This window comes from Corythoichthys intestinalis, chromosome 8, assembly GCF_030265065.1.
Source record: "Corythoichthys intestinalis isolate RoL2023-P3 chromosome 8, ASM3026506v1, whole genome shotgun sequence".
Classification (NCBI taxonomy): Eukaryota; Metazoa; Chordata; class Actinopteri; order Syngnathiformes; family Syngnathidae; genus Corythoichthys; species Corythoichthys intestinalis.
Genome location: NC_080402.1, coordinates 50082713 through 50315960, shown reverse-complemented (window position 1 = coordinate 50315960; position 233248 = coordinate 50082713). Strand labels below are relative to the sequence as shown.

Sequence of the window (233248 nt, the reverse complement as noted above, 5' to 3'; positions counted from 1 at the left end):
ATCAGAAGTTGGGTACATTGTGGTCATAAAGGGATGGACACGGTCAGCAACAATACTCAGGTAGGCTGTGGCATTCCAACGATGCTCAATTGGTACCAAGGAGCCCAAAGAGTGCCAAGAAAATATTCCCCACACCATTACACCACCACCAGCCTGAACCGTTGATACAAGGCAGGATGGATCCATGCTTTCATGTTGTTGACGCCAAATTCTGACCTTACCATCCGAATGTCGCATCAGAAATCGAGACTCATCAGACCAGGCAAAGTTTTTCCAATCTTCTATTGTCCAATTTCGATGAGCTTGTGCAAATTGTAGCCTCAGTTTCCTGTTCTTAGCTGAAAGGAGTGGCACCCGGCGTGGTCTTCTGCTGCTGTAGCCCATCTGCCTCAAAGTTCGACATACTGTGCGTTCAGAATGCTCTTCTGCCTACCTTGGTTTTAACGGGTGGTTATTTGAGTCACTGTTGCCTTTCTATGAGCTCGAACCAGTCTGGCCATTCTCCTCTGACCTCTGGCATCAACAAGGCATTTCCGCCCACAGAACTGCCGCTCACTGGATATTTTTTCTTTTTTGGACCATTCTCTGTAAACCCTAGAGATGGTTGTGCGTGAAAATCCCAGTAGATCAGCAGTTTCTGAAATACTCAGACCAGCCTTTCTGGCACCAAAAACCATGCCATGTTCAAAGTCACTTAAATCACCTTTCTTCCCCATACTGATGCTCGGTTTGAACTGCAGGAGATTGTCTTAAACCATGTCTACACGCCTAAATGCACCGAGTTGCCGCCATGTGATTGACTCATTAGAAATTAAGTGTTAACAAGCAGTTGGACAGGTGTACCTAATAAAGTGGCCGGTGAGTGTGTGTGTATGTATATATATATATATATATATATATATATATATATATATATATATATATATATATATATATATATATATATATATATATATATAGTATATCAGCATGTATAAAAAGTGAAAAGTTGGCCCTGTATCCTTAGATTTTTCACCCTTGATTTCAAGTTTATTCAGAATTACATGGACTGGCGTTTTTCAGTGTAAAATCCCATATGAACTTTGTCAACATCTTCTACGAATTTGGCACACTTTAGAGAGTGAGGCTAAAGCATTACTTCCCCTTCATAGGTCAGGAAAATAAAGGAAACAGTAAACACCCATGTCCTCAATCTTCTTACCCTTGTTAATTTTCCAAATCCCACAGGGTTCTCTGCCCCGCGGTGTTAAGACACCTTTTTCCCCTCAAACAGGCACACATAACTCATCACCCAGCCCCCCCTCTTCCCCTGCCTCCTCTTTCAACTTCAAACCTAGTCATTTCTGCAAGCTGCGCTTTGATTGTAGCAAACACCTGTATTTTCCAAAGGAAGACTTCCTCGCTAGCCCCCGCCTCCCATCTTTGATTGTTAAACAGCAGTGGCGCCGTCATTTACTGTCTGTACGACTGATGCCGCCCATCTTCTCCTCCCATCTTCCACCTCTGCCTTTTAACCACACATTTAATTGCTGAAAGATTTTCAATTGCTTTATTTTTGTTTGATTTTCAGAATCCTTTTTATGGTGTGTAGATTGCTTGTAAAAGTGGAAATGTTGATTCACTGGGAGTTAAAAGTCCACCTATTAAAATTTAAGACAGACAGTTATGAATGTGTTTATCACTAGTAGACATCCAATCCATTTGAAACGCTTCAAATGGATTGGACGTCTAGCGCTCTCAATGGCAGACAATGAAATATGCAGAGTCTGGCCAAGACATGAAAGCAATTGTCGTAATTTTTGGACTACAAGCCGCTACTTTTTTCCCCTCATTTTGAATCCTGTGGCTTATAGTCCAGTTCGACTTATTTGGTAATTTATTTGAGTTAGTAGGCAACACATGCCTCCTAGCATGCATTGCAACACTACAGGTGTAAATAACAATCAAAATTCATGTTCTGTGGTAATTATTTATTCAGTTACTGTTCCAGTTGTTTCATTAATTGCTTGTTATGGTATTTGGTAACACTTAAATTGACAGCGGCGTCATAAGACTGTCATATGACTGTCATAATTATGACATGACACTGTTATGAGCATTAATGAATGCTTATGACAGATGTCATTAAGTGTCATCTGGCAAATTCTTTCCCGAACTCCATTTATGTCTAGCTTGGATCTTTTACATCAATTCAAAAGTGAGATATGACATCTGTCCAAAGCATTCATAAATGCTCATGACAGTCTCATGTCATAATTATGACGGTCTTATGACAGTCTTATGACACCGCAGTCAAATAAAATGTTATCGATTAATATCTTTTGGTGTAATATCCCACTATACAGTGACAACAGCTGCGGCTTATAGTCCGGCGCAGCTTATCTATGAACAAATGCTGTTTTCGTGTCAAATTTTGTGGGTGGCGGCTTACAGTCAGGTGCGCCTTATTGTCCGAAAATTACTGTACTTTTCAATAAAGTAAGTACGCAGTAATTTAGTTAAAAAAAAAAAAAAAAACACTGCCTGCTATTGGAATCAGTATCAAGAGCCAAAAAATAGCAACAGTCATTGACTTCATAATATGGGGCGCAGGTCCGAATAATAGGTCCATCTCCGTCAAAGCTGACCGAGTGGAAACACAGACAAAGAGCTTTTTACATTTAAAATTCTTGTGAATAAATGCTTAAATCCCGGAATTCTATACACGTAGATATGGTCGTAAAACAGTCTCGATTCTTGGTTAAAAGCACAAAAAAAAAAATTAAAAACCCGGCTGTTAGCATTTATTTTACGTAAATATGTCAAATGTGCTGCTTGTCTTTAAGCCACTGTGGCGGCGCCTTATCACCACAAAGAGCTTTTGACGTAGAAAATTCTTGAGAATAAAAGCGTAAATCCCTGAGGTCTCTATAGATGAGGACGTAAAACAGTCTCGATTCTTGGATAAAAGCAAAAAAACGGGCAGTTAGCATTTATTTTACGTAAGTATTTCGAAGTACGATGCTAGTCTGTCAGTCAATGTGGCGGCCGCCATATGTAAACAGAGCTTTTCTGGTGAAAATTCTTGTGAATAAATGTTTAAATCCCTGAAATCTTTATAGATATGACCGTAAAACAGTCTCGATTCTTGATTAAAATATGACTCCAATTCTTTAGCGGTTAATTTCTCCTATTGATTTTTTTCCCCTCACGTTTCAAAATGCAAGCATGGTACGAAAAATATGATAATTACCTTGAATCCTCAAACAAATCACTCTTAAGACAATTCTTCCTGTTTGTATGCGGTACAACTTTCAGGCTTTTTCAACCAAAATCCAGCATTGGATCGCTGCATGTCTTTGAGAATAACTGCGACCGACTTCGACCAACTGAAGCGGAGTTTGGTAAGGCCCCCTATTTGATGGCGCCGTGTCTGGGGAGTGTGTCCCGTCAATATCATTATGGAGTTTATGCATCAGTTTACTTCAATATTCTTGATTAGACATGCTCTTCTCCTATCCTGTCTGCCCCTTGAGATGAATATACAGTGTTACCTCTACATATGAATTTAATTCGTTCCAGGACCTAGTTTGTAAGTCAAAATGGTCGTTTATCGAGCGGGATTGTCCCATAACTCACCTCACTGAGCAACAGACTCACCAACATCATCCGCTACAAGGTACAATTACAAATAGCAATTACACATAGCAAAACAAAAAAAAATTATACAATCAAATCGGAATTGGAATAATAATAATCTAACAAATCGGGTTCTAATATGGCGGTTGTGTTATACATGCTGCTCCTGTATGCATCGTGTGACTGACCCGAGAGTGAGAGAGGTGCTGAAGAGTTTTTACGTTCTCTTTCCATGTTCTGTTGTTGTTGGCGTCGGCAGCCGTGTTGTATTGCACATTCTCTGAAATCAGACAAAGCTGGGTAATTCTTGGCGATCTTAAAATAATAATAATAATAATAATATTAATAATCAGAGTCATCCTCGAGATCGCTGACATATTCCGGCCGGATTGTCGAGCCAGTTCACTGACGCGCACACCAAGCTCATATTGTTTTATCATTACCTAATTTCAATGGTACGCGCCACCTTTTTCCTTTATTCACCACCTGCACTAACCTTCTTGGGACCCACATTGATTTCTCTCACAAGAAAATCCGCTCTGCCTCCGTTTTGCGGGAAAACAATGAAATTGCGACGCTGTCATAAATCGTTGTGTAAAGTAAAATTTTACGTCAGATGTCGAAAGGATCGTTTGTCGATACGATCGTATGTCGAGGTACCACTGTACTTTGGGCTTCTCTTAACACTGCTCAGCTTCCACTTTAGGCCCTCTGCTTCACTAGTCATGCCAATTTGTGCAGTGAGACGACTTCACCTTCAGTTCAAGGTTTGGAATGAATTATGTGTGCATTTGTGTTGTGTGCCTGAATGAAGGATGTTTAAGGAGGTTTAATACATTACATTTTATATTGTGTTTGGAGCCACACAAGGAAAGTCCCAACCACAAATATTACCACACTATAATTAACAACAATTTTATCTGTGCCCCTTTCTCTTTTGACTATTTAGAGACAATGGCTATAGTGCAGCTCTTAATGGACAAATCTCTTTTTTTTTCTCGAGTTTTTCTCGACTCGAGTGAGGCATTAACTTGACAACCGGACAAGTGGCATAGGAATGGACCATTTCAAATCCAATCGAGGTCACTTTCGTATGTGGTTAAAATTCAATCTGGGCCACTTTTTTCCAGAATGTTGCTGCGGTCTGAACTGTCAAGTCTCCCAAATAGGAATTCATGAAGCAATTACGTCAGCAAAGAGCGAGAAACGCAGGGAGGGCGGCGGTGATGGAGCTGTGCATTATCATTAGCGCCTAGCTTGAACTCGGCTTTAAGGCAGGAGGCGGGCTTGACCAGTCATTAAAATAATAAAATGGAAAGCCTAAACTCGGTAGTACACCAGACACGTCTACGGCGCGACAACGTAGCCGCCGTGTCAACGCAGCCACCGTGTCAACGTCAATCAGCCAATGCATACCAGTCGCAGTGCGGCCACGTTTTAGATGCGTCCAAGAAGCGGCTCAACGTGACGAACGCAAACGAACGGTAGAGTTTATTATTTGACGCGAGACGCTACCCTCCTGTGTCAATACTACTAGGTAGGATCGGGCAGAGGTGGGATCGGGCAGACCAGAATTCACCAAGTAAAAATACGGTGGATCTAGTCAGTTTTCAACATAATGTACAATTGTAACCCTTACTTTTCGAGTCCATCAGATCTTTTGAGGCTGTGAGTGGATCGGGTCACAGTTTTCTTTTTATTGTTGATTTACTGCTGTCTTCTCTGCCATAATAATAACCAACACGGCAGGACAGTATCAACTCTGCTTTTAATCTCGGCGCGGTGAGCAGCAGTACCCCCGTGTTCAATACAAAACCCATCCTACCACAATAAAACAAGTAGGAACTAATATTCAAATAGGAACTTAAATTATACAACATAAAATATAGAATATAAATGAATACTACCTCACTTTTGTAAAACATAAATACATTAAAAAAAAAAATTAATAGCACATATAAATAAAATAAATTGAAATGAGCCAAAACACATGTAATAAAATAATAAGAGTAATAAACAAATCCTGCTTACACAATTACATTTATTAATTTCTGCCTGGCACTTTAGCTTGAAAGAAATCCATCAATAAAGCTTTTGAAAACCGTTTATAAGAAAAAAAAATAGTTGAGGCATTTCATTTGTAAAAATACATGTTCAATCTTTGTCATTGGGATTGCTTTTCTCTTTAGCACAGGACTTCTTTTTCATCTTTCTTTCAGAAGTAAAGCTGACCAATACGCGGGGCCTGAAATGCGAATAGTTGCTGTTTTATAATGTTTAAATACCCGCAACTCTCGCGCGATCTTGCAATCCTCGCGTGAATCGATCGAGCCGCTCGACAGACACGCTAAAATTGACCGCGAGCGTTACTGGTGCGTTGACGCGCCGGCATCGCTCACGCGCCGTAGACGTGCCCGGTGTCTTACCAGGGTAGGAATGCTCTGTTTTTTTTCTGTGCGCCAAATAAGCAATATTTCATTATTGCTTACATGGCCGAGAGTCGAGTGGGGCACTGACCGTATGTGTGTGCGTGAATGCGTTCTATCCATCCATATAAACTTTTAATACAAGACGAAATTTGTCTGTTATTTGTGCCTTCTTTTCGAAAATCATAATACGTGCATAATGATAACAAATCAAAGCCTGTCTTTTGTAACGAATTCTCCCAGTTAAACAAGACTGTAAGATGCATATTCAAGAAACATTTATATCTTTCACATTTGTGTGTCTGTTCTATCGGGCGGATAGTGGATTTGACATTTATTTTAATCTCTTCGAGTTAGCAGAAAAAAACACAAGTTTTCTCAATGTTTATATAGTCTCCATATTTTTATGAGCATTATAAATACATTTACACAACGATATAACGCTGGAAAAGTTTGTTAAATACATTTCTCGTATGAGAGCAAAGCGCCATATTCGTTTACATTCAGCGACGCCAACAGAGGTTTCTGTATAGCATCTTCAACAATCAATTTGAAGCCTTTGCAAACCCCACTCCTACCAGTGCATGTTTGCCTTTTTATTCTCACGTCTTTAGTTTGGTTTTAACTTCTTGCTGCTCCATAATGAAAACGAAATACCAGGATGCGGACTTGTGGAGGGCGCCGGGGCGGGAGGAGAAGATTAAAAAGAGGACGCGGCAAGTATTATAACAAGTATTCCTTAGTTTAACATCCATACATCGTTTTAGCATACATATATAAACTCTATATTTATTTTAAAAAAGTAAGCGAGCGGGAATCCGGCCCGGCCCGGCCTGACCCAACATGAACGTAAATAATTGATATTTTGGCCCCGACCAATTCGGGTTAGGTCGGGTTCGGGCTTAAGATCTAACTTCTATTCTGTCTCACTTCAGAAAAGAATGATTCACCGATTGCCATGCTTTGTGCTAAAATGGGATCAGGGACATTTCAGGGTCCATTCAAATTAGAAGTGGCCCCACTGACCCCACCCTTAAAACCGCCACTGGGATCAAATATGACATGACTAATACTGTAGGTACCGAGTATTATCATAGGCATAGAAGCGTGATTACCTTTCAATATTGCCGACATTTTTATTTTTACTGTAGTGTTTGTTTTTCCTGTAGCAACAGATGTCATCATTGACAGACAATGAATCTATTATATGCTTTTTTTAAGGTGCGAGTTGACCAGAGAAAGTGTTTTGTATGTGAATGAGTTAAAATTTAAATGGGTGTACCTTAGTAAAACAGGTACAGTATACTATTCACAAATTCTAATTGTTCATAATTCCCATTATAGTTTCATCCGTACTTTCGTTGTCTTGCCATTGTAATTGGAAAATTCCCATTGACGCTGTTAGTGTTTGCCGAGACTCAAATATTTGCATTAATCTTCTCTGAGCTTTTTTCCTGTCTGTACTGCCATTTGTTTACGCATTACTGTCTGTGTGAATGATCTCATATGTGTTTGCCATTGGCTCAGGAGGGTGTTTGTTTCCTATAGTGTTTTTACTCTTTGTGAGTAAGGGTAGACAGGATGTGCAGTGCCTGTCAGCACACTTCAGGAGATGAAAGACCAACGGTGGTGTGCAAGAGGCTGAGTGCCATTCAAGTAACAAGTTGTCTGCGCAAAAACCTCTCAAGAATTTATTTTGGTTCCCCCCAGCATTCCGAATGCACCTTGAGCTTGTTGGCTGCAGGCTCCGTTAAAAAAGACCCAGCAAAACAAAAGGAATATTTTGTGCATGACAAATCTGTGTTCCTGGCATTGGATTGCTGTCATGAATATGACTCCACCACTGACAGAACTGAGAGGTGAAAAATGAGTAATGTATTTATTTTTATTGGAACTACAGCTTTATGGTTTGGACAAAGGCAACAGCATACAAGGAATGCTGCTATGTCGTTGAACAGGTATAGCTATTTGAGATGGGAAATCACTGGTGCCACATTCTTTACTATTTTTAACATACAACACGTTGTTTCTTGGAAGTACAGCCTACACATATTGGCAATGCAATGATAAGATAGCTTTATTGCTGAAAAAACACATTCATTAAATCATTATCATTTTACATAAAACTCCATAAATGGGCCGGACAAAAGTATTGACACCCTCAGCCTAATACTTGGTAGCACGACCTTTAGACAAAATACAGTGGGGATAACAAGTATTTGATACACTGCCAATGGGAAAACCCATTGGCAGTGTATCAAATACTTGTTCTCCCCATTGTAACTGCGAACAACCGCTTGCGGTATCCATCACTGAGTTTCTTACAAAGCTCTGCTGGAATTTTAGACCATTCTTCTTTGGCCAACTGCTCCAGGTCTCAGAGACTTGAAGGGTGCCTCCTCCAAACTGCCATTTTCAAATCTCTCCACATGTGTTCTATGGGATTCAGGTCTGGACTCATTGCTGGCCACTTTAGAAGTCTCCAGTGCTTTCTCTCAAACCATTTTCTAGTGCTTTTTGAAGTGTGTTTTGGGTCATTGTCCTGCTGGAAGACCCATGATCTCTGAAGGAGACCCAGCTTTCTCACAGTGGGCCCTACATTATGCTGCAAAAATTGTTGGTAGTCTTCAGACTTCATAATGTCATGCACAAGGTCAAGCAGTCCAGCACTAGAGGTAGCAAAGCAACCCCAAAACATCCGGGAACCTCCGCCATGTTTGACTGTGGGAACCGTGTTCTTTTCTTTGAAGGCCTCATTTTTTTCCTGTAAACTCTATGTCGATGCCATTTCCCAAAAAGCTCTATTTTTGTCTCACATGATCAGAGAACATTCTTACAAAAGGTTTTTGGCTTTCTCAGGTATGTTTTTGCAAACTCCAGCCTGGCTTTTTTATGTCTCTGGGTCAGAAGTGGGGTCTTCCTGGGTATCCTACCGTAGAGTCCCTTTTCATTCAGTCGCAGATGGATAGTACGGGTTGACACTGTTGTACCCTTGGACTGCAGGACAGCTTGAACTTGTTTGGATGTCAGTCGAGGTTCTTTATCCCCCATCTGCACAATCTTTCGTTGAAATCTCTCGTTAATTTTTCTTTTCCGCCCACATCAAGGCAGGTTGGTCACAGAGCCATGGGCTTTCCACTTATTGATGACACTGCTCACGGAAGGCACAGGGACATTCAGGTCTTTGTAGATGGACTTGTAGCCTTGAGATTGCCCATGCTTCCTTTCAATTTTGCTTCTCAAGTCCTCAGACAGTTCTTTGGTCTTTTTTTTGTCTATGCTCAATGTGGTACACACAAGGACACAGAACGCGATGGAGCTGCTGAAACAATCCACATCTCACGGTTACTTCCTCGTTGTCTACATGCTGTGGAAATGGACGTAAGACAGGGAAAATGCAGTTGTCATCTTCCATTCAAAATACAATTAATTTTAATGTAAATCTGAGTTTATTAGTATGACAGGTACACGCGGGTCCGTCATTTGTGGAGCCTTGCCTACAATTACCTGCATTTGACATGTTAGCTTAGTGGTCAGAGCAAACGCCACTCGTCCCCGACGCGTAGTGCGCGCGGGTTCGAGTCCTGGTTAGAACGTATCGCAACACAGGACCGAAATTTTCGGTTTTACTATTAAAGTTATTTTTTTTTTGCAGGTGAAATGTTGCATTTGTACTTTGTATATGACTAACCTGCCATATACAAACAGTTGCCACCTCCTCAATGCTGAAGCATTACTGGCCCAAGCATGAGAATGAAGTTTCTGATAATCCCAAAATAAACACAGGTATAGAGCCATTCCTTTACTTTCCCACAGTCACTTTTTTGGTAATTTATTAGAAATCTGTAATTAAGCTATAATTTATTTTTTGTCCACTTCAATTTCTTTCTGGTGGGTTATGGTAGCACTTAGATGACGAAGTGGGGAGTCAAGAAGGCAATGCAACTGTAGATGAAATTGCAAAAGTGCAACGATGCATGGCTGAGCCGAACATGAACCGAAGCCCAACTGAGCCAATGGACATCTTATCCAAACCTCTTTCAACTGGAAATTCTTGTGCATGCTGGCATCATTGGTTCCATGCGAGTGTGTTGTCCACAGCAGGCTTGCTTGATTTTAAAAAGGTAACCAACTAAATTTTAAACATTAAAAAGAAAAACTATGTTTTTGAATAAAATTTTATCAGAACAAAAAGTCCACAGGCATTCCTCATTCACCCATTCATTATTACTTACATTTTCACATTATAATATATGTTCACATAATTTAAAGATATGGAATAATGCAATATGAATGCAAAGACTTAAATTATTTGATTTTACATGCTATGTCATCAATTCAGTGTCAGTCTGTCAAGTGGGTTGCCTGTAGGGATTTTTTATGTCCAGCAGGTGTCAGTATTCAATGACACAGTATCCACACTGTGTCAACACAGTGTGTCACTGTGTCGACACGCTTCATGAGGTCTCACGGACCCATCACTAATATATATATATATATATATATATATATATATATATATATATATATATATATATATATATATATATATATATATATATATATATATATATATATATGTATGTATATATATATGTATATATGTATGTATATATGTATATATATGTATATGTATATGTATATATATATATATAGCGGCACGGTGGCTGAGTGGTTAGCACGTCTGCCTCACAGTTCTGAGATCAAGGGTTCAATCCCGGCCTTCGGCCTTCCTGTGTGAGTTTGCATGTTCTCCCCGTGCCTGCGGCATGAAAAATGAATGAATGAATATATATATATATATATATATATATATATATATATATATATATATATATATGCACAGTACTGTGTATATATATATATATGAACAAGTATTTGATACACTGCCAATGGGTTTTCCCCACTGTATATATATGGAAACCATGAGGAAGCAAATACCTACAGAGGGTGAGGCAGGTCCTCAAGAGTCAGCTGAATGGCAAGAATAAGATCCAGGCCATTAACAGCTATGCCCTACCAGTAATCAGATACCCTGCTGGCATCGTATCCTGGCCACTGGAAGAGATGCAGGTTGCCAACATCAAGACAAGGAAGCTCCTTACAATGCACGGAGGGTTTCACCCCAACTCCAACATCCTGAGGCTCTACACAAAGCGGAAAGAGGGAGGCCGAGGACTAGTGAGCATCAGTGCCACCATCTAGGAGGTAGCTACATCCCTCCAAGAGTACATCATGAAAATGGCACCCAGTGATGACCTACTCGGTGAATGCCTCAGGCAACAGAAGTCCAATAAGGAGGAGGACCATGAGGAGCTATCATGGAAGGACAAGCCCCTGCATGGTGTGTACCACCGACAAATTGAGGAGGTAGCTGACATGGGAAAAACATACCAGTGGCTGGAAAAGGCCGGACTGAAAGACAACACGGAGGCACTGATCATGGCAGCACAAGAACAGGCCCTTAAAACGAGCAATAGAGGCCGGGGTCTATCACACCAGAGAGGACCCCAGGTGCAGGCTATGCAAAGAGGTCCCTGAGACAGTCCAGCACATCACAGCAGGGTGTAAGATGCTAGCAGGCAAGGCATACATGGAACGTCATAACCAGGTATCAGGCATAGTGTACAGGAACATCTGTGCCGAGTACGGACTGGAGACCCCGGAGTCAAGGTGGGCGACATCTCCGAAGGTGGTCGAGAACAACCGAACCAAGATCCTGTGGGACTTCCAGATCCAGACAGACAAACTGGTGATGGCCAACCAGCCTGACATAGTGGTGGTGGATAAACATCAGAAGACAGCAGTAGTGATAGATGTAGCAATCCCGAGCGATAGCAACATCAGGAAAAAAGAACACGAAAAGCTGGAGAAATATCAAGGGTTGAAGGAAGAGTTGGAGAAAATGTGGAGAGTGAAGGCAAGAGTGGTGCCAGTTGTGATCGGGACACTAGGGGCAGTAACCTCCAAGCTGGGTGCATGGCTCCAACAGAAACCAGGAACAACGTCCGACGTCTCCATTCAGAAGAGCGCAATCCTAGGGACAGCTAAGATCCTGCGCAGGACCCTCAAGCTCCCAGGCCTCTGGTAGAGGACCCAAGCCTGAAAGGAGAGACCATACCGCCCGGGTGGGCGAGACAACGATTTATATATACAGTGGGGAGAACAAGTATTTGATACACTGCCAATGGGTTTTCCCATTGGCAGTGTATCAAATACTTGCTCTCCCCACTGTATATATGTATGTGTATACTGTATATATATATATATATATATATATATATATATATATGTGTGTGTGTGTGTGTGTGTATTAGGGCTGTCAAAATTATCGCGTTAACGGGCGTTAATGAATTTTTAAAAATTAATCACGTTAAAATATTTGACGCAATTAACGCATGCACTGAATGACCAGCTCGCACATTGCCTCAAAGAGATTACAATGAGGCCGTTTATGGACATTAAGAGTGAAGAGAATGCCACCGGCCGCTTGGGGGCAGCGCCGTTCCATACTAATGTTATTTCTTCTAAACGTGGGAGAATTAGTAGTTGTGAGATGTTTATGCTGTATGCACAATGAAATGCAAATTGCTATTTGTGCTCCACACATATTTCGGTAAGTTTTCTTTCTTTTAGTGGCAATTATGTGTCTCTTGTTGTATTTTGGGTGAGATATGTACAGAGATATATATTTTATAAAGGCGAGTGGACACAGGCGTTCTTTGGACCGCGCCGTTTATTGGCATAAGCTTCTCCTTCACAACGAACATAAGTATCATTTAGTGAAAGCACAACAAAAATAATATTCCTATCTGTCTCAAAAAAATAATTTTTTCAAAAAGAAAAGCACTTCAGTCTATAGTAATGAGGCCCTATTCTCACAGTTAAACAACATTGCAAAATGAACTGGCATTACTTATCAAAATAGCTATGCAAAATACACGTAAAACTTACTCAGACTTTGGTCACTCTATTCTTATTATTGTTATTTTTATTTTTATTCTTATTCTTATTATTATATTAACTCTACTTTTGATTGAAAATTTTACACAATTTATTTAAACGAAAACATGAAGAGGGGTTTTAATATAAAATTACTATAACTTGTAACTATAACATTTGTCTTTTAAGAACTACAAGTCTTTCTGACCGTGGATCACTTTAACAGAAAGAATGTTAATAATGCCATTTGTGGATTTATTGTTACAATAAACAAATACAGTACTTATGTACAGTATGTTGTATGTATATATCCGCCTTGTGTCTTATCTTTCCATTCCAACAATAATTTACAGAAAAATATGGCATATTGTATAGATGGTTTGAATTGCGATTAATTGCGATTAATTACGATTAATTAATTTTTAAGCTGTAATTAACTCGATTAAAAATTGTAATCGTTTGACACCCCTAATATATATATATATATATATATATATACATACTAGTACAGTGTATCACAAAGTGAGTACACCCCTCGCATTTCTGCAGATATTTAAGTACATCTTTTCATGGGACAACACTGACAAAATGACACTTTGACGCAATAAAAGTCTGTGCAGCTTATATAATACAGTTACTTTATTTTCGCCTGAGAATAACTCAAAATATAGCCATTAATATCCAAACCCCTGGCAACAAAAGAGAGTACACCCCTATGAAAAAACGTACATCCCTAAACGTCCAAATTGAGTACTGCTTGTCATTTTCCCTCCAAAATGTCATGTGACTCGTTACAGGAGTGCTGTCAGCATTGCTGCAGAGATTGAAGAGGTGGGGTGTCAGCCTGTTAGTGCTCAGACCATACGCCACACTCTACATCAAATTGGTGTGCATGGCTGTCACCCCAGGAGGAAGCCTCTTCTGAAAACGGCACACAAGAAAGCCCGCCCGTCTCATCAGACCATAGGACATGGTTCCAGTAATCCATGTGCTTTGTTGACATGTCTTCAGCAAACTGTATGCGGGCTTTCTTGTGTACCGTATTCAGATGAGTTTTTAAGCCCCTAAGACTAATGGTAGAATACGTTGCATAAGACTTCAAGAAGGCAAGCACCTTCTACTTCTGAAGAAAATAAAAATGTTTTCTCTCATGTAGGCGGCATTTCATGAAATACATGGTAGGAACCCCAAGCAAACGCGTAGTCATTTATCACGATAAACGAGGTCAAACTGTCCATGAAATAAAAATGAAACCAAAACAATGTACCTTAATACAGCTCTGCTTATCTCTTCACTTTGATGTGGCTCTTTGTCTAATTAGATACCAAGTCAGAGCCAAAGAAATTTGGTGTGGGCTGTTAATATGTAAATTGGATGAATTATAATTTTGATGGCAACCAGTTCAGGATGTATCCTACCTCTTAGCCAGAGTCAGATTGGATACAGGCTCCAGCAACCCCGTGACCCTTAGAGGATAGCGGAAAATGAATGAATGATAAAATAGGATGAAATTTTATTCAAGTGTAGGTTTAAATTGCCAATAGCTTGAGGACAAACACAGTTTTAGAAGTAAGTTGATTAAAGATTTACTGGCATTTTCCCCAACCACTGATAGAATGGCAGCATACTTGGGCTTGGTTTTAGCCACGCCCCAAATATCCAGACAACTGAAAGGACTTTTAACTGGGCTATGAAACTTAAAACTTAAGCCATGCAAGCTAGGAAGCTACTGCAGCGGAGCTCTACGCAGAGTAGTTAAACAGGCAAAGCTAGTTTTGTGCATGAATTTTGATGTGCAGACAACACCAGCCAGCGTTAACGTGATTGGTAGGTAGAGTCCAAAACAAGTCACTGTATTAACCAGCCGATGCAATAGCCACTCACTTGTTCCTTTACTAGAAAACTCCAAGTGGAACGAATACACAACATGCCCTCATATTTTAGACATGGACAGCTGCTGGTAACCAAATACATCCAAGATGTAAAAGTTGGCATCTCTGGATGCATCCAGTATTTTCGGTTTTTGGATGTAGCTCTTGCACTTCTAGTCAAGGGTGAAAGATTTTTTTTTTTGTGTGTGTGATGTTGATGGTGGTGGGGTGAAAACCCACTAAAAAAGCCGAAATGTAAAGAGAACTGCTTTGGCGCAGTTATTCCTATAACACACAATAAAACACAACAGGTTTTGCACATGCATTAGGCTACGGCATGTAACAAGGCATACACGAGAAACTGATTTTCATTCAAAATTAAATTTTGTCAAGGATGTGCAAAATAGCAGTTAAAAAAAAACACCAGTAACCCCAACCTCCATTTCCTAATACATAACTTCAGAACAAAGGATGTATAATAAAATTATAAACATTAAATTAAAATGAAAAATGAAAATTAAAACGTGAACATTGACTTATTTTTTTTAATAATAACAATATAAGCAACATACATTAACAAAAATAAGTATAAATGACTCTTACATTATGCACATTAAAGTGCCTGTGACACCATTTAAAAAAAAATCTTAAATAGCATTATTGTGTGACTTAAAATCATATTTTGAGAAGTTTTGACTATATACAACAATTTGGCAAAGCGTGAATGATGAGAAATGAGTCTTCCGATCTGCTGTTTCGCTATTCCTGTCATTATAGCACTCTGGCACCACCATCTGGGTGATGACGTCGGCAGGGAAACAATTTCAGTTGATTTAGAATTCAGCCCAATGGAGGAGGAAGATTCAGAACGAGGTAAATACGACAGAGAGCAGCAAAATGTCATCATTGTTTTTATCTCTCCACTCCAATATTTTCACAGGGTATTCTTTTTATTTAAGTATTTTTTCTCAATGCCAAATAAATTGTATGGTCATGACAAATAACAGTCTTGTGCTAAATGGAATATGAAATATTAAAAATGCATTTATTCATTATGACAGGGCAAAATTACTGCATAGTTGTCAAAACTGACGACTTCTTAAACCTCCCGAACGGTATTTTATGCCACCGGACTTAGTCGGCTCTTGTCATTTCCCTTGGACTTTGAGAGAAGGGAAGAGTGCAAGAAAAAAAAGAGTGTGAGAGCTATGCTACATGCTAACCCGAACCGAGCCGCTCTTCGAAGTCTCTTCCTCGCCTTCGAAAACGAAAAATCACACAGAAGTACCCCGACTCATGTCACACACGGCAGTGTGGGTGATCTTCACCGATCGGCCAGTCCCCAGCGGCGAGCAAGTTTCGGCTCGTCGTTGAAGGCCCAAAATGCCGCATCCACAGTGGACAAACCGGCCGACATCGGCGCGTGTGGCTGCCCGAGCCCATGCCAAGGGTAGTGCTCTCTGGAAGTCTTTACACCAGGGGTCCTCAAACTTTTTCCTGTGAGGGCCAAATAACCCTTCCCTTCTCTGATGAGGGGCCGGGGTCAGTTTGTAACAGAAAAAGTGTGACGATTGCAGGAGTGCCTAAATGTAAAAATGTATTGTTTTTCAGAAAGCCACAATCAAATAACCCTTTCTGGATTCTTCACGGAACAAAAGTAAATAATATAATATAATATAATATGCTATAATATAATATGCTATAATATAATATGCTATAATATGCTATAATATGCTATAATATGCTATAATATAATATAATATAATATAATATAATATAATATAATATAATATAATATAATATAATATAATATAATATAATATAATATAATATAATATAATATAATATAATCAGGGGTGCACATAATTTTTTTGCCCAGGTTCTCAGAGGAGGACCTGGAGATGTGACTTGGTCCTCATTGAGCTTGAGAGCCGACCGCCTGATGCGATAAATTTATGATAAGCTTTACTTAGAGCCAGTAAACTTTAATTAATTATATTAACAATTAATGCCTGATTAACATCAACTGGCACAACAAAATTGCCATTACTTTGAAGTGAAATGTAAAGAAATAAACATAAACGCACCAATTCAAAATAAAGGGCATTATGCGGCTCCCACATTAACTCCAAGCCTTTTTAAAAGTGGGATGTCCTCCTCATAAGACCTCATTGAATGTGCATGTTTAGCTTTGTAAAATGCGAGCAAAAACACGTTTGTCAGTGCATGGCGCTGTTTTCATTAGCTTTATTCCGCCACTTGTCAATAGGGCGAGTACGGTGCTGTCTGACATTGATAGTTTGCTTAATTGCCACATGCTCTCTGTTTTTTCGTGCTTTTCAAAGTTTGGATGGCTGAAATTCTTTGACCCTACGTAAAATGCGCTGCTCTTATCGGCGACATTGGGATTCTCACGGCACATTTTGTACCGCATTTCCGTGCGAGCATCATTTACTTCGAGCCACGGTACCTCCTGCAGCCACTTTTCAGCAAAAGTCCTTTTTTCGGTAGCTCCGGTGACGTCTCTGTCGTCTGTCTGTCTTTTGACGGGGGTGGGGAAACACGGAAGTAATTACTCAGTGTGGCCTGCCTCTTCGACATTTTGAGAAGTTATTTTCTCTTGTCCGCCGCAAATACAGTGATCAGCCATCGGTACGCAAAAGCGTATGGAACCCGTTGAGGGCCAGCGCGTTTGTCTGCGTCCAGTCCGCATGCGTGCATGCGGACCACTTATGTGCACCCCTGATTATATTATATTATATTCACTTCTCAAAATGTCAAAGAGGCAGGCCCCACTGAGTAATTATTTCCGTGTTCCCCTGCTCCCGTCAAAAGACAGACAGACAGATGACAGAGATGTCACTGGAACTACCGGGAAAAAAAGGACTTTTGCTGAAAAGTGGCTGCAGGAGGTACCATGGCTAGAAGCAAATGTTGCTCGCACGGAAATGTGGTGCAACATTTGCCGGGAGAATCCCAATGTCGTTAATAAGAGCAGCGCATTTTATGTAGGGTCAAAGAATTTTAGCCATCCAAACTTTGAATAGCACGAAAAAAAACCAGCATGTGGCAATTAAGCAAACTATCGATGTCACACAGGACCCCACTCGCCCTATGGACAAGTGGCGGAAAAAAGTTATTGAAGAACAGCGCCATGCACTGACAAACGTGTTTTTGCTCGCATTTCACAAAGCTAAACATGCACGTTCAATGAGCTCTTATGAGGAGGACATCCCACTTTTACAAAGGGTTAGTTAATGTGGGACCCGCATATGAATGCCCTTTATTTTGAATTAGTGCTTTTATGTTTATTTCTTTACATTTCACTTCAAAGTAATGGCACTTTTTTTGTGCCAGTTGATGTTAATCAAGCGTTAATTGTTTATATAATTAATTAAAGGTAATTGGCTCTAAGTAAAGCTTGTCATAATTTTATCGCATTAGGCGGGTCGGCTCTCAAGCTCAATGAGGACCAATTCACATCTCCAGGTCCTCCTCTGAGAACCTGGGCAAAAAAAATATGTGCACCCCTGAATATAATATAATATAATATAATAATAACACTATTAATTAAATAGATAATAACAAAATAACCCTCTCTGGGTTCTTCACAGGGGGGCCTTTTTTGTTCAGGGGGCCGGACCAAATGTGGCTGTGGGCCGTGTCCGACCTGCGGGCCGTAGTTTGGGGACCCCTGCGTTACACAATCGAGACGAAAGTGCGTGGCTGCCCGAACACGGACGCTCATCAGCCGGTGACTATGGTGTGCAGTCGTCGACCGAGGGAGGCGGCCCCTCCTGCCTTTTCGGTGGTCTGGGAGCATAGCCACCCGCAAAATGCAAGCCACCTCCTTATTAAAATGTGTGCCATGATCCCAGTAATTGACATAATATAAAACATGTACATAGCCTACTCACTTCCTTGTCCGTCCAATGGTCCCACGGTTTTCTGACTTGTTTTGCCCATTCTTTGCGATTAACAGGATGTTTTTGAAACCCAGAAAGGCTCCCACGCCTCTCCCTAGTGCAGCATCAAAAGCCTGCAGCACATTGGGCTGGCATTTCGTGAAAAATAAACGAATTAATCCGCAATATCAGCTGAATCCGCAGTCCTTCTGCATAATATGATAATGGCTGTATTGTGAAAATGATCAGTCCGCTGGCGTCACATTCACCTTCTTCCTCAACCCAGACTCTGGCCAGAAGTCACTCATTTTCATGTCGCAGGTTAAAAAAAAACTGAATATATATAAATCGCTTCCACACACATCCAAGCGGTCCATTTCATTCAAGAGAATAAAATACCGCTCGAAATATGAAATAAACATGCTTTTTGCTGTCATAGGCACTTGAAACGGATTATATTTTAAAGATAACACAAACATCATCTTTTTTTTTAATTATAAGGAAATATATACGTAGCCTAACATAAATAAACAAAAATGAGTCCAAACATGGACATTAACATGGAAGATGTCCGGAACCTCTCCATCGGCGCAAATAAAATTCAAAATAATGAATAAAATAAGCCTCTTCACTGCTCTCCTTTCTCTTAAAGAACAGATACATTTTCTGTTTCATTATTCTTTTTTATCTCATTAATTCAACAAGTTTTTCGTCACCTCTCGGGGTTTTTTGTTGTTGTTGTTGTTTCAGAAAATGTGCATTTGAACTATCCATGCTCATCACATGTCAGTCTGTCATCCAGTTAAATGGACAACTGAGTCCAGGGTGGTTTGCTACGAGCATGCGCACATCGATTCGACTCGTAAGACTCAGGTACACTGAGACTGAGCCGCTGGGCAGAATGTGGAATAAATAAATACTAAATATTGATGGAAATGGGTGATGCTACACAAGCACTTCATCAGGTTTGTTGGTAACTATTGTGTATGTAAACTGACATTAGTAGATTGTTTTCTTCTTGGAGATGTGTGTTTTACAGCCTGGCAGTTTTTTTTTAACATGGGGTTTTGACAGTTGCTGTCATATTTCTGGGATGAATGCACCCTTCCTGCCCCGAATCTTTTACCGGAACGGCGTACCAGACCGTTTCACCCCTGCTTATAGTCAAATACATTTCATATATAATGAAACATTTCAGATAGTGCGTATCAGTGTCATGGCCTCAGTCCCTGCTGCAGCATTGCCTAATTGCCTTCAATTATCCCCACCTGTCCTCAATTCACCTACTCACAGCCCAGCCAATAGCACTGCTGCATTCAGCAGTCAACCTGTGTATTTAAAGCCCAGATTTTCACTTCCACTCTGTCAGACCGTCTGCGAAGCCTGCCTGTTACCTGCCTGCCTAGCTCTCTGAATCTGACTCTCGTTGCCGAATCTGAACCTGCCCGACTGCTGCCTTCTCTCCTGCCCTGGTAACTCAACCTGCCTTTTGCTTTTGGAAACCTGTCTTCTGCCTAGCCCTTGTCTGTACTGCTGCCATCATTACACCTGCCCTGCTGGTCCTGTCAATAAATTGTTGAAAACGTGACGCATTTGTGGTCCTCCTCTGTCGGGTCCGTGACAGTACGGTCTGACCAGTAAGGACCCAGCGCACAACACTCCCAGCATGGACGATAGCAAAGCAACAACCCCGACCGCCATGCAGCGTCTGGAAATCGCAGAAGGCGAGATGAATCGGATGGCGGGGGAAATTTCATCATTAATTCAGCTTGGTCATCAGAGGCAACAACAGCTTCACCAGCAACATGAACTGCTAGCCCAGGTCATACAGCAGCTCACCAACCTAGCCACACCTCCTATTCCATCTCCTGATTCTTCCGCCACGCCAGCCCCACCCGTACCTGCTCCTTCTGCGCCATTTCTTCAGAACCCCATAGCCCCCGAACCGCGGATTGGAAACCAAGAACGCTTTGATGGTGATCAAACCCAGGTGCGGGCTTTCCTGACCAGCTGCCGGCTCCAATTTTCCCTCCAACCCAGGACCTTCGCCACTGAGGGGGCCAAAGTGGCCTATGCCATCACACACCTGACGGGCCGCGCTCGGCTTTGGGGAACTGCGGAATTTGACCGGCAAACCCCAGCCTGCACTTCCTTTGATGCTCTTGCTGAAGAGATGTTAAAGGTATTCGACATGGGCGCATCAACGTCGGAGGCGAGTGGGGGCCTGATGTCCATCCGTCAGGGGAACCGGACCGTGGCAGACTACTCCATCGACTTTCGCACCCTTGCAAGGCGTAGTTCATGGAACATGGCCGCTCTGGTGGACGCCTTCTATAACAGCCTGGCAGACTATGTTAAGGACGGACTCGTTTCGCACGACCAGCCAAAGACGCTAGACGAGGCCATCGACCTTGCTGTTCGGGTGGACCATCGAATTCAGACCCGCCGACAAGAGCAAAGAAGCTCCACCCTGTCATCTGTCTGCACTCCGAGAGAGTCTGCCGCCCGGTCACGCTCTTCCGCCACTCCCCACAGCCAGATCGACCCACCAGAGCCCATGGAGGTCGGCCGTGCCTCCCTATCTGCCACCGAGCGCCAGCGTCGCCTCTCGTCCAACCTCTGCCTGTATTGTGGAGGCAATGGTCATCGTGTTGCCACCTGCCCAGCAAAAGCCAGAGCTCATCGGACATAGGAGGCATCCGATTGAGCTCGATGACCACCCAAGCCTCCACCCACCGTAAGCCTCTCTTCCAAGTACGTCTTCTACTGCCTGAAACCACCCACACCTTGGCTGTGCTCGTGGACTCCGGCGCTGAAGCTAACATCATGGACAGTGATCTGGCTCGCCAGTTGGGGTTGGAGTGTCAACGCTTGCCCTATCCTATCCCAGTCCGGGCTCTGGACGGTCACCCCTTAGGCACAGTCACCAACATCACCAACCCAGTCGCTATGATCCTGTCAGGAAACCACCATGAGTTGATTCGTTTTCACCTGCTCCGTTCACCAGGCCAGCCCCTTATTCTGGGTTACCCATGGCTCCGCCAGCATAACCCTCACCTAGACTGGACGACCGGAACAATCAAAGAGTGGGGAGAAGACTGCCACCGGACCTGTCTGCGCTCTGCCGTATTGCACCCCAGTTCTGGTCCCCCCGGTTCTGCCCTTGACCTCTCTAATGTGCCAAAATGCTACCATGGACTCTGGGAGGTGTTCAACAAAGCCAAGGCCACTTCTCTACCCCCTCACCGTCCTTATGACTGTGCGATCGACCTCCTTCCGGGGACTGCCCCACCCAAGGGCAGTCTTTACTCTCTGTCCGCCCCTGAAAGAAGAGCCATGGAGGATTACATTACTAACTCTCTGGCGGCAGGAATAATTCGTCCATCATCATCTCCTGCCGGTGCCGGGTTCTTCTTTGTAGGGAAGAAAGATGGTTCGCTCCGTCCCTGCATCGACTATAGGGGCCTAAATGACATCACCATTAAAAACCGCTATCCTCTTCCTCTGCTCACCTCTGCCTTCGAGTTGCTCCAGGGGGCCACTATCTTCACCAAACTGGACCTCAGAAATGCTTACCACCTGGTGCGGATAAGAGAGGGAGATGAACGGAAGACTGCCTTTAACACCCCAACAGGCCACTATGAGTACCTTGTCATGCCGTTCGGACTCACCAACGCTCCGGCAGTGTTCCAGGCTCTGGTTAATGATGTCTTGCGGGATATGCTGAACAAGTTTGTCTTCGTTTACCTTGACGACATCCTGATCTTCTCCCGAACCCCATCTGAACACACCCGCCATGTCCAACTGGTCCTCAGTCGCCTCCTGGAGAATTCTCTGTATGTCAAGGCCGAAAAATGCGAATTCCATGCTAAATCCATGGCTTTCCTAGGTTACATTGTGGCCGAGGGAAGCATCCAAATGGACCCGGCCAAAGTCTCTGCGGTGACCTCATGGCCTGTGCCAGAAAACAGAAGGAAACTTCAGCAGTTCCTTGGCTTCGCAAACTTCTACCGCAACTTTATCCGCAATTACAGCAGCGTCGCCTCCCCTCTCACCGCTCTGACCCGCCCCAAACACCCATTTGTCTGGACTTCAGCAGCAAATGAAGCCTTTGGTATCCTCAAGTCACGCTTCTCTTCTGCCCCTATCCTCCAGATGCCGGACCCAGACCGGCAGTTCATTGTGGAAGTGGACGCCTCTGATGTGGGAGTCGGCGCTGTGCTCTCTCAAAGAGCAGCAGAGGATGGCAAACTCCACCCCTGCGCGTTCTTCTCTCGCAGACTGTCCCCATCTGAGGAGAACTATGACATAGGCAACCGTGAGCTGCTGGCTGTCAAGCTTGCTCTGGAGGAGTGGCGCCACTGGCTGGAGGGGTCAACGATTCCATTCTTGGTCTGGACCGATCACAAGAACCTCGAGTACATCCGCTCCGCCAAACGACTGAGCCCCAGACAGGCCCGCTGGGCTCTTTTCTTCACCCGGTTCAATTTCACATTGTCCTACCGTCCTGGATCACGCAACACCAAGCCTGATGCCCTCTCCCGTCAGTTTCAAAAAGACAACATACCCACCAACGAACCAGCTTCCATCCTTCCTGGCCCCTGCGTGGTCGCTGCCCTAACCTGGGATGTCGAACAGCGAGTTCTTGAGGCCCTTCACAACCAGCCAGGGCCCAGTGCATGTCCCGCAGACCGCCTCTTCGTCCCAGAGAACCTGAGATCAGAGGTCCTACAGTGGGGACACAACTCCCGTCTTGCTTGCCATCCTGGAACCACTCGCACCTGCAATCTTCTCTCCCAGCGTTTCTGGTGGCTGTCTCTGAGGAAAGATGTACGGGAATTTGTCCGCGCATGTCCAACCTGTAACCAAAGCAAATCATCCAACCAGCCCCCTGCCGGCCTACTCCAGCCCCTGCCTGTACCCTCTCGGCCTTGGTCCCATGTGTCATTGGATTTTGTTACGGGCCTGCCTCCATCTGGCGGCATGACGGTCATCCTCACCATCGTTGACCGTTTCAGATGGCACACTTCGTCCCTCTTCCTAAACTACCATCAGCCAAGGAGACCGCCCAGGTCGTCTTAGACAATGCCTTCCGGATACATGGGCTACCCAGGGATGTTGTCTCAGACCGGGGCCCACAATTCACATCCACCTTCTGGAAGGAATTCTGTTCTCTGCTAGGGGCCACAGTCAGCCTTTCCTCAGGCTTCCATCCCCAGTCCAATGGCCAGTCAGAGCGAGTTAACCAGGAGCTCGAGAAGTCACTCCGGTGCATGGCATCGTCCAACCCCCGGTCCTGGGCAAAGCAACTGACATGGGTGGAATATGCTCATAACACTCTTACCAGCTCTGCCATAGGCATGTCCCCATTCAAGTGTGTGTATGGCTATCAACCACCGCTGTTCGCCAGCCAGGAGGCGGCGATCACCTGTCCTTCAGCCCTCGCCCAGTCGGAGGAGTTTTGACCCTCCGCCGGCTCCCCTTCCGCCCGCCCTTGGTGGTGGTTCCCTTTGGGGGACTTCTGGGGCCGTCCCTTGAGGGGGGGGGTTCTGTCATGGCCTCAGTCCCTGCTGCTGCATTGCCTAATTGCCTTCATTTATCCCCACCTGTCCTCAATTCACCTACTCACAGCCCAGCAAATAGCACTGCTGCATTCAGCAGTCAACCTGTGTATTTAAAGCCCAGATTTTCACTTCCACTCTGTCAGACCGTCTGCGAAGCCTGCCTGTTACCTACCTGCCTAGCTCTCTGAATCTGACTCTCGTTGCCGAATCTGAACCTGCCCGACTGCTGCCTTCTCTCCTGCCCTGGTAACTGAACCTGCCTTTTGCTTTTGGAAACCTGTCTTCTGCCTAGCCCTTGTCTGTACTGCTGCCATCATTACACCTGCCCTGCTGGTCCTGTCAATAAATTGTTGAAAACGTGACGCATTTGTGGTCCTCCTCTGTTGGGTCCGTGACAATCAGGTCTAGTAATGAATAGATAAGTGTTTCACACCCTTTATTGAAAGGAAGCATAGATTTTACAGCACCAAAAACTCGCAACAAACCATAAAAAAAAATAAAAAAAAACCTGTCAAATTATCATGATCTTGTCTTAATTTACTCACAGATGTCGAAGTGAGAAGTTTGGGCCTGTTTACTTGAACGCAAAGCTAATATATGAATACATGAAGCTATGAAGCTATTGTATTGCATGAATGGTAACAGATTTATTGTATTTTCTTACCATCTGATGAAAGATCAATTATATTTGTTCTGTTTTTTAGTTTTTCATCATATATCACTGTCATAAGGGAATAGATATTTCAATGTGATTTATCAAATGAATAAATAATAATTGGATTAATGATAGTAATTGTAATTATTACAAAAGTAATGTTGCAACATAACATTGTGTTCCACTGTGATGCACTATAAACAGACTGAAAAAAGAACTTCAAACATAACGATAAATCATTTGCACAGTATGATATCATTATATTAAATATATAAAAAATATTGAGTTTTGCATTTATTTATTTTTAGCTGTTTGTGAAATTTGTGCTAATGTGCTATATTCTGTGTATCTCTTAGGTGTCTGAACTCTGTCAGAAACTAGTGATGCCCACTGCCCTGCCTGTGGCTGGAAAAGTGAAGCGTGGATAATCTCTGCTGGTGAAATGCACGCATCGCACTCAATGAATGGAGCCGAAGGACTCTCAAATATCCAAACATTTTTGTTTGTTGCACGTTTCCACTGTTTGCATACCTGTCAACCCGTTGGCAATCTTACAAATAGTGATGTATGCCCTTACAAAATGGTGACTAATCTTACAACGTTTTATAAAGCGTGCAATATGAAACAAAAACAAAACTCAATTTCTAAAATAATATGAATTTATTTGTAATATTGTCACATATAACCTGGTGCAATCAATATCTTCAGCTACATCATGATTACTAAAATTTTACAGTGACTTTTGTTATAATTCTATGTAGCACTTTTGGCCATTTCTATCATGTCTTTTGATGGCTGCACTTCATGGCACTTTAGCTCGCAATTCAGTTTGACTTGAAGGTAGTTCGTAAGTGTGTCCGATTATAAATTCAAAAGGTCAATTGACAGAATTAACTCACTGATGCAATATTTGAGTCAGGGAACATTTCTTTTGCTAATTCTGAGAAGTGATCAGCAATAGTTGCGGGCAAATTGTGTTCGGCAACAAATTGGCAGAATAAAATCTCCGCTTTTGTCCATTTTCATTCTGCAGACTTCATCTTTATGACCAGTGTTCTTAATCTTACTTTAAAAAAGTAATTAATTACAGTTACAAATTAAACCTCCCAAAAAGTAATTGAGTTAGTAACTCAGTTACCTAAATGTAACAGTAATTAGTTACTTGGCAAAGTAACTGGTACCTTTCTTTTTTTTTCTTCTTTCTTTCATTAAAAAAAAAAAAAAAAAAAACACACACACAAAAAAACATAGTAACCTTTGCTATGTTTGGAGGTGATTTAATGTTGTGAATTAACTGTTAAAGTTGTTAAAATTGCTCCCGTTTTTGCATTAGTTCCCTTCTGTTTACTTTCGACATATGAAAGTTGTAAAACTGTTTCATCATTTAAAGATAGATTCAAGTCAATATTTTGCCGATTTAAGATTATTTTAGATGAAAAGTTACCTAACTTTGTTAGAAAGGTTCACTACAACAGAGCCTTTCTGAGAAGTCTACTGCTTTAAAATGGCGGCTGTTTACTAACTCCGCCGAGTCTGTCATTCGCATGTAGTTCTATATGCATGTGATATCTAGTGTATTGCACATGGATTACTGGAACCATGTCCTATGGTCTGATGAGACGGGCAGGCTCTCTTGTGTACCATCTTCAGAAGAGGCTTCCTCCTGGGGTGACAGCCATACACACCAATTTGATGTAGAGTGTGGCGTATGGTCTGAGCACTAATAGGCTGACCCCCCCCACACACCTCTTCAATCTCTGCAGAAATGCTGACAGCACTCCTGCAATGAGTCACATGATATTTTGGAGGGAAAGTAACAAGCAGTACTCAATTTGGACATATAGGGATGTACGTATTTACTAAGGGGTGTACTCACTTTTGTTGCCAGGGGTTTAGATATTAATGGCTATATTTTGAGTTATTTTGAGGGGAAAATAAATTAACTTTATCATATGAGCTGCACACAGACTACTTTTCATTGTGTCAAAGTGTCATTTTGCGTTGTCCCATGAAAAGATATAGTTAAATATCTGCAGAAATGCGACGGGTGTACTCACTTTTGTGATACACTGTAAAAAAAAATTTGGGGGGGGACCGTGAGCTACCCACACTAGCGTTGCGATCAACTGTTAGATTGTGATCGTTGTAATGAGCACCCCTGATTTAGCTCTTTCGAACAAATAGTGTACATGCAGGTTATGCTGATATATCGTCCCTACCAATGTTGAGACAAACCTACGACCTTGGTTTAAAGGTCTGTCAACTTTTGAATAGCTGTCCACTGGCCCTGAAAGGGTTAAATAAAGAGTACTTTCAAAGGTTTCGGGTCTTAATTATGCAATGACTCATGGACAATTCACATACAGTATGAATGTATGAAGGTAGATTTGTGTATTTATTTTTCAATCAAATAAAAAGTCGCTTCAATCAAAATACGTATAGTCAATCGAAATAATATTTTTGATCAAAGAAAAAATAACAAAAAAGTTCATACAAACTAGAAACCTTCACGATTATCAAACAATCGAAGAAAAATCGTGTTCAAATACATTTTTGGGGCGTCTCAACTATATTTCTACACTTTTAACACTTTTTTCTTTGATTGAAATTGGGTTTTGCATATTTTAAAGAAAACATCTTTTTTGGATTGAATATTTAACACACATATATTGAACAAATCGACCCCCATAGTTTATGATAAATGTTCAAACCGGTTTACAATAGCGGTGAATTTGGCAAACAAGAGAAAACATTAAACAAATGTCATTAGTGACCATGAAGCAGACTGATCAAATCAATAGAAGAGACGAGTCCTTTAAGTACCCACTTTCGGATTTCTTGGTCACGTGACGCCTGTGTCCCCGACCAGTCGTCATACCAGCCGGCCATCAACGCTCGCGATATTCCAAAGGTAAATACATGCATTTCTAGGCATCAAAATTGACGTTTTTAGCACTAGTTTGCACAGTCACCTGTCTTTTGCAAGATTGCAATCTCTCCCACCCACAAAAGGCGAAGTGACATTGGGCAACATGCGCGTCCCAGCTCTTTTAAGCGAGCGTTTGTACATTCAGGCCTTATCTTGCTTAAATAAACACTGACCGGTCGCCAACATTTCAGTGTTTTTCACATTTGCTGCTTTTATTTCCGCTGTTCAGTCGCCTCGAATAAGAAACCGGAGCTGTATACCGCTATGTAGCGCTCGGATTTGCGCAGATTACTGTCAATGAGGTGCTCCCTGCACAAGACTGCTTCCTAATCCCTAATTGTCGCTGGTGGAGAAGAGGTGCTCGGTGTTTAGCTCGAATGGGACTCAACACTTGCTCGGTTGTCTTCTCGACTGCACACAAATGCAAGAGTATAGCTGCTTGCACTCACGCACATAAGAGGTGGGAATGAACGAAGTCCAAATACTTCCTTACTGTACTGGAGTAGATTTTTCTAGTCTCTTGAGTATGTTTTTGTGGTTTTTACTCCACATGAATCATTTCAGATTTGGAGGACACTTCAAAATTCCCTGAAAACAAACCTTTTCTTATTGTCTGCTGTATATTCATTAATTATAAGTAATTTATATTAAACAATTGTTTAGCTCATTTTTATTACAGGTTTTATGACATTTATTTGGTGTTTAACCATTTCAGAGACAGTGGTCACTAAAGTGGATATCTATTTAAAAGTTATGATCTTAACCAAGGTTGTAGGTTTGGTCTCAGCATTGGTAGGGATGATATAACAGCATACTAGTCCTTCTAAAAAAATTAGCATATTGTAATGAAGTTCATTATTTTCTGTAATGTACTGATAAACATTAGACTTTCATATATTTTAGATTCATTACACACAACTGAAGTAGTTCAAGCCTTTTATTGTTTTAATATTGATGATTTTGGCAAAAAAGCCAAGAAAAACCAAAAAACCCCATCTCAAAAAATTAGCATATCATGAAAAGGTACTCTAAAAAAGCTACCAACCTAATCATCTGAATCAACGAATTAACTTAAAACCCCTGCGAAAGATTCCTGGGGCTTTTAAAAACTCCCAGCCTGGTTCAATACAATACTAAGTCAATACAGATTTATTTTGCATTGATCATCATCTCTTATCTCATATTTGTGAGAAATGTAGCCCTGACCCATGTTCAATAATCTGTTTGGTTTTATTAATGTCCCGTCCCCAGCAAAACGTGTACATGCAGTTTATGCTGCTATATCGTCCCTATCAATGATGAGACCAAACCTACGCCCTGGCAGGAAACGCTGCACAACCAGAAGTGGTGACCGCACCCTGAGAAAGATTATGGAGAAGGGCCGATTCCAGACCTTGGGGGACTTGCAGAAACAGTGGACTGAGTCTGGAGTAAGACATCCAGAGCCACCGTGCACTAGCGTGTGCTGGAAATGGGCTACAGGTGCCGTATTCCCCAGGTCAAGCCACTTTTGAACCTGAAACAGCGGCGGGAAGCGCCAGACCTGGGCTACAGAGAAGCAGCACTGGACTGTTGCTAAGTGGTCCAAAGTACTTTTTTCAGATGAAAGCAAATTTTGCATGTGATTCGGAAATCAAGGTGCCAGAGTTTGGAAGAAGACTGGGGAGAAGGAAATGCCATAATGCCTGAAGTCCAGTGTCAAGTACCCACAGGCAGTGATGGTCTGGGGTGCCATGTCAGCTGCTGGTGTTGGTCTACTGTGTTTTATCAAGGGCAGGGTCCATGCAGCTAGCTATCAGGAGATTTTGGAGCACTTTATGCTTCCATCTGCTGAAAAGCTTTATGGAGGTTAATTATCCTGCATGTACACTTTTTGCTGGGGACGGGACATTGATAAAACCAAACAGATTGGGTGAACAGGGGTCAGGCATGGGCGGGGTTTGACTTTTGTGGCGGCGGGGCAATACATGTTGATTACCCCGAAATTCAGTGTCAGCAATAAAATTAACTTACAAGATATATGCTCGGATGGTAGCTTAGCCTATGCTCGTACATACTGGCATCCCAGCTGTGTGTGTGTTTGCGTGCGAGTGTGAGCGCATGCGTTTTTCTGTCTTACCTAGTGGAGAAGTAGACGCAGCATCCTTTTTGACTGAATATTCCAGCCAGAATCTGTCCTCAGGTGGTTTTGACTAAGCAAAGCAAATGGCTGTCTCTAAGGTGGCAGTCACATGATGTGTTCGAAAAATAATTTTGACCCATTCTAAAAATATATGTTTTGTTCATTTTATTCATCTTTGTTGTTTGTTTTATTGCTTTACAACTTTTATAGACAATAGTTTACTGGCAGTCTTGTTATTAAATTAATATATAGGAAAGTCAATTACATGCAATGACATTTTCGGCCACTAGGGGGGCAATGACCCCCAGCCCCCCCTAATCTCCGCGTATGGGGTCAGGGCTACATTTCTCATGATATGAGCCTAATTAATTGATAGGCTAAATGATCAATGCAAAATAAATCTTTATTGACCTTCATTAACTTTCATATGTAATGGTTCAGGTGATACACCGATTCAAACATTTTGGAAACTTCCAGAATAAATGTCTGGACTTTATTAGCAAAATTAAATTGAAATATTTGAACATAAATTATATTAACACATACAATAACTACAAACTGAATAATAACTATCCAGGAATGCAAAAATTAAACATTTGTCTGAAGACCACTCAACATTCATTCATTTTCCATGCCGCTTTTCCTCACGTCGTCCGTCTAAATAAAGAAATTAAGTATAACTGAAAAAAGGTAAAACATTATCCCTTTTGTCCACAAGTGCAGCCAAACTCAACAAAACATTTAAGACCATATAAATAAAATAAAAATGAAACTTGGAGAAAAAGGGGGTAAACCTCGGTTCACTACATTTCTTACAGTTTAATTAACGCAGTGCTTCTCAATTATTTTCTGTTACGCCCCCCCAAGGAAGACGTAAATGTTTCGCGCCCCCCCCCCCAACTCTCTGCCGCCACTGTAAATAGTATCATTCGTCTATATTACTATTATAAGTACGCCTCAGCCTAACATTGTGTCCTTTTTTTTCTATTAAAGAAAAAAAGTAACATAGATCAACTTATAATAAAGTATAACTTTTTTAACATTGTGTTGCTTGTAACAGAAAAGACTTAACGCGCATCAATTTGCCTGAAGTTAAAAAAAAAAAAAAAAAAAAGTCACATCCAAACTGTAAAAATACACTCAAGGTACATTTTTGACCATTTGATACTGAAAAAGAAAATGTAATAAAATCAGTAAATAATAACAAATTCAAATTGATTAGAAACATTTACTCTTCAGGACAACATGCCAAAAAATTTGACCGAAAAAAAACAAAACTGAGTAGAAGGGGGGGGGAGTCTTTGGACAGAAGGAAAGTTTTTATTTTCGCTGATTCACCACAGTGCTCACTGGTTTACTGATATAACACTGACAAAGCGGGACGATTGTGACAATTGGCAATATTCGGCACATTTTCGCTGAAAAACAATCAAGCAGCTTATCAATGAGATTGAGGTCTAATGTCTTTAAGTGGCGTCTTAACTGATTTGGCTTCTCCGCTATAATCATTTTTAGACTCAGTAAACAGTGGTCTTTCCTCATTTCCCACTATATTAAAAGTCAAAGGCAAACGGCCCGAAAAAAGCGCATTCTCGGCGGCCGAGGGAGAACCGTAGGTGAGGGCGGTGGTCGTGACGATCCCAAGCCGAAAACGGCACTTCTCGGCCGGACACGTGAGAACCGAAGAAGACAGTGGGTCGCTGCGTGAGTCCAGCTCTGCATGAGTCTCTTCCGTGTACTCTTGCTTACTTCAAAAATACTGCACGCACTTTGAAAATGAGAGCGCCACTGCCACCCACGGAGTGGATGTGCAAGTACACTTTATTCTATCTAGAACGGCAAAAAAAAAAAAAAAAAAAAAACATGTTCCCCGAGGTCACTCGCGCCCCCCCTGGCATCGCTCTGCACCCCCCTGGGGGCCACCATTTGAGAAGTACTGAATTAACGTTAACAGTATAAAGCACACACAGGAGGACAGTTCTCTCGAAACAGGTACCTACTTGAGTTTTGCAGGTTAGCATGTTAATGTTATGCTAACTCTGATGCAGGTCAGAGTTTTAGTGGCAAAATTAGTGGTGGGTTCCCCACCTCCACATTATTGATGTCTTTTTACATACAGTGGCGGCTGCTACTGGACAAAAAAACTTCTAATATCCCTCCTCTTCAAAGGGGGCGGAGGAGGCGGCATGTTGTCGACATGTATTTCTGTTGGGGCTGTGAGTGTGTGTGTGTGGAGGGGGGGTAGTCAAGTCATCAGCCAATCAAACGTGTGTTTGAGGGGGGAAATGGACTGGCACATTCAGAAAGTGAAAAGGGGTAATAAATAAATAAAAATAATTCACTTAATAATGGGAGGGTCAATTCTATCCTTACAACATATGGGAAGACAATCTAAGTTACCTATACAACTGAAGTCATTATATAATGCAAATAAGGTTGCTTAAAAGTTGGTGTGGACAATTTGACCATCCTGAAAAGTAGGTAATGTTATGTCCCTACCGTCCCAAAGCAAACCTATGCCCTTGATCTTAACTCATTCACTGCCAGCCTAGGTCACAGAGTATGTGTTGTGGTAGTTAGTATGAGAGAGAAATTCATATTGAAAACACCTATTGACGGCAATAGACGTTCAATCTATTTCAGTTACTTCAGTTGAAATGTATTGGACGTCTACTGCCGTCAATGGCAGCCAAAGAGTTCAGCTGTGTGAAGTCACAAGAGATTTATAAAAGAACATTTAAATCTATGTCTTTATTCTTTTTTTTCCCCACAATTTATTACATTTTGTCATGATTCATTTTTTAAAGTTTTAATTTTTGTATTTAGAATTATTTATATTTTTTATTACTCATTCTTTTTTAAGTAGTTTAAAAAATATAATATATATATACTTATTGCTATTTAAATATTTGATTTGTTCCCACCAAAATAGATCCTTCAACTAATTCATATTCATGCTTTCACTGTCAACTGCTGCTACTTCACTTCAATTATTTGCACTGCCTGAACATACGACAACCTCATATACAGTATATTTTATATTTATTTAGATTTTATACTTTGTTCTTGCAAGCCACTTTCAAGATGTTTTACTTGTCCTGCACTGTAAAGAGAGATGCTCCACAATTTCGTTCTGGGGGGGAGGACCGGCGTCGGTGCTCATGAAGCTGGCAGACCACAAGACCAAGACTGCCCTGCTTAACCAGCGCCGCCACCTGAAAGAGTCGAAGATTTTTTTGAATGACAACTTGACCCGCCGAAATGCCGAAATTGCAAGAAAAGCACGTCAACTCAAGAAAGCTGGGAAAATAGCCAACACCTGGGTCTCGGATTGCAGGATCCTTGTCAAGATGCAAGATCTGAAGATTAAAGCTATTACGAGTCTTGACCAACTGAGCTCAAATTAATGATGACATCAACGGCGGGAGTCTCTACAAGAATCTTGAACACATTAAGGATTATCTACTAAAGGTAACAAAGGCTCTGACTTTAATTTGCACGGATATAACATGACACAAATGAATCGGGCATCTAAGGGGGGAGGGGGTGTTGCAATTATGATTGAAAATCTCCTAGAATGTATTACAATTGAGCTCCTTATCCCAAATTGTAAAAACATAATTATCTGCTGTGTCTACCGAGCTCCTGATTCAAACGTCTAGTTTACTGAGTATATGGAAAAGATTCTGTATAAAATGAATAATAAGCATGTTTTTCGTTGAGGAGACATTAATCTTGGGATAAAATATGTACAACATGTTGTTTGATTTTCCTCATACATTCATGTCTGATGAAACTGTTACAGTGATCACCATGGACACCTTAGCAATGTATCCTTTTAAGAGACTTATAAGAAAAGCATTTTGAGTCGCTGCTCACACCAGCTGTGATAACACATAATCACTTTTGCCACACACATAGCCACAACAAAATGTTCCACAGCAAACAGATGGAAAAATGTCAGAGACATGACAGAGCCATAACCTTGTACGCCCTGAAATTAATCGAGCTGCTTGACTGGACGCTAAGTTACTAAACCCAGATTGTTGATTGTGTTATTGTACAGTTTTGATATATGTTCCATGCCTGAATGTGCGTCTTTGGTTGTATGGGGGACGGGAAACTGATAAGCATATGCTTCATTCCGTCCGCCTTTGTCTTCTTCTTCGGTTCCTTCGGGCAAATTATATCACATTTTGTAATCGTCAGTGATTGTCAATGATACCGATGATGATCACAATAAAATTCCATTCATTGTACAACCATATAATGACAATAAAGGGCTATTCTATTCTATTCTATTGATATAATAAAAAACATTTAAGAAAAAATAGTTCATGCATGAATGGGTATAGAAGACTTTGCCATATCCTGTTTTAGTGGTGATATGAATTTGGAAATATCACTGTAGTTATGCTGCAGTGATGCTCTCTCACAGACTCACACACATGCACACAAAGATTCTGATGATTATAAACATTGCTGATCGGCAGACACAATTTTAGCACTAAATATAGTAACCTGTTTATAAATCTACGTCCTGAACCACTGATTTTTGCCCCCACCCCAAAATTTAAATACCACTTCATATAAAAAGAACATACAGTATATTTACCGTTGACAGTTCCAGCCTGTCATTTAGAGTATAATAAATGTGAGAGGGGCTTTGTAATATGTGATAGGAATTTAGTCATTTGGAATTTGTATTTTTGTTTCAGGATGGCAGAAGAAGACCCCATGTCATGTGACTGTTTTGTTTCATTGCCCCCTGGCTCTCTTGATGATCACGTCATTTTTGGGAAGAACTCTGACCGTCCCCGGGATGAGGTGCAGGAAGTGGTCCATTACCTCTCCACATGCCATCCCCCGGGCACCATGTTGGAGGTAAAACAGCTGTTGTCATCCTTTTTTGGTGATGTGCATGGACATTTCGGAGGGCAGTTTCTTAACCATAATAAGGAACAGTTCAGATTATACTGTATTTACTTGGTAGATTATTGTCTGTTATTTGTTTGCATAACAATTGGGTGCTACGCTCAGATAATAACAAGTGGGGAAAAAAAACGACAGTCTTTGTACATCAATTATCCATCTTCTAATGTATTTAAAAACTAAAGCTCAAATGAGCACACTGAGAGTTCACACTTTTTGCCAGATAATTGAGTAATTGTACGAAATGTTTTCTGTCACCCTTAGCCAATATGGTAATTACAGATTAGTTTGCTTTCTTTGAGATAATTTCCTTGTTCTATCATTTTGTAGGATCTATAGAACTGCAATACCATATTTTAGTGGAGGAATTAGACAAGGAGCAGCTATGCTATCTTGATAATTTCAGTGGTATCTCTACTTACAAAATGAATTGTAATGGAATGAATGAATGAATGTAATGAAATGGTTCTGGAAGTAGTTTCATAACTTGAAAATTCTATAAGAAGAGATGCGTTTTCCATGTAAATGCCCTAATCTGTTCCAAGCCCTCCAAAATTCAGACAAAAATCTTTTAGAATACATAAAAATGCATCACAACATGTAACAAATATGTGTTACAATCAGAATATTGCACAACAAACATAAAATCAGAGTTGTGCCTAATGTAAAATAAAAAAAGAATAAAGAATAAATAAAAGATGATACACTCATTTAAAGCTGTCGGAAGATGAGGAGTGAATGAAGAGGACGCTGGGATACCCCCCCCCCCCCCCCCCCCACACACACACATCCAGAAGATGTCTCTCTCAGCCAATTGGATGTCAGGAATGCAAGGCAATAGCCAATGGCAGAGCAGTATGTTACGTTCATTGAATCATGGGTGCTTCGTATCCTGAAATTTCTTCCTTAACCAGAGGCAATATTTTTCCATTGAGGCGTGTCTTAATTTGAAAATTCTGTATGTAGAGATGTTCATAAGTAGAGGTAGCACTGTAACTGAAAAATGTGTGATTACACTTATTGTACAAATTAGAGAAAAACAAGTTTCCATATATGAAGTCTCTAGATTTCAAAATAGGTACTTTGTGGTTTGAGGTACACACAGCCAGACTCAATTGCATGAGACGTGACTGGCATTGACCAATAAATGTTTTGTTTAAAAAGGAATGTGAAAACAGGCTTCAAAGTTCCAACAAAAATTGACTAGGCAAAAACATTTAGCTTGAAGGCAGCGATGTAGCTTCCTACTTCTCTCCTAGTCCTAAAACAGGAAAACACACTGTGACAGGATAACAAACAAGAGGAGTATTTAAGGAGCAGGGCTAATAGTAAACAGGTGTAGGCGCTAATTAGGAGAAGATATACAAAATGTACTAAGAACACAAAGGAGCAGAGGAACTCACCAAAATAAAACAGGATGTGAAAGAACAAAAAGCCGCAGACAGCTGTTCGGAACAAGACTGACACACGGCGATACTGCTAATGATTAAATGGAGGTCACTTGAACATTCCGAGGCAGTTGAACATTCCTGGGCTCTAGCTTTCATCATTTCAATGTGCATTTATTTACTACAGTAAAATAAGCAGCTCGGCCATGTTTGCAGCCAAACTTCAAACAATAATGCACACTCGGTCCACAATCATATTATGGGATTCAAGTAGCAAATGCAAGAAAAATTTACAAGTCATGTCCACAACCAGAAGTGGGTAGGGTAGCCAAAAATTGCACTCAAGTAACAGTAGCGTTACTTCAAAATAATATTACTCATGTAAAAGTAAAAGTAGTCATCCAAAAAATGTACTAAGTCCGAGTAAGAAAGTATTTGTTGGAAAAAAAACTCCACTAATGAGTAATATTGTAACTGCTTACAATGTTGGATTTAAAAAATGGTACTGTATTTTTTTTCTCAGCACAAAGTTATATACAGTGCCTTGCAAAAGTATTCAGCCCCCTTGAATCTTTCAACCTTTCGCCACATTTCAGGCTTAAAACATAAAGATATGAAATTTAATTTTTTTGTCAAGAATCAACAACAAGTGGGACACAATCGTGAAGTGGAACGACATTTATTGGATAATTTAAACTTTTTTAACAAATAAAAAACTGAAAAGTGGGGCGTGCAATATTATTCGGCCCCTTTACTTTCAGTGCAGCAAACTCACTACAGAAGTTCAGTGAGGATCTCTGAATGATCCAATGTTGTCCTAAATGACCGATGATGATAAATAGAATCCACCTGTGTGTAATCAAGTCTCCGTATAAATACACCTGCTCTGTGATAGTCTCAGGGTTCTGTTTAAAGTGCAGAGAGCATTATGAAAACCAAGGAACACACCAGGCAGGTCCGAGATACTGTTGTGGAGAAGTTTAAAGCCGGATTTGGATACAAAAAGATTTCCCAAGCTTTAAACATCTCAAGGAGCACTGTGCAAGCCATCATATTGAAATGGAAGGAGCATCAGACCACTGCAAATCTACCAAGACCCGGCCGTCCTTCCAAACTTTCTTCTCAAACAAGGAGAAAAGTGATCACAGATGCAGCCAAGAGGCCCATGATCACTCTGGATGAACTGCAGAGATCTACAGCTGAGGTGGGAGAGTCTGTCCATAGGACAACAATCAGTCGTACACTGCACAAATCTGGCCTTTATGGAAGAGTGGCAAGAAGAAAGCCATTCCTCAAAGATATCCATAAAAAGTCTCATTTAAAGTTTGCCACAAGCCACCTGGGAGACACACCAAACATGTGGAAGAAGGTGCTCTGGTCAGATGAAACCAAAATTGAACTTTTTGGCCACAATGCAAAACGATATGTTTGGCGTAAAAGCAACACAGCTCATCACCCTGAATACACCATCCCCACTGTCAAACATGGTGGTGGTAGCATCATGGTTTGGGCCTGCTTTTCTTCAGCAGGGACAGGGAAGATGGTTAAAATTGACGGGAAGATGGATGCAGCCAAATACAGGAACATTCTGGAAGAAAACCTGTTGGTATCTCCACAAGACCTGAGACTGGGACGGAGATTTATCTTCCAACAGGACAATGATCCAAAACATAAAGCCAAATCTACAATGGAATGGTTCAAAAATAAACGTATCCAGGTGTTAGAATGGCCAAGTCAAAGTCCAGACCTGAATCCAATCGAGAATCTGTGGAAAGAGCTGAAGACTGCTGTTCACAAACTCTCCATCCAACCTCACTGAGCTCGAGCTGTTTTGCAAGGAAGAATGGGCAAGAATGTCAGTCTCTCGATGTGCAAAACTGATAGAAACATACCCCAAGCGACTTGCAGCTGTAATTGGAGCAAAAGGTGGCGCTACAAAGTATTAAAGCAAGGGGGCCGAATAATATTGCACGCCCCACTTTTCAGTTTTTTATTTGTTAAAAAAGTTTAAATTATCCAATAAATTTTGTTTCACCTCACGATTGTGTCCCACTTGTTGTTGATTCTTGACAAAAAATTAAAATTTTATATCTTTATGTTTGAAGCCTGAAATGTGGCGAAAGGTTGCAAGGTTCAAGGGGGCCGAATACTTTTGCAAGGCACTGTATATGAACTACTATTATTGTACTTTACTATAACCTATTACATAACCACATTAGCCCGAAGAAATACAAAAAAAGCATTGAATTCTAGCGAGAGAAAAAAAATCTACAGAAATGAAGCATTATTCTTACAAACAGCATGAGTGCCCTCTAGTGGAGAAAATAGTTCTTAGTTTGATTAGTGAGTAGTTCTTTCATAGTTCCTATTATAAAATTAAAAAGATAATACCTCCGGTTTTCTGTGGTCAGTCTATGCCAAATAAAAATCCTGAGAGAAGTTAAAGTCTGTGCTTTCAAGTCATGTCGAGGGCAGTTCTCTATGTCAAATACTTAATTTTTACAGTGCTTTAAAGAGACCACGTAATTGAACAGGCCAGCGGGATCTTAGAACGGCAAGATTGAGTCTGATTTATTTAATGGAGTAATGGAGTCAAATAATTAATATTATTGTTGCCACGTCTCATTGGTGAAACTGTTAATGCAGTTGGCGTCTCTGGCAAAAACAAAAAGTAAATCTTACAGTGGGGCAAATAATAATTTAGTCAACCACAATTGTGCAAGTTCTCCTACTTGAAAAGATTCGACAGGCCTGTAATTGTCAACATTGGTAAACCTCAACCATGAGAAACAGAATGTGGAAAAAAAACAGAAAATCACATTGTTTGATTTTTAAAGACTTTATTTCCAAATTAGAGTGGAAAATAAGTTTTTGGTCACCTACAAACAAGCAAGATTTCTGGCTGTCAAAGAGGTCTAACTTCTTCTAACGAGGTCTAACGAGGTTCCACTCGTTACCTGTATTATGGGCACCTGTTTTAACTCATCGGTATAAAAGACACCTGTCCACAACCTAGGTCAGTCACACTCCAAGCTCCACTATGGCCAAGACCAAAGAGCTTTCGAAGGACACCAGAGACAAAATTGTAGACCTGCACCAGGCTGGGAAGACTGAATCTGAAATAGGTAAAACGCTTTTTGGTGTAAAGAAATCAACTGTGGGAGCAATTATTAGAAAATGGAAGACATACAAGACCACTGATAATCTCCTTCGATCTGGGGCTCCATGCAAGATCTCACCCCCTGCCGTCAAAACAATAACAAGAACGGTGAGCAAAAATCCCAGAACCACACGGGGGGACCTAGTGAATGACCTACGGAGAGCTGGGACCACAGTAACAAAGGCTACTATCAGGAACACAATGCGCCGCCAGGGACTCAAATCCTGCACTGCCAGACGTGTCCCTCTGCTGAAGAAAGTACACGTCCAGGCCCGTCTGCGGTTTGCTAGAGAGCATTTGGATGATCCAGAAGAGGACTGGGAGAATGTGTTATGGTCAGATGAAACCAAAATAGAACTTTTTGGTACAAACACAGGTTCTCGTGTTTGGAAGAGAAAGAATACTGAATTGCATCCGAAGAACACGATACCCACTGTGAAGCATGGGGGTGGAAACATCATGCTTGGGGCTGTTTTTCTGCAAAGGGACCATGACGACCGATCTGTGTAAAGGAAAGAATGAATGGGGCCATGTATCGAGAGATTTTGAGTGAAAATCTCCTTCCATCAGCAAGGGCATTGAAGATGAGACGTGGCTGCGTCTTTTAGCATGACAATGATCCCAAACACACAGCCAGGGCAACAAAGGAGTGGCTTCATAAGAAGCATTTCAAGGTCCTGGAGTGGCTTAGCCAGTCTCCAGATCTCAACCCCATAGAAAATCTGTGGAGGGAGTTAAAAGTCTGTGTTGCCCAACGACAGCCCCAAAACATCACTGCTCTAGAGGAGATCTGCATGGAGGAATGGGCCAAAAAAAACAGTAACAGTGTGTGAAAAACTTGTGAGGAGTTACAGAAAACGTTTGGCCTCCGTTACTGCCAACAAAGGGTACATAACAACGTAGTGAGATGAACTTTTGGTATTGACCAAATACTTATTTTCCACCATGATTTGCAAATGAATTCTTTGAAAATCAAACAATGTTATTTTCTGTTTTTTTTTTCCCCACATTCTGTCTCTCATGGTTGAGGTTTACCCGTGTTGACAATTACAGGTCTCCCTAATAATTTCAAGTGGGAGAACTTGCACAATTAGTGGTTGACTAAATACTTATTTGCCCCACTCTATATGTAGTACACAAAATACAAAATGATGATATAGCGTAATACTTTGCATCCCAAAAGATTATTGACACGCTCATGCCCAGAATCGAGATATCGTTTGAAAAAGGTGTCAGTGTTTGAAAAAAAAAAGGAACCAACAAATTCACAATAGTGTCTCAGTTGACTCTTTAACACTGAACGTGTCAACGTTGACACGTTTACGTATATCATCTTTGAAGCCTCGTCACGCTGCAATTACGTCACCCACGTGCCACTGGATGGTCTCATTTGAAAGTGCGGAAGTTGAGGTCCACGTCCGTTTTTACTTGAATTCAATTGAACAAGTAAAACGGGAGATAATGTCATTTCAGTTTTATAGTTTTATCGCCCTCATAAATAAGCATTAAAACACTGCATGGACCATGTGTTTATGACCATATTTCCATCATTTCTTGTCCTTTTTCAAAACCAAAAGTACCACGAAAGACTCCCTATCCCAGGAGCCATTGTTGGTCAAAAAGGACGGACGTAAGGTGAACATTTTTAATAAATTGTCAAGCGAGGCACCATCTAAGGAGAGTGAGGTAAGGTAACGAGCAACGGCCGTTTGAATTAAGCGAGCCAATTTGAAACGTGCGGAATGAATCGAAACTAATTTTAGCCCAAGCTAATGCATTATTTCATCAACTCAAGGAAGAGGATGTGCCGGATTTGTCATTGTTTTCTTCGGATGAGGACAGCAGCGCACAAACGGCGGAAGAGTGGGCTGTGTGACGTAGCTCTGTGTCCTGTTCAAGAGGAAACTGAGTGGCATGCCTGAAAAAAACTTAACTGAACGAGTTTATTGTCCCTATTTTTGAAAATACAATTTTTCAATGTTTTGATTTTTTTTTTTTCACGATCAATCATTACAATTTGTATATAGATGATTGTGATAGAGAAGCTTGATTGCATGTATATACTTTTGAAAAGGTGATGGGTATAATACCTAAACTCACAAAGAGATATCCTCCAAACCGTGTAATGGCCAAAAACGCCTAAGACCATACTTGCTGTTTGTGTTGAATCGTCAAACATAAAACTATGGTCTTATTTTTTTGTGTTGAATGTTTATCCTAACAAGTTGAATAGATATTATCAAGCTTCAAAACGGTTCGTTGAGCATGTTTGGTTGTCAATGGGGCATCAATATTACAAATTTTGACAAAAGATATTTTTTTTTGTCTTTTTGGGTCCAAAATGTTGATTATAATTGGTCAGTGAAGAACACAACAGTTTGGACATGAAGGTTATGGTGTCCTAAAAAAAGGGACTCAACCAGGCCATTGTGAACATTTTTTTCTTTGCAACATAAAGGCAACATCAAAGGCATGCAAATTCGGACAAAATAGGCTCGTGTTTTAAAGGGTTAACTCTATGAGCGCCATTGACGCACTCAACACTCAATCCAATAAGACTGGGAAACCAGAGCATTCACTGTTGAGTTTGACTGCCTATTCATTCAGGAGAAATGGGAGGGGTTCATTCACTGCCACCCTCCCAGTTCAAATGGATTGGACGTCTTCTAGTGATAAGCTTACAACAGAAGAATTTCTGTTTATTAGTTTTTTTCGTAGAATATACTAGAATGATTTCCTGACCAATGTATCGATAATCGTTGTATCGCCACATTGTGAGATCGTTATCGTGAGCTTTGTATCGCAAACATATCGTATCGTGAGGTGCTCAGAGGTTCTCACGCCTAATTTGTAAAATACATTTACAAAAGTACATTTACAGTACAAAGACAATTACTGTATGCCGATTTTGTAATGACTTTGTCAAACGAGATGTCTTGTAGCGTGGAAGTGCACTGCGTCATACTCAGAAGAGAAGTACTCGTAATGTTTTGACTCTTATTATTTGTGTTTGCATATTTGTAAATATAAAATGTTAGGTCCAATTCTTTTTATAGGTGTCATCATAATTGTTCTATAGTTATACCTATAGTACATTTGCTGTGCTTTCATTCCTGTATAGGCCTGAAAGCACACTTAAATTGAATTATTTTTTTACCATAGTCCTCCAGAGCAGGTTCTAATCAAATAGAAATGTGTTGAAAACATGTCTTCAGTCTTCTGAATCCCATTAATTGTTGCTTTATTTCTTCTGTATAGTGTACGTACATCCAGATTCCTCAGGTAGAGCGGACACATGCTGTCATTCTTAGTAAACCAGCTTGGATGTGGGGAGCTGAAATGGGAGCCAACGATCAAGGAGTATGTATAGGGAATGAGGCAGTCTGGACTCGAGAGGCTATCGCTCCTGGGGAGGCTTTGCTTGGCATGGATCTTGTGAGGTGAGCTCAAACGTACTGACACAGCATCTGGATCACCTCAGGCATTCAATTAGGGATGCTTCTATCGTTCGGGCGATGTCCTTGTGTGATATGATCGCCAATTATGCCTTTTATTGCCGATCAAAATGCCAATAACTGACATCATTTGGGCAAACCTGCACGTCCTTCCACAAACGTCAGCTACTAAGCCAGACAAACAACTCTGCTATAGGAATCTTGTAGGGAAGCACATTAAAAATCTTTTGCTGTTTAAAGAACAAACACTAAGTATGGTCAGTTTTCAGGGCACACTGCAGATGAGCTGGTCAAAGGGCGGCTAACAGCTCACATTTTGCGACACACGTTCATATGAGTGTGACAGTAGGTTAAAAAATAACCAGAAAAATTAATGAATTCTTTTTTTTTTTTTTTTTTTTTTTAGTAAAAGCAGGTGAATTATTTCATTTTTTTAGATATGTTTTTAAAAATAGTTGCTGCGGTGTTTGTATGCCATTGGATAAAGTAAATACTGTATATAAAAGTAAATACATGTTTTAGTTTACATTAAGATGTTTGTTTGTTTGTTTGTTTTCAAATCAGTTAACAACACTCACCATAAATCAAAAATGTGTGATCTCATGATAGTCCTCTCCTATTCTTAGATCATAGGTAATAGAATTTGCAGCATAAAACGATGTCGGAGCATCCCTCATTTCAATATTTTTCCTTAACGATAGCACTTTAAATAGAAATTGTGTAATTGAAACATATTTCAATTTCTCCACCAACTAAACCGTGCATATCGCAAGTTCGCAAGTCCATTTTTATAGTCTACAGCAGGGGTGCCCAAGTCCGGTCCTCAAGAGCCCCTATCAAGCTTGTTTTCCATGTTGCCCTCCTACAACACACCTGAATCAAATAATCCTGATCATTCTCAGGCACCTGCAGCGTTTCCTGATGAGCTGATCATTTGATTCAGGTGTGTTAAAGGAGGGAGACATTGAAAACAAGCCGGATAGGGGCTCTCGAGGACCGGACTTGGGCACCCCTGGTCTACAGCATTCCCAGATGGCAGACTGACGTTGAAAAGATGTTGAATCAACATTCCGCTGTCAATCTTATATCTTCAAATCAACGTTGACACCCGATGTTGATTTGTCATCACTTTTGCAACTTCGATTAATGTTGTTCCAACGTTGAAATCCTAACAAAACCTGAACGTCATTTTGATTACTAATAATATTGGAATAACGCTGAATCAATGTATGTGTTCCTTCATTTTCAACCATGATGCTATTAATGCTTTCAAATATGCCCATATTTAGATGCCTGCTTTATTTACAGACAGAAGAAACAGCTAGGCTGACTAATAAAATATTATTAGGTTATATGATAAAATGATAAATGAATAATTAATACAAAAAAAATCTTGGCTAGATTTCAGATTATTTTTAATAACGCTCAGTAAACATATTTCAAACTTAAGCCTCCTCTTCAGTCTGATGAGCTTCGCTGCGAACCTTGCCACCAACGCAGTCTGGGGCATAGCATAGCCACTTCTGCACAACAGCAGGTATTGCATTCTGACAGGGCCATCCCCATCTCCCTCTTCAGTGAATCTGAAGAATACAAACAAATTGGCATTCACAGTTAATTCATATCATGGAATTCAAGCAGATATAATGGTTTAGTTTAACATACTTCTGTATTTTGTGCTGAAGTGAGTTTCTCAACCAATCTTAAACCCAATTAGTGCCCGTACTGTCTCGGTGTTCAATAAATTAATTTAGACTAGGCTAGATTGTGTAATATCTAGTGATTTTAGCGCTTGAATTGGAAAATGAATTTAGTGTGCATGAATTTCTACTTGACTATAATATCCAAACTAAGTAGGTCTTCACTTGAATGCCAATCTCCACACATGCACCGTTTCTTACAATTTTGGCAACTTTGTCACATTGTGTCAGGCAAAGGGTTTTATATACAAGTAATAATGACAAATGCGGTTCTTTCTACCTTAAGACATCACTGCTGTTAAAGGCTCTGCAAGCGCAGCAATCTTTCCTTTAAATGTGGCTATCATAACATGAGGCATTTCCAGTGGAGTTTGTTTGAGGTGATTCGCTGTGTTCCCTGTCAACCAAGAACACAACTATGATTCGACTAAAACTCCCGCTCATCCGTAATTCAACAACTTTTCAATCATATTTCCTGATCAATCATAAATCAACTATTTGTCAAAATTCGTTCATCAACTATAAAACAATGTTAACACAACCGTCGCCTGACATACCTTAGATCAATGTTGTTTCAGCATCACTGTCATGTGTTATCGGTATTTGAAACATTGATTCAACATTGTTTATTGTCGAAAATTTTGATGTCGACCATACTGATTTTGATGGAAAATCGACGTTTATTCAATGTCGGTCTGCTATCTAGGTTTTGGCTCCACATTTGTAGATCTAATCCCAAATGTAGTCATTTAAAGAATTATCCATAAGTGCCGTCTGTTTTTCTGCTGGAAAAGATTATTTGTTTGTATCTTTCATTATCTTTTCTGATCACATTTTGAAGTAAGAAACTAAAATGGTAAAGAAGACCATCAAGAAGATTTCTGCCCCCCCCACAGGCTAGGCCTGGAGCGTGGCAACAGTGCATATGAAGCGCTTACTGTCATCACTGACCTGCTTCAGCAGCATGGACAAGGGGGTCAGTGCAGAGAGGATCCAGAACCCTTTAGCTACCATAACACCTTCCTTCTGGTAGACCGACATGAAGCCTGGGTGCTGGAAACAGCTGGAAGACTGTGGGTAGCACAGAAGATATCAGGTGATGACTATTTCCAATAATATGTGCAATGTGTCATATGTTTCCCAGTAAAATTAAATCGCCACAAACATTTTAATTTTTATTTTTGCCAGTTTTTTTTTTTTAATTACTTTATTTAATGAAGCAACAACAACAATTCTGTTCATTTGTGTATAAAAGCCAATTTCTTTTTGTAGAGGGAGTGACAAACATCTCCAATCAGTTGACCATCGGCACTGAGATTTCCGCAGAGCATCCGGAGCTGCGGAGCGTGGCCCAGGAACATGGCTGGTGGGATGGTGAAGGAGAATTTAACTTCTCACAAGTCTTCAGCCCTGAGAAGCAACCGGTCAGGATGGAGCTTGCCAAAAAGCGCTATCAGGGAGGTGCGGAGCTACTACGTCAACATGAAGGTGAGGGTCATAGGCTGTTAAAGTACCTAGCAAAATCAGAATGGACTGGTTTCAATAAAAAAATGATGTTGCCCGATTCTTCATATACAATAGGATTGCGCAGTAATGTTTCTCTCTTATGATTTAGGCTCCGTGACAGCAGAGGTGATGATGTCTATTTTGAGGGACAAGTCCAGTGGCATCTGCATGGACTCGGGCGGGTTTTGCACCACTGGCAGTATGGTGTCTATACTGCCCAGAGATACTAGCCTGCCATGCATCCATTTCTTCACTGCTACTCCAGACCCCTCCCGGTTTGTTAATTACACAGCCACATATTCTTAACATGGTTGTAACAAAAACATGGCGTTTTTTGTTGTTGTTGTTTTGTTTGTTTGATTTTTTTGTTTTTGTTTCATTTTTACATGGCGGTTTTTTGGACTCTACATAAAATAATTCTGAAAGGAAGAGTTAGCCAAAATATCCTTTTTGACAAAAAAAAAAAAACCAAAAAAAAAAAACTTCAGAGGTGGGTAGTAACGCGTTTACTCCAATACATTATTTGAGTAACAAGTAAAGAGAGACGCCAACATTGGCTAAACCAGTTTCACCAATGAGAAGTTGCTGCAACAATAATGACATGACTCCATTATACCAATCAAACTCAAGCTTGCCGTTCAATGACCACGCCAGCCTGTTCAAGTACATGGCGTCTTTAAAGCATCGTAAAAAATGTAGTATTTTACATAGAGGGCAGCCGTCAACATGACTCGAAAGCGCGGATTTCAATCTCTCTCCCAGTTCTTATTTGACACCGATTGACCATGGAAAACCGGAGATATCAGGGGACTTTCAAGACCAATTTTCCAGTTTTCTGTACCTTTTAAACGTTATCCCAATGTTGTTGTTCTATTTTTTTGGTTTACGATGAGGCAGAAAGAAAATATGGTGGCTTCTCACAAGTACGCAAACATCTTCCAAAATGTTCTACGACCCCAAAAGCTTGAGACAGTTCGTTTGAAATGAAACACTGCAACCTCCTGGAAGGGTACATTCCCAGCGGCAGCGAGCGTTCTGTGGCCAACTCTGAACGTGTCCTATAATTAGAGATGCTGGCGTAGTGTTAGCATGTTGTTCGGTGGATGGAGACACACATGCCATGGTCGAAGAAACCTTGATAAATGCGTTTTCTTGAAGTTTGGGATACTCGAAAAATGGCTTTCACACCTCCAATTGCTAAGCTAAATGATATCTCGATGTACATTTGTGTGGAACTGTAGTTCACAAGAACAAAAAACTATTCCGTTCTCGCTGAAACTAGTAAAGCTCTTTGCAAGGCTATTACAATCTCTTTTTCTCCTTCAAATACGATAATTGTCTGTTTTCTTTTGTAACAAGGGTAGTCGATGGAGAACCAGGTGAGTAGGCAGAGTCCTGGCTCCCAGCCAGATTAAATGGCGACTGGCAGAGGGGATGGGGAGGTCGTGAAAAAAATGTGACAAAAAGAGAAACTGATCATGCATGAAAGAATCTAGCCTTTTAGCCAGATTGCCGGAATCACGCCAGCCGAACCGCCGGACCAGCGGTGGCGCAGCTCCAACAACCCAGGCGGCGAAATTCCGACAACCAGGCCAAAAGGCCAAACTCTGCGTGTTCACCTTAGTCTTAACCCCTTGTACTGACTCCATTTTGAAAGCTGGAAAAATGCTTCGAAACACGAGTTGACAATTTATTCAGGTCGACAGCACTCAAACGGCAAGGCAAAAAAGCAACAGACCCAGGCGAGGAGGGAGACTGGTTCCATGGTCGCCATATCACAAGTCAACAAAATATTCCCAAGAAAAATGACAATGATTAGTTGAACATTCAGTCTTTTTGAAGGCTCTCGCGGGGTGGGCTGTTGGCAGAAATAAGGGTGTGATTAAGTCTTCTTGTGTTGCAGATTTGGGCGGTCAAGTTCGTGTGTCACAGTTGCTGGGTCATCGTTAATGAGGCAACTGAGGTGGGAGGTTCGGCGCGCCTCACCGTCTGAGAGGCGCTGAGCTATCAAACTCAGAGTTGTTTTTGTTATCGAGTGTTGTGGTAGTACAGGATGTCTCGCCATTTGTTCTGGACTGTCCTGAAGAGCTGAATGCGGGATTTGGCGTTGCAGATGTGGGCTTGTAGATGTCTTGCCTATCACCTGGTAGTCAGCGCCAATCCTGCTCAGTCAGCTGTATGTCGCACGCGTTGGGCTTCCGTGGTCAGAAGGCGTCATGTAATTCTTATGCCATATGTCAAATATATTCTGCTTGTTTTTCTTAAACTATGAAATAAAATCTAATTATTTCATATTTGGTACGTTAGAGTAATACAAACTGTCAAATAGTAAATAAGAGAAAAGATACTATTCCTTCATGCGATAAATGTATTGTACTAAACAACAGAAAATGCACATGTATGCATTTAAATTAGGGCTGTCAAACGATTAAAATTTTTAATCGAGTTAATTACAGCTTAAAAATTAATTAATCGCAATTAATCGCAATTCAAACCATCTATGAAATATGCCATATTCTGTAAATTTTATATATATATATTCTGTAAAATAAATTGTTGGAATGGAAAGATAAGACACAAGATGGATATATACAGTGGGGAGAACAAGTATTTGATACACTGCCAATGGGTTTTCCCATTGACTGTGTATCAAATACTTGTTCTCCCCACTGTACATTCAACATACGGTAAATAAGGACTGTAGTGGGCATTTCACTCTACTGTCATTTAAATCTGTCTATGCTGTCCTCACTCCGAAGCGTCTACTTTTTCCAAAGCTAGACAGCTAGTGAACGACGCCATAATAATCAGACTTCTTCCTTTTTCATCTGATTTATTAATAAAATGGCCTCAAACCATTGTACTCTTTAGACCTGGGGTCAGCAACCTTTTTGGTGTGGAGTGCCACTTTTAAATTTTCTTGTCAATCAGTGTGCCACACCAAGATTAATGACGCACATCCAAATTTTTTATATCCAACAGAGCTGTAATTTTACTCCAAACAAAACAACATGGACATACATTGAAATTGAATAACTACCATTCTTATTCATCAATTAACTAAAAAAAAATAAATGCATAAAATATCAAAACTTGAAAATAAGTACAACAGTAATAACGGCTTTGGAGCAGCAGCATCTTTTGTAAACCCCCCCCCCCCCCCCCCGCAAACACACACACCAGCAGGAAAAGGGGGAACAGGTGGGATTCTCAGTGCAGGTATCTTACACAGTACAGAGCGGGCTGTTTTAACCTTCAAAGTCAGAACAGGCGACTCTTACATTTTTTATTTTTCACTAGCAACTTAAAATAGTGAATTCTAAGCGCAATTTCAGATTTATATTACAAATACGAAAGATGCCTACCTTAATGTGATCCCTGGCCCCGTTTTCCATTAATTTTCACGTTTTGTCTCGTAGTGGCTTTTGACACTTGTTGTGCGACACACAACCCTCTCAAAAAAAAAATAAAAATAAAAAAAATAATGCACAAACAGAGCTAGCGGAAGTAACCAAGTCCCCTACAATATGACCGGTTTACTAGTTAAGCGTAGAAGAAGTGGGCGTCTGGGCGAGAAAAAGAGAGAAAGCGAAGCACGGTGTTGAGAGAAAGTTAAGCGGAGAGCGCCGTGAAAAGTGGCTGTGTCCCCCCCCTGGTTTTGGTTTTGTTAATAAAAGTCTCCAGCAAAAAGCCATCCAACGCGTCACTGTGTTTTTATACACATCGCCACCCCTCCGAAGTAAGCACAGGACAAATCGACGACAACAAGCCACGTTAATCGCCGGTCCACTGCACACTACGGTGCGGAGATGAAAGCACCACATTACCAAAAGTGCACATTGATAACACAGTGTACTTCTGGCAGCTCTCTGATTGGTTGGCTTCGTGACACGTTAGTAGCCTGTGCTGAATTGGGCGTGCAGAGAAAAAAAAAGCGACGAGCGCAGCAGTCGAGAAATTGAGGAAGAGCTTGAGGTGTGCTCAAAAGCCATTATATAACGTCCACTCGCTTACTGGGCAGGCTAATGTCGGGCCTCTCACGTACCGGCGCGTCGCGACACTCTGGTTGGACCCCGATTGCCAGCCGTCAGGGCAGCAGGTGAAGTTCCCCGTGTCGAATCACATTAAGCAGCAGGCTCTCCTCTACCAGAGTCCGATGGTTGGTTGGCTTTTTTTTTTTTTTTTTTTTTATTGAATAATAAAGACACAAATCTACCTCCATATGGGAGGGGCGCTCCTGTAAAGCCCCTAAGTAACAAGGCGCGCAACTGAATATGTCTTAATTTCAGGTAAAAAGGCGCTTTTTTTTTTTTTTTTTTTTTTGCCATGTGCTCGTGTGTCACTGGTTAACCCTTCGCGTGCCAGTGCTGACACGCGTGTCATAGGTTGCCGACCCCTGCTTTAGACCATCGTAAAACTACAAAAAAAAGTACACAAGCATTGCATTAGCAACAACGTTGGCTTAGCACGCTATACAGGTTCACTAAACATAAACAAAAAGCGTCTCATACAAAAAATATAACATTTCGCTTACTAACATAATATGTACATTCTTTACAACAACCATACTTACGGACAAATCTTGTCCAAGGATCATATAAGCACAACATTACAACGTGGGCGTCAGCCCGAGATCTCGTGCAGCCATATTGAACTGGCAAGAAAACAATAAACCATGTTGCAAAGCGACCACAAGAGTTCGCTGTTAGACAGCACAAAAAGCCTTGCTGTAAAACTTACCAAAAGGCAGAATACTGTCTGAGCGGGACATGTGCGTTAATTACGTCAAATATTTTAACGTGATTAATTTAAAAAATTAATTACCGCCCGTTGACGCGATAATTTTGACAGCCCTAATTTAAATACTACTCTATTTGTATACTGTTCGCTTGATTTACCTTCAAACTACTCACGCAGGTACTCAAATGCACTGTTCTCTTGGAGGGGACGATGTGACGCGGGACATCAAGGGAAAGCAACTTCAGAATGAATGTGTAGTAGCCATGAAGCAATTGTATTTTATTTTCCTTAATTTAATCATTTTTAGATAGTGATCTGAGAAATATTGTGTGCCTAATACTGTATGTCCAAGCATTTTGATGGACTTTAAGACCCGTCCAAACCCTGTGAATTATTCTTTTGAATGAATGTATTTCTTTAGTAGTGTCATTTTTTTGTCTAGACTTTAGCTTATGATTTCTCCCTTCTCTATGGTTCTTTGTTTTTACAGGTCCATATTCAAGCCTTATATCTTCACTGAGGACTACACCCCTGTGCTTCGAGTGGTATCCCCTCACTTTGGTTCTGATGATCCTGCAAGGAAGCAGCCACGCTTTCAGGAGCAGGTGGACCGCAGACATGACCTTTATAAGGCTCACCAAGAGGCACTAGATACCATGAAGAATGATCCGGTAGGTCAATTGCTGGGTCGTAGCTCAGAAAAGCAAAGCACAATAAAAAATTGACCTGTCCTATTTTTTACCTGTTTTTTTTTCGTACATCTCTTTTTTTTCTCCTGGCAGGATAAGGGCTTAGCTATCTATGAGATACTGAGGGAACTCGAGGCACAATGCCTGAGTGAGATTTCATCCATGTTGAGTGGGGAGATACCAGGCGATGAACTGGGAAACTTGTTTTTTGACTGTGTGGACACTGAGATCAAGTTCTATCAATGACAGGTGGGATAAATAGTTAGCATTTTTTCCAAAATTATTATCACACTTAAAAATTGGCCCTGTACGACAACTTTCCTAATAGTTTTTAAAACCTGGAAGTTTATAATCAATTAACTGTGGGTGTTTAGTTTTAAGTGAATCTAATGAAATGACTTAAAATTGTTTTGATATTTTCTCCCATCAAGTTGGAATAATTAGAAAGGTCACTGTGGTGCCCGTGGATTATTCTCTGCATGTACATGAAGCTGTATGATCAATTATTTTTTTCTACAGCGGTTTCAACTGCTCATTCCCAGTAATTAGATAGTTTCAAGAAAGGCTGTGACGGGATACATGGACTGTTTCTTCTCTAAATTGCCTCTGCATCACCTTACACACCGCTAATACCATTATGACATTAATAACACTCATTGTGGAAAATGCGTCTGATCATTATTTTGACCTCGGGACAAAGACCTCAGCAGCATTAATAATGGTATAAATGGTACATGCACTAATGTAGCAGTGGTTTTGCACTTTAGTATTTTATGGAATATCTTTCAAGCGTGATTTGTTGTTCAACACAAAAGATTGTAATGCGTTGGCTACATGAACGAGTTGAAATAAAGAGTGTTTAGAATGGGATCTGTTTGTGTTCAAATTGTCATTGGCAACTGAGAGAGCTATACACATTCAAGAAAATCAGCTACATTTACACTCACATTAAATTTTATGAACAATTTAGATTAGCATTCAATCAAGATAAAGTGACTATTTCTACGTGAAAGAAAATCACAAGAAAATCACATATATATGGAAAATGCCCCATTTTTTTGCTGTTCAACTGTACATAGCAGGTTAAACATAAATTTTGTGATAAAAATTGTGATAGGTTTGGCAAGGTATCTTTAAATTAAAGTAACAACCTAGAAACAAATACGATCTACTACATCTATCGCCGTCAGTGGCAGTAAAACATGATCACTAAGTTCTAGCTATCCCAGTTGAAATGTATTTGATGTCTATCAATGTCAAATGTACAATGGCTTAAGCATAGTTTGAATTTATTGTAATAGTAAGACCCTTTAAGTAGCTACAGTGCTGGCCAAAAGTATTGGCACCCCTGCAATTCTGTCAGATAATGCTCAAACTCTCTCAGAAAATGATTGCAATTACAAATGCTTTGTTAGTAATATATTGATTTATTTTGCTTGCAATGAAAAAACACAAAAGAGAATGGGAAAAAAATAATTAAATAATTATCAATTTACACAAAACTCCAACAATGGGCCGGACAAAAGTATTGGCAGCCTTTAAAAATTAATGTGTTCTTCCTCTAATTTATGTAATTACCAGCACCTGTTACTTACCTGTGGTACATAACAGGTGGTGGCAATAACTAAATCACATTTGTAGCCAGTTAAAATGGATTAAAGTTGACTCAACCTCGGTCCTGTGTCCTTGTGTGTACTACATTGAGCATGGAGAAAAGAAAGAAGACCAAAGAACTGTCTGAGGACTTGAGAAGCAAAATTGTGAGGAAGCATGTGCAATCTCAAGGCTACAAGTCCATCTCCAAAGACCTGAATGTTCCTGTGTCTACCGTGCGCAGTGTCATCAATAAGTGTAAAGCCCATGGCACTGTGGCTAACCTCCGTAGATTTGGACGTAAAAGAAAAATTGACGAGAGATTTCAACGAAAGATTGTGCGGATGGTGGATAAATAACCCTCGACTAACATCCAAACAAGTTCAAGCTGTCCTGCAGTCCGAGGGTACAACAGTGTCAACCTGGACTGTCCATCGGCGTCTGAATGTAAAGGAACTCTATGGTAGGATACCAAGGAAGAACCCACTTCTGACCAAGAGACATATAAAAGCCAGGCTTGAGTAACTTACCTGAGAAAGCCAAAAAAACGTTTCGGATGAATGTTCTCTGGTCAGATGAGACAAAAGTAGAGCTTTTTGGGAAAAGGCATCAACATAGAGTTTACAGGGGGGGAAAAAACGAGGCCGTTAAAGATAAGAACACGGTGCCCACTGTCAAACATGTTCCCTGATGTTTTGGGGTTGTTTGGCTGCCTCTGGCACTGGACTGCTTGACCGTGTGCATGGCATTATGAAGTCTGAAGACTACCAACAAATTTTGCAGCATAATGTAGGGCCCAGTAAGAGAAAGCTGGGTTTTCCTCAGAAGTCATGGGTCTTCCAGTAGGACAATGACCCAAAACACACTTCAAAAAACACTGGAAAATGGTTTGAGAGAAAGCACTGGAGACTTCTAAAGTGGCCAGCAATGAGTCCAGACCTGAATTCCATGGAACACCTGTGGAGAGATCTAAAAATGGCAGTTTGGAGAAGGCACCCTTCAAATCTTAAGGATCTGGAGCAGATGGCCAAAGAAGAATGGTCTAAAATTCCAGCAGATCGTTGTAAGAAACTCACTGATGGATACTGGAAGCGGTTATTCGCAGTTATTTTGTCTAAAGGTTGTGCTACCAAGTATTAGGCGGAGGGTGCGAATACTGTTTTTCCGGCCCATTTTTGGAGTTTTGTGTAAAATGATAACGATTTAAAAAATTTTTCATTCTCCTTTGCGTTTTTTCATTGCAAGCAAAATAAGTGAAGATATTACTACCAAAGCATTTGTAATTGCAATAATTTTCTTAGAAATTATCTGAAAGACTTGCAGGGGTGCCAATACTTTTGGCCAGCACTGTAAATTTAGTAATTCACACTCACAGGTAAGCCTATATTATTAAACAAAGGCTCAATTTCTCACTTTTTTTTGTATCTGGGAAAGAAATGATGGCGGGGTTGCTAAAATTAAGAAAACGGACATTCCCATAGGGCAGTACTTCTCAAATAGCGGGGCGCGACCCCCTAGGGGGCAGAGAGCAATGCCAGTGACTGTGACATCGAGGAACATACTTTTTTGCCGTACTAGAATAAAGTGTAGTCGTAAATCCATTCAGTGGGTGGCAGTGGTGCTCTTATTTTCAGAGCATGCACAGTATTTTTGAACCAAACGAGCACACAGCAAAGAGCTCTAGCAATATGTGTACCATCTTCAGAAGAGGATTCCTCCTGGGGTAACAGCCATGCACACCAATTTGATGTGTGCGGCGTATGGTCTGACCACTAACAGCCTGACCCCCCACCGCTTCAATCTCTGCAGCAATGCTGACAGCACTCCTGTAACGAGTCAAATGAAATTTTGGAGGGAAAATGACCAGCAGTTCTCAATTTGGACAATTACGGAAGTACGTTTTTTCATACGGGTGTACTCACTTTTCTTGCCATGGGTTTAGATATCAACGGCTATATTTTGAGTTATTTTGAGGGGGAAAATAAATTAACTCTATTATATAAGCTGCACACAGACTACTTTTCATTGTGTCAAAGTGTCATTTTGTCAGTGTTGTCCCATTGAAAGATATTCTTAAATATCTGCAGAAATGCGAGGGGTGTACTCACTTTTGTGCTACACTGTATGAGTCGACGTTTCTATTAATCATAGTTTTATTTTTTAATTTTTTAAATAAGTATATCGTTGCAAAGAAATTGCTGTACAGCTAATAGAGTCAACTGAAGGTAATGGAGAGAATTTTTTAGTATGTGTCACATAGGCCTACTACCATTGTGTATTATTTTTGTGTATTTTTTATGACTACTAATTGAAAAAAAAAAAAAAAAAAAAAAATTACCAGATGAAACTCCATCCAGTAGGTGGCGATAGAAAAAGAAATTCCACTTCCGACTGACTGAGAGAACTGAAAACGGCGCTTTGCTTTACACTACTGCCATAAACATAACATTGTAAATTTAGTGCTTATCAATAAACTGTTCAGTGATACGGTGATCAAGAGGAATACCCAATTATCATCCAAAATTTTCGGATAAAAAGGTAACTCTTATGCAATGCATTTTTGTGGGCCGTTAAGAGCGGAGTACTGCTAGCTAACGCTGCTATCTATCCCATTTCTCAACGTTATTAATATCTCAGGTTTTATGCTGAATTACTGGAACCCAGTGACATGAGTTGCATAATTGCATACATAATTGCGTCGTTTTTAGATGGTAAAATTACTTTCTAGTTTGGAGCCGATGAATGTAAATTAACAGCTGACCAGCGTAGTACAATCAGATGTATGCAAAATTTCAAATATAATTTTTACACGCCTATCATTGATGATGCAGATCACTTAAATACGATTCCAGTATAATTTTCCACAACTAAATTATGAAGAAGGTTATGTCTCTTTAAAATAGGCGAAAATGCATCTATTTGTGGCCAAATTCTAAATGCCATAGTAGCTTTTTAGGTTATTGATTCCTGCTTTCAAAAATGGTTTTGACAAATTTATACCATTTATAACCACTTATAACAGCAATACACAGTCAATTGTGGTACACATCCCTCTCAATAGTAAATGAATTATGCACAATTATGTACTTCCTATTACGCTTACTTTTGATGTGAACACAGTTAAGCACAGTTTGAAATTATAGGAAAAAAAACTAATGCATTTTATTTATACAGCGCTTCTACAGGTGCTCAAAGACGCTTGACAGTTAAAACAAAAACAACAAAAAAACGTGAGCAGAACAAAACAATACAGAAAAAAGTATAAATTAAAAGTCAGTTTTAAAAGGTGAGTTTTTAGCAATTTTTTGAATGACGGAAGGTCTGAACAGGTGTGAATGGTTTTAGGGGGTGAATTCCAAAGGTTGGGGGCAGCAACGGAGATATTGAGGGCTTTGTTTGTATGTGAGAAGCGGAGGTGCAACAATTAATTGATTAATCGACAACTAATTGATAAGCAAATTAATTAAACTATTTTAATAACCAATTAGTCGTTTAATTAGGACCTTCTTCACCTGAAGCCTGTCTAAATTCTTGAAATTATAACATACACATAACTTCTCAGTTGCAAATATGATCAGATTTCTTCATTATATTTTTGTTAAGTCAAAGTAGGACATGAAAGAAAAATCTGCTTTCAACCAAATCAACTAATCGATTAAAGCGAATAATAAGTTATTTGGCAATGAATTGGGCAACAATTTTTTACTTTTTTTTTTTTTTAAATGTTGTCCGGATTTCTACAACTGATTTAAGGTATTTTTGCAATGCTGAATCACGAAATTGCATCAGTTTCTCTCCATGAGGTCAGAATTTTTGTGCTTCATTGATTTGAAATACAAAAGATATGACAAAAGCGATAACATTTTTGTGGCATTGTCAGCTCATTTTTGTCAACACATATAATGATCCTAAATATTTTTCTGAGAGAAAAAAAATTGTTTTCCAGCAAAATATACTGATTACATGATAGAAACATCGATTACTGCAAACTGAATGGTTGAGGTGGGGATATTGGGGCACTTCACGATTCGATTATGATTCAGAGGCTACGATTCGATTATAAATCGATTATTGATGCAAACCTCCCTCCTATTAGCTGCTTATAATTTTTGTACATTAGTACAAAAATTCTCTTAGGCTTAAATAAACAACTATTTCAGTATTAAGTTAACAGTTCAAAACAGTAAATAAAATACTAAAGTCCCAATTCTGTATCAGCAGCTTTAAAATACATTCAATTAATTTAATGTTGTGAATCAACTGTTAAAGTTGTTAAAATTGCTCCCGTTATCCCATAATTTTAATTTCCCTTCCGCCTACTTTTGACATGTGAAATTTTTTAAACTCTTTCATCATTCAAAGATTCAAGTCAATATTTTATGACCATTATTATATTTTAATAATGGTCGCTACAACAGAGCCTTCCTGAAGGTCTACTGCTTTAAGATGGCAACTGTTTACTAACCAACTAGTTCTATATACATATGCTAACGCTGCCGAGTCTGTCATTTCGCATCTAGTTCTATATACATGTGATATCTACCGTAGCATTATGTGGGGGTAGTTTGTAGCAACGTGGGCAAAGTTTGGAGCAACTGGCCATTGTTTGTAGAGGCTGTCGTTTTTTTTTTTTTTTTTTTTTAATCGAGCTGCATGAGTTGTGGATGTTTACTCTCGGTCCGTTCCTCACTGCGTCCCGAAGACCGCGCTGAGTGTGTTTTAGTTCCGCTTTGCTCAGCATATTTAAATAATTGGAATATGGATATTTGTGAATCGTTCTCTAATCTTCAGCGGCCGAATCGCGAATAATCTAAGAATCTGAAATTTCACACACCTTTACTGAATGGTGGACGTTGATAAAGGTAAGTACAAGAACATGTTACTTCACCATTGTTCAAAATTCAGGGCGTTAACTTCCGTTTCTTCGAACTCTTAGAATGCTCAGTGGCAGGGATGTCTCTTTTCAGAGTCCAACAGTAATCAGTCATCATGTCTGCGTCCCTGATACCTGGTCTCCATCTCTTTCATATCCTTGTGGAATCGCTTCCCCTGCTTGTCGCTTATTGATCCCAGATTCTCTGCACTACCTATTCTCACATATGGATATATGTGAGAATAGGTAGTGCATTTTGAGGCTCATGTTGCATCCGAGGTCTCTGAAAGCAGTCAGCATGTTGTTGACAAGTTCTGCGTTGTTCTTGGCCTTGTTGCTGCCAAGAAAGTTCTTCACGACCAGAACGAATGCTTTCCACGCTTCCAGTTCAACTTAATATATTGAGTGTTCAAATTGTGGGTCTCTGATGAGCTGACTGGTCTGAGGACCTTCAAAGATGCAAGCTTTCAGCTTCTCAGTGATCAATCCTCGAAAAGCCTGGCACAAGTAAGTGAAGCAGTCCCCATCCTTGTCCAGAGCTTTGGTAAACTGCTTGATCAAGCCGAGCTTGATGTGCAATGGTGGGAAGACTATCTTGTCACTTTCCAGTTTCCACCAGTGGGGGATCTTCCCTGTTGATTCCAAATGGAGCGTCTTAGCGCCTCGCAACAAAAAACAGCTGATTGCTCTCTATGAGACCTCACGATTGAGCATAATTTTTTTTATCTTAGGTCAATTTTTGACCGAGTTATGACATGTCAAATGTCAGATTTCCGGTGGTCCAATAAGGTTTTTTCAACTTCCCGTGCCTCTAGTGAAGCAGCTATGAAAGATATCGACATGGGGTCTTCACTGCCGTATTCCTTGATGAATTCAGAGCAAAATGCCGTACAGTTTGTCATAATTTGACATTTCATAACATGTCATATCAAGACTGAAGGCTGAAACCGAAAAACAGTATTTGGTCATGGGAAAAAAAGTTGACCTGATTGAGCAAAACCAATATCATTCGGATTCAGAGCATCACAATTGTCCTAAATCATCTGACGAAACTCGGACAACAAATTTGTTGTTGCCCAGTCATACAGTTGTAGACCACAGTTAAGTCAGAAAGCTGTAATAAATTATAAATTATTTTTGAAGGAAATAGTCATCCATTTTGTCTTAATTGTTACTTACAACATACCTAAAACAACTTCAAGTTAGATTGTGAAGGTAATTGAAAAAAGTGACATTTATCTGATTGTCTGATTAATCGATTATGAAAATAATCGTTAGTTGCAGCCCTAGTGAGAAGGATGATTTCAAACTGTAACTGTATGTAAATGTAGACCATAATCTTCCTTTAAACAATGCATTTCATATGGGTTAATTCATTTTTTTTCCCCCTGCTGCAGTATTCCCACTGCATTACATACTGGAGTTGCTGTGTGAAGATGCACTCAGAAAGGCCTGAGTATGGCCAAAGGCCGCACCACGGTTACAGAGACAGAAGATGGAGGGATGATTACCACGACCAAACGGAAGATAGGCGTGAATACCATCGAGATGTACAACGGGATTCCTACCGTAAGCATGGTTCTGGTAGAACAGAGAGGAGCAGCATAAGTACCGACTATAGTGATTCACCTCAAAAGTACTACTCTAAGGACTCTATGGACAGAGATGGGGATAGGAGGAGCCCATTGAGGGGACGCTTGTCTTCCCCGGACAGGTGGGGTGCTGAAAAAAATAGGCGAAGGTTCCCAGATGACAGCCGTGGTGACTACAGCTATAGATACCCCACTGATGACGCAAAATACATGCAAAACTCTAGAAGCTGGCATAGATCTGACGCGTTTCCTTCCAGGCATTACCAGCCCTATGATTCCAATCACAGACAACAGTGTACATATAAAAATGAAAGCGATAGAAACAACAGTCATTCACTTGAGACGAAACTTTCACCAAATTACTTGACAAAGGTAACATTTCAAGGTCATTTAGTCCAGAATGTGAAATGATTTTTTTCATAAGTGATAATGTAATGTTATTTATGTCATATGAATAGAGCCATGTAAAATCCAGAGAAAGGAAGGAAAGCTCTCCCACAGATCATCATCGAGCAAGGAATTATATGGACGGATCCAAGAGACAGGTCTGTTTATATCACACAAATTACACGTCCCAACAATATAGCATACACATATTGTTAAACAATGTTGGGATTTCCACGCATGTGATAATTAAACGGAGTAACGGAAGATGATGGTATGGTATGGTGATACTTTAATTTTAATGTTCATTTCCGCAGCTGGAAGAGTAGCAATGTATTTTTACTGTGTAAACTTCAAGATAATGTTCCTACATTTAGTGACTAAACTATTCTGTAGAGTTGGCAAGAGCTGGAATGAGATTCTGACTGTATGATAACCTTAAGCCAAAATATCATGGTTTCAGAGTATCACGGTTTAACAATTACAGCTCTGAAATATGTTGAGATATCTGGATGTAAAAATAAAAAAAATAAAAACTTTATTCCATTGAAAAGGTTTTTATTTTTCAAAACATTAGCAAATTGGAACATAAGTATAATGTTAAGTTAAAATAAAAAGATAACAAAGAATATCTGAAATATTTTAAATAAAATTAGAATAAATGCAGTCCTTTAGGTGAGCTTAAACCCATAGCCACGGCTCAGCAGTATTACCATCAGAACAAAAATAATTGAATTATTTTCCATAAAAAGGCACGTGTGCATGACTCGTATCATGTTTACATTGTACACTCTTTCTCAACTCAGACAGTTGCCAGAGAGAGAAAAAACACATTTTACCACTGCTAGACACACTAAATACGCTGGAGTTAACTCTCGTAGCTGGTGGGAAACGTTTATGACAGTGTTTACTAGAGGCGTGCGAAATTTCCGATTCTTAGATTATTCGCGATTCGGCCGTGGAAGATTCGAGAACGGTTCACAAACATCCATATTCCGATTATTGAATTATACCAGGTAAAACGGAAGTAAAACACAGTCAGCGCGGTCTTTGGGACGCAATGAGGAACAGACCGAGAGTAAATATCATGTTCAACTCATGCCGCTAAATAAAAAAAAAAATCATACCTGACTGCGGCCGACAGCCGCTACAAACAATGCCCAGTTTCTAGTTGCTACAAACATACGGCTACAGTAGATATCATATATATGTAGAACTAGATGCAAAATGACAGACGACGGCGGTGTTAGAACATGTATTATTGAACATAGATGCGAACTGACAGACTTTCCGGCGTTAGTAAACAGCCGCCATCTTAAAGCAGTACTAAAGCAGTGACTTCTCTAGAAGGCTCTGTTGTAGCGAACCTAATTAACTTTTTATCTAAAATACTCCTAAATCGGCAGAATCTTGTCTTGAATCTATCTTTAAATGATGAAATAGTTTTAAAACTTTGACAAAAGTAGACAGAAGGGAAATTATGGAATAACGGGAGCAATTTTAACAACTAACAGTTGATTCACAACATTAAATTACTTGAATGTAGTTTAAAGCTGCTGATACAGAATGGCGACTGGAATACTTCATTTACTGTTATATGTTAACTTGATACTGAAATAATAGTTTGGTTTAGCTTGAGAGGATTTTTGAACAATTTTGGAACTAATGTACAAAACATTAAAAAAAAAAAAAGAAAGAAAGAAAGAAAAAAAGAAAAAAAAAGGGAGGTGGGTGCATCAATAATCGTTTTATAATTGAATCGGAGCCTCTGAATCGTAATCGTAATTGAATCGTTAGGTGCCCAAAGATTCCCAGCTCTAGTGTTTACTAACCTTCTAATAGGTTAAAAAAAATCAGGCAATAATATCGTATATCGCAATAATTTATGAGACAATATATCGCTTACTAAAATTTGTTATCTTGACAGGCCTACATATTGGTTGACCCTCCTCTAAGCCGCGCCCGTCCATAACTTTTTCTGTAGCCGAAGTATTCCCGTACCAGCGATTTCTTTTCTTCGATGGGGGAAAAAGTTCAGAAGTTTCACCTCCTCCAGCCATCGTGTAGCACAGCTGACTCACTGACACTGAGCAACAACCGGTGGGGGAGGGTTGAGCCTTGCAGCTGCAAAGTGAGGGATGTCTCCCTGCATTTTTGGAACATAAAAAATAGAGAAGAGAGAAATTGATTTGAAAGTCTAAGAACAGCTAATATGATTTGTGTTCCTAATGTTTGGACACTTCAAATTAGAGAACAAGTTGTGGAAACATGTACGTTATACAGTACATATACATACTGTATATATAATTTTTAGATCTGAATTTGTGTGGATTTTTCAGTTTAATGTGACTATAGAATTTTCAAAAAGTTTTTATGAACCACTAATCATAACAACATATTACATAGCTACAAAAGCAGCGGCATCGGATCGGACGCCGATATGGGCAAAAAAATGCGCATTGGTATCGGATCGGAACACGGGAAAAATTCCGATCCAGACTTCCGATCCAGTTTTTTTTTTTAAAGTCCGGTCCTGCTTTTCCAGCGCACCGACGTACATAATCCATTCCAGTTTTTGCTTCGGTTTCCCTAAACTCCGGTCCGCATTTTACGGCACACCTTCAACACACTACATTTACATTACCGTCTCCCAATTTACCAAGAGACTTTATCGGTAAAAATGTCAGCTGCGTGGGATCATTTCACCTTAAAGGACGACAAAGACGAAGAGGCAGAGAGCAACATATGCCACAATAAAGTCAAGCGTAGTGGTAAAGCTGTAAGAAGTTTTAATACAACCAACCTAATCAAGCATTTAGCGAAATACCACCACAAACAATATGAAGAGTATGTTAAGAAAACCGAAGACAAAAAGAAAGGTCCTACGCAACGAACACTGGCAGAAACATTTGCTATGCGTGACAAACTGGCACTCGACAGTCCCAAAGCCCAGGGAATAACAAGAGTCATTGCCGAAGAATTCATTCTGGATGACGAGCCATTATCTCACGTGAGTAAAGACTCACCATCCAACACGCGATTCGGCCGTGGAAGATTCGAGAACGATTCACAAACATCCAAATTCCGATTATTGAAATATCTCAAGTAAAGCGGAACTAATACACAGCGCGGTCTTCGGGACGCAATGAGAAACTGACGGCATTGCGTCCCGAAAGTAAACATAACTTGTCTTAGACCCGGGTAATGCCAATGCTCAACTCATGGCTTTAGCTCAACTCATGCCGCTGGATAAAAAACACAAGAATACCTGACTGCTGCTGACAGCTGCTACAAACTACGTCAACGTCGTTTTACTGGAGATAATAGATATCATATGTATATAGAACCAGATGCTACACGACAGACTCGACTGCGTTAGCAACATTGAAGTATTGAAAACCAGAGCCGCCATCTTAAAGCAGAAGACTTCCCTAGTAGGCTGTTGTGAACCTTCCAAGCGAACCTAATTAACTTTTTATCTAAAATACTCCTAAATCGGCAAAATCTTGACTTGAATCTATCTTCAAAACAGTTTTAAAACTTTCACATGTCGAAAGTAGACAGAAGGGAAATTATGGAATAACGGGAGCAATTTTAACAACTTTAACAGTTGATTCGCAAAATTAAATGAATTGAATGTAGTTTAAAGCTGCTGATACAGAATGGGGACTTGAGTATTTTATTTACTGTTTTAAAATGTTAACTTGATACTGAAATAGTCGTTTATTTAAACCTGAGAGGCTTTTTATACAATTTTTGTAACTAATGCACGAAAAATTAAAAGCATCTAATAGCTTGGGGGATTTGTTGGATTTTCCACTGAGGTTGTTGGTGTGTTTTGCTTTTTTTAAGACAGTTTACAATATTATTTGCACATTTTACTGACTGACTATGCCATTTCTGTTTGTTATTTATAATGTTTTATGTTTGTCACTGAATAAACAGGTCAGTTTCTTGTTACCAACCGTTGTGTGTTATTCAAACTCACCTAATTCAGCTGGCTAGTTGTTATCAAGAGTACTAAAACCTTTTTCAACATGAGTCTGACAACTAAAGCTAAAAAACTTTAAACTTTAACACATGCTCAGATAGGTCGGTATCGGCCAGTATCGGTATCGGATCGGAAGTGCCAAACAATATCGGTATCTGATCGGAAGTGCAAAAACCTGGATCGGGACATCCCTAACTATAACGCATGACAAATAGACGACATTCCCATTTAACACAATTGAGGTTAGCATTTTGGTGTGGCGCTCGACAATTGTGTCAGGTTTTCTGACATATATGTAAGGCACACTGGATTATAGGGCACATCATCAATTAGTGATAGTGAGATGACGCCTCATGAGGCATTGAACCACTTGAGCCAATTAGTTTGAGAAAGAATTCATTTCTCGAAGTTTCCTGAGCGCACAGTACCACCCACTGGATAAGTGGATAATCACATGATGTTGTCCCTCAACCACATGAGTGATTCGTTGATTTTTGTTCTATGTGTCTGTTGGGAAAGAATTAATTTACAAAATAGATAAGAAAATATTGAATGTATTACTGTGCGCGTTTTGTTTTGTTTTTCTTTGCGCTAAAATGTTTGTTTACGCATTCCCCGGCTTTGGAATTCACTCCCACCTGACCTCAGGAACACAGATTCCCTCCCCCTTTTTCAATCCAAACTCAAAACTCACCTGTTCAGACTTGCCTTCCATAATAATCTCTCATTTCTGGTCTTTTTTTTTTTTAAAATATATATAATTATTACTGCCCTTATATCTCTTTTAAATTCTAAAATTGCCTTAGACGTTCTATACTTTAATTTTATCACTTTTGATATGTTTAAATGTTTTAAATGATTGTTCGGTGACCTTGAGTGCCGGAAAGGCGCCTTCAAATAAAATGTATTATTATTATTATTATTATTATTCATTATTTAGATTAGAGGTATATTTAGCAGTGTTTTTTAATATGTGTTTGAATGATTTGTTATGGGCATTGTGGGGGGAAAAAAGTGAATGTTTTATAGCATTTAAGCTAGCAGACTTTTGCCATGCAAGTTAGCCAATTGTTCTTTTCTTGCACTTAGATCCTCATTTATATTTTTTAGACCGTTTTAGACTATGCTCAGGTATTTAAATTTATTTTAAAATGCATTTATTGCTCTTGTGAAAAAAAGTGCAATTCTGCTTAGTTTGAAGAAACACTCAGGATTTTATTTTGTGTTCGCATTTAATGCTCTTTAAAAAAGTGTCATCTTAGCCAAAATAAATTATATTGCATGCATAAACAGTTGTTTTACATATCCTAAAATTTATTCTGCAACACATTGAATGTTCGTAAACCGAATATTATAATTAATTGATCGAGAGATTAATCGATTACTTCAATAATCAATAGCTACATCCTGAATTTATTTATTCATTCATTTTATTTCTCTTTATATTTATTTTTCTCATTTATGTGTTGATTGATTGATTGATTGATTTTTTTAAATTTTGGGATACCTGTCATTCTATATTGCAGTGGCGGTGTTGTGTTGAGTCAAGATTAGAATTCTATTTTTCATTTCACAATTGCAAAGAAATTTCCTTCCAGGTTCAGCCCATACGAGACAATTACATTACATATTACATGAGGTATATGCCGAGTTGCCTGCCATATGGCTATGTAAAGTAGTCCGGAAACTGTGAAAACAAACAATATGGAGCGGGGTAGGGGGGTGAAAAACTAAACTTCCAATCCTCCTCAAAGGAAGAGGAATGACAGGTTTGGGAAAAAAAGCCCAACATCAAGCACATTCACTGGGAGACCAAGTTATCATTATTACTTTGCGTTAATATGTCCCAAAACTATATGAGTGATTTCTTTATGTCCAAGCAAGTACAAGTGAAAATACCCTAAACTGGTTGCCTCTGTTCATCAGTCTTACGAACGGAACCCCGACCATGATGTACCTGAGAAGAAGTTGTCCAATGGCTTCCAACGATTCCTTGACGTGCTCAATAGAGGTGTGGATGTGGATGTACTTAACCATATTGTGATTCAGACCCCTGCACAAGATGGTCGTCAAACACCATCTTTCTCTGATGTGCTCGACCGTCCCTGTTTTCCAGGAGAGCAGGTAGGGCAGCTAAATATCAAGGAATGAATGAGGTGAATTTTGGGGAGGAATGATCCAAATTGTCTTTTCCACAGAAACGGCTCGGATCCCTCAGTCCAAAGAGGCGCTATTCTTGTGATGACACATCAGTGATGGAACGTGAGGCAGGACTTGGCTGCACGAAGTTCACGTCACCTCCTGCGGTGGAGAAGAAACCCCTGACACCTGAAGAGGCGTATAAGCAGCAACAAATTCAGGGCGTATTGCAGGCCATTGGGGTGGACTTAGGTTTCGAAGAACTTGGCCAAATGTCTCACCGGATTAATGAGCGATTGTATGGAAAGAAAGATGGCAGTTTGGGCTGCCAGAGAACGGGGAGCAGGGAGAGGCTCACTAGACCGGCCTACTCTCCAAGACGCCACAGCAGATCATCCTCCTCCTCATCGGGCAAATCTAAATCTAATGCTTTTCTAGACAGTCAAACATGTAAAATCCAAGAAACCATTCCTCCAAATGCCACCATCCCACCATTTAGATTCCCTATGCTCCCATCACCAGCCTATGGTCCAGTGAGCTCCTCCCCAATTCTGTATCCACCGGTTCTCCCCAACATTCCCAATGTTGGGCCCCGGCTTTTCTTTCCTCCCCTACCTCCTTGGCCTGGTCCACCTCCCTATCTGCCTAACCCTTGTCTGTCACCTTTTAATATCCTTCCACCTGTCCTCCCTCAAACAAGAGACCTTCTCCCCCCACCACAAAAGCCATCTAAAATGCAACCTAGGAATCGTTGTTTGCTGGAAATAGATACAAAAAAATCCAAATAAATTATGCAAAATTTCGATTGGAAGTTTGTTTATTCCTGGTAAAATTTAAATGACCCCTCTGTTAAAGAAAGAAAAACTGAACATTGTTCTTGGAAATAACCTGAAACTAACATAGCAATGGTAGATGAATAAAAATACTGACACTGTCCCAATGAAAATCAGACATTACAAGGCAAGAAAACTCCCGATTTATTCAGGTAAGGTTTTCTTAAAAAAAATATATATATATATATATATTATTTTAAGATGAATACACAGACTATGTTCTAAATTTGTGTTATTTTGAAGTGAATTCACAGACTACGTTCCCAATTTTTGTGCACATTGTATTAACTCATTGGATTGACGGCAAAAGACGCCCTGTCCATTTGAACTGGGAGGGCTGACGGTGAATGATAGTGTTTCACTGCCATTGACCTCGAAGATTGCCGGACAGTATTTTTCTTTTTCTTTTTTTGTAAAATGTACTGTAAACATACAGAAAAGTGCTTGTAAATATACTGTATGTATTGAAATACACCTGTTCATTTTTCTAAATGGTTTGAAGTATATTTGTTTTTCTGGTAAGTAAGCACATTCTGACTGAACCACTGAATTTACATACAGTGTTGAAATTTTTGTTCAAGAATAACCAGAGGTGAGTAGTATCGCCACTTTGTTGCATTTACTTGAGAAACCTTTGAAAAACGTACTTCTAAGAGTAGGGTTGCCACCTTTCAGAAATACAAATAAAGGGCCACCCCCCTCACGCCCAAAGCCATACAGGCGGGAAAAAGTACATCCCCAAAACTCCTAAAATGTATAGAAATGTATCTATTTATATACTGTATTGGTTCAAAACGGAATGCAAATTTTAATTCCCAATTCGGAACAATTCCTTAATTCAAGGGATGGGGGGCAACTGGCAAGCCCATTTAAGAATAGTTTTGCAAAGCCATACTTTTTACTTGAGTATATTTGTGAAGAAGAAACGCTACTCTGACTCCGCTACTTTGGGCTACACTAGTCGTTACATTTTTCCTCTTTATTTTGCATATTAGATTTTACATTTACAACATTTAGATTTTTCAATGATCACACCAGCCTGTTCAATCATGTGGCGTCTTTAAAGCACCGTTAAGAAAAATTAAGTATTTGACATAGCCGTTAACATGACTCGAAAGCGCGGATTTTGATCTCTCTGGTTTTATGTGGCAATGATTGGCCACGGAAAACCGGAGATGTGAGCCTTTTTATTTCATAATAGGACATGTTTTCTCCTGTAGAGGTCACTCATTCTCTTTGGATGAATAATGCTTAATTTCTGTAGATTTTTTTTCTCATCGGAATTTAATGTTTTTATGTATTATTTTGTATTTCTTTGGCTTAATGTGGCCATGTAATATGTTATAGTACAGTATAATAATAGGTTATACAGATAACTTTGTGCAGAGAAAAAGAAATACCATTGGTTAAAAAAAATCCATCTTAAGCAGTTACTCACAATGTTACTCATTTCTTGAGTATTCTTTTTACCAAATACTTTTTTACTTGTACCTGAGGATAGTTTTTTGGAAGACTACTTTTAGTTTTAATTGAGTAATATTATTTTGAAGTAACGCATCTCTTAATTGAGTAAAAATTTTGGCTACTTTACCCACCTCTGAAAATAAAGGCCAAACTATTCCGAATACGTGTGCGGTATGGATCTGCCAAGCTCTGTGTTGACTGCGTGCCACGCAGTACGTCAAAAATAGGAGAACATATACCGGCTGCGCACAACTGCAGTTCGGCAGCTCCGTCCCGTCGTGAGCTCTTGCGTCATTGCATGCAACAATGTGGCTTTATAAACAACGACAAACACGAATCTGTAATCAACAGAAGTGGACTTGTTTTGACTGAACATTTTTCCCCGATTTTTTTTTTTTACCATTAGTTTGTGACACAGAGACCACGTCAACAGCCCGTTCTCTACTATTTAATTACTGTTTTAAATTACATAACTTGAAAAACTCGCCGTCCTCATAGCTTCTGCTATGGCTTTCCATGCAGATTCCTTGTTAAAGTTGTCCTTATAAAAAGGATCTGCTGTGTCGAAAATTACTTGGTGACTTACCCCTTCCATGATGAATTGTTCATCATCCATGTGCGCTGGTGTTTAAGCCGTGGATAAGCACCTGGCCTGTTGACCCCAGGCCTGGCTCCGCTCATTTTGACGAATGCGTCTCGGCCAAAATTGAAAATAGCCCAAACCATCTGACGGGCTCTGGCACTGCAGAGCTTGTCCGCAGTCGGTTCGTAGCGGGATATGCAGCTGTAATAATTTGAACAATATGATAGAATGGAAACGGATTGGCTCTGCCGCTATATCTTGGCAGATCCGTACCGCACACGCATCCGGTATAATTTGGCCTTAACCAGGGGTGAAAGTGGCTAGAATTTCTTGCCGGAACTCGCCGACGTGAAGGACGCCACGGAGCGAGAAATTTTATTCATTTATTTTTTTCTTTCATTTGGGGGGGTGGGAGGGGTCAAACCTCTTAAACTACTGAAATGCAAAGAAAACTGTTTCAGCACAGTTATTTCTATAACACATACAAAAACTGATTTTCATTCAAAATTGTATTTTTTTCAATGATTTGCAAAATAAAAGTTAACAAAAACAGCAATAACCCAAACCTCCATCTCCTAATTTTTATTTTCCCTCATTTCCTCACATACTAAATGCCAAATCTCAATTTTAACTACTTAAGAACATAGGATGTATAATACAATTGAAGTTAATGTAAACATTTTTTTTTTTTTTTTTAAATATTAAAGATATAAGTAACATACATTCAGAAAAATAAGTCCAATTACTTATAGAGAGTGAAATGGAATATATTTAAATATTGCGCAAACTTTGTCTTTTTTAAATCATAAGGAAATGAATAAGTAGCCTATCATAAATGAACAAATCTAAGTCCAAAGTGCACATTGACAGCTAAGATGTCCTGAACCTCTCCATCAGAGCAAATAAAACTAAATATGATAAGTAAGCTTCCTCAACTCTTTCGTTGCTCTTAAAGATTTGATCCATTTTATGTTGCATTGCCCTTTTTTTGTCGCATCAATTCAACCTTTTTTTTTTTTTTTTTTTTTTTTTTTTTTTTTGCTGTTCCAGAAAACATGCACATTTGAACCCATCAGAGCTAACTATCTCTGCTGATCACATCTCAGTATGTCAGCCAATTGAACGGATAAATGAGTCCAGGCGTTTTGCGTTGCTGCATGCATTCGCACATTGACGTGACTCATCATCGTCAGACTCGGATAACTGCAGCAGCTGAGGAAACCTCCATGCCGTCCGTGGAATAAAATAATAAATATCGGTGGAAATGGATGACGCTTACACAAGCACTTTATTTTGCTTTTTTCTTGTTAACACTTGTGTATGTAAATCTGATGTTGGTAGATTGCCTTCTTCTTGGAGATTAAATGCATGTGTGGCAGCTTAGCTTTCTTTTTTTTTTTTTTTTTAACATAGCGTTTTGACAGTTGCTGTCATTTGTCGGAATCAAAGCACCGTGTACCGGAACAGCATTCCGGCCCTGAATCTTATACCGGAACTGCGTTCTGGCCCTGAATCTTATACCGGAACTGCGTTCCTGACCGTTCTGGCCCACTTTCACCCCTGGCCTTAACACTGTTCGAAATAGCCCAGCTTAAAATGTGAAACAGCCTTTATCTGCGGCCAAGATGGGGGGGGGGGGGGGGGGGCGACACCAGAACAGGTGCAATAACTTAAAAAAGGGTGCGCCTATTTTATTTTTGCTTCTATAAACCTGTGAGTTGAATGTTTGTGTTATGCCACCACCAATTCAAAGGTTTGAAATATGTGTTTTAGCTGGACATTACAGGAAAACAGCATGCTTTTACTAGGAAACACGAAACGGCAGTTTATTATTATTATTTTTTTTTTAACTTTGTTTACAGAGTGCAATAAACTGCACACAGGAGTGTAGGTTAGGTTGGAATTTGTCCTGATTTTTACTCTTCATGTAACATACGCTCTTCCATACAACAGAGGGAGCCACAAACTAGAAACATCCTCTTACTGACCCACGGAAGAAGACCTATATTTTCATTAGTCGTCGAAAATGGTTGTTCTGAGCATCGACAATATCCACGCATCTTTTTGAAGTCACTAATTATATTTTAAAACAAATTCGATTACACGTTTATTTCCGAATGTGACGCAGTAGAAGAAGAAAACGGTCTGAAATTCTTATTAACAAAGCGAAGTCACTAGTGATATGGGTGTTTTGTCGATTTGCCCTGCAATGAACGGTGAGTTACAGTATTATAATATTTGTGTGGAGGTTGGTAAACTCTCTTTTGCACCCTTTCGCATCGAAAATAGCCTTGTGGTGTGGTTACATCGAAGCTAAGCTAACCTTAACTCACCTCTCTCCGCTACATAGGACGGATACATCTTTGCGTGAGGTTGTCTTGGCAGAAGAATGGATCCGTTTTTCAGTGACCAGAGGAATTCGGTGCACGAGAGAGACTATCGTGACATGGAAGCGAACGCACCCCATAGCGGTCACAGTAAATTTTACTCTGATGTAGTTGATCCAGAGCTGGTCAGAAAAAGGAATATGCTAAGACAGTTAGAGGAACAAATTTCACACAAGAAAGCTGCTCTTCTTGAAAAGACTAGGATGGAATCAACACCAGATTTGGAAGGTTTAACACTTAAAGAGAAGGTGACTAAAATGTTGCAGCAGCAACATCCTTTCAGCTTGTCGCAGGCAGCGGTGAGTAACTGAATATGCGTAATCACCAATTTACACGTTTGCTGTGACTCTTTATTCAGACAATTTCTTTAAATCCCAGTACAAGATTTACGGGATGCCTACTGAGAGGGACGACTCTCCAAGCCCTAGGACAGAGCGGCTGGAGGACCATCCCCTGAAGCGTCGGGTCAAAGCACTAATGGGGCAAAGGCTGTACGAACCCGGGAAATTTACATCAAGCAGCCCGGTTAGCACTTTAATCATACAATTACTGTTTGAACAAGACTGTATGTTCTAAATGGTTCATCTGATGTGAATTAGAGAAGACAAACTCTGTGCTTTCCCACGTTTACATGACAGAAATAATACACTACATATCATCATCAATATTGTCAAAAGTTAATGTACTTTTGATAATATAGACTTACATCTTATAGCGGAAGTTCAGGATTTTTGACATAAGGCTTAATATTCGAGTTAGTTGGAGTTGATTTTAACAAATTCCGTTTCGTTTGCAAGTGATTTGTTAGATGCAGGGCTCCGGAGTGGCTAAGCTAGCGCGAGTCAATGGCACCATTTTACCATGCCAATAAAAAAACAACATACAGTATGCACTCCTGAAAATCATCGATGACCCATGCAATCAACAGTGTTGGCTATTTTTTTGGGATAAATTTATTAAAACTTACCATTGCATGTCAATAATTGCAGTATGAACTAGGGGTGCACGATATCCATTTTTTGAAACCGATATCGATAACTTCCTGTTCCTCAAGGCCGATACGATAACCGATAATACATATTATTATTATTATTATGATATAATTATTCAATGTATATTCACTGGAGTTTTTGAAGTCTGTAGGTCAAAAATGCTAGTGTTTGATTCAGCATAGATTTGCCTTTGACCAAACCAGAATTTTCATGATTACATGAACATTATTATAATGAACAAAACAAAGCAAGAACAGTTTTGACTAAAAATAAAGTCCCCATATAAATTTTTTCAAATAAATATAGTTTGAGTCAATCACAATCATCAGTCAATATCATTAACGATGTGTTCCCCTGAACAATGAGCACTGATCTAAAACAAACATAAACCCAACAGGTATTGTTCTTTGTCAGCAGATAAAACATTTGGTGCAACAGGAGAGGAGACTTTTGTCGTCTTGGTCCATGAAACAACTTTCTTAACGTGGAAATTATAGAATAGCAAGCCTATCAATAACCAAAAGGCCTCTCAAGAACTCCTAAACACAACACTGTAAAATGCAAACATTTGCTAATTCCCATAGTAAGGTTTATAACTCAGCGAAGGAAAAATACGGCCTCTAGAACAGTAACAAAACTTTGCATACTGGCAAAACAGGAGTGGAAACAAATGCACACATCCCAATCCGACACCGTACCAAAAATATTATTAATAGGCCCGATGACATATATTGTTATCGGATTTATTGGGATGACGTCATAATTCCTATAATCGGACCGATAATTATCGTGCACCTCTAGTATGAACAGCAACATTTGTAATCCAGAAGCTCTGCTGATGAGCAGGGCGGAGTGATATCCCATTGTTTTTTTTTTGTTTTTGTTTTTTTTTTCACCGCTGATTGTTTTATGTCGATGCCAACAGCAAGTGACCAGTTTATATTTTTCCTCGTTTGTTCATCGGGAATTTGTGGAAACTTTCCTTCTGTATGTTTCCACAGCCTCTAAATGCACATTTTGCTGTTTTACCGGCCGTCAGATAACTCCGCAGACCGATGCTGCATTCTAGGAAGCTGGGAAGTCAGTTTCCAACCCCTGATCTGGAAAAATATCATTAGTACGCCTCCACTATTTGATCGCTTATGAGAAGTCAGGTTTGCTGGAGGTCAAAATGTATTTTGATGGCCAAAATAAAAAAAACAACTTGTGGCGATCAGCCATCTTTCCTGTTTACATTCACTTGGATTGCGCTAAGGTTGCAACTGGTACCCTCTGAGCGGGATAAGTCCGACTTCCCACCTTCCTCGAATGCAGCGTGAGAACGAGTGCCCGAAGCACTCGTCTCTGTAGACCCTACTCACCAACGTCACAGAATGACGTGTCGCTGTATCCGGCCGCCATATTGTCCGTCTCTGTCAAGCTCTATGCTCAATGGTTTCAATTAGTCGTTCAGTTTATAGAGCAATTCATGGAAGCCCCGGTGCTTTCAGACGCTGTAAACTCATTGGATGCGTTGCATAAAAGGTGTTATGTGGAAAAGCTTCAGTCTATCCATTCGCCAGATCCATATTTGATGCCTAATTCGATATTTTTCGACCCGCTGTCTTCGCCCTCTGCCTGACATCTGCTACCCTGATATCTACAACTATCTTGTCCACACAAAATCAGCCTATTATCACGAAAGTTTGAAAAACTTTAAGAGCAGCACTCTAAGCAACATTACCCTGTTTGATTTCTAAAATGGCGACAATCCAAAAAAAAAAAAAAAAAAAGTTGACTGCAATGGCAAACGCTTCAAGGATAGGTGGATATTGGACATTTCAATAAAACACGCAACAACTGTGTCTGCCTCATTTGCAAAGAGACAGTCGCTGTTTTCAAAGAGTTCGATGTGACGCAATATTACTAAACAAGACACGCTGACATGTACGACAACATTACAGGGAAGATACGCAGCGAGAAATTATAGCAACTTGAAGCTAGTTTATTTTTTCACAGCAGCAGTATTTCGCAAGAGTCCGAGTGTCGAAAGAGAAAGCCACAAAGACGGGACTGTTGAAATTATGAATTTAAAAAAATAATAAAGCAAATGTGACACACAGAAGGGCTTGCTAAAATTTGTTTAAATATATTGTTCTATGTAAATCAGCCAAGGTAGCCCCCCGCATTTTGACCACACCAAATCTGGCCCCCTTTGCAAAAGGTTTGGACACACTTGTTTAACTGATGATCCGTAGACGAGGCCAGCTTCTTTCACTTGGTACCAGCTAAATATTATTCAAAATGTAATGATGGTGGAAGAAATAAGCATCTTGAATTTGAAACTGTATGTTGTCGGCGATTAGCCTCGCAATGATCTTAATTGTGGTTGTCAGCCCAAAACCCTCTAAATATATATTAAATGCATCTCACCAGATATAAAATGACTACTACATAATCCGTGGTAATCGTTTGGAGCCTAGTTTTTTCGTCGAATTGCAGCAGTCCATCTCGCTCTCCTCTCTGGGTCTCTTGGAATACGGTAGAACTTCAAGTCTCTCCGTCTATCTTCTCTGTTATTACAACCAACCGCCACACACGCCTTAACCATTTTGATTATTAATGTTAATGAGCAGAAAAACACGCCATAATCAGCCAAAATCATTACTGATTAAAATCGGATTAATTCTAAGCCCATTTTTTCAGGACGTTACAGAATATTTCTAAATTTATATTATATTATATTTGCTTTGTTAAATCCATGAATTATTAAAGATTACATTGTTACTTTTTCCAGTCTCCTGAAACAGCCACACCATGTGTCACCACAATTCCTCTCAGTGGAAACAATAGTTCAAAGATCCAGAAAGACAAAGCCAGCAACAAAGGCTTTGAGCACTTTCTTAGCTTGCTCAACAAGGGAGTTGACATGGACTTGCTCAATACGGTGGCCAATGATGACATGACAGAGGTAGCCATTGTAGTAGGTTTTTTTTTTTTTCAGAATAAATAATACATTCATTAAGTCAATGAAATATGATGACATGACAGAGGTAGCCATTGTAGTAGTTTTTTTCAGAATAAATGATACATTCATTAAGTCAATGAAATACTAAATATTACATTTCTTCTTTTTCAAGGCTCCTCATGAAACAGCTGCACTCCCTGTCACCCCACGTCATCCTCATTGTCAAAACGATGGTTCAAAAATCCAGAAAGAGAAAGCCAGCAACAAAGGCTTTGAACACTTTCTTAGCTTACTCAACAAGGGAGTTGACATGGATTTGCTCAATATGGTGGCCAATGATGATAACAAAGAGGTAGACATTATGGTATTTTTTTTTCCAGAATAAATGATACATTCATTAAATCCATGAAATATGATGACATGACAGAGGTAGCCATTGTAGTAGTTTTTTTCAGAATAAATAATACATTTATTAAGTCAATGAAATACTAAATATTACATTTCTTCTTTTTCAAGGCTCCTCATGAAAGAGCGGCTCTCCCTGTAACCCCTCGTCATCACCATGGTCAAAGCGATAGTTCAAAAATCCAGAAAGAGAAAACCGGCAACAAAGGCTTTGAGCACTTTCTTAAAATACTCAACAAGGGAATTGATATGGAATTGCTCAATACGGTTGCCAATGATGATGGCAAAGAGGTAAACATTGTCGTAGTTTTTTCAAAATTAATAATACATTCATTAAATCCATGAAATACTAAAGATTACATTTTTTCCAGGCTCCTCATCATGAAATGACTGCACTCCCTGTCACTCCACCTCATTGTAGTCAAAGCAATATTTCAAAACTCCAAAAAGGGATTGTTGGCAGTAAAGGCGTTGAGCACTTTACTGGGTTTCTCAACAAGGGAGTTGACAAGGACTCGCGCGGTACGGTGGCCAATGATGACAGCAAAGAGGTAGCCATTGTAGTAGGGTTTTTTTCAGAATAAATAATACGATTATTAAATCAATGAAATACTGAAGATGACATTTTTCTATTTTCCAGGCTTCTCATCATAAAATGGCTGCACCCCGTGTCACCCCAGTTCTTCATCATCAAAGCCATAGTTCAAAACTCAAGAAAGAGAATGTTGGCAACAAAGGTTTTGAGCATTTTCTCGACTTGCTGAACAAGGGAGTTGACATGGACCTGCTCAATACGGTGGTCAATGATGACATCAAAGAGGTAGCTATTGTAGTTGGTTTTCCCAGAATGAACTAGGGATGTCCCGATACGATCACGTGATCTGAAATTGGGCCGAGCACGCCATTATTCAGAGGATCCGAATCAGGTGTAAAGGATTGGGTTTTTAATAAAAAAAACTATGCTTTTCTGTTTCATGCTCATACAGCACCACAGCCGTTCACCATCCCTCCTGCTAAGCGGTGCGACCAAATTGTCCAGCTTGCATTTGGTACTTAAAGTGTGTACGACAGGATGAAAAAAGTCTTAAATAGCATTATTATGTGAATTAGAATCATATTTTGAGACAATTACACTATATACAACAATTTGGCAGCGCGCAGATGACGAGAAATGAGTCTTTTAATCTGCCGTTTAGCCACGCCTACCATTATAGGGCTCTAGCGTCCCCAACAGGTGGCTGACGTCGGCAGGGTAATGGTTTCATCTGGTTTACAATTCAGCCCATTGAAGGGGAATTATTCAGAACAAGGAAAATGCGACGAAGAGAGCCGCAGTGTCATTGTTTCAGTCTCTCCAATATTTTTACAGGATATTCTTTCAATCGAAGTATTTTTCCCAAATAAATAAATAGTACGGTCATGACAAATAACAGTCTTGTGCTGAATGGAATATGAAATAATAAAAATGCATTTATTCAGTACGACATGGCAAAATTACTCCATAATGGTCAAAACTGTCGACTTCACCTTTAAACAATGCCTTTCTACACGGAGAGGACATAAACGGAGAGTGGCTTGCAGTTGTTTTGCAGCTGACATGGCGGGATATGTCTGAGAAGAACTTATCTACATGTCAGTCCATGATCAAACGTAAGTAAATAGTCCTTTCTTTAAATAAAAATTGTAATGTTTATTTTGCAATTGCTGTATTCGCGGCCATTTTTAACACAATGTTGCAGTTTCTGATGGGGTTGAAAATTTGACAGAACACCGGGCACACGAAGAGGGCAATAAGCCGAGTATAGTGGTCTCCCGGCGGGGGGGGGGAGGCGTGCGACAAGGCCAGTGGACAATCAGCCACAAAATGCAATCCACCTCCGTATTAAAACATGTGCCATGATCCCAGTATTTGACATAATACAAAATACGATGTTTACTCACTTCCTCGTAAGTCCAATGGTCCCACAGTAGTAGGGCTTGTTTTGACCAATATCCGCGGTGAACGGGAACTTTTCGAAACCCAAAAAGGCTCACACGCCTCTCCCTGGTGCAGCAACAATTTTCTGCAGCAGTTTGGCTGGCGTGATGCGAAAAATAAACGAATTAATCTGCAAAATCAGCTGAATCCGCTGTCCATCTGCACGCCATAAAGCAATGCTGTATTGTGAGATGCTGACCCGGGTGACGTCACATTCGCATTCATCCTAAACCTGAGACTGAAGCCGGAAGTCACTCATTTTCATTGCGCGGGATTCAAAAATTGAATATATAAAACGATCGTTTCCACACACATCCAAGCGGTCCATTTCATTCAGGAGCATAAAACACCGCGTGAAATATGAAATAAACATGCTTTTTGGTGTCATACGCACTTTTAAAGGAAACAATGATTGACAGGTTTGTAGCTTCGATCTTGCCGGAGAAGCTTGGAAGCTCTACGATCAAATTCACAAATCTGTTAACTATTGTTAAACTTGGATTAGTGTGCTGTGGCAATTAATTGTCTTAAGTGACAGGCTGTTCTCTGCACCGAGCGTCAAAGCGTGAGTGGACTCACTCAATGAAGCGTTTAGTAAAGACATTTTTGTACATTATTCATCTCTTAAAGTATTTCACATTATGAAGGTGGCATGGTAGGACAGTAACATGTTTGGAACTTTTGTTAAAAAAAAACATTTTTCGTTATTGGATCGGGACTGCGGTGCAAAAATATGTGTTTGGGACATCCCTAGAATACACACACACACACGCACATTAATTAAATCAATCAAGTATTTAAGACGGCATTTTTACTTTTCTCAGGTTCCTCATCAAGAAATTACTGCACCACCTGTCATACCACCTCATCATGGTCAAGATAAATGTTCAAAAATGAATGAAAAGAATGTTGGCAACAAAGGCTTTGAGTGCTTTCTTAGCTTGCTCAACAAAGGAGTTGACATGGACCAGCTCAATAGGATTGTTAATGATGACAGCAGAGATCTTCATTCAGAAGACCAGCCCTTCAGGAGTAGTAAGCATTCTGGTGTAAGGGGTGAGTCTGATTTAGCTACTCGTAGCAAGAGCCCACAATGCAACATTGAAGCCCAGCTGTCAGCGAATGTTAAAGCGAGGACAGAGCCCTCTATTTGCGAGCAGTTCCCCAGAAGGAGCCGCACCCTAACAGGCAAAGACCAGAATGGCAAAGGCAAACTAGACTACTCTCCGGACTCGAAATCTAGGTCCGATTCTCCCCCACTGGTTGAGAAAACCAAAATTGAAGAAGAAAATATGGTGGATGTCAATGAGCAGCATCAACAGCTCAAGAACATTGTAAACACCTTGGGCTTGGACCTGGAAATGGAAGACCTAAATAGACTAACAGACCGGACTCAAGAGAGGCTTTATGGCAAAAAAAATGAAAGCAGACCAGCGGCTACCAGCAGAACAGAGCAGGAAAATGCAGTGATTACAGATAGTTCCTGTAAACCTGATGGGAAATCTCCTCACTCCTCCCCATCATCTTCTAGGAGCTGTAGTCGCAGTCACTCTTGCAGGGAGCCATCCCACAGTATAGAGACTCGGGATCATTGCAAGAAAGAGTCATTATCTAGAGGTAGCTGTTCCAGCAAAACTGAAAGGAAATCTCCATCCCCTTCATTGCCATCATCTTCTAGAAGCTCTAATCGCAGTCGCTCTCACAGGCACCCCTCGCACAGCAAAGAGTCTCAGGATTTTTACAAGAACCAGTCATTGTCTAAGGGTGCTGGTTCAAGCAACCCTGACACGAAATCTCCTTCCTCATCATCGTCATCTTCTAGAAGCTGTAGTAGCAGTCCCTCTTACAGAAAGCCACCACACAAAAACATATCTCAGGATCTTTACAAGGTAGAGTCATTGTTTAAGGATGGGGGCTTAAGAAAGAGCCTAGAAAAATATTCATCATTACTTACAGGATATGATGACAAGCAAGCGCATTCCCATAGTCATCCTCCTAATTTGCCTTCTTTCTCAGATGACTGTTTATCTGATTACCGTTACTATTCATTCCACAACAATTACATTAATTCGTATTGGCCTACCACCCCGCCTTCCAGTACCACTTTAGCGGATCTCATTTATTCTTCAGACTCTCCCGATGGTATTCTCGCAGAAAAACAAAACTGTCGTCAGCTTACAAATGTGGTTGTGAAGGATCCAGACCTGTCGACGAGAAAGGGTCGATCTGGATCTGCGCCGTCGTCCAAGAGGCAGAAGCGACAGTTGCGACAAATGACTAATAATATCTCACTGACGAAAGAAGATGGAAGGATGGATGTAGAGCAATCTGAGGAGGTGCAAACAAAAAAGCTAAAGCAGTTAGATGAAGCCAATCAAGAGAAGAAAGGTCTTCTTGAAGAAGTTCCTATTGGAGCAGAACAAACTAAAGACATCTTGAAGGTGGGGCTTCAACACAGTCAGCCAAAACAACTGCCAACAGAGGAGGAAATTAGGATAAATTTGAGAAAAAAGGTAAGCCATATTTTTTCCTAACATTTTGAATTTTTAGTGTATTGGATCTGTTGTGGAATATCCTTTGATTCAGTGGTGCCCTAGTCCGGTCCTCGAGAGCCCCTATCCAGCTTGTTTTCCATGTCTCCCTCATTGAACACACCTGAATCAAATGATCAGGTCATCAGCAAGCGCTGCAGGAGCCTGATAATGATCCTGATTATTTGAGTCAGGTGTGTTGGAGAAGGGAGAAATGGAAAACAAGCTGGATAGGGGCTCTCGAGGACTGGACTTGGGCACCTCCGCTTTGATTGATGGAAATAAAACAAAAACAGGTTGCGGGATGAAGGATTGACTTATTAATGAGAAATATTTAATAGTACTATGCAGAGTTAGACAACGCCACCGTGACAAACACAAAGTGAGCGAGCTAGCATTCCTCCCTTAGCCCAGTGGTCTTATATATCTCATATCTGACAGCAAAGTTGTATTTCTCAGCCTCAGAAAGACTCAGCCTTAGCTCCAATCCTATCAAAACTGGTTTGGATCGAAGTTATTACGATTTGATTTATGTTAAAGGACATATCCACGGTGGGAACCGCGTTTACAATGTCAGGAGTTAAGTCGAAGAAGGACATCTAGTGAAGTATTACTTTGGCAAGACACTGCATCATGCACTCATTACTTTTATTTACCCTTTCAGGGAAAGTGGTCACTACAGTGGACAGCTGTTCAAAAGTTGCAGTGAAATCTTTTATAGGGCGAGTGACTATTTTTGTTTTTTTAAGAAATCCTAAATTTTAACACTAATTTTTAGGGGTGCACGATATCCATTTTTTTAAACGGATACCGATATCGATAACTTCCTGCTCCTCAAAGCCGATACCGATATCGATAACCGATAATAAATATATAATTTTTTAAATGTATATTCACCCGAGGTTTTGAACACCTGGAGGTTTAAAAAAATAATAATGGTGGATTCAACATAGACAGGGGTGCACATAAGTGGTCCGCATGCGCGCATGCGTACTGGACGTAGACAAATGCGCTGGCCCTCAACGGCTTCCATACGCTTTTGCGTACCGATGGCTGACCACTGTATTTGCGGCGGACACGAGAAAATAACTTCTCAAAATTTTGAAGAGGCAGGCTACACTGAGTAATTACTTTAGTGATGGGACGAAATGAGCCGAGGTTCCGAAGCTTGTGTCGAGTAATGGGAGGGGGGTTTCCACGAAGCTTGTAGCGAGGCGCACTTCATTTCGGCAAAACCCGGAAATGATGACTTGAGAAGCCTCGCCGGCGGCCGGCTGAATCTCGTGAGTGCTTCGGAAGTGATCCAACGTTTGGCGCACATTGCAAAAACAGGACAGACTACGGTATAAATTAGTTGCAAAACGCAATGGCGATCGCCTGTTATCTCACATTTTGTGGATTTCGGGCTCCTGTACTTGTTACATCTGTGCGCAACAGTGCAACCAGTGCAATCTTTTTTCGAGCCTTGTCCTTTGCTTGCGATGGAACCTGCGCGAAAAGAGCGATCCTCCCCCGTATGGGAACATTTTGATTTGATTGCTTTCAATAAGGTAAGGGAGAAAAACTACTTTAATATAAATGTGAGTGTGTGTGTGTACCTACCTGAACCAAACATCAACAGAATGAACAATCCATTAGTGTACTGGGAGGCACAAAAGAATACCTACCCAAATTTATATAAACTGGTACTCTCATTTCTCTGCACCCCAGCTTCATCTGTGCCTTGTGAAAGAATATTTTCTAAAGCTGGTGAAATATTTTCCAAAAAAAAAAAAGAAACTGTTTAAAGCCAGCCACTGTGGGAAAGCTATCATTTCTAAATAAAAATGAATAACAAATTACCCTTAGCACTTGTTGTATTTTGTTCACATACTAAATTACTAACACAAGCACATTCATATCTTTGTCTTAAGCAAATAGCCATTGAATTCTTAACAATGTTGACCTCTTGGGCTTCTAGACCACTTGATGGCGCCATAGGGTAAATGAAGCACCATGAAGCTTTGCTACATGTGCAAACCAATTGGCTGCAAAGCTTCATTGCTTCATGAGGCTTCATTCGGCCATCACAAAAGTCTGGATGATCAGACAATGCTTCTCATCAAGACAATTCTTACCGGTGTGTGTTTTATAGTGGGCAGGTCAGCTTTAAGCCACTCATCAGTGATTGGGCACACACCTGACTTAAAATGTTTGGTAAAAAATAGTTGTAATTGCTCTTTAAGTCTCCTTAGGCAGAGGCTTCACTTATTTTTCCCCCCTTCTGTCATTGTTTGCTTGCTATCCTCATTAGAATATAAAAACCAATAGATGTTTGGGTGGTTTTAGTTCAAGCAGACACTATATTTTCATCTGTGTGATTTTGACAAAGATTAGATCACATTTGATCGTTATTTTATGTGGAAATGTGAGAAATTTCAAAAGGTTCAAATACTTTTTCATACCACTGTACCATTGACGGCACTAGACATCCAATTCATTTTTGACAAGATTGGACGTCTAGCCATGTCAATGACACTGAAACAAAAGCATTCACAGCCAGTCTTTTGTGGGCATTTACAGGTCACTTCCTGTTCATTTTAGGGCATTTACAGGTTACTTCCTGTTGATTTTGACTCCCTTCCTATTCCAGGGGATCCGGTGGCTCTTAAAAGTCTAAAATCCAATAATTTGATTTGAAGGCCTTAAAATGTCTAAAATTCTCCTAAAATCTCATAAAAGATATTAAATACGATCTGGATAGGTCTTAAAAATCTATTGGTCGATTTTTAAAGGATCGCTATGACGTAACTACAAAATGGAACTACCTCTCCTGGCTGTAACTCCATGTACCATTACCATTTAACCAATAAGAGGACAGGGTGATTAGTGCAGAATACAGCAGGCTAACTAGTGATAAACACATTCCTATTCACAGCAAGAGGATGAAAAGAGCTTGTTTTTCTGTTTATGATTTGATTTGTAGAATGATTTGCTGACCTACGAATTGATAATTGTTTTATCGCCGTATCGTCAGATCGTTTTCGTGAGCCTTGTATCGCAAACCGTATTGTATCATGAGGTACTCGGAGATTCCCACCTATACTATTTAAGGCCCCAAGTAACGATCTAGTTTTTTTTTTTTTTTTTTTTTTTTTTTTCCCCCCCCCCAGAGTATTTCACTCATTGTATACCATTGAAGGCGATAGATGTCCAATTCAATTGAACCGGGAGTTCTGGCTGTGAATGCTCATGTTTCAGTGCCATTGACAACACTAGATAAGGAAACGAGAAAATTTGTAATAGGTGATGATGTGATGTCACATTAGCAACCTTTTATGCTAGCATCTGCCCACTCCGTGCGGTATTAATGTTTTGGCAATTTCTTATTTTTATTTTCCAGTTGAAACAAATTATTTTCAAATGTTTGAAGCTTCAATGTTGAGAGCTGGACAGTGCCAGACATTTAAGTGTCGAATTAATTTAGCAATATATTGTTCTCAGTTTTTTCCCATGTTTCCAGCAATTATCTTCAAACATATTTCATGTATTTGAAAACAAATTATGAAAATGACTTTACAAGATGTTCATAACGGTATTTCTTTTGCTGTGTCTGCCAAATAATTTACAAAAATGTGAAAAAGATACAAAAGAAGGGAAAATTACTCAATAAAGCCATCAGTCTTGGCTAGAAATGTATACAGTCGGCCTCAAGATAGTTTCTGTGATAAATTTAAAGTATTACGAATTTGTGGATATATTAATAAAAATTATTCATTATTTGCTCTTGTGTACACATTTTGTCAATCTTATCATTGTTTTTGTTTTGTTTTTTAAGCTGGAAGCATTTAACAAGCTATCAAAGAAAAAATCTTTCAACCTGCCAAATCCCTACCCAGACACAAAGGTAAGAATCATATACTGCATTTATTACTGCCCACCTAATTCCTTGGTCGAAATTGACCCTTTTCAGTTTTTTTTATTTATTTATTTTTTTTATAAACACGTTAAATCATTCCAAAATCTGACAAATAATAACAATCACGTAAAGTACAACAAAGAAAATAATTCCATTAAATGGCAACAGAGACAATGAACAAAACGCACACAAAGATACTGTAGCAGAACAACATCTGCTTTTTGGTAATGTCTTGATTAAGCGACGCTCAGAACTAGTGTTGCACCAATACCATTTTTTGGCCCCGATACCGATACCTGGCTGTGCAGTATCGGCCGATACCATACCGATACCACCTCGTTTTTATATATATTAAGCCTGAAGGATATACCGTTGTGTGCGTGTGCGATAGTCCCATCGCGAGGACGTGCGATAGTTTTTTTTTTTTTTTTGTCCACATACGCCCTGCTTTCTGCTCTGCCCAGAGCCTCACACCCTATCCCAGCTCTTTGAACCTCACAGTCACTGCAGCACTTGCTTATTAAAGTTAACGATGCTGGTATCTTTGATCTTGCCAAAGGAGCGGACATCACAGCACAGCAGCTGTCAATCATCGTTTAACTGGGTAAACAGTTTCTGCAAGGAAGTCGCTTTGGAATTAATGTGTGTGCGTGTGGAGACGTTTGAGACATAAATTAAATGCCAGAAGTGATCATGAGGAGTTTGTAATTTCTACATGTCCACCAAGAGTCACAGCTAAGGTAGATAAACAGAAGTATTTAATAAAGCCAAGCATTTTTCTACTACAGTACTATATTCTTATTCAAAAATGATTTGGTTGGACAGTTATGTTTAAAACTGATTATAATTATTACATTTGAAGTGCTTAAAACCATTTATTAATATGTACAGTATAAACATTTTTTGAAATCATACTTTGGGGAAAAAGTGAGAAAAAAAACATGCCTGATATGTATCTCTTTCCAATGCTAAATCTGAATAAATACATTGAGCACACACACAAAAAAAAAAATTTGGGGGGCGGGGTGCGCAACTTCGCAGTTTTTCCACTTATCGCGGCGGGTTCTGGTCCCCATTAACCGCGGAAAACGAGGGATCACTGTACACTGGTCATTGTGAGTCATCCAAAGTCTTTCCAAACAGCTATTCAAGTCATCTAGTGAAAATTTCTGGGAAAAAAAAAAAAATATATATATATATATATATATATATTTTTTTTTTTTATTATTATTATTTTTTTCCCCAAAGAGCTACATAATTGGATTTGAAATCATTGCTATCAAGGCTTTGTCAGGCTGTTGCTTACCTTTGCAAAATAGGAAAAAGACTAGTACAAAGTATAATACTAGCCCAACAGTAAGAAAGTAAAAATAAATTCATAATAATAAACTGAATGAACTGAGTAAACTTTTTTTAAACCTCTCAAAGGCCAAACAGTGCAACTTTCATGAAATTGTTGTCACATTCTGCTGCTGGTTAGATTGTGTTTTGTTGCTGGGCTGTTAGTGGGGGCATTCCTGACGTCGCACCTGAATCCAATGCAGGCTCATCGACGCAGCATTTAAGCACGGGTGATCTCAGAGAAGACTGCCGAGATATTTGCTTTGCTGATCGCCATTTGACATCTCGAACTGTAGTCTCGCTACATTTGCTTGTTACGCCCCTGCATTGGGTTTTTTCTGTTAGTGTGCTGTAGGCATGTGCCGGTTACCGGTTTCACGGTTTACCGTGGTGTGAAAACGTCGCGGTTTCAAAACCACTAAAATTTTCCGTCAGACCGTAGGACGGTATTCGCTATTTTTCTTGTGTTAAAAATGCAGCCAGAAGCGGCTTGGCGCAGCAGCGCTCACCCCCTCCCGTTTGTTGCTGTGTGTGAGAGTGACGCTATCGGCTACACAGCCAGCTAACCCAAAAACAATTACTCCAAACATACTGTTCTTCAATTTATTGAGCTCTCAAATCGTGGTAAGTTTAATATACAAAATGAATACATTTAAAATGTTGTACAATTAGATTTTTCCATGTGGGTAGCTTCCACAGATTAGCACCATGGAAAAAGTTCGCCAAAAACAAAACACACATTTTCCTTTCAAATTCAATATACAAACTAAGTAAAAGCTTACAAAGATGAATGTTAGCCTAGGCTCAGCTGGGAGAGCAACTTCGTTGAGTGTTACAGCCGCAGATTGAGAAAACAAGCTTGATTCGCTTGAATGAAGGAGAAAAAGTGATAGCATCAAAGTTCGCTAATTGCGAACGATGATCTTGCCCTAAGCACAAATCCACGTTCGCTAATTGCGAACGATGATCTTGCCCTAAGCACAAATCCACGTTCGCTGGATCAAGGTGAGGTCTCACTCCCAATGTGTTTTTTTTTTTTTTTTTTTTTAGATGAAACCTTTCCACAACAATATTGACATTTTAACTAACTTATACATTTTTACCTAACTTATGAATTCCTTATGTTCTTTTTAACACAAAGGCATGACATCATGTAGACTAGAGTTGACACAGTGGCTGAAAATGCGAAACTTCACTTAAGCTTTTTTAAAATTTTTATTCAGAAGTGTTTTTACTTTATAGAAATTATTTTGTTCTTGCTGTAATCTTGTGCAACTTGAGCTGTGGCTGTGAGTATAGTCTATAAGTTATATTTATTTTAATTTTATTTCAAATATTTTTTTATTGATAATTTATTTATTTTAACAATATATTCATGTTCCAATTTGCAACTATGGTCTGAAAAAAAAAATCCTGTTCAATGGAAAAAAGTTGTTGTTGTTTTTAACCCATACATCTCAAAATTTTTGGGAGCTATAATTGCAATACCGTGATACCGTGAAACCGCGGTATTTTTGCTCACGGTAATCGTACCGTCAAAATCTCATACCGGCACATTCCTAGTGTGCTGCACTCGTTTGTAACCACTACCCTGTGCAGGTATTTGAGTGTTTTTATTTTGGCTTTTTGGCTCGCTGCCTATCGTCTTAGTTAACCTTCGAGTTTGTAGTATTGAGCTCCGTCGACCTGCTGTCACGGACTCCTTTTGTTATTTCTACTATCCCGCGATCGCGTGTTATTTTTTCTTTGCAATCATTAAACCCTTGTACGTATCCCCCGCTTGTTGTCCGCTTCGAGGTCCAACCTTTTTTCCGCATTTGCGGACGCTAACAATTATAAGTAATAATAATTGACTACAGCATCCCGTCTCTCTATTAGCCTCCTTTTTTCGGGAGGGGGGGGAGTCCCTTATTTCTACTTCTGAAAGGTGGCAACCCTACTTTGGAAACAGTTCCCAAATTACTGCACCATTTCTTTAAGTAAAAGACAAAGTAAAGTTGACGTAGTGAACTGACCAGAGATTGTTGCACCGGTCCAGCGCCCTTCCTCTGAATAGCAGTCCTGCTCTTGCAGGTTCAAACTCGTTGTGTTCGTTCACGTTTCGTCTTCAAATGTTTTATCAGGTTCAAGGTATTGAAACTGGCCGATTTAACTCCACATCTCGAAACTTTCAGGCCGCAAATCTTGCATGCAGCCATTGATTTTAATCGACGGGATTTCTATTTTGAAATACTTCCCGACCGCCGCCATTTCTCCTGGTTTATTTTTCCTTCATATGAAAAAGCGGCTTTGTCATTGGTCAGGAGTGACTATTGGCCCGTTCTCATTGGTCTGGAGAAGGCCAATAGCGATAGCTGCTTAGTGTTCACGTGTCATCACACAACACAGAGACAGAGTGTAGTGGGCGCCAGGAGAAAGAAAAGGCTGCGGTCAAATGTTATGATAATGGACCGGTAAATGGTATCGACGCCGTCTTTGTTGGTACTCGCCGATACCGATACCACCATTTCGGGCCGGATTGGCGCCCCCTGCCGATACTAATATCGGTATCGGTGCGTCTTTACTCAGAACCAATGTTATTTTTTGATCCAAACCTAAGTATTTATCAGCTCTTTCAATGCCAATGACCTGAAGTCGTTAACTGGAATCCAAACGCTGTGCCATTGATGACTTTTGTTGTCATCTTCTTATTTTAATGGAGACTTTTGGGGATTCTCTAGAAGAGTCTTGGCAACACTGCTATGATAATTAATAATATAATTTTATTATAATAGATACTCTTATTCATTATTATTCAATATATATTATACATATACAGGGGCGGGTAGTAACTCATTACATTTAATATGTTACATTTCCATGACGTTACATTTACTTGAGTAACGTAAGTAACAAAGTAAAAAGTACTTGCAGTAGTAGTTTTACAAAGCCATACTTTTTACTTTTACTTTAGTAGATTTGTGAACGCTACTCAGACTCCTCTACCTTACACTACATATTAGATTTTACTTTTTTTTTTTTTTTTGCTAGAGACGCCAGTAGTGAGACGTTGCAACAATAACCACGACTCCATTATACCAATCAGACTCAAGCTTGCTCACTCCAGCCTGTACAGTCATGTGGCGTCTTTAAAGCACCGTAAAAAATTAGTAATTGACATAGAGCGCTGCCGTCAGCATGACTCGAAAGCATGTATTTTAACCTCTTTCCCAGTTTTAGTTTGTCACCGATTGACCACAAAGAAACAAAAATGTGATCCTTTGTTTCATAAGTTTTTTTTGTTGTTGTAATTGGTTGGCTTAATGTGATTATATCATAGGTTATAGTCTTCTTATTCTTCAAAATACCGTATATTAATAACAGTTTATATAGATAACTTTGTGCTGAGAAAACACTATTGTTTAAAAAAAACAATGTTACTCATTACTTGAGTATTCTTTTAACAAAATACTTTTTTTTTTCACTTGTACTTGGGTACATTTTTTGGAGGACTACTTTTACTTGAGTGAAATTTTTTGAAGTAACGCTACTCTTACTTGAGTGAAGTTTTCAGCTACTCTACCTACTGCTGTCTATATTTGTAATTATTCATTTATTTTCCATGCCGCTTAATAATCTTGAAATGAAGGACTATGTCCTGTACATGATGCCAATGGACCTATAAATGTTGGTCAGCGTGAATCACATAGAGATAGAGGTGCAGGGAAAAAGAAAATTCCAAAGTCCACGGAATCTGAGGGTTACAAGCTTGCACTTCAGGGATCGGGTGCCCACACTTTTTTTTGTCTCGTGAGCGATTGATATATTTACACACGCACACACACATACACACACACACATATATATACATGCAGTACTGTGCAAACGTTTTATGCAGGACACCTGCCTAAAACGTTTGCACAGTACTATATGTTTTATTATATTATGTATATACAGGATATACTGTATGTATATATTTTCCCCAAGTGGAAGCTTCCATGAGCCTAATAAATTTAATAATTTAAAAAATATATATACAGTACCTGCCTAAAACTTTTGCACAGTACTGTGTGTATGTATATATATATATATATATATATATATACACAGTGCCTTGCAAAAGTATTCGGCCCCCTTGAATCTTGCAACCTTTCGCCACATTTCAGGCTTCAAACATAAAGATATGAAATTTAATTTTTTTGTCAAGAATCAACAACAAGTGGGACACAATCGTGAAGTGAAACAACATTTATTGGATAATTTAAACTTTTTTAACAAATAAAAAACTGAAAAGTGGGGCGTGCAATATTATTCGGCCCCTTTACTTTCAGTGCACCTGCTCTGTGATAGTCTCAGGGTTCTGTTTAAAGTGCAGAGAGCATTATGAAAACCAAGGAACACACCAGGCAGGTCCGAGATACTGTTGTGGAGAAGTTTAAAGCCGGATTTGGATACAAAAAGATTTCCCAAGCTTTAAACATCTCAAGGAGCACTGTGCAAGCCATCATATTGAAATGGAAGGAGCATCAGACCACTGCAAATCTACCAAGACCCGGCCGTCCTTCCAAACTTTCTCAAACAAGGACAAAACTGATCAGAGATGCAGCCAAGAGGCCCATGATCACTCTGGATGAACTGCAGAGATCTACAGCTGAGGTGGGAGAGTCTGTCCATAGGACAACAATCAGTCGTACACTGCACAAATCTGGCCTTTATGGAAGAGTGGCAAGAAGAAAGCCATTTCTCAAAGATATCCAGAAAAAGTCTAGTTTAAAGTTTGCCACAAGCCACCTGGGAGACACACCAAACATGTGGAAGAAGGTGCTCTGGTCAGATAAAACCAAAATTGAACTTTTTGGCCACAATGCAAAACGATATGTTTGGCGTAAAAGCAACACAGGTCATCACCCTGAACACACCATCCCCACTGTCAAACATGGTGGTGGCAGCATCATGGTTTGGGCCTGCTTTTCTTCAGGAGGGACAGGGAAGATGGTTAAAATTGACGGGAAGATGGATGCAGCCAAATACAGGAACATTCTGGAAGAAAACCTGTTGGTATCTGCACAAGACCTGAGACTGGGACGGAGATTTATCTTCCAACAGGACAATGATCCAAAACATAAAGCCAAATCTACAATGGAATGGTTCAAAAATAAATGTATCCAGGTGTTAGAATGGCCAAGTCAAAAGTCCAGACCTGAATCCAATCGAGAATCTGTGGAAAGAGCTGAAGACTACTGTTCACAAACACTCTCCATCCAACCTCACTGAGCTCGAGCTGTTTTGCAAGGAAGAATGGGCAAGAATGTCAGTCTCTCGATGTGCAAAACTGATAGAAACATACCCCAAGTGACTTGCAGCTGTAATTGGAGCAAAAGGTGGCGCTACAAAGTATTAACGCAAGGGGGCCGAATAATATTGCACGCCCCACTTCTCAGTTTTTTATTTGTTAAAAAAGTTTAAATTATCCAATAAATTTTGTTCCACTTCACGATTGTGTCCCACTTGTTGTTGATTCTTGACAAAAAATTAAAATTTTATATCTTTATGTTTGAAGCCTAAAATGTGGCGAAAGGTTGCAAGGTTCAAGGGGGCCGAATACTTTTGCAAGGCACTGTATGTTCTCCCACTTGAAAATATTAGAGAGGCCTGTAATTGTCAACATGGGTAAACCTCAACCATGAGAGACAGATTGTGAAAAAAGAAACAGAAAATCACATTGTTTGATTTTTAAAGAATTTATTTGCAAATCATGGTGGAAAATAAATATTTGGTCAATACCAAAAGTTCATCTCAATACTTTGTTATATACCCTTTGTTGGCAATAATGGAGGCAAAACATTTTCTGTAACTCTTCACAAGCTTTTCACACACTGTTGCTGGTATTTTGGCCCATTCCTCCATGCAGATCTCCTCTAGAGCAGTGATGTTTTGGGGCTGTTGTTGGCCAACACAGACTTTCAACTCCCTCCACAGATTTTCTATGGGGTTGAGATTTGGAGACTGGCTAGGCCACTCTAGGACCTTGAAATGCTTCTTACAAAGTCACTCCTTTGTTGCCCTGGCTGTGTGTTTCAGATCATTGTCATGCTGAAAGACCCAGCCACGTCTAATCTTCAATGCCCTTGCTGACGGAAGGAGATTTTCACTCAAAATCTCTAGATACATGGCCCCATTCATTCTTTCCTTTACACAGATCGGTGGTCCTGGTCCCTTTGCAGAAAAACAGCCCCAAAGCATGATGTTTCCACCCCCATGCTTCACAATCGGTATGGTGTATGGTGTTCTTCAGATGCAATTCAGTATTCACAGAACCTGTGTTTCTACCAAAAAGTTCTATTTTGGTTTCATCTGACCATAACACATTTTCCCAGTCCTCTTCTGGATCATCCAAATGCTTTCTAGCGAACCGCAGACGGGCCTGGACCTGTACTTTCTTCAGCAGGGGGACACGTCTGGTAGTGCAGGATTTGAGTCCCTGGCGGCACATTGTGTTACTGATAGTAGCCTTTGTTACTGTGGTCCCAGCTCTCTGTAGGTCATTCACTAGTTCCCCCCATGTGGTTCTGGGACTTTTGCTCACCGTTCTTGTTATCATTTTGACGCCACGGGGTGAGGAGGGAGTTGAAAGTCTGTGTTGCCCAACGACAACCCCAAAACTTCACTGCTCTAGAGGAGATCTGCATGGAGGAATGGGCCAAAATACCAGCAACAGTGTGTGAAAAGCTTGTGAAGAGTTACAGAAAACGTTTGGCCTCCAACAAAGGGTACATAACAAAGTATTGATATGAACATTTGGTATTGACCAAATACTTATTTTCCACCATGATTTGCAAATCAATTCTTTAAAAATCAAACAATGTGATTTTCTATTTTTTTCCCCCACATTCTGTCTCTCATGGTTGAGGTTTACCCATGTTGACAGTAACAGGCCTCGCTAATATTTTCACGTGGGAGAACTTGCACAATTAGTGGTTGACTAAATACTTATTTGCCCCACTCTATATGTAGTACACAAAATACAAAATGATGATATAGCGTAAAACTTTGCATCCCAAAAGATTATTGACACGCTCATGCCCAGAATCGAGATATCGTTTGAAAAAGGTGTCAATGTTTGAAAAAAAAAAGGAACCAACAAATTCACAATAGTGTCTCAGTTGACTCTTTAACACTGAACATGTCGACGTTGACACGTTTACGTATATCATCTTTGAAGCCTCGTCACGCTGCAATTACGTCACACCCTTCTTTTCATATCTGTGGGCTGACCTATAGAGTGTGTTTAGAGAAATTGAATGTGATCGTCTCACCTAAATATCTAGATTCAATATACATTTCCATTGTTGACAAGTCATATATTTTAATCAATTATTTTTGTTTTTTGTTTGTTCTTTGCAGATTTTTGACGACTGACTGTGAACCCTGACCACCAGTTGGATGTAATGGTCAACGTTTGTTATAGACACAGCAGTTTGTGGTTTCCTATTTTGTAACAAATCTTTCATGAATGATTAAATATTTTAGATTTTATATTGAATTCTGTACTTTTTTTCCTCTTCAAGAAAGATTACAAATTGTGTGATCATAGATCAGTGGTTCTCCAAACTTTTTAAACCAATCACCACTTCCAAAAATATTGAACTTGTACAAAAATGACCAACTTTAAACTAGTCATTCAATGATGTTGATCATAAAAAAGGCAAATGTACTTATTCCCAGATTGAATATTTAATTTACATACCACTAGTTGTATTAGTAGCACATTTTGAGAACCACGATGCTTATTGATACTCAATTTTAGAACCATAGAGGGAATAGATCAGAAAACAGTTAATGACTTCTACTTTAATGTTGTTGGTGTCGGAGTGAGAACATACAGTAGCTTCCTTTTACTCCTCCTAACTGACCCGGGCTCAATTCCGTGGCCATTTCATGTTTTTTGACTGGAAATCATTTGTCCATAGATGAATAAATACTAGTTGAATGCTAGTTGTTGAAAGTTAAAGCAAATGGATGTTTAATACAGTCAACACAAGTGATTTAGAAAGCATACAGTTCACTTACAAACACAATGCAAAACATTTAAAAAGGTGGTCAAATTTAAATGAATACCACCTAATGGCCTATGTTAACACTACCAAAAAGTATAATTAACTAATTCACAGCGCATTGGTGAAACATGAGCAAAACAGTACTTTGAAACTTGAAAAAATATTTTCAGTCAAAAAAAACTTTTACAACACCTTTTCAAACATTTGATAGAACTTCACTTGTATGACAAATAGGAAGCGGTTTCTGTTAGAGTTCATCTTTCTCTTCTCCTTGGCAGAAGCAAGCGGCTCTCTGGCTGTTCATATAGGGTCGGCAGCCCAGAGTCCACACTGTGTTGAACAAAGTGTCTGCCACCGTCTCACATGCTGATGAAAGAAGTGACAGTCGAGAGAAAATACAGTACATGAAACCTTTTGAAAATACTTCCTTGAAAACTGTGGTCAATAGTAGGGATTCAACAATACATTGATCTTGATTGATATATAGATTAGTTAAGCACGATCTAATCGGAGTCAACATACTCTTTTTTTTTTTTCTTTCTTTTTTTTTTTTTTGATAGAATGGGATCCATTCACATTCCTAAAATGTTTTAGCAACGAATTTGTCAGAAACATCAAAATTGCTTTAGGTGAAATACAGTGAGGAGCGGAAGTATTTGCACCCTTTGTGATTTTGCAAGTTCATCAGCTCAGAAAATAGGTAGAGGTCTGAAATTTCAATCATAGATGCATTTCCACTTATAGAGACATAATCTAAAAAAATCCAGAACTCACATTGCATAATTATTTAAATAATTTATTTTTAATTTACTGGGGTTCATAAGTATTTGTACCCCTGAGCAGGGGCGCCGTATAGGGGGGAAAAGTGGTACTGATTCTAAGGGCCCATGGCCTGAGGGGGCCCACAAAGAAAATTAGAGCATTAGGTAATCGTTTGCAAATTTAAATATTAATCATTATAATTTTAAAAGGTATAAAACGAAGGGTTTCTTTTTCTTGTTTTGTTTTTGGCAAAAAGTAAACATCCAGAGAGCATATGTATTGCCAGCAACCCCCCCCGCGTATTTTCATTAATTGGTTTCGTCCGCCCTTCCTTTGATCAGACCGCGCGCAGGCTGAGCAGCGGTGCACATTTACACCAGTCAATGACTCTGAGTACTGTGCGTGCGGTAGGCTACATCAAAAATGTTTTCAAAACAGAAATCAGGCTATCAAAAGAGGACAGAAAATAAAGCAAAGCAGGAGAGCGGTAGAAAAGGCCAACAGGATGTGAAAAAGTACTTCACAAAGGAAGGTTGGTGTAAATTGTGTCAGTGTAGTGCTGAAAATTAACCTGTTATTTTAGCTCACGCGACATCTATTAGAAAACTCAGAAGCAGGTCCCAGCTCACTCCGTAAGAAATACGGGATTTTCCCGACCTCAGTGAGCGACATTGACCAATTCAAGAACATGAATTCCAAATAATGACGGAATTTTTTGGTATCATACAGATGTTGAAAGTTGGTGTGGATTTTTTAAAAATCTGGTTAAATCCAGTTTGTCAAGAATTTATTGAATTTAGTTTGTCATCAATTAAATTTAGTTAACAAGGAAGGGACCTGGCTTCGGAGCTGTAGCCTATAGTGGAGATTGTAAGTTTTCAAATGGGGCTAAGCCTACTCCATAATGAAATACTGTAATTGTTTGCTAGCTAGTGTTTGCTTCACTTTTAGCTTACATTTAATTAGTACAGAAGGTTAACCCTTTCGCAAGCTCTCCACACCAAAACAGTTGTCTCTGCCCTCGCCTGTTGTAATAGGCACAAGCACAACTCCTCTTGCTGCGTCTGGCTCAGCAGCCCTGTCTCCTGACACCCTTTATGAGCCAGCCTCATCTTTACTCCCAACTGAAGGAGGTGAGGAATCAACTTGAACACTGCCACACCACACATAAAATATCAGTGGCTAAGAGACAAATAGTAATAAGTAATAATAATTAATAATTATTATTATTATTAATTAATGATACATAATTAATAATTAAATTAAGATACTAGAATAATATAGAAGATATTGTTATATTTGTCATTTTATGTACACTACAGAGCCAGGACCATCTTCAGTAAGACACCTGAACTCTGTGTATACTGCTACATTCCCCCCTAACTTGTCCTCTCTTGGTCTCCTGAATGCAATTTTTAAGATGCAGCTGCATAGCATTTTTGGAGAAGTGTGCATCGCTTTACGAATATTTTGCACACTCCCCGTAACGGTTGCAGGCGGCAAGAGAGCTTTTAGTAAGCTAAAACTCATAAAAAATTATATGAGGTCCACTATGTGTCAGGACAGGCTTTCTAGTCTTGCCATGTTGTCCATTGAAAGTCAGTTGGCTAGGAAGCTAAACTTTAATGATTTGATCACTGACTTTGCTATCAAGAAGGCTCGGCGCTGGGCTCTTGGTGACTAAGGCTGAGCAACCTGCAATCTGCTCGCTTTGTTTGTGAGTGTGATTGCTTGTGTGTGTGTGTGTGTGTATGTGTGGTGTTCGCTTTGTTTGTTATATCATTCTAAAGATTGTTTTTTTGATTGGCGTTAATGTATGCTGTAGTATTGTTAGAATAAAAGTTTTGTTTTAACTTAAGTCATTCATTGTGGTATTTGAGAATATTTCTAATAAAAATATATTTAGATTGTAAAAGATGGGCTTCAGTACATTTCTTAAAGATGATATCAGTCTATTCATTATTGCTCTGTACGCTGTATGTTTACATAAATATATTTTCATCTTAAATTAATGCAGAAAATGCACAAATTAGTGTGTAAAGATTCACCAGAATGCAGGAAATTACATAGTTGATACTCTAAATGTGTGTGTGTGTCCCGGCACTGGTGGTGGGGCCCAAAGTGATATCTTTTCATGGGGCCCAAAATCCCTGGCAGCGCCCCTGCCCCTGAGACAATCCGTGCTAATCTTTAGTGTAGAAGACTTTGTTTGCAATAACAGAGGTCAGATGCTTTCTGTAGTTCTTCACCAGGTTTTCACTTATGGGATTTTGGCCCATTCCTCCACACAAATCTATCTGGTTTCGGGGCTGTCGTTGAGAAACACGAAGTTTCGGATCCATCCAAAGATTTTCTATTGGATTGAGGTCTGTGGCCTGGCCAGGTCACTCCAGAACCTTGATCTGCTTTTTGTGCAGCCACTCCTTGGTCAGCTTGGCTGTGTGTTTCCGATCATTGCCATGTTGGAAGATCCAGCCACGACTCATCTTCAAGCCTCTGACTGAAGGGAGGAGATGGCTCAAAATCTGACAATACATTTCATCATTCATCCTCTGCTCATACAGTGCAGTCGTCCTGTCTCCTGTGCTGAAAAGCAGCCCCAAAGCATGAGGTTTCCACTCCCATACTTCACAGTGGGGATGGTGTTCTTGGGATTGTACTCATCCTTCTTTTTCCTCCACACACGACGAGTAAAGTTTGCACCAAAACGTTGTACTTTGGTCTCATCTAACTTCATGACTTTCTCCCATGATCCCTTTGCATCATTCAGATGGTCCCTGACAAGCGTAAGACAGGCCTTCACGTGTACTGGCTTCAACTTTTCTCATCGTGAGTGATGCCCCACGAGGAGGGATTTTACATCGATTCCCATTCTGAAGTAGATTATTAGTCATGTTTAACCTTTTCCATTTTATAACAATTGCTGCAACTGTTCATTTATTCTCACTAAGATGCTTTCTAATTGTCCCATAGCCTTTTCCAGCTTTGTAGAGCGCAACAATTTTTTCCCTGGTGTCTTCCAAAAGCTCTCTGGTCTTGCCCATTGTAGTAGTTGGATTATGACTGACTGTGGGGGACAGGTGACAATATTTAGCTCAAACGAGTGGTGGGTGGGTGGACTTTTTTATTGTAGACTGACAACTCTTTGAGTTTCATGATTATTGCTGATTCTCAGGGGTACAAATACTTATGAACCCCAGTAAATTACAAATAGAAAATTTAAAAATTCCATACATTTCGGGATTTTTTTTTTTTTTTTTTGTAGATTATGTTTTTATGAGTGGAAATGCATCTACGATAGAAATTTCAGACCTCTACCTATTTTCTGAGTGGGTGAACAAAATCACAAAGGGTGCAAATACTTCTGATCCTCACTGTATATCTGATTGAGAGAGTTAACTGATATCCCGATGTTGTCCAACTCCAAAACCCGATACTGATATATGTGGTTGTGGACTTAACAAATTATTGCTAATTGTATTGTGATGCCCCACTAGATGCTTTAATAATGATAAATGTAACAACTTCAAGGTTTTCAAATCAAATAAGCATTCTTTGAAAAAAGAAAAAAAAACTTCAACTGAAGTTATAGAAAAAAGTGCCAAAATAATGTTCCATATAAATAAATCGTAACAAGCCAAAATGGTCACAAATCACGTTTACACTAGTTACCCCAAAGAGCCACTAGGGGGCGACCAAAGCAATACAAAAACAGGCAATCACAGGACATGCCAGTGCAATGAAAATTCTAAAGATGCATTTTCTTAGGCTTTTTGCTTTTTTAATTCTGATCATATGTTTTATTACTCAGGGACCATTTCTTTTTGGTGATAAAGTAGTTATGTGTGATGAGTTTCTAATTCATTATTTTCCATTTATTGTTCATTTTATTTGTACACAATGAGTGATTAGTGTCTTTCCCTTAGTTTTAACAAATCCCAACCATCTTGGTTTAGAGACATCTAGAGGTCACTTTAAAATCATAGTTGCTATCCTAAGTTGCGACCAACCCATGCACAAAGGCTGCAGTCTTGTGCATTAATGTATTGTTGCTTTCCCCTCCCTTTGGAACTCAATCCCTAAACCCTTCCACACCTGTTCAGACCATGATTTTAAAAAATTGCCAAAAACTCACCTTTTAAACTAGCTTTTAATTCATAATTATTTTTTATCTATTGTTTTGTCCTGCTCATGTTGTTTGCTTTCCCTTGTTTTAACTGTAAAGCGTCTTTGAGCATCTGTAAAAGCGCTCTATAAATAAAACGTACTAATAATTTTCAGAGTACAAGCTACTTTTTTCCTTCATTTTGAATCCTGCGGCTTATAGTCCAGTACGGCGTATTTGTTGATTTATTTGGGTCAATAGGCAACACAATCCTCCTAGCATGCATTGCAGCACTACAGATGTAAATAACAATCAAAATTCATGTTCTGTGCTAATTATTTCTTCAGTTACTGTTCCAGTTGTTTCATTAATTGCTTGTTATGGTATTTGGTAACACTTTATTTGACAGCGGCGTCATAAGACCATCATAATTATGACATGACACTATCATGGGCATTACTGAATGCTTATGAGTCGTGACATTGTCATTAAGTGTCATCCGGCAAATTATGTAACTAACTCCATTTATGTCCAGCTTGGATCTTTTACATCCATTCAAAAGTGAGATAATTTGCCGAATAACACTTACAAGCAATTATTAATGCTCAGGAAAGTGTCATAATTATAATTGTCTAATGACAGTCCTGTGGCGCCACTGTCAAAGTGTTACCAAATACCATAATTAGCAATTAATGAAACAACTGGAACAGTAATTGAATCAATAATTAGCACAGAACATGAATTTTGATTATTTACATCTGTTGCACTGCAATGCATGCTAGGAGGCATGTTGGACAACAACAGTGTTGACAGCAGGTGGCAGAAGAGGTTGACTGTCTTCCCAAGGGAGAATGAGGCTAAATGAAGCTTCCTGAAGCAATAATGGTTGTTCATCTGGACTTCTGACTGCCGTATGATGCTGCTGTCTAATGATGTGTTACTGGTTAATATGTTTTGGTGTAGATATCCCATAACACAGTGAGGACAGCTGCGGCTTATAGTCCAGTGTGGCTTATCTATGAACCAATGCCGTTTTTGTATCACATTTGGTGGGTGGCGGCTTATAGTCAGGTGCGCCTTATAGTGCGAAAATTACTGTATTATTATAACACAGCGTACATAATAATGCAAAACAAATACCAGTATTTTCCAAAAATATTTTAAAGGCTTAAATAATATTGTATCAGAATGAAATTGGTGATTTACACCCAATCAGTCCAATCCTAAGTAAAGGCCTTTCCAAATAATATCGTATCAGAATGAAATTGGTGATTTTCACCCCTTGTATATAGTGGTAGGTTTTGATGATTATTGATTTAGTGGACTATTTGCCTCCATTTTGTTTGGCATTGGTGAATAATCTTCATCTTAAGTTACTGTTTGAAATAATCACAAAGACTTTTACAAACCCCAAAGCCTAATGGTCCATTTTCTAACAATGCAAAAGAGTGACTTTGTAATATAAGGAATTAGCAAGTGGAGAGATAACCAACCTTCGACTTTCGACACGAAACCAAGGCTCTTTTTAAGGTCTGAGCAGATGCTGTGGAGGCACCAGCGGAACTTGGAGTCACAGCGATACTTATTTGAGCCACAGGTATCATAACACATATCCAGTTGATTGCAACATTTGGTCATGGCAGGAATCCCCATATCCATCTGAGTGAAAACAAATAGTTTTTGTGCTCACAAGCCATGGATGATCTAAGATAATTTGACGTTCGAAAAAAATATAGGCTAACTGAAGAGTCAGTTAAAATAAGTGTTGCATTTGTTATGAAATCAAATTGTCTTGAAATCATTGGATCGATCTGTGATGTTTTGATATGCATACCCCTTCTGGAACAGGAATACCAAAAAAGTACGAGCTGCACCCATCAGGCTCAGGCATCTCGTACCCAGGTCGCGGAATTGGAGCATTACCTTAGATCAACAACCAAAATATCACATGAACGTCTAAGTTTCAAACACACATCAAGAAATCAGATATCACAACATGAAATCTTTGCTATCGGCCGAGCAGGTCACAGTCCATTTTGTTGCCCTCAAAGTCCCAGATGATAACAACATTGATAATACTCAATATTTTCAATACCCGGCCCTGACAAAGGGTGTTATACTGCATTGTTTTTCATAATATATTTGAAATCACGTTTCCTCAGATGAAGACAATGAAAACTAATGATTTTTTTTATTTTTTTTACTGGAGATAGCAAAGGTCTAACAACACTGGGTTACCTAAAGCATATTCTGTCAAATGCAAGTTCGGATCTATCAATTGGATCTACTTTACCATATCGACAGCGGTACTGGCAAAGTCCATCCCGCCCACCCATGAACTCAAGAATTGAGTCAAAGTAGCCAGTGGCAGCCTCAAAGCCGCCTCTTAGAGAGTTAAGACCCCAATCGGTGTTCTCATCTTCCAGGTCATTGGATGCTGGAGATGGAGGTGATGCCGCTCCACCAGTCTCCTCAGTTTCTTGAGTAACAGCACTGCAGAGGAACAGGAGCAGTAAGGGAGCAACAAGGGCCCAACGGGTCATCGTGACACTCTGGACTGTTCAGCACACATGTACTAAGAGCTCACTTGGTGAGAGGAAACACTGCATGACCTGGACTTTGAGACTTCAGGACAGCCTCACATGTGGAGGAACAAAGTCCAGGTTTTGTCTCGCAGAGCTCACAATTGTTTCTGTGTGGTTAAAGGCACTTATGTTGAAATCATTTTGATTTCGTTAGCTTTAATCCCGTTTATTCAGAAATTTTGTTGCATTTCTGAGGCATTTTCTAAATACTGGTGGAGTGGTGCTAAAGACATGCACAAGATGCTGTATTAAGCCTTACATATACTAAATAGGATTATTATTATTTATCAATTTATTTATTTATTACACTTAAAGGGCACTCATTTAACTCATTGGCTGCCACTGACGGCGCTAGATGTCCAGTCCATTTTGACTCCCAGTCAAAGCGGATTGGATGTTTAGTGACATGAGCATTCACAGTCAGTCTTCACAGTTTAAATGAATTGGGCGTCTGTCGCCATCAATGGCATGCAATGAGTTTAATACTATGGAAGGTGGGAAAAAACGGTATATTTCTGTTTTTTATTTTAATTCCATTGGTTTGTATTGACATTTTATTAATTTATATTTATAATTATACAAAAAATAATATAAAAATAGAATAAATATTCACTCATCTTCTGGACCGCCTATCCTCATGAGGCATACGTGGATATTGAGGGGCAAAGCTTGGACAGTGCCAACCGCCCCCCCAGTGGCCGAAAAATGTCATTGCATGTAATCAACCTTCCTGTAAATGAAGACCTTTCTTTTTTTGTTGAGAAAGAAAAGTTACCTTTTTCACTTTTTTTGTGGCGGGAATGGCCTTCCATAGTAAAGCAATAAAACAAACAACAAAAATGAAGGAAATGAACAAAAATTTCATAATGGGTCAAATTATTTTTCGAACATGTCATGTAATGCACTTAAAAGACCATCCTTAGCTTTGCTTAGCAAAAACTAAACCTGAGGAGGCAAGATGGGTATTTGGAATTTCTGTTTCATGGTTTGCCCCCCCCCCCACCCCCCCCCCCCCCCCCCCCACACACACACACACACACACACACACTCCACCTCTGGTCGCAGGGGTGCTGGAGCCTATCCTAGCTAACAACGTGCAGGGTACACAGAACCGGTTACCAGCCAGTCACAATAATGATTTATAACTGTAAAATATGTACATATTCACAATTACGCTTAAAAAAACGACCAAAAGGTCACTTGCCAACTTTTAATTAGCTGTCCACAGTAGTGTCTATTATCCCTGAAGGTGTCATCAAATATGCAACAAATAGTAATGTCTTTTCTTTGAACTTAATGCATATAAACATCTGCTTCACAAACAGCCAATTGACAAAAAAAAAAAAAAAAGACATACAGATGTAATCAACACAGTTACATTATCATTACGAAATAAAAGTGATTTAAAAAATAAAAGACAGTAATGCAGGGGACGATATTGACAATTTGTCTATGGCTAGCTCCAGCAAGTTCTCGGCACTGTTGGAATTCCAGTTAAATACGTGGGCAAAAATATTGACATTTGTTATAAACAGTCAATGTAGTCGCTTATTTGATTTGATTTTACTGCTGTAATGGTCAAACGAATGAAAAATTCCGAGGAACCACGAACGCGCCATGACTGTGACGTAAAATATATGAGACAACACAACGGTGGTGTCACGTTGAATCTCAGAGCAACTATGCTGTTTTTATAACAAAATTTTATTAGGTTTATAGCCATAATGTCTTTCACTAACCTTTTTGCGGCTCTCCCTGTGATTAGTGTGAAATCTTCTGATCAACCGGCCTTGAAAACAATCAGGTAGTGCGGCTACGTTTGTATTCGAGGATGAGGAAATTAAAACTTTATAAAACTAAATAAAATAAATTATATTTAAATAAAACTAAATTGCATTTAATGATAAGGTTTGCTAATGCTGCACTAAACTCATTTATCTCTCTGTTTTTAGGGACGACACTTTCAAGGTTCAAAGACATTCTAAAGGCAGAAAAAGGGCGAGGAGCGATGAGCTACCTCTGTCTTACATAAAGGTTTGTTAAACAAGAATTGAACATTGATTTAATCGCTACTTAGATGTTGCTAAATTATCTTTTGACGCCATACAAGAACGAAAGCTTGCTCAGAACACGCCATGTTTGCTCTCCATGTCAGTCACAAGATGCTTCAATTTAGCTACACAATCAGAAGGGACAGAGAAAATGTTTTGGGGATTGGGGATTAAAAAAAAAAAGAGTCTTGAACAGTAACAAAATATTGTTAAATTGTTTCATTTGTATTTTCTCTAGCAGAATATAACGTAATGACATTTTCAAATAATTGTGGAAGAAAAGGATACATACAAACTTATTTCCTATACAGCTACAGCATATTAAAGAGATCATCAGACACAGCAACCATAGTAAATTATCCAATTTCCTGTAATTGGTCCAAAAATGATTTATAACGAGAAGGTATCTTGTGTTAATCCATAAATGCCTACAGAGCAGTGGTTCTTAACCTGGGTTGGATCGAACCCCAGGGGTTCGATTAGTAAGTTCAAGGGGTTCGGCGAAGGTAAAGAGACACAGAGCCATATTTTCGTAAGCTGTTTAGATCTAGGCAAAGTGGCTTTTTAAACCAGGTTTTGGACTGATTTTCTCCCAACTTTCAGGTTTAATCAACTTCTTTTAACTGCTAGTTCTCGCACTTGGTATGAGGGAATACAACAGACAATCGTCAGTGTGGTCTCAAATTTTTACCTGTTTATGAAACATTCTTTCAAAATGATAAGAATTTTGAACTGGAATTTGTTAAATTATTAGCTTACTAGCTTAGATACCGTAATTTTCAGACTATAAGCCGTTACTTTTTTCCAGTTTATAGTCTAGTGTAGCTTATTTGTCGATTTATTTGGTTTAATAGGTAACACTTTATTTGACAGCGACGTCATACTAACTCCATTAATGTCCAGCTGGGATGCTTTACATCCATTAAAAAGTTCGATAATTTGCCGGATGACACAAAATAGCATCTCTTAGAAGTAGAGCTGGGAATCTTTGGGCACCTAGCGATTCGATTACGATTCAGAGGCTTCGATTCGATTATAAAACGATTATTGATGCACCCCCCTCCTTTTTTTTTTTTCTCTTTTTTTTTTTTTTTTTTTTTTTTTTTTTTTTAATGTTTTGTACATTAGTTCCAGAATTGTTCAAAAATACTCTCAGGCTAAACCAAACTACTATTTCAGTATCAAGTTAACATATAGCAGTAAACAAATATACAAAAATAACAGTAAATAAAAAACTCCAGTCCCTATTCTGTATCAGCAGCTTTAAACTACATTCAATTAATTTAATGTTGTGAATCAACCGTTAAAGTTGTTAAAATTGCTCCCGTTATTCCATAATTTCCCTTTTGTCTACTTTCGACATGTGAAAGTTTTAAAACTATTTTAAAGATAGATTCAAGTCAATATTTTACCGATTTAGGAGTATTTTAGATGAAAAGTTAATTAGGTTTGCTTGGAAAGTTCGCTACAACAGCCTTGCAGGGAAGTGTACTGCTTTAAGATGGCGGCCGTTTACTAACGCCTGCATCTAGCTTTTTGTTGGTGTTCTGCTAACGCTACAGAATCTATATTGCATCTAGTCCTATATAAATGATATCTACCGTAACATTATGTGGATGTACTTTGTAGCAGCTTTTCGACAGCAGTCAGGTATGTTGTTGTTGTTTTTTATCTCGTGGCATGAGTTGAGCTAGAGCCGTGAGTTGAGCATTGGCATTAACCGAGGGGCCGAGTAATGAGAAGCATGATGTTTAACTACTCTCGCTCCGTTCCTCATTGACCGCGCGGCGCGCTGAGTGTGTTGCACTTCCGCTTTACTTGCCATATTTCAATAATCGGAATTTGGATGTTTGTGAATCGTTCTCGAATCTTTCACGGCCGAATCGCGAATAATCTAAGAATCGGAAATTTTGCACACCTCTACTTAGAAGCATCAATTTAATACTCATGGCAGTGCCATGTCATAATTAAGATGATCTTATGACAGTCTCATGGTGACACTGTCAAATGAAGTGTTACCAAATACCATTACTAGCAATTAATGAAATAAATTGAACGGTAACTGAAGAACTAATTGGCACAGAACATTTAGAATTTTGATTATATATATCTGTTGCGCTGCAATGCATACTAGAAGGTATATTTGATGACAACAGTGTTTACAGCAGGTGGCAGCAGAGGTTGACTGTCTCCTCCAAGGGGAGCAGTGATGGCTAAATGAAGCTTCTTGAAGCAACGGAGCTTTGCAGTACATTGGTTCAAAGCTTCATGGTGATTCATTTGGTCTTATGACATCTTTTAATGCCGCTGTCAAATAAACTGTTATCGGTTATAATATAATAATAATATCTTTTGGTGTAAATGTCCCATAATACAGTGAGAACAACTGTGGCTTATAGTCCAGGGCAGTTTATCTATGAACAAATGCCGTTTTCGTGTCAAATTTGGTGGGTGGCGGCTTGTAGTCAGGTGCGTCTTATAGTTTAAAAAATTACGGGATATCAGTTTTGAATTTGAAAAAACTGCTTTATTATTTAATTCCGAAGGGTTCGGGGAATCCCCATGTGAAACTTGTGGGGTTCAGTACCTTTAGCAAGGTTATGATTAGGAAACACTGCTGCAGAGTATAATGTTAGGTAGGACAAGTGAACGCCTTTAAACCTTATGGCAGAATGTACAATATACCATTATTTTACACTCTTTTATACAACAGACAACCATCTGAACCTCCTTCCCGCAAGTATATCAACGTAATTATTTTATTTTACAGCCTTTCGTGATATTTGGTGAGGATTTTGTCAAGTAGAATATTGCCCAGTATTGTGTTTTTCCTCAGTAACTGTTAGGAAACTGCTTGAACTGAGTATAAACCTCCTTGCACTGACCGGGTCAAGAATTTCTAAACTTCATTGATCTTTATTTCCTACAGAGGCGATGTCACTGGACACAGGAATGTAGGACTGATATTGCTCCCTTTTCCCAAGATGATTCCAAGACTGCTTATCGCCATGCGAAGAACACATACCATGAGAAGAGAGAAGCTGCCTTCAGCAAAGATGTCTGTTATAGTAAACAGAATGGTAAAACAAACCACAATGTCAACCAGCAACAACAAGATAAACGCAAAAATCACCAAAGAGGTCAACAGGAGGTACAAAAACAGCATCAAGATCGAGGGGGATGCCAGGAGGCAAAAGGTCCAAGCGAATCTGGAACGAGAACAGAACAAAGAAATCATAGGCGGTACAGAAACGAAAGGCCGGTGAGATTAGTTATCGGGTTGGCTACATCTGATCGAAGTTTGGATTTACTACTGCACTTCAAATTCAATGACGGGGATAAGCATTTCTAAACTTGATTGATCTTTATTTCTTACAGAGGCATTATCATTGGACACAGGAAAGTAGGACTGATTTCGCTCCCATTTCCCAAAACTATTCCAATGCTGCTTACCGCCTTGCAAAGAAAACTGACCATAAGAAAGAAACTGGCTTCAGCAATGATGTGGCATATAACTATGACAATAAGGTCTGTCATAGTGCCCAAGATGGTAAAACAAACCAAAATGTCAACCAGCAACAGGAGGGAAAACGAGAAAATTACCAGAAAGGTCAACATAAGGTACAAAAATGGCATCAAAATCGAGGTGGACGCCAGCATGCAAAACATCCAAGGAAATCTGGAACGAGGACAGAACAAAGAAATCGTATGCGGAACAGAGATAAGAAGCCAGTGAGATTAGTTATCGGAATGGCTATATATGATCGAAGTTTGGATTTACTACTTCAAATTCTATCATCATAATTCTAATATTTTTTTCACTTCTTAGGCCATCACATACTTCTCACCGGAATTTAAAGAGCAGAATACTGTGCTGCTCAATGGGAAATTATTTTGCCGACATTTCCTCTTTGGAAAGTGCATCAAGGTGAGTGATGTTTTTGTGCTTATGAATTGAAAACTTGTTTCCAACCATAATAAAAACATTTTAATACATTATGCATTGAAAGTTGCTTTCTATTCCTTTTATAGGAAGAGGGCTGCAAACTGCTACACATTCAAGCTTGCAATGATCTCATCAAAGAACCGTGTAAATATTACAAACAGCAAGCTTGCTTGAAAGGGGAGCAATGCCCATATATGCACAATATCCTTTACTGCAGTCAAAATATCACTAAGACTCCATTAGAGGGTCTGTAACATTTAGGATGTGGGTTAGGGAGTTCAGTTCCATTTCAATTGTTTCCTCAACGGGTATGCACAGTCTTTCCCCTGCAAATATTTCCATAAAAAAGGACGCTGTTCTAACAGAGATGACTGCAAGTTTTCTCATGAGCCACTCAATGACATCACCATGAAATTGTTGAACGAGGTTTGTATTTAAAACTTTGCTTGTTCACATTTATGTCCATTTGATTTTAGAATTGCAAGAAAATTTTGGCAACTACCTGGATATAAATTGATGATAAAATAGTGGTAGTATAATTTTCTAAGGCTATGTCTACACCTAGCAGGATTTTTTAAAACCGAGGATCCTGCCCTAATACGTCTGGAAAAAATAATTATGTCCTCACCAGCTCGTATGTAGGGTAAAAAAAAAAAGCTTCCATAGCCAACCGCATTCATTCATTTTTAAGTACATTCATAACAATGCACGAAAAATAATTGTCCGTAATACCCCATCCTTCACGTGTGTTCTTCAATATGAAGCACTGCAAGAGTTTATAAGTAAACGGAAGCAAAAAAGTCTTTGTTTAATTTACTCAAAATGTAAACATTGGTCTTGTGTGACGTAGGGACAATGTTTGTCGCAGTCAGTGACGCTTCCACAGTTAAATCTTCGGTTATCAGTGTCCACACGATGGCGCCACAAATGCAGAATTTGCACATCTTCACTTTGGACGCAGTTTTTAAGAACCCTTGTTTAAATGTGCATATGGATAATAGGGCAAACCGTAGGCAAAGTTCTTCTTTTTGTCAAAATATTTGACAGTTTTCTTAAACTAACGCCACACCACCAAGTACAGGTAGTCCCCAATTTACGAACAAGTTCTGTTCCTGCGCTGGCGATGTAACCCGGATTTAAATACCTCAAAAAACACGCTCTGAATTAAAAAAAAAAAAAAAAAAAAACACTATCCAAAAACATGTATTATATCTCATTGTACTGTCTTGGGGAAGACGTTGGAGCTAAGGCCTAGCTAGACAGTGAGCTAAGCTCCGAAATAACTATGTTTGTGGTTTGCTTACTATTCAGCTGCTCATGACATCAACATTTGCAGAATGAAACTCAATGAAAAATGAAATCAAATCAGTCTCATCTGCAAGAACAGCAATTCAAATTTGCGTTTAGAAGTAGCTGCTGATACAGCAATAACAAACGAAATCAGTTAGCGTCCGCACATCATCAAAAACAATCACATAAACTCGCCCTAAGTATTCGACCACAATTGAAAATGCACAACAAACAGTACAAAAGGGGTTATATACAGCCGTCGCCTCTGGATGCTCCACAAGCAACAAATGTGCACACAGGCTGTCTCCTCTGTCACTCGGCTGCTCTGTGTGTACGTGTGTAGGGGTGGGCGGGCGCGTCTGTACATGCACTAGCTTCCTGTTCTACGTTTCTACACCAAAATAAAAGCATGCATCACAAAACAAAAGTCAACAAAAAAAATAATAAAGTCGGGTCCATCTGTACATGTTTTCTTCGGACACAACATGTTCACATTTACGGTACCTTAATCTAAATCAGGGTATCTGCGGGTTCTTAAAATGTCTAAAAAAAGTCTTAAATCTAATAATTTGAATGTAAGGCCTTAGAATGTCTAAAATTCTCCTAAAATCTCATAAAAGATTTTAAAAACAATTTTGAAAGGTCTTAAAAATCTATTGATGTTACTTCACTACTTCACTACCATGTAGTAGTAGTACTTCGCACTCATTTGTATCAGCGTGTGAAAAAGCCGGGAATAAATTCATATACCGTAATTTTCTGACTATAAGCCACTACTTTTTTCCTTCATTTTGAATCCTGCGGTTTATAGTCCAATGCGGCTATTTGTTGATTTATTTGGGTTGATGCGCAACACTTTACTTGACAGCGGTGTCATAAAACCGTCATAATTATTACTTGACATGATCAAGGGCATTACTGAGTGCTTATGACAGATGTCATTAAGTGTCACTAACTCCCATTTTTGTCCAGCTCATTCAAAAACTTCATTCAAAAGTGAGACAATTTGCTGGATGACACTAAATGACATCTTTTATAAGCATTCATTAATGCTCATGACCGTGTCTTGTAATAATTATTGTCTAATGACAGTTTTATTGCTCTGTCAAATAAAGTGTTAACAAAAACCATAACTAGCAATTAAACAATGAACAGTAACTGAAGAAATAATTAGCACAGAACATGAATTTTGATTGTTATTTACATCTGCAGCGCTGCAATGCATGCATGCAAGGCATGTTGGACAACAACAGTGTTGACAGCAGGTGGCAGCAGAGCTTGACTGTCTCCCCCATGGGAGCAGTGATGGCCAAATGAAGCTTCTTGAAGCAATGAAGCTTTGCACCCATTTGGTTCATTTGGCCTCATGACAGTCGTATGATGACGCTGTCAAATAAAGTGTTACCGGTGAATATTTTTTGGTGTAAATAAAATATCCCATAATACAGTGAGGACCACCGCGGCTTATACTCCAGTGCGGCTTATCTATGAACAAAGGTCGTTTCGGTGTCAAATTTGGTGGGTGGCGGCTTATAGTCAGGTGCCTTATAGTGTGAAAATTACGGTACTTGGCAAGTAATTCTGAGTCTCCATTTTTCTTTTCAAATCTTTTGTACGTTTTTTTGCCTGTATCAATTTGAAATGGGTCTTAAATTTTATTCATTATGGTCTTAAATTTGGCTTGTTGAACCCTGCAGAGACCCTGTATACATGGACTGTCAACCTAGTGTCTAAAACGACATGATTGAAGATTTTGGTTGACCTAAAAAAAAAATTTTTTTTTTTTTTAAAAAAGGGAAGCTCTCAATATGATACAATTTACGGTAATCTCACAGTATTACTAACAACAATTATCGCTACATGGGTCAGGAAATCAATCTACAACATTATTCTATAAAACTAATAAAACTGAAAAACATGCTATTTATAGAAGCGGAGAAAACTTTAAACAGTTAAACAGGACTGAAATACAGTACTTGCATCCATGGGTAAGTGGCCAACCGCCATTGGCTGTACAGTTTACTAGTCGATTCACAACAGAGAAATTAGAGAAATAAATTCATATACTTTGCAGGTAATTCCGGGACTGTAATTTTTCTTCTAGTCTTTTGAATTTTTTTCCGGTATTGACGTGAAATGGGTCTTTAATTGTATTTGCCGTTGTTATTCTTTAAAAAAAAAAAAAGTCTTAAATATGGCTTGTTGAAACCTGCAGATATCCTGGTTATTGCAACATTCTTTTCAACAAATGTGTTTCTTAACAGATACATTTCTACTGGAAAACAGTGCTTTTTAAAAAGGATATAGTGATTCTTGGCATATCAATAACCTATTGGGATCCTAAGTATTGCAATATATCACCATGTCAATATATCATCACACAACGATGTAAATGCCACTTTTAGTGGTGTGAATAGTCAATGTGTCCATGATGATTTGGAAGATCATGCAAGGTAGTGTATTGGACTTCATAAAGAGGCAATCTAAACTGTACAAAGCTTTTTCCACCGTTCTTGATGTCATGTAGTGACTTGGCTAAAGGTCAGATTACATTTTATGACAAAAATAATACTGCAATACAGATCATTCCAAAGGGTGCATACTTTTTCTTATATTGTTCTCCAAATTACAGCACATTTCTTTCTCCTACAGGACATCGAACGGGATATGGAGCTTGCTAAGAAAGCTAATGAGGCTTTAGTTCAGTCAACGGCAGTAGATGAGTCTGTTATCAATCCCCTTGATACATCTCAAGAACAAAAAGCGGGTGATAAATTAGTAGAGCCCTTCAGGTAAGCATTTACATGATAAATCTCAAAAGTTCTCATGCCATTAAAATCCTGCCCTCCCACTCAATTGAAATTATAATGATGCTGCACTTGGGCAACTAATAGACCCCAACATTATACAGTTGGGAGAAAAGAGACAAACAAAATTATTGTTATGCTATTTGTGGCTAGCCTACCAGGAAGTTTCATGTGATTCTATAGTATTTTACTGTAAAATAAGCTGGCATGAGGCACACTCACATGGTTGCTGTGTAGGTTGATTTGTCACACTAAACTGTCACATTGCATTGTAAAATCATGTAGCTTCTCTTACCACTTGAACTCTTGCTCCATGGTAGAGTAGCAGCAACCGGGGAAAAATGGTAAGGTATGAAGTAGTAACAGCAAAGCTAATTTGAAAATTAAACATTAAAGACAAATGTTTACTGTTAAGGCTGCAACAACTAATCTATTAAATTGATAAGTAAATTAGTTGCCAATGAATTTGATAATCGATATGAAGCAAAACCCCGGGTCAACAGTCAACACCCTAATCTACGTGGTGACGTAGGCTCTTACGTGATGCGTCATAACAATGTACCAGTCGCCTCCCATTTAACACGCCCCACCTACCGTAGTTACGTCGATGCTAACAACAAAGCTAGTAGAAGAAGAAGGAGCCAGTAGCGCACCACATTGAACAACGTCCCAGCATTGGAAAGATGATGAGACCTGCCAGCTCCTTTCTATCCGTGGAGAAAGGAGGCTTCCATGTTGCTCTGCATTGTTTACTTCCTTGACCTAAATTAATTCGGTCGCAATTGTCGACGCACATCTTAGCGTGGTGACATCACGTAACCTTACGCACGGCTGAGGAGGGGAGGGGGGTTAGATGGGTGAAAAACAAAAAAAAAGACACAGCTTTTTTGTCAATGGGAAAGGTGCCAATTGCTAGTGGGTTGCATCGGCTTGGAAAAAACGCGCGTTGACCCACTAGTTTCAGTGGGAAAGGGGCATAATTGTGCAAGTTCTCCCACTTGAAAATATTAGAGAGGCCTGTAATTGTCAGCATGGGTAAACCTCAACCATGAGAGACAGAATGTGGAAAAACAAAACAGAAAATCACATTGTTTGATTTTTATAGAATTTATTTGCAAATCATGGTGGAAAATAAGTATTTGGTCAATACCAAAAGATCATCTCAATACTTTATGTACTCTTTGTTGGCAATAACAGAGGCCAAACATTTTCTGTGACTCTTCACAAGCTTTTCACACACGGTTGCTGGTATTTTGGCCCATTTCTCCATGCAGATCTCCTCAAGAGCAGTGATGTTTTGGGGCTGTCGTTGGGCAACACGGACTTTCAACTCCCTCCACAAATTTTCTATGGGGTTGAGATCTGGAGACTGGTTAGGCCACTCCAGGACCTTGAAATGCTTCTTACGAAGCCATTCCTTTGTTTCCCTGGCTGTGTGTTCGGGATCATTGTCATGCTGAAAGACCCAGCCACGTCTCGTCTTCAGTACCCTTGCGGATGGAAGGAAATTTTAACTCAAAATCTCTCGATACATAGCCACATTCATTCTTTCCTTAACACAGATCAGTCGTCCTGGTCCCTTTGCAGAAAAACAGCCCCAAAGCATGATGTTTCCACCCCCATGCTTCACAGTGGGTATGGTGTTCATTGGATGCAATTCAGCATTCTTTCTCCTCCAAACACGAGAACCTGTGTTTCTACCAAAAGTTCTATTTTGGTTTCATCTAACCATAACACATTCTCCCAGGCCTTTTTCTGGATCATCCAAGTGCTCTCTAGCGAACCGCAGACGGTCCTGGACCTGTACTGGCGTCAGCCTCTGTTACTGTGGTCCCCGCTCACTGTAGGTCACTCACTAGGTCCGCCCCGTCTGGTTGTGGCATTTTTGCTCACCGTGTTATCATTTTGACGCCACGGGGTGAGATCTTGCATGGAGCCCCAGATTGAGGGAGATTATCAGTGGTCTTGTATGTCTTCCATTTTCTGATAATTGCTCCCACAGTTGATTTCTTTACACCAAGTGTTTTACCTTTTGCAGATTCAGTCTTAACAGCCTGGTGCAGGTCTACAATTTCGTCTCTGGTGTGCCTCAACAGCTCTTTGGTCTTGGCCATAGTGGAGTTTGGAGTGTGACTGAGGTTGTGGACTGGTGTCTTTTATACCGATAATGAGTTAAAACAGGTGCCATTAATTCAGGTAACGAGTGGAGCCTCGTTAGACCTCGTTAGAAGAAGTTAGACAGCCAAAAATCTTGCTTGTTTGTAGGTGACCAAATACTCATTTTCCACTCTAATTTGGAAATAAATTCTTTAAAAATCAAACAATGTAATTTTCTGGGGGGGATTTTCCCCACATTCTGTCTCTAATGGTTGAGGTTTACCCATGTTGACAAATATACAGGCCTCTCTAATCTTTTCAAGTAGGAGAACTTGTACAATTGGTGGTTGACTAAACACTTATTTGCCCCACTGTATACGCGAGAGATTGTCTTGAGTCGTGTTTGTTGTTGATCCAGTGTGCCTCCGTCAGAGGTTAGTAAATGAAGCCAACTGTATTGTTTCTATTCTTTAATTAGATGTTACTACTTAGCATGGAGCGCTAAACTAGGAAGTGATTATGCTAATCAGTGTCTTAAATGTCCATTTGCATTGTGTTTTGGAGAAGCATATTAGCCCTTTGAGTTATTGTTTTTATATTATATATATATATATATAACGGGTGACTAGTGATGAAGAGACTAGTTAACTAGATTTTAACATTGGAAAATAGAAATAAAGTAATACATAATACATTGTGCTCACTTGCCAGGTGTTTAAGACAAGCTAACACTAACTTGAAAAAATGGCTTCCTAGGCATTTCAAACAAAAATTATAACCACAATGTGTCAGTAACATGGGACCTTTAAAAATATGCATTTTCTGTGTTATTCATATTTTTCAGGTTTAACTTCTATAACAGTGCTGAATCAAATGCCGACTGTAAGGAAATTTGTGTGACAGAAGGAGTGATTGGCGCCATTGAAGGAGATGCCCAGCAACAACCAGAGTGCAAGTCTCCTTTAGTAACTCCCTGTAGTGAACCGCCTGCTTTATATTCAGTTGAAGCGGTGCTGGGACCTCCATTGCCCACTTTCTTCAAAACGCCTTCTGACCTTCCAACTTCCTCTGGTTGCAGCAGCTCACCAACCCCTTCCAAAGTCTCATACTCAGTTGACGTAGTCCTCAAGTCACCAAAATCAACACAGAGCTTTACTTTAAGTCACACTTCTACCAATACTACTGCAATGCAGCAGGTTGCACCCAGTGCTCTACCAGACGAATCAGGTCCACCAAGCCAAAATAACAAATCCTCTGATATGCCACCTATTAAAAATGAAACTAACACAGAACTGTGCAAGACTCGGAAAAATACAGCAGTGGTCAAGGTGCAAACCTCTTCCAAGATCTCTAAAGGAGAGAAGTCTGCTGAGTACATAATACCAGAAGCCGAAAGACATACAGATTGTCTTAAAAAAGAAGAATACCAGCAACTAACAACGGAAATTCCATCTTCTAGCAACTGCACTCAACTAGCAAAGTCCTGCAAAGTGGAGTTTCGACGCCTTTTTTCAAGTCCCCCGGATCTGGTATCTACTCCAAAAGACTCACAACGTTTCATGCTCCATCATTCGTATCAGACAAATGACATCAATCCTCCTAGTTCCTCGACTCAGAGCTCCACACCTTTAAAAGAGACTGCTGGTGCTCCTACTGCACCTGCCAGCCCCTCCTCTAAAGCTAATGCTTATGGGAAGCTCAGCAATCACCTCCCCCTACAGTGTCTGTATTCCCAAAACACAAAATCTGCTCTACCTGCCCGAGCAGCACGAGCAAATAGTACGATAAAGCGTAAAACAGATCGCCTTAGCCTTGGATCAAATAAAAGCTTGGAAACACCATTTAAAAGCCTTTTTGCAAGCAGCATCGCAGACTCTCAAAATTCAACACCAGAAAACTCAACAATCACATCCAGCGCCCACAATTCAACTCAATCCATCTCTGCTTCATCTAAATCTACAAATGTCAAATGCCAAGATAGTTCTGAGAAAAGGGTTGAAGCAACCCAGGCTCGTGCAAGTTCTTTGCGTAGCCTTTTTGCCACCCCTCTCAGTGAACTTGAGGCTCTTCACAACCGATGTGTGTCTCAAGCAAACCATTCCAACAAGCTAGGGCTTTCATTACACCCTGTTGAAAGTGAATCTCCTGTTCCATCTTTTAATCACATCACAAAAGTATCCCAGGCAGCGTCCTCCACAGAAAATGACAGATCAGTTGATCCAAAGCAGAATAAAGAAATGGCTGACAGGAAGACACCCTCCAGTCCGGTTAGATCAGCAGTGAATAACCAGTTATCTGTCAGACAATCATACATAGGTAATACTTAATGCTGTTATGGAAACTAATATGAGAAATTGATGATGAATTCCAACACAGGTTGTTTTTTCTTCTGTAGGTTCTTCACCAAAGGCCACTTCAACTTCAGTGCTGAAAACACTCTTTTTGAGCTTAAGCCCATATCAGCAAGACACACAGTAACTAAAAGGTATTCAATTCCTTTTACACTAGAACTACCAAGGGTGGATCAGTTGTTAAAAAAAGCTTTTGTATCCAGAGAAGGGTCATCTGACTCTAATCAGCATATCTTTAGTGAGCATTGAGGTCCTCATTAGTCATTCCCTTTCACACTCGTAAAACAACAGGGTTGGATTGCTGCATTTAGTGTTTGCAGGGCAGGGCTGCCTGGGCTTTGTCGGACAGTGGACCGCTCAGGCAGGCAATTGGGCGGACAACCTTTTTACATATTCCAAAAGCTGCAGTTTGCCTACATCTCCTTTTTATACAAGGTACAGTGTAGCTATCTTTTTTCAGACAGAGTGTGATTGAGACAGTTGTTCCTTTGTGGTGTTTTCATGTCGGACACTTCTCAGTGAATCCTCAGCAAAAAAGAAAAAGTGTTTTGATGTCTTCCTAACATTTTGTCAAATTGTACGAGTCAATCAAAATCAAAAAATGAGCAGTCACTCATAATTATTCATTCAGGTGGATGGTTTTGATGGTTTCAGAGGTGTAAAAGAGAATGTTTTGTCAAAGCACAGACAGAATCTCCAAATGGAGGGGGAAGGTTATGACACCACCTCTCATCCACATACAATGCAGTATTGGAGTTTGCTCCCTTGTACACCTTATTTTTCAGTTTATTGCTCCCTTGTACACCTTATTTTTCCTGTTTATTTTACACTATAAACTTATCTCTACAACTTCATTTCCTGATCAATGGTCTGTCTAATGTGATCAAATTGTGCATGATTTGACAAAACTGGAAAGATATCAGAGCACTTTTTTGCTTGGGAGTTGTTGTTTGACATTACAGCATTGAGAAAGAACAGCTGTCTCAAGCCCTCTGAATATTTAGTTGCACTGTTTCTTGTATGTATGGAGCTATAATTGCATATTGCTGATGATGGATGGCTGGTAATGCACAACACAAGTAATTTTTTGCACTAAAAAAAGCTTTTTATTCAACGTATGTGGAAAAAAAAACCAAAATAAACTATGTACAAGGGGACGGTGTGATAAAAAACAAAACATTTTTCATGTGGTGACATATGGACACTTCGCTCTTTTCCCGGAGCTATGTGTTGGAGTTGCTGCCGAAGCAATTTTTTCTTCTGCGGCTTCTTTGTGCCCACATGAGAGTGAGCCAATTCCTTTGCAAGACCCACCAAGAAGTCCACCTGTCTCTCTTGCCTTCCGTCGCATGCCTGATACAACACATACTGTATGTATTAAGTGCTGCCATGTCAATCATATTGTAGAACACGGCTACTGGCCATCTCAGTGTTCCTCCGTGTTTGAGAAAGCCAAGGGAGCCCTGGGTTTGCAAATATTCAAGATGCTAATTGCAGCTATCCAGATTGAACCCCGCCCCCTTCACACCTAGGCAGCGACTCCACGGGAGTGTGTACGGGGGTTCTCTGCTTGCTTGATTGCTTGTTTGAGTGGTCTATTGTTTGACAAAGCCAAGTAGTCAATTTGGTATCGGGGTCATATGACACTTTTCTCGTCTTTCTTTATAGCCAAAAAAAACCCCTAGGACTTCCAGTGAAAGAAGACTGAAGTAAAGTCACCCTACTTAACTCATTCACTGCCTATGCCAACCCCTGAGTGCAAATGGATTGGACGTCTATTGCTGTCAAAGGCACCCAATGTAAGTTGTGCCATACGACTTTCAGCAATGTTTCTGCTGTTCTTTATTTTCCTCTACTGTTTATTAGATCAGCATCCCTTCAACATTATTTTAGGCCTGACCGATAGCAGAATGTCATACATTCCTAGCATGTTTTGCGTACTTTGAATTGTACATGCTTGTGCATTAGATGGACAGAAAACACCATTTATCATGAAGAATCTTTGTTTAAGAAAATGGAAAAAATACAGAATTTCATTTTTCTTATGCGTAGTAGTGGTGGAAAATGTAAATAAAAGCCAGTATTTGCCAGTATGTGAAAGCACCGTTGTCAGACATTTACAAATACTCAGGACGACAATCAGATCACTCTGTAGAAAAACCAACTAAAAACTATGTTTTTTTCTTCTTCATAAAACAGTTGCATTTTGACTTTTTAAATGGATCTCACTTATCCTGAAAAGTTCTGATTGACTTATTTTGGATTGAATCATGTTTATATCGTGGTTTTTTTTTTTTTCTTCTTCTAATGAGCATTTTTTTCCATAATGTGAAATAAATGCAATCTTGGAAACCAGTGTGTTATTGTGGTTTATTTATTCAGCCATCTGTTTTTAATACCGTTTTACCTGTTTAGGTTTGAATGCAGGGTATGGAGTCAATCCACACTGAATTTGGTTGGAAGATGACTGCAAACTGGGCTGTATGGTTAGAAGTCAGTTGTGGGCGCAGCCCTGTTACTGAGCGGGAAACGAACCTAGACTGCCTGTGTGGAAGTCAGAACATACCACTAAATACCACTGTAGGCCATTAGTGGCTGGTGGCGGTGTATCTAAGTGACTAAAAAGATTGTTATTTATTATTAACAATTATTATTGTATAATAGGGGTTCCGACAAGGATTTGCAATTCCGGGAGCTGTGATATACAGAAGGTGAGCAAAACATGGCCAGTAACTCATCAGTCTTTCTACCCAAAAATAATTTGATTACACGCAAAAAAAATTGCAAGTAACTCTCAAAAATAAAAAACCCACACCAAAAATATTTATGCCATAAAATGTAAAACACAATTTCTTTCCAATTTAAATGTTTTTGGAAAGTTTGGTTGTGTATTTTGAGGTCACATTAAAGCAATTACAATGTCGTAAATATTTTTGCCACATGACCAGAACTGCGATTTTGACAGTTTAGTAGTTAACCCTTTCAGGGGCAGCGGTCACTACAGTTTAAATTGTATTCTTTTAATTCATTTCAGGCAGTTACATTCATTTTTACAAGTTTAGTTCTGCTTTCAACTGGTTACATAACAAGTAACAAAACTAACAAAACAAGACAAAAATTCCTGAAAGGGAGTGGGATGAAGAAAACATTAAATCCCACCCCGGATTCTCATTTATTATGCAAAGAAATATTTTCCTGCAACCTGTTTTTGCTTTAGGTAGTTACACAGTAGACATCTTTCCCAAAAAAGGTAAAGGAAAAACAATACCCACAATGGCAGTTTCTTCTGTCAGCAAAAAGAAATATTTATATTACATACAGTATATAGAGTACATAGCAGCAATGGTAATAGAACTACAAACACACAGTTAACAGTAACATAGAACATTGATGTACATTTAAGACTGTCCCTGAATACATTGTGACCAAATCAAATGTTTGGAGCACAATTTAAATATGTGAATATTTTCACACTGTTTAAGTTGTGAACTCAAACTGTTTATAATTACAGACACACAAAAGCTTTTGTGATTAAGAAAATGTGAACTCCCCGTAACCTCTTAATTTATGAGCTCGAATGGTAAAATGTTTTTCTAAATATGCAGGTAACATATTGTTAAAAGGTTTACACAGAACTACAGATTTGTTATAATCGACAAGATCTTGAAGTTCAAGCATTTTAGATTGAAGAAATAGTTCATGAATCATGGGTGTGTTCCAGAAACCCAGTCTTATGAATAATGCGAACTGCTTGTTTCTGAGGTCTATGACTAATGGATTTCTTGTGTTATGATAGGCATTCCCCATACTTCCACAGTGTGTAAAATATGTACATATACAGAGTGCATTCTGATCGAGTTTATATTTTAACTTTAATATTGAAAGGCTTCTTGAAATCTTGTTTTTCATGTGTCTGACGTTGGGTTTCCAGGACCGTTTGTTGTCAGTTATGACACACACACACACAATGTGCTTTCAACAACATTTTTAATTTGTACACCTTCAATACTAAATGATAATTCAGTATCAATTTTTACATTTCCAAAAATCATTGCTTTAGTATTATATATATTTAATGACAATTTATGTCCATCCATTCCTTAATTAATTTGTTATTTGTTCACAGTAGTTACAAGTTCGGTGGCATAGTCATTACTGTAAAAAAATATTAGTGTCATCTGCGAACAGAATGAGTTTCATTACTTCAGATACATTAAAAACATAATTTATATACGCATTGAAAGGTTATGCCCCAACACTAACCCCTGGGAAACCTCACATGAAATACCAAGTTTGTCTGATATATAATGGCCTGTTTTTACATAATGTTCCCTCCCCGATAAATAAGTTTCACCCAGTACCCAGCTACACCCTGAATGCCATAATTTTTTTACATTTTTCAGGTAAAATGGAATGATTAATTGTGCCAAAGGCATTTTTGCGGTCAATATAAATACCAACAGCATATTTATTTTTAGTCAAGTGCATTTGTAATTTCTTCTACTGCCTCAATTTTAAACCCATGTTGACCTGCATTTATTGTTTGATGCTTGTCAAAGAGCGTTTCAATCTAGAATTTGAAAGTTTTTTCTAAAATTTTTGAAAATTGAGGCAATAGAGAAATTAGTTCATAATTTATAAAATTGTCTTTATTGTTGCTCTTGAATCCTGGTATTACTGTAGGGGGGAGGGGACAACCAGACTGAAGTGATAAATCGCAGACATAAGGGCTTTAGAATGGATTATGGATATTTTATATCACTAACATGTTGATATCGCGATAATCCGTGGATGACTTACTTTTACATTTCAATACATTATTAATAATTTCCCATTCATCTGTGGCTGTGATGAACAGTGACGATGGATTTATTTAATTTGTTTTGTGACAGTTGCTCGCGATTCAAAAGTTGACACTTAAGACCTTGAACAGTTTATAGAGCAAGTGACTATTTATGGTTATTGCAAAAAAAAACTTAAGCAATAATATCAATATAAAAGTTAAAAAATATTAATAAACTTGCGAAAAGGGTTACATACTTTTTGCCAGCAGGTGGCGGCATTTGCCTCAATTGCCCTATGTTATTAAGCATTGATTGAATTTAATTAAAAACGTTTCACATGTTTGTACTGTAATCGTCAATGATATACCATGGCATATTTCCCCCGAATGTTTATAACCTCGTACTCCTGAGGTCTGCAATTTTTTGCAGGAAAGATTTCTCATAATAGGGAAAATCTGCTGCTGTCCTTGTGGTTTGGACTGAGGAGTTTGCATAGCTTGTAATCAACGCCCCTTGAACCAGCACATAATACAGGGTTGACTGTATTCGGCTTTAAACGCAAAGGCGACGTCACTATATTGCGGCTTTGTTATTAACCATAAAGATGACCCAATGAGCAAAACTAAAGTGATTACGTAACCAATACGTTTATCTGTCAGCTCGGCAAAAGGAAAATAACGACGGTCCTAAATCTGATTAGGAGAAATTAGGTTTTCAAATTATGGCAGTACTTGAGGGCAGGACTCAAACTACCGCCAGTAGTCTTCACACGAGCTATAAAAATCAGCCGTTATTTCATCGTACATTAAACTTGTTGAAGCATCTGATATTTTGTTTTGAAGAGGAAACGCAGATTTGCGTCGATTTCCTGCTTCGTGGTTGTCAGTTTGAAGGTCTGATAACACCCCTTCTGAAACGCCTGAGCAATCAGCAGTCATACCAGCATATATATTTTTTAACATTAAATATTTATTAATATTTACTACATTTTTAAGGTATGGATATAGAAGCAATTATTTGACTACTGTGGCAGGCTCCAGCCTGCTTTATAGCCGAAACTACACAAAATTATTTTAGTCATGTTCTATAAATTACTATTTTGCTGCTCTTGCAAATATTCAGGCACCTGGGAAAAATAATTCATTTAAACGTATTTACCTCCTTATTCTAAAATTTAGTTTGATACACTTTTATTTTGAGCGATTTTGTAATTGGTATTTAAGAAAAACAAGATTCAACAAAATAGAGGAACATATCCACAAGCTAAAATTGGATTGAAAACTCATATTGTCTATTTTATTTGAGTCATCAAATGAGAGAGCAATTTTAGGTGGTATTTAATAACTAAAATATTTTTAAATATATTTAGAAATCACTTTTGTGAGTGTAAGTTGCTTTTTTTTTTTTTAGGACAATAGTAATTTACCCAAGAACATGTTTCTGAATACATTTTCTCCAATTCTGGAATGAATGACCTTTGGAGACATTCTAATACAGCAGACTGAAGTGGTAAGAAAGCCTCGCTGCACCCAAAGCTATAGTATCAACTCTATACTTTAGCTATAGTATTAACTTTATACTTTAGCTTTGGGTGCAGTTTATAGTATAATGCTGAATTTGTTGTTTAATGTTAATCTGGGTGTCCATCACTAAAAACTTAATTCATCATTTTCTAGCAAAAGGTGGTCATGACAGATGTCCAAGTCAAGATGGAGAAAGATGTCGAGGTGCATGAAAGGTAGCAAAGGTTTATTTAATGATCTGTAAAATATGTCAAAAACTGTTTTATTTCAGTAATGTTCTTTGTAAAGTTGAAGAGTAAGAAAGAACAAACCCTGTCTCAATATGGATCCTGAATTTCCGATATGATTTTTGTCCTAAATTAATAGTTCATTGCATTTTGACAGGGCTCACACAAGTAAGTCAATGGAGAATGAGTTCCAGTCCCTCCCTAACACCTCAGAAGTGGAATTCTGCACAGTGACTGGAGAAGAACTTATTACCAACTACGACATACTAGTACAGCTCTTTAAGCAGGTCTGTATTCATGAGCTGGACTTAGACTTGACTTGCCAGAAATACGGTACATAAGTATTCATTTGTTTCTTTTGTTGCGCACAGTAGTTGTTGCGCACAGTAGAATATTCTACAAGGCTACAACATTAAAACTATTGCACAGTTGTGTTGATTTACTATAATATTATATCTGTGTGTACATTTTGGTTTACAAATATGGGCTCAAAGTAGTCAGTAGTCACAACTGTTCAGATTGAATTGACTTTTGAAAATCGAGATATTACCAAGCGTCATCAAGTATTTTTGATCTAGTTCAGTGGATATCATTAGTTTGAGCAGAGGTTCATAATATTGAGTGACACATGTATAAATGGATTTGAATGGTTTTCACGATAAAGTTTGTCCATATTGTGTGTTCTGTAATCAAATAGGAGCGCTTCCATGCCATGGAGATGTGGCAGAAAGCTACACAAGAGGCTAAACAATACCAGGAGCTCTTCCACAAAGCTTTCAATGATAGGCAGCAGGCAGATGCCATGACACAGAAGCTCAAGGTTTAATATGTTTAACTTACAAAATTAAGCCATTTGCAATCGTGTGAACTATCATAGAAATAAGGGAAGGTGGTGTGGTGACCATCAGACAGAGGTGGGTAGAGTAGCGTTACTTCAAAATAATATTACTCAAGTAAAAGTTGTCAACCAAAACATGTACTCAAGTACAAGTAAAAAAGTATTAGGTGAAAAGAATACTCAAGTAATGTGTAACATTCTGAGTAACTGCTTACAATGTTTGATTAAAAAAACAATAAAAAACAATGGTATTTCTTTTTTCTCAGCACAAATCTGTATAAACTGTTATTAAGATACTGTACTATAACCATTACATAATCAAGTTAAGCCAAAGAAATAGAAAAAAGTACATAATTGAATTCTGGTGTCAGAAAAAAAAAAATTCACAGAAAAGAATCATTTGTCCAAAGAGCATGAGTGCCCTCTAGTGGAGAAAATAGTTCCTAGTTTGAATAGTGAATAGTTCTATCGCAGTTTCTATTATGAAATTAAAGGGATCAAATCTCTGGTTTTCTGTGGTCAATCGGTGTAAAATGAAAACTGGGAGTGAGGTTAAATTCTGCACGTTTGAGTTATTTTGAGGGCTCTCTGTCAAATACTTAATTTTTTACTGCTTTAAAGACACCCCGTGATTGAACATGCCGAGCTTGAATTACAGAACAGCAAGCTTGAGTGTGTTTGGTATTATGGAGTCATGTGATTATTGATGCGACGTCTCATTGGTGAAACTGGTAGAGCTACTGTTAGCATCGCTGGCAAAAAAAAAAAAAAAAAAGTACAATCTAATATGTCGAATAAAGAGGAAAAATGTAACCACTAGTCTAGCCCAAAGTAGTTGAGTAAGAGTAGCGTTTCTTTACAAATATGCTCAAGTAAAAGTAAAAATTATGGCGTGGTAAAACTACTCTTCGAAGTACATTTTTCTTAAAAAGTTACTCAAGTAAACGTAACGGAGTAAATGTAACGCGTTACTACCCACCTCTGCCAATAGATACACAGAGTAACGTGCAGAAAAAACATCTTTGTGTTTATGTAGGAGTACGTGCATGTTGATACACAGTGCTGTGAAAAAATAATCCCCCCTACCTTATTTTTAATTTCATTTAACAAACTTGTCCCACTTAGAGTTTTCACAGATGCACTGTTTTTTTGTTTTTTCTTAATGTCATTTTATAATACTTTCCTGCCTCTTATTTATCATGAACCATGTTTGTCTTTGTTCTAAAGCACTTTGAGGACCTTTCGGGTTTTTGTAAAGGGCTATAGAAACACCACCAACACAATCTAAATAAATGTGCTGTAAAGTAAAAGGCAGTTTCTCTAACTAGGACACTATTGCCAAAGTTTTAAGGGAGAAAATTCCAATTCTATCTGGCACTAGGTGGGTGGTGGGGGGCAATGCCACCTGAACCCAATAACTGCTTGTTCGTGTTCCAGGCCAATCACCATGGTGATTGGTGTCGTCACCATCTTTACATTAGCAGTTGGTAAAAATGCCACTGAGATCTTTCATTCAAAATGATACAATTTCCCCTTTTCTCACAGAATCAACTCCATCAATTCACACAGCAGTCCCACAAACTCAAAGTTATCAATCAGGAAATGCAATTGGTGAGAAATATGTCAATTTAAGTTGTAGTCACAGTGCAAAATAGACGTTGAGTGACACTTAGCGGGTTGATTGAATAGATACTGTATGAGAGGAATTATATGGCAAAATATATGTCAGCTGTGGCACTAATGCATCTCTTGTCACATACAGACCATCAAGCATCTCCAAAAGACTGAGAAAGAGCAGATTGAAGAAATAGAGGATCTACACCATCAACTTAAGTAACTAAATTAATAACTGCCACTACATGAAAATAACAACCAAAGCACTACAAAACTGTAATGTGGTTGTGCTTTAGAATGAAAACCAATACTAATTAATTATTTGTATTTACAAAAGCAAGGCCACACTAATGCTCTGTATCCTGCAGAAAGAATAATTATGATTTAAGAGCTGCTCCAGACAAAATGGATGAAATGACTGAACAACGGCAATGTTTTGAGCAGCCGCTAAAAACAAAGGTGAAAAAATAGAAATATATATATATATATATATATATATATATATATATATATATATATATATACACGATATATATATATATACACGATATATACATACATATTGTTCTTGTCTGAAGGTAAATACTTTGCTAACATATTTTGGTAAGAAAAAAAATATTAATCATGCAAATTAAATGTGCTCAGTTATATGCAATGAATAAGAAAGTCTATATTAAACATTTGCAGGCACAGATTAAGTTTCAAGAAAGCCACATGGGAAAATTAGAGTTGCACTGAATAATTATTATTATTATTATTTTTTTTTTAATTTAGTCAACCTTGATCACTGAATCAGAATTACGTTTTTTTTTTTTTTTTTTTCTCAAATGCTTTTGAGTGTCAAACTTGTGGACGAGAATGAAATAGCAACATAAAAGGGCAATATTTTGCGGCCCCCATTTAGCATTCAATTCTATTGTTAATGTTGCATGTATGTATTATGTGATGTGCAATAAAAAATAAATACAAGTGAAAAAATATATGGGGGAAAAAATGTTTTTCTTTTTTCGAAAAATCCATAAATATTAAAAATGTAAATATTAAACATATCAAAATTATAAATGAATAGATAAATAAATAAATAAAAACATTTTTTGGCGCTTTTACTTTCAAGTCAAGCTCACTGTTATGTGTGTTTCTTAACAGAACACTTACGCAGGTCATTAATTTACCAGCTACAGTGGGGCAAATAAGTATTTAGTCAACCACTAGTTCTCCCACTTGAAAATATTAGAGGCCTGTAATTGTCAACATTGTTAAATCTCAACCATGATAGACAATGTGGGAAAAAAACAGAAAATCACATCAAGGTGGAAAATAAGTATTTGGTCAATACCAAAAGTTCATCTCAATACTTTGTTATGTACCCTTTGTTGGCAATAACGGAGGCCAAACATTTTCTGTAACTCAACAAGCTTTTCACACTCTGTTGCTGGTATTTTTTTTTTTTTTTTTTTTTTTTTTTTTTTAAACCTGTCCTGTTCAGCTGTTTGACACAGAGAATGGAAGTCTAAGTGCCCGGATTCTGAACAGTTTTAATGTTTCACATTGAGAGTCTGACATACTCCCATTGTGATCATTCAAAATACCTTTTTATTATGACAAAGCAGCGAACAGGAAGGGATTATGGGGGGACAGAAGAAAATAAATACAAGAGAAGAAAGAAAAGAAACACATACACAAACAACAACAAGAAATACATTGAACATCTAAACTAGTTACTAATATGCTGGTGCTATCGTCAGCGAGATGTATTTCCTGTTTACACCATGTGGGGGCCTATTGGCCAGTGAAAGAGGAGAATGGGGGTGGGGGTGTCTATAAGACTATAAGCTAAGTGATTGAAAGGGGTAGAGTGTACACAAATCAGTTCTGTGATCTAGAACCCAGTAATCGTGTGAATCTCTTATGAGTGAAAGCCCGTTGGCGACCAACCCTACGCCGCCGCATCGCCAATCCCGGCACCGGAACCCCCAACCCGAGCATGCCCTACCACATCCAGCAGCACGCAAGCCCCACCGGGCGCGCGACAGCCACGCAGACGGGCGGAGAGACCGCGCGGGCACCAACCCAGGGCCACGGCCCACACCCAGCCAGCCCGGGGAGGGAGGGTGGGCGGGGGGGTGGGGGGGCCATGCGCAGCCCATCCCTCCTCCAACCGCCCAGCAAAGGAGCCACCGTCCCCCCCCCCCCCCCCCCCCGGGACCCAGGGTGGTCCCCCAGGCCACCCGCGCGCCCATCAACCGGCCTTCAGGGATGGCAGGAGGGGACGCATCACCAACCCCATGCCTACACCCACCCCCGCCCGCCCACCCGGGCCACGAGCCACAGCCCCCCAACCGGCACGGCACGCCACGGGACCCCCAGCGGCCCACCAAGCCCCAGGCAAGGCAGGGTCCCCCGCCGGTGCAGGCGACACCCCGCTGATACACCGGCGCCCAGCCAGCGACCCGCGACGGCGCGCAGGGCGGACGCCCAGCCAGAGAAGAGAGGGGAAGGCGGAGGCAGGAGAACGCCCAGGGACTGCCACGGGGCGACGCAAGATCGGAGACCCGACCCCCCAACCCACTCCCGCGGCCGGCAGCCGAGGCAGAGGGGAGGCCACACCCCGGGAGCCACGCCATACAGAAAAAGTGTGGGACCCACCTACCACCCTATTACTGTGGCTGCCAGGTTCCCGACTGGCAGCCATCACCCAGCACCGTGATGGGGGTGTGAGGGGAGGGTAGTGCAATGTATGCATTAAAATAGGAGAGCTTGGCTTGGGGCAGTGGGACCGCAGCATGGAGTTTCTGTCCAGCCGCCCGTCCCACCGCCCTTTGCCAGAGCTCTCCTGTGGAGTATGATGTGTGTGGTGCATTTAAAAAAGGTGCAGGGATGGCGGGGCCCGTGGTGAGGAGGCAGCCGTGAGGCCCCCCCCCCCCCCCCCAGCAGGTCCCAACCATCCCACAACCTTGGTGTGTGGTGCATTAAAAACAGGGGGGAGTCGGGCTGGGACTGTAAAGCCCCGTCCCAACTCTCCCCGGAGAAGTGTATGAGCATGTAAGTGCCAGGGTGAAAAATATTTACAGTGCCGAAGTGAGAAGTGCGTGAGTTAAGAGGCAGGCTCCCGCGGGCGTGGCCCCGTCCACCAGAACCACCGGCCCCAGGGCGGAAGAAGCGTCAGGGCCCCGATCAATCCCCGCCCCAGAACACCCACGGCGTCTCCGCGACCGCCCACCCCCCTCCCACCCACCGAGCACCCACCCCGCACCCCGAGCAGAAAAACAGAAAATCACATCAAGGTGGAAAATAAGTATTTGGTCAATACCAAAAGTTCATCTCAATACTTTGTTATGTACCCTTTGTTGGCAATAACGGAGGCCAAACATTTTCTGTAACTCAACAAGCTTTTCACACTCTGTTGCTGGTATTTTGGCCCATTCCTCCATGTAGATCTCCTCTAGAGCAGTGATGTTTTGGGGCTGTCGTTGGGCAACACGGACTTTCAACTCCCTCCACAGATTTTCTATAGGGTTGAGACCTGGAGACTGGCTAGACCACTCCAGGACTTTGAAATGCTTCTTACGAAGCCACTCCTTTGTTGCCCTGGCTGTGTGTTTGGGATCATTGTCATGCTGAAAGACCCAACCATGTCTCATCTTCAATGCCCTTGCTGGTGGAAGGAGCTTTTCACTCATAATCTCTCGATACATGGCCCCATTCATTCTATCCTTTACACAGATCAGTCGTCCTGGTCCCTTTGTCGAAAAACAGCCCCAAAGGATGATGTTTGCACCCCCATGCTTCACAGTGGGTATGGTGCAATTCAGTATTCTTTTTCCTCCAAACAAGAGAACCTGTGTTTCTACCAAAAAGTTCTATTTTCGTTTCATCTGACCTTAACACATTCTCCCAGTCCTCTTCTGGATCATCCAAATGCTCTCTAGCGAACCGCAGACGGGCCTGGATGTGTACTTTCTTTAGCTGGGGGACACGTCTGGCAGTGAATGATTTGAGTCCCTGGCGGCGCATTGTGTTACTGATAGTAGCCTTTGTTACTGTGGTCCCAGCTCTCTGTAGGTCATTCACGAGGTCCCCCCGTGTGGTTCTGGGATTTTTGCTCCCCGTTCTTGTTATCATTTTGACGCCACAGGGTGAGGAGGGAGTTAAAAGTCCGTGTTGCCCAACGACAGCCCCAAAACATCACTGTTCTAGAGGAGATCTGCATGGAGGAATGGGCCAAAATACCAGCAACAGTACGTGAAAAGCTTGTGAAGAGTTACAGAAAACGTTTGGCCTCCGTTATTGCCAACAAAGGGTACATAACAAAGTATTGAGATGAACTTTTGGCATAGACCAAATACTTATTTTCCACCATGATTTGCAAATAAATTCTTTAAAAATCAAACAATGTGATTTTCTGTTTTTTTTTTCCCACATTGTCTCTCATGATTGAGGTTTACCCATGTTGACAATTTCAGTCCTCTCTAATATTTTCAAGTGGGAGAACTTGCACAATTATTGGTTCACTAAATACTTATTTTCCCCGCTGTATGTAACATCACGGTTGCCACCAGTGTTGTTTTTGGCAGCCCTTTTTATTTTCATCTTAGTCTTAGTCATTTGGGAGATAATACTTATTCGTCTTAGTCATATCTTAGTCATTTAAAAATGGGTTTGTCTTCGTCTAGTTTCCGTTGACGAAAACGTTGACTAATTTCGTCTAGTTTTAGTCAACATTTACTCGAAATGGTTTCCTCTGTGAAATTCAACTTTTAGTCCAAAAATAAATAAAGGTTTCCAACACTTTCAAATAAACATTGACAGATGAGCAGATATTGTAGCATCTACAAGTAAATTGCCAACTTCCTAGTAAAAATACACACTCAGCAGCAAAACAGTTTATTATTTTCAATTACTTATATCCACCTGTTCAGCACGTAGTGTGTGTTAAAAAAGTTGTGAGTTGAAGGAGACACTCACTGTTAGCTCTACGTAGTCTAAAGCTAACGCGAATGCTATGCTAATACTACGAGTTACATTCATTGTGTGATGATCACTAAGCACAGACTTTTAAAGGTTAAAGCAAAAATGCATTTTCTGTCTCGCCAAGATAACAAATGACAAAAAAATTACTGTGTTGCAAAACAAGACAGCCATTTTTGTCTCGTTCTCGTCTCGTCAAACGAAAACTCCTGAGAAAGGGTTTTAGCTCATTATCGTCTCTTCATCGTCATGAAAAAAATTGTTCGTCGACGAAATATTTTTGTGCTTATCATCGTTGACGAAAACAACACTGGTTGCCACAAGTCTTTACGACATTCACAGGTGTGATATATATATATATATGTGTAATATATATGTGTATATATTAGGGGTGTCAAACGATTAAAATTTGTAATCGAGTTAATTACAGCTTAAAAATTAATTAATCGCAATTAATCGCAATTCAAACCATCTATAAAATATGCCATATTTTTCTGTAAATTATATATATATTCTGTAAAATAAATTGTTGGAATTGAAAGATAAGACACAAGATGGATATATACATTCAACATACGGTACATAAGGACTGTAGTGGGCATTTCACTCTACTGTCATTTAAATCGGTCTATGCTGTCCTCACTCCGAAGCGTCTACTTTTTCCAAAGCTAGACAGCTAGTGAACGACGCCTTAATAATTAGACTTCTTCCTTTTTCATCTGATTCATTAATAAAATGGCCTCAAACCATTGTCCTCTTTAGACCATCGTAAAACTACCAAATAAAAGTACACAAGCATTGCATTAGCAACAACGTTAGTTTAGCACGCTATACAGGTTCACTAAACATAAACAAAAAGCGTCTCATACAAAAAATATAACATTTCGCTTACTAACATAATATGTACATTCTTTACAACAACCATACTTACGGACAAATCTTGTCCAAGGATCATATAAGCACAACATTATCAGCCCGAGACGTCGTGCAGCCATAATGAACTGGCAAGAAAACAATAAACCATGTCGCAAAGCGACCACAAGAGTTCCCTGTTGGACAGCACAAAAAGCCTTGCTGTAAAACTTACCAAAAGGCAGAATACTTTCTGAGCGGGACATGTGCGTTAATTGCGTCAAATATTTTAACGTGATTAAGTAAAAAAATTCATTACCGCGCGTTAACGCGATAATTTTGACAGCCCTAGTACATATATATATATATATATATATATATATATATATATATACATATATATATACATATATATATATATACACTCATGGGACACTTTATTACGTACACCTGTCCAACTGCTCGTTTACACTTAATTTCTAATTAGTCAATCACATGGCGGCAACTAAGTGCATTTAGGCATGTAGACATGGTTTAAGACATTCTCCTGCAGTTCAAACCGAGCATCAGTACGGGGAAGAAAGGTGATTTGAGTGACTTTGAACGTGGCATGGTTGTTGGTGCCAGAAGGGCTGGTCTGAGTATTTCAGAAACTGCTGATCTACTGGGATTTTCACGCACAACAATCTCTAGGGTTTACAGAGAATGGTCCGAAAAAGAAAAAATATCCAGTGAGCGGCAGTTCTGTGGGCGGAAATGCCTTGTTGGCCAGATGGCCAGACTGGTCCGAGCTGATAGAAAGGCAACAGTGACTCAAATAACCACAACCAAGGTAGGCAGAAGAGCATCTCTGAATGCACAGTACGTCGAACTTTGAGGCAGATGGGCTACAGCAGCAGAAGACCATGCCGGGTGCCACTCCTTTCAGCTAAGAACAGGAAACTGAGGGTACAATTTGCAAAAGCTCATCGAAATTGGACAATAGAAGATTGGAAAAACATTGCCTGGTCTGATGAGTCTCGATTTCTGCTGCGACATTCGGATGGTAGGGTCAGAATTTGGCGTCAACAACATGAAAGCATGGATCCATCCTGCCTTGTATCAACGGTTCAGGCTGGTGGTGGTGGTGTAATGGTGTGGGGAATATTTTCTTGGCACTCTTTGGGCCCCTTGGTACCAATTGAGCATCGTTGGAACGCCACAGCCTACCTGAGTATTGTTGCTGACCATGTCCATCCCTTTATGACCACAATGTACCCAACTTCTCACTTTCAGCAGGATAATGCGCCATGTCATAAAGCTGGAATCATCTCAGACTGGTTTCTTGAACATGACAATGAGTTCACTGTACTTAAATGGCCTCCAAAGTCACCAGATCTCAATCCAATAGAGCATCTTTGGGATGTGGTGGAATGGGAGATTCGCATCATGGATGTGCAGCCGACAAATCTGCACCAACTGTGTGATGCCATCATGTCAAGATGGACCAAACTCTCTGAGGAATGCTTCAAGCACCTTGTTGAATCTATGCCACAAAGAATTCAGGCAGTTCTGAAGGCAAAAGGGGGTCCAACCCGTTGCTAGCATGGTGTACCTAATAAAGTGGCTGGTGAGTATACTGTATATATACAGTTGAGCTGAAGCAATTATTTCAAGTTTCAAGTGGCTTTTCTTTGGAAACTGGGTCCAAATGGTTCTTTAAATGTTAAATGTTGCGGACTCCTGGCCTAGATTATAAGATGAGCCAGGGAAGGATTTAGAAAGAAAAGTATTAATATCAAATTATTATTATGATTATCAAATCATATAACTCGTCTTAACATTTATTTTTTTTAAGAACTACATGTCTTTCTATCCCTTAAAACATAAATGGGTACAATCCAGGCCTATTGTGTAGAAAGAGTTATGGAACCTAATCCGCGGGTATATGCAGGTAGCTGAGGCTTTGGTGGTCCAGAAACATCATAATGAATTCAACGTTTCCCTTAGACATTGTTCCACAGAAGCATACCCTGGTTTTAGCCTTTTTTCCATTGACAACACGTCCCATTTCAGTAGTAGTTCAATTTTCCCGTAGGCAATTGTGTGTTTTTTTTCTGTCTTACAGGTCCTAGTAAGGGAGAACTCAGTGGATATGGAGAATAAAGATAAGGCTGTTCAACAGTTAATTCAGGAAGCTGCTGTCCGTGCCAGGAAAGAGGTGAAAATGTGGACACTATTCCAACATGCCCAGCTAAAAACACCCACTGGACTATTGTGATGTGTCCTTCTACGATCCCTCATCTAAGCCTTTTTGAAGCATTTGTGGAAGGTGTGGGGTCTAGAGAGGACACATGTCCAACCTGATATTGTTGGAACATTTAGGAGCTGGCTAAAATACCTATCTCTATGAGAAATATTTTCATTTTAATGATAGTCTCATTAGGCCACCATAACATTCAGTTATTAAACTATGACTTCTATATTCAACAGGTAGATAATGTGCGAGAGCAGTGCAACGTTCAAATCCATCGTATAGTAGAGGAGCTATCCCATTTGCAAATGGTAAAATCCTTTAATTTCCTATTCACGTTTTACTTATCTGCTATTACAGTTTATGTACAGTACAACCACTAGACTGGTTTACAGGTGCATCACTGAACCTACGGTAGTACAATACTAATATAATTGTACCAAAATACAGGTTTCTGTTTTTTGTTTTTCCGCCATCAGTTTTCAGAATCAAAATTGGGACATCCCTTATTGATAGTCAATTCACTTCTGCTCATGCTCATCAACCTTCATCTCTCCTTCACCCCTTCTACAGTCTGCTGCTCAAATTTGTCTGGACAGAAATGGGGATATATCATTGTGACTGTTATGTATTAATCAGTGTTTCTCAACTGATAGATTGTGACCTAAAAGTGGTTTATGTTGCCTGGGTAGGTTACCTAGCTTACCTCTCTCATTCCTCCTTACTGATTTATCCTTAGTATGAGCAAATAACTTTCTAAAATCCATTTGCAGGAGTAATGCTGTTTGAGTGAAATAGAAATGAAAATTAATACTCTTTTTACAGATTACAGATACAGCAGTAACAAATAAAATGCTTGTAGAACAGCTGGAAATTATGTTGAGCACACATACAAAATTGTTAGCAGTTATACCCCAAAGATAGGCAAATAATTCATACAGAAAGTCTATTCGTTTTGGTCATGAAAAAGAAATAACAATAAACAGCATGGGTATTGATACAGTCCAAATACCACATATGTTCACACAATATCAGACAAAAGCTCTTGAGGGAGAACCTTTCACTCAGATCACATTTAATTGTATTCATAGCTAAAAGACGATGGGTAATCTGCTACTTCAATTTGCGGCTAGAACAGTTTACTGCAGTTAACTACCTGATATGTAAAGAGTAAAATTGGACCATTTAAATTCACAATTTGTGGGAATAGGCGACCAAACAAACATCAACACAGAGGTAAAAACGAACAATGATGGGGAGTTTATTTGACACTAACCTGTAAAGCAGGGGAGAAGGTGTAATTTGCATCGTCAACTGTATGATTGGCACACGCACCGTCGTATTGGTGCTACTGTAACGGATGATGTTGGATGAGTCTCGTGAGTAGAGTTTGTGTCTCTTATTCGGCTGCTCGTGTCTCCTGTAACTCTCTAGTGTCTCTGCCAGAAATGCGCGCGACAAAGAGTTCCCCCCTGGAACACAACATGCCCCACATAAGTTCCATAGGTGAATTCTGTTATGAGGTAGTGGTCACTACACTGGTCCCCCCCGAATTCACCCACACAGGATGCCCTGGAGCTGGAGTAACATCAGCAGTGGCCAGAGTTGCAGGCACAGAATTGACGTCGTCTGGAAGACCAAGAGCAGACGCTGCGTCGACGAGAAAACCGGGGCCGGCCGTGACACCGTCAAGAAGGGGAGGTACAGACGGGGCATCGTCGAGCACGGCAAAGGCGGGAGCGGCATCGTCGAAAAGGCCAGAGGCGGGCGCATCGTCGTTGAGTAGGCCGGAGGCAGGCGTGGTGGCGTCGAGCACCGCCGAAGCCGAGGCAAGTGAGAGTCGCTGGAGGCGAGATGTGAACATTGGTGTCGGGAAGCGGCAGAGCAGGAGCGAGCTGTGGCGGCGTGGGCACTGGAATGGAAGTACGACTGCGAGAACCCGGGGCGGAAGCAGCGCCATCGTCAGCGGGAACTTCGGGCATTAGGAGCTCTCGTGGCGTGGTACCTCGGGCGTCTTTGAAGTCGATAAAGCATACGATGGTTCAAAACACATTAGCTCCTTCGGTGGAAAAGCAATGAAACGCTGAGCTTTGCCCAGCGTTGAGTACCTCAGCGCGGCCACCACGTGGTAGAAGCGCATGGTATCATCTGAAATACCATGGAGGACGATCTGCGCCTCCGTGCACATGAACCACGCGGCCACAGAAGACCAACTGAACATCGCTTGAAAAAGCCAGTGTCTGCCATTGCGTTCAGTGTTCATAAAATGCCTCTGAGACTTCAGCGAGGCCAGTTGGGGTCACCAGTGTAGCGGATGATGTTGGATGAGTCTCGTGGCTCGTGAGTAGAGTTCGTGTCTCTTGTTCGGCCACTCGTGTCTCTGCCGGAAACGCGCGCGGCAAAGAGGTCGCCCCCGGAACACAACATGCCCCACATAGATTCCATAGGTGAATTCTGTTATGAGGTAGTGGTCACTACACTACATTCATTTTTTGTTGGAGTAATTGAAAAAATGAATCACTATTAAAAGCGCCAAACTGTCACTCAACTTGTGATGTATCGTTAGCGCATTTAAATAAGCTCCCCTTTTTTGTAGCAACCATGCTTTTATCCAACATTAGGACACATCAGAGCGATTTTCTAACTTGGGAACTCAAATCTCGCGACAAACATGAACGCAGCAGATCTCCCCAAGGTGCTTTGCGGAAGTTTCAGATCATATGCTTATCACAGCCAAAGTTACGTGCATAAATTACCATATTAAAGAGCCATGTGCAGATTGTGTATATTCAGTGAATAGAGCTGTGTGATTAAATATGCACATTCTTTAGATTATGCTATGCAGACTTAAAACAGTAAAGTATGTTTTTTTTAACCAGTGAAATTTATACTGGGAAATATGTCTGATTACACCCATGCTGGTATACCTTATTTCTCGCTGTTTTTGTTTTTTGTAACTACTACCTCTATTTTTAGGAGTGCTCAATCAAAGAGTCCCAGATTGAGAGGTGCAACAGTGAGAAAAAAGCTCTCGAGAGGGAATTAGATAGGGTATATTCCGTGAATTTGTTTATTTTGTTTTTAATTTTTTTCTAAGGTTCTGTGTGTAGGCTCAGGCAAGTTTTTACATTTTTTTGTTTTAGGTGACAAAGTCCCGTGTAGCGCAAGACCTTGAAAAGTTCAAGGCCCTTCACCAGAGGTGTCTACATGCAGAGAGGATAAGGGATGACATGAGCGTCACTCTGAAAAGCACTGAAAGCAAATTGAAGAAGTGTGAAATAGAGTGAGTGATCGTGAAATTTAATTGTTGTAGCTTGCTTTTAGATACATGACACAAAGTCAGCCACAGGAAAAGGTTGAGATGTCTTTTTCTGCCTTCTACAGCAGCAATGAGGAACTGTCATACAGCCGGGAAGAAATACAACGTCTGCAGAGCAGTTTAGCCACAGCCTGGAAGGACTGTGACCAGATCAGTGAGGACCGATTCAAACTACAGCAGGAGAACCAACAGCTCCACAGGCAGATGAACGAACTGAGCAAAAGTACCTTGTTAGTCCAAAATAAGGCCAAAAATCAAGTGAGTTCAGAAAGGAAACATGAAAACATTACCACCATTTTTTTAGTTAATATTTTTCAAGAATTAGTTAAGTAAAGGTTATTGATATTGTTTTATTCTGCTGCCCATTACCAGATATTGCGGATGGAGCAAGAGTACAAATTCAAAGAGAATACAAATCACGCACAAATGATAGTTTTGGAGGAGAGGCGTCGTAACCCAAATTCTGACCGGCTCAACTTCCTGACAGCACAGCAAAAAAATATCAAACGCTCCAAGGATGAAGCAACAAACTTGACAAAGGCCTTTGAAGCCAGGTTTCAACAGCTCATGTAAGCACCAATAATGGTAATCATTTAATTATTTATTTATTGGTTTAGGGACCAGAAAGTTGCCAGCTCTGCCATAACGCAGTCCATTCTTAGTGAAGTGGGAGTTGTTTGTTTGTTTGTAATGTGGGAGGGTCATTATAATTTAAGTTTATTATCTCCTTAAAATCATATGAGCAATCTAAAATTGAAAAAAACTGAATTTAATTTCAGCAATATTATGAATCAGTGTTCACATGTCTATTTTGCAGATGCTATGGAGCTGTATATTCTCTTTATGAAACTATAGTCATTTTCAGTTAACAGCTTCAGTACTGTGCTTTAACATTTTGCTCAATACAGGTAGTCCCGGGTTACGAACGAGTTCAGTTCCTATGAAACCGGAATTTCTGCGTAAATCGGAATGAACCCTTTAAGTACCCCTGAATACCCTCTAAATTTGAAAATGACAATACAAAAACATGTAGGCTATTATACGTCATTGTACTGTCCTCGCCAAGACTTTGGAGCTAAGTCTTAGCGAGACAGTGAGTTAAGCTGTAACCTTTCCCCTTTCTCTCACACGACTTCTTTGTGGGGGCAAATAAGCTCTTCCTGGTGTGTGCGTGTGCGCTCTTCGTTTACAAAAAATACGTTCTTCTTCATGTGTAGATGCGCTTTTACATGCGTGCAGAAGTACTACCTGCTCTACACTTCGTGCGCCAAAATGAAAGTCAAAATTATAATCCAGTGCCGGTCAATCATTTTCTGTCACAACCCCTCAGGAAGACGTAAATGTTTTGCACCCCCCCAACTCTCCGTTGCCAATGTAAATAGTATCATTTGTCAATCAAATTATTACGGTATTATAAGTGCCCCTCTGTGTACCATTGTGTCCTTTTTTTTATATTAAAGGGTTAAAAAAAAAATAGCTCAATTTACAATAAAGTATAACTTTATTAACATTGTTTTGTTTGTAACAGAAAAGACTTAAAGTGCATCACTTTGCCTGATTTTTTTTTTTTTTTAGGTCACATCCAAACTGTAAAACTACACTTAAAGTGCGTACGATGGGGAAAAAAGTCTTAAATAGCATTATTATGTGAATTAGAATCATATTTTGAGACGATTCGACTATATACAACAATTTGGCAAAGCGCAGATGATGAGAAATTAGTCTTTTAATCTGCCGGTTAGCCACGCCTACCATTAAAGGGCACTAGCGTCCCCAACAGATGGATGACGTCAGCGGGAGAATAGTCTCATCTGTTTTACTATTCAGCCCATTGAGGGGGAATTATTCAGAACGAGTAAAATGCGACGAAGAGAGCCACAGAATGTCATTGTTTCAGTCTCCAATATGTAAACAAACCAAGAGGCGTGAGAGCTAGCCGACATGCTAACCTGAACCAAGTGATGTTTCAAAGTCTTCGAAGCAGAAAATCACACATAACTTGCCCGGATCATTTCACACGACGGCGGGGTTGTTTATTATCTTCGCCGATCAGCAACCCGCCCGGCGGCGAGCGAGTTAGAGCTCTTCGTTCCCCTGCTGAGGGCAGAGGGCTCGTTTGCGAGGAAGTAGTTGGACAATGACGGCGGACAAACTGGCCAACGTCGGAGGAGCATGTAGCTTCCAAATGGTCAACACGACTATGGCAAATTAATGCTTTACTTCACGAAGAAGATGTAAACAGCGAGAGAGTCATAGGAGAACGGCTGCAGTTGTTGTGCAGCTAACATGACAGAATGTGTATGAGCAGAGCTTTTTACATGCCCATCCATGATGAAACATAAGTAGTCCTTTATTTAAAGAAAGTTTGTTGTGTTTACTTTGTAATCGCTGAATTCGCGGCTATTTTTAACACAAAGTTGGAATTTCTGAACGGGTGGAAAATATGACAGAACACCCGACGCATGAAGAGGGCAACAAGCCGAGTATAGTACGAGTATAGATGTGCGACAAGCCGCCGGTCGTCGGCCGAGTGGACAAGGAGCATGTCAGCCACAAAATGCAAACCACCTACGTATTAAAATGATCCCAGTATTTGACAAAATACAAAACACGATGTTCACTCACTTCCTCATAAGTCCCATGGTCCCACAGAAGTAGGGCTTGTTGTGGCCAATATCCACCAGTGAATGGGAACCTTTTGAAACCCCAAAAAGGCTCACACGCCTCTCCCTGGTGCAGCAACATTTTTCTGCAGCCGTTTGGCTGGCGTGATGCGGAAATTAATTAAAATTAAATTAATCCGCAAAATCAGCTGAATTCTTAGTCCTTCTCATACAACAGTACGGCTGGATAGTGAAGAGGACTCCTTCTACCGTACACGTCACAGCGCCCTCTTTCTCAACTCTAGACTGGAGCCGGAAGTCATTCATTTTCATGGCGAGTGCTCTCGGCTCCAATTAGGTTTTTGCTGTTAGAATTTTTTTTTTTTTAAATGCCCTCCTGTTCAAAATTTTTCTTGCCCCAGAAAATTGGGATATTAAGCTTTCCAATGATGTATTACTAATGCATATCGTAAATTTTGAAAGTTGACCAAATTGAGGGTCTCACAGCGGAACTTCAAGTCACCTGAGAGTTTTCCGCCATATACATTTTATACTCTGCAACACTCGTGGACAAACTTTACTGGAAAAGGTACAGTACTGCAACATGTTTGGAACTTTTGTTCAAATAAAAACAATTTCTTTAAAAACTTTTTTTTTTTTTTTTGGTATCAGACCGGGACTCGGTATTGATACATTCTCAAAATCAGGTGATTCGGACGCAAAAATATGCAAATGTGCATCGGTATATCCCTAGAGAAAATAATTATCAAACACAAAAAGTGACACTTTTCACGAGCAGACAGCTATAGTACAATTTTGGTTTCATGGTTGCTTCAATGCAAGCTTTTACACTACTAACAAAGTCAAAACAGAAAAAGAATGATGAAAGTTTGTGTCTACTGCCTTTTAGGACAGAGATGAATCACCACAAACGGCGATTATACGAGATGGAACTACAGCTCAGAAATAACCAAGACACTATGACTGAGGTTTGTGCAACACACACAAAAATTTTCATCTACAGTATGTAATGGTCCCAACATGGGAAATTTACTGACTCTTAAGTCAACACCGAAGTATCAACGTAGCCGTGTACTCCAATATTAATCGGATGTGCTTTTTTCTTGGCAGCTCTATATGTAGCTGTGAAAAATTGAATACGTTTTACATAAACTAGGTTGCTATTTTTCACTCAAATGTCATCCCATAGAACAACTTGACAGTGGAAAAATGATGCGATCTGACTTTTCCACCAAAATTATTTTGTGCGATTCTGAGCACAATTTCCACCGACAGCATAGTGCAAAGAAGTGTAAAACACCAGTTTAATCACATTACAAGGTCTACCACGATTCACTTTAGAGTCGATTAGATTCAAGGGATTAAGTACACATTTACAGTAACGCAATTGGTAACATTTCACCTACAGCCCCAAAAAAAAAAAATCTTTGGACATTTTTTTACCTTTTTTTTGCTGAAACGTTTAACACATTTGAACAAGAACATTCTTTTTAACAAAACAGCATATCTAGAAGACTTTCTCAAAGCAACCAAACATATCTGCTAGCCGAATTTTGCTTACTGCTATTACATCACAACGATTCCCAATGTAAATATTGTGTACTTTTTTACATGTGCAGTATATGAGCCAGCTAGAAGAGTCTGAAAAGAAGTCAGTCGGCCTCCAGAAACGATTGACCGATGCTGAGCAAAGGGTTACTAATGCTACCCATCAGGTACGACTCATGAAAAATAATAAACACAGTGTAATTGTCGTACATTCTAACTGTGTGACCACTGTGGATTATAAATAGTTAACTGCAAATCATGTACAGTATAGCACTTTAGCTGCCCTTGTATAATTTTACATTCATGTTTTTTACCAATGCCCCCTACGCCAATCCTTGGATTATGTACAGTGGTATGAAAAAGTATCTGAACTCTTTGAAATTTCTCACATTTCTGCATAAAATCACCATCAAATGTGATCTGCTCTTTGTCAAAACCACACAGGTGAAAATACAGTGTCTGTTTTAGCTAAAACCAACCAAACATTTAGAGGTTTTCATATTTTATTGAGGATAGCATGCAAACAATGACAGAAGGGGGGGAAATAAGTAAGTGAACCCTCTGCCTAAGGAGACTTAAAGAGCAATTGAAACCAATTTTTACCAAACATTTTAAGTCAGGTGTGTGCCCAATCACTGATGTGTGGTTTAAAGCTGCCCTGTCCACTATAAAACACACCTGGTAAGAAATGTCTTGATGAGAAGCATTGTCTGATGTGCATCATGGCTCGGTCAAAAGAGCTGTCTGAAGACCTGCGATCAAGGATTGTTGATTTGTATAGAGCTGGAAAAGGATACACAACCATCTCTAAAAGTCTGGATGTTCGTCAATCGACAGTCAGAGAAGTTGTCTACAAACTAAGAGAGTTTGGCACTGTTGCATCTCTCCAAAGAAGTGGCCGTCCACCAAAGATGATGCCAAAAGCTCAGCACAGAACACTCAGAGGCAAAAAAGAACCCTAGAGTGTCTGCTAAAGACCAACAGAAATCACTGGCACAGTCCCATACCTCTGTGCACACATCAACTATATGTAAAATTATGGCCAAGAATGGTGTTAATGGGGGGACTCCACGATGGAAGCCACTGATGTCTTAAAAAAAAACATTGTTGCTCGTTTAATGTTTGCAAAAAGGGATTTGGACACTCCACAGAAGTTTTGGCAAAATATTATGGGGACTGATGAAACCAAAGTTGAATTGTTTGGGAGTAACACACAATTTCATGTGTGGAAGAAAACTGGAACCGCTAACCAACATCAACACCTCATCCCCACCGTGAAGCATGGAGGAGCATCATGATTTGGGGCTGTTTTGCTGCCTCAGGGCCTGGACAACTTGCAATCATTAATGGAAGAATGAATTCAAAAGTTTATCAGGATGTTTTGCAGCAAAACGGAGGCCGTATCTCAGACAGTTGAAGGTAAAAACAGGATGGATGCTGCAACAAGACAATGATCCTAAACACAAGTAAATCAACTTAAGAAGGTTTCAGAAGAACAAAATACACATTCTGGAGTGGCCAAGTCAGAGTCCAGACTTGAACCCCATTGAGATGCTGTGGCATGATCTAAAGACAGCGATTCATGCCAGACATCCCACAAATCTGACTGAACTACAGCAGTTTTGTAGAGAAGAAAGGGTCAAGATTAGTCCTGATCGATGTGCCTGACTGATCTGGAGCAACAGGAAGCGTCTGGTTGAAGTTATTGCTGCAAAAGGGGCGGCCACAAAATATTAAATGGAATGGTTCACGTACTTATTTTTCCCCCTTCTGTCATTGTGTCCATACTATCCTCATTAAAATATGAAATCCTATAAATGTTTCGGGGGTTTTGGTTAAAGCAGAAAAAGCTGGTTAAAGCTGTTTTTTCATCTATGTGTTTTGATTGTGATTTTATGCAGAAATGTGATTTATTCCAAAAGGTTCAGATACTTTTTCATTCCACCGTACACAAATACTGTAATGATATTTACTTTATATGATAAGAATTGATGCCAATTATTTTTGCCTTACAGCTCTCAATTTTGGCATCTAAGCGAAAGTCAAACGTTCATTTCGCAATCCCTGTCACAATGGATTGGACGTCTCGCCCTGTCACTGGTATTGAAAGATTTCACAGCAAACCCTCCCAAGTTTAATGAATTGGTCCTCTATTGTTGTCAGTGGCAGGAAATGATTCAACGAAGGCTGTAACTCGAGAATGTGATTGGACGTCTCGCCCTGTCACTGGTACTGAAAGATTTGTATTCACAGCAAATCTTCCCAAGTTTAATGAATTGGTCCTCTATTGTTGTCAGTGGCAGGAAATGATTTAACGAAGGCTGAAACTCGAAAATGTGAATGGCAGGAGGAATCCGAAAGCGGAATAGAGTGGGTAGCTAAATCGACAGTGGAAGAGACGTCACTGAGTCAGTCTTTGGAGGCTACCCCAAACAGCTGAATCTGCAACCGTTTTTTCCGTCAACATTCAGCGCACAGAACCAAAGGTGAGAATAAAAGAACTCCAGTTAAATTGTTTTGAGAAAAAGAAAACATTCACACAAGGAGAAAAGATAGGGTGCAACCAAGGGGTGTCAAGGGGGCAACCAAGGGGTGTCATTAGACATAATACAATATTGGGGCACTGGCGAGCAAGTAATTTTTTTTAGCACTTATGTATAATAAAATAAAGTCTGAAATAGCGCTTTAAACTACAGTGCCTTGCAAAAGTATTCGGCCCCCTTGAACCTTGCAACCTTTTGCCACATTTCAGGCTTCAAACATAAAGCTATAAAATTTTAATTTTTTGTCAAGAATCAACAACAAGTGGGACACAATCGTGAAGTGGAACAAAATTTATTGGATAATTTAAACTTTTTTAACAAATAAAAAACTGAAAAGTGGGGCGTGCAATATTATTCGGCCCCCTTGCGTTAATACTTTGTAGCGCCACCTTTTGCTCCAATTACAGCTGCAAGTCGCTTGGGGTATGTTTCTATCAGTTTTGCACATCAAGAGACTGACATTCTTGCCCATTTTTCCTTTGCAAACAGCTCGAGCTCAGTGAGGTTGGATGGAGAGTGTTTGTGAACGGCAGTCTTCAGCTCTTTCCACAGATTCTCGATTGGATTCAGGTCTGGACTTTGACTTGGCCATTCTAACACCTGGATACGTTTATTTTTTAACCATTCCATTGTAGATTTGGCTTTGTTTTGGATCATTGTCCTGTTGGAAGATAAATCTCCGTCCCAGTCTCAGGTCTTGTGCAGATACCAACAGGTTTTCTTCCAGAATGTTCCTGTATTTGGCTGCATCCATCTTCCCGTCAATTTTAACCATCTTCCCTGTCCCTGCTGAAGAAAAGCAGGCCCAAACCATGATGCTGCCACCACCATGTTTGACAGTGGGGATGGTGTGTTCAGGGTGATGAGCTGTGTTACTTTTACGTCAAACATATCGTTTTGCATTGTGGCCAAAAAGTTCAATTTTGGTTTCATCTGACCAGAGCACCTTCTTCCACATGTTTGGTGTGTCTCCCAGGTGGCTTGTGGCAAACTTTAAACGAGACTTTTTATGAATATCTTTGAGAAATGGCTTTCTTCTTGCCACTCTTCCATAAAGGCCAGATTTGTGCAGTGTACGACTGATTGTTGTCCTATGGACAGACTCTCCCACCTCAGCTGTAGATCTCTGCAGTTCATCCAGAGTGATCATGGGCCTCTTGGCTGCATCTCTGATCAGTTTTCTCCTTGTTTGAGAAGAAAGTTTGGAAGGACGGCCGGGTCTTGGTAGATTTGCAGTGGTCTGATGCTCCTTCCATTTCAATATGATGGCTTGCACAGTGCTCCTTGAGATGTTTAAAGCTTGGGAAATCTTTTTGTATCCAAATCCGGCTTTAAACTTCTCCACAACAGTATCTCGGACCTGCCTGGTGTGTTCCTTGGTTTTCATAATGCTCTCTGCACTTTAAACAGAACCCTGAGACTATCACAGAGCAGGTGCATTTATACGGAGACTTGATTACACACAGGTGGATTCTATTTATCATCATCGGTCATTTAGGACCACATTGGATCATTCAGAGATCCTCACTGAACTTCTGGAGTGAGTTTGCTGCACTGAAAGTAAAGGGGCCGAATAATATTGCACGCCCCACTTTTCAGTTTTTTTATTTGTTAAAAAAGTTTAAATTATCCAATAAATGTTGTTCCACTTCATGATTGTGTTCCACTTGTTGTTGATTCCTAACAAAAAAATTAAATTTCATATCTTTATGTTTGAAGCCTGAAATGTGGCGAAAGGTTGCAAGATTCAAGGGGGCCGAATACTTTTGCAAGGCACTGTATATGTAATTGAACCAAAATACACGTTTCTGTAAAAAAGTGACGTTTTTTTGTTTTTCAGCCATCAGTATTTAAAATCGGAATAGGGACATCCCTTATTGATACTCAATTCACCTCTGCTCATGCTCATCAACTTTCATCTCTCCTTCACCTCTTCCTGCACTCTATGTCTATGTCTATGTCTGGACAGAAATGGGAGTACATAACTATAACTTTTATGCAATTAATCAGTATTTGTCAACCGGTAGGTTGTGACCTAAAAGCGGTTTATGTTGCTTCGGTGGGTTACCTAGCTTACCTGTCTCATTGCTCCTTGGTTTATCCTTGCTGCGAGCAAAAAACTAATATCCATTTGCAAGAGTAATGCTGTTTGATTCAAATAGAAATAAAAAAAATAATATGTCTTGTTATAGATTACAGGGACTGCAGTAACAAATAAAATGCTTATAAAACAGCTGGAAATGCTGATGAGCACACATACAAAATTGTTAGAGGACATATCCCAAAGATAGGCAATTAATTCATACAGATTCTATTCATTTTGGTCATATAAACAAATAGCAATAAATAGCATCAGTATTGATACAGTTCAAATACCATATAACATATTAACACAAAATTAGACAAAGCTCTTGAGTGAGAGTCTCTCACTCAAATCGCATTTAACTGTCATTGTATTCATAGCCAGTTAGCTAAAAGACTGCGGGTAATCTGCTACTTCAATTTGCGACCAGAGTAGTTTACCGCAGTCAACTGCCTGATACGTAAAGAGTAAAGTTGAACCATTTAAATTCACAATTCATGGGAATAGGCGAACAAACAAACATCAACACAGAGGTAAAACCGACCAACAAGGATGGGCAATTCTTCTTGCACTAACCTGTAAAGCAGGTGGGAAGATGTAATTTGCACTGTTGACCCTATACAGTGGGGCAAAAAAGTATTTAGTCAACCACTAATTGTGCAAGTTCTCCCACTTGAAAATATTAGAGAGGCCTGTAATTGTCAATATGGGTAAACCTCAACCGTGAGAGAAAAAATGTGGAAAGAAATAAACAGAAAATCACATGGTGGAAAATAAGTATTTGGTCAATACCAAAAGTTCATCTCAATACTTTGTTATGTAACCTTTGTTGGCAATAACGGAGGCCAAACGTTTTCTGTAACTCTTCACAAGCTTTTCACACACTGTTGCTGTTGAGATCTGGAGACTGCCTAGGCCACTCCGGGACCTAGAAATGCTTCTTACGAAGCCACTCCTTTGTTTCCTGGTTGCGTGTTTGCGATCATTGTCATGCTGAAAGACCCAGCCACATCTCATCTTCAGTGCCCTCGCTGATGGGAGATTTTCTCTCAAAATCTCTCGATACATGGCCCCATTCATTCTTTCCTTTACACGGATCAGTCGTCCTGGTCCCTTTGCAGAAAAACAGCCCCAAAGCATGATGTTTCCACCCCCATGCTTCACAGTGGGTATGGTGTTCTTCGGATGCAATTCAGTATTCTTTCTCCTCCAAACATGAAAACCTGTGTTTTTACCAAAAAGTTCTATTTTGGTTTCATCTGACCATAACACATTCTCCCAGTCCTCTTCTGGATCATCCAAATGCTCTCTAGTGAGCCGCAGACAAGCCTGGACATGTACTTTCTTCAGCAGGGGGACATGTCTGGCAGTGCAGGATTTGAGTCCCTGGCGGCGCATTGTAGTAGTAGCATTGTAGGCACTGATAGTAGCCTTTGTTACTGTGGTCCCAGCTCTCTGTAGGTCATTCACTAGGTCCCCCAGTGTGGTTCTGGGATTATTTTGACGCCACGGGGTGAGATCTTGCATGGAGCCCCAGATCGAGGGGGATTATCAGTGGTCTTGTATGTCTTCCATTTTCTAATAATTGCTCCCACAGTTGATTTCTTTACACCAAACGTTTTACCTATTGCAGATTCAGTCTTGCCAGCCTGGTGCAGGCCTACAATTTTGTCTCTTGTGTCCTTCCACAGCTGGTCTTGGCCATAGTGGAGTTTGGAGTGTGACTGACTGAGCTTGTGGACAGGTGTCTTTTATACCGATAATGAGTTAAAACAGGTGCCATTAATACAGGTAACGAGTGGAGCCTTGTTAGACCTTGTTAGAAGAAGTTAGACCTCTTTGACAGCCAGAAATCTTGCTTGTTTGTAGATGACCAAATACTTATTTTCCACTCTAATTTGGAAATAAATTCTTTAAAAATCAAACAATGTGATTTTCAGGGTTTTTTCCACATTCTGGTCATTCATGGTTGAGGTTTACCCATGTTGACAATTACGGGCCTCTCTAATCTTTTCAAGTAGGAGAACTTGCACAATTGGTGGTTGACTAAATACTTATTTGCCCCACTGTAATTGGCACACGCACCGTGATATTGATGCTACATTCACGTCTTGTTGGAGTAATTGAAAAAAATTAATTCTCTATTACATGATGTCTATAAAAAGCGCCAGTCACTCAACTGGTGATCGTATCATATCGTTGGAGCATTAAAAAAAAGCTACCCTTCTTTGTAGCAAAACCATGTTTTTATCCCACATTAAAACGATTTTCCAACTTGGGAACTCAGAACTCCCAAAGTACATGAACGCAGCATATCTCCCGAAGGTGCTTTGCTGAAGAGTCAAGTCATATGCCTATCACAGTCAAGGTTGCGTGTATAAATTACAATATTATGGAGACATGAGCAGATTGTGTATATGGAGTGAATATGCTATAGAGACTTAAAACCCCAAAGAATTTTTTTTTTTTTTTGTCCTAGCAAAATTTTATACTGGAGCACTGCAGATCAATACTGGGGCATGTGCCCCAGTGAAATATGTCTGGCAACGCCCATGGTGCAACCTACACAGAGACTTCAGCCAAAATGAACCACCATAGTAAATCCAATCCAGTCATTGTGATTATTCTAGTGCTTTCTCTGTGTCAGCCAACTGGTTGTCCTCAAGAAGTACTTTTTCCTCAGGAGACGGGTTGCCCTCAGAGGGGCTGGCAATACCATTATTCTGAGCAGGTTCTACAAGCTGAACAGCAGCCCCTTCTTCCTTCTCTTGGTAATATTGGACTGTTTTTCTCTTGAAGCATCCCAGCTTTGTCCACAAAACAGAAAGAGAAGAGGATTTCAGTATGATCAATCCCTGATTTAGACCGACATTAAGAAAATAGCCAAGCATCACTCACCTTATACATGATGATGGTAATGAGAATCAGAAGTGCAAGTCCGAGTCCAGTTCCGGTTAAAATGATGAACATTTTATCAGGTGAAATGATGAACTCCACCTGAACTTCGATCTTTTGACAGATAAAATATATGTATGATTTTAAGTTATAACTCGAAAAGGTTTTTTGATGGATTGACTGCAATATATACCCATTTCTTTGTAGAAGTCTCCTCATTCCACATAGCAAGATTCTTTTCCTGGGTATAGTTAAAATTCTTAGTTAAAAAATTAAAATAACACCATAGTCAAAAGCACGAATTGGAGCCAGATTGAGTTGAACATACCTCTTCTTTATAAGTTTTCAGCACATATCGTTGTTTGTCGTAATCAACATTTATCATGCTTTTAAACAAAACCTCGGCACTCTCTCCAGTATATCTTTTCAGAAACGTCTTATTCTGTAAAGCGGGGATTTCAGTTAGTATGTTCAGTTAGTATGTGACATGTTCACGTGTCTGTGTCCATAGGCGGAGAGTGAGAGGGGGCAAGGGGGGCATTGCCCCCCCAGTGGCCGAAAAACGTAATAGACTTTCCGATACCGACTTTTTCCGCCGTTACAACGCCGTTACTGCTACTGACGGTCAAAAGCGGTGCGTTACTTCCTTTGACTAAATTAAAGAAACTACCAGCCGTAGCGAGTCTACTCTGCTCTGTTTATTTGTCATCCAAGACTTGGGGTGCGTTCAGGTTCATGGCACTGAAAATAGTAAACACACATAGCCTACCTTTGCAAGAACGATGGAGCTGCCGTTTGATACGGTCATAATGTGCAGGTCCTGCACCCATCCGCAGCAAAACTGTTAGTAGCTTTGTAGCGATTTGTAATTTCGGAATCGCTGATGAGTTTAGTAACATACACCAAACAATAAATACAGCAGAATGTCCATTTCGCGTAATTGTGGAAGCCCGTCGACATCTTTACTCCATTTGTCTCCGGCTTGCTCGTAAGGGACAACATTGTTCACATCCTTAAATTTGATCCCATATCTTTTCTTCACCTTAGTAACGAGTTTGTCTCTTTATCGAACTGGCAAGTTAAAGTTTAATGTCCCGCGAGCCAGACCTGCTTCCAAAAAGGCTGCGTTGTTGTCAAATCTCACGTGATCCCCCATTCTGTGACGTAAACGCTCGAGCCTACTTTTGTTCGGCCCATTTTTGGAGTTTTATGTAAAATGAGAATGATTTAGTTATTTTTTTCTATTCTCTTTTGTGTTTTTTCATTACAAGCAAATTACATGAAGATATTAATACAAAAGCATTTTTTAATTCCAATCATTTTCTGAGAGAAATTGAGCATTAGCTGACAGAATTGCAGTGGTGCCAATACTTTTGGCCAGTACTGTATGTATACATATATTGTACGCAGGGGTGAAAGTGGCGAGAATTTCTTGCCGGCACTCCCCTACGTGAAGGTCGCCACGGAGTCAGAAATTTTGTTTATTTATCTTTTTTTTTGGGGGGGGGGGGGGGGGGGTGTCAAACCTCCTAAAACTACTGAAATGCAAAGAAAACTGTTTTGGCACAGTTATTTCTATAACACATACAGAAACTGATTTTCATTCAAAATTGTATTTTTTCAATGATTTGTAAAATAAAAGTTAACAAAAACAGCAATAATCCCAACCTCCATCTCCTAATTTTTATTTTCCCTCATTTCCTCACATACTAAATTCCAAATCTCAATTTTAACTACTTAAGAACATAGGATGTATATTAAAATTGAAGATAATGTAAACATTTACTTTTTGTTGTGTTTTTCAATAATAAAGACATAAGTAACATACATTCAGAAAAATAAGTACAAATGACTTATATTATGCAGAGTGTAATAGAACATGTTTTAAAGATTGCGCAAACATTGAAGTTTTTAAATCATAAGGAAATGAATAAGTAGCCTAACATAAATGAACAAATATAAGTCCAAAGTGCACATTGACAGCTAAGATGTTCTGAACCTCCCCATCAGAGCAAATAAAACTAAATATGATGAATAAGCCTCCTCAACTCTATCCCTGCTTTGAAAGATTTGATCCATTTTCTGTTGCATTGCCCTTTTTCGTCGCATCAATTCAACATTTTTTTTTTTTTTTGCTGTTCCAGGAAACATGCACATTTGAACCAATCAGAGCTAACTATCTCTGCTGATCACATGTCAGTATGTCAACCAATTGAATGGATAAATGAGTCCAGGCGTTTTGCTTTGCTGCGTGCATTCACACAATGACGTGACTCATCAACGTCAGACTCAGATAACTGCAGCAGCTGGGGAAACCTCCATACCGTCCGTGGAATAAAATAAATATCGGTGAAAACGGACTACGCTACACAAGCACTTTATGATGCTTGGTGTTAACACTTGTGTATGTAAATCTGATTATTTTCTTCTTGGAGATGAAATGCATGTGTGGCAGCTTAGCATTTTTTTTTTTTTGTTTACATAGTGTTTTGACAGTTGCAGTCATATTTTTGGAATCAAAGCACCGTGTACCGGAGCAGCATTCCGGCCCTGAATCTTATACCGGAATTGCTTTCCTGACCGTTCTGGCCCACTTTCACCCCTGATTGTACGTTAATTTTATTGCTAACTCTGTCATCAACATGTTTTGCCCCCCCAAAAGTCAAACTCCACCTATGTGTGCGAACACGAGAAATTAGAACTTGCCTGTGCACGCTGTTCAAGATCTCTAAATTGTACTTCTCCAGACAATATAAACTCAGTAGAAGATTCTTTTTCCAGCATGAAGGTGTCACACTTGATGATTTTGCAGCGTTTTTCTGGTGAACAATACTTTAAAAAGGAAGGGGTAAAAAAATTAATGGCATTTTTAGCATAACTTGCTGAAAGTGAAAAAATATTTGTACTTACTTTAGAATTAATTCCAGTAATGCTCTTGCACTGGGTTTTGTTCTTCAGAAAGAAATAAGATAGGATGGTGATTTTTTTTTTAACAGCAGTTTTAGTGGAGTTATTAAATAATAGTTACCTCTTGTACAGAGACTTGATAATTTTCCATTTCAAAGTTGAATTGGAGTCTAGTTGGCAAGATCATTGACACATTGACTGGAAAAGCCTTCCAGCCAGGGTTGTCCACCTACCAGAAGGGAGTTTTGTGCATTTTAAAGGAGAACCTGGATTGGAGATTTATATATTCTGGTTTATGGATCAACTAATTCGTGCATAGAAGGCCTGAGTTCACCTTGTAAATAAGAAACATTCTTTTTGGACGTGTGTCATCTTCTGTGAAGTTCAAATAACTGGTGGTCTCTTCTTTCCTAAAACAAATCAAATAAACTCCACCATTACCCAGACACTGCTGGTCCCAAGATCATATATATATATATATATATATATATATATATATATATATATATATATATATACGTATATACGTATATATATATATATATATATATATATATATATATACGTATATATATATATATATATATATATATATATGTATATATATATATATGGGAACGGAAAGTGTTCAAAAGCCCTTAAATGTTTCATTCTTGTAAATTTGCAGCCATTTGCTGAAAGCACCTGTTCAAATATATGTGTAAAGGGTTTGAATATTTAAGGCCATGTGCTATTTCAGTTTTTCTTAATAAATCTGCAAAAATGTCAACAATTCTGTGCTTTTCTTTCAATTTGGGGTACTGTGTGTGCATTAAGGACAAAAAAATGAACTGAAATAATTTTAGCAAATGGCTGCAGTTAGCAGTGAAAATTTTCAGAAGGTCTTAATTAGGGCTGTTCGATTAATCGATTTTGAACCGAAACCAACTTTTCTGGTTAAAAAGACGTTCAAATCGGTAATTTCGATTTTCAAAACCGCACCATTTTAGTTGATCTAAACCGCCGTAGTTTCCTCAGCATTTCTGTTTCCTCCCATGAAAGCGCGCCATCTTAAACAACAAGAACAACAGCAGCCGTGGCTACTGGTGATTCTGCTACTTTTGCCAGGCCAACTTTGGACACAAATTGCATAATGCCATGAGTAAGTCTTATCTCATGATGTACTTAAAAGTATGAAAGTATATGTGTGTGTGTTTGTCTATCCCTCTGTCTTGTTTTCCTGTCAAGATTGCTTCTAGATTACAGTAACTAAAGGCATGCCATGTTGTTTTTTTAATACAATAACATTTTGGCAAAATGCATACATTATTCCACAAAAGTGAGTACACCCCTTGCATTTCTGCAAGTATATCTTTTCATGGGACAACACTGACAAAATGACACTTTGACACAATGAAAAGTTGTCTGTGTGCAGCTTATATACAGTGGGGAGAACAAGTATTTGATACACTGCCAATGGGTTTTCCCATTGGCAGTGTATCAAATACTTGTTCTCCCCACTGTAATAGAGTTAATTTATTTTCCCCTCAAAATAACTCAAAATATAGCCATTAATATCTAAACCTCTGGCAACAGAAGTGAGTACACCCCTTAGAAACTACATCCCTAAATGTCCAAATTGAGTACTGCTGGTCATTTTCCCTCCAAAATGTCATGTGACTCAGTGTTACTAGGTCCAGGTGTGCATAGGGAGCAGGTGTGTTCAAATTTGTAGTGCAGTTCTCACACACTCATACTGGTCACTGAAAATTTCAACATGGCACTACATGGCAAAGAACTCTCTGAGGACCTTAAAACACGTATTGTTACGCCACATGAAGATGGCCAAGACTACAAGAAGATTGCCAACACCCTGAAACTGAGCTGCAGCACAGTTTTTTAAAAGGGCAGGGTCCACTCAGAACAGGCCTCGGGTTGGTCCAAAGAAGCTGAGCGCACGTGCTGAGCGTCACATTCAAATGCTTTCTCTGAAAGATCGTCGCAGGAGTGCTGTCAGCATTGCTGCATGGCTGTCACCCCAGGAGGAAGCCTCTTCTGAAGACTGTACACAAGAAAGCCCGCAAACAGTTTGCTGAAGACATGTCAACAAAGCACATGGATTACTGGAACAGTGTCCTATGGTCTGATGAGACGAAGATTAATTTGTTTGGTTCCGATGGTCTCAAGCGTGTGTGGCAGCGACCAGGTGAGGAGTATAAAGATAAGTTTGTCATACCTCCAGTCAAGCGTGGAGGTGGGAATATCATGGTCTGGGGCTGCATGAGTGCTGCAGGTGTTGGCAAGTTACATTCCATTGAGGGAAACATGAACTCCAACATGTACTGTGAAATACTGCAGCAGAGCATGATCCCCTCCCTCCAGAAACTGGGTCGCAGGGCAGTGTTCCAGCATGACAAAGACCCCAAATACACCTCCAAGATGACCACTGCTTTACTGAAGAGGCTAAGGGTAAAGGTGATGGACTGGCCAAGCATGTCTCCAGACTTGAACCCAATAGAACATCTTTGGGGGTTCCTCAAGCGGAAGGTGGGGGTGCGCGAAGTCTCAAATATCTGTCAGCTCCGCAATGTCATCATGGATTAGTGGAAGCATTCCACTGGTAACCTGTAAAGCTCCGGTCAACTCCATGCCCAGGAGAGTAAAGGCAATTCTGGATAATAGTGGTGGCCACACAAAATATTGACAGTTGACATGTTGTACATATGTTAATATTGACAACTTTCACTAAGGGGTGTACTCACTTTTGTTGCCAGGGGTTTGATATTAATGGCTATATTTTGAGTTATTTTGAGGGGAAAATAAATTATTATATAAGCTGCACACAGATTACTTTTCAATGTGTCAAAGTTGTCAGAACTGGACTCAAAGGAGGACCCAAATGCAGAGTTATCTTGGTTAACAAAAGGATTTATTTAACAGTCTCTCTTAAGGTGAAAACAAACAAGGCAGGTTCTTCAACAAAAATTCACTTCATCAAGGAAGGCAAAAACGTTATCAAAAACACAAAGTACCAAACAAACTCAGAAATGCTTACAGAATGTTCGCAATCAGAAAGCAGGTTCTCCAACAAAAATTCACTTCATAAGGAAGGCAAAAATACTGTACCATCAAAACAAAATAGCAAACTAACTCAAAAGCCTTACTAAATACTTCAGGACTTGATTCACGTGGTGACTTTGGCTGTGGACTAAAGCAGGCTGGGGTGACACGTCAGCGGACGAAGACACTCTGGCACAAAACAAAGGGGAGAGTGACTATATATACACACAGAAGGTAATGGGGAACAGGTGGAACCTATTAGTGATTAGGGAGGACATGAGGAAGGGCAAGTGCTCTGAAACATGGAGGGAAAGACTTACAAAATAAAGCAGGAAATGACCATGACACGACAAACCTCACCACGGTGTGACAAAAGTGTCATTTTGTCAGTGCTGTCCCATGAAAAAGATATACATAAATACCTGCAGAAATGCGAGGGGTGTACTCACTTTTGTGATACACTGTAGGTCTACATTTGAAAATTAAATATATTTGCACATTGTTCATTGGCCCATTAATGTGTTTGACCTGACCTCTTTTGTATAGATGAGGTGCTCATAAACCTAAGGGATCATTGTGTTTGTTACCTTCACTGGGGTGCATATTTGTGTTTGCTTACACAAGGTGATTTCACCTTGCATATTGTTATTATTGAGTGGCAGTTTTGCACTAATCATTGATTTATGTAAATAAGACCAGAGAGAAATGTGACAGCACATCACCCTGACACTGGCTGCTGAAGGAATACTATCTTTTCTCGTATTTACTGTTTGACTGTATTACTCTAACGCAGGGGTCCCCATCTGCCCGGCCGCGGACCGGTACCGGTCCGTGGCGCATTTGCGATCAGGCCGCAAAGAAAAAAAGAATTCAATAACGACCGCATTCTGGCCGAATCAACCCTGTGCCCCTGTTTAACACACCAATATCTCTGTCTACTCTAGATATAATACTACGGGATAGATTACAATGTTGTCATAGAAGTCCATTGATTGGACTGCTAGCAGTACATCTTGTTTGTGTATATAATATACAGTATGTGCGCTAGTCTTCAATAATAGCGTATTACTAGGCCGCGGCGCAGCACATTTGTTCCCGGAAATAATTAGCACCCACACGAGCGAAGATAACAGGAAAACAGACATCTTTGGAAATATTTTTTCGGCGAAAAGGATATTTTTACGGCGAAAAGGGCACCTGACGAGCCTACAACCTCGAAGACCCACGAACTGCGAAGGAGTGGATTCGTGACCCGTTTGTGAATAAACAGAGAGATCGCAAATGACGGCGACCTTATTAAACGTACATTTGAGACAACAACTCTACTGAGGTTCTGGATTAAAGTCATTCTGGAATATCCTGACATCGCGACAAGAGCGTTGAAAACCTTGCTACAATTTCCAACATCGTATCTTTGTGAAGCGGGCTTCTTAATTAATGTTTAACGACAAGGCGAAGTCGTTAATGGTGAGCGCGGTGTGCAGCTGTTGTGTGAAGCTTACATGGCAGGATAAATCTGAGGAGAACTTTTCTACAAGTCCTTTCATGATCAAACGTAAGTTAATATTCCTTTCTTTCAAGAAAGTTTGTAGTGTTGACTTTGGAATCGCTGCATTTGCGCATTTTGCGGCTATGTTTAACATTACGCGCATGCGCAGAACCGCATAGTTGCAATTTTTGATGGGTTGCAAAATTTGTCAGAACACCGGTCCGTGAAAAAAAAGACCCAAATAACACCGGTCCGTGGTGCAAAAAAGGTTGGGGACCCCTGCTCAAACGTACCCAATATAAAATATGTAGCATTTATATCATAGTTTAAGGAAAACAAGCAGACTATATTTGACATAGGGCATAAGAGATACGTGACGCCTTCTGACCACGGAAGGCCTGCGTCATGCAGCCGACTGAGCAAGATTGACGCTGACTACCAGGTGATAGGCAAGACAAGCCCACGTCTGCAACACCAAATCCCACAGCTCTTCAGGATAGTCCAGAACAAATGGTGGGACGTCCTGTACTACCACAACACCATATAACAAAAACAACTCCCAAGTTTGATAGCTCAGCACCCCCCAGACGGTGAGGCACGCCAAATCTCCCACCTCAGTTGCCTCATTAACCATGACCCAGCAACGATGACACACGAACTTGACCGCCCAAATCTGCAACAGAAAAAGACCCAAACACCCCTCTTCCTGCCCACGGCCCGCCCGGACAAGCCAATCATAACAAAACAACTTTGTTCTTATTTACTGATTGTACGTGTAGCTTGAAAATGTCCAGAAATCAAAATGCACGGGTGGCACTAGTGATATTTCATAATGTAACAATACTGTTTATAGGGACTTACACAGTGATGGCCATTTTTATTTCAAATTGTACTGGGAGCGTCTTGGTCAGCAAAGATGTGGTGGAGTTGTTGTTATCACTGTGAATACAAAATATGCAGACATTTTTTATGGTGTCTCATTTTTTTTTTCTTAAAGATGTGTAAAACAATATCTACCTGTTGGCACTGACACTAATTGTGATAGTGTCGTTCCACTGGTAGTTGGTGATGATGTGGAAAGAACTTTGAAACGTTGTCTTGGTAGAATGATAGGGAAGCAGAAAGAGCACGGCAATTATCACACATTGTATTGTGACAGTAATCGCAATCAATGAGTGGTTGTTTGCAATATGGATAAAAATAGATAAATAAGGGTCAATCTAGAATTTGATGACATTTCGGCTTCAAATTTTTTGAAAACTAGCCTTGAATTTTCCGGTTTTCTGCAACATATTCCTCAGTAATAAGTCATACACTTTCGATTAACTCATTTTAGTGGTCATTGGGGAAATTTTTATGACATGATTTATTTGATATTTGAATATGTTTGGCCATAGACTTCATTACCTATTGACATGACACTTCGTCATTCTTTGCGTCACGCCTTATCAGAGCGGGCCGAGCTTAATTTACTATAGTCAGGCGAAGATGGCACACGCTCATGTGTAAGCTGGATTCAAGCTTGGATTTTTGAAGAACTTCAAAACCTGCACCGCATACAAACAGGAAGGATTGTCTCAGGAGTGATTTGTTCGAGGATTCAAAGTAAATATGATATTTTTCGTACTATGCATGCATTTTGAAACGTGAAAAAAATCAAGTGGAGAATGGGAACTGCTACGGCTTTGGCGTCATTCTTCAACATGTATACGTAAAATAGATGCGTAACTGCCCATTTTTTTCCTCTTTTAACAAAGAATCGAGACAGTTTTACCTCCATATCTACAAAGAATTCAGTGATTGAAGCATTTATTCGCAGGAATTTTCTTCTTTGTTTACACATGGAGGCGGCTAATTTTCGTAACTGACTAGCCTCATAGTTGGCGATATTCACGCGAAATAAATGCTACCTGCACGTTTTTGGGTTTTTTTTTAACCAAGAATCAAGACTGTTTTACGTCCATATCTACAAAGAATTCAGGGATTTAAACATTTATTCACAAGAATTTTCGCCGAAAAAGCTCTGTTTACATCAGGCGGCCGCTAGCGTCATTTGCTAACAGAGTAGCATTGTACTTTGACATATATACGTAAAATAAATGCTAACTGCACGGTTTCTTTGCTTTTAACCAAGAATTGAGACTGTTTTACATCCATTACTATAAGGAGTTCAGGGATTTAAGCATTTAGTCACAAGAATTTTCGCCAGAAAAGCTCCGTTTACATCAGGCGGCCGCTAGCCTCATTCGCTAACAGAGTAGCATTGTACTTCGACATATATACGTAAAATAAACGCTAACTGCACAGTTTCTTTGCTTTTACCTAAGAATTGAGGCTGTTTTACGTCCATATCTATGAAGAATTCGGGGATTTAAGCATTTATTCACATGAATTTTCGCCAGAAAGGCTCTGTTTACATCAGGCGGCCGCTAGCCTAATTAGCTAACAGTATACAGTGTATAATGATAATAAAGGGCTATTCTATTCTATAATAAGTTGTGATTGTATATAGAATTTATTAACAATCTGTTTACATATTTATAATTGATTCTGCATGTTTTCCTCAAGTATTAAGTTTCTGATGTTAAACTGAGTGATTTATTAGCTGTTGAAAACTTGCAGTAAATTAAAAAAAAATATAGCCAGTTCAGGGTGTCCCCTGTCTACTGCCCGTAGTTAGCTGGGATAGGCTCCAGCACCTCCGCAACCCTCGTGAGGAAAAGCGGCATGGAAAATGAATGAATGAAAAAGAAGTTGCTATTTTGGTCAAAAACTTGTATGATATGTTGAATTTTGCTTTTGATCCTGAAAATATAGGTGATTATCTCTGCATTTGGTGATTTTTGTGAATCTAGTGTAAAATCTGAGACTTTTATAGCCATTTTAAGTTGTGTTATACTTATATAAAAAATAATTAATCAGGATTTTATAAGGGAACGACTTTGAATTTTTTGATGCCACTGCTCATGGAGACTCATATACTGTATGGCCTGTTTTGGTTTTAGGTCAGTAGCAGCTTAAATGTTAGCTTATCTCAGGAGTACAAGCTAGCTAGCTAAGAAGCCGCTACTGCTAATCAAGAGGACAAACTTAGATAAAAAGTAGAAAAATAATAATCTTAAACAGCTTTTACAATTTATTTAGAGAATAAAAAGAGAATATTTACATTTCTTATTTGATTTAACAGAATACTTGGATTTCCTATGTTTGTACGTATTTTGTATTTTTTATTTATTATATTTTGTATGTGTTTTTTCATTTAAATATAAAAAAAATGAGAGGAGAATATCCATTCATCCATTTTTCTCCCGCTTATACAATGATCTCTCTTTTTTCACGGTTAATGTGGACTGCTTCCCCCGCGAAAATTGAAAATCCGCAAAGTTCAGACAGAGCTAATGTATTGATTTTTTATTTTTTTACACAACTACTAGTTTGTTGTTGTTTTTAAATCTAATATTATTGAACTCATTGCATGTCATTTTTGGCAATAGACGTCCAATTCATTTAAACTGGGAAGACTGACTGCGAATGCTCCTTTTTCAGTGCTATAGACAGTGCTAGACGTCTAATCCATTTTGACTCCGCAGTCAAAATGGATTAAACGTCTAGCGCCATCAATGGCAGCCAGTGAGTTACAGTTGTGGTCAAAAGTTTACATACACTTGTGAAGAACATAATGTCATGGCTCTCTTGAGTTTCCAGTTATTTCTACAACTCTGATTTTTCTTTGATAGAGTGATTGGAACAGATACTTCTTTGTCACAAAAAACATTCATGAAGTTTGGTTCTTTTATGACTTTATTATGGGTTAACAGAAAAAATGATCAAATCTGCTGGGTCAAAAATATACATACATGGATCTGAAAAAGCGAATCATTGACTTGAAAAGTCAGGAAAGTCACATTTCAAAGCAGCTGCAGGTCCCAAGAGCAACAGTGCAAACAATTGTTTGTAAGTATAAAGTGCATGGCACTGTTTTGTCACTGCCACGATCAGGAAGAAAACGCAAGCTATCACCTGCTGCTGAGAGAAAACTGGTCAGGAGGGTGAAGATTCAACCGAGAATCACCAAAAAGCAGATCTGCCAAGAATTAGAAGCTGCTGGAACACAGGTGTCAGTGTCCACAGTCAAGCGTGTTTTGCATCTCCATGGACTGAGAGGCTGCCGTGCAAGAAGGAAGCCCTTGCTCCACAAGCGGCACCTCAAGGCTCGACTGAAGTTTGCTGCTGATCACATGGACAAAGATAAGACCTTCTGGAGGAAAGTTCTGTGGTCAGACGAAACAAAAATCGAGCTGTTTGGCCACAATGCCCAGCAATATGTTTGGAGTAGAAAAAGTGAGGCCTTTAACCCCAAGTGCACCATGCCTACCGTCAAGCACGGTGGTGGTAGTATTATGCTGTGGGGCTGTTTTGCTGCCAATGGAACTCGTGCTTTACAGAGAGTAAATGGGATAATGAAGAAGGAGGATTACCTTCAAATTCTTCAAGATAAGCTAACGTCATCAGCCCGAAGATTGGGTCTTGGGTGCAGTTGGGTGTTCCAAGAGGACAATGACTCCAAACACACATCAAAAGTGGTAATGGAATGGCTAAATCAGGCTAGAATTAAGGTTTTCGAATGGCCTTCCCAAAGTCCTGACTTAAACCCCATTGAGAACTTGTGGACAATGCTGAAGAAACAAGTCCATGTCAGAAAGCCATCAAATTTAACTGAACTGCACCAATTCTGTCAAGAGGAGTGGTCAAAGATTCAACCAGAAGCTTGCCAGAAGCTTGTGGATGGCTACCAAAAGCGCCTAATTGAAGTGAAAATGGCCAAGGGACATGTTACCAAATATTAGCGCTGCTGTATGTATATTTTTGACCCAGCAGATTTGATCACTTTTTTCTGTTCACCAATAATAAAGTCATAAAAGAACCAAACTTCATGAATGTTTTTTTGTGACAAATAAGTATCTGTTCCAATCACTTTATCAGAGAAAAATCAGAGTTGTAGAAATAACTGGAAACTCAAGAGAGCCTTGACATTATGTTCTTCACAAGTGTATGTAAACTTTTGACCACAACTGTAAATCAGTGCTCTGTAAAGGTAAAAATAAAGCATAAATTGTTTATGAAAGTGTGGCATTTCGTTTGAAATGTTTTATTTGAAATGGTCATTATTCCTAGTTTTTTGGGAAAGAGGATTTGGCTTTAGTGTATACATTTACTCTGAAATTGCATGTTTTTGTATTTTGTTTGTGGTTTAAATTAGAAGGGTGGGACGCAAAACAGTCTCCAATTCTGGAATGATGCCATCAATTGTTTTGCAACCATGTGGTACATTATTGAAAAAAATGCTATCCATACCAAACATATTCAAACTTTAAGTGAGCCTGCAGACATGTTGGGCATGTGGTTGGTTCAGTGTCACGCACTCGTTTGTCCAGCGCCTGTGTGTTTTGAATTGAAACTTACTTTTGATCCGCCACGATACACAGGATGGCTAACATCGCATATCGTTTTATCAGTTACTCCTTCCAGATCATCGCACTTGAGGAGTGATGTCGTGGCCTGTGGTACAACATACATTAAGAACGAGGATAGTTGTCTGTAATGTGGTTTGTCTTCTGAAATGCAGGGTTATGTTTCAGTATCCAACACATTTCTTCCCCATAATGTGATTTGGAATTACCTTTGGCTCGATCTGAAATGTCCTGGCGAGGGAGAGGCCTGGGGGGTAATGGATTGTCAGGTTTGTGTTGTATGAATTGTCCCCATGATTAGTTATACTAAAGTCCATGTTAAAGTAAATATCTTCAGCCACCAGTAATGTAGGTTCCCTAAAAGATACAGTATATATTTCATATTTCTGAATATGCAGTGTTGCACGTTGAAGAAGAAAAGTTGATTTTCTCCTTTTACAGATTCTTTAATACTCTGAATGAATAGGAGATAATGACACACAATATAGGGATAAAATGAAAGTAATAATCACATAAGCTACAGTGCAGCAAATAGGTATTTAGTCAACCACTAATTGTGCAAGTTCTCCTACTTGAAAAGATTAGAGAGGCCTGTAATTGTCAACATGGGTAAACCTCAACCATGAGAGACAGAATGTGGAAAAAAAAACAGAAAATCACATTGTTTGATTTTTCAAGAATTTATTTCCAAATTAGAGTGGAAAATACGTATTTGGTCACCTACAAACAAGCAAGATTTCTGGCTGTCAAAGTCTAACTTCTTTTAACAAGGTCTAACGAGGCTCCGCTCGTTACCTGTATTAATGGCACCTTTTTTAACTCATTATCGGTATAAAAGACACCTGTCCACAATCTCAGTCAGTCACACTCCAAACTCCACTATGGCCAAGACCAAAGAGCTGTCGAAGGACACCAGAGACAAAATCGTAGACCTGCACCAGGCTGGGAAGACTGAATCTGCAATAGGTAAAACGCTTGGTGTAAAGAAATCAACTGTGGGAGCAATTATTAGAAAATGGAAGACATACAAGACCACTGATAATCTCCCTCAATCTGGGGCTCCATGCAAGATCTCACCCCTTGGCGTCAAAATGATAAGAACGGTGAGCAAAAATCTCAGAACCACACGGGGGGACCTAGTGAATGACCTACAGAGAGCTGGGACCACAGTAACAAAGGCTACTATCAGTAACACAATGCGCCGCCAGGGACTCAAATCCTGCACTGCCATACATGTCCCCCTGCTGAAAAAAGTACACGTCCAAGCCCGTCTGCGGTTCGCTAGAGAGCATTTGGATGAGCCAGGACAAGAGGACTGGGAGAATGTGTTATGGTCAGATGAAACCAAAATAGAACTTTTTGGTAGAAACACAGGTTCTCGTGTTTGGAGGAGAAAGAATACTGAATTGCAGCCGAAGAACACCATACCACTGTGAAGCATGCGGGTGGAAACATCATGCTTTGGGGCTATTTTTCTGCAAGGGGACCAGGACGACTGATCTGTGTAAATGAAAGAATGAATGGGGACATGTATCGAGAGATTTTGAGTGAAAATCTCCTTCAGTCAGCAAGGGCATTGAAGATGAGACGTGGCTGGGTCTTTCAGCATGACAATGATCCCAAACACACAGCCAGGGCAACAAAGGAGTGGCTTCGTAAGAAGCATTTCAAGGTCCTGGAGTGGCTTAGCCAGTCTCCAGATCTCAACCCCATAGAAAATCTGTGGAGGGAGTTGAAAGTCCGTATTGACCAACGACCGCCCCAAAACATCACTGCTCTAGAGGAGATCTGCATGGAGGAATGGGCCAAAATACCAGCAACAGTTTGTGAAAAGCTTGTGAAGAGTTAAAGTAAACGTTTGGCCTCCAATATTGCCAACAAAGGGTACATAACAAAGTATTGAGATGAACTTTTGGTATTGACCAAATACTTATTTTCCACCATGATTTGCAAATAAATTCTTTAAAAATCAAACAATGTGATTTTCTGTTTTTTTTTTTTTCACATTCTGTCTCTCATGGTTGAGGTTTACCCATGTTGACGATTACAGGCCTCTCAAATATTTTCAAGTGGCAGAACTTGCACAATTAGTGGTTGACTAAATACTTATTCGCCGCACTGTAAATGCATTTATTAAGAAAAGAACAATTAAAAGCTGGCTGGCCAGCCAGGACGGAATCTCCTAGAGTAGTGGTCCCCGTTCCCAACCACCTGTACAGTCCGCAAGAGAAATATTTCCGTATTATAACATGCTATTTGCTGCTATAAATGCTCTTTATAAAACAAATTTGGTGGAACACTGTGAGTACATTTCAGAAATTCCTTTTCGTAGCAGTGCCAAAGGTGCTTGGTGTGCGATAAACACTCTCTGGAGCCATCAGAATATATCTTCTCCGTGAGTCCGTGTCTCTCAGACTTTTCTCGTGTCATTCAACCAACGTAGTAACGCGTAGTAATGCACGCCTTTACATCCTCAGTAACGGTAACGGTTTTGCCAAGATGAGAAAAGCAATTAATTGGATTACTCACTACCAGTGTTGTTAATTTTACTTTAAAAAAGTAATTAATTACAGTTACAAATGACTTCTCCCAAAAAGTAATTGCGTTAGTAACTCAGTTACCTGAATGTAAGAGTAATTAGTTACTTGGCAAAGTAACTGGTGATAATTTTCTTTTCTTTTTTTTTCTCAAAAACAAACAAACAAACAAAAAAACAGGTCACGCAATGTGAAGTTTAAAGGGTTTGGGGGACAATTGGCCCTAGCCCAATTCTTTACCCTCCACTTAACTAGACACAAGGGTATTGCGATAACTCGATAGTAACCTTTGCTATGTGTGGAAGTCATTTAAAGTTGTGAATCAACCATTAAAGTTAGTAAAATTGCTCCCGTTATTGCATTAGTTCCCTTCTGTCTACTTTAAACGTGTAAGTTTTAAAACTGTTTCATCATTTAAAGATAGATTTAAGTTAAGATTTTGTCGATTTAGGAGCATTTTAGATTTAAAAAAAAAAAAAAAAAAGTTACTTAGGTTCGCTTGGAAGGATATCTACATCAGAGCCTTCCTGAGAGGTCTACTGCTTTAAGATGGCGGCTGTTTACTAACGCGTGTAGTCCTTAAAACATGTTGCCAATGCAGCTGTGTCTTATTGCATCTAGTTCTATAATATGATATTTACCGTGTCATGTGGGCGTAGTTTGTCAGCTATGGCTACAGTCAGGTATTATTGGAGTCACCTAGCATCGCGGTTGCAACGGCGTCTTCCCCACTCCTGCTCTGCTCTCTCGTCTCCGTGAGTACGTTTCTCTCAGACTTTTTTTATTCAACAAACTTAGTAACGCATAGTAACGCACGCCTTTCCCGCCTCAGTAACGGTAACGGCGTTGCCAAGATGAGAAAAGTAATTAATTAGATTACTCATTACTGAAAAAAATAACGCCGTTAGTAACGCCGTTATATTCTAATGCCGTTATTAACAATACTGCTCACTACTGAAAAAAATAATGCTGCGTTATGCTCTAATGCCGTTATTAAAAACACTGGATGTCACACAGCCCCCCATTTATTGCAATTAATGGACCCGAAATGGTGCCATCCATTTATGCCACCTTTGTGCTGTAAAAAATATGTTTGTACTGCTATCGTTTCAAAGATATTGAGATACTTTAATTCATTTTGAGTGATGACGTCACTCACAGCTTCTCCGTATCCAACTCCCGTGGCTGACGGAGCGTACCAACTCTCTCAATAACTGAGGGGTGTCTCAACAACTAGCGCAAACGTAGCACAAACAAATGGCACCCCTTCGGGTCCATTTTGCAGTAAATGGGGGGTTGAGATACTAATTTCGAGTGATGACGTCACTCCCGCAGCTGACTGAGCGTACCAACTCTCTCAATAAGAGAGGGGCGTCCCAACAACTAGCGCAAACATAGCATAAACAAATAGCACCATTTTAGGTCCGTTTTGCAATAAATGGAGGGCTGCGTGGCGTCATCACTCGAAATCAATATCTTAATATGTCAAAAACGATAGCAGCACAAATAAAACTTTTTACAGCACAAACGAAGCATAAACGATTGATGCCATTTTTATATAAATTTGCCTCTGATATGTGGCCACCTTCACGGAGGTCACCCTCTTAGCAATAATAGCTTTAATAGCCTAGCCTAGCAATAATAGCCTAAGTTTTTTGAGCAACAATGAAAAATAAATGCATTCGTATTTGTTTTATGTTTTTTTTGTTTCCTGGCTGCCGCGAGGTCTGTCTTTTACCATCATGTCATCATGCCACCACCCGTCTTTGGCACCCTGCTAATCCACGAGAAAATTTGGAATGCCCAACTGGTCTGGGGACCGCTGCCCTAGGTGCCTTCGAGAAAATTCCGTCCCGATCTTTCAACGCATGCACTTTATGTTATTCCAAATACGAATAGGCAGGCTCCCATGTTAACCCACGAAGTGGCTCACAGGAGTGGAATTTTATAAGCAGCTATGTTATGTTCTCTGCTTTGACCTTGATTCCGAAAAGAAACTGAGAGCTGCACTCTTATCCAAATAAAGTCATAATGAAGGGGGAAAAAAAGGACTATATCAAGTAAAATGAACAAATGTATGGGAATAAATATCTCTACAGCTTGCAAGAATTACTCACGAAAAATAGAAGTCCACTTCAAGTTCAGCGACACAAGTGTCGTTCTCTTTACACTGCTTTTCGAAAGGTACCTACAAGTATAGAATAAAACTGTTAGCAAATACTACTAGCCTATCCTAAGGAGAAAATATGTATTTGTGCTTCATGTCACGGCAAGTACCTCGATGATGGCTTGTGTTTTGCTGTCTTTATTCAAGACAGCATCTGCACTTTGACTGTCCACCTGGGTGAAGTTTAATTTGATGCTGATAGGTGACAGAGTGTCTTTCACACATTTCTATAAGGAGAAGAAGTCAATTGAAACGTAGAGGACTTGAACAGTCCTGATCTGTTTTGTGAGTGTGTGTTTATGTGAATATATTCATACTGGCATGGAGATGAGATACGAGAAGCATTTGACTTTATCCAACAATTCATAAGTATTAATGAGATTCCTTGATCTCGAGCCAGCTTGACTGAAGAAACCTCGGTGTGATGGTCTCACATGATCCACATCAAGCATGTATGAAATGTTTAGTCCGAAACTCACAGCTCCTGCAGGAGACATGTTTTAGGATTTAAAGCAAATCTGCAAAGTGTTGTCACACTTGAGTATAAATTCAGGACAAGTCTAGCCAAACAATGAAAAAAGTTCCCTTTTACTTGCTTTTACTAATATACAGTGGTATAAAAAAATTATCTGAACCTTTTGGAATTTCTCACATTTCTGCATAAAATCACCATCAAATGTGATCTGATCTTTGTCAAAATAACACAGATGAAAAAGCAGTGTCTGCGTTAACTAAAACCATCCAAACATTTATAGGTTTTCATATTTTAATGAGGATAGTATTCATACAATGACAGAAGGGGGAAAATAAGTATTTTTTTGGGATCATTGTCTTGTTGCAGCATCCATCCTCTTTTTAGCTGCAACTGTCTGACTGGCGGTCTCAGGTTTTCCTGCAAAACATCCTGATAAACTTGAGAATTCATTCTTCCATTAATGATTGCAAGTTGTCCAGGCCCTGAGGTAGCAAAACAGTGCCAAATCATGATGCTCCCTACACCATGCTTCACGGTGGGGATGAAGTGTTGATTTTGGTGAGCTGTTAAATTTTTCCTCCACTTATGATGTGTGTTGCTCCCAAACAATTCAAATTTGGTTTCATCAGTCCACAAAATATTTTGCCAAAACTTCTGTGGAGTGTCCAAGTGCCTTCTTGCAAACATTAAACGAGCAACAATGGGGTTTTTTAAGACAGCAGTGGCCCATGAACACCATTTTTTGACAGGGCTCAGAGAACAAACGGACCCAATAATGCAGTGCTCAGAGCAGATTTATTAACAATGGTTTTGAGAGGAAGAGGTCTTGGCTCTTGGAGCGGCACGGAAGGCTGTTCGAGCAGGGGGGGGACGAGCAAGGCGAAGGCCCCAGGCAGGATGCGGCTATCTCCGGTCCTGTAGCAGGGTTCAGGTCACAGAAAATAGGCAGAGGCAGAGGCACAGACGAGCAGCAGGCTAGAGGCAAAAATCCAAGAGGTCAAAAGGTGTATCAAAAAATCCGGCAAGGCAAGGTATCTAGGAACGCTCGTAAGTTGCAGTGAAGGCTAACAAACTCGCAATGGAGCAGAGGGCTGTGTGTGCTTATGTAGGGAGGCTGTGGTAATGACCAGGTGTGCAGAACAGGTGTGTGGAATGAGTGCTGATGACTGAGGGGGAAAAAAAAGGAAAAAGGTATACAGGCCTGCTGTGGGGCTCTAACAGAACCCCCCCCCTAGGGACGGACTCCGGACGGACCAGGCGCGTCGGGGTGGAGTCGGTGGAAGTCCCGAATGAGGTCCGGGTCCAGGATGTGAGAGGAGGGGACCCACGAACGCTCCTCGGGGCCATAGCCCTCCCAATCCACGAGGTACTGGAAACCACGACCCCGTGGTCTGGATTTCAGGAGTCTCCTCACAGTGTAGGCCGGACCGCCATCAATCAGTCGTGGTGGCGGAGGAGGCGGCGTGGGAGGAACCAGAGGGCTCACAAAGACCGGTTTGAGCTGGCCAACATGGAACGTGGGATGAACCCTCATGGTCCTGGGGAGTCGCAGCCGCACAGCCACTGGGTTGATGATCTTTGAGACCGGGAAGGGGCCAACGAACCGGGGAGCCAGTTTACGGTTCCCAACCCTGAGAGGGAGGTATTTGGTAGACAGCCATACCTTTTGACCCACCTTGTACATCGGGTTGCGTGACCGGTGGCGATCCGCCAACGTCTTCATTCGGGTTGCACTCCTGATAAGACTGGCCTTGGCTTGGTTCCACACCCTCTTCTTGCGACGGATCCATAACAAGGCGGAGGGAACTTGCGTGGACGTCTCGGTCTGTGGGAAGAGAGGGGCTGGATACCCAAATACAACATGAAATGGGGAAAATCCCGAGGAAGAGGAAGGCAGACAGTTGTGGGCGACCTCAACCCACATGATGTTTTTGGCCCATGTGGTGGGTTGTTTGGAGCTCAAGCAGCGTAGGGTTGTTTCCAGCTCTTGGTTCATCCTCTCCGCTTGTCCATTGCTCTGAGGATGGTACCCTGATGATAGGCTGACGGTGGCACCGATGAGCCCACAGAACGCCTTCCAGAAGCGAGCCACAAATTGTGGCCCTCTATCAGACACGATGTCTGACGGAAAGCCATGGATCTTGAACACTTCGTCGAGGAGAGCGCTGGCAGTTTCTTTGGCGGTTGGTAGTTTAGGGAAGGTGATGAATCGGACCATCTTTGAAAATCTATCCACAACCGTCAATATGGTGGTCTTCCCCTGTGAGGGAGGCAGTCCAGTGACAAAATCCAACGAGATGTGCGACCAGGGTCGCGTTGGAACAGTCAAAGGGAGCAATTTGCCCGCAGGTGACCTCCTGGGTGTCTTGTTGGTGGAACAGACCACACACGCCGCCACATAATCCCTGACATCATTCCTCATGTGCGGCCACCAAAATTTCCGTGCCAGGATAGCAAGCGTGCGTTTGGTCCCCGGATGGCTTGCAAATCGGGACGTGTGGCTCCAATGAATGACCTCCCCTCGGAGGCCCTGCGGTACAAACAGCAACCCTACGGGGGTGCCAGGGGGGTTGATCAATCCCTTTGTGGCCTCCTGGACCTTCTTGACGATCTGCCACTGGAAACCCCCCACCAAGCATGATTTGGGAAGGATGGGTTCAGGTTCCTCTGTGTGTCCCTCAGAGGGAAACACCCGGGAAAGGGCGTCTGGTTTGGTGTTCTTAGCCCCGGGTCTGTATGACAAGGTAAAATTAAAGCGTGTGAAAAACAAGGACCACCTGGCTTGACGAGCGTTGAGTCTTTTGGCCGTTTTGAGGTGCTCCAGATTCCTGTGGTCTGTCCACACCACAAATGGCTGTTCAGCCCCCTCTAACCAGTGTCTCCATTCTTCTAAGGCCACTTTGATGGCCAATAACTCCCGGTTCCCCACATCATAATTTCTTTCTGCGCTGGTGAGTTTCTTGGATAGAAATGCACATGGGTGCATTTTTCCCGTAAGGGGTGACCGTTGGGATAACACTGCACCAACTCCGGTGTCTGAGGCGTCGACCTCGACTATAAACGGGAGAGCTGGATCAGGAAATCTGAGGATCGGAGCAGAGGTGAAAAGGCGTTTGAGTCTACAGAAGGCCGCCTCGGCCTTGCTGTTCCACTGAAAACGACACTTGAGAGATGTCAAAGAGTGTAGTGGTGCAGCCACTGAACTGAATCCCCTTATGAATTTTCTGTAGAAATTCGCAAATCCCAAAAAGCGTTGTACCTCCTTACGTGAACTGGGGCTTGGCCAATCCTGGACCGCTCGTACCTTTCCTGGGTCCATGCGTATTTCTCCTTCTGCGATGACAAACCCTAAGAACTGAACAGATGGTTTGTGAAATTCACATTTCTCTGCTTTGACAAAAAGGCCATTTTGTAACAATTTTTCAAGAACTGAATGGACATGTTTAATGTGGGTCTCCAGGTTGGGGGAATAAATCAAAATGTCATCCAAATAGACGAAAACAAACACATTCAAAAATTCTCTCAGAACATCGTTGACCAGGGCTTGGAAGATAGCCGGGGCATTTGTCAGGCCGAAAGGCATGACCAAATATTCGAAGTGGCCAATAGGAGTGTTAAAAGCGGTCTTCCACTCATCCCCCTCCTTTATGCGGATAAGGTGATATGCATTGCGCAAGTCAAGCTTTGTAAAGATTTGGGCACCTTGGAGCATCTCGAAAGCAGAAGACATTAACGGCAGCGGGTAACGATCACGGACAGTTATTTCATTGAGCCCCCTATAATCAATGCAAGGACGGAGAGACTTGTCCTTCTTTTCGACAAAGAAAAACCCTGCACCGGCAGGAGAGGAGGATCTCCTGATTAGCCCTGATGCTAACGACTCATTTATATACTTAGTCATGGCCTGGGTTTCTGGGCCAGACAACGAGTACAAGCGACCCCTGGGGGGTATTGAGCCCGGGTGTAGGTTTATGGCGCAGTCGTGAGGACGGTGTGGTGGGAGGCTAGAGGCCTTGAACTTATTAAATACCTGTTTGAGGTCATGATAACAGGCCGGGACTTTATCGAGGTCAGGGAACTCTGCTTGTTTCTCTTTCCGCAAGATAAATGTGGATGCAATCTGGGCTGAGTCAGTCTTTTCCATCTCCGCCATACCGTCTGTTATACAAGTTCCGTCACACGACGGGCTCCAGGAAATCACCCTCCCAGTGTCCCAGTCAATGTGGGGGTTGTGTCTTTTCAGCCAGGGCAATCCAAGGACGAGTGGTTCGTTGGGGGAAGGGTAAACATGAAAACTGATACTTTCGGTATGACGACCTGGAAACTCCATCTGGAGGACGGGTGTGCGGTGTGTTACCCGCCATAGTGGGCTTCCGTCCAGGGCCACGGCTTCCAGAGGAGAAGGCATTTTGATGAGTTGCAATCGAAGTTGTTTAGCCAGGTCCATGTTTATCAGGTTGGTGTCTGACCCCGAGTCGATCAATGCTTTCTGCTGGAGAGAGAAGACAGGTGCACTTAAGACAACGGTGGGTTGGACTCGAGAGGTTGTACCGAGAGAGATGGTTCGACTGACAGACACTTTATGTTTATGTGCATAATTTTGCCTCTTGCTGGGGCAATTGACAACAAAATGCCGAGGCTCCCCACAGTAAAGACAGAGCCTTGCTGAAATACGGCGATTTCGTTCCTCTACAGACAACCTGGCTCTGCCAATATGGATCGGTTCTCCCTGGGTGGGAGAAGCAGCTTCGGCGATACCTCGGGGGGCTGAGGGCCCAACGGATAGGCTGATGGAATGGGGCCTCCACTGGTTGTACTGGTCCGACACTTCTATGGCGGTGCCAATGACCTCGTCCAGATTTGAAAAGCGGCACCTGAGTGCTATCTCCCTGCCGATCTCTGGGTTAAGCCCGGTCTTGAAAGATGAAATCAGGGCCTTGCTTTCCCAGCCGGATTCCACCGCCAAGGAGCGAAACCGGCTGACGTACTCTCTGATGGGTTCGCCACCTTGCCTAATCTGGAGGAGGAGAGCGCCGGCTTCCTGTTCGCGGAGAGGATGGTCGTAGATTTTCTTCAGCTCGGCCGCAACATGATCATAAGACACCAGGAGGGGGGAATTCTGTTCCATTAGGGCGTTGAAGTAGCCCAACGGTGCCCCCTCCAGGAGATTGGCCAGAAAGGCAATCTTAGCTGCTTCCTGGGAAAATCGACGGGGCTGAGACACAAAAATAAGCCTTAACTGGTTAAAAAACATTCTGCATGTTGTCGGGTCACCTGAGTATTTAGTGGGTGGCGGAATGTTTGGCTCAGGCCACACTGGCGTTTCCCCTTCGGCAGCGGGTCGGTTGTGAAAAGACGCAGCCATGTGGGAAAGCTGTGACACGCTTTGGGTCAGAAGAGACAGGAGCTGCTCATGCTCGTCCAAACGCTGGCCCTGGTTGTAGACGGCCTGTTCATACAGGGAAGAGCCTGCTGGGTCCATATTATGGCGAGTTTGTTCTGACAGGGCTCAGAGAACAAACGGACCCAATAATGCAGTGCTCAGAGCAGATTTATTAACAATGGTTTTGAGAGGAAGAGGTCTTGGCTCTTGGAGCGGCACGGAAGGCTGTTCGAGCAGGGGGGGGACGAGCAAGGCGAAGGCCCCAGGCAGGATGCGGCTATCTCCGGTCCTGTAGCAGGGTTCAGGTCACAGAAAATAGGCAGAGGCAGAGGCACAGACGAGCAGCAGGCTAGAGGCAAAAATCCAAGAGGTCAAAAGGTGTATCAAAAAATCCGGCAAGGCAAGGTATCTAGGAACGCTCGTAAGTTGCAGTGAAGGCTAACAAACTCGCAATGGAGCAGAGGGCTGTGTGTGCTTATGTAGGGAGGCTGTGGTAATGACCAGGTGTGCAGAACAGGTGTGTGGAATGAGTGCTGATGACTGAGGGGGAAAAAAAAGGAAAAAGGTATACAGGCCTGCTGTGGGGCTCTAACATTTTTGGCCATAGTTTTACATATAGTTGATGTGTGCACAGCGATATTGGACATTACCAGTGATTTCTGTAAGTCTTTAGCAGACACTCTAGGGTTCTTTTTTACCTCTCCAAGTATTCTGCGCTGAACTCTTGGCGTGAACTTTGGTCGACGCCCACTCCTTGGGAGAGAAGTAACAGTGCCAAACTCTCTCCATTAGTAGACAACTTCTCTGACTTTCGATTGACGAACATGCAGACTTTTAGAGATGGTTTTGTATCCTTTCCCAGCGTTATACAAACCAACAATCCTTGATCGCAGGTCTTCAACAGCTCTTTTGACCGAGCCATGACGCACATCAGACAATTTTTCTCATCAAGACAATTCTTACCAGGTGTGTGTTTTATAGTGGGCAGGGCAGCTTTAAACCACTCATCAGTAATTGGGCACACACCTGACTTGAATTGTTTGGTAAAAATTGGTTTCAATTGCTCTTAAGTCTCCCTAGGCAGTATCCTCATTAAAATGCGAAAACCTACAAATGTTTGGGTGGTTTTAGTTAAAGAAGACACTGTTTTTACATCTGTATGATTTTGACAAAGATCAGATCATATTTGATGGGGATTTTATGCAGAAATGTGAGAAATTCCAAAAAGTTTACTTTTTCATACCATTGTAAGATAAAAAAAAAACAAAAAAAAAACAATACAAAAATATGACCACTAGCAAGAGATGTTGTCGTCATTCTTACCTCTTTTACTCTTTGTTGTTTCTTCCATGTCAAAGCAAGTTGTTAAGTTAACCATGGGCAAAATGAAGTCTGTGTTGGCCGAGCAGTCAAGTTGGTCAATGCTTATCTCTTTGGGTTGAAAAGACATGCGAGCGATAACATTAACAACGGGCCTGGACCTGGAAAACATTCAAAAAGATAAGATTTGGATTTTTATTCCAATTTAATAGATACAATGTGATGATTAAAATGTGTGTCCACGGGAGCAGTTGTAAGGCAAGGCAAGGCAAGGCACAATTCAACACAAGGCAATTCAAAGTGCTTGAATTCAATTCAATTCAATTTTATTTGTATAGCCCTGAATCACAACAAGGTTGTCTCAAACGGCTTTGCAGAGGCAATATGATACACAATCAGAAACAGCAAATGAAGCAACAAAGATGAATAAATAAAGTTCAAGTCCTGGGTATCCCCCATCCTTAGACCCTCCATGTCGGCAAGGGAAAAACTCCAAAGTCTTTGGGAGAAAATGAGAAACCTTGGGGAGTACCACAGTCAGGAGAGATCCACTCCCAGGACGGATAGACAGGAAGCCCCATCACATGAAGATCCACAAACAGAGATAAAAAATATTCGTAAAAATCATATTCAATGAAAAAGAAAGTTAAAAACAAAGACAATTTAAACAGGAAATGAAGTGACATATAAAATACATTAGATCATTTCAAGAATTTAAAAAAAATAATTGAAATCGGAAATGGAAATAAAAAATAAAATAAAAAGCAAATACCTTGAAATTGGAAATATTAACAGTAGACTTTTATGAATATGCTGTGGTAAACAGTAGCGTTTTTAGCCCTGATTTACAGGACCCAACAGTTTGAGCACACTTGAGACCTTCCGGTAACTCGTTCCAGAGGTGAGGAGCATAGTACCTAAATGCTGCCTCACCTAGCTTGGTTCTTGTTCTAGGAACATACAGCAGACAGGTTCCAGATGACCTCAGGGGTCTAGATGCTTCATAGAGATCAAACAAATCAAGCACGTATTTTGGTCCAAGGCCATTAAGTGTTTTGTGGACAAGCAGTAGTATTTTATGGTCTATCCTTTGACTGACTGGAAGCCAGTGTAACGATTTCATAACCGATGTAACATGCTCCAGTCATAGACTACACCATCAGTTGACAAGACAAATCCCGCAGACTTTGCGCCACGCCTTCCCGTAGGGGGACCGACCGATAAAGCGTTGAGGTGGCTTTCACTAGTCACTGTGATAAGCTCAAACACACACTGGGTTCTAACGCCAGATTTAGGTGGAAATAGGACGAAGGTTTTAGTGCCTACAAGGAGGCAGGAGTCTCCCGAGTGATTTAGGGTAATTATTATATAAACAGGGGTGCACATATTTTTTTTGCCCAGGTTCTCAGAGGAGGACCTGGAGATGTCCTCATTGCGCTTGAGAGCCGACCCGCCTGATGCGATAAAATTATGACAAGCTTTAGTTAGAGCCAAATACCTTTAAATAATTATATTAACAATTACTGCCTGATTAACATCAACTGGCACAATAAAATTGCCATTACTTTGAAGTGAAATGTAAAGAAATAAACATTAAAGCAGTACTAATTCAAAATAAAGGGCATTATGCAGCTCCCACATTAACTCCAAGCCTTTGTAAAAGTGGGATGTCCTCCTCCTCATAAGAGCTCATTGAACGTGCCTGTTTAGCTTTGTGAAATGCGAGCAAAAACACGTTTGTCAGTGCATGGCGCTGCTCTTCATTAACTTTATTCCGCCACTTGTCCATAGGGCGAGTGGGGTGCAGCCTGACATCGATAGTTTGCTTAATTGCCACATGCTGTTTTTTTTCGTGCTTTTCAAAGTTTGGATGGCTGAAATTCTTTGACCCTACATAAAATGCGCTGCTCTTATCAGCGACATTGGGATTCTCACGGCAAATTTTGTACCACATATCCGTGCGAGCATCATTTGCTTCTAGCCATGGTACCTCCTGCAGCCACTTTTCAGCAAAAATCCTTTTTTCGGTAGCTCCGGTGACGTCTCTGTCGTCTGTCTGCCCTTTGACAGGGGTGGGGGAACACGGAAATACTTACTCAGTGGGGCCTGCCTCCGACATTTTGAGAAGTGATTATCTCGTGTCCGCCACAAATACAGTGGTCAGCTATCGGTACGCAAAAGCGTATGGAAGCCGTTGAGGCCCAGCGCGTTTGTATACGTCCAGTATGCATGCGCGCATGCGGACCACTTATGTGCACCCCTGTATATAAAATAGCACCATGCATTCACTTTTGAAGGGAATAGTTACCTTTCTCGCACACACCATTTAACTGTTTGCATTACTCTAACACATTTAATATAATCAATCAGGGAACAGTATTGTTTCTCATATGTACTGTAGGACTGTTTGTACTACTCTAATACACCTAATATAAAATAAATCACACTTGCACCATAGTTTAATGAAAAGAAGCAGAATAGATACACAACGCCATCTTATCACAGAAGCCCAACGTGTGCGCCACGAGCAAGATTGATGCACCCTCTCTCACAATTAGTACTCCCGTCCACTCCAAGGACAAAGAGCAGGGCGCTCTGTCCTAAAAGAAGTAGCATCGGCCGCCCAACCAGGATATAAAGTTGATAACGGGCGCTTGGGACGTCAAGACCAGCGTCGGTCGCTGTGGCAACCACGTCCCAGCCACGAAGGATGACGCACGAACCTAACCGCCCAAAACCGGCCACAGAGGGATGATCCCAAGACAACACCCAGCCACACCTTCAGCCCGGCCCACTCCACCGCAGCTTTCAAAAAGACTGGGCACTGAGATAACAAACGGTTCGCTGCTCGGAAACATTTATATGTAGCCGTGTTTTGGATCCAGCATTGTTCCTCCGTCATCTGTTTTGCCTTGTTTTTTTGACCATTGCCGACGAATAAATTGTCAATCTGTTTTCGGTGAGCCTTCTTTAAGTTCTTGGAACATGGAGTCAGTACAAAGGGTTAACATGGGAGTGAACGCGCGGAATGTTGGTGCCCACCGGTTGGCTTGCGGGAGCGGCACTTCGTTCGGCTGGCGGTGTTTCCACGGCTTGGCGGGGGTTGGGGAGGTGAGGGGGGGGACAATTTCCATCACTTTGAAACGCTGAGAACTTGAGAATACAATGAAATTAATGGAAAAAATTTGCCTAACCTTTAGCTTCAAATTTTTACGTAAATTGAACGATAACTGCCCGTTTTTTGCTTTTAACCAAGAATTTACTTTTACGTTAATCTATAGAAATACCGCGATTTTAGCATTTATTTGCAAGAATTTTCTACTTAAAAAGCTCTTTGTTTTGTGAAGGCCACCATGTTGGATTTTGTATCCCTACACAATACCGGAATTCAACCTAAATGAGTTGTGATTGTACGTAGAAAAATTAAAATGTTGCTTTTGTTGAGTAAAATTAAGATGATTCTGCATGCTTTCCTCATGTATTAAGTCTCTGATGTGAAAATTGAGTGATTTATTAGTTGTTAAAAACTTGCACTAAATTAAAAAAAATATTAAGTTGCTATTTTGGGCAAGCAAAATCTGATATGTTAAATATTGCTATTGATCCTGAAAATATAGGTGATTATCTCTGCATTTGATAGTTTTTGTGCATCTAGCATAAAATATGAGAATTTTCTAGCAATTTTAAGTTTTGTTATAATTGTATGTAAAATAATTAATCGGGATTTTATTAGGGAACGTCTTTGAATTTTTTTTAATGTTGCTGCTCATTGAGATTGATATACTGGACTGTCTCAGAAAATTAGAATACACAATATTCTAATTTTCTGAGACAGTCCTGTATATTGTTCTATGTAAAGGACGTCAGCCAAGGTCGGCCCCCCACATTTTTACCACGCCAAATCTGGTCCCCTTTGCAAAAAGTTTGGACACCCCTGCTTTAAATGGTGGATTAATGTACAGGACTGTCTCAGAAAATTAGAATATTGTGTATTCTAATTTTCTGAGACAGTCCAGTATGCCTAAGGTTAGTGTCTGTTTTGTTTTTAGGTTGCTAGCGGCTTTGGTTTTGAAAATATTTGAATTTTAAGTTTTTGAAAATAGGCCAGGCCTGCTACTGATCGTCTCCGGGCTCCGTGTCCCGTCAACTGATAGTGAAGTCTATGGTGAAGTCCAGTTTCCCTGTATTTGTAAGGACTGCCAGCAGCACTCTGTATTAGCTGCAGCTTCCTGACTGACTTTTTTTTATTGAAACTTGTAAATATACCAATGCAATAGTCCAATCTACTATAACTGAATGCATGGATAAGTTTTTCCCATGTCTTTTTTAGACAGAAGCCCTTTAATTCTGGCTGTATTTTTAAGGTGGTAATAGGCAGGTTTAGTGACGAACTTAAGATGGCTGTCAAATTTTAGGTCCTAGTCAATAATTACGCCAAGATTTCTGACTTGATTTTTAGCTGTAAGTGACATTGTGCCAAGGTGTGTGCTGATCTTTGACCTTTCCTTTTTAGGCCCAAAAATGATCACCTCTGTCTTTCTCACATTTAGCTGGGGAAAATTTTGGCACGTCGATTCATTGATTTGATGAATGCATTTACTCACGGAAACGAAGGGACTCTAATCATGCAAGGACACTGAAACGTAGAGTTGTGTGTTATCTGCATAAGTGTGTTTGGGGATGTCATACATTTCAATGTTGTGGTCAAGAGGAAGCATATACAGTCGATGTTAAATAAAAGGTCTGAGAATTGACTCTTGAGGAACCCCACATGTAAAGGCATCATGAGTAAAAATTTGGGAAAAGGACAAAAAGAATTTTACCATGGTGTTAATGGAAAGAACAATGGACAATATTTTATTTTAAAATAAGAATTAGTTTAAAATGCCCTGAATGTACAAGTAGTATGATAATAATGACCACTTTTTCCTTCAACTTTATTTATCACTTGCAAATAACGATATAACAAATTGCACTTAAATACAGTTGTGTTCAAGATGATTCAACCCCCAAGTATTTTGCAAGTTTGACATTTATTTGTCATCTTGTTTATAATCACATTAATTAATGGCATGTCAAATTGACAAATACAATTGAAATTACAACTAGAATGTTTAAAATGCTCCAATTAATAGCCTTTCTGTGATTACTTTGTTGACAAAATTATTAAACCCCTTTGGTATGTATAACTTTAGTACTTAGTACAGGGGTGGCCAACCCTGGTCCTTGAGAGCCGCAATCCAGCTTGTTTTCCATGTCTACCACCTCCAACACACATGAATCAAATTATCAGAATTGTTATCAAGCAACTGCAGAGCATGCTGATGAGCTGATCGTTTGATTCAGGTTTGTTAAAGGAGGGAGACATGGAAAACAAGCTGGATTGCAGCTCTCGAGGACCAGGGTCGGCCACCCCAGACTTAGTAGAACATCCTTTTGCAACAATAACATCCTTTAGACGTGAAGCTTAACTTGACACAAGTTTCTTGCAGCGATCCAAAGGTCCATTTGCCCATTTCTAATGGGCAAAGGCCTCCGGTTTCAGCGATCCAAAGGTCCATTTGCCCATTTCTTATGGGCAAAGGCCTCCAGTTTGTTAACATTTTTTGGCTTGCATGCTGCAACAGCCTTCTTCAGGTCCCACCAGAGATTTTCCATGGGAAATCAAGTCTGGTGATTGCGATGGCCACTCCAGAATCTTCCAGCACTTCTTTTGCAACCAAGGTGTGGTAGATGTTGAGGTATGCTGAGGATCATTATCCTGTTGGAAGGTCCAATCTCACCCAAGCCTCAGCTTTGTCAATGACTGCATGACATTTGCATCTAAGATCTCCTGGTATTGAACTGAATTCATAATACCTTGCACACGCTGAAGATTCCCTGTACCTGAAGAAGCAAAACAATCCCAGAGCATGACTGACCCCCCACCTTGCTTTACAGTAGGCAAGGTGTTCTATCTTTACAGGCATCATCCATTCTCCTCCACACGTACCGTTAATCCATTGGCCCAAAAAGTTCCAGTTTGGTCTCATCACTCCAGAGAACCTTCAATGTGGTTTGTCCACATGGTTTTTGGCATACTGGAGTTGACTGTTCTTCTGCTTTGGAGTTGGCAGGGGGTGCGCATGGGAGTTCTTGCATGGAAGCCATCATTTCGCAGTGTGCATCTTATTGTCTGGGATGAAACCTGAATACCTCCCTCTGACATGTCCTGGGGTTGTTCCGCAGCTGTCACCCGGGGATTTTTCTCCACCTTTCGCCTCAGGTATCGCACAGCAGTTTGAGACAGTAACCTCTTTCTGCAATGCCCAGGTAGCGTTTCCACTGATCCTTTAGCTTCACACTTGCGGACTATGCTCCCAATTGTGTCTTTTGAAATGTTTCGCCTATGCTCTGATTGTGTGCATTGAATAGTAATGCCCATACCATGACGGCACGGGGCGAATACAAATATCAATACACTCTTATTATAAATATAAGAACTGAGCACTTCTGTTGGTGACTGAAAATAATTATGCATGAATTGCTGCTACAGTGGGGCAAATAAGTATTTAGTCAACCACTAATTGTGCAAGTTCTCCCACTTGAAAATATTAGAGAGACCTGTAATTGTCAACATGGATAAACCTCAACAATGAGAGACAGAATGTGGAAAAAAAATCAGAAAATCACATTGTTTGATTTTTAAAGAATTTATTTGCAAATTATGGTGGAAAATAAGTATTTGGTCAATACCAAAAGTTCATCTCAATACCTTGCGATGTACCGTTTGTTGGCAATAACGGAGGCCAAACGTTTTCTGTAACTCTTCACAAGCTTTTAACACACTATTGCTGGTATTTTGGCCCATTCCTCCATGCAGATCTCCTGTAGAGCAGTGATGTTTTGGGGCTGTCGTTGGGCAACATGGACTTTCAACTCCCTCCACAGATTTTCTATGGGGTTGAGATCTGGAGACTGGCTAGGCCACTCCAGGACCTTGAAATGCTTCATACGAAGCCACTCCTTTGTTGCCCTGGCTGTATATTTGGGATCATTGTCATGTTGAAAGACCCAGCCACGTCTCATCTTCAATGCCCTTGCTGATGGAAGGAGATTTTCTCTCAAAATCTCTCGATACATGGCCCCATTCATTCTTTCCTTTACACAGATCAGTCGTCCTGGTCTCTTTGCTGAAAAACAGCCACAAAGCATGATGTTTCCACCCCCATGCTTCACAGTGGGTATGGTGTTCTTCGGATGCAATTCAGTATTCTTTCTCCTCCAAACACGAGAACCTGTGTTTCTACCTAAAAGTTCTATTATGGTTTCATCTGACCATAACACATTCTCCTAGTCCTCTTCTGGATCATCCAAATGCTCTCCAGCAAACCGCAGACGGGTCTGTAAGTGTACTGGCTTCAGCAGGGGGACACGTCTGGCAGTGCAGGATTTGAGTCCCTGGCGGCGCATTGCGTTACTGATAGTAGCCTTTGTTACTGTGGTCCTAACTCTCTGTAGGTCATTCACTTGGTCCCCCCGTGTGGTTCTGGGATTTTTGCTCGCCGTTCTTGTTATCATTTTGACGCCACGGGGTGAGATCTTGCATGAAGGCCCAGATCGAGGGAGATTGTCAGTGGTCTTGTATGTCTTCTATTTTCTACAATTTTGTCTCTGGTGTCCTTCGACAGCTCTTTGGTCTTGGTCATAGTGAAGTTGGGAGTGTGACTGACGGAGATTGTGGACAGGTGTCTTTTATACTGATAATGAGTTAAAACAGGTGCCATTAATACAGGTAACGAGCGGAGCCTTGTTTGACCTCGTTAGACTTCATTTGAAGAAGTTAGACCTATGAGAGCCAGAAATCTTGCTTGTTTGTAGGTGACCAAATACTTATTTTCTACTCTAATTTGGAAATAAATTATTTAAAAATCAAACAATGTGATTTTCAGTTTTTTTTCTCCCACATTCTGTCTCTCATGGTTGAGGTTTACCCATGTTGACAATTACAGGCCTCTCTAATCTTTTCAAGTAGGAGAACTTGCACAATTGGTGGTTGACTAAATACTTATTTGCCCCACTGTATATACAGGTCTTTATAGTGCATACACTACTTATTATTCATACCTTAAAACAACAGCGGCTCCATAAGATCCAACAACAATGTCTGGTAGAGCGTCGTCCCCGAGGTCTATGTTTCCATTGATTGCCTGTCCAAAGAATCTCATCCCATCTTTGATGTTCCGTCCTGTGATTCTCTGGATTGGCAGAAATATATCATTTGTTGAGGCATTAAAAGAGTTGTTTGATTAGCCAGTCATATTTCTATTCAAGCTTCAGTATATACCATAAATGTACGTCTCACCTGACTATATACACTGCGTATCCCTTGGTGTCTGTCACCAAAGTAGATATACACTGCTCCTGAATGAGCATCCTCAAGAGGGGCCCCCACTGCAACATCTCGCAGCCCATCTCCATTGAGATCTGCAAGACTTGCAATGCTGGTACCAAATCTCCCCATGGACAATTGTGTTACATTCATGACATTTTTCAGCAGCATCTGCAAAAAATAAGCACATAATTTGATTCGTTCTTTTCCTGTAACTCATACTGAGTTCTCATTCAGGCCCACCTCAGCAGTTAGCATGTAGACATAGATATGTCCCTCAGACTTCTCCTGAGCGTGGTAAAACAGTGGCGCTCCCACCAGGAGAAAATCACTGTTATCATCTGAGTCCACATCTACGGTACAAAGCTCTGCCCCAAAGTAGGAGCCAATCTAAACAGTTTGGGGGACAAACATTTGATTTATGTTGTTGATACTGTTACTTGTTCGAAAAAATAAGGAGCTGTTATCCTAGATTTAATGCACGACACGACTTTGTATAAACTTCACCAACCTGTTCCCCTATTATTCTTTGGGTCACATTCCACTCCTTCCCGTTGTGTGCAAAGACTACAATTTGCCCTACATGCTGAAATCGTGGTGCACCCGTGAAATATAGAGGCACCATGTTCACCTGTCCAACAGAAACAGAATATCCTGCAACAACAACAAAAATCGTCAATATTCATACCCACTTATCTTTAAAAAAAAAAAAAGACAAAATAGTGACATTTTTAATAATAGAATAATGGAATGCGCACTGCAATGTTTTCTAAAATAAAAAATATCCATTCAGATACATGTTTACCACTTGATCTGCCTTTTGCGTTAACTTGGAAGTCGATGGATATTGTAATGTGATTAGGTAACGTTAAAGCAGGAGTGTCAAACTTTAAATTCACAGTATGCCAATATTAAAAATTGGGACAAAACATTTATGTATATTTTAGGGCTGTCAAAATTATCGCGTTAACGGGCGTTAATTAATTTTTTTAATTAATCACGTTAAAATATTTGACGCAATTAACGCAGATGTCCCGCTCAGACAGATTTAAAATGACAGTACACTGAAACGCTTACTTGTTGTTATGGAGTTTTGCCGCCCTCTGCTGGCGCTTGGGTGAATGACCATCTCGCATATTGCCTCAAACAGATTACGTCATACGAGGCCGTTTATGGACATTAAGAGTGAAGAGAATGCCACCGGCCGCTTGGGGGTAGCGCCGTTCCATACTCATGTTATTTCTTCTAAATTGTGAGACGTTTATGCTGTATTCACAATGCAATGCAAATTGCTATTTGTACTCCACACATATTTCGGGAAGTTTTCTTTCTTTTAGTGGCAATGATGTGTCTCTTGTTGTATTTTGGGTAAGATATGTACAAATATATGTTATACAGTAGAGGCGAGTGGACACAGGCATTCTTTGGACCGCACCGTTTATTGGCAACTCCTTCACAACAAACATACAGTGGGGAGAACAAGTATTTGATACACTGCCAATGGGTTTTTCGTTTGACAGCCCTAGTATATTTTCAACAAGTTCAAAATTATCCACAACCACCTAGCTCACTTCCTAAATGTCTAATCAGCCCAGAGACATTAAAAGCACAACTGAAGAGCACGCATGGCCTCGACTGCTAACTTGGAAAATACAGGCAACAATAAGTCTGTAATTAGTTAATGTAATTAATCAACTCTGAGACCAAAAAAATGTAAATCGGGCTCTGAGAATTGGTGCGTATTCTACCAAATGTATTTCTGATGAGTCAGTGTTGTTCTCGTCAACATTGACAATAACGAAAATATTTCGTCGACAAACACTTTTTTATTGACGATGACGAGACAATTACGAGCTAAAAACATCTTTTGGGAAATATAACGAGACAAATGCAAGTTTTCATCTGATGAGACGAGAACGAGACGAAAATGCACAGTAGTTTCCGTCACATGTTCACAATGTGTGTGAATATGACATTTTATGTGAAGTTCTCAATGTAGGCTTGCACACACAGTAAGATTTGTTTTTTTGGCCAGAGATAATATGCAATGTTGCTTTTTGCTTTTTGTTGCCTTTAAAGGTCTGTGGTAAATGATCATTACACACTAAATGTAACCCGTAGCATTAGCATAGTAGTCGTGTTAGCATTAGGCTAATGCTAAGGGCGAGCATCCTCTTAAACTTTCGGACAACTTTTTTACTCACAATTTGGGCTATCCTGGTGCGTATAATCCATTGAAAATACCGTATTTTTCGGACTATAAGTCGCAGTTTTTTTCATAGTTTGGCTGGGGGTGCGACTTATACTCAGGAGCGACCTATGTGTGAAATTATTAACACATTATGATATAATTTCACATGTTATTTTGGTGTTTTGGAGTGACATTGATGCTTTGGTAAACTTGTTAGCATGTTCTTGATGCTATAGTTATCAGAATAACTCTTAATAGCTATGTTACGTTAACATACAGGCCACGTTTGCATTTCGTTGTTCATGCTTCATGTAACATTTTTATTTTAAAATTGCCTTTCAAGATGACATATCTGTTCTATGTGCTGGATTTTATCAAGTAAATTTCCCCCAAAAATGCGACTTATACTCCGGTGCGACTTATATATGTTTTTTTCCTCTTCGTTGGACATTTTATGGCTGGTGCGATTTAGACTCAAGTGCAAACTTATAGTCCGAAAAATACGGTAATGTACTGTTTTCCTGCTGAGTGTGTATTATTAGACGCTACAATATGTGCTCATCTGTCAATTTCTATTCGAAATAGATGGAAACTTTTATTTAAATTAAACATTTTTAGTAATCGTCGGCAAAAACTAGATAAAGACAAACACAGTTTGAGATGACTAAAATATGACGAAGACTAATAAGTATTATCGTCCAAAAAGATATTAGAAGAAGTGAGCCTGTCTTGGTCTGCTTACTAAAGGGAAGCTGAAAAGTATCTCAAGAATCTCAAAAGTGTCACGATACATTTTAATCCAATGCATTTTATTTTTTTTTAAAAATTCATTTAAATAATGGGCCGGATCAAAGACTTAGAACTAGCACTTGTACAACCAGATTTGAAATGAAAAACATACACTGGTGGGCCAGCCGTAATACACATTTGATCTGATCCCTCCGGCCAAATATAACTACCGGTACTCTGCCTGTGTTTGAAATGTGTGTGTTCAGGGATCATTGAAATTTACAACAGAAACTGACGTGTCTCAGTGCACTAGTAAAGGATAAAGAAAAAAATGATACCCATGTAAGAGTCCATCTCCATTTGTGAATCTTCAATCAATGTCTCTGTTTGATCATGACGCTCGTACAGAGCACCGCGCCAGCCGTTTGAGCCCACTGAACCCAGAATTAAGGTGTCCTGAGAGGGAAAATTTACATATTTACATTAGATGACAATAAGTGTCACTATTTCTGAGTTACTGTATTTTTTAGACTATAAGGCACACCTGACCACACCCACCAAATTTGACAAGAAAACAGTATCTATTCTCATATGAACCGCACTGGACCATAAGCCGCAGGGATATAATCACAACCAAAGAAAGTTTTCAACTCAATATCGATACTCCCAAAAAAAATGCTCCATACAATTTAACCCCTTCAGACCTGCATTTTTTCTGCTGCGCAAAAAAAAAAATATGTGCTGATTTTCACTCTACGCATACAGCAGAACAAAGTGCAATTTTTGGGTCGGGGATATTTAATGCTTTTATTGGCTATTTCTAACATTAGTGTTAATGTGTTTTTAATGAGAAATGAGCACTTTATGTCAGTGGTCCTCCAACCTTTTTTGCACCACAGACCGGTGTAATGTGGGCCTTTTTTTTCACGGACCAGTAATGTGGGCAATGTGTGCCAAAAAATTACAGTAAATATAAAATAACACGACGGGGCTAAAAACATAAGCGGATTTTAAGGGGGGCGGGGTCAGCCCCCCCCCCGGTGGCCGAAAAGTGTCATTGCATGAAATTGACTTTCCTATATATAAAAGTTGTAAAGCAGTAAAACTGCAACAAAAATGAATGAAATGAACAAACATATTTTTATTATGGGTCAAAATTATTTTTGGGATTAGATCATGTGACTAGCACCTTAGATGGTCATTTGCTTTGCATATAATTTTCAACAACAAAAAAAAGGAGTGCAATTTTATTTTTCAAATGATTTTTTTATTTGATTGAAAATATATATATTTTTTTGATTGAAGCAACTTTTTGGGGGATTGAATGATTTAGAAACAAATGTCCCACAGACAATATGGCCCAAATACAAAAAGGATTGCTTCAATCAAACTTTTTCAATGAAAAATTAAGTGTTCAAATGCAAATTTTTCAATCTCAAATATTTTTTCGCATTCAAAAACATTTTCTATGATTGAAATTGTTCTTTTTTTTGATTGAAGTGATTTTTCTTTTTGAAATATATATTTTTGAAGCAACTTATTTGTTGATTGAATAATAAAGACAAAAACGTCGTAGCCAAAATGTGGCACGGACACATATAAACATTACTTCAATCAAAAAAGTTGCTTCAATTAACCCCCCCCCCAAAAAAAAAAATCAAAGAAAAATAGCTTTCACATGCATTTTTTTGAGTTTCAAATTTATTTTTGCATTCAAACACATTTTTTTAAATGAAGCGACGTTTTTTTGGATTGAAAATATATATTTTGATTGAAGCAACTTTTTTTTTTATTGAAGCAACTTTTTTTATTGAATAAGAAAGACACAAATCTACCTCCATATGGTTCCGCCCAGGGGATACATTTTTGACTGGGGTAACTACATTGGCATGACACCGACGGGCGTTCCATATTCAGTGGATGACGATCTTGGCGAAAAGTATTGCCTAAGCAACCTAATTTAGAATTCCCCTCAAGAATGATGGGAAACAAAAAACGCTCATTGTCAACTTATTATTATAAATATTCTTGTAAGGTAATTTTATTGCTGACACTGTGTTTCGGGGTCATCAACATGTTGTGCCCCCCCTGCCCCAAAAGTCAAACTTCGCCTATGGCTAAAAACGAACATTAAGTGCAGGGACAATGTAACTCACCATACACTGAATCAACCCTTTTTAACAGCAGTCTCTCCTAAACCTTGACGGCAAATATCCTTGGTCACAAGCATAATGAGTTCTGCTCCAATTGTGAAAGGTTTCTTGGCTTTAGCAATACAATTTGCCACAAAGTATGATGCTCTCAGTGCATTCACTTTTTTTTTGCCTCGTTTGCTAGCTTTTAGCCACGTTATGTAAAATGGACTTGGTTGCAAGCTCCTCTTCTGGCTCAGAAGGTGGCCTTTTCCCCATAATAAAATGCTGTGCAAAGACATCGCTGCCCGCTGCACACAGCCCACAGCCCATAGCAGCTAATGGTACTGTTTAAATTGACTGACGCTGAGCTGCTGACGGCCAACCATTAGATGGCGACGTACACAAATGTCCACTTGGATTAGTCATTAGAGTCCTAGTCCTTCTAAAAAAAATAGCATATTGTGATAAAGTTTATTATTTTCTGTAATGTACTGATAAACATTAGACTTTCATATATTTTAGATTCATTTCACACAACTAAAGTAGTTTAAGCCTTTTATTGTTTTAATATTGATGATTTTGGCAACAAAAGTCAAGAAAAAACAAAATTCCCTATCTCAAAAAATTTGCATATCATGAAAAGGTACTCTAAAGAAGCTACTAATCTAATCATCTGAATCAACGAATTAACTCAAAACCCCTGTGAAAGATTCCTGAGGCTTTTAAAAACTCTCAAACTGGTTCATTACTCAACCCTGCAATCATGGGCAAGACTGCCGACCTGACTGCTGTCCAGAAGGCCATCATTGATACCCTCAAGCAAGAGGCTAAGACACAGAAAGAAATTTCTGAGCGAATAGGCTGTTCCCAGAGTGCTGTATCAAGGCACCTCAGTGGGAAGTCTGTGGGAAGGAAAAAGTGTGGCAGGAAATGCGGCACAATCAGAAGAGGGGACCGCACCCTGAAAAAGATTGTGGAGAAGGGCCGATTGGAGACCTCGGGGGACCTGCAGAAACAGTGGACTGAGTCTGGAGTAGAAACATCCAGAGCCACCGTGCACAGGGGTGTGCTGGAAATGGCAGAAGCGCCTGACCTGGGCTACAGAGAAGCAGCACTGGACTGTTGCCCAGTGGTCCAAAGTACTTTTTTCAGATGAAAGCAAATTTTGCATGTCATTCGGAAATCAAGGTGCCAGAGTTTGGAGGAAGACTGGGGAGAAGGAAATACGGAAATGCCAAAATGCCTAAAGTCCATTGTCAAGTACCCACAGTCAGTGATGGTCTGGGGTGCCATGTCAGCTGCTGGTGTTGGTCTACTGTGTTTTATCAAGGGCAGGGTCAATGCAGCTAGCTATCAGGAGATTTTGGAGCACTTCATGCTTCCATCTGCTGAAAAGCTTTATGGAGATGAAGATTTCATTTTTCAGCACGACCTGGCACCTGCTCACAAACCACTGGTTAAAGGTTTACTGACCATGACATTACTGTGCTCAATTGGCCTGCCAATCTCCTGACCTGAACCCCATAGAGAATCTGTGGGATATTGTAAAGAGGAAGTTGAGAGACAACAGTCCCAACACTGTGGATGAGCTTAAGGGCACTATCGTAGCATCCTGGGCCTCCATAAGACCTCAGCAGTGCCACAGGCTGATTGCCTTCATGCCAAGCTGCATTGAAGCAGTCATTTCTGCAAAAGGATTCCTGACCAAGTATTGAATGTATAGCTGATATATTTAATTGAAGGTTGACTTTTTTTGCATTAAAAAACACTTTTTTGGATTGGTCGGATGAAATATGCTAAATTTTTTAGATAGATTTTGCCAAAATCATCAATATTAAAACAATAAAAGGCTTGGACTACTTCACTTGTGTGTAAAGAATCTAAAATATATGAAGGTCTAATGTTTATCAGTACATTACAGACTTAATGAACTTTATCACAATATGCTAATTTTTTGAGAAGGACTAGTAGACTGGAATATTTATGTGTTAAGAGGCACTGACCAGATTGCGGTCATTAACAAATGATTGAGTTAATACTTCTCTGCAGCCCGTTAGCAAATGCACCATAGATCGGTACCGCTCCCCGGCCCTGGGGTTGGGGATCACTGCTTTATATTGTCCTTTTCGAAGTTATGTTTGGTCAGCCATTTTCAAAGAGTCAAAAATAGCAAATAGGGCATGCCAAACCTCATAATTTGATTTCAATGGGAAAAGTTTAATCCAATCATCTCCCAGAAGTGGCAATCGCAGCTAAATTCATCGTATTTGTTGGTTTGGAGACATGAATGCGTCATGTCCTTCAGAAGCATGCTTAGGTCTGAAGGGGTTAGGACACACAATTATGTTTTTTTTTTTTTTTTTGATCGAGAAAAAAAATGAGAATTTTTAAAATTAGTTAATCACTAGAAGACGTCCAATTCATTTGAACTGTTAGGTTGGCAGAGAATAAATGTTTGTTCGCTGCCAACCTCCCAGATCAAATGGATTGGACATCTACAGTCTCCAATGGAAACGAAAGCAAAATATCCTGCATTTCTAAAATGCAAACTCAGGTTTATCCCGTGACGACATGGTCGTGCAAATAAATGACTGCGTGTAGATACTTTTGCAATCCAATATGGTATTCGGACACATTTTAGTATCGGTACTTAAATACTTTTTGACAGTTTTTTACAAACCTACTAAAAACACAGCTCACCGTCCACAAAATCAAACACACTGGAATATAAGTTGCACGGTTCAAAGCGGAGGAAAAAAGTAGCGGCTTGTAGTTAGAACATTACGGTGGAATTTCTTACAACTAGACTACATTGTATCACAAAGTGAGTACACCCCTCCCATTTCGGCAGATATTTAAGTACTGTATATCTTTTCATGGGACGACACTGACAAAATGACACTTTGACGCAATGAAAAGTAGTCTGTGTGCAGCTCATTTTATAGAGTTGATTAATTTTCCCCTCAAAGTAACTCAAAATATAGCCATTAATATCTAAACCCCTGGCAACAAAAGTGAGTACACCCGTTACAAACTACATCCGTAAATGTCCAAGTTTAGTACTGCTTGCCATTTTCCCTCCAAAATGTCATGTGACTCGTTAGTGTTACTAGGTCCAGGTGTGCATAGGGAGCAGGTGTGTTCAAATTTGTAGTGCAGCTCTCACACTCTCTCATACTGGTCACTGAACGTTCCAACATGGCACCACATGGCAAAGAACTCTCTGAGGATCTTAAAAGACGTGTTGTTGCGCTACATGAAGATGGCCAAGGCTACGATAAGATTGCCAACACCCTGAAACTGAGTTGCAGCGCAGTGGCTAAGATCATCCAGCGTTTTAAAAGAGCAGGGTCCACTCAGAACAGGCCTCGGGTTGGTCGTCCAAAAAAGCTAAGCCCATGTGCTGAGCGTTACATCCAAATGCTTTCTTTGAAAGATCGTCGCAGGAGTGCTGTCAGCATTGTTGCAGAGATTGAAGAGGTGGGTGGTCAGCCTGTTGGTGCTCAGACCATACGCCGCACTTTACATCAAATTGGTGTGCATGGCTGTCACCCCATGAGTAAGCCTCTTCTGAAGCCGGTACACAAGAAAGCCCGCAAACAGTTTGCTGAAGACATGTCAACAAAGCACATGGATTACTGGAACCATGCCCTATGGTCTGATGAGACGAAGATTAATTTGTTTGGTTCCGATGGTCTCAAGCATGTGTGGCGGTGACCAGGTGAGGAGTACAAAGATACGTGTGTCATCCCTACAGTCAAGCATGGTGGTGGGAATGTCTTGGTCTGGGGCTGCATGAGTGCTGCAGGTGTTGGAGAGTTACATTCCATTGAGGGGAAACATGAACCCCAACATGTACTGTGAAATACTGCAGCAGAGCATGATCCCCTCCCTCCAGAAACTGGGTCACAGGGCAGTGTTCCAGCATGACAATGGCCCAAAACACACCTCCAAGATGACCACTGCTTTACTGAAGTGGCTGAGGGTAAAGGTGATGGACTGGCCAAGCATGTCTCCAGACTTGAACCCAATAGAACATCTTTGGGGGATCCTCAAGCGGAAGGGGGAGGTGCGCAAAGTCTCAAATATCCGGCAGCTCCACAACGTCGTCATGGAGGAGTGGAAGAGCATTCCGGTGGCAACCTGTGAAGCTCTGGTCAATTCCTTGCCCAGGAGAGTAAAGACAGTTCTGGATAATAGTGGTGGCCACAAAAAATATTGACAGTTGACATGTTGTACGGAATGTTAATATTGACAACTTTCACTTTGGGGTGTACTCACTTTTGCTGCCAGGGGTTTAGACATTATTGGCTATATTTTGAGTTATTTTGAGGGGACAATAAATTAGCTCTATTATATAGGCTGCACACAGACTTCTAAGTGTCATTTTGTCAGTGTTATCGCATGAAAAGATATACTTAAATATCTTCAGACATGCGAGGGGTGTACTCACTTTTGTGATACACTGTATATTAATAAGAGTTGCTCACCTTATATAATGCAGTACTAAATCCTCTTTGGGACATCTCATTGGTCAATTCTTCGGCCCGAGCCACTTTAGTGTCTCCTTCTATTGTAAAGATGTGCTTTTGAAAATTTTCTAGTAATCCAGTGAGTCCCTTATAATTTTCGATTTTAAAAGCATATTTGTCCTTTGGGTCTGAGGCAAAAGTATCCACCTCTTTCAGTTCTTCATTTTTGACCTGAAATCACAACAATAGATTTTTTTTTCCTCTTTGATTCAATGCCACTTGTCCATTTCAATTCCAATGCAAGTTTTTCTGCTGAGCAAGAAATGTTTTACCTTGTTTTAAGTAATAAACAAAATTAACTTTCTCACCCCAATGACAAATCGAATGATGTTTTTTTCATTATAGGTCCTGAGAATCATATTTGCGTCTTCATCGCTGTCACTCGGATCTCCATCTGTGATCAGGACTAGAACTTTTGTAGCATTGGATGAAGCGCCAGCTGTTTTATTCTGGAAGAGGTTTTTCCTGTAAAAAAACAAAACAAAAAGGTAACCTCCCAGTTTAAATGGATTAGATGGACGTCTACCTCAGTGGAATTTTTACAGTTGGAGGCACTGGCCCCTCTTCTAATAACCCCTGAAGTTCCCCTGTTCCCATTTTAGCGCAAGCATGGAAATGGGTGAATCCTTCTTTTCTGAAGTGAGACAGAACGTTGTTTCCAGAGTAGGCCTGAACGATATACAGTGCTGCTCGAAAGTTTGTGAACCCCACAGCGATGGTCAGATTTTTTGTAAAAATAACCTTATTAAATGTTAAGTTATACCCAAATCCACAATACTGACATTCCAAATAATGGACTGAAACAAAAGAAATAGTTATATTGTCATTCTTTATTTAACAAAAGTGGTTGATTTAAGAAAAACTCAGATATCATGTGTGCAAAAGTATGTGAACCCCTTCAGTTAATAGGATATTGCGCCTCCTTTTGCAGAGATTACCTCAACCAAACGGTTTCTGTAGTGACTAATCAGCCTCTCACATCTACTTTGGGGGATTTTTGCCCATTCTTCCTTGCAGAACGCAGTCAGTTGAGAGAGGTTTGATGGGCGTCTGGCATGAACTGCTCGCTTCAGGTCCCGCCACAGCATTTCAATGGGATTTAGGTCAGGACTTTGACTGGGCCAGTCCAGAACACGAATCTTCTTCTTTTTCAGCCGTTCCTTGGTTGTATTGCTGGAATGCTTTGGATCATTATCATGTTGCATGATCCACCTTCTGCCAAGCTTTAACTTCAAAACAGATGGCGTCAGGTTATGTTCTAGGATTTGACAATATTCCTCAGAATTCATGATTCCCTGGACTATGTGGAGTTGTCCAGGTCCTGAGGATGAAAAGCAAGCCCAGATCTTGACATTCCCACCTCCATGCTTCACTGTTGGGAGAAGGTTCTTTTGGTGGTATGCAGTGTTGACTTTTCGCCAGACATGGCGGTTTTGGTTGTGACCAAACAGTTCAATTTTGCACCTACATCAGTTGATGAAAACTCTTTTTAATTTAGTCTCGACAACACAACTGTTAAAAAAACAAAAAAAAACTACTGAATTGATTGATTAGGAAATCAGGTTGAAATAATAGAAAATTCCAAAATGTTGAGGGGGTTCACAAACTTTTGAGCAGCACTGTATATCGTTTGAACACGGTCATCGTATTGTGCAGATGCACACTACTCGCATCACAAGGATGTGCGATATTTTATTTTTTTGAACATGCAAACTTGTTTTTCTGCTTCAATCTCGTACAGGACCACAAGTGCCCCCACCCCCACTTCCCCCTGCTAAGCAGTGCGACCAAACTGTTTTTCTTTATCACTAGTGCAGCTGGCGTTTGGTACTTAAGATAAACGACGATTGACACGTTTGTAGCATTGATCTGGTCAGAGAAGACTGGTAGCTGTATGATCAAAGGCACAAATGTGTTGATCATCGTTAAACTTGCAGCCCAGTCTAAAGTGTGCTATGTAAACACATTCATTGTGTAAGTGAGAGGCTGTTCTCGGCAACGTGAGTGAATTTGAGTGGACTCACTCAATGAAGCATTTAATAAAGACAAGCATTTTTCTACGTCTTTCTTGTTTAAAAAAAAAAAAATAATTCACATGATGAAGACGGCGTGTGTAAGTTTTCTGCAGGTTCCTGCCACATCCCCCAAAAAAGCGTGCATGGATTAAACACTATAAATTGTCCGTAGGTGTGAGTGTGTGCGTGAATGGTTGTGTGTCTATATGTGTTCTATGACTGGCGGACAACCAGTTCAGGGCCGCCACTGATGTGCACATAGACAACAGGTAGTGCTCAAGCACTAGCCCTTGCCCTCTTAACCGAGCAAGAGCCCTTATCAAGATTAAGTCATGATCATTATTATGTTAGTAATGCGTGTGGTCCCAAACGCCGAAGCCATAATAACTGTAAGAGCTCCCTCTGTCCTCTAAATGTGGAAACACAGGCCCTCCTAAGGAGCAGCACAGTACAATAGCTTGTGTCCGCGCCCTCTCCTCACCCCCACCTGCAGCCCCTAAGCAGAGGTAACACATAATGTGTATGTGTGTGCCCCCTAAACCTCAGTTGCTTAACTATTTGTCCCATGAAGTAACCTTTGTTCCCAGTCCTACCTGTAAACAAGCTAGGCTAGCCGCTCGCCATAAATCAATGAATAGATGTAACATGACGACCAGCACACAATTAGTGTCAGGAGGAAAAATTTAATCTACAGTGGGGCAAATAAGTATTTAGTCAACCACTAATTGTGCAAGTTCTCCCACTTGAAAAGATTAGAGAGGCCTGTAATTGTCAACATGGGTAAACCTCAACCATGAGAGACTGAATGTGGAAAAAAACTGAAAACCACATTGTTTGATTTTTAAAGAATTTATTTTCAAATCATAATGGAAAATAAGTATTTGGTCAATACCAAAAGTTCATCTCAATACTTTGTTATGTACCCTTTGTTGGCAATAACGGAGGCCAAACGTTTTCTGTAACTCTTCACAGCTTTCCACACACTGTTGCTGGTATTTTGGCCCATTCCTCCATGCAGATCTCGTCTAGAGCAGTGATGTTTTGGGGCTGTCGTTGGGCAACACAGACTTTCAACTCCCTCCACAGATTTTCTATGGAGTTGAGATCTGGAGACTGGCTAAGCCATTCCAGGACCTTGAAATGCTTCTTATGAAGCCACTCCTTTGTTGCCCTGGCTGTGTGTTTGGGATCATTCTCATGCTGAAAGACCCAGCCATGTCTCATCTTCAATGCCCTTGCTGATGGAAGGAGATTTTCACTCAAAATCTCTCGATACATGGCCCCATTCATTCTTCCCTTTACACAGATCAGTCGTCCTGGTCCCTTTGCAGAAAAACAGCCCCAAAGCATGATGTTTCCACCCCCATGCTTCCTAGTGGGTATGGTGTTCTTCGAATGCAATTAGGTATTCTTTCTCCTCCAAACACGAGAATCTGTGTTTCTACCACAAAGTTCTATTTTGGTTTGATCTGACCATAACACATTCAGTAGCCTTTGTTACTGTGGTCCCAGCTCACTGTCGGTCATTCACTAGGTCCCCCCATGTGGTTCTGGGATTTTTGCTCACCGTTCTTGTTATCATTTTGACGCCATGGGGTGAGAGCTTGCATAGAGCCCCAGATCGAGGGAGATTATCAGTGGTCTTGTATCTCTTCCATTTTATAATAATTGCTCCCACAGTTGATTTCTTTACACCAAGCGTTTTACCTATTGCAGATTCAGTCTTCCCAGCCTGGCGCAGGTCTACAATTTTGTCTCTGGTGTCCTTCGACAGCTCGTTGGTCTTGGCCGTGTGACTGACTGAGGTTGTGGACAGGTGTCTTTTACCCCGATAATGAGTTAAAACAGGTGCCATTAATACAGGTAACGAGTGGAGCCTCGTTAGACCTCGTTAGAAGAAGTTAGACCTCTTTGACAGCCAGAAATCTAGCTTGTTTGTAGGTGACCAAATGCTTATTTTCCACTGTAATTTGTAAATAAATTCCTTTAAAATCAAACAATGTGATTTTCAGTTTTTTTTCCCACATTCTCTCTTATGGTTGAGGTTTACCCATGTTGAGAATTACAGGCCTCTCTAATCATTTCAAATAGGAGAACTTGCACAATGGCGTACCGCACGCATGCTATTTTTAGACCGTGACGTCGCATTGTAAAGCGGAAGTAAAGCCGAAGTGGGACATTATAGACCCGCCCTCGCATAGCAACAACGTAATTTGTGCTACTTTTCGCCGGTAATCTTTCAAAAACGAACATGCCGATCACGCATTGCTTTTTTGAAACTTGTAGAAACGACTCTTGACATTACGACACATGAAGAATGTTTTCTTCATACGTTTCCGGAAACCAAAAACTCGGGAGGAAATATGTGAAGACCGAATCAACTTGGGCGGACTTTAACACCAGCTCGGTGAATCCATTCACATTCCATATGCAGTAAACATTTGTTGGGTTGTCATGGTCTTTCAGAGGACAAAGAGGTAAGCCATTTTTATATTTTTAACTTTTTTTTTTAGCGTAACGTTGTGCCGTACTGCTTCTGTCTGACAATGAATGACCTGAAAAGAATTACAATGGTATCTGACTGCCACTGTTACCGTTTCTGTTATATATATAAAAAAACAGTCAGAGACGTAGGACAACCAGAGGATATATAAGAAAGAAAGGGCTGATTTTTAAAGGATAGCTTGTTGAAACAGGAGAATGTCATTGTCAGTCGCGTCGATAAAAAAGCTAAGGCTATGCATAGGTCGGGTCGTTTTTTTTTCTCGTCTTTTTCAGCCTTCGATACTCAAGCCATCTCTTTAACTGAACATTTTTATGTTCTTCCACATCTTTGCCAATGAATTTTGCACCAGGCACATCTCCTTCGTGCACGATTTCCATTCATTTCCTATTAGGGACAAACGGTGGCTTGTCCCTACTTAGCAACAGTAGCTAATGTCATGAATATTAATAAGCGGAAGTGACGTGTTGCTTGCAGTACGCCATTGGTGGTTGACTAAATACTTATTTTCCCCACTGTATATTGTGACAAAATATTGCCATCCAGTGTATTTGTTGAGCTAAACGATTGAAGCGCTTTTCTTTTTGTGAACTTTATTTTTCTTTAGAGATAGGAATATTCTTTTTGTTGTGCTTTCACTAAATGATACTTATGTTTGTTGTGAAGGAGTTGCTGAAGCTTATGCCAATAAACGGCGCGGTCCAATGAACGCCTGTGTCCACTCGCCTTTCTCTGCCTCTTCCCTCTTAATGTGCAAAAACATTATCAAACACATCATTGTAATCTGTTTGAGGCAATGCATGAGCGGGTCATTCCGCGCATGCGTTAAATGCATCAAATATTTTAACATGATCAATTTTAAAAAATTAATTACCGCCCGTTAACGTGATAGATTTGACAGCACTACAAATTATATTAACATACAGAAGAAATACAAACTTGTTCATCATCAATTAACTATAAAGGGGTAATCGTTAGTTCACTACATTTCTTACAGTTTAATTAACGTTAACAGTGGAAAACGTACAGGAGCATATTTCTCTCAACGCCGCTTCCTCCTTCACTTCAAGAAATTCACACAGATTAATGTTACGATAACTCTGATGCAGGTCGGACTTTCAGTATCAAAATTAGTGGTGTGCCCCCCACCTCCAAAACATTGACATCTTTTTACATTACTTACAGTGGCTGCTGCTGGCGGAAATTTTTTTAAAATATCCCTCGTCTTCAAAGGGGGCGGAGGAGGCGGCATGTTGTATTTCTTACAGGCCGCGTGCGTTTAAGGGGAAAAAAATGGACTGGCACATTCAGCAAGTGAAAAAGGGTCAATTTAAGTCTGTACATAATGAAAGTACAGTAATTCACTTAAAATGGTCGGGTCAATTCTATCCTTACAACATATGTGAAGACAATCTAAATGACCTATGTAACTGAAGCCATTAAATAATGTATATAGGATTGCTTAAAAGTTGGTGGGGACAATTTCATCATCCTGAAAAGATGGTAGTGTTATGTCCCTACCATCCCTATGCACACCTACGCCCTTGCCTGACCCCCATTCACCCAATCTGTTTGGTCTTATTAATGTCCCGTTCCCAGCAAAAAGTGTACATGTAGGTTATGCTGTTATATCGTCTCTACCAATATTGAGACCAAACCTACGCCCTTGCTTCACACACCACTGGAAACAGAAATGTTGTTGAACCCATCTGCAGGCGACCGGGAGATGGATTTTTGATTTATTGATGATTTTACGACACTGCGGGTGTGCGCTGGTCTTCACAGGAAACGCAGTCTTCTTAAAGGCAAAACACTACCGCGTTTGTCCACTGGCGTCGCTAAAATCGACCAGAACTAAAAAGCTACCAAGTGTTTCTTTAAGAGCCACATCAGATGTGTGTTATCGTCATTGGCACTGAAAGAGTTTTTTTTTTTTTTTTTTAAATGAGCAAAAACTGTTTTTAATTTTTTATTTATTTGTGTATTTTCTGTTTATTGTTTTGAAAATGAGCAAATTGTCAATATTCCTTTTTTTAATAAAGAACAACAGTATTCTCTTATTTATGTAGTCCTTATTCGAACTTAAAAAATTCGATGCACATGATTTACTTTTAACGAGCAACACAAGCTGCATGTTTGCCCCCTGGGATCAACAGCTTCTCTACTAGGTGAAATAAACCTGTTAGTATACCACAATGTAAGGCTGCAGCTATCGAATATTTTAGTAGTCGATTAATCGATGGACTAGTTAGTTCGAATAATCGAGTAATCGGATAAGGAACATGAAAAATTAAAATACCTGAGCTGAGCCTCAAACGGAATAAGTTTATTTTAAAAAATTAGGATCTATATAAAACAAAAGAACAATTGGCTAACTTGCATAGAAAGTCCGCTAACTTAAATGCTACAAAATGCTAAAGTTTTTTTTACAATGCTCTAAACAAATGGTTCAGACACATATTCCCACAAAAAAACGGCTAAATATACCTATAAACTAAATTACGAATGCATTAAAAAACATTAGCTCAAACAAAAGCTTAACTTACGTTGGTCTTAACAGGGAGCAGTTGGATTCAGCCATGTGAAAAGAGGCAGACCAGAGGGCAGTGTATCCAGCCTAATCAATAAAACTAAATGCAAACACTTTCGAAATAAACCATTCAAACGCCACTTTAATTAAACAAATACTCGAGGCAACAAAATATAATTGGAAAATTTTTTTTCTAATCGAATACTCGAGTTAATCGATTAATAGTTGCAGCACTACCACAATGTATTGTAGATTTTGTTGAACAATGCAATGAATCTCTGAATAACTTACCATACAAATTCCAGGGCTTGGTGGGTGTTTGTGAGGTTCGTCAGATGAATTTCATCTTCAAGTTTTCGAAGAGCCGTTCCATTTTGATAATCAGTAAAATCAAACACTGTCCTGTATTTTGATGCGAATTGAACAGCTGCAAACTGAAAAAACACCATGCATGTTTAAATGGTTTAAATGCTTAAAAACGTGTAAATACTAGAGTTGCACCGATACCAATACGGCACTAATAAGCGTGTCGCGCTGACACATCACTGCATTTTGTGCGCTGCATAGATTTTCTTGTGCACGGAATGTGAAAGCAGTGCATGATTGCGCACGCGCGCAGCTTAGAAGGAACATTGGTGACAAGCAGGCCCGTAGTGGCCAATCGGGAGGATTGGGACAAATCCCGGTGGGCTGGCCGGCCAAGAGGGTTTTACATAATTTGTGACAGTGAGTATTACTTATACTACTGGCCAAAAGTATTGGCATCCCTGTAATTCTCTCAGATAATGCTCAATTTCTCCCAGTAAAATGATTGCAATTACAAAAGCTTTGTAAGTAGGAATATTTTTTTTTTTTTTTTGCTTGCAATTAAAAAACACGAAAGACAATGTGAAAAAAATTGGATCATTATAATTTTACACAAAACTCCAAAAATGGGCTGGACAAAAGTATTGGCACCCTCAGCCCAAACTTGGTAGCACAACCTTTAGACAAAATAACTGCAAACTACCGCTTCCGGTATTCATCAATGAGATTCTTACAATGCTCTGCTGGAATTTTAGCCCATTCTTCTTTGGCCAATTGCTCCAAATCTCTGAGATTTGAAGGGTGACTTCGCCATACTGCCATTTTCAGATCTCTTCAAAGGTGTTCTATGGGATTAAGATCTGGACTCATTGCTGGCCACTTTAGAAGTCTCCAGTGCTTTCGCTCAAACCATTTTCTTGTGCTTTTTGAAGTGTGTTTTGGGTCATTGTCCTGCTGGAAGACCCATGACCTTTGAGGGAGACCCAGCTTTCTCACACTGGGCCCTACATTATGCTGCAAAATTTGTTGGTAGTCTTCAGACTTCCTAATGTCATGCACACGGTCAAGCAATCCAATGCCAGAGGCAGCAAAGCAACCCCAAAACATCAGGGAACTTACACTATGGTTGAATGTGGGGACCGTGTTCTTTTTCATCATGGCCTCTTTTTTTTTTTCCCCTGTAAACTCTACGTTGATGCCTTTTCCCAAAAAGCTCTAGTTTTGTCTCATCTGACCAGAGAACATTCTTCCAAAACGTTTTTGGTGTTCTCAGGTAAGTTTTGGCAAACTCCAGCCTGGCTTTTTTATGTCTCTGGGTCAGAAGTGGGGTCTTCCTGGATATCCAACCATAGAGTCCCTTTTCATTGAGGCACCGACGGATAGTACGGGTTGACACCGTTGTACGCTCGGACTGTTAGTCGAGATTCTTTATCCACCATCCGTACAATGTTTTGTTGAAATCTCTCGTCAATTTTCCTTTTCCGTCCACATTTAGGGAGCTTGACCACAGTAACTTGGGTTTTACACTTATTGATGACACTGGGCACAGTAGACACAGGAACATTCAGGTCGATGGAGATGGACTTGTAGCCTTGATGCCCATGCATCCTCACAATTTTGCTTCTCAAGCCCTCAGACAGTTCTTTGGTCTTCTTTCTTCTCTCCATGCTCAATGTGGTAAGGACACAGGACTGAGGTTGAGTCAACTTTAATCCATTTTAACTGGCTGCAAGTGTGATGTGCCACAGGTAAGTAACAGGTGCTGTTAATTACACAAGTTTTCTTTTGTGTTTTTTCATTGCAAGCAAAATAAATGAAGATATTACTACCAAAGCATTTGTAGTTGCAATCATTTTCTGGGAGGTATTGAGCATTATCTGACAGAATTGCAGGGGTGCCCATACTTTTGGCCAGCAATGTATATTTTTTCGGTTTCGGATCGGGACTCTTATCGGCAGATTCTCAAAATCGAGTGACTCGGACTCTGGTGCAAAAACATACGATCGGGATAACCATAATTTAAATAATATAAAGTGGGCCGGTCTGACGCGTGAATTTCCTGGGCTGAAAATGAGTCCCACTCCGGCCCTGGAGACGTTTCTTTTTTTTCAGCGGCGTGTGTAGCTGGCGGCCATTATCGGGAGGGTGACCATTGGTTGAAAACTATATCTCGAAAAGTACATATTTAGCAGCATTAAAAAGTTAGCTTGCAGTACTCTCTGATACAGATGACGTCATATTTGTGTCGTATTGGTGCCAGTTTATCATATCAGTGCAACACTACCTAAAAACATTAATCAAGGTGTATGATGGTAACACTTCAAGTTTGGAATATATTCATCCACTTGACTGTCGAGCTTTTATTGATTAATTGGAAAACTTTAACTAATTTCCTGACATTTACAGCAACAGACATCATATCAGTTTGAAGTGGGATGGCTGGCATTGAATGATCATGTTTCAGTGCCATTGATGTCCAATCCATAAGCGGAGTTTAAGGGGGGGCCAGCGCCCCCCCCCCCCCGGTGGCCGAAAAGTGTCATTGCATGTAATTGACTTTCCTATACATGTATAAAAATTGTAAAGCATTAAAGCAAACAACAAAAATGAACAAAAAAAAGAAATTTATAATGGGTCAAAATTATTTTTTGAACAGATCATGTGATTAGCACCTTAGATGGTCATTTGCTTCGTATATATATATATATATATATATATATATATTTTTTTTTTTTTTTTTTTTTTAATTAGGGGAGGGCAATTTTATTTTTCAAATGATTTTTTTCTTTGTTTGAAAATATTTTTTGGTAATTGAAGCAACTTTTGGGGGGATTGAATGATTTAGACAGAATTGTCCTACCTATAATATGGCCCAAAAACAAAAAGGATTGCTAAAATCAAAGAAAACCTTTTTAATTAAAAATTAAGTGTTGCAAATATATGCAAATATTTTAGTCTCAAATACTTTTTCGCATTCAAAAACTTTTCTATGATTGAAATTTTTCTTTTTTTTGATTGAAGTGATTTTTCGTTCGAAAATATATATATATATTTTTTTTGTTTGAAGCAACTTATTTTTTGATTGAATAATAAAGACTCAAATGTCCTAGCCAAAATGTGGCCCAAACGCAAAACAACATTACTTCAATCAAAAAAGGTGCTTCAATCAAAAAAAAAAAAAATTAATAAATTTCAATAGAAACAAAAATTCAAAGAAAATTAGGTTTCAAATGCATTTTTTTGAATTTCAAATTTATTTTTGCATTCAAACACTTTTTTTTTTGGATCCAATAATAAAGACATAAATCTACCTCCATATGGCCCCACTCAAGGGATACAATTTTTGACTGGGGTAACTACATTGGCACGACACCGGCGGATGTACCATATTCAGTGGATGACGATCTTGGCGAAAAGTACAGCTGTCCTAGGCAGCCTGATTTAGAATTCAACTCAAGAATTATGGGAAACAAAAAAACGCTCATTTCCAACTTATTATTATATATATTCTTGTAAGTTAATTTTATTGCTGACACTCCGTTTTGGGTTCATCAACATGTTGTGCCAAGTCAAACTCCGCCTATAGTCTAATTCATTGGGACTGAGAGGGACTGGCCACAATCAGTGGCAGCCAATGTTAATTTGGGAAATAACATTAAAGATGATTTGACAATAAGTTTATTGATCTGTTTCCTTTGTATTAGCATCGGAAGTGGAAACTTGACAAGGTTTCGGTGTGATCAATTTAAAAATTGGCAAATTTTGAAACCAACTCTGGTTCGTCTGTCACTGTCAATGCCAGCGAATGAGTCTCCAGAAGAGTGTGTTTGACTTTGTAAGTTCCACTGTATCCACCACAACTCCTGTAATTTGCCACTGACCTTGATAGATGTGTTTTTGAGTCTGTTCATTATATCTTGTATGAAATCTTTATTTTTCTTAAAGTCGTCCTCATCCATGCTTGACGAACCATCAAAGAGGAAAACGAGGTCTACAGTCTTCTTTTTGCATTCTACGAGCAGATTATATTCATTGGCCAGAAGAAAAAAATTACTGGTTATATTTCAATCAGACTTCATCATTTAATATCATTTACCTTGAAAAAAGGGTTTGAAAGAGGAGATTTCCTGAAGATCCTCCGTCACATTGTAACACACGCTGTTCAGGTAGGAGTTGTCATAACATTGGTGAGCAAAATAGGGGCTGCAAACCTTCAATGCAAGATGGGTTACAGGTTAGATCCAAAATGTAGGATTTTACCAAATGCGCTTAGATTTTAGTTCCATAGAAAACATTTGTTTGCTACGTAAACAAACATGAAGACAAAATTGCTACGTGCGCTCGATTATTTGCAGAGACACTGGTCTACATGTCTACACCTAGCAGGGTTTTTGAAAACCGAGGATCCTGCCCTAATACGTCAGGGGAAAAAAACCATCCACACAAGCACGTTTGTAGAAAAAAAAGCTTCCACAGCCAACCGCATCTATTCATTTTAAAGTACATGTACTGTATAACAATGCGCGAAAAATATTTGTCCATAATCTCGTCCTTCACATGTGTTCTTCAATATGAAGCGCTGCATGAGTTTGTAAATAAATGGAAGCAAAAAAAGCACCTGTGTAATTTACTCCAAATGTAAACATTGGTCTCATATTTGACATAGGGACAAAGTTTTTCACAGTCAGTGATGTTTCCACAGTTAACTCTTATCAGTTATCAGTGTCCACATGATGATGCCACAAACGCAGAATTCTCACATCTTCACTTTGGACGGTGTTTTTAAGAACCTTAGTTTAAATGTGAGTGTGGATGATAGGCCAAACTTTAGAAAAAGTTATTTTTGCCAAATACCCTGCTACGTGTAGACATGGCCACAGGAAAGTCTGAAATCATGTATGATGACTAGGTTTTAATTCACCCTTTCATGCACAAATGATTTTTTTTTTGGGGGGGGGGGGCAGTATTTTCTGGTATCCTTACAGTGAATTGGGAATGTATTAGGTCTTCTGCTATGGACAGTCCAAGGTGTTTGACTCCCATTCCTTTGTCTTCCAATGAGTGTCCTGTAACATCAACATCATTATTACTTTCCCTAAGTGCACAAGTGTGAAAGTGATATACATCATTAGCAGGTTTACACTAAAAATGAAATTATTTCATCTCCAAAAGGGGTGCTGCAAAAAAAGGGGTTTGGGATCCACTATTCTAAACATACAAACTGAAATGTGACACTGTTGGAGTATTTACTCTTATCATAAGATTTTTTTGTCCACTTTACTAGTATTTCAACTGTTGTAGTTAGGGGTGTTAAAAAAAAAACTTTGTATCGATCCTTACATGTGTGTTTTGCAATATTTAGAATTCCGCATTCAGGCAGGTTTGGACTAAAGCAGGTTTGCACTAAAAAAGATAAAATGTTCTACTGTATAATAAAAGCCAAATGTTGTTCAAACATAAAAAAAAAACTTTTTTTTAATGCTGAATGAGGTTTCAGGAATAAATTGATATAAATGCACTTATGTCCATTTTGATTTTGTTTTTTTCTAAAGCGATATAGAAATATCTCTATTATCGTCTTCAAGTGTAGCATCGGGATTAATTGAATCGATTCGTGACCTGTTAATCGTGATGCGAATCGTATCGCCAGATACAGTATGAGGCAATACACAATCCTAGTTGTTGTATATTGAAGAAATAGTATCTTTTCTCGTATTTATTGTTTGACTGTTTGTATTACTGTAACGTACCCAATATAAAAAAATAGCATTTATATCATAGTTTAAGGAAACAAGCAGAATATATTTGACATAGGGCATAAGAGATACATGATGCCTTCTGCGTCATGCAGCCGACTGAGCAAGATTGACGCTGACTACCAGGTGATAGGCAAGACATCTACAAGCCCAAGTATGCAACACCAAATCCCGCAATCAGCTCTTCAAGACATCAAGAACAAACAGTGGGACGTCCTGTACTACCACAACACCCAATAACAAAAAGAACTCAGAATTTTGATAGCTCAGCGCCTCTCAGAGGGTGAGGCGTGCCGAACCTCCCACTTCAGTTGCCTCATTAACCATGACCCAGCAACGGTGACACACGAACTTGACAGGCCAAATCTGTAACCGAAGAAGACCCAAACACAACCTTCTTTCTGCCCAAAGCCCGCCACACGAGAGCCTTCAAAAAGACTGAATGTTCAACTAATCGTTGTCATTTTTCTCGGGAATCTTTTGTTGACTTGTGATATGGGGATCCTGGAACCAGTATGCCTCCTCGCCTGGGTCTGTTGCTGTTTTTCCTTGCCGTTTGATCGCTGTCGACATGAATAAATTGTCAATTTGTGTTTCGAAGACATTTTCCAGCTTTCAAAATTGAGTCAGTACAAGGGGTCAAGACTAAGGTGAACGCGCAGAGTTTGGCCTTTTGGCCAGGTTGTCGTAGTCTCGCCGGCCCGGGTCGTTGCGGTTCGGCTGGCGTGATTCCGGCAATCTGGATAATGGTTCAGATTCCTTCAACATCAAACGACTGTAAAGAGTACTTGTGTGTAACCAGTCTGATGGCGTAGCACTTCCTTACAACCCTTCAACTGGGGTTTGAACCAATGCTGTCAATTATCCAACACTGTGGAGTTTCGGCTGCTAGTACGCTATTTTAAGTTCTCAGGGAGTAATGTTTTCCTAACCTTCTACAAGCACAGCACAGTTTGCTACCAAAATCTTCCATTAGAGTAGTGTCTACGTTAGCCACTGGCTGCCACTGACGATGCTCGACGTCTCATTTATTTTGACTGGATTGGACGTCTTACGCCGTCAATGGCACTGAAACCAGAGCATTCGCAGCCAGTCTTTTGTGGGCATTTACAGGGCACTTCCCATTCATTTTGGGCCTTTACAGGTTACTTCCTGTTGATTTTAAGTCACTTCATTTTTCATTTGGGGACATTCTTGAGTCACTTCCTTTTCAGTGACCAAAAATCAACAGGAAATGATGTGAAATGGCCCAAAATGAACTCTTTGCATGGCATTGGCTGCCACTGACAGCCTTGAACATCCAATCCGTTCCAAATGGGAGGGTTGGCAGCGATTAAATGAATGAACGAATGTTCTTTTGCTGCCCCACTCCCAGTTCAATTGGATTGGACATCTACTTGTGATAAACTCATTCCAATTCACAGCAGAAGAATGAAAATAGCATGTTTTTCTTTTTATTAATTGTTTTGTAGAATAGCCATCCCTGAACAATTTCCCGATCCATGTATCGATAATTGTTCGATCGTGAGCCTTGTATCGCAAATTGGATCATATCGTGAGGTACCCAGAGGTTTCCACCCCTCTTAATAATAATAGTAATGTCTTGGATTTATATAGTGCTTTTTGGACACAGAAAAACACTTTACATTGCATTATTCTTATACTCTGCACTAGAGATGTCCCGATCCGATATTTGGATCGGATCGGACGCCGATATGGGCAAAAAAAATGCGTATCGGATCGGAACACGGGAAAAAATCCGATCCAGACTTCCGATCCAGTTTTTTTTTTCAAAGTCCGTTCCAGGTTTTTCAGCGCACCGATTTACATAATCCATTCCAGTTTTTGCTTCGGTTTCCCTAAAATCCAATCCGCATTTTACGGCACACCTTCAACACACTACATTTACATTACCGTCTCCCAATTTACCGAGAAACTTTATTGGTAAAAATGTCAGCTGTGTGGGATCATTTCACCTTAAAGGATGACAAAGACGAAAAGGCAGAGAGCAACATATGCCACAATAAAGTCAAGCGTAGTGGTAAAGCTGTAAGAAGTTTTAATGCAGCCAAACTAATTAAGCATTTAGCGAAATACCACCACAAACAATATGAGAAGTATGTTGAGAAAACCGAAGACAAAAAGAAAGGTCCTACGCAGCTAACACTGGCAGAAACTTTTGCTATGCGTGACAAACTGGCACTCGACAGACCCAAAGCCCAGGGAATAACAAGAGTCATTGCCGAAGAATTCATTCTGGATGACGAGCCATTATCTCACGTGAGTAAAGACGCACCATCCAACATGCGATTCGGCCGCTGAAGATTCGAGAACGATTCACAAACATCCAAATTCCGATTACTGAAATATGTCAAGTAAAGCGGAACCAATACACAGCGTGGTCTTCGGGACGCAATGAAAAACTGACTGCATTGCGTCCCGACAGTAAACATAACTTGTCTTAGACCCGGGTAATGCCAATGCTCAACTCACGGCTTTAGCTCAACTCATGCCGCTGGATAAAAAACACAAGAATGCCTGACTTCGACTGAGAGCTGCAATAAACTATGTCAACGTCGTTTTACTGGAGATAATAGATATCATATGTATATAGAACCAGATGCTACATGACGGACTCGACTGCGTTAGCAACTAAAGATGCACCGATACCGATACTGGTATCGGTAGGGGGCGCCGATCCAGCCGGAAAAGGTGGTATCGGTATTGGCGAGTACCAACAAAGACAGATACCATTTACTGGTCCAATATTATAACATTTGACCGCAGCCTTTTTTTTTTCCTCCTGGCGCTCACTACACTCTGTCTCTGTGTTGTGTGATGACACGTGAACACCAAGCAGCTATTGCTATTGGCCTGCTCCAGACCAATGAGAGCGGGCCAATAGCCACTCCTAACCAATGACAAGGGAGCTTTTTCATATGGAGGAAACACAAACCAGGAGTAATGGCGGCGGTCGGGAAGTATTTCAAAATAGAAATCCCGTCGATTAAAATCAATGACTGCATGCAAGATTTGCGGCCTGAAAGTTTCGAGATGTGGAGTTAAATTGGCCAATTTCAATACCTCGAACCTGATAAAACATTTGAAGACGAAATGTGAACGAACACAACGAGTTTGAGCCTGCAAGAGGAGGAGTGGTATCCAGAGGAAGGGCGCTGGACCGGAGCAACAAACTCTGGTCAGTTCACTACATCTACTTTACTTTTATTGTGTTTCACTGAAAGAAATGCCGCAGTAATTTGGGAACTGTTTCCAAAGTAGGGTTGCCACCTTTCAGAAATAGAAATAAGGGACTCCCCCCTCCCGAAAAAAGGAGGCTAATAGAGAGACGGGATGCTGTGGTCAATTATTATTACTATAATTGTTAGCATCCGCAAATGCGGAAACAAGGTGGGAACTCGAAGCAGACAGCAAGCGGGGGATATGTACAAGGGCTTAATGATTGCAAACAAAAAATAACACACGATCGCGGGATAGTAGAAATAACAAAAGGAGTTCGTGACAGCAGGTCGACGGAGCTCAATACTACAAACTCGAAGGTTAACTAAGACGATAGGCAGCGAGCCAAAAAGCCAAAATAAAAACACTCAAATACCAGCACAGGGTATAGGGTTACAAACCAGAGCAGCACACTAACAGAAAAAACCCAATGCTGGGGCGTAACAAGCAAATGCAGCGAGACTATAGTGTGAGATGTCAAATGGCGATCAGCAAGGCAAAATACCTTTGAGATCACCCGTGCTTAAATGCTACGCTGATGAGCCTGCATTGGATTCAGGTGCGACATCAAGAAAGCCCCCATGACCAGCCCAGCAACAAGACACAATCTAACCAGCAGCAGAATGTGACAATAATATCATGAAAGTTGCACTGTTTGGCCTTTGAGAGGTTTAAAAAGGTTTATTTAGTTCATTCTGAGTTTATTATTATGAATTTCTTTTTTACTTTCTTACTGTTGTGCTAGCATTATACATGTTTTATTAATTTCATAAATGTAGCACCATTTTGGCCCTTGAGAGCCAAAGGTTTATTCAACTATTGTCTACTAGGGTTTAGTAGACTATTCACTTTGTACTAGTCTTTTTCCTATTTTGCAAAGGTAAGCAACAGCCTGACAAAGCCTTGATAGCAATGATTTCACATCCAATTATGTAGCTCTTTGGGAAAAAAAAAGAAAAAAATGTTTATACATATATATATATATATATATATATATATATATATATATATATATATATATATATATATATATATATATATATATACATATATACACAGGGGTGCATATAATTTTTTTGCCCAGGTTCTCAGAGGAGGACCTGGAGATGTGACTTGGTCCTCATTGAGCTTGAGAGCCGACCCACCTGATGCGATAAATTTATGACAAGCTTTACTTAGAGCCAATTAACTTTAATTAATTAAAATAACAATTAATGCTTGATTAACATCAACTGGCACAACAAAATTGCCATTACTTTGAAGTGAAATGTAAAGAAATAAAAAGCACCAATTCAAAATAAAGGGCATTATGCGGCTCCCACATTAACTCCAAGCCTTTTTAAAAGTGGGATGTCCTCCTCATAAGACCTCATTGAACGTGCATGTTTAGCTTTGTAAAATGCGAGCAAAAACACGTTTGTCAGTGCATGTCGCTGTTCATTACCTTTATTCCACCCTATTTCGCCACTTGTCCATAGGGCGAGTGGGGTCCTGTTTGACATACAGTGCCTTGCAAAAGTATTCGGCCCCCTTGAACCTTGCAACCTTTCGCCACATTTCAGGCTTCAAACATAAAGATATAAAATTGTAATTTTTTGTCAAGAATCAACAACAAGTGGGACACAATCGTGAAGTGGAACAAAATTTATTGGATAATTTAAACTTTTTTAACAAATAAAAAACTGAAAAGTGGGGCATACAATATTATTCGGCCCCCTTGCCTTAATACTTTGTAGCGCCACCTTTTGCTCCAATTACAGCTGCAAGTCGCTTGGGGTATGTTTCTATCAGTTTTGCACATCGAGAGACTGACGTTCTTGCCCATTCTTCTTCTTCAGTGTTTGTGAACAGCAGTCTTCAGCTCTTTCCACAGATTCTCGATTGGATTCAGGTCTGGACTTTGACTTGGCCATTCTAACACCTGGATACGTTTATTTTTGAACCATTCCATTGTAGATTTGGCTTTATGTTTTGGATCATTGTCCTGTTGGAAGATAAATCTCCGTCCCAGTCTCAGGTCTTGTGCAGATACCAACAGGTTTTCTTCCAGAATGTTCCTGCATTTGGCTGCATCCATCTTCCCGTCAATTTTAACCATCTTCCCTGTCCCTGCTGAAGAAAAGCATGGCCAAACCATGATGCTGCCACCACCATGTTTGACAGTGGGGATGGTGTGTTCAGGGTGATGAGCTGTGTTGCTTTTACGCCAAACATATCGTTTTGCATTGTGGCCAAAAAGTTCAATTTTGGTTTCATCTGACCAGAGCACCTTCTTCCACATGTTTGGTGTGTCTCCCAGGTGGCTTGTGGCAAACTTTAAACGAGACTTTTTATGGATATCTTTGAGAAATGGCTTTCTTCTTGCCACTCTTCCATAAAGGCCAGATTTGTGCAGTGTACGACTGATTGTTGTCCTATGGACAGACTCTCCCACCTCAGCTGTAGATCTCTGCAGTTCATCCAGAGTGATCATGGGCCTCTTGGCTGCATCTCTGATCAGTTTTCTCCTTGTTTGAGAAGAAAGTTTGGAAGGACGGCTGGGTCTTGGTAGATTTGCAGTGTCTGATGCTCCTTCCATTTCGATATGATGGCTTGCACAGTGCTCCTTGAGATGTTTAAAGCTTGGGAAATCTTTTTGTATCCAAATCCGGCTTTAAACTTCTCCACAACAGTATCTCGGACCTGCCTGGTGTGTTCCTTGGTTTTCATAATGCTCTCTGCACTTTAAACAGAACCCTGAGACTATCACAGAGCAGGTGCATTTATACGGAGACTTGATTACACACAGGTGGATTCCATTTATCATCATCGGTCATTTAGGACAACATTGGATCATTCAGAGATCCTCACTGAACTTCTGGAATGAGTTTGCTGCACTGAAAGTAAAGGGGCCGAATAATATTGCACGCCCCACTTTTCAGTTTTTTATTTGTTAAAAAAGTTTAAATTATCCAATAAATGTTGTTCCACTTCACGATTGTGTCCCACTTGTTGTTGATTCTTGACAAAAAAATTAAATTTCATATCTTTATGTTTGAAGCCTGAAATGTGGCGAAAGGTTGCAAGATTCAAGGGGGCCGAATACTTTTGCAAGGCACTGTAGATAGTTTGCTTAATTGCCACATGCTCTCTGTTTTTTTCGTGCTTTTCAAAGTTTGGATGGCTGAAATTCTTTGACCCTACATAAAATGCGCTGCTCTTATTGGCGACATTGGGATTCTCACGGCACATTTTGTACCACATTTCCGTGCAAGCATCATTTGCTTCTAGCCATGGTACCTCCAGTAGCCACTTTTCAGCAAAAGTCCTTTTTTTTCGGTAGCTCCGGTGACGTCTCTGTCGTCTGTCTGTCTTTTGGCGGGTGGGGGAACACGGAAGTAATTACTCAGTGTGGCCTGTCTCTTCGACATTTTGAGAAGTTATTTTCTCGTCTCCGCCGCAAATACAGTGGTCAGCCATCGGTACGCAAAAGCGTATGGAAACCGTTGAGGGCCAGCGCGTTTGTCTACGTCCAGTCCGCATGCACGCATGCGGACCACTTATGTGCACCCCTGTATATATATATATATATATATATATATATATATATATATATATATATATATATATATATATATATATATATATATGTATATATATATATAAACGGGGTGGTATCGGTATGGTATCGGTATCGGCCGATACTGCACAGCCAGGTATCGGTATCGGGGCCAAAAAATGGTATCGGTGCAACACTATTAGCAACATTGAAGTATTGAAAACCAGATGCGTTAGTAAACAGCCGCCATCTTAAAGCAGAAGACTTCCCTAGTAGGCTGTTGGGAACCTTCCAAGCGAACCTAATTAACTTTTTATCTAAAATACTCCTAAATCGGCAAAATCTTGACTTGAATCTATCTTCAAAACAGTTTCACATGTCGAAAGTAGACAGAAGGGAAATTATGGAATAACGGGAGCAATTTTAACAACTTTAGCAGTTGATTCGCAAAATTAAATGAATTGAATGTAGTTTAAAGCTGCTGATACAGAATGGGGACATGAGTATTTTATTTACTGTTTTAAAATGTTAACTTGATACTGAAATAGTCGTTTATTTAAACCTGAGAGACTTTTAATACAATTTTTGTAACTAATGCGCGAAACATTGAAAGCATCTAATAGCTTGGGGGATTTGGGGGATTTTCCACTGAGGCTGTTGGTGTGTTTTGCTTTTTTAAGACAGTTTACAATATTATTTGCACGTTTTACTGACTGACTATGCCATTTCTGTTTGTTATTTATGATGTTTTGTGTTTGTCACTGAATAAACAGGTCAGTTTCTTGTTACCAACCGTTGTGTGTTATTCAAACTCATCTAATTCAGCTGGCGAGTTGTCATCAAGGGTACTAAAACCCTTTTCAACATGAGTCTGACAACTAAGTAAGGAGGCTAAATAACTTTAAACTTTAACACATGCTCAGATAGGTCGGTATTGGTATCGGCCAGTATCGGTATCAGATCGGAAGTGCAAAACAATATCGGTATCGGATCGGAAGTGCAAAAACCTGGATCGGGACATCCCTACTCTGCACTCAATGTTTTTAAGACACTAGCTCTGAAGCAGTCCAACAGAAGCAAGGCAGCCATCAGCCCTTCCGACCACCACTTGTTCTCACACTATTTTCACAAAGTATCTTGCCCATGGATTGAACATTAACAGGCACAGGTCGAAGCAGTTAGGAGCTGGAATCAAAACTGTCATCCTTCAATCAGTGCACAACCGCTCAACCACCTGCACCACCATCATCATTTGCAAACCTATTGTTCGTGAGTGAGCTTGTGACTCCAGCGCATTCATTTCATAGACCAGTACCTTGTGGGGTGAAACATTTGGGACTTTGGCTGTGATCTGGTTTGCACACTGTCCCAGATCCATTATTCTGAAGAGGCGCAGTGACGAGAATGCTGTAGATGAGAACAACACACATATACAGCATATGGATGTGCATTTGGTGAAATTGTCTTGCTTAAAGAATAGGGAGAGAAACACATGCGTACCCCTTGTTGGAGCCAGCCTTATATTGAAGCACTTTGTATCCGAAGAAAGCTTTTTGATCTCCATTGTAAACTTTGGGATTTGTGGTGTCAATGTTGAATGCAGAAGAAACATGAAGACCTACAGTTTGGGAGGGAAAAGATCATGAAGAACACTGGTGTCAAACTGGCGGCCCAGGGCCAAGTCCGGCCCACCATGTCAATTTGTGGGGGCCGCCAAATTAAATCATGTGCATCAACTTAAATTTTTTTCTGTAAAATATCATTCTAATAAAATGTCTGTAGTCCAATAATCTGAGGATATTTATTGTCTTTAACAAAATTAAATAAAATGATGATAATGATGTATAACATAAATGGAATGTTTGCTGTGTGTTCCTTCCTTTGTTTAATTTAATACCAAAATTTAAAAAGGGCCTATTTTTAATTAAAAATAAATAAACACAACTAAAAATGTCAATAAATATATTGATAACAAATAAAAAATGGTTTGCCTTTTTTTTTTAATTAAAAGACAAAATACACAAACAAGCATAAATAGAATACAGTACTGTCCCGCCCTCACCCCCAAAAATTTATTAATGGAAAATTTTGCGAAGAAAGGCTCAAAAATGGGTATTTTGATCATTTCGAGGTAAAAAATGTCCCTAACTTTAGATACCTTGGCTATAAAAATAACTAAATAGTTGTCAATTCATTTGCTAATCGATTAGTTATTGATGAGTCAGTCATGGCATCTCTAATTTGACCACCATTGATGGCGCTAGACGTCCAATCCATTTTACTGTTTATTATGGTTTAGTTTACTGTATTCACACATCATTAAAGTGCATATAACACCAAAAAGAATGTTTATTTCACGCGGTGTTTTATGCTCCTGAATGAAATGGACTGCTTGGATGTGTGTGGAATCAATCGTTTTATATATTCAATTTTTGAATCCCACGCCATGAAAATGAGTAACTTCCGGCTCCAATCTCGGGTTTAGGACGAATGCGAATGTGACGTCACCTGGGTCAGCATCTCACAATACAGCATTGCTTTATAGCATGCAGATTGACTGCGGATTAAGCTGATTTTGCAGATTAATTTTTTCATTTTTCACATCACGCCAGCCAAACGGCTGTAGGCTTTTGTAGCTGCACCAGGGAGAGGCGGGTGAGCCTTTTTGGGTTTCAGAAAGTTCCCGTTCACACCGAGATCGGCCAAGACAAGTGTGCGACAACTGTGGGACCATTTGATTTACGTGGAAGTGAGTAAACATAGTGTTTTGTAGTATGTCAAATACTGGTATCATGGCACACGTTTTAATACGGAGTTGGATTGCATTTTGTGGTTGACAATGCTCCTTGTCCACCGAGAATGCCACTTGACCGACGACCGGCGGCTTGTCGTACACCCCCCCGCCGGGAAAGCGCTATACTTGGCTTATTGCCCTCTTCGTGTGCCCAGTGTTCTGTCAAATTTTCCACCCCATCGGAAATTTCAACTTTGTGTTAAAATGGCTGCGAATACAGCAATTATGAAGTAAACACTACAAAATAAAGGAATTTTTACTTATGTTTGATCATGGACGGACATGTAGAAAAGTTCTCCTTAGACACATCCTGCCTTGTTAGCTGCACACAACAACTGCACCACTCTCTCACTCTCTCATCTTCGCCGAGTAGATAAACATTAATTTACGCCATATTCGTGTTGCCCATGTGGCAGCTATGTGCTCCTCCGACGTCGGCCGGTTTGTCCGGCGGTCATTGTCCAGCTGCTTCCCCGCAAACGAGCTCTCCTGTCCGCAGCAGGGGAACGTCGAGCTGTAACTTGCTCGCTGCCGAGCGTGTTGCCGATCGGCGAAGACAATCGACAACCCTGCATCCGTGTGATATGATCCAGGCTAGTTTTGTGTAATTTTTCGCTTTGAAAAGCGGAAATAAGACTTTGAGACGTCACTCAGTTCGGGTTACCTTGTCAGCTAGCTGTCACGCTTCTTGGTTTGTTTACATTTTCTGAAGCCGAGGCAGGGAAATGACAAAAGCCAGACTAACTACAGTGGCATAAAATATCGTTCGGGAGGTGCGACAGTAAAAGTGAAGTCGACAGTTTTGACCATTATAGACAGGGGTGCACATAATTTTTTTGCCCAGGTTCTCAGAGGAGGACCTGGAGATGTGACTTGGTCCTCATTGAGCTTGAGAGGCGACCCACCTGATGCGATAAATTTATGACAAGCTTTACTTAGAGCCAATTAACTTTAATTAATTATATTAACAATTAATGCTTGATCAACATCAACTGACATAACAAAATTGCCATTACTTTGAAGTGAAATGTAAAGAAATAAAAAGCACCAATTCAAAATAAAGGGCATTATGCGGCTCCCACATTAACTCCAAGCCTTTTTAAAAGTGGGATGTCCTCCTCATAAGACCTCATTGAACGTGCATGTTTAGCTTTGTAAAATGCGAGCAAAAACACGTTTGTCGGTGCATGTCGCTGTTCATTACCTTTATTCCGCCACTTGTCCATAGGGCGAGTGGGGTCCTGTTTGACATCGATAGTTTGCTTAATTGCCACATGCTGTTTTTTTCGTGCTTTTCAAAGTTTGGATGGCTGAAATTCTTTGACCCTACATAAAATGCGCTGCTCTTATCAGCGACATTGGGATTCTCACGGCACATTTTGTACCGCATTTCCGTGCGAGCATCATTTGCTTCTAGCCATGATGGTACCTCCTGTAGCCACTTTTCAGCAAAAGTCCTTTTTTTCCAGTAGCTTCGGTGACGTCTCTGTCGTCTGTCTGTCTTTTGACGGGGGTGGGGGAACACGGAAGTAATTACTCAGTGTGGCCTGCCTCTTTGACATTTTGAGAAGTTATTTTCTCGTGTCTGCCGCAAATACAGTGGTCAGCCATCGGTACGCAAAAGCGTATGGAAGCCGTTTAGGGCCAGCGCGTTTGTCTACGTCCAGTACGCATGCGCGCATGCGGACCACTTATGTGCACCCCTGATAATAGAGTAATTTTGCTATGTCGTACTGAATAAATGCATTTTCAATCATTCATATTCCATTTAGCACAACACTGTTATTTGTCATGACCATATAATTTATTTAGCAATTTGGGAAAAAAACTTGGATAAAAACAATATCCTGTAAAATATTGGAGTAGAGGGATTGAAACAATGACATTTTACTGCTCTCTTCATCGCATTTTCCTCGTTATGAATAATTCCCCCTGAATGGGCTGAATTCTAATTCGGATGAAACCATGACCCTGCTGACGTCATCCTCCTGTTGGGGACGCTAGAGCCCTATAATGGTAGGCGTGGCTAAACGGCAGATTAAAAGACTAATTCCTCGTCATCTGCGCTTTGCCAAGTCAAGTTGTCACAGAATATGATTCTAATTCACATAATAATGCTATTTAAGACTTTTTAATCCTGTCATACACACTTTAAAGCATACAAAACATGGTATATACAAATACATGCTGTATATGTTTATACAGTTAGATGCGTGAAAAGGACACTCCAAGAAAGCTATTTAAAACATTTAGTAGGGGGCCCAGTTCTCCTCAAATATAACATATCGGCCAGATATCTTTATAAATACGGACAGCACACACAGACACACAATTGAACATTCAGGCTAGATTGGAATTGATGCGAGGTACAGAACCAGTGTTATCTAAGGAATCAGCATGTTAGACATACTGTACATTGCAAGGGGTTGAGCTTTGAGTTTTTTCATAAAAATGTGACATTTTCAGCATTTCATCAAATTTGTTCAAAATCTGTGGTCCTCGACACAGAATGCTAAAGCTTGTACACTTTAGCCTTCTTTTTTTTTCAAGTGATTTGTTTTTGCCCTGGTAGCATAGTTGTGCTGAGGAGTACAGATTGGAACGAGGTCACCTAATTTATGGTTTAGTTCATGGATAGTCTGGTACATCCATCCATCCATCCATCCATCCATCCATCCATCCATCCATCCATCCATCCATCCATCATCTATCGCTTAATGCAAATTTTCGTGGAAGTATTAAACTCGGACCATGTTAAGAGGCGTATAATGTTTTTCTGGAGTAATTTGAGGTTATTCAAATAAGTTGGAAATGTATTGCACCATATATTACAGTATTACAAATGAGGTTCAAAGGAAGATTTGTATAAAACGAGAACTGCAGAGAGTGGGAGGTAATGTCTCAATTTGAAGAAAAGAGCAGCATATTTCAATACTAAAGTTGTGAGATCACCAGTATGTTTTTAAAGTTAAGGTACTCATCAATGTGGATCTCCAAGAATTTTGTTAAGCAGACTCTTGCAACGATTTCTTCATTTTTGAGCAGTTTTGACTGGGTGGTGCGAATTCGAGTTAAATATTTTAATGAGTTTACTTCAGAAGAAAGATATACGGTAACTCCGATGTGGCACGCACCACAAAAATACCCCTGATTAGGAATCTGTCTGATGAAATTGTAGAACCAAGCATATTTCTTTCGGGAAGAGCGTAAAGGGCGTTGACCCAATTGTGTTCACTTGGGGGCATGAAGGTCATACTAATTTGGGGCTTTTACTGAGTGATTTGAAATCATCATACAATAATCATACTACCCTATGAAAAACATTAGGTAGGTTGTTACAGTTTTTCTCGAATGTCAGAACACATTTCAGGAAACTGCCCTCTGTTTTCTCTAAACTCTAAACACAAAACACTTTTCTCAAGCTAGCTCCACAAAAACTCGCATTCTCTTTGCAAAATGAAACTCTCACACCAAAACCCAAACTTTCAACCACATAACCCAAACTTTCACCACAAAACTGTTGCTCCTATGGCCAAGAGTAAACTTTGACAACAAAATGGTCCTCACAGCTTGCAAAAATGTAAACACTATTGGATATCTATCGTACACTTCAATAAAAATTGAAAACACAATGTTCAGGGTGTGATGTTCTAAGTGCCCAATCATCTGTATAGTCATCAATAGTAAGTCACAGATTTTTAGGGGAATTGAACCCCATTTATTGATGACAACCTGTACAAACGTACTTTTCCCAAAACAAATATTTCAAGAGAGAACAAAAGTATGTATGTACAGTAAAGAGGTACTATGGGGTCTGCGGGGGGGCCTGTGCAGGGGCCTGCGCATCACGTCGTCGGGTGGGGTCAGGCCACAGGATCTCGTCCACATCGCAGGCTATATTTTCCCTCACCAGGCAGCTGGGGAAGAAAGCTCTGGCATGCCGGACCCAGCCTGAGTAATCCCCCGCATCATCGCAGGCCAGGTCTATGGCCCTGAGGAGGTTCTGTCCACTATATGGTTCCCGGTCATACACCTTCCACCGCCATGATGAGAACTCTTCTATGGGGTTGAGGAAAAGTGTGTAGGGTGGCAGACATACGTTGAGGAATTGTTGGTGTATATTGAACCACTCTCTAATCTGGTGCGGTGAAAGCCGATCTTATCCCAGATGATGACATACTGTAGATAGGAGGAGGCTGTGCTGGAACCAGATTCTGCTGCTCACGGTCAATCAGGATATCCTTTAGCTCTCCCAAGAATGTGAGGAGACACTGGTTGTTGAAGGACCCAAGGAGAGCATCAATTTTGAGTCGTTGTGCATTCTCAACAGGCCAACGTGGATAGTCTCATGTGTCTTCAATTTTGAGTTACCGTGTTTAAGCAATGACGCCCGTGCTTTCATTGTGTTCAACTTTTGATGTCTGAGTCTACCATTTTGAATTGTGTGAGCAAAATGTGTTCAGTGAATGAGAATGTGTTCATATCAGTGACGTGCGGTCAGGGGAGGCAGGTGAGGCAGAGCCTCACCTGTCATCATGCCAAAAAAAAAATTGTAGCATCAAATTTATATTAATATTTGTCCATTGCTCTTTATGTATGACTCATTTCAAACATTTTTTATAATCAAAATCGCTGAATTTGCTTATTTCCTGTTCAAATAAAGAAATGAAACGAGAGGTGCGGCAGCAACGAGTAAAGCCTCACCTCTGATTGCGTAATCCATAACAAACTGGGTTGATACATGGAATTGGAGCGTGCTGGTTGCCGTACATCTGCATGTCGCCATTATAATGTTTCCAGATATGTTTATTTGACCTGATTTTCCTCAGTCTAGCTAATGTCTTTAACCCTTAAAGTTTAATGTTTGTTAGCGACATATTTAGTTTTGCTGATGGGAAATAAAACCGCAGTGAAAAGGCACAGGTTGCGGCAGATAGTACTCTGCCGCACTGCAAGGGGGCGTACGTGAAACTGGACTTTCCGTTAAAAGTGGACGCGGTTAACACAACGCCGGAGCTAAAAGGTTTGCTTACTACGGGACAGAGGATAACTCGCGCTTTTCAAACGGACTGGTACACCCAAAAAGACTGGCTATGTGGCTGTCCTTCGAAAAATCCCCTTTGCTGCTTTCCCTGCCTTTTCTTCTCAAATTGTGCCAATGTCCGGACTAACACAACATATTGTGACATTAAAAAACTACGACGAAGCCTCAGCAAACATGAGAGCTCGACCACTCACATTCAAAGCCTGATTGCTTTAAAAACTTTTGGAAGCTCAAGGATCGATTTGGCTTTGACGAACAGCGGAAGCTCAACGGTAGCATCCTCAATGCTAAGGTAAAGTAAAACCGAAAGAGTTTGAAAGACCTCATTAATGCAACCTGCATCCTAGCTGAACAGGAGGTAACATTTCGTGGTAACGATGAGCGTGTTAGCTCTTCTAAACGTGGCGTATATGTAGAACGATTACATGGTTTTGCTGAGAAAGATGAAAGGTTAGCTAGACAATTGGACACATCCACTGTGTTTTCTGGCTTGTCAAATAGAACACAGAACGATCTAATTGAAGCAATCCTCTCCATTGAGGCGGAGAGATTTTTTTAAAGTAAAGGAAAATAAGGAGGACTTTTACAAAAAGGGCGTAGGTTTGCATAGGGACGGTAGGGACATAACACTACCAACTTTTCAGGATGCTAAAATTGTCCCCACCAACTTTTAAGCAACCTTACCTTTTTTGCATGATATAATGTTCAGTTATATAGAGAATTTGGATCTTTCAATAGTTCCATATGTTGTAAGGATAGAATTGACCCCACCATTATTAAGTGAATTATTTTCATTATGTTTATGTTTGCTAATAAAAACCAGACATTTATTCAGGAAGTTTTCAAAATGTTTCTTTAGTATTTTTTGAAAACAAAGATTCGAATTGAACAGTGTATCATCAGAACCAAGGCACGTAAAAGTTATTATCAGTAGATAAGGATTTATTTTGCATTGATAATTTTGCCTATTAATTAATTATGTTCATATACATGAGAAATGTGGCCCTTTGCCCCCTTCATCCAATCTGTTTGGTCTAATTAATGTCCCGTCCCCAGCAAAAAGTGTACCTACATGCAGATTATGCTGTTATATCGTCCCTACGAATGTTGAGACCAAACCTATGCCCTTCCAAAGTAACGCCGGTTTTTGTGGTGAAGGACAGGCGCAAGACCACAAAGTTTTCATTTCAATCTTACTTAAAAAAAAAAAAAAAAAAAAAGAGCTTAGACCAAGAAAAATACAATAGAATATTTAAAAACTAAATTTTGGCCTTAAATAAAATATTCTTTGTTTTTCTTTTCACACTTTTTGTTTAGCAATCTGTAATATATTGATTAAAGTATCAGAATTAAAAGTTTTAAAAACAACTGAATATTTCACTAAAGGTGTGGTTTTGTACACCACTCTTTACTCTCATTTATGTTGCATGAATTATAGAATGGCGACGGCCAACACATTGAGGGTGTAGAGCAAATGCATGTTATTTTCTTACTTTTACATATCGATAATATGTACCGTGTGTGCGTGTTTTGTGAAGAATGCTGATGAGATATGAAATAACCAGTAGCCAATTTAATAAGCTACCCTTTTTGGTTTATATATTTGGAAATCTGACACTAAAGGAGTCAGTGCCTCACCAACCATGAACCTCACCGCACGTCACTGGTTCATATGATTGCACAAAGTGTGTTTTAGCAAGTGCAAAAGTGTTTAGGCTAAGTGTAAATGTGTTTAGAGAATTGCAATTGTGTTTAGAGTTTTATGAAATTGGAGATTGAGGTGAAATGTGTTTATAGTTAAGCCAACTAGCGGCCTGATTTAATAAATGTGTTTAGGCAACTGGTCATTGTGCTCAGAGATCAAGAAAGTGTGCTTTAGCAATCGAGAAAAACTGTAATAATGAGCACTGGGTGCACATGTTGATTTTTCTTTTTTAATATAGAGTATATACTGTATGCTGTATAACCCACACAGGCTCAATAAATGCATGCAGTAAATCAACCTTTAACAAAGGCTGTTAAATGAATCTAAATGGCAGGAATTTGGACACTCCTCCAACAGGACAATCATCCTAAACACAAGAGAATTGTTCAGGCATATGCTCTTGTTGAATATTCACTATATTTGTCTATTGTACTTTGTGGAACGAAAAATACAGTTACTTTAATATCTTATAACAACACCTTCCTCTTCATTTTTGGCAAAACTTTTTTGTCTTAATTTAATTTGTGACATGTATCCCTATGTATGCTTTTGTTCTCTTTTGAAATATTGTTTTGGGAAAAGTACATTTGTACAGGTTGTCATCAATAAATGGGGTTCAATTCCCCTAAAAATAATCTGTGACTTACTATTGATTACTATACAGATGATGGGGTACTTAGAACATCACACCCTGAACATTGTGTTTTCAATTTTTTTTTAAGTGTGCGATAGATATCCAATAGTGTTTACATTTTTGCAAGCTGTGAGGACCATTTTGTTGTCAAAGTTTAGTCCTCGCAATAGGAGCAACAGTTTTGTGGTGAACGTTTGGGTTTTGTGGTTAAAAGTTTGGGTTTTTGACTGAGAGTTTCGTTTTGCAAAGAGAATGCGAGTTTTTGTGGAGCTAGCCAGAGAAAAGTGTTTTGTGTTTAGAGAAAACAGAGGGCAGTTTCCTGAAATGTGTTCTGACATTCGAGAAAAACTGTAAACTGCAGGCTAACGATGCTTATATAAAAGCAGCTGCATGCCTGCATGATACATTTTATATTCAATATTCTGATGAGTCTACGAACGTAATCACTCGCTACTCAAACTTCACGCCCTCAGTCCGTCACAGATTTTTTTTCAGTTGAATAAAAAACACCATATTTTATTTAAAAATGTTAAGATATAAACATGTTTACATGTAAAATCATTGTTTTATTTTATACATATATCTCATTTATATCATAATTATTACATTTGTAGCGTTTAAAAATGATTTATAAAAATATACATATTATAAAAGGTTTTTTTTTGTTTGTTTGTTTGTTTATTATTATACCTTGGGGGGGGGACATGTGCTATATGTATCTCTTTCCAGTGCTGTTAAATAAGAATAAATACAGTACATTGAACACACACAAAAAAATAATGATAAGATCTTTCGGGCAGAAAAATAGCCCGTGTAGAAAAATTTACCTGAGTTACAGTTACTCCTTATACTAGAAAATTATGGGTTGCACAGCTACGAGTAACTTTGAAATAGTGACACACACACAAACACATTTTACTGTATCTCCACATCTACATTTTGATTTTATCAACAGCAACAAAAAAACTCATATAAGCCGAAAGAAAATAACTTACCAGAAAGCCACATAAATAGAAAGCGACAAAACTGAACACACATTTTCCTCATTGCACCTCTCAAGGCGATGGTAGGGTGCAGTATGAGAATGGAGTGTGCAATGCTTCCGGCTTAAGGCGTTTCCTTAACAGGTGGTTGTGACATATCGCCCAGAGGTCGCTGAGAAAAATCTTTTTTTTTTTTTTTTTTTTTTGCATCATGTTTCCTGTTTTCTGTCATTTGGAGTCACCCGTTCCCACTTTCGAATTCACTCGTCCTCTTCGACACAGGAGCTGCATCAAAAATTCTGCAGTTCCAACAATAATGTTCAGTCTGTTGTTTTTAACAGGAATGGGGGCATTTCTAATATTTTGCTGTTATTGCACAACACATCTACGAGCTCAACCTAGCACCTCCATCCATAATTAACCATCTGTTAGTCTATTATTATCAATGCAATGTCTTGGTCATTCTTCATTTGAAGGCTATTTGTCTGAATTATCCTTGAATGTGGTTTACTAGATGTGTTTGAGTGTTACTTTGATATCTGTAATAACTATGTAATAAGTATGTAATAAATGTGATAACTGATAAGTGGATTCTTGTCTTTTCTAATTTCCTTTATTGAGTGTGAATAATCAATTATGTACAGGATCCTGCACTTATTCACATTTGAGCAAGGTCTTTCATTATTATAATTTATATTGGAATCTCATGAGCCAGGCCCTTCTCAACTAATTGTTGGAGTATTCCATCAGACTCAGCCTGCTGCCACTCCACCTATCAGGAAGCTCATCTGCCAATCACTCCTAATTACCTCAACCTGTTACCAGCTGCTCTGGCTTTGCATTTAACGCACAGTCTCCAAGCAGTCAGTGTCAGTCTGTCAAAGATTCAGCACGCTCCTGCATGTGGACCGTCCTTTACCGACTACCACTTCTTATCTGGTCAGCTTAATCTGTCCTGCTTGACACTACTATGCCAGATCTTCGCTTTGCCCAGCCTGACCAGCTCAACCCAACTGCGCCAGCTCTCCAGTCAGCTCAACGTGTCCTGCTTGAGCTGACTATGCAAGATCTCCAGTTCCTGACCGTTTTTCACTGCCTGCCAATACGAATAAAATTTTGTATTCGCGACACGCAATTGGATCTTTTGTCTTGTGTCTGCTTGAATCAGCAATTGTATGACCTCCAACCTAAGTTTAAAGAAACTGCCATTCCAGGTAAGAACTGAATACATGCAGTAACACGTTACATTTGAGTACGTTTTTGAAAAAAAAATGTATTTCTAAGAGTAGTTTTACGAAGCCAGACTTTTTATTTTTACTTGAGTTCATTTGTGAAGAAGAAATGCTACTTCGCTACTTTGGGCTACGCTAGTCGTTACATTTTTCCTCTTTATTCTACATACAGTACTAGATTTTACTTTTGTTTCGTTTTTTTGCCAGAGACGCTAACAGCGGCTCAACCAGTTTCACCTATGAGACGTGGCAACAATAATCACATGACTCCATTATACCAATTTTACTTGCAATCAAGTTTATCGTTTTATGATCATGCCAGCTTGTTCAATCATGTGGCATATTTAAAGCACCATAAAAAATTAAGTATTTGACATAGCCGTCAACATGACCCGAAAGGACGGATTTTAATCTCTCTCGCTCGCTCTCTCTGGTTTTGTTTGGCACCAACTGACTACGGAAAACCGGAGATATAATCATTTTAATTTCATAATCCGAAATATGTTTTCTACACTAGAGGGCTCTTAGAACGAGTAATGCTTAATTTCAGTAGATTTTTTTTCTCTCGCCAGAATTCAATGTTTTTGTTTTTTTGTATTTCTTTGGCTTAATGTGGTTATGTATTATATTATGGTACAGTTTAATAACATTTTATATAGATAACTTTGTGCTGAGAGGAAATACCATTATTTTTTTTATTTTTTTTTTAAATAAATAAATAAAACATCTTAAGCAGTTACCCTCAATGTTACTCACTTCTTGAGTATTATTTTCAGAATACTTCTTTTCTTGTACATGGGTACATTTTTTGGATGATTACTTTTACTTGAGTAACATTATTTTGAAGTAATGCTACTCTTACTTGAGTAAAGTATTTGGCTACTCTACCCACCTCTGCATGGCAGTACCAGTGAATGAAACAAACTCATGAAAATTCAGAAAGCTATTCAATGAAATTAAAACTATGGCAATTAATGTTTAGCTATAGTCTGTATACAACTAATGAGACAAAAGCACAGTACAGTATATCGTATTGGTTAATGTGTAAAATGAACTATGCAACATAGCAACAAAAAATTATTGATTAAAATGTTGGTTATGTTATCTGCCAAACAACCTAATATACATTTCTTGGTCTCTTGGGTTGGTTACACTTTTACTTGACATGTCTGTGACTTCTTTGAGGCAGAATCAGATCTTGTGAAATGTTCTTCCTCTTTCACTCTTTCAGATTCGAGAACAAGAAGCATTTGTCATACATTGTGTGAGTGGGTACATGCAGAAACAAAATGGCTTTCCAGTTTCCCTTTCTCCTTTGTCCGGTCACATATCAACAACAGTTTCAGCACTGTTAAAAATTTCAAAACAAATTTTAAAAGTGTGGATGCAGCAGAAAATTAATAATAAATAAAATTCAAAAAACTGCTTGGAGAGGGTAGATGAAGCTATGATTTGTATAACTTTGCTGGGATGCAGCACTCTTAGTCAGCCAACAGAATGTGTCTGCACTGTCCAAAATTGTAGAGAAACATATTTGGAGCCTATTTAAGCAGGGCCGCACCACAGAAGCAGTCAACGCTTTGTGCATTGAGCCCCCAGTTGGTCTGAAGAGCACTGAAATGAGTCGTCTTTTTATAATTTTGAAAAGCCACAAAGCCCTGACACGTGTTTTCGTATAGTCATTCCAAGACCTTTTAAGATAACCTGGAACACCAGATTGGTTGTTCCATATATCTGCTACGAATATATTCCACCCAATGTTCCCTCTAAGCTGCATGCCTGCGCAATCAGCGCTCAAAATATAATTCAACAGAAACAGTATTGTAGTGTCACGATGACTACTTTTGGCGCCGCAGTGATGTGTCAGCGTAACACTCCTATAGGTGCGTTCGACATGGCAACAAGACGCTGCTATTGGTGTGTTCGATACGACAACGCAACACTCCCTTTGGTGGGTTACTACACCAAGATTGTATATACTGTTGTCAAATATACAAATACAAATGAAATAACCAACATATTTTTTGGAATATTCCAATTAATGGCCTTTCTGCGATTGCCTTATTGACAAAATTTTCCAACACCCCCTGCCCTCCCCCGGTCCACCACTCTTGAGAAAAAAGTTTTCCATCAGGTGTTGTCAAACAGCTGATGAAAACATCTATAGATGTGAACAGAACCCTAATGAGCAGCAATTAAGCAGATTTAAAAGGACTGTGACACATGGCTTTTCTTGGCAGTTAATGACATCTTTACAACATGGTGAAGTCCAAGGAAAGGTCAAAAAAGTTCAGAGAGGAGGTCATTTCACTTCATAAGCAAGGTTATGGATATAAAAAGATAGCGAAAGGACTAAACAATTTCAAGAGACACAATTGAGAGTGTAGTCTGCAAGTTTAAAGCTAAAGGCACAGTGGAAACGCTACCGGGCCGTGGTAGAAAGAGGTTACTGTCTGCAACTGCTGTGCGATACCTGAAGTGAAAGGTGGAGAAAAATCTCCAGGTGACAGCAGGGGAACTACGACAGGACATGTCATAGGAAGGTATTCAGGTTTCAGACAATACGACGCACACTGCAAAATGATGGCTTCCATGCAAGAACTCCCAGGCGCAATCCCCTGCTGACTCCAAAGCACAAGAAGTATGCCAAAAACATGTGGACAAACCACAAAATTTTGGGATACTGTTCTCTGGAGTGATGAGACCAAACTGGAACTCTTTGGGCCAATGGATCAACGGCTCATGTGGAGGAGAAAGAATGATGCCTACAAAGTAAAGAACACCCTATATACTGTGAAGCACAGTGGGAGGGTCAGTCATGCTCTGGGGTTGTTTTGCTCCTTCAGGTACAGGGAATCTTCTGCATGTGCAAGGTATTATGAATTCAGTTCAATACCAGGAGATCTTGGATGCAAATGTCATGCAATCATTGACAAAGCTGAGGCTTGGGTGAGATTGGACCTTCCATCAGTATAATGATCCTAAGCATACCTCAACATCTACCACATCTTGGTTGCAAAAGAAGTGCTGGAAGATTCTGGAGTGGCCATCGCAATCACCAGACTTAAATCCCATTGAAACTCTCTGGTGGTACTTCAAGAGGGCAGTTACAGCACGCAAGCCCAAAAACATTAATGAACTGGAGGCCTTTGCCCATGAGGAATGGGCAAAGATACCTGTGGATCACTGCAAGAAACTTGTGTCAAGCTATGCTTCACGTCTAAAGGATGTTATTGCTGCAAAGGATGTTGTACGAAGTACTAAAGTTATACATACCAAGGGGTTGAATAATTGTTTCAATGAAATGGAATAGTCCAAAAAATGTTTTTTTCATTTCAGTTGTTTTTGTCTATTTGACACGTCATTATTTAATGTGATTATAAACAAGATGAAAAATACATGTCAAACTTGCAAAAACACTTATCTACTGTGGGGGCTGAATAATTTTGAACACAACTGTAGTTGTGAGGTGCATGACCTGGGAGGGCGCAGAGAAAAATAATGAGTGAAAATTCAGCTAGACTCCTGTGACGATTTACTGAAGCAACATTCCTCTGCCAATTTTTGCAATAGTTATCGGAATCGGAAAAAAAATATCGGACATGCCTTTTTTAAATTTATATATATTTTTTAATTGAATCGTTTTCTAATTGTATTTAATGTTACAGACATAATGTGTTACACTAATCCAGAGTCTTTAGTTTAGGCTAAAGTAGGGTTATCAAATTTATCGCGTTAACGGCGGTAATTAAAAATTTATCACGTTAAAATATTTAACGCAATTAACGCATGCGCTGCACGACCCACTCACGCATTGTCGCGTTCAATCTTTAATGGCGCCGTTATACCTATATATAGAGCTAAAAGGCAGCGTAAAATGAGTAGAGTGAATTTTGGCAGCCTTTGGAGACTTTCTTTAATTGGCTAAAGCTTTACAATCCCTCTCCCAACGATTAGAAATATCGTGGGACGCAATGTGGGGAAGAAAGGTAGTAGTCGATCTTTTTCTTAACACCCTATGTTATTTCCTAATGCAGAGAAGATATATCAATTGGTACCACGACGCACTTCCCATCATGCATTTGGGCAGAACAGTTAAATGGCTACAGTATAATTTACTGAAAGCTCAACAAATATACTAGATGGCAATATTTAGTCACAATATACAAAGTCACATTTATCTTTTAAGAACTACAAGTCTTTCTATCCGTGGATCCCTCTCACAGAAAGAATGTTAATAATGTAAATGCCATCTTGAGGATTTATTGTCATAATAAACAAATACAGTACTTATGTACTGTATGTTGAATGTATATATTCGTCCGAGTTTTATTCATTTTTTTCTTAATGCATTGCCAAAATGTATATGATCGGGAAAAATTATCGGGAATGATTGGAATTGAATCGGGAGTAAAAAAAAAAAAAGCAATCGGATCGGGAAATATCGGGATTGGCAGATACTCAAACTAAAACGATCGGATCGGGAGCAAAAAAACATGATCGGAACAATCCTAGTTAATATCTGATATTAAAACTGATATAATCGAATTAATTAGACCAGAAAAAAAAAAAAAATCTGTACCATTTTGCATCGTAACTCAATGAGTAACAGGTATCTAGTCAATAATACAATACAGTTCACTTCACTTACATTACGCAGCCAATCACAGCATTGACAGTGTTGTGCTTATGTGCCGGCGTGTATGGGCAGGGGAGGTTAGCTAAAAAGTGCAGGTTAGCTAGCTAACAACAGTGCAACTGAGTTAAGAAACGATAATGCCAACCCATTATCATGGTGAAAGGAACAGGCAGCCATACTACACTCATCAAACCAAAGTAAAAAAAAAAAAAAAGCGGTTCTTTTAAAACGGAATGGCTGTATGTGCCAATAGAAAAACAAGCGGTGAAACTGAGTGAAATTTTTTCTTTGTTTGATTTTTTCTAACCTGTCCTGTGTAACTGCCTACACACGGAGAATACGAATCTTGAATGTTCTTATTGTCTCAACAGTTTTAATGTGGGAGTTTGATATACGCCCATTGTTCTTGTTTATATTGTTCAGAGGTGGGTAGAGTAGCTAAAAATTTTACTCAAGTAAGAGTAGCGTTACTTCAAAATAATATTACTCAAGTAAGAGTAAAAGTAGTAAAAAAAAATGTACTCAAGTACAAGTAAAAAAGTATCCAGAGAAAAGAATACTCAAGTAATGAGTAACATTTGGAGTAACTGCTTTTTTTTTAAACAATGGATTTTTTTTTTCTCCCAGCACAAACTTATCTATATGTGCTGTTGTTATATTGATACTGTACAGTAAACCATTACATAACCACATTGAGCCCAAGAAATTAAAAACAAAAAAGTCGTTATAGAGAAAGAAAAAAAAAACAGTAATGAAGCATTATTTGTCTAAAGAGTATGAGTGCCCTGCCCTCTAGTGGAGAAAATAGTTCCTAGTTTGAGTAGTGAATACTGTAATTCCTTCATAGTTACTATTATGAAAATAAAAGGATCATATCTCCGTTTTCCGTGGTCAATCGCTGCCAATTAAAATTAGGAGAGAATTTTATATCCGCGATTTCGATTCATGTTGAGGGCAGGGCTCTATGTCAAATACTTCATTTGTTACGGTGCGTTAAAGAACCGTGATTGAGCAGGCTTGCGTAATCATAGAAGGGCAAGTTTGCTTCTGATTGCTGTAATGGAGTCATGTGAATATTGTTGTCTCATTGGTGAAATTAGTAGCGCTACTCTTGGCAATAGCATCGCTAGCAAAAAAAAAAGATAAATCTAATATGTAGAATAAAGAGGAAAAATGTAACGACTCTTGTGTAGTAGCATTTTTTTCTTCACATATCTACATAAGTAAAAGTAAAAAGTATGGCTTAGTAAAACTACTCTTAGAAGTAAATTTTTCTCAAAAAGTTACTCAAGCAAATGTAATGGACAACATGTAATGTGTTACTACCCACCTCTGATTATATTTTATTTATTAACTCACCCATGTCACAACTAGAAGTTACCTGGGCCAAGCAGGACTCTACCTATGGTTAAAGCAGGACTCTCACATTAAACATAGTACACATCTCATGAACAACAAGATTTGTCTTTTTCACTTTAAGTGGGCCAAATCAATTATATTAAAAGTAAACTAATAAAAATTGCTGCTGTAATTTCATTCTTTTAATAAGCCATGTAATTTGCTATGACCCAAGGTTTTGAAGCGTGATACTGGTGTGTGGCCACAGCGTACACATCTGATGCTGCTCACAGTGGTCCTCACTGTGCTCAGGGAGCTTGTGTGTCTGCTCAGATACATGAAAAATTAGAGAGAACATTGATTCCACATATCAGTCGCTTTCTGACCACGTCTGCAGCTCCGGCCTCTTTCCCCTGACTGGCTTGCCATCAGAAAGCGACCAATCCACATAAAGCAACAGTATGATGCGTTGGTTCGCAGAAGAGCAAAAACATAATTTCCCGTCAAAAAAAACAACTTTCCGTGACGTTCGTTGCGCTTCTTTCAATAATGAAATTAAAGTGTATTTCTGAAAAGAAAAAGAAAAAAAAACTGCTGAAATTGACCTTTCTACAAGAACCACTTTGAATCTGCCATATTGTTTCAGCAGATATTTGCTTCCTGGACACATCTTCTTTCTCTTGATTGGCCGAACATAAAATGGAAGTTGTTGGAAAGTTGAGGTTTGCAAAGACTGAACTGCATGATCAATCAATGAATCAGGAAGTACCACTTGTTGCAGGGCAACCTTTAGGAGGGGTTCACACCAAAGTTAAAATGCTGCATGACAACGCCTTGCTCATGATATACCCATCGCCAAAAGCAGTTTTGTGGTCACACGTTGACAAAACCAAACAACAACAAAGTTATACATCATTACGACTTTTTCCTCGTAAATTACATAGCATAACAATATTTTCTCATATGACATAAAAATATGTAATATAACCTCCTCGCAATGATACACATTTTACTTTGTAATATTGCGACTTTTTTCTCATAGTGTTACACTGTAAGACTTCATTCTCATAGGATTGTGACTTCAATCTCGTAATATTCTGACTTTATTCGCATGGTCATATTTTTTGTCCTTTTTGTCCTTCTTTATCTGGCTCTAATACTCTGTCGTACTGTTGAACTTTTGTTCACCCGCTGTTGAGGTAAGCTTCCAGCCCCCGGCAGCTAGTTTCGTGGCGGCTGAAGTCACGTAAATGAGAAAAAGTATTTGGCTGCTTCCTCATCGTCGCTGAAATCTGTCACAGAAAGATAAACCCAAGCCATCTTCGTTCACCCATTCATCGCGGGGTGGGATCTATTTGGTCAAAATAGCGACACTGGGTCATGCTAGATCAGGGGTGGGCAAACTATTCTACAAAGTGCCGCAGTGGGTGCGGGTTTTCATTGCAACCCAACAAGAGCACACCTTTTCAGTTTTCACCAATATGGTGTCTAACAAGTGCAATCAGTTGATTGGAGTGAGATGCTTCTCATTTCCCCTGACCCCTTATTGGTTAAACTGCCTATGCTGGATCAGTTGTAAATCTTGTAACCAAGACCAGGACCCGCTGCGGCCCATGAAGCAAGGCAAGGCAAGGCAAATTTATTTATAAAGCACAATTCAACACAAGGCAATTCAAAGTGCTTTACAACACATGAAGATCATAAAAATCACATTTAAAACCAAGACAATCAAAATAGGAAATAAAATCATACATAAAAATCGCATTTAATCACAAATAGAATAAAAATAAATAGATAAAAATAGAACAAAAACTACTACTAATAATAATAATAATTGAAATCAGCAATGGAGATAAGCACAAGACGAATAGAAAGCAAGTAGATTGAAATATATAGACAGTTATGGATATGCAGTGCTAAACAAAAGCGTTTTTAGCCCTGATTTAAAGGAGCTAACAGTTTGAGCATACTTCAGACGTTCAGGTAACTTGTTCCAGAGGTGAGGAGCATAATAATGCTGCCTCACCCTGCTTGGTTCTTGTTCTTGGAACATGTAGGAGACCGGTTCCAGACGACCTTAGGGGTCTAGATGTCTCATAGGAATCTAACAAATCAAGCATATATTTTGGTCCAAGGCCATTAAGTGTTTTGTAGACGAGCAGTAGTATTTTATAGTCTATCCTTTGACACACTGGAAGCCAGTGTAGCGATTTCAAAACCGGTGTAATGTGGTCCAGCTTCCTTGTATTTGTGAGGACTCTGGCTGCAGCATTCTGTACTAGCTGCAGCTTCGTGACTGATTTTTTATCAAGACCCGTAAATATACTGTTGCAATAGTCCAATCTGCTGAAAATGAATGCATGCATAAGTTTTTCCATGTCTTGTTGAGTCAGAAGCCCCTTAATTCTGGCTATATTTTTTAGGTGGTAATAAGCAGATTTAGTGACGGACTTTAGATGGCTATCAAATTTTAGGTCTGAGTCAATAATTACGCCAAAGTTTCTGACTTGATTTGTAGCTGTAAGTGACATTGTGCTAAGGTGCCTGCTTATCTTTGACCTTTCCTTTTTTGGCCCAAAAATGATCACTTCTGCCTGCAACGGTATTCCGACGAATATCATTTAGGACTTTGATAAGCACGGTCTCGGTGCTGTGTTGTGGCCGAAATCCAGACTGAAATGAGTTAAAAAGATTGTTTTGCATCATAAAAGTCTGGATCTGTTCAAACACAACCCTTTCGATAATTTTCCCCAGGAATGTCAGATTTGATATTGGCCTGTAATTACTAATGGTTGAGGCATCCAGATTAGGTTTTTTTAGGAGAGGATGAGGACCGGTTTGCCCACCTGCACTACATCCATATTGCCAGTCGCCAAGCTACCTGTCGCCCTTCAACGCGCGATTATTTTGACTTTGTATGGGAATCTATCATGTGATGAGAATAAAACTCCACCGGTGTGAACGCAACTTAAGTTCAACAACATCCTGCGTTGCCAAAGGTACCCTTAGGGCAACACTGAGGGATTGCAATCTTTTCTCTTATGTAATGTCACTCATATTAAGGATCTCCTAATACCACTCGAATAATCACTGTCAGTCCATCGTCTTTGTTGAAATTCGCCCCCCCGGCCCAGACGCACCCGGGGACAGCACCAACCAAAACAAGTGCCGCTCGGCTGACGCTGCCCCGCGTGCGCCCGCCGGGAAGGCCGAATCTCGCGCGTCCTCTTATTTTAACCCTTTGTACTGACTCCATGTTTCAAAGCTTGAAGAACACTCACCGAAAACAGGTTGACAATTTATTCGTCGACAATGGTAAAAACAAGGCAAAAACAGACGACGGAGGGACAATTCTGGATCCAAAACAAGGCTACATGTTTCCGAGCAGAAAAAAAACTGTGTTATCTCAGTGTCCAGTCTTTTTAAAGTCTTTACTGACGCGGGTCATGTCGAAGGCGTGTCCGAAGGTGGGTCTGGGCGTTGCTTTTGGGTCTTCCCCTTGGTGGCCGGTTTTAGGCGGCTTAGGTTCGTGCGCGGATTGGGACACCCGCTATCAACTTTGCTGTCCGGGCTGGTTGTACTTGTTTTAGGACAAAGCGCTTTGTCCTTGGAGTTTGCTGGGAGAGCTGATTGCACGAGTTGGTGCGTCAATCTTGTGATAAGACAGCATTGTGTATCTCTTCTATTTCTTCTCATTAAGCTATTTATTTTATATTAGTAGTGTAGTCCTACCGTAAATATGAAAATGATACTATTTCCTGATTAATTATATTACGTGTGTTAGAGTAATGCAAACAGTTAGACAGTGCCAACCTGTACCATATGTATGTGTTAGACTATATATGTGTTAGACTAATGCAGACAATTATATGGTGTGTGCGATGACGATATCTTTTCCCCTTTATCTTCAACTATACATGCGGAATGGATAAATATTTTGCAAACCACATAATAATCTGTGAGTGCCCTTTATTGTCCCTTGTGACTTCATTTTACTGTAAGAAAATAGATTTTTTCTGAACATACATTAGTTGGAAAACGGCGGCATGCCCTCTCCGGATTGTGGATGAGATGCTATCCCCAAGTGGAGTAGTTGAAGTATTTTGGAGTCTTGTTCCCGAGTGAGAGTAGGAGGGAGCGGGAGATCGACAGGCTGATCGGTGCAGTGTCTGCAGTAATGCCCACTCTGCACTGGTCTATCGTGGTGAAGAAGGAGCTGAGCCAAAAGGCGAAACTCTCAAGTTACCAGTCGATCTACGTTCCTAACATCACCTATGGTCACGAGCTGTAGGTCGTGGCCGAAAGAACAAGATCCTGAACACAAGCGGCCGAAATGAATTTCCTCCGCAGGGTGTCCAGGCTCTCCCTTAGAGATAAGGCGATAAGCTTGGTCATCCGGGAGGGACTCGGCGTTGAGCTGCTACTCCTCCGCGTCCAGAGTAGCCAGCTGAGGTGGCTTGGATATTTGGTCCGGATGCTTCCTGAACGCCTTCCTGGAGAGGTGTTCTGGGCATTTCCCACCGGCGGGAGGCCCAGGGACGACCCAGGACACGGTGGAGAGACTATGTCTTTCGGCTGACATGGGAACACCTTGGAATCCCGCCGGGGGAGCTGGTTGAAGTGGCTGGGGA

The 233248-nt window shown here is 40.0% G+C and overlaps 7 protein-coding genes across 14 annotated transcripts; 5 read left to right on the top strand and 2 right to left on the bottom strand.

Moving 5' to 3' along the window:
- Window positions 1–27800: 27800 nt before the first annotated feature.
- Window positions 27801–52893, top strand: scrn2 (secernin 2). 3 transcript variants are annotated; one of them, XM_057844134.1, is made up of 8 exons: window positions 27801–27892; window positions 34751–34916; window positions 42771–42952; window positions 45564–45763; window positions 45940–46155; window positions 46283–46448; window positions 51404–51584; window positions 51696–52890. In XM_057844134.1, the coding sequence occupies exons 2-8, from the start codon at window positions 34752–34754 to the stop codon at window positions 51846–51848; spliced, it is 1263 nt and encodes a 420-aa protein (XP_057700117.1). In that variant the 5' UTR covers window positions 27801–27892; window position 34751; the 3' UTR covers window positions 51849–52890. The 3 variants fall into 3 exon arrangements, with proteins under 3 accessions (XP_057700117.1, XP_057700116.1, XP_057700118.1); XM_057844133.1 differs by lacking the exon at window positions 27801–27892 and adding an exon at window positions 27950–28370 and having other exon boundaries at window positions 51696–52893; XM_057844135.1 differs by lacking the exon at window positions 27801–27892 and adding an exon at window positions 29241–33503 and having other exon boundaries at window positions 51696–52891.
- Window positions 52894–55565: 2672 nt separating this feature from the next.
- Window positions 55566–66977, top strand: LOC130920265 (WW domain-binding protein 11-like). The gene is made up of 5 exons (XM_057843355.1): window positions 55566–55733; window positions 59466–60032; window positions 60119–60205; window positions 65962–66159; window positions 66234–66977. Exons 2-5 carry the CDS (start codon window positions 59505–59507, stop codon window positions 66960–66962), a joined length of 1542 nt encoding a protein of 513 aa, XP_057699338.1. The 5' UTR covers window positions 55566–55733; window positions 59466–59504; the 3' UTR covers window positions 66963–66977.
- A 4055-nt stretch (window positions 66978–71032) lies between these two features.
- On the top strand, window positions 71033–101908 carry LOC130920264 (uncharacterized). Of its 2 annotated transcripts, XM_057843352.1 has the most exons (12): window positions 71033–71270; window positions 71405–71740; window positions 71820–71966; window positions 75210–75383; window positions 75553–75732; window positions 75897–76076; window positions 76157–76336; window positions 76426–76605; window positions 78588–80276; window positions 84112–84180; window positions 92917–93969; window positions 100863–101904. In XM_057843352.1, the coding sequence occupies exons 2-11, from the start codon at window positions 71444–71446 to the stop codon at window positions 92929–92931; spliced, it is 3111 nt and encodes a 1036-aa protein (XP_057699335.1). In that variant the 5' UTR covers window positions 71033–71270; window positions 71405–71443; the 3' UTR covers window positions 92932–93969; window positions 100863–101904. The 2 variants fall into 2 exon arrangements, with proteins under 2 accessions (XP_057699335.1, XP_057699337.1); XM_057843354.1 differs by lacking the exons at window positions 71033–71270; window positions 71405–71740; window positions 71820–71966; window positions 75210–75383 and adding an exon at window positions 75455–75465 and having other exon boundaries at window positions 100863–101908.
- LOC130920266 (group XIIB secretory phospholipase A2-like protein) lies at window positions 93509–101028 on the bottom strand. Its single transcript, XM_057843356.1, has 4 exons — window positions 100730–101028; window positions 100271–100359; window positions 99930–100095; window positions 93509–93935 (listed from the first exon to the last, which is right to left on the bottom strand). Exons 1-4 carry the CDS (start codon window positions 100977–100979, stop codon window positions 93817–93819), a joined length of 624 nt encoding a protein of 207 aa, XP_057699339.1. The 5' UTR covers window positions 100980–101028; the 3' UTR covers window positions 93509–93816.
- Window positions 101909–102307: 399 nt separating the features above from the next.
- On the top strand, window positions 102308–115697 carry LOC130920270 (zinc finger CCCH domain-containing protein 6-like). The gene is made up of 10 exons (XM_057843360.1): window positions 102308–102825; window positions 102974–103055; window positions 106002–106334; window positions 106451–106804; window positions 106902–107000; window positions 107105–107220; window positions 107336–107444; window positions 110961–111100; window positions 114057–115528; window positions 115608–115697. Exons 1-10 carry the CDS (start codon window positions 102746–102748, stop codon window positions 115688–115690), a joined length of 2868 nt encoding a protein of 955 aa, XP_057699343.1. The 5' UTR covers window positions 102308–102745; the 3' UTR covers window positions 115691–115697.
- Window positions 115681–191157, top strand: LOC130920272 (sodium channel and clathrin linker 1-like). 5 transcript variants are annotated; one of them, XM_057843362.1, is made up of 21 exons: window positions 115681–115697; window positions 117232–117362; window positions 121758–121856; window positions 122024–122085; window positions 122255–122384; window positions 122795–122917; window positions 124481–124546; window positions 124698–124768; window positions 124918–125008; window positions 132477–132569; window positions 132842–132913; window positions 135579–135653; window positions 135746–135885; window positions 135987–136179; window positions 136294–136490; window positions 139435–139513; window positions 140165–140260; window positions 142109–142193; window positions 142257–142322; window positions 142391–142579; window positions 190706–191157. In XM_057843362.1, the coding sequence occupies exons 3-20, from the start codon at window positions 121818–121820 to the stop codon at window positions 142531–142533; spliced, it is 1821 nt and encodes a 606-aa protein (XP_057699345.1). In that variant the 5' UTR covers window positions 115681–115697; window positions 117232–117362; window positions 121758–121817; the 3' UTR covers window positions 142534–142579; window positions 190706–191157. The 5 variants fall into 5 exon arrangements, 4 of the variants coding, with proteins under 4 accessions (XP_057699345.1, XP_057699344.1, XP_057699346.1 ...); XR_009064130.1 differs by lacking the exon at window positions 115681–115697 and adding an exon at window positions 118228–118274 and having other exon boundaries at window positions 117299–117362; window positions 142441–142579; XM_057843361.1 differs by lacking the exon at window positions 115681–115697 and adding an exon at window positions 118228–118274 and having other exon boundaries at window positions 117299–117362.
- zmp:0000001082 (integrin alpha-D) lies at window positions 146774–221489 on the bottom strand. The gene is made up of 30 exons (XM_057843359.1): window positions 221421–221489; window positions 211749–211866; window positions 211564–211655; window positions 202698–202780; window positions 201811–201925; window positions 201596–201726; window positions 197700–197842; window positions 190669–190825; window positions 190319–190531; window positions 184032–184149; window positions 181285–181427; window positions 181017–181163; window positions 180747–180944; window positions 180509–180639; window positions 172406–172563; window positions 165542–165708; window positions 165335–165451; window positions 165175–165245; window positions 160730–160877; window positions 160513–160608; window positions 156067–156146; window positions 155911–155988; window positions 150856–150931; window positions 150643–150750; window positions 150525–150566; window positions 150321–150446; window positions 147943–148056; window positions 147808–147855; window positions 147618–147728; window positions 146774–147526 (listed from the first exon to the last, which is right to left on the bottom strand). The coding sequence occupies exons 1-30, from the start codon at window positions 221470–221472 to the stop codon at window positions 147341–147343; spliced, it is 3567 nt and encodes a 1188-aa protein (XP_057699342.1). The 5' UTR covers window positions 221473–221489; the 3' UTR covers window positions 146774–147340.
- Window positions 221490–233248: the final 11759 nt, after the last annotated feature.

Coding starts and splice junctions, on each gene's coding strand:
- LOC130920272 (XM_057843362.1), top strand. CDS start 121,818: ATGACCTTTGGAGACATTCTAATACAGCAGACTGAAGTG. Junction 132,570..132,841: donor CTGTCCGTGCCAGGAAAGAG/GTGAAAATGTGG, acceptor TATATTCAACAG/GTAGATAATGTGCGAGAGCA. Junction 142,194..142,256: donor GACGTCTCGCCCTGTCACTG/GTATTGAAAGAT, acceptor TATTGTTGTCAG/TGGCAGGAAATGATTCAACG.
- scrn2 (XM_057844133.1), top strand. CDS start 28,288: ATGGGACTCAACACTTGCTCGGTTGTCTTCTCGACTGCACACAAATGC. Junction 34,917..42,770: donor CCCCGGGCACCATGTTGGAG/GTAAAACAGCTG, acceptor TCTTCTGTATAG/TGTACGTACATCCAGATTCC. Junction 46,449..51,403: donor GCTACTCCAGACCCCTCCCG/GTTTGTTAATTA, acceptor TTGTTTTTACAG/GTCCATATTCAAGCCTTATA.
- zmp:0000001082 (XM_057843359.1), bottom strand. CDS start 221,472: ATGAGGAAAATGTGTGTTCAGTTTTGTCGCTTTCTATTTATGTGGCTT. Junction 172,564..180,508: donor GGAGCCGCTGTTGTTTTAAG/GTATGAATAATA, acceptor AATGTTTTCCAG/GTCCAGGCCCGTTGTTAATG. Junction 160,878..165,174: donor GAAGTGGACTTCTATTTTTC/GTGAGTAATTCT, acceptor TGTATCTTTTAG/GGAACCTACATTACTGGTGG.
- LOC130920270 (XM_057843360.1), top strand. CDS start 102,746: ATGTCTTTCACTAACCTTTTTGCGGCTCTCCCTGTGATTAGTGTGAAA. Junction 102,826..102,973: donor CCGGCCTTGAAAACAATCAG/GTAGTGCGGCTA, acceptor CTCTGTTTTTAG/GGACGACACTTTCAAGGTTC. Junction 106,335..106,450: donor GGTACAGAAACGAAAGGCCG/GTGAGATTAGTT, acceptor TATTTCTTACAG/AGGCATTATCATTGGACACA.
- LOC130920266 (XM_057843356.1), bottom strand. CDS start 100,979: ATGACCCGTTGGGCCCTTGTTGCTCCCTTACTGCTCCTGTTCCTCTGC. Junction 100,360..100,729: donor CCAGTACCGCTGTCGATATG/GTAAAGTAGATC, acceptor TGTTGATCTAAG/GTAATGCTCCAATTCCGCGA. Junction 93,936..99,929: donor TTTCGTGTCGAAAGTCGAAG/GTTGGTTATCTC, acceptor TTCTTTCATCAG/CATGTGAGACGGTGGCAGAC.
- LOC130920265 (XM_057843355.1), top strand. CDS start 59,505: ATGCACTCAGAAAGGCCTGAGTATGGCCAAAGGCCGCACCACGGTTAC. Junction 60,033..60,118: donor CACCAAATTACTTGACAAAG/GTAACATTTCAA, acceptor TCATATGAATAG/AGCCATGTAAAATCCAGAGA. Junction 60,206..65,961: donor TGGACGGATCCAAGAGACAG/GTCTGTTTATAT, acceptor TCTGTTCATCAG/TCTTACGAACGGAACCCCGA.
- LOC130920264 (XM_057843352.1), top strand. CDS start 71,444: ATGGATCCGTTTTTCAGTGACCAGAGGAATTCGGTGCACGAGAGAGAC. Junction 71,741..71,819: donor TCAGCTTGTCGCAGGCAGCG/GTGAGTAACTGA, acceptor TTTAAATCCCAG/TACAAGATTTACGGGATGCC. Junction 75,384..75,552: donor CCAATGATGACATGACAGAG/GTAGCCATTGTA, acceptor TTCTTTTTCAAG/GCTCCTCATGAAACAGCTGC.